The sequence below is a fragment of the Castor canadensis genome, chromosome 5, assembly GCF_047511655.1.
Source record: "Castor canadensis chromosome 5, mCasCan1.hap1v2, whole genome shotgun sequence".
Taxonomy (NCBI): Eukaryota; Metazoa; Chordata; class Mammalia; order Rodentia; family Castoridae; genus Castor; species Castor canadensis.
The window spans coordinates 177533072-177818914 of NC_133390.1; the positions used below are offsets into that span (position 1 = coordinate 177533072).

The following is a 285843-nucleotide window of genomic DNA, read 5'->3' on the forward strand; positions in this document are numbered from 1 at the left end:
AAGCTGGCCACCCCCTCCCCAGGACAGCACAACCAGAAGAGTGAGCTGCACCTGCACGTACTGGACCGTGTGAGCCCTTGCCCACAGTGGTGTTTGCTCTTGGGCCTACTCCTAACCTCAATTGGCCATTATTAATTTTCCATTAAGTTTGTACCTAAATAATTCGTTTTACACCATGAGAAGTTTTGAAAGCAGTGCTTGAATTTGTTTGCTTCCACTTACCTTGTGCTTGAAGTTGTTGCACAATTTCTGAAACTTTTTCTTAATGTGGGTCATGCACATGACTTCAGATGGACCAGTCAGCTCAGGGTGGGGAAATTATTGGCAGCTAGCTAGTCAGAGCGACTGATTGTTGGCTCTATTTTTAAACCATTTGTTGTGCTGTGTGGTCAGAGCTTTAATGCTCTCGTCCAGCTCAGTCTTTCCATCATTTCACTTTACAAGTCACTCACATAATATCAATCATTCCTCTGACCTTAAAATTTTAAGTCTTGCCTTCTCTGTGATCGAAGCAGACTTCTTGCCTTATTTCCCTTATTCTTCTCACTTTTCTGTGGGCTCTCTCTCTTAGAGGCACACTGTGCCAGCCACCTTCTTGGCATACTTATCATGCCTCCCCGTGCAGCCTTGCAGGGTTGCAGCAGCAGGGTTTACCCACTCCGTCCAGCTAGGAAGTAAGCTGCTTCTAGTCCTGGCAGAAATTCAAAGGCCACTACAGGTGGAAAAACTCCAGGAGTTCCAGAAAAGGAATGGGCAGCACTGTCTAACAGTGGGAACACACTGATTGACAAAACGTCTTATCCTTGTTGATAAGATAGTTGGCTTAAGTGTGAGAACTTCACTGAGTTTACAATAGAGCATTTGTTAAAAGTATGTAAAAATCCAAATCAAAAGTCTACAAGAACAACTGCTATGGAGATGAGTCTAGACATTTAAAAAAAAAAAAAAAAAAAAAGCTAAGCTGTTGTACCAGCAATTCTTATTTCTCCTAAGAATGCCATGCCTTGTCAAGACCTGATACAAGGAGTAAGATATTTGTGCCTTTTTATAATAGCATCTATTATGAAAAAGAATTAAATTGCTTACAGTTTTGGCCGCTTTGTAGCACTGTCGACATCCCAGATCTACAGCTGTGGCTTCACACTGCATGACACATAGCCTGGCTACCTGTAATGGACACTGTAATGATGGCTTGCCAAGCTTATTACGGACGTTTGGAGACTTTATTTTTGCAGTCTTGACCTTGGGCTGGACCTAAGTCTATGTAAACCTTATGATATCTTTGTAGTTGCTGACAATAGAACATTAGGCCTTTTGGTTTTTGTTACATGATTCTTCTTTATTTACTTATGCTGGTAGTAGATAGTTTGCAAATGGAGGTAGATTTGGCATAGTTTTCAACAGTACTGTTTTAGCTTAACTATTCTGTAATACACTTTTATAGAGTATAACATGCTAAGTCAGTATAGAATTTGTTGTAAGAAAGGTGTAAACATTTTGTTAATAAAATGCTATGTTTACAAACACGTGTTTTGTCTTTCAGTGGCTTCTCATCACAGTATTATTCATCGACTGTTCATCTTAACCAAATATTCTGAAGTCATTTCAATACTATGTGAGGGAACTGGAGTCCCAGAAGGTTGCTGGTGGTATCTGGTGAGCAGCCAGGTGTTTCTTTTGGTGGATCCAGCTACCCTAGCCTACTCCCTTTTTTATCTCACACTCACCTCTTGGAGTGCTTCCATATTAAAATGAGGAATGGGGCTGCAAAGCTATGTGGGCACTTAGAGGGAATGCCATTGTCCTGTAAGAAGGGGCAGCTCCAGGAGGAACCTTGGTTTCTGGAAGAAAAGGTTTATTCTTCTTCCACTGTGTTAGGGTTTTCATCAGTACAGCAACATTTCCATCTCACTGTCAACTTTAATTCCAGATTCCTGCCATGCTGTTCGTGGCCTGCAGAGGTCTGGCCCCTTGCATTCCAGGTTTCTCCTTGTTTTCTCACTCACAGAGATGGCTGCAGTTGTGCTGAAAGGAAACCAGAGAGCAGAGGGGGTTGGGGACTGACAGGCTTGAGTTTGAGCCTCACCTTAGCCCTTTCCAGGCTATGTGGCCCTCATCAAAGTCTCTAACCTCTGTGTGTTGGGTTTCCTTCGTCTTTACCAAGGAGGGATAATAAGAGCTTACCACATGTGACTTTTTATGTGACTTGCCTTTAGCTGGGTAGTGGCAAAGAGTAAGGACTTGCATGTAATTTATTTTTACAAGCCATCTCCCTGATACTCTCCTCTGATTCAGTTAAAATAACTTTGATATTGGTTTAATGGCTTGCTATTTTGTTTCTCAAAGTGGTGCATCTGTGTAACTTCCAGCAGTGCACAAGGGGTCCAGCTGCTTGGATCCTTGCCAATGCTCTCTGCGCTGCTTTTGCAGTCTGGAAGTCTCTGCTCCAGGATGTTAGCAGCAGTCATTTCTGAGCAGAGAGGCTTGCCTAACAGAACTACCACCTTTTTTCACCTTCTACTTGATACGCACTTCTGTAACTTGTTAAATTTTTATCGTGAGTATATGTATGTTTTTCTTACTTAAAGAATGAGGATCCTCTTGTGCAAGCCAGTCCTATCTTTGGAAACTTACTGAAAATAGAGGCAATAGATACACTGAAATTGCATTTGTCTTATTTTTCCCTTTTGAAAATACACACGCTTCAATTTGCTCAGTAAAAAGCAAAGAACCAGTTTTGGGATGGGTGTGCAAAACTTTATACCACACATTTATTTTCATTTTGATTTTTAAGAGATAACTTCTCAAGCTGCCCTAAATCCTCTTGGAAGAAAGGAAGTGGGGAAGTATAAATAAGTATATGTTAAGACGAGAATATTAAGTCTATGGCCTTTCAAAGTACTGCTCTGGCAGGACCCAAGAAAAATAGAATGAGTCCACACTAGAAAGAGAAAACATTAACATGCATCCCAAACAAACAGGCATGTTTTATTTTATTTTATTTTTTTTCCTGGGGCATGGCACTTTATTTATTTATTTTTTTCATTTTTCTTTTATTATTCATATGTGCATACAAGGCTTGGTTCATTTCTCCCCCCTGCCCCCACCCCCTCCCTTACCACCCACTCCACCCCCTCCCGCTCCCCCCCCTCAATACCCAGCAGAAACTATTTTGCCCTTATCTCTAATTTTGTTGTAGAGAGAGTATAAGCAATAATAGGAAGGAACAAGGGGTTTTGCTGGTTGAGATAAGGATAGCTATACAGGGCATTGACTCACATTGATTTCTGTGCGTGGGTGTTACCTTCTAGGTTAATTCTTTTTGATCTAACCTTTTCTCTAGTTCCTGGTCCCCTTTTCCTATTGGCCTCAGTTGCTTTAAGGTATCTGCTTTAGTTTCTCTGCATTAAGGGCAACAAATGCTAGCTAGTTTTTTAGGTGTCTTACCTATCCTCACCACTCCCTTGTGTGCTCTCGCTTTTATCATGTGCTCATAGTCCAATCCCCTTGTTGTGTTTGCCCTTGATCTAATGTCCACATATGAGGGAGAACATACGATTTTTGGTCTTTTGGGCCAGGCTAACCTCACTCAGAATGATGTTCTCCAATTCCATCCATTTACCAGCGAATGATAACATTTCGTTCTTCTTCATGGCTGCATAAAATTCCATTGTGTATAGATACCACATTTTCTTAATCCATTCGTCAGTGCTGGGGCATCTTGGCTGTTTCCATAACTTGGCTGTTGTGAATAGTGACAGGCATGTTTTAAATGCATGCACAAAACATCTTTGCAGGATTTCCCACAAGCAACTGGCTGATTACCATGGAGTATATAAGTACTAAACTGGGGACCCAGATTTCTAAGAAGCCTCAAAGTTTACTATGGATCTTTTTTATTAGAATTTAAGAAGCAGATTTTCACTGAGATGGTAAATTATAAAAGGCAGAGCCTTTTTTCAGTTATTTTTTTCTAGTAATAGCTGGCCAAAAACATGATTCTCCAGTGAAACTACCAGTGTTGGTTGAAAAACCAAGTTTCTCCGACTTCTGGAATTTACTCACTTTTCTTTTTAGCACTGGTGGAGCCTATAAGACAGAAGACGAGGTGAGAAAAGAAAACTTTACGGCTAACACCTTGTCAGAATTAGTCACTTTGTAATTATGGTTTTAATCAGACCTCTAGTCAATTAGATGTTTTATTTTCAGGCCTCTTCAGCATCTCCCAGGAAACAATCCAGAGGTCACCTTTTTTTGAGAAATGTGCATGGAGAAAGAGAATAGGAGCGGTACCAGGGTTCCACTAGATGAGGAAGGGCATTTTTAAGAAGAAAATTGCCAAGTTGTGGGCGTTAATTTGAGGTTAATGCACAGAGTTAGGGCACAGGATCTGCGCCAGTGGCATACTATCATCAACGTTAAAACCAGCGTCTGCCGCTTGAATGATGGGGTCGGATCAGGTCTTTGCATGTAAATGAGAATGCATCACAGTTTAAAAAGTGGAAGCTGCGTTACCACAGAGTGGCATGGACAGTGTGGGTGCTCTTTCAGCACAGTAGCTTGCTGTCTAATCAGGCATTAATTGCCCTTCTGAGATACCCCACCTAGGACATTGTGTTTCCAACATACTAGCCCCATGTTGGACAATTAAGGGTCCCGATGGGTTTCCTTTCCTGTTGTTCCTGAATGTAATAGCAGGTAGGAACGTTAGTGGCCAAGAGGCATTTTTTACAAATGGCCTATTAATGACCTTGTGCGTGCTGAAAGGACAGCAAGTTTTGAAGCCTCTGATGTATTTAAAGATGGTTACTGAATACATCAAGTTCTCCCCCAAAAAAAACTCAGTCACCTGGAGGACAGGAAGAACAGGGAATGACCCTTCAGCATTCGCTACTTTGAAATGATGTGCAAATTTAAGTGGTTCCAAAATCTTGAACATTTCAAAATTATTTGTACTTGGGATGGTCTCTGAAATGAATAGCTCAAGGTCATTCTTCAATAGGGGCTGCAAGGCCAGTTGAAGTCTGTTGCTCTCTGGTTGGTGCTGTATTGAGTCAGTGTATATACTTGAACTTTGCTTCCATCTTCTTTTGAGTTGTGTGTGATTTTATTTGCTGAGTGATAATGGTGTAAACTTTTATGAGGCTACCATGAATAATAAGAAGCAGTCAAGCCATATAAATCAGTATCACTCGTACCAATAATACATAAATTCCATTATTAGCATGTCACTGCATGTAACAAAATCATGTACATTTAGTACCTGCTTTTTCTCCATGGGTCCATGGGGAACTTCTTTGCTGTTTCTGTGTAAGAGCCTAAACAGCATAAAAGTTTGTCTTCATTTTCCATAGTGCTGTAGTTTTTTTAAACACCCACATATGCATTTGTGTACATACACTACACAAAATGAAGAAAAGACAGATGACTTAAATTGCAAAGTAAAATGAGAAAGAGACAAAAGATTCCTTGTAGAAGAATAATAGGATCAGAGGGATGGATTTTGTCAGAAGACCTCGGGCTTAGAGTGGGGAGCAGAGGAGCTAGAAGGGACAAGGACAGCTGAAGAGACGGAGAACCCCGTGAAGGAGGCAGATGGCACTGCTGCAGCCTGCCACTGAGAGCCGAAGGTTGCCTCCCTCTCCTGGTACCAGCTTTCCTAGGCTGATCCATCATCATTTGTTATTTGTATTGTCAAACATTAAAACATTCTTGCCACCACATACTCCTACATCTCAGGCTCAGAGGAATAAATAGATGAAAAATCAGGACAGAGTTTTATGACTCGGAACACACACCCTGCATTATGACAACAGAAAGAAATCAGGACCTCAGTAGGGAATTAAGCTTCTGAGAAGTAAAGAAAGCAGAGACAGTTCTTTTGTGACCTCTTTCCCCTAAGAGAAAATAACAGACGGTATTTACTACATTTTCCTACTCCCAGTTGGTACAAATTAAGAATCATCTGCTCTTATTTAACAGCATTTAAAGACTGGGGGAGGGGAATGTCTTCACAGAGTTACAAAACGATGAAGAACCTGCTCTTTGTGCCTCGGTTTCTGGATGTTGGAGTATTTACAATGCACAGGATTTGCCCATACTGACTGTGATGAACTTGTGTCCTTCATAGAGTACCAAAAGACAAACAGCCACCAGGCAACAACTCCAGTCTCAAGGAGCACAGTAGCTCCCAGGCTTACATATCACTCAAGCCCCAAATACTGGCACAAGTGAGCTGGGCATCTCTCTGAAATCCTTGGTGATGAGACTCCACAAGTATGCTGGCCTCTAGATATCAGGTAATAGCATGGCCTCTTTATTAAACCCCACCCCTTCCCAAGACCCCTTCCATAAAAGGAAACTTGGTGTGTTGTGGGGGGAGCCAAATAATGTATACACATGTAAGTAAATGTAAAAATGATAAAATGAGAAAACTAAAGACAGTGAGATAGAGAACGAGCAGCCCCTGGCAGCCCCTTATCCCAGCCAGGTGGCATTGCTGTTCTCTGTCCTGCGGGACATACATGACAAAGCCACTCTGACTGTAATGGGGCAAGACAAAAACAAGAACCCTCAGTAATCAGGTTTAGACAAGACTGCACTGTCTAAACCCTAACATTGGCTCCAGAGGTAGTGTGGAATGACAGCTGCTGCTTTACCAATGACAAGTGTCACCTTGCTCCTGCCTGCCTTCTGTGAACCTGTGGACCCAAGTGCAGCATTGCTTCACATCCTCACAATGTCCAAGCCACGGCAAAGTTTGACATCCATAACCTTCCTCCAGGTCACCTCCCGCCACCCAATCCCATCTCTGGGTCTGTTTCAGCACCTAGTCAGTGCATGCCCATCTCCCCCAAAGATTGCCCTGAGTGCCAAGCCAGCCTGTACACCTGCATGTGTGTCCCCAGACTCCCTAGCTACAGGGCATTGCAAACAGCCTAAGTAACTTACCTAATGAGTGACTATTGGTCACTGAGGGACCCAGGCAGCTGGCACCCCCACTGTTGCCATTCCACATAGTAGCATAGCCAAAACAGTCTCCTGTCCCTTCTTCCAATGTAAAGTGACAGGACCTACTGCTGTCAAGGGATTTCATGAGCATGCTGCATTTGCTTTAGTTGCTGTGACCACTTGTTTTTGTCTTTCCCCTAGATAGAAAGGCAAAGTTGATTGTCACTTGAGAACCCATGGTGTAAACATTCCTGGGAGCAGGAAAACGGGAGTGGAGAGAGCAAACTTTAAAAAGCCGTCGTCCCACCACATCACACCTCTCTGCTTTGCTGTATCTCTTTCCTTCCCTCTTATCTCAGTCTCCCTTGTAGTCTGTCTGTTGTTGGGGGACTCAGACTTGACTTCCTGTGCTGAAGAGCCAAGGCTGCTGCTGTGCAGTTGCTGTTCTCAGAAGCCTTGGGGGTGACTGACTAGTCAGGACAGTGGGGTAGGGGACTTGAAACTGCATCTGCAAAGCACACACAATTTTAGGGGGCGGGGGTTATTTTGGGCACTACTGGGTTTGAACTCAGGGCCTCTGGCTTGCTAGGCAAGCACTCTACCTCTTGAGCCCCGAGACCTTACAGTTTTTATTGGATCAGTGGAAAGAGCAACCTTTTCTAGTGATGCTTTCACTCACTGGTTTCATAATCTTTTTTTTTTCAAATTGTTATGTATTGTGTCTTTGGAGTGGCTTAGGGAGAGGTACACACAGACAATGGAGAGAGGTCTAAGGCCCTGCTCTCAGCCTCTCCCTGGCAGGCCACTCGAGGTTGTCCTGCTCTGTTTTGTCTCCCCACTGGACAGAGAGAGGAAGGGATATGCGTGTCTTTTGTCTCTGGGTCCAGTGCTCAGCCATTTGCTGTTCCTCCAATGCTGGCTCAATGAAGGAAGGCTGCACAGTGGAAAATCCCCAGGACCTGGGGAAGAGAGGTTTGCCAGTTCTGCTCCCCAACATACTGGAAATGATCTGGGACCCTGTGAGGTCTCCCCGCAATTAAGCCCATACTCACTCACCACCTCACCAAGCATTTATCATGGAGTTCTTCTGTCTTACCCTGTCAGGGGAGCAAGGAGGTAAATAAGCTGCCCTTACCCTAAGGAGTGTAGAATCTAATTATCTTCTAGAGATCCTTGAGGGATCTGCTTAATAAATCAATACAAATGATTTGTAATTAGAATATCAATTATTTGTATGCAAATGTGGCCTTCTGGGTGCTTGGGGACAAATCCTAGGGATTGAAAAGACTCTGTCCCTCCACCCTGCCCTCTCCAGTTCTTAATTACATTATTTCATTCATTCATCAAACATTTATTGAGCACCTCTTACGCGTCAGGCACAGAGATGGGGACTGGGAATCCATCCCTAGTCAGTAGTAAAGAACCAAGAGAGTGCAGAGTCTTGGGAAGAGCCTTCTTCTTGGGGGCTGGTAGGAGCAAAAGCTTTGGTCTTTTCCTAACCCTCCGAACTTTCTGATAGCCACCTAGGTCAGAGACCCCCAGCTAAGGCGGAAGCTCTTCCTATAAGCTCCTGTCTGCGTCTGAGGAAGAGGGGACTTCTCCTCCTGGAGCAAGGCAATCCATGTAACTGCCTCCCTTTCTGTAAGGCTTGGAGTGCTCCTGACTGTGACCACCCTCCCCTACCCACTCAGGCAGACTCTGAGCTGCCAGGTCTTTGAGGCTTTTAGCAAAGCCTGTGCACAGGCTTGTCCTGAGACTTCAACCTGTGGTGACCCTGCATCTTTGTTACTCATTCATTCTTTCATTCCCTCATTTCTTCACTCAGCCACCATCCATGAGCCCCTGTTGTGCTCCAAACCCTTACTGTGTGCTGGGGGTGGGGAGTTTAATTAAGCAGTCAACCCCTCGAGGATCCTGCTTCCCAGTGGGGACACTTGACAAAAGATAAATAAGTCCATGCCTCACATCTGAGAAATGTCTCCCCTTGCCTTTTAATCTATTGCATCAGCCCTCATCCTCTACCTCCGGGTTCTCCTCTTGAGCATGATACTAAACCTCCCTGTGCCTCAGTTTCTATGCACCAAATAAAGTGCTAGTGTGACCACCTCAATGTGGTGATAACATATGGGCAGTGCCCGGGAAGCTCTCAGATGGTCACTGGCAGGTGCCCCCAGGTCAGTGGTGACTATGATTACTGTTATTATTGATTCAGTAATCACTGCTTCTTTCAGTCAGTTTCCAGAGCATCTTTGAAAAAAAGAAATTGGTAAATGCAGAATCCGATCCTGGAACCGAAAAGTAGCAAGTGAGAAAACTGTAAGTCTATGGTTTATTAGTTAATTTTGATGTACCAATGACAGTTCCTTAGTTTAGATGAATGTACCTGGCTCATGTACCATGGCAATGATAGGAAAAAGATAAAATTATTACAAAAGTTAAAGTTTATTTTTAAAATATATTTTATCCTGCTGGTAGAGTGGCTCAAGTAGTAGAGTGCCTGTTAGCAAGCATGAGGCCCTGAGTTCAAACCCCAGTGCCACCAATAAATAAATAAATTAAGTAAAATATATTTTATCCTTTTGGCTGAAACTGCCGTCTTCCAGTAGTTCACCAGAAAGAATGACACAGAGGGAAAGAAGAAAGGCACCGAATCTATGTTCTCTAGGCCTTTTAGGAAACATGAAAACGCTCCTTTGGCCACACGACACAGATGGGAGTCAACAAGAAGGGTGACATATTGTAGACATCCAGGGAATGGGTGCTGTTCACAAAGAAGTGCCCGCATGCTGCTGGCATTGCTGTGAACAAGCCAGTCAAGGGCAAGATTCTTGCCAGGAAGATTAGAATGCATGTTGAGCGTATTAAGCACTCTTGAGAGCAGAGAAAGCTTCCTGAAAGGTTGGAAATGATCAGAAAAGAAGGAAACCAAAGAGAAAGGTGTCCTGATTCAGACAAAGCACCAGCCTGCTCTACCCAGAGAAGCTGTCTGTGAGATCCATGGGGTTCCTGGGCTGTGGGAACCTACTCTGTAGACTCATTGCATAACCAGTGGGAAAGAGTAAAAGACCTGGACTGCAGTGTGTGTGTCCATGGCTATGTCACCTTGAAGGTGCCCAGTGGTGTCTGATCTTGGAAGCAAAGCAGGGCTTGGTTAGTACTTGAATGGAAGACTACCTGAGAATTCTGGGTGCTGTAGACTTTCAAAATTATTACACACGCACACATATACATGTATGTGTATAATATTATATATATAATAGTTTTTATGTAGTTTTATATAGTTAGCCATGTTACTCCTCTGTATAAAAACATTGACCAGGGGATGGGAATATAGCCAGTGGTAGAGTGTGTGCTTGGAATGCTTGAGGCCCTGGGTTTGATCCCCAGCACCACACACCAAAAATGCAAAAACATTAAAAGGACTAATCTTCAAGGATAAAATCTGGACACAGCAGCAGAATGCAGAAGATCCCTTATCTCTGGTCCCTGACTGGCTCCATTTCTCAGTGTCTTGGCCTTTCCTGCCCCTTCTGGGTATTGTGAGGATGGAATATATAAATAAAGCAATTAAGCATGTGGCCCAGGGGACACACTCTGTGCACCTTGGCTTTGGGTTCATCTCTCCCATTCCCTGTAGTGCTGTGTACATCTTTCCACCTCCACTAACCTGGGTTTCTTCCTCTGCAAACTGGAAGTGCTAATAGCCGAGACCGTTGTGAGCGTTCCCAGAGCTGATGCATGCTGTGGTAAATGGAACAATGGCTGCTTCTTTCTATGCTCTAATCCCCAAAACCTGCGTGTGACACTTTGCATGGTAAAAGGAACTTTGCTGGTATGATCTTGATGGGAGATGGTTCAAGATTATCCAGGTGAGTCCTTAAAAATATGGAGGCAAAGAAGGTGGCAGCGTGGGGATGAGACGGGGAGGGAGGCCTGAGAAAGCCAGAGAAGACTCAAAGATGCGGCATGGCTCGCTTGGAAATGGGAAGAAGGTGGGTGTCCTCATGAAGCTGTACAGGCAAGAGCCAGCAGCCAGATCATAACCCTGACAACACCTTGGATTTAGTCTCATCAAACCGAGTTTCAGACACCTGAGCTCCAAAACCGTAAGTTAAGTAGAAGTAATTTTAAGCCAGTTTTGTTGTGACAATTTGTTACAGCAGCCACAGCAAGCCAGAACACATGCTGACAATACCTGCCACAGAGCAGGAGCTGAAAAAGAGAGCTGTCATTCCTTGCAGGATCCTGGCAACCCCTGAGCAGGACCTTTGCACATGTCGTTCTCTTTTTTTTGTCTGGCAAGATCTTTCTTACCATTTTTAAGACTGTTTTTAATACCCTGTGAGCTTCGAAGTTTTCCCCCAGGTTCCAGGGTGAACTTCATTTTCTCTGCACCTTTCTGCTTGTCTGTTTACACATCTGTCACAGGCCCTAAACATTTCCTCAAGGACTCCCTCCCTGGACAGGGAGGTCCTTGGTAGCTTAGCCTTAAATGTACCCACAGAGGCATGCTCAAACACTAGATTCTGAGGCAATGCAAACAAGTTAAATAAATCAATGACATAGGAAAGATGATTAAAATTCTACTTAAAATTTGATTAAAAACTTGGACTACTGAATGAAATGAATCCATGTGTGATGAGTTGCATGATGGAGCCTGAAGGACAGGAGGATTGGGTCAGCCAAGGTGGGGGAAACATCACCAATTCAACAGTCCTCATGTCCTCAGCATGGCTGGGCATTGCACGTGCAGGTTGGTCAGAGGGTCTTGATTGCCCAAGGGGAGTAGTCACAGTTTGCTGGACAGAGAACACCATATAGGAGGTTGGAAATGCAATTTAAAAACAAAAACAAAAACATACAGGCCTGGGGAGTAGCTCAGTGGTGGAGTGCTTGCCTAACGTGCAAGGCCCTCGGTTCCATACTGAACACCAAAGGGAGAGGGCGGGGAGGAAACTAAACCTTTTTAATTTTAGAATTGTTTCAGAGTTATAGAAAAGTTGCAATGATGAAGAGGGTTTCTGTAGACTCAATGCCCAATTTCCTGAATTATTAGCATCTTACACTTGTGTGGTACATTTATCACAATTAATGAACCATTATTAACATGAGCAATATGTTCTTGTTAACTAAACTCCATATTTCATACTCATCTCCTTAGTTTCCCCCTCATGTCCTTTTTCTGTACCAGGATCCCATCCCGCATGTCACATGACATCAGTTGTCATGTCTCCTTCAACTCCACTAGGCTGTGACAGGTCAGACATTTCCTGTGTTGATGACCTTGGCGGTTTGAGGAGTTCTAGCCAGATGTGTTGTAGAATGTCCTTAGGTTTTTCTTGTGACGTTTTTTTTTTTTTTTTCTGAGACAGGGTCTCAAAATTGGCCTGGGTCTCCTGGGCTCAAGTGATCTTGCTGCCTCAGTCTCCTGAGTAGCTGGGGTTACAGGTACAGCACATCACACCTGTTTTAGGATTACACTGAGCTTGTGGGATTTTGGAGTGAAGACCACAAAGTTGAAGTACACCTCTCACATCATAAAGGCACCTCCTACCAACAGGGCTTTTTGATAATGAGGTTGAACTTGATCACCTGGTTAACAGATGCTTCCCAGGTTTCTCCACGGTAAAGTTCCTTTGTTCCACTTTCCATCCTAGCCTCCTGGGAGGACAGTCACTACATACACCCTTGTTTATGGGGTAGAGAGGCTTGTCCCCCCTCCTTAAGGGAGAAGTATCTAACAAATTATTCGAAATTCTTCTGTATAGGAGATTTATCTTTTCTTCTCTAGTCAACCATTTACTTAGATGGATAAATGGATTAAAAAATGTTTATTTTCTATTCTAGGTCATGTTCCAATACTATGGTGTACATTTTTTTGTGTGTGGGACTGGGGTTTGAACTTAGGGCTTCACGCTTGCAAAGCAGATGCTCTCATAGTCTATTTTGTTCTGCTTATTTTGGAGAGCAGGTCTCATGAACTGTTTGCTCAGGCTGGCCTCAAACCTCAATCCTCCCTATCTTAGCCTCCAAAGTAGCTAGGATTACAAGTGTGGGCCAGTGGTGCCTGGCTCATGGTGTACTTTTTGTTGCTTCCTTCCCTGGCGGTCCTTTCTGTTAGCTCTTTGGTCTCTGTGACATGCTCCCATTGTTTCATCTTCTGAGCACTCCCATTTTTTTCTGGTACTACAAGCTGCTCCAGTTTCATCTCATACCTTCTTTTCTCCAGGTCTAGAATCATCCATTTTTCTAGGCGGTCCTGGTTCCATTTCTGGAGGAATGGTATAAGAAACTAAGAGCCAAGGCCTGAGTGCAATAAAATATTATTTAATATGAAAACTACTCAGGAGACTTCTGTTTCTGGCAATATGGAGACTTGGATGTGCCGAGCGACCCTTCCAGTCCAAACAGCTTACATGCCAGACAGAATGTTTCCAGTGTATCACTGAGCTTGCCCAAAGGCATGGCACGGGGAAGAGATGAGACCTCAGTGATGAGCTGAATCCCAAGGCTGGTTATGGTGGAAGCCAGTAGCAAGTACTTTAATTTTCTTTTTGGTTTCTCAAGAGAGAAGACAAAGGTCAGGACCCACCCAAGTTGGGGAGTCTAGCAGTATCCTTCAGTATATAGTGAACCTAGCCCAGAGGGAGCATGTCTGGTGGAGGCATTAGTGGGAGAGGAGACCATGTCTCCTGAGAATCATGAAAGCAAGTCAGCCTTCTCAACCATTTGTAGCCCAAATTCAGTTGATTTCAGTGGTCTGAAAGCTTTAAACAGAAGTGCAATTTGCTCTAACTGGTGCCCACCTTCTGCCCCTACCTGGAGAAACCAAGGCAAATCCTTGAGATATTCTGCAAATGTCTACAACAATATTCCTACCCCATGTCCTCTCCTAGAACCTTGCCACACCCCACCAGGAGATGGAGTCTGTTCCCACCCTCTGGATCTATCTAGAATGCAATGAAAAAGCCATCTCCTGAGGTTAAGTTAGAAAAGGTAATATCACTTCCTCCTCCTTCTCATTTCCCCAGCCCCTCTCTGACATCGCCTTTTAAGCCCTGAGCAACTGCCTACTACGTCCTGCTACCCGAAGCCTCCATCTGGAGGAAGCACGCAGATAAAACATACAAAGACATGGAGAAGTGACCATTCAGGCCAAGCCCTTCCCTTTAGACCTGTGCCATAGAGCCTTCCCACAAATCTAGCCTGTCTGATGAAGATCTTGCCTGGGTTCTGGTTTCTGGGAGGTAATATTGGGGCCTTCAGAATGTTTGCTGGTGGCTGAGTGTGTTTGCTGGAAGACCTGACATACTGGATAATCTTAACCTTGAGATTTAAGACTGGGGCTGGTTAAAGAGCCAGGGGCTGGCTACCAAGACCAACAGTGTGGCTTTGATTCATGTGATATTACTTGACCTGGAGACTGAAATCTGTCACAAGGGTGCTCTATCACGTCAGCACAGTGGAGCCCCAGTAAAAACTCTGATGCGGGTGAGCTTCCGTTGTGGGGTGATACCCCATGCATAGTGTCACACACTAACACCCTGATTCCACAGCCATGAAGCAACAAATGCTGTGTATTTGGAACCCTCTTTCCTTGGCTGATTGAATCTGTGTCCTTCCCTGTAATGAACTGTAATTATGAGTATAACAGAGCACTATGTGAGTCTTCCAGAGAACTATAAAGCCTGAGGGTGGCCTTAGGAAGATACCAGACCAGCGGTTACTGTCAGAAGGAGGGTGAACTCATGGATTTCACTCTTGAATTTTGTAGTTGGCACAAACTCTCTGCAGATCCCCAGCCATTGTTTCACCGTACCCATCAGAAAACCTGGGTGAGAACCACAAGGCTGACCCCAGGTAGCCCTTGCCAGTGTGACACAAAAATAACGCAATTATTTGAAACCTCTAGGTTTTGGGGTGACTACATGACAGTAAGTAACTGCAATGCCAAGTCTTGAAGAGCTTCTAAATAAGGTCAAAGATCATAAAACACAGGAAATAGGACACACTGAGTGGAAGCCACCAAAAACAACAGAATCAAAACCATAAAATTAAGTATGGGGTGAGCAAGGTGATGCATACCTGTAATCCCAGTACTCAGTAGGAATAGGCAAAAGTATCTCGAGTTCAGACCAACCTGAGCTACACAGTAAGATACCTCATGGGGGAAAAAGTGTATCTCCTCTGCTTACAGAACTAAAAGAGGAAGTCACTCAGCTGTGCACTGGCCCTGATTCTGGCAGGGCTCCACAACTGCCGTTTGTCCTCTGGCAGGCATTCCTGCCAGGCTCCACTGGGAGAGGCACTTGATAAAGACCTGGAAGCAGGAGGAGATGGGGGAAGAAACTTGCTCCTTAGGCTTCTGTCACTGTCACCTTAACAAGGACCTGTACCCAGCAGTGTAGTCTCAAAGGATTTCGGCAATCCCAGAAGCAGCCTCATGGTATCATCCTCTTAGTGGCCCAGCCCTGGCCAGCCAGCATTCTCGTGCTTAGGTCTCTGCCCACCTCCACTAGGTACCTTCTCTGATCCCCAAGGGTCTCTGGACCCCAGTTCTGTCCCCATGCTCCCCCCAGGGATGATACTGCTTTGTGCAGCTCTACCTGGGGCACACAGGGCGCACAGAGCTTCCTCTTCTGCGATTCCAGTTCTCCATTATCTATCCGTTTCTTTATGCCAAGTTAACTGGTATAATTTCTGCTTTCCTTGGGTTCACCTTGATGGATAGAGTACTTGTACCAAGAGTGATCCCGGGAACAGGCTCCTAAAGAAGGAGATTAGGGGTTGTCTTGGCCATGATTTCATGCCTGACTGCAGAACCACTGGGGTATGAAACACAATGGGGCAGGGCTGAACACTAGCGGGGCTCACAACATGTCTTCAGAGCAAAACAAACACATCTCTTTCCAACTCTGGGTTGAGCGTTGGTGACAGTGGGGATGTTTATTCTACAGAAACATGCAACCACTACGAATCATTTAGTCCCCTTCCCCTGGAAAGCCAATTCCTTATATACCACCAGGTACAAAGTGTGCACTGTCATCACTACCAATTACACTGTCACCTGCATGGACAGTAGGTGCCCCTACTGCCTGGCCTAGGAGAGCCCAACAGCTGCTGCTGAGTCCATGGAAAAGCAAACCACAAGCTTCAGTCATTACACTCTCAGCTAAAATCACAATCAGATTCTAGATTCTTAAAACAATCCTTTCTTTGTTGCAGCTGTAGATTTTCAAACATGCTGAATATCAGACCCAAAATTTAATTACACATTTATGTATAAATGGAATCAACCATTTGTCAAAAACTCAAGAAGTGTTTAGGGCTGGGGGCATGGCTTAAGTGGTAGAGCATCTGCCTAGCAAGTGCAAAGCCCTGAGTTCAAACCCAGTATCACCAAAAAGAAGAAGAGGAAGTACATTTGATTGTCTGCTTGTCATGACTCATGTCAGTGGCTCATGGGGGCTCTGAGATGTGGAAGACTGGTGATGAGGTCTGCAGAGAAGGTATGCAGATTCATCTCAGGATGGGACAGTACGGGGACATTGGTGTCCTGTGAGAATGCCCAGTCTGGGACATGCATTGAGTCACTGTAATGATCAAGTGAAAAACACACGCTGTGACAGTCTTTCTTCACAGCTGTGCCATCTCTTGCTCACTGGACTTGTTTATGCCTGTCGATGGTGACAGGCATAGGCTCTGTATGGACTTGAGAATGTAGACTTGTCCTTGCCATGCTCACCTGATTACTGTCACTGCTGAATGCCTAGGGAGTCAGCCAAAGAGACCAACACCCAAAGTGTGCAGCACCTTCCCTGGGGAACAGCAGGAGAGCTGAGGACCAGCTAAAAATCCATGCAGGTATGTAAAAGAATGAAATAGCATTTACAGAGCTTACAGACTTAAAAAATAATGAGTGAAAAGCTCCTGGAACAGGTGTATCAGCAGACCCAGGGATAATTAGTGACCAAAGGAAAGGTCTGAAGACAATCCAGAATGTGGAACACAAAACAAGAGATTAAGATATAATAGCTTAAGAGATACAAAGAGTGGTATGAAAAAGTTGAAGTGTTTTACAGATTCCTTTTCCTTCTTTCCTCTCTCTGTCTTTCTCAATCCACAGTAATAAATGCATTTTACTTGTGACACAATGCATAGATATGTGTATATGTTCATTAATATAACTGAAACAAGTTTCATGAATAATACAGTATGCTCCAATACTTTCTATTCTCTTTCTCAATGCTAGTAACAACATACTAAATTGATTTCCTAAGCCACTCTTGGGAAACAACCTACGGTTTGAAAAACACTAGTCAAATAAAATCCTAATCAGAATTCTGGATGTAAAGAATGAGAGAATGGGGTTGAGGTAATATTTAAAAGAGATACTGTCACACACACTACACCATGGATGAGCCCTGAGGAAACATTCTAAATGAAATAGTCAATCACAGAAAGACAAATGTGTAACTCACTTATATGAGGTACCTACAGTAGTCAAATTCAGAGAGACAGGAAGAATGGCTGTTGCCAGAGGCTTGGAGGAAGGTGAAGTGCGGAGTTATTAAGGGGTACAGAGTTTCATTTTTGCAAGGTGAGAAGAGGTTTTGAGAGGGATGACCGTGAGGGTTGAGTAGCAGCATGAATGTACTTAGGGCAACTGAGCTGCATGCTTAAAATGGTGGATGGAAAATGCTGTTGTGTCTATTTTACCACAATAAAAAAGTAAAAACAGCCGGGCTTCTGTGGCTCACACCTGTAATCCTAGCTACTCAGGAGGCAGAGATCAGGAAGATCATGGTTAAAAGCCAGCCCAGACCAATAATTTGCAAGACCCTATCTTGAAAAACCCATCACAAAAAAAGGATGGGTGGCGTGGCTCACGGTGTAGATCCTGAGTTCAAACCCCAGTACTGAAAAAAAAAAAGTAAAGATAAGTTAAGAAAAGATATTGTTATTTTTTCAGAATGACAATAGACATCAATCAACAAACTCAGAAAGCCCAAAGCATTCAGGACAGAATAAGTAAAAAGATACATCATGGTGAAACTGCACAACACCAGAACAGAGGGGAAAAACATCTAGATTTTTCTTTGAAGGCATGCATGATGATGAGTTTATCACCTGACTCCTGCAGAGTAACAGTGGAAGCAGGGGGACGGTAGATGATGTATTCACCATGCTGAAGTAGAATGGCTGCAAGTCAGCCACATTACATGTTAAGAAAAAGGCCAGGCACTGTCAGTGTGTCTGTAATCCCAGCTGCTTGGGAGAAGGAGATTGAGGTTCAAGGCCAGTCAGGGAAAAGTGGTAGGGAAACCCCATCTCAAACAAAAATCTGGGCATGGTGGTACACATCTGTGATCCCAGCCACACAGGAGACATAAGCACGAAGATCACAGTCCAACCAGCAAAAACCACAGGACCCCATCCAAAGAGATACCTAGAGCAAAAAAAGGGCTGGGGGCATGGCTCAAGCACTGGAGTGCCTGCCTAGCAAATGCAAGGTCCTGAGTTCAAATCCAATACTACTAAAAGAAAAAAAAGGAAAGAGATTTAAAAGAAGAAAGAAAAAGAACAAGGGCAAAATAGTCATTAGCAGACAAAAACAGAGGGTTGCTGCAACAAACCCTCCCAAAAACAAAATTAAAAGGCACATACATCATATACCAGGAGAGCGATCCTGATGGTGTCAGTTGACAAGAAAAAGAGAAGATGAGCAAAGAGCTTGGTAACTGTGTGGCACAGTTGATTGCATAAAACAATTTCGTAGTATCTCATGAGGTTGGAATGGAGAAAATTAAACATCCACCACAGTGAAGCAGACAACTAAGGGGGAGTGTGACTGAATCACTGTAAAGTCTTCACAGTTTGAGGGAGCAGGGTAAAGAGATCTTTAGAACTGGATTTCCATAAAATAAGTAAACATGTCGAAAGCTTAAGGTAACCACTGAAACAATAGAAATAGAGTGTATCAGAGAAGAAAAAAGTACTGAGGGAAAAAAAATCAACCCTATAGAAGCAAGAAAAGAAAGGAAAAAGAAAAAACAGGCAGGTCAAGGAGAATTAACAATATAATATAGTAGAAATAAATCCAGATATATCAGTAAATATAATAAGTATAAATGGACTAAATGCTCCAGTTAAAAGACAAAGATTATCCTTTAAACAACTGTTTTATTATGAAAAAATTCAAGTGTACAGACAAGTGGTAAGTATGAGAGACATCTATGTTCCTACCACGTAGAGTTAACCATTGTGAACAATTTGCCATGTTTGTTGCATTTACATATTTCATTTACCCATGACTAGGTTATTAAGAGCACCCATCCGATGTAGTAAATGAAACACTATTTAAACAGCAATGATGTATTTTAGAGGACAAGTCGATGTAGGTTCCCAGCAAGTTTTGATCCTGTCGTTTATTCGTGTGTTTATTGATTCAAAGGCTGTCTCTCCCCTAGGTGCTAAAACAGGGTGTGAGTCAGGTCAACTCTTCTGGTCATTATCTTTCTAAAGATTTGTTGCATAAAAAACGGTATCGGTAAAGGATTCGGCACAGTGCTTGTTGCATGGTAGACATTTCATGTACAGTGGCTTTTATTTATGATAGTTTCTCCTTCGTGAAAGCATTCCGCAGAGCGGCACAAAATAGGCAAACAATAATTGGCGGTTTATTATAATTATTATTTAGGAACCATCACAGAACCCATAAACATCATGTTCAAAAGTACTTTCATTATTATTCAAAGTCTCTAACAGAGCCTGGCACTACAGGAGCGAGGGAAAAGTGGAAGTTTATTCTTCTTAATTATTATTATTAAGTAAAGCGCTTAACAACAGCTAGCCCTGCGGGTCCTGAATAAACAGTCTTGGCGAGGACCACCTCTCCTCCCGAGACTCAGGAAGCCCCGCCCCCCGTAGACGGAAGCCCCGCCCCCAGCGCAGACGCGCATGCGCATTCCTCCGGGAGGGGCTCCCGCGCGCAGCCTCCCTCCTGATGCCGGAGCCGGCGCAGCGCGACGCTTCCCGCCGCCGGAATCAGCCAGCTGCTGCGTGCATACGTGCGACGCTGCGTGCGTGCGTACGTGCGTGCGTGCCGTGAGCTCGCCGGCACCGCGGCCCCGGCCTCGCCCTCCGCCCCTTCGCCTGCACCGCGTAGGCCATCCCCCCCCTTCCCCCCTCCCCCGCTGACGACCCCCGCCCGCGCCGCCCCCCTCTCGGGGTAGAATTTAAAGGGGGCGTAGTCTCTCGCCCCTCTCAGGTGACCTCTCGGGGCTTCCCGGCCAAAGGTGCCCGGCGCCGAGGAACATGGCGAAGGTGGAGCAGGTCCTGAGCCTCGAGCCGCAGCACGAGCTCAAGTTCCGAGGTAAGCCCCGGGGCCCGCCGCCTCTGGCCCGCGGGCCACCGCCCGCGCTCCCACCCGCGCCGAGGGACGGAGCCCGGCGCGCGGGTGACGTCGCGCCGTCCCCGCCCGACGGCGCGGCCGCGGGGGGCGGCAGTAGGGCCGCCGCGTCCAGCGCTGCCCAGAGCTGCTGGACCCCAGAGGGCCGCGTGGGCCATGTGCGGAGCCCAGGGCCTGCTCCTCCTCCGCCGGCCTCCTGGGCTCGTCGCCCTCGAGGCACTTGTCACCGTGGCTACTGTAACTTCTGACGAGTTTGTGGTCTTTTGCCCTAGAGTTTAAGCACAGGCGGCCCCCTTTGCCTGGATGGTCCTTCCTTTCCTCTTCGCAAGGTCTTAGCCCAGATGTCACCTGCCCACCGTGGACATCTGCTGTCATTCCCGATCACATCGCTGTTCGGTCAGTCCAGCACTTCTCACTAGGCGGTCACTGCATTTGTACAGGAGAGAGGAAACTCCATGAGGCCAGGACCTTGTCCTTTTACTGCGATATCCCCAGTATATATAGTAGGTGCTTAATAAAGAGATGTTAAGCCAATACATATTGGAAAGGAACCTCCTCCTGAGGTCTGATGGAACTGTGCAGCCGAGGGAGTCTCCCAGGGTACTGGGATCCTCTCACTTCCCAGAGCTGGAGCAAAAGGAAGCTGCAGCAACTAGCGCGTCTGCGGGAAGCCTGGGTTCCTGTAGTTTCTCGCCTGCATTTAGCACCTTTGCATGTTGTACTCTTACTTCCATATGCGCACATATATATGGACAGATACATGTTTTTGTTTTTCCTTTTCTTCACCAAAACGTGAGGGCCAGGAGGCAACAGGGACCTTGTCCAGCATGCTCATTTCTTTTTGCATGTGTTGAGTAATTGTAGTGGGCACTGGGGGGTGTAGAGCTCACCTTCTAATGAGAGAAGACAAACCAGTGAACAAGCCCGTTGCAGGCAGTGATAAGTGCTGTGAAGGAGGTAAAGCAGACTGACTTGATGAAGGTGTCCTTTAAGTTGAGTGAGATCCCTGTCACCACTAAATCACCTGCATTAGGCCCACAGTCGGTCCTCTCTTGATTTTTGTGGAGTGAATGCTAGCCCAAGGTTATATGTGCTGTCAAGCAGAAGTGTTGGATGACTAGTTCATAGTTACCCCCTTGACACATGGGAAATCTGAACTCAGGCTTCAGCACTTGCATTATCATTACACTGTCAGACTCCTGGTTCATTTTGCCTCCCAGGTTGACAGTGTGAAATGTCCATGAATGTATAAGGAGCCGAAGGCTTAAAACAAAAACCTAACACTGGTCATAGTTCCACAATAGTAAAAGGGGGGGGGAGGCCCTATGGTTTGACATAATTCATAATTTTTTGACATTCGGTGGTATGAAAGTTTGTACATTCAGTAGAAGTTATTTTGAATTTTGATCTTGATCTTTTCCCACATTGACAGTGTGTGGCGTAACCCTCTCTCTGTGATGCTGCAGCTCCCAATCAGCCACAGTCACAATGGGAAAGAACTGACTTGTGCAGTGTATTAGGTTTTTTGGATGTTGTGTTTTGTGTTTTTGCGTTGTATCATGTGTGCCAAATGTCTGTCTGTGTGTGTGCATGAGACATTCAGCACACTTTACATCTAGGCTTTATGTTTGTGCTACTGTAGGCCAGCATAGGCCTTAAGCCATGATATTCAGAAAGTCAAGTGTATTGTTTTCCACTTAGAATATTTTCTGCTTACAGTGGGTTTATCAGGACATAACTTGAGCTTGCATGATATTCTCAGGGGTTTCTGGTGGAGGAGCCAAACTGGCTAAGGAATTCAAGTAGCTAACGTGAATATGATAAGCATGGTTTTCACTTCAGTTGTCTGAAGTTCTCTGTCCAAGAAGCCTGGCTTAACTTCTCCTGTGAATTGGCACATCTGGTCAGTTGGTCCATAAACATTTACTAAGAACCAAGTTACTTGAGTTGTATTCCTTGAGTTGTTTTCCCTCCACTCCTCCCTAGTCCTTTATGTATAGGGAAGGGGCAGACAGGAAAAGTAGCCAGGAAAATGTGGTGACACAAGGTGATCCTGACTGTAGAAGTTAGCTCCTGAAAGAGTTACCAAGGTCAAATGGGAGCAGGCCAGAAAGAAATGGGTGGGTAGCACTTCAGGCAGAGGAATTGCATGCAAAAATGCCCAAAAGCTGAGATGACTGTTCCTTTGGGATGCCACCAGAGTTCTGGATGATAGCACAAAGAACATTTGTTGGAAGTACAGGGCAAAGTAGGAGACAAGGCTGGCCAGTAGACGGGAGTTAGATCTTCTAAGGCCTTTTTTTGCCCAGATGCACCAGTGTCCAAGTTAAAATTGTGTTGCTTCTCCTCCAACAGTCCTTCCTTGGATTGACTTAGGAGCTCCAAGCTCCAGTACAAATGCTTCTCTAATGTGTTGTTACTGTAGGAGATGCTAACTTAAGAAAAATTCAGGCTTTGTCACAACTCTTTCACTTAAAAATGTGTTGCCTAGGACTGCCGCTTCTCTCCCCAAAGCCTGAGGTCACTCTTGAGTTTATGGGTATGACTCCATGTTGGCCTTGCCTCCTGTAGAAAGTTTTGCTTATGTTTACTGAGGTGATTTTAGCAGCTGAATAGCTGCTTTGTAAATGCAGTATCTAAACAACTGATTTTATCACTTCAGGTTCTTTACTTGAGAGGGATGCGAAGTGATACCTCTGCTCTTGGTTTGGCCAAAGCAGTGATGGCCAAAGTCACTGGATATTTTTGCTAGGGAAGTGGTCCTCAAATTATTGGAGGATATTGCTCTTCACTTAGAAGAGGCATCTGTAGGCATAATGTGTATAAACCATGTTATGAGGTGCTTGGTTGGTTGGGTGGTTGGTTAATTTTAAGATGAATCCTATAATTATGAAATTAAGCTGGGCGCTGGTGACTCATGCCTGTAATCCTAGCGTCTTGGGATGCTGAGATCAGGAATATAGTGGTTCCAGGCCAGCCCAGGCAGATAGTTCTGGAGACCCGCATCTCCCAAATAACCAGAACAAAAAAATGGACTGAGGTGTGGCTCAGCACCTGCTTTCCACGCATGAAGTCCTGAGTTCAAACCTCAGTCCCAGCAAAAAAAAAAAAAAAAAAAAGATGATAAAATCAGAAAAGAGTTTCAATACCCTGGCTTGCTCACAGAGATGGTTCATTCCAGGATGAGAACTGGCACCTCTGACTGGTCTCTTTCAGGTTACTCAGGGTTGTGACTCTGATTTCTGGTGGTTCACCTGGATTAATCAAATGTTTAAGCTAACTTTGCTTAAGAAGATAATAATTAGGCTGGGTGGCTAATGCCTGTAATCCTAGCTACTCGGGAGGATTGCGGTTTGAGGCCAACCCAGGCAAATAGTTCGTGAGACCCTATCTTGAAAACACTCAACACAAAAGAGGCTGGTGGACTGGCTCATGTTTTAGCGTACTTGCCTAGCAAGCGGTGAGGCTCTAAGTTCAAACCTTAGTACCACCAAAAAAGAAAAAACAAAGAAGGTAATAATTAATAGAATGATCATTCAGCAGAAAAAACTGACCCTCTTGTTAAGTGCAGCCTGAGATGACAATATGGGATTGTATACCATCATATTCTTTGTAATTTGGGGAATTTTGTGTGGTACGTTAAAATTTAATGATGCTACAGAAGAAAAAGTACAAATGTATATGACCTTGTTTGAGTTTATGGAAAGCACTGTGTTGCGTTGTATTAAACATTCAAAGGAGGATACATGGTTTGCCTAGAGTTAGTGTATCTTCATGACGTCTTCTTAGGAAGTGAAGGGAAGTAGAAGCCCCTTCAGACTTGGGAACCTTTCTGAGAGTGAAGGGTTTTGGAAATCTTTTGGGGATGGTGGAGACACAGAGCAATAGATTCATTGTTGTCCTTTCGGCTGTTACCAGTTCTTCCCAGGCCTAATCTTTTTCTTGTTATGTCCTCCCTCTGAGATCTACTGTGGTTCAGCTTGGAGAGAGCTTTCTGAACAAGTCACTCAAGGCATTTTATATCTCTCCTTTTGTCATATCCCATCTGTAGTAAGTAGTATGTCTTTTATGTTTTTAGTCATTGTCCAAGACTTCATTGTATCCTGGGACACCCTCCTGGCTGTGGTACCTGGGCCTGATTGCTAATTGCCCTTACCAGGTTGAGGGTTAAACCCACTGTGGACACATTTACCTTGCTTTGTTCTGAGCTTACACCAGTTGCTGTTAGGAAGTCTTCATTTTGCTGTTGGTCAGTAGGAATAGTGATAGTAGGTTGGTGTCATTGGTTACCACTGTGGGGGAAAAATAGGCACTTGGGCACTGTAAATGGTAGTGTAGAGACAGTGTCTTTTGTATGAGCAAAGAGGCTTAGAATCATTAGTTCAGCCCCTCAAGTTGATGTGTAATTTAAGATTGTTTAGAAAGTTAAAAAGAAAAATCTGAAACCCTGTGGATATAGTCTATTCACTGCCATAATTGTCTTTCAGATGCTAAGTACAACATTAATTCTTTAACTTTAGTATAGTACTGATTTCCTTAACATTTCATGATCACATAGAGCAGACTGTGTTTTACAGCCCAACAAAATGTCAGCAGTGTGCTTAAGGTTCTTTATGGTAGTGGTTTCAATCCATTCTGAATAGATTATCTCCATATATTTAATTATTAACTAGCTTGCTTGTCAAAAGCAAGTGGCATTAAATTTACTAAGCTAGAGTCAAACTTAAATCTTCATAGACAGCACTCTTATGAAAACCTTTTTTTTTTTTTTTTTTTGTGGTACTGGGGTTCAGACCCCAGTACCGGGGCCTTGATCTATCACTAGAGCCATGCCTCAGACCCTTAGGAAATGTTGAGCCATTTGTCTGCTTACTCACTTTCTTTTCTTCACAGTAACTTCTTAGGGGAAAGTGGAGTTCTTGGGCATGGACTTGCATGTGGGAAGTAGTGGCGTTTTCTTGATGTGAGTGGTTGCAACATGTGCTGTTGCTAGCTTCATTTACCCAGGAGCTTTTCATCTGAGTTCAGATTTATTCAAATAATTGCTTTGAATTGATACTTATTAAAGAGCTGGACTCTTAAACATTATTAATGCTATCTTTTATTTATTCGAATTATATAACATCTTTCTTTCAAATGCTGAAGGCAAAATCCTGGGCACTTTTACCCTGTAATATTACCTCTAAGTAGTTGAAAATTAGGGGAGGAGTCAAGGGAGTGAGTTATATTGGCTATCATTCATGTACCATCCCCAGGCTTGAAACTTTAATTTTTACATAAAGAATTATCCCCAAGATTGCCTCATATATCCCCCATTTGTTGAACAATTTGCCATCTAAAGGATGACCATGATTCTGAAGAAATGAGTATAGCTTTCAGCAAGATGACAAGGAAGATGAGCACAAAGAGCACTGAGTTCCATTAGTCAAGACAAGGTTGCCATAGAGTATCTTTAATAAAATAAAATAAAAGCCTTCTGCACTGGGGATTGTGTTAGAAACAAAGTTGCATTATGGTTTTCAGCCTGGTTTCCTTGTTTTCTATCATTTTAGTCCCCTTTCAGGCTGTCATCAGTATATCATATCCAGGATTGCTTTGGCCCTTGCTCAGTGGGTATGTGTGTTCTTTGAAGTTTTCACCAGACAGAGCTGGGCAGCTGGCCCTACAAAAACAGTTGTTTAAAGAACTGTTTATGGAAACAAAGTTACTGAACTTGACAGTCATTTTAAGATTATTTTAAAAAATAACAATGTGATAAAATAGTAGCTCTAGAATATCCATTTTTCAAATTTTTAAATGCATTCTTTAAACAGAAGCTGTTGATGTCTAGAAATAGTGCTTTATGATTTTTTAGGGTTTTTCCCCTCTTGCATGGGGTGGCTCTGGATGGGGGCAGTTGATAAAATGGCAGTCCCATAGAAAAACTTTTAATATTTTCTAATATATAAAGTATTGCTTTTAATATTTTCAAAAACATTTTATGTGTTATATAACATCTTTATTATATGTATTTTATATAAAATATTTAAAAGCAACATTAAATATCTAAATTTAATTATTTAATTTAACATTTAAATTTTTATTTATTTTATTTTTTACTGGGGCTGGGGTTTGAGCTCATGGCTTCAAGTTTGAAAAGCAGTTCAGAGCCACACCTCCAGTCCATTTTGCTGTGGTTATTTTGGAGATAGGTGTCTCAGGAACTATGGCCTGGGCTTGCCTGGAACCGTGATTATGGTCCTTCTGATCTTAGTTTCCCAGATAGCTAGGATTACAGCTGTGAGCCTCTATCTCCCAGCTAAATGCATATATATTTATATTGTATGTGTGTGTATAAGTGTGTGTATGTGTGTTTGGTGGAGGTAGAGGTGGTAGGGAGAGTTAAACCCTAGGGCCTCAAGCATGTCAGGCATGTGCTCTATCAGTGAGTTACACCTGCACCCCACTTCATATTAATTGCACAAAAACCATAAAGTATAGAAGTACTCTCCTAGGGTTTTTCTTCATCCTTTTGGAAGGGTTATTATTATCTGTTTTTGACTAGCAGGTTAGTATTTACCACCTTTCATGTAATTTCTTCATTAGGTTTTTTGTGTATACGTGTGTGTACTCCTATGTGGGCATTTGAAGTGTTGTGGGTAGGGCCTAGCTTATGTGTGCAAGATGTTTGAATTAATGCACAGATGGCATTTCAGTAGGCTCCTGTAGTATTTGGCTATCTGGGAAGGAGATTAGGGAAATAAATATTTTGGGGGAGAGGTAGCTCGAGATTGCTGATATTTTGCATTGTTTAGATTGTACTTGAAGATAGTGGGTTGTACTCCTGGACCATTTACCTCTAGGTGTTGGGGAACAAAGACGGAAAGTGAGAACTGGATCCTTATAGTCTATCCCCCATTGGAAGCTTAGAAAAAGCTATGTTAATTCTGCTCTGGGCTTTGGTTCTCACAGGGGAGTTGACATTTGAGTTGTATGATGTAGTGAGCTTCTGTGATGTGTTATACATTTTTTTGTAAGTGCTCATTTAATTCTTTGGTGGGGGGGCAGTATGGGTTTGAACTTAGGGCCTTGTACTTTCTAGGCAGGTTCTCTGCCCATTGAGCCACATCTCCAGCTCTGTTTTTTTAAATCTTGTGGCAAGCTAGCAAGCAGGTACAGGTGTGATCCTCAGGTCATTAACCCAAATCATGAACTGGAGTTAGGGGTGAATCTGACTGCAAAGCCATGTTCTCTAACCTTATGCTGTCTGTGTTCCCTCTCATGAAGTATGGGTTGGGGATATGACTGTCCTTGGCTTTCTTATTTATTAGGTTATTAAGGAAGATGGGAGGAGGGTTGAAAACAAGACAGTGGGAATAAAGAAAAGACTGAAAGAAATGGGTTAGGAAAGGTGCTAAATTGTCATTGCCTCTTTGGTACCTCTTACATAGAGTGCATAGTTGCTGTGGACATTGGAGTGACTGGAACTGACTTTAAAAGATAGCCTCTCAATTCTGTATGTTCCCCTAAAGCTTATGACCTAACTTGGTCACTTCTCGTTGTGAATCATTTATTAGTGTTGAAGACATTGTGCTAATATGATTAATCAACTATACATTTCTGCCACTCCTCGCCTTACTTCAAGTCTTTTATGTCTAATGCCTGTCACACAAATGATGCATTTCTGGATTAATTTGGTATGGTTTTAGTGTTTTATTTGCCTCGTTCAGCATTGTTAGCATAATAGACAAATGGAAGGACTAGAGGGGTGCCTGCCTTGGCAGTCGATGTCACAATTTCTTCCATGTTGAGGTGAGACTGCCAAGGCCTGGGCTTGGTAGACTGTGACTTGGTATCTACCTTGGTCTCTTTGGGCTGTCACCCAGCAGCACTCAGCCAGCCTCAGTGGAGGTCTCTTCCTCTGCAGCGTGACGAGTTCAGTCCCAGCGTCTGTTGGCATCCACTCAGCTCCACACGCAACAATGTGGACTAAGTCGATGATAGCAGAAGAGAAATGGTGGAAAGCCCTTGGTGACCAAAAGTTGGGGCTCCGATTTCTTGCAGCATCTACCAGTTCTTTGCACCGGTGGGCTCCTGAACCTTCTATGAGTGGCCCTTTTGTTCTTGTTCAGTAGTCTGCTTCTATCAGGAACCTTCCCTGATCATTCTTGGATAAATTCTAACTCTGTTTTTTCTTTTTCTTTTTTTTTTTTTTTGTGGCAGTACTGGGGTTTGAACTCAGGGCCTACACCTTGAGCCACTCCACCAACCCTTTTTTGTGATGGGTTTTTTCAAGATAGGGTCTTACAAACTGTTTTCCCAGGCTGGCTTCGAACCATGATCCTTCTGATCTCTGCCTCCTGAGTAGCTAGGATTACAGGCATGAGCCACCAGCACCCAGCTTGACTATGCTTTTTCTGTGTCATCTTAACCTGTGCAGTTTGTGTGTGACTGGCATGTTTTGTTTGACTCTCCATGTTCTTTTGTTGCTTCAAGAGTGCAGTAGTTTTTTGTCTGTTTCTTAACAGTGACCTGTAGGACATACTCTTTCCTTACCATTGCCTAATATGCTGAAGAAGGACCACAGTCTGGACTTGGTCATCTTTCCAGTGTTTGGCATGACTATTTGAAATAGAAACATACATGAAATAAAAAGAAGATTTTGCTGAAAAACCAAAAGCTAGTGTGTAAAGACTTACTTCCTTTCTCATTCTGGCTGAATTAATTTGTTGGCTAAAATAGATGTATCCTGATTGAATTTGAACCCACACTTTTGGCTTTTGTAAAGTCAGGTTCTGCTTCACTAATGAGTGGAGAGCCAGGGCCCACTCCTGAGAGGATCTCTCAGTCAGGCCTCATGGGATTTGGTGGCAGGGATCCCATTTTGTTCTGAGTACTTCCTGTTGTTCCTCTAGTATTGCTCAGAGCATGACTGAGGTAGAGGAGACCCAGGTTTTCTATAGAAGGTCAGTGAAACCTGATCTGCTCTTTGGTCTTTTTATTTCATTTTATTATTATTTTAAAATTACTGCTTTTGTTGCCTTTCTCCTTCCAAGCAAGATTGTTTCTTTTCTTTACCTACCTGGCACTTACCCGTGTTCAGTGACTATCTGTGTATAGTCTCTTTCATTTTCCCGAAAGTAAACTGCTTTCTGAGTCACAGTTGTTCTCCCTGAGTATACCCTTGCTTTCCTTTCCATGTAGCCCTTGGAGAGAGGGGTTCCTGTCTACTTTTTCATCCTTCACTCTTAAGTCGCTGCCCGCAGCCTCAGTTACGGTCATTGTAACTCCTCTGCCTGTATTAGTATTCATCTCTGTATGTGCTTAGTAGCACTTGCCATCCTGCTTATTGATGTTCTTGCCTTGACCCCCTTCGTCACTCTCTGCTTTCCTTCTGCTGTGTAACTACTTTTTTCTGCCCTTCATGCAGTCCTCTTGATGATGAGTTACAGGTTCTCCTTCTGCCTTCTCCTCCTTTCCTCTCTGCCTCTCCTGTTTTTTCTCTCCTTGCCTTTCTTACTCCCCCTGGGGGTTCTTTTACCAGTGCCTGTGGTGTTGACATCACTTACGTGTGATTCCAGGCCTGATCCAAGCCCATACATGGAACTGCAGGCACTTTAAATTCATTGCTGCAAACTGAACACCTTACCACTCCCTTCCCCTTTCCTTCCCTCTCCTCTTCCTGCAAGCTCAGCCGGTGGCATTTACATAGCTGGCCAATCCCTAGAGCCCATGACTCAGATCTGCCTGTTACCTGTTGAGTCAGTGGCTGCCTTATTTTCCTCTGAGAATCTGAGCTATCTTATGTTTGCTTAAATCACTAAGTGTCTTCTCATTGCCAGTAGAACAAAATTTAAATTTTTGACAGAAGCAACCTGTCACCCCTCCCTCCATGCAGCATCATGTTTCCTTGACCACAGGACTTTTGTATATGCCGTTTTCAGCACTGAAAATTTTTCCTTCCTCCTCCTATTTCACTGCTCCCTCCTGCTTACCCCCCAAGGCTCAGCACACGCTCCACTGCTTCAGGCCAGTTTCCTGACACACATACACTTCATTCATATTGTGCCTGTTCCCTGGCTTTCACACTTACCACTGTGTGTTGCATTTGCATTTGGTTACTTGACTCCCTTCTCCATTCATCCGCAAGTGCTTTATCAGTTTTGGACTGTATCTCCTCCTCAGACTCCCTCACCTGGCACAGTGCATGGCAAGTGGTAGGTTCTCAGGGAGTTAATAGTCTCTGGGTCTAAGGCATAGGTGAGGAAGGAAAGTGTGACATTTAGGAGAACATGGAAAGGAGGGGAAAAAAAAGACTTTCTGTGGCAGGGAGCATGAAATCTATGAACTGGGTCTGCTGTGTACAGCCAGTCGATGCAGACATGTGATTTGCTTAGGAAGTATTTGAAGGTTTTCTACCAAATGCTTGGGACTCTTCTCTCTTTTCTGCCTTAGTGTTTTCACTTAGCCTCTGGTGCTATCTGCAGTACTTCCTTTTACCCAGACCTTGCCCATTATTTACAGTGTCCTGCTCTGTAATCAGCCTGTCTCTGGTATGGCAAATTTCCCTTCTGCTTGATTCTTCCCTGTGCCCACAAACATGCTAAACTTGCCCTTTCCCAATGAGAAATCTCATTTTTCAGATCTTCCCCACATAGCAAATGCCCAGTTTTCTACACAACCAGTTTAGGGGAGGAAGTGATCATGGTTATTGTATATCTGGATGTTTCTGATTCCCAGGGTTTGACCTCAGTCTTCACCACACCCCCGTTCCCCATATATTATCTCTTTCATAATACCTTCAGCTCCCCTTGACTAACAGACTCCTGCTAAGCATCTCCTGGGGGATCTAGGCAGGCTGCCTGCTAGACATCCCCACCCATCTGGTTCCCACGGAAACACCTCAAACTCAGCCTGCCTTGAGATTTACCTTCTAATCCCACCTAATGGGCTGTGTCTCTTGGGAGTTTCCTGTGTCCAGTTGGACAAGTCAGAAATCCTAAACTCATTGTCTACTCTCTTTTCCCACATCTCACAATCTGATCAGTCCATCTCAGGCAGTGACATTCCTATACCCCTTTGTTTTTTCATTCCCCCGCTGTATCCTTTAGCTAATGTTCTCCCTTTAGTATTACTTAGTAGTCCTGTATTCCCACTCTTAAGTTTTCTACCCATTTTTCTCACCCTTTGAACTATCATGTATACAGTTTTCAGATATTTTTTAAAATTGAAATTTGTCATTTCTCTGTTTGAAAACATCATTGGATCTCTAGAACTTATAGGTTCACATGCACAGTTCTTAGTGCTCATCAGAGCCCTTCAAAATTTGCTGAACTGCATCTTTCAGCCTCAGCTTTATTCTCCTCTTGTGCCCCTTCTACTGTAGCCACTTGGTTCCCCAAGGTTCCCCTTGCAGGTGCATCATGGTGCCTTTGCTGGCTTCCTCCGATCAGAATGCACTTTCTGCTTCTCACACTCCAGGGCTGTCTTCAGGTTCCACTCCCTGCGAACCCTCCCTCCTGGGTTTGTATGGTGTCTCCACATGCTCTTTCACACGGTAGTCAGTGCAGTGTGAGAGGTGGTGTGCAGCTCTGCAGCAAGGAGTGTGAATCCTACACCTGCCGTCTAGAAGTCGTATACCCTTCGATAAGGTATGTAACCTGTGTGTGCCCTGTGTTCTCCACCATGAGCTATGTTTGGAGTATAAACTAAATTAGCACACGTAAGGTGCATAGAATAGACCTGGCACTGACATGTTCGCTACAGTCACATTTGATTTTTAAAATGAAGTAATCACAGTGTCAGTCCCAAAGGTGGTATTCTCATTCTTTATGGATGGACCCTGGGACAGTTCTGCAAATACCTTTACTTTGTCTTCCCTGGGTTCTGGGGTAGTAGCACCCTGTCATCTCAGTACCTGAGAGCCTAGCACAAAACCTGTTGAGTGATTACAGCATGCCATGCATTATTCTGGTTACTGAGGGATTGAGGTGGGAAAACATTCGTTTTTATGGAGCTCATCTTCTAGTGGGGAGACAGATGCTAAATAAAAGTAAAAAAACATGCTATGTCAGTAGTGGTGGGTGCCAAATGAAAAACAATGGAATAAAGGGATTTGGGAATGGCTTCTGGTTGCTTGTTTGTTTATTGCAGTGCTGGGGATCGAATCCAGGACCTCACACAGGCCAGGCAAGTGCTTTACCCCTGAGTGATACTCCTAGGCCCTTGGATCTAATTTAAGCAGGGTGATGGGGAAAGCTGCCTCCTTAAGAAGGTGATATTTGAACTGAGCCTGAGACCTGTATAAAAAGTTGACAAACCATGCAGCTATTTGGGGGAAGAGCATTCCAGACTGAGAGAAGAATAAGCGCAAGACCCCCAGGTGGCGATGAGCTCAGCATGTTCAAGGAGCAGCAGGTCATCGTGCCTGCCAGAGAGATGGAGGACATGCTAGTGAGTAGTTCAGAGATGAGAGCAGGAGCCTTCCTGGTGGGCAGGCCTCTGGAGGGACTTTGGGCTGTGCTATGACAGGGGAGCTGCAGGATTCTGAGCAGTGTTCTGTTTATTTATTTGTTTGTTTGTGGTACTGGGGCTTGAACTCAGGGCCTACATCTTGAGCCACTCCAGCAGCCCTTTTTTGTGATGGGTTTTTTTTCAAGATAGGGTCTCACAAACTATTTTTCTGGGTTGCCCTCAAACTGTGATCTTCCTGATCTCTGCCTCCTGAGTAGCTAGGATTGCAGGCATGAGCCACTGGTCCCTGGCAAGTGTTCTGTTTTTAAAAGGCTGTGGCTGTTGTGGGGAGTAGGCTACGGGATATCTGTGGTTGGTAGTACGTGGGGAAGCCGTATGGCTACTACGGTGATCCAGGGTCAGAGGATGAAAGAGACTGGTGTAGACCAGGTCAACAGCAGGTAAGAGATGCTGCTTCTGAATCTTTTGAAGGTAGAGTCGACAGATCTTGTTGACGGATTAAGTGAAGGAACCGAGGAAGCTAAGGTAACTGCATTTGGCTCAAGTAATTGGGTGAATGATGGTGTCTTACACAGAGATAAAAAGCAATTTTGAGGGGAAAGTGGGCCTCAGGTGTGCTGGCTGGACATGGGAAGGAGAGATGTGAAATGGGCAGTTGAGCCTGGAGCCTGGAGAGGGACAGGCTGCATATATAAATTTGGAAATCATCAGCTTACTGTTGGAACGAAATATAGGAAGGGCTAATTTTCCTTGACTGGAGAGATTAGATAAGCCTTTCCAAAATAGAAGGCATTTGAACAAAACTTTGAAGAATGAGCATAATTTCCAAAGGCAGAGAAAGGGGAAAATAGAAGATACTTTTCATCCAAGTCTCAACAGCCTTTTCCCCTGGCCTCTTGTTGAATTTGTACAAGAAGCTGCTGACCTAGTTGATAATCTCTTTTCACTGTTATGGCCACTTAGGTTCCCTATTGAAAAGGAAACCAGACCAGATTACATTCCAACTGATAAACCACATTGTGCTGTTTTTCGCTGTTCCCAAATTGAAAAGTCCAGTTGCAGCTGAGAGGTGCAGAATGCTAAGCGTGCTCTCCACATGTGTGTGTCTGGTGTGAGTCCATCTGTGACTCTTCTCATGCTGCCTGTCATTTACACTGAAGAGGGGACGCTTTGGGAGAGTTTTCACTTCTGATGCTGACAGTATGCACTTGAACTGTTAATTTGTAGTTCAAAGTAAAGCAATAGATACAAGCATGAGAAATTGAGACTACTTGCTATTTTATCACTGCTGCCCCTGACTTGGTCAGATGTCTCTACTTTGTATAAAAAAATGAACGATGTTTTTGTCTCTTATATTGAGGTAGGATGTTATTTGTAGGAGAATATAGCTAAGCTTTTTGCTTATTTTTGTGATCATTACAATCACAGATTTTGGTCTTTTCATGGAGAAAAATTGCTACATGTTTGTTAGCCAATGGGATAAAGATTATGCTTAGAGAAATTCCATGTATTAAACCATTTAAGATCCTTTTGGAACTGACACATAAAATTCATCTGTGAATAGTCTGCTTGTGCACTATGATCTCATGCTGGATATAGTTAGAATGTATGAAGCTTCTGCTCATAATTTTAGCCGTTTTACTATTTAGAAAAATCTAGTACATTTAAAAAGAGCAATATTTATCTGTAGATGAGCGGAGTTTATAATCTTTAAGTTCATAGAATAGCTTTTATCAAAGTTGTAGATGTGGATCTGTCTTGAATTACTAAGACCACTACTATGCCACATGTTTTAAGTGAGAACTTGGATTTTCATAAGTTACACAAAAATGACTGTCATTGTAGGCTTACTGGTTTTCATCAGTTCACAAGTCATGGTGCCAGTATTTTTAAATATACAGGGCATTCTGGGTGAGAAGAAAATTCTTTCAACAGAGTATTGCCTTGATCTCAGTTATACTACACACAGGTTTCTTTATTGGAAAAAATTACAGAAAGGCACAATGCAGAAATATGCAGATAATGTGACAAATACTCAAATACAGAGTAACTTGTGTGTTGGTAGCTGGTTTGCTGTATTTTCAGTCTTTCTTTAATGAAATGTGTAACACTTCATGAATAATCTAGGCATGCCTGTACCTGTGATCTGCCCATTCACACTCCTTGCTTTTTCTTATTCCCCAGATGAGTTTAGTGTATGCTGATTCCACTTTTTTCCTATACCATGATGTATGTATCATTGAATATACTTTTGAGACCCATCAATTGTTGAAATACAGATCTAGTTCATTCTTTCACACTGTTGTATAGTATTCCTTCAGAAGAATTTAGCATGCATATTCTTCTTACATACTATTGTAAAATAAGAGTTTTTTTGTATATTCTGAATACCAATTATTTGTTAAACAAGCTGTAAATTTCTTTGCTCCCCAGGCTGTTCCTCCTGTCTAACTTCTTTTTTGGGTAACTTTCCTGAGTTTGATCTTATACCTTTCCTAGGTACTTTTATCTACTGATTTCTTACACTACAGAAAGGGCTTGTGGTCCAGTTTTCTTGCCTGTGGAGGTGGTGGCAGCCTGAGTTTTATTTCTGCTCTCTGAAGGAGCTAAGAAACTAATGAGTTGAGTAATCAACCTGCAGGGTTGGTATCCGCTGTTTCTGCCAAGCTGGTTCTAGGGTTCCTCTAATGGTGTCAGCAAGAGCCTCTTGGTCAGTCTCTCTTCTCCTCATCTCTTTTCTTCTTTTCCCTCCCCTCTCCTCTCTTTCTGTTGCTGATTTACTTTATTAATATATACTTTACATACCATAAAATTTGCCCTTTTTAGAGGGTACAATTCAGTGAGTTGTAGTGTATTCACAGAATTTTGCAACCATCATCGCTATTTCAGAACATTTTCATCACCCCAAACAGAAACTGATGCATTCTCCCCTTCCCCAGTCTCTGGCAACCAGTAATTTACTCTTTCTATTGCTTTATGTATTTATAGACATTTCATGAAAGTGGAATCATACAATATTAGTCATTTCTAACTATCTTCTTTCACTTAGCCTAATGTTCTCAAGGTTCAGCCATGCAGCATGTATCAGTACTTCATTCCTCTTTATGGCTGCGTAATATTCAGTTGTATGGCTAGGTCACATTTTGTTTATCTGCTCATCAGATGATGGATGTTTGGGTGATTTCCACTTTTGGGCTTTTATGAATAATGCTGATGTAAACATTTGTATACAGGTTTTCATTTCTCTTGGTTCTATCCTAGGAGTGAAAATGCTGGTTCATTTGGTGCCTCTGTTTAACATATTGAGAATCTGCCAGACTGGTTTCCAAAGTAGTTGTACATTTTAAATTCCTAGTAGCAATGTGTGAACATTTGAATTTCTTCATATCCTCTCCAATACTTGTCTGCATTTTCATTTATCCTGGTGGATATGAGGTCTTAAGTATTTAGGTTTTGGTTTGCATGTACTTAGTGATGATACCGTTTAACATCTTCCCATGCAGTTGGCCATTTTGTATTTTCTTTGGAGAATGCCTGTGCTCTTCTAAGAGTTTTTTCAAGTCTCTTATCATATACACACAAACTTTTTTTTTTTTTTTTTTGACATACATACTAGAGTTTGAGTTCAGGGCCTTATGCTTGCTAGGCACATTCTGCCACTCAAGTCATATACCTCCAAGCCCAAGATACATATATATAATTTGAACATATGCTTCTCTGCTGGAGGAGTTGTCTTTTTGTTTTCTTTCCTTTTCCTTCCTTCTTTCTTCCCCCTCCTCTTCCCCTTCCCTCCCCACTCCTCTCTCTGTACCACAGGCTGACCTGGATAGCATTGGTTTCTCTTGCTACAATCATGGGTGTGACATTTCTCAGCGGGTGTTTCATGAATACAAAAGGGAGGGTACTTTATTAATTTAGAACCTTTTGCCTTCTAACTTTCCTTCAGAAAAATTTTTTTTGTTTACATGTGGGGTTCTTTATGTGTGGTTATTTTAAAGTAAGCTGTAAATTGGGTTTTCTGCTGAAATACTGGAATACAATGTGTGCCATTAAAAACATGTTGGTTGCGAAGCTTTACTTTTGTTCTAAAGCACTAAATTAATGTGTGAGCTAACAATTCAGTCAAGAAAATAGATTTAGAAAAGAAAAAAAAAAAAGCCAAACTTTTCCAGTGTCCTTGTCTTGCATTTGTGGTTATTTAGGAGCTTACCCTCTTTAAATACCTGTTATTACAATTTTTCTCCCTTTTTCATTAGGAAGGGAGCAACTTTGAAAAGTCGTAATAATTATGATGAAAGCATTATTGGCACAAGTGGACATTTTATATCAATGTGTGTGTGAACAGCACAAAGTTAAAACACTTCAGATTTGGGTTTTGAGTGGGTATCTTGTTCACAGGACACACAGTAGCATCAGAGAGGTGCTCTCTCTGAAGTGTGGTGCCAGTGCAGCCCACATGCAAGGAGCCCTTTCAGTACGCATGCTGCTCTGCTCTACACTTCGATATACTGATGAATAGGGCAGGCAGAGCCCCTCACATGGTAGTAGTCAGAAGGAGGGCATCCACAATCTGTCCAGTACAGAAGGTGACAAGCGAGCAGTAGGGGTCCCCAGTGCCTTTTTCTTCAGAGTCTGGGTGTATATTCCTCCAAGGTGATCTATCTATGCCTAGAAATGTTGTAGGTGTTGGTGGTCAGTTGTGTACCAGAGACCAAAATGTTTGTGTCCATGGAGTTCCCTTCATGGAAGGGGAAGACTTCCAGCAACAGGAAAAGGAAGAACATGGGACTGGGTGCGTTGTAGATGGGTGAGAGGGCAGAGGGTTGAGGGTGCCTTGTAATGAGAACAGACTATCAAATAATCAAATTTAAAGACAGCTATTAGATCCACAACAGGTTTTACTTTAGAGGACCCATGCCCCTCCTTAATACATGTTTCACATGTACAGAGTCTGTTGTGTTGAAACCTCAAGCACAAGTTTATTGGCCTAACAAAAAAGTCATAGGTTTCTGGAGACGGATTTTTACCTTTCCAGCAGGTAATCCTTTTAGAGTTGAAGTAAAATATGGTAACTTGTTTTCTGGAAGGGTTTTGAAAAGGAAGATACTGTGTGATTGTAAGAGTATAAAATAATACAGCTCTTTTTATGCAGAATGAAAAAAGCTGTTGTGAAGCTAATAACTTTAAGCTTGTGTTTGGAAAGCTGAGACCTGATAGATTACATATCAAATTGCTATATAACTTATTTGGTAACGTTGGAAAATATTGTAGCTACATCGGGAGATAAATTACAAAGGAAGGATATGTATTTATCACCAGAATTTCATGAATTCCAGAAAAGGAAGATAAGCAATCTCTTGGCAAAACAAAGCATCTTCATTCCTTCCTGTCTGTGTGCGTGTGCACACCTACACACACGTACACGTACACTCACAGGTATTTTCAAAATCTCAGTCTAATTTTTAATTTCAGAAATGTTGAAGGAGTGTTACCAGAAGTGAATTAATTTCAACATGTTTCATTCTTCTATTTTCATATATGAATACAAAATCCATCCACCATATTCACCCTCATTCACCCTTTCCTTGTGCCTACCAGAAGTGAATTAATGAAAAAGACCACATACTTTTTCCCTTCCTCTTTTTAAAAATAGTAGAGTGTTTTCTAGAGCAGTTGTAGGTTCACAGCAGAACTGAGCAGAAGGTGAAGGTCCCGTAATCCCCTAAACCACACATGAGCAGCCTGTGCCATTGTCCAGAAGGACATTAGTTACAACTCATGAACCCACTTAATAAGCGTCACACAGTTTATCATCTGCATCAGAGTGCACTGCAGGGTGTCACAGCTTCTGTGAGTTTGAACAAAGTAGAATGACCTGGATCCACCATTAAGGTCTTTCTGTTTCTGTGTTTCTGTTAATTCCCCCTTCATGCCATCAGCCTCTGATCTTTTTATTCTCTCCATAGTTTAGCCTTTTCCAAGATATCATATGGTAAAATCACATAGTATGCAGCCTTTTCCGAATGACTGCCACGTGAGAATATTCATTAAGGTCACTCCATGCCTTTTCATGACTGGATAGCTTATTTCTTTTCAATGCTAAATGTTATTCCATTGTCTGGCTATACCAGTTTATTTTATCCACCTACTAATGGACATTTTGCCTGCTTTTAAGGTTTGGTGTGTATGAATAAGACTGCTATAAACATCTGTTTGCAGGCTTTTTGGGTGGTCATAAGTTTTCACCTTATTTGCATCAGTACCAAGGATAGTGATTGCTGGATTGAATGATGAGACTATGTCTAGTTTTATAGAAACTGCCAATCGGCTGTGCCATTGTGCATTCCCACAGCAGTGAGCGAGAGGTGCTGTTGCTCTGCTGCCTCCAGTATTCCGGTTGCCAGTGTTTTGGGTTCTGGCCATTCTGATAGTGTGTGCTGGTATTCCAGTGTTCTTGTCATCCTGTAGTTCTCTAGTGACATGTGATGATGGGCATCTTTTCAGGTGCTTATTTGTCCTCTGAACATCTTTGATGTAGTGTCTATGTAGACTTTTGCCCGTTTTAAAATCAGGCGGTTCATATTGTTGGGTTTTAAGAGTTCTTTGTGTATTTTGGTTGATGGTGTTTTATCAGATAATATCCTTTGCAAATATTTTCTTCCAGTCTGTGGCTTGCTTGTCCCTTCATTCTCTTGACAATATCTTTTACAGGGCAGATGCTTTTATTTTAATGAAGTCCAGTTATTTATTTCTTTCATGGATTATGTCTCTGCTGTTGCATCAAAAACTTCACCCCAAACCTAAATTCATTTAGATTTTCTTCTTTTACCTTCTAGGAGCTTTACAGTTTGGTATTATAAGTATATTTTAATCTTTATATTCTGGTACCATTGAATTGCTGAGTTAAAATAAAATTATATGTGCACCTTAAAACATTTTGTCCTGCCATTTAATACATGGGATGATAAGAGGCTGTACAGATAAGTAAACCAAGGCTGGATTTTGAGCTCACTGGGAGTTTTCACTGTTTTGTTTTACAGTTCGTGGAACATGGACTCCGAAGTTACTCTTTTGTTATGAAATGAAGAGTTTTGTGTTAGTCACAAGACTATGAAGGAGTGATTATAGAAAAATACTTATACCATGCATAAACTGAGAGAATGTTTAAATATTTCATAGAATATTTTTCTACAAAATGCTGTTAGATCTCCTGACTGATAAATTTATCCACCCATTTTTGATGACTATTCAGTCCCTGGAACCTGACCTGGGGTTGGGATTTGCCGGATTGTGGCTTCCTTTTTGGTATTTAAGCCAGTGCTTTATAAATCTAAGGTTCCATTTTTGAAGCTGAGAGTAAAAAAATCAACTTTTTCTCCTTCCATCTTTAATGATGGGCACATTTCTGCTGGTATTGTATTATTTGCTTTCTAAAATATGTCGAGTCCAGGTTGTCTTACTTTCTTAAGAAACATAATTTAAAAAGACAAAAGAGCAAGCAATAGGGCCTGGGGAGGTGGAGGAGCTAGTTCATGCTGTGCTTTGCTTTGTCTGATACCCTCCAGAGTCAAGGAGTTCAAGGGCCAGTAGGTAGTGCTGCCCACAAAGATCTCTCCAACTCATGTGCATGTTGCTAGCACATTTGCAATATGTAAGGTGTAATTGTTAAATGAAGAATAAAAATTTTAAAGCGTATTCCTGATTTCTCCCAAATTCACATTGTGTCATTTTTTACCTTCTGTCTCACATTTTGGATGCTTGGTTTATATAGACATTATCTGAAGTGAGGAACAGATTAGCAAGAGAGTGGTTAAAAGTATGCATTGCAGTTCTAGAGACACAGACCACTGGTTCATCTCTAAAAAATTCTCACTTTTGAAGGAGGTTTCATTTGTAAAATTGACTTTGTATTTTATAAGCAGTGTTTAAATTCATTGGTGATAAATACGCATGTTTGTATAGTAAAATCCCATTTTTTACATAATGCTGTAATGGAAATGGCAGTTTTATGAAATGAAAGTGACTAGTAAAAATCTGAATGATGTTCATAAGCCTTTACATCATTTTTATTGAGGTTTTTGTGTATTCTAATTCATTAATACAGGGGAAAAGGAGAACACTAACATGGTTTATCTCCTATAATTACTCAAATTGAATAGAATTTATTTTCAATAAAATTCTTGGAGTAAATTGTCTGGAGTGGGGAAGAGGAGGATTGGCCTGTTTTTATGAAATGTCTTGATTTTTACCCATGGGACTTTGCTGTTTTACCAGTGATACTGTTCTGTTGCATATATTTTCGGCATAGCTGCCTCCAGATTTTTATGAATAAAAGCTTTGAAAGCCCAAGAAATCTCAGTATGTAAAGACCCAGGATCGAGTGTTAAGGGAGAAATATGGGCTGTTTATTTTATCCTGTTTATTGCTACAAATATTGCTTACTTTTAATAATTTAGACTACCTTTTATGTGACTCATAAAACCTAAGGTACTTTCTACAAAAAGCTTAGTGTTTACAGTTTAAATTGGCTTATTTTTGTGGAGTACTTTAAAAGAAGTCAGGGTAAGGAATGATCAGATATTTAAACCTGGGGTCCCCCACCCCAACTTCATAAGGGAGTCGGGAAGAGACACTAGAAACTGAATTGGAAACTTGTAAATGTTATTAATCTCACACAGTGAGAGAGCTTCTTTTACACATATTTGGGCATGTGGGCCATCATAGGTTCTCAGCCTTCTGACCTGAAGATGCTTCTGTGTTCTCTAGGCAGAATCTTGTTGAAACTAATAACTTTAAGCTTGAATCTAGAAAGCTTTCAGGCCTGATCATTTTTGAGTCTTACTCAAATAATTATTGAGTTCCTTGGGTCACTTTGTCCACCTAGTTTCTTTTCTCTAGCACCATAGGGTTGGCTTGAGCTAGAGCCATGCTTACATGGGGTTCTGATTGGCTAGCAGATGTTGTTATGTGAGGGGCAGGTGATCTGTTTGTGCCCATGTAGGTTTGTATGTCTTATGGCTTTCTTTGGCCTTAGAAAAATCAGACGTGTTTTTAGTTAATTCTTTTTTTAGCCTGTATTTACTGAAGTGACCCCCACCTTAAGCGAGCAAGAACCTTGGTGGGGAATTACACTTTCTCATCTTCCTGTGAGTTAGCTTGCATGCGTTGGAGGGTGGGACAGGGGAGAGTTCCAGAGAGCTGCTGTCTCTAATCCCCTGAACACTGTCTCAGCACCACCTGTCCTTTTTTCTTCCTGGAGGCCAGGAACCTGCAGCAAAGATGGAATGTCATCTGTAGCCACAGGATACCTGCCTCTTCTAGACTCTCAGTAGGGAGCTGACAGAGGGTGATCTGTGATGGAGATAAAAGCTAGGATGAAATACTAAGACTTCACCCTTTCCCACTTCTGAATATAGTTCCACCTCCAAACCTTCAAGAAGCCAAGACTTCTTGGAAAGGTAAGCAAATGGAGAAACTCTCTTGGGAGCATGTAGATCTTGAAGGTGCTGCCCAGAGTGAGAATAGTTTTTAGTGTAAGTGATCCCCAGACAATAGAGGATGCAGTAGTACAGTCATTTCTGCTGTCATGGACATATGCATTCCTACAGTCACCACACTATCCAAGACAGTACAGTAAAAAACCACAGGACTAATGGAGGAAGTTAGATTAGGCACCCAGTACTCAAAAACTCTGCTGGTCACGACACACACACAAAGATAGGGATAGTAAGAATAGCAAATGGTACAGTAGTTAGGACACTTTGCCTGGAAAAAGACCCAGAGTTCACTCGTGAACATGGGCCTCAGAAGATTTGAAGACCATGAGTACTGTGCTGTAGAGGAAGGAGGAGTGCAGCTTACAGCCTATGTGTGTGAACAAAGGTGGCCTGTGTGGGAGTGGTTGGCGGGGGGGGGGGGGGGGGGGGGGGGCGGGGGGGCAGGCAGTCTGGGGGGCTGTGATCATTGTGCTTCTTTGCAGCTAGGCTCAGTTGGACACAGTTTTACCTAGATTTCCACGCAGATGAAATTATGCATAAGCAAATGTGAAAATGGTTTTATGCGCAAATTGTCTCCCTCATATGCACATTAATCATATTTGGACAAGTTTGTGCTATCCTATTGAACTGGCTGTAGCTTACTTGATTTTGGAACCAAGTGCCTTTTCCTTTCCTCCTGTCGACCATTATTGATTCTTTAAGTTGCATTTAAGTTAAGCCAATATCAGATTGATTTTTTTCATACTTTGAGCAATTTTAGAGGAAACCAGCCTGAGGTTTTAATTTTGCTGGATGTAGTTTACAGGTAGTTTCCTTCTCGGTGAATATGTACATCAGGTCCTTTAGTCACCATCAGGCACAGTGCTGGGAATACAGAGACAGGTGAAGTATGATCCTTGTCCTCAAGAGCTGAGAGTCTCATGGAAACATCCAGAGCACACATTTAAACATCTTTGTTGGGTCTTCTGAGATGGGGATAAATGAGCCCTTACATATTTTTTGTGACCACAGGTGCACACCCCTCCTCACTCCTACCTCTCTCTTCCTTCCTTCTAAGAGTAAAAGCCAGAGGACAAAATGTGCCTGGGGAAAACATGGATATGACTCATCTGTTGAAAATATGTAAACTTGAAAAGGACCTAAGAGGTCTTGTAGTTCAACTCCTCCCACCTGACATTTTTTCCTTTTTTCTTTTCTTTTTTTGGTGAGACTGGTGTTTGAACTATGGGTTTTGAGCTTGCAAAGCAGGTGCTTAAACCACTTTAGTCACACCTCCAGTTCATTTTGCATTTTGCACTGGTTATTTTGGATATGGGGTCTCAAACTGCCAGGGCTGGCAGTGAACCACAATCCTCCGGATCTCAGCCTCTTAAGTAGCTAGGATTATAGGCGTGAGCCAGCCACGTGACTTCCATGTGACTTCTTAATAAGCTCAGTGATTCGGTGTCCACTTTAGATTGACCAATGAAAAACAGGTTTCAAAGTGATGTGATTAGTATGTTCTCATTTATGTTAATTGTCCTCCCTCCCTCCCCACACATATGTACACATGTACACACTATTATGCCATGTGGATGAGGGAACCCGTCTCCCAAATGGTTAATACTAGTTACCTCAGGGGACAAAAGAAAGCTTATTAACATTCTGTTTATACATCTTTCATTGTTTGGTTTGTTTTAAGAAGCATGTTTTACTTTTTTAATTAAAAATCTCATAAAGTAGGAAATGAATAAATAATAGTAATAAAAAATATCCTCAGGGCACAGAGCTTTGTTTCAGTCTTTCAGCAGCCTGGGTAGTTAAAACTGAACGTGATGTTTCTGGTGGGAGCTGCCCAGCAGGCTCTGAACCTCTTGGTATCGCCTGTGGTGGTTGCACTAATACTTCTTGCAGCAACCCTATATTAGTTCAGGTTTCTGTATTTATAGACTAGTAACATCCCCAAATCTTTCTGATTTTGGTTCACTTTTTTTTTTTGTGGCACTGGGGTTTGAACTGAGGACCTCATGCTTGCTAGGCAGCACTCTATCACTTGAGCCACTTCACTGGCCCTTGATAATCATTTGGGACCCAGGTTTAGTTCTTGACATACTCCCTGCTAGACTTTGCCTTGTTGTGGAAGTGAGTATTTAATGTAGGTAAGAACTGGTCTTAGACTCAGGCCATGTAGTTAAAAATCCTAACTCTTGCTAACTAACATGAAAACCTGTTAGTTGCCTCTCATCCTGAGCCTGCTTTCTTATCTATAAAACAGCAGTAATCATATTATTTGGAGGCCTCAGTGAGTTCCTGTGGGGTGGAGGCTTCCTGGGTGCCTGGTGAGAACATGACCGGGTGAGTATCAGCTGGTGCTGCTAGCCACCCACTGACATGCTAAGGAGATGAGCTGGGTGGGGTCTTGGCTCTTCCCTTACTCAATTCCATGTCCTTCCTACCAAACCAAGTCAGTCCTCCATTAAACTGTCCTCATGAAATCCCCACCAGTGTCTCTCTCACCCCACAGGTCCTTTCACCGATGTTGTTACCACCAACCTAAAGCTTGGTAACCCGACAGATCGAAATGTGTGTTTTAAAGTGAAGACCACGGCTCCGCGAAGGTACTGTGTGCGGCCCAACAGCGGGATCATTGATGCTGGGGCCTCCATTAATGTGTCTGGTAAGTCCTGAGACTGGAGGCCAAGGGCATAGACAGTGGGCTTTCTTTTAGCTTGGGGTCCTAGTGTAGCATAGTGAGGTAGGTAACAGATTTCTCTCCATCGCCACCACCCTCCATCCCTTGTGACAAAGCTGTGGTACCCACACCTTTGTTTTTCCATAATTAATGCCTCTTTGTTTTAATGTTTACACTTTGTGCCTCAATAGTCATAGCAAAATTAAAGTGGTAACTTTAGACTTTATTTCAAAATGAGTTTGGCTTTCATTCCCTTGAAATTAAATCTGCCCTTTGGCAATAAATAAAAAAGGGCTAAACAAACTTAATTTTACTTTGTGGGAGAAAGCTAAATGGAGTTATTTTCTTATTTAAGCTGAATGATTTCTGACATAAAGCTCATGTCATTTTCAATGATGGTAACTGCACTTTACTGATTGTGAAAAGCTAAGAGATACAGAGCTGAAAAAATTGGAATATATTCAAGGGTGTAAGTTTTGTGCTGTCTGATAGGTTTTTCCCCCTTCTGTCTGAAAGTACATATATTTTCCAGAGTCTAACTTTTGAAAAGATGCCGGTAAAGTGCCTAAAATGAGAATTGGGTTTCAGAATTAAGGAGGTGTGAGTAATGGGTTAGAGTTTAAATGTATTTTAGAAATGGAATAAACTTTCAGCTTAGTAGAACTTCTGGAGCCCAAAAGATGCTATGAGGGAGTGTGTTTATCCTCTGAACACCGGTGACTCTGTCACAGAGGCTCTGGCATCATTAGAAGCTACTCTTCATTTGAAGTAAGTACTTGTCTGGTTTTTTTCATGATAGATTTTGATTGTAATACATTTGGCTATTCATTTGACACCTAGAAGAAAATGATTCATGTCTTTGAAAAGATACAAGGTGTTTCATTATCTTATCATTTCTGCAAACTTTCGTTCCCTGCATCTGCTGGTGTCTCATTATGGTGCATCCACACCCACTCCCCTGTGTGTTCTCTGGGCACCTGAAAGGCTGGGTATGGACCCCGAACCAAACTTTTATCCAGGAGTAGCCAAGAGGGTAGGAACAGCATTGAATGAGGGCTTTCCGGTGCTGGACCTGTTCGTATTCTTTCCCACTGTCATGCCTGTCACCTGCCCTGTGAGGGATGCATTCATTGTTACCACTATTTTACTGAGAAGGAGCCTGATGGTCAGTGGATCGTGAAGCTGGCGTGCAACAGAGCTGTGGTGCAGCCCATTCTGCTTGATGTGGAACCCATGCTTTGTGAACTGCAGCATGCTGGAGGAAGAGAGTGGCCAGTGTGTTAGCATTTGTAGCTCCTAAGTTTTTCTTTTGAAATTGAGGGCACCTGAAATCTTTCATTTTCTTCTTTTCAGTCACTTTTTGTCCTCAATTTCTTTGTCCATATCAAATTTGAGTTGTCAGCAGATGAAAATGACCGACTTTCAAAGTAAATTTGGGGGAAGCAGCAAGGTTTTCTAAAGAAAAACTCAGCAGAGAGTTGTGTAGTGAAGGTGTGCTGTCTGGTAGGAAATACAGTCGTGTGTGTGTGTGTGTGTGTGTGTGTGTACATCTCTCTTTCAGAAAGATCCTTTCCTCACTCATCATAGGAATGTTTTAAAAGTAATTACTACCTCTGAGCACTTGTTTTGATTTATCATTAGCTTCTTAATAAAGGCCAAGATTTGGTGGTTGTGGCCTTCTCTTTGCAGGTAAGAAAGTAAGACACAGAGCATGAATGTGGTCATTGAGGGTCATCAGCTGCATACTGGTAGAGCTGGCATTTGAAGCTAAGAATGTTGACTCCTGATCTAATATTATTCCTATGAGACTGTACTGTGTCAACAGACAGTGACCATACTTATTAAATGAATCTAAGCTGCAGTTTATTTGGATAAAAAAAGCAATGGTATGATGCAACATCCACATGTCTGCAGCTTCCCTATGAAACGAGATTCTGTTTACTTGGTATTTATGTCGATGCTGGGGAGTGGCCTGATGAAGCCACATGTTATCACATCTCCAGGGCAACCTCTCCACCTAGGAAAGGAGCTTAGCCCTATAGGTGGCAATTTTATATGCACCTTGTCATCTATTAGGCATGCATATCTTGGGATAAAAGCTCTGTTCTTGTCCAGGGGTTCTCCTGATGTGCAGCTAGGTGATGACACTGTGGTGAGTCAGAGTGCCCAGTTCTTTGGAAGAGAGAGTATCCTCAGGAGAAGGTAGATGCAGTAAACAGGCAGTACCAATTGTCCAAGGCTAGTCTTCTGTTTTCCTCAGGCACACGTGGCTAAGTGTGTGCCTGATTGGAGGTCAGAAAACCTGAGCAGGAAGGCCAACTCTGCTCTTTAGCCAGTGGCTGATCTTTGCCAACCTCTTCACCTCTGTAGGTTCTGGCTTTCTCACAGCAGATGGGGAGGATAATGTTCACCTTCCAGAATAGCTGCAGATTCTGCATTAACTGAGAGTGGGCTGCATGAGTGGGACTATATTATTCTTAAACCAGCTTGGACAAAATATGACTAGATTTGTTCAAGATAGATTGCACAATATTTGAATTGCCTTTTTAAAAATAGTCCTATACATTTTATTCATTCATGCACGTTTCCTAATTTTCAGATAAAATTAATGTTTTTTCTTCTTTGTATAATATGCATTTGTTTTATAGTGAAAAGCCATTAATGAATTTTTTAATATGATTTATAGAAAGGTAGCCATCAAATCCACTTAAAATCCTATCAGCATTGCCCCTGCTTACCACACAGAATGTCACAGCATACCTGAAAAGGACATGACAAATGCATTTCTCCCATTTCTGAAAACCCTTGGGAGGTGCTAACAATTAGGAAAGGTTATAAATCATTCCTTTAAAGGGAGAAAGAGGGAGGAAGGGAAAGAGAGAGGAGACGTGGGAAGGATGGTGATGATGGTAGTACTGACCACAGAGGAAATTGGCCAGAGGGGCTGAGGTTTTTGTGGGCACCCAGACCTTGGTTGTGACCAACAGAGTCAGGCGTCTTTCAGCCACAGCCTGTGAAGCTTCTCTTGCCTTTCAGGTTGACCTGATATTCAAGGGAATACATTATGCTTCAAAAGTTTAGGCTCTGACCTAGCATGCTGATTTCTTTAGAGGATGGCAAATCACTTATTTATTTGGTCCTTTTAAAAAGTTGTCCCTTTTATAAACCCAGGTCATGAAATCACAGTTGCACAGAGGCATAACCTAAGCTTTTTGTATCAGAGTATAATGTGTGGACTTTCCCAAAGAGGTGTTCTGGTTCCTCCAACCTATTCTCAAGTCTTTTCTTTGTCTTTCTTGTCTCATCCCTATAGTCACCCCCTCTTTCTGTATGATGAAATGCAACAGGCAAGGGGTGCCAGCATGCTCTTTTTATTTAATTGACCCAACCATAGTTTGGGCTTTTACTCCTCGATGCACATACTCCACTCAAGCTGGTTCTATGTCACTGGGATCTGGGCCTCACCAGCATGCACTTGTGAAGGCAGAGGTTGCAGGAAAGGAAATTGGATCACCCTGAGATTGCAGATGCAAGGAACATAGAATTTTTTGCATTAATGAGTTGTTGGAAGCAGTGGGGGTTCTCCCCTTTTATTCTAGCTTTTCAAAATTAAGTCTGTTTTCTGAAAAGGAAAGTATTTTTTTAAGGTAGATAATTTCTGAAAATGTCTTTGTGATAAGCTGTTAGTGGTTGTGGATTTTTTTTATACTGCAGTTTAATAATGAGGGAGTTTTCCATTAATATTCTAAACCATGTTTGCTAGCGGATACAGCAGGTGAAGTGGTAAAATTATGGGCCCATCAAAAATACTTACGCTTCCTGTAATATGATATTAAGTTTAATATTTTTATAACCTTCACTGAATTCTAATTTCACTAAAGTAGCACGCACACTTCCATTTGCAGTTCAATTATGCACATTGGTTGCCTGTGTACCAAGCAAATTAGAAATGCAAAATATCTGTGGGGGGGCATTGGAAAGAGTCATTAAAGATACCAATATTTAGGTACAGATACACTTTACTAAGTGTGCCCTGGGAATTGAAAATGGATTTAAGACCAACAAACACAAATCTCCTAGTGTCTGAATCTGTATTTTTAAATTAGAATTCAGAGAATTAAGGAGCAGTATTCATTCCTGACATATAGTCCCTTTCAGCACTCTTTTCAATCTCACTTAAAGCATAAAGTTCTTCCAGTAAAATCCTGAGGACAGAATGAATATCAGTACTTCTTGGATGGAAACATTGGTTAATTAATGTAATTGGGTAGTATTGCAATTGATAATCAATCCTTTTAAGATTTTGCTGACTCAGTTTAATGTAGTATTGGTGGCCCTGAACCAGCCACCATGGGCTACAACTTTGAGGTGATTAGCACCAGAGTAAAAGTGTACCCAGCTTGCCAACAAAGAAGCCAGGCAGTTGTCCACCAAATGCTGATGGTAGAGGTACATGGGAGTTTTGGCTTCTTAACAGCAACTTTCTTTGTTTGATTTGCTTGTTTTGGAAGTCTCTGATAAGCACAACCTTTTTATAAATGGTTTCCATGAACCAGGCTTATTGGTCTCAGCTAAGAACAGTCACATTTATACTTAAAGGATGTCTTTAATCTTTTTCACTAGATTAGATTATGGTTTTAAACAAAATTTCCAACAAAAGTTAAGCTTAATTGTGCTTTTAAATATTTTTAAAGTTTACTGCAATATTTAGGTTTCTTAAGAATCCTCATTTCCATTTTTCACAAATATGACACAATTTATTTATCCTTTATCCTTTCAAAGGTTGTGATCTAGAAGACTGGTGAAGGACATGCAGTACCTCGCTAGCTGAAGGTGCCTTCACCTGTGCAGTGTGCTTCAGAAGCACTCAGCTGAGTTGCAGGGCAGCCAGCAGTGATGTTCTGTTCGTGAGCCTCCTGTGCTTGTGCACTCCAGCCTGCTCTCAACTCTTGACCGTCACTCACCCTTAGACTCACTGCTATACCCATTCTGCTTTCTAGCTCATCACAGAAGGAAGGGAAAGGGCTGATGGGTGGCTGATTGAAAAAGCAGTTGTTACCATGCTTGGCAGACGGTGAAGTACTGCCCACAGAGCACCCCAGAAAGCAGGTATGGAAGTGCTCAGAGTAGCAGCGGGACCTGGGATTACCTCAGCCTCAGGATGCACTGTTCTCCAGGTTTCAGCTGCTCAGTCCCAAGAGACATAGCTTGCCAGTCTTTCCAAGACAGTACATAGTGGGGGGTGCCGATTACAACATGGAGGGACACTGAAGAAGGATATGTGGCTTTTCATTGTTATAGGACACAGGAAAGTATACTGAGAAACGCATTTATGGAAAGGTGTGAGGGAGCCTCCTTGTTTGGCCTGTGCCTTGTATCACACAACTTAGCTTGTGTTGACCCTGGGGACAGGGTTAGGGCATTTGTCCAGTCTTCGTGCAAGTTAAGTTAAGCAGATGGAGGAGCTTGTTATCTGAGGTGCTGTACACTAACTGAAGAATACAAAGGTAGTTCAGTGCTAACCTAAATCATTTATTTACTTGCTAGACTTGAATAACAGGGACCCAGGAAGATAGTCATGATTTCAACACTTTGAGAATCCTACAGGAAATAATTGGTTTACTTATGGTAAGGGTTCACAGTCTTAACTAAAACATCAAGCTTCTTTGCTTCAGTCTAGAAGTACATCACTGTGGCAGTACTGGTCATTTTCAGCTGATCAGGAGTTCTGGTTGGCATTTATGTTTTGGATTAGTTTCAAAAAGGGACAGTAGTGACTTCTTGACATAAATGCAGTTTGGTAAAGAATGGTCCTTTGATGTGCAGGTGTGTGAAAGGAGGAGGCCAGTGAGTCAGAGGAGATGGAATGAGGAAGGAGACAGGCAGCCATGTGGAAGAGGGGACAGAAGAGAATCTAACTGGGAGGGTCTCTTCTCTTGGGCTGCCCCAGGAGCTTTCTACAGGGAGTCTGACTCTGCAGGGCTTTGGATGTAGGATGAGAAGAAGGTGCAAACTACCAACCAGTGGGAAAACATGAAAATTAGCACCTGAATGTGAGCTATCCTTGTCTCAGTCTTAACTGAGGGGAAAGGGCAAACAGGTAAAAGGAGCCCTGGAGTGGCTCACAATGAAAAACGCATCTACACAAGAATGTGAGACTTTAGCACATTCCTGATTCTGCAGCTCCTGCCCAGCTGACTCAGAAACTCTGGGGTCAAGCAGCTTCCATTTTCGCAGTTTTCCCACGTGATTCTGGCCGTAGTCATAGGACTCTCTGTCATGAAGGAAGCCCCAGGAGGTGTGGTGCACTGGGGTGTGAGTAGGGAGGAGGAGCATCAACAGGGCTGGGCCAGGTAAAGCTGCAGCAGTGAGGAAGACTTGGGGAATGACAGGAGATTATCACCTGGTACAGGGATGTAGGTATTTGCTACATACCTGTTGGACCAGAAGGAAGGCCTGTCTATGGGAAATACCAGGAAATCTCAGGACCAGACCATGAGGAGCAGAACTGACTGCCTTTTGTTGGGAAATAGCTTTTGTTATAGGAGGTTTTGATCTGAGGAATTGCCCTTAGTGGGTGTTCTGAGGCTCATAGGGGCCCTCCAGGGTAATTCAGATGGGAAAGAAACTGGGGGAAGGTTAGAAGAGCTTCTGGGTAGGGGACCTGATCTGATTGAGGGCATATAAAATATGGAGATAATTCTGAGATAAGATTCCGAGATTAAAAAATAGTATGTGCTTTGGTGCTTGTTAGACTTTTTATTCATTTGCTCCGTTACCGTTGTGATGCAGATGGAAATGATCTTGGGTTCTTGGAAGCAGCTTTTATGCTGCATTTAATCAAGTCGTCATTTCTTCAAGCAGTGTGTTTTAAGTAGCGTACATTCTGATTTCTCCTCTTTTGAAAAAAAGTCTGATCTGATTGATCTAGTGTTTCATGACCCTGAAGGCCCTTTCTTAACAGGATCCCAGTCTATAATACAGCAGATACTGTAACCAAAACGTCGATGTGGGAGTAGAGTGACCTGTCTCCGGGCTGTCTCCTGTCTCCTGGTAACAGGCTTCTTTTAATACAGGATCAGCAGATGTATTCTGAAAGTAGGCTAGATGGTTCATTTAAGAGGGTTTTTATCACCAGTGTCTCTGGTATTCAAGTGAAATAAATTAAGTTAATGAGAGGCTCTTTTATAGCCTGTTGTGGAAAAAAGTACATCATTTCTGTCACAGTTCGCATGTACAGCTGAAAGAACAAATGATGAGCAATGTTCTATCATGTTCTCGTGAAGTTTTAGCGGATAGGGCACAGCAAACTGCATTGACATGAGATGATAGTAGCTGTTAAATGCAGACTTTTAAAATTTATTATCTGCTGTTTGAGATTCCTCAGTCTCACTTTGTACCCCAGGTTGACCTCAAACTTGAGATACTTCTGCCTTCGCTTCTTTAGTGTTGAGATTAAAAGAGTGGATGCCATACCTGGCTAAAAACACAAGCTTTTTGCTACGAGTGGGGCCACGTTAAGCAGGATGTGGACACTGAGGTGTACTGAGGATGTGTGGAGTATTGCAGTCTGGTGACTACCTGACTTCATTCCCGCTTGCTGATTTGGGAGCCCACAAGCAATGGTGAGCCCATTAGGTGTCACACAGCTTCTTCACTTGTTGTTGTGGGGGAGGGGCTCCATGCCCACCTTACACCTGGAGTTTATACTTTATTTACACTTTGGCATTCCAGCAGGCCATGGCTCTCATTCCCAGTTGAAAGGTTTCTGCCAGCCCCACTGAGGCCTTTGGGCATCTGTGTTTATATCTCACAGTGACTGCCTCCTGCCCTCTGCAGCAGTCTGTAGGGTGACTGACCACCTCTGAGACCCCTGCTTTGTACGCTGGCACTTGTGTATTCCTGTCTGCCCCGTCAAGTGCTCTCCCAGAGCCACGCTGTGGTGACTGGGCAGGAGAAATGCCTGGAGTTGTGCTTGGTGGTGTATGCAGGCCAGGTGACCATTGGCTTTAGAACCTGTACCTGACTAGAGGTCCTGAGGTCAGTACATCCTGGAGGCTCCAGTGTGCCCTGTGTGGGGCTCCTTTCTTGTAGACTAGATTCTCCCCAGAGGGGACCACACAGAGTCACTAGGATGTCTGTTTGAATTATTCAACCAGATGGCTTTCCTCCTGAAGGGACCTGTGAAGCAGCTTGCGTAGGATTGCAGTGCTCAACCTCTTTGGTCTCAGGACCCCCTTACATTGTTAAAATTGAAGACCTGACAAGCTTAACTGGGAAAAAATAACTAATTTCTATAAAAATAATGAATCAATTATATGTTAACAGTAACATTTTTAATGAAAAATAACTGAAAAATTAGAAGACTGGCATTGCTGGCACATTTTTCAGATTTCTTTGATGTCTTAATAGAAGACTGGCTTCTCATCTGCTTTTGCATTCAGTAGGTTGTGTGTTGATTTGGTGAATGTATCATCACAGAAACGAAATTGGAAAAGGGAAGAGTAAGTTTAATAGCCTTTTCAGATAATTCTGAATACTCTTCTTCGATATTATAGCAAAACTTGGCAAGTGGTACCTTCTTATTTATTTGACTTTGTTTTATTATTTTTTTTTTCAGTGCTGGAATTTAAACCCATGGTCTTATACGTGCTATGCAAGTGCTCTGCTACTGAACTATGCCCCCTCCCACCTCTTTAAAGTATAGTTTCCATTTTATTTTTCTTTTCTCAGAGGGTAGTTTCTCTTCAGCCCGTAAGGACTCAGCTCCTTAGTGGGCTTTGGTGGAGGGTCTACATTGGGGGTGGGGTGTTAAATCCTTTAGGTTTCCTAAGATCAATTCCTGACCACCTTGGGTGAACAGACAGCTTCACATAGCTTGGGAAGCACAGAAAGCCAAAGACACTTGCTACAGAAGTGTTCCTCTGCCTTCAGTCTCAATTGTGTTTGGAAGGGTGAGCTTCTTAATGGTCTTGCCCTTGGCCCATATTTGGATGCAGTTTGCAGCTTGCATAGTAGCAACAGGCTGCATGGGGCCGAAGCCCGTTTTGCCGTGACTATTTTTGTTTGTTTTTGTCATCTTGGAAGAAAGTACTCTGGAGAGACAAGTTGCACTTTCTTAAAGACTTTTGGAATGATGTGGAAACCAAAACCATGTCTATGAACTTGTTGAATTTCCTTTCACTAAAATGTGTCAATTTCTCTTGCCATTTGAGTGGATTTTATAACATCACACATGGATCATTCATAAAATATTCATTAACTGGATTATAAAATCTTGATATAGTCTCATTGTAAAATATCAAAAAGAATCACACTCATTACTGTCCCCTCCCATCTTGTCTAAGTCTTTAAGTATTTAAGAAACTATGAAGCTCTTGGTTGCAGATATATTTCTCATAATTTTTGCTTGAAAGCCTGGGTTTTATCATGGGCAACAGCTACCATAAGTTATTTTCCTTGAAGTGTCAGGCTCACTTTATTTATTTTTGAGAGAATGTTTGCCACATAGAGAGATAGAGAGTCCGAATAACCAGTGTTCATCAAGTATGCCTTCAAGTAAGGGTGTTCTGTGGGCAGCACAGAGCCCAGCTCCCAGCCCAGTTGCTTAAGGCTCTCCTCTCCACAGCCTTTGGACTTTGAGAAGTAGCAGGAGTGCCATTTCATCATGAAGCTTATAGGGTTTAAGCTTAGTGAAATTAATACTTTTCATTGTTTCATCAAAGATATTAAAGTGAAATTGGCTGTTTTCTAAACTGAGAGTCTATGGTGAAGAATAAGCAGTAAAACTAGGGTAAAGAGCCAAGACCTGTGACTCCGAGTGCAGGCAGCACCCTATGCACCGCTGCTCTCCACCACAAGAGGCTGGGCATGTGTGCCATTGGCTTCTGGGTGTACGTAGCCTTGCTCTGTGCTCAGCTGGGGTCATTGCTGCAGTGTCAACATGGTGGAAGAACATCTAACATCTTAATATTGTTATGATCATAGTGCTGATTTCATGGTCACCTGATTGGGGAAGGGTGGAGCCCTGGGGTCTGTGGATCACCTTTGAAAACCTGTGGTATGGGATTGATCCTGGAGTCAGAGTCACCAGGCTGAAGCCCTAGCTCCATTGTTAAGTAGGCTAGACATGGGATCCAAGTGAGGCTGTATATTGCCTTTCCAAGACTGTCTTTTCATCTACAAAATGGAAACCTAGGTTTCTTTGGTGGAGTCTTGGGAGGTATGAACAGGAGCACTAAGGAGAGTGTGCCTTTGGTAGCTCGTATACAGCAGGTGCTAGTAAAGGTGACTTTCATTCTTTCTATCTTGGGACATTGGGAAGGTTTTGGGTATGGAGGGATGGTGGAAAGAGAAAAAGGAAGGGCCCTTCAGAGTAGGGTGAACCCAGAATTTTTGGGCTGAATGCTGTTGGCTGCTCTTCTCAGGTGCACTGGCTCAAGGACAGGAGAAGAATGGAAAGGGTGGCACAGCTTCCTGTATTTGCCAGAAACCCGAGTGTCAAAGTTCTCTTCTCTCCCAGACTGTGATAAAGGAGGATATGATTCTGTCACAGCTGCGTGAGACCTGAAGTTCCCAATACTTAATTGATTGTACTTTAAAATGAGCCTTATTCTAACAGTAGTTTGAAGACTCTGTTCCCACTCTAAAAAAGGTTAGCATTTGCTATCTCAAGAAAACTATATTACCTATGAAGATTCATTAGTTTCCAACATGTATATTCCTTACTGCTATCTTGGGGTAGAAAAAAAAAACACTTTGGGGAAGCTTTCAGTAGAAGAGTTTTGACCTGTCAGTCTGGCCACTTGTCCCTGAAATTAAGAGTTAAGTCCAGGTGTGCAAGTCCAGCCAGCTCAGTGATGCTTGATGAAGGGTTTGTGCATTCTGGGTCCAAGGCTAGCAAAGTTCTTCCCTAGGAGTGGACCTTAGCTTTATAAGAATAAGATTTCAAGGAGAGTGGCCTGGAGTTTTTAAGTGACCTTTTGTCACACTATTCAGATTTTGAGTACCCAGAAGGGAACATTCTTTATTGGTAGCTAGTCTTGATGCTGAGTGTGTATAAGACCTTAGTTGATAAAAGGTTTGTTCTCTAACAGTTGCTGAGTTTAACTCTGAAGACATCCCCTAGCAAGGCCCCTACACCTAGGAGCCCTGAGACAGGTGTGGTGGCTACAGAGCTGCCTGGTGTTACAATACAACCATGAGTTTCAGGTTGATTCATGGCTGGGTATTCTTAGATATTCTCTGACCCCAAGGTAGAAAGGGCCCCTGCCTCCCCAAGAGGGTTAAGGAGACTGGTCTCTCATTTCCTTACCACACAGGATTCCACAAACTCTGCCTTGGGGCCTGGATGTATGGTGTCCATCTCAGGTTGGAGTGAGTGGTGGGATGTGGGAACATGCTGGGCTACACTTTGGAGTCATAAGTGTTGGCTCTTTTCCCCAGCTTTACTGCTTCCTGACATCGTAACCTTGAGCAAACCACTTACTCTATGGAGAACAGACTTTTCCTGGGTGGACTAGGGGGGTTGGTAGGGGAATTTAGAGAAGACACAGGAAACACAAAGATGGAACTGCAAGGTGGAAGAACATTGATGAGTGCCCAGCAGAAAGCCCTGCTGGCAGAAGGACAGGATGTTGTCAGAGGGCAAGGAGCAGGGCCTTTGTGGTGGTCAGGAATGTGAGCTACCCCAGGAGCTTTGTGGGTCTGTGTATGTGCTCCTCCAGCCGGTGAGACAAGTTAGCCTTTCTGCACTTCATTTTTCTCATCTTAAATATAGGCATCCAAATGATAGCCTCACACACCATAGTCCCCACCTTGAGGACTACAGAGCCCACTTTCTGATATGGAGACATTCAGCCCCCACAAGCTCTGTCATCAGGACCACAGTTAGCTTTCACTGCTGTGAAGTTCTGCTTCCAGGAAACTGAGCTACATGTGCAAGTTAGCCAAAGCCTTGCAGCAACAACATATGTTAAAGCAGCTGTCCTTTAACAGGGTAGACTCTTATTAAGTGAAGACGCCTCCCTCTATGTAGCAGGGCCCTGAGTGAGATTCCTCTAGGTTCTTGGGAAGGAGGGATAAGCTGGGATTGTTTGTTCCCAGTGTATGAATGTGAGACATCTCTAGCATTCTGTTGATAAAATTCTGTTTCAGACATTACCTTGAGGAGCTGTGTGGATAATGGGGTAGAGAGAAGCTAAAACCATTCTTTAAATGTCCTAAATGTCTTGGATTATTCCATTTTAGTTCCTGAAAAGATCATTTGGATGTGTTTTCTTGAGCACAACAGGCATATGGTGCATCTCCCCATCCTACTGGACCTCCAAGGCCAGTAACAGGTGTTTTTGGTAGGTTTACTGGAGTGCATGAGCAGGGGACTAGGAATCATGAGCTCTGAATCCTAAGCTCTGCTCCCAGCTCTGCCAGTACCCGCTGCTGTCAGACCTTGGGTTGAGTGTCCTAACTTTTCTGCCCTTAGGTTGGTAGCCTGCAAAATGGAGATGTTGGTCATCTCTTGTCCCTTCCTTCTCCAGGGGTGTCCTAAGGCTCAGATGAGAGAATGTGGGGAGCTGCTTTACATCGCAGCACAAGTATTAGCATGACAAATGACACTGATAACCAAGTTCTGACCCTGCTAATGAAATATTTTCTTTCTCAGTGATGTTACAGCCTTTCGATTATGATCCCAATGAGAAAAGTAAACACAAGTTTATGGTTCAGTCTATGTTCGCTCCAGCTGACACTTCTGATATGGAAGCAGTAGTAAGTACTGAACACTTCTTCTTCTTCTTTTTTCCAGTATTAATAGTAGACCAATTAAGTATGGAATTGTGGGTGCATGCCTTTCAAAATGTGGCAAAGCTATTTATAGGGAACTGTTGGTTTCAAGGAGGTTTATAGTTTGACTACCTTTCTGGTTTTCCCAAAAATAATTATAGCATTTTATATGGCTTTCTAGAATGCCATTCTTTTCTGGCTTTTATAAAACTCAGTTTTCTTCAGCAGTGCTGTGCTTTGTTGGGTTGTATCTTGAGTGGTGGGGGACTGCGCCCTCCTCCCCTTCCTCCCTCTCTCCTTTTCCACTCCCACAGAAAGAATGCCTCTCCTTGAAGGCGATGCTTCTTGTCCTGTCTTCCATCCCCTCAAACCCAGAAGATGCAAAAGTGTTGAAAACTAAATGTGCTTTCCCACTTATGCTTTCTTTCCTTTGAGGGTGGGGGGTTTGCTTCTAGTAAGCATGATTCTTTGTTGGGTGTTTGGGTGTTTGCGTGTGTATGTGAGTGTGAGTGTGTGAGTGTGTGTGTGTGTGTGTGTGTGTGTGTGTGTGTGTGTGTGTGTGTGTGTGTGTGTGCCGGGGATACAGCTTAGGGCCTGGTTCATGCTAGGCAGGTGTTCCACTTCTGAGTTACACTCTCAACCTGATTTCTTGTTTTTTAATCCTAAATTCCCTTCATTTTTATCCTCCTACATAAATACATGTTTAGCTGTCTCTAGTTTTGGTAAAATTAAGATGACTTATTTTCTAAATAAGCAGTATTATTAATGTTTTGGGAAAAGATTATAATGGAAATTCTCCCCAAAGTAGGCTTTTCACACATCTGAATGAATGCATGAGCATTCTGGTGCTGCATTAGTTGAAGTCTGCAGAAAAACCATATAGGGACAGCAGCAGGGATGGACACTGGTCCTCCAGTTTGAAGGAAGAGGTAGGATTGCCTCTGACCATCTCCATTACACTCATACTCCAGCACCAGCCTAGAGAGAGTGAGGTCTCTTGAAGGGTGTCCTGTTTGCATCTGAGTAGCTGGCTTTGTGTTGTTGTTTTCCTTTTTCTGAGTTTTACCCTAAGGGCCATTTTATGCACTGTCACCACTCAGCCTGTTCTTTTAGCATTAGAAAAGCATAACTGACTCTCTTCATTGATGCTTAACTTGGAGGCAGAAAATGAAGGATAAGTCAGGTATTTTTGAGTCTGAGAGAGACCAGTACTAATAAATTGTCCTCTTTTTGTAAGAATGATCATTGAGGCATTTACTCTTATTCCTGGAGTATGTTTTATCATCTTATGTTAATTTGTGTGATCAAGAAAACTTAGGACAGATAGAGAATGTGAAATGTCCAGGAGTGTGTTCCATATGGCTCTTACTGCTCAGCATTGTGACTGGGCACGGGTGTGGCCATCTTGGTTTTGAGGCTGAGCTCTGTCTTCTGTTAATGTTGTGGCCTCCAGCAAGTCTCAGTCACTTTCCCAAGGTTGTGGTCACCTTGGGGATAAGTGTGCTGTGTTTAAATGCCTGGCCCAGTGTATAGCAATATAAAAAGTTCTGTATAAATATCCCTTGTAAGAAATTGTGGAAGTGCACAAGTGAGCCAAAGCTAAGCTAGAAGTGACTTGTGATTCTTTCATGTTAGACCTGACCACCAAGGAAGCCTTGTGCTTGCCTTCATTTTGAGATATTCTTCTTGTGTTGAAAACAAAGTAGAAAGCATAGTGAGCCGTGACCACTCACCTCTTTCTGGCTTTGCTATTTGTGAACACTTTGCCACATTTGCTTCCTACGTATTACAAACTTTCTCTCCTTGCTGAACCAGCAGCCTGCATCAGGCTGGGTGACACTTTGCCCCTGAGCACTTCAGAGCAAGGATAGTCACAATATTGTTGGCCCAACCAAGAAAACGAACCATAAGTCAGTATTAAGGTAAATCCATGTTCAACGTTTTCTTTATTTTTCCAGCACTGGGGTTTGAATCCAGGGCCTCACACTTGCTAAGGCAGGCGCTCTACTACTTGAGCCACTCCACCAGCCAGTGTTCAGCGTCTTTTGATTGCTCAGGAATGGCCTTTAGCTGTCCTTGCTCTGCTTGAGGACCCCCACATCCCTCTCATTTCTCATGACTTTGAATTTTTGAGAGTCCAGGCCACATCCTTGTCCAAAGTCTCATATTCTGGACTCATCTGATTATTTCCTCATGGTTAAGCCCAGGTTACGTTTTCTCTTTTGGCCAGAATGCTCTAGTGATGCCGCATGTGCATCACACTGGGAGCAGCTCCGTGGTGGTACCATGTGTGCATCACGTCAGGAGGCGTCCCACACTAGATTGCCCCTCTTGTGATGCTGCCTCGGCGCTTGGTTCAGATGATGACCGCCAACTCTGAGTGCCAAAGCATATGATACTCCAACTCATCCTGCCTATCCTGTCCACCAGCAGCCCACCATTAGGTGTCTTTAGCACTCAGTGGTGACCCTCACCTCATCCTCTTTTGGCACACACGGCACACATCGTGAGACATGTGCACAGAGGAAAAGACTTCAATACGGCTTACATTTTCTTCACTTAATATTCTGCAACTTCCCCCCACATAATTGCATGCTCTCAAGTATCATTTGAGTGGCGGTTTGCAATTCCATTGCTTGGATCTGCTGTAATTTGTGTGGCAGTCCCCTGGTGTCAGATACACAGATTGTTTCCTGTTTTTATTACCTTGTTGCTCCAGCTGCCTCCTGCATGGCTTGGGGAAGGTGAGGAGGGGCGCCTCTCTTCCGTATTGTAACCTTGCTTTTCTGCTGGTCTGTCATTCTCAGAGCACTCTGGACTCCCACCCTCCACTGCTGAAAAGGAGGAAGTGGAGAGCACACTATCTCAGAACACAGGTCTACCCAGGAAGCTGCTCTCACCAGCAGGCTGGGGGCTGGGGGATTAGGGCAGGGTCAGCCCTGACACAGCCACAGTGGTGGAGAATGGCTTGCCAGTCATGTGCTCCATTGGTAGCTGGCAGGCAGTGTGATATTGAAACCACTCTCAATGGTACTTAGTGCTTAGGTTCCCCAGTGAGCATGTGCCCTGTAATGTAAAGTCCATTTTCTTAAGGAGAGCCAGTCACCTCTGCTCACCCAGGCATGAGGTGGAAGATCCCTCCTGACCAGGGGCCTCCGTGGACCTGGGCTGCCCATAGACTAGCAATGGGAGGAGGCCGTGTAGGCTTTGGGAGCCAGGCAGTAAAGCATCAAGGTTTGCGAAGGTAATAAATATTCAGGAGAGCTATTGTATTTAATCTTGTCCTGTTAAAAATATTGAAATCCCAGCAGACTGAAGTTCTTTATTTGATATACATCAAGGCTTTCTCATTAAGAGTATTTTTCTGAAATTGTCAGTTATAGGAGGAAAATTATTCTTCCAGCAGCTTTATAATATCCTGATTATTAAATTTAAATTGTTTTAGTGGAAGGAGGCAAAACCAGAAGACCTTATGGATTCAAAACTTAGATGTGTGTTTGAATTGCCAGCAGAAAATGATAAACCAGTAAGTATGTTTACAGTTAACAATAATTGAATGTTGCAAGCTGATACTTATTTGCATACCATCTTCTGCAAAACCAAGATTTAAGATGGCAAATTGTTTTCCTTTTTCTAATGTATGAGGGAAAAAAAGCTGAAGTCAACAAATAAACAGGCTTTTATGAAATCAGCCTTTGAAAGTCTTGCAGGAAGACAGCTAGAAACAACTTTTCTCCTTGAAAAATGCAACCTGTTCGTGCTTGAAAATGTCATTGGTTGCTGTTAAGCAGTGGGTGAGGCCACATGGGGAGTGATTTACCCTTCATCATGGTGCTTGGGCAAGCGCTTAAGTTCTCCTACTCACAAAGTGCCCCTGTGCCTTTCCCTCAGCACCGCCTCTCACTGCTTCCTTGTCCCCACCAGCCTCTTCAGTCCAAGGCTGCCTTTAGGTGAGAGCTGCTTAACCTCAGCACTGTCAGCATTTGAGGCTGGATCATTCTTTCTGGTGGGCACTGTAAGGCGGAGCAGCCTCTCTGGCCTCTCCCCACTAGACACCAGTAGCACCTCCCCCCACACACACCAGTTGTGATAACCAAATGACATTGCCTTGTGCTCCTTGGGTGAGAGAGCACTGTCCTCCCACTATCTCATTTTCTCTGTGTGAAGCTGGAGGATGGGCTTGTCCTGGCCCTTGCTGTGACCAGTAAAGTGTTTAAAATGCTAATTTCGACCTCCCTTCAACCTAGTCAAAAAAATTTTAGATTCTTTTAAAAGCACAACAAATTGAAAAGCCATGCAGAATTTGAATCTACTCTGCCATTAGTAGCTGGAGTTGGCAGTATAAATGCCCTGAAGCATTTGTTCCCGTGACCCATAATGACCTATGGTCATTATGATTTGTAGTAGTTTTGTGTGCTCTATAATTGACCACTATTACCCTAATTTTTTGAATGAAAAAGACTACATTCTGTCATGGGAAAATCAGTTTGGAAACTGGGAGACCTGAATTCCTATCTTACTTCCTGTGATAGGTTGACTGGGTAGCCTGGGCCTACCCTCCCAGTGATCCCCCTTCCATGGGAAGTGAAGGCCAGAGCTAGATGCCTGGTTTTCACAATGCTGCCCCGAACCCCCAGGCAGCCATCCCTAGTTACTTCTCCCCAGCACCTGAGCACTTCTCTGCCATGGCATAGTCCTGACAGGGAAATGGGGAGTGTGTGACCTCCCCACAACTGAAGCATTGCAGGCTCTGAACTTCTTCCTCCCTCATCTTAGCTTCCCAGTTATGAGTTGGTGAAATAGAGCACACCCATGTAGTGCTTTCCCTGGCCTCCCACTCCAACCCAGACCGTCATGGTATGCTCAGATCTTCATGGTGACAGTAGCTTGTGGCTGATAATTCCTGAGCTTGCACAATTATGGTGTGCTAATTTTTGCATGGCAGGAATTTGATACTACTATATGTACAGCCGTTTTTCTCTTTCTTTGAAGTATTAGCCTCAGCCCAACTTCATTATTTGCCCTTATTCATAATTTCTAGGGCCTAGTTGCTTTAGATTATCAAGGTACTAGATAGAGTGATCCATTTTTAAAATAAATGTGACATTTTACAGTGTGGAAGAGATGCTACCACATGTGGTGTGTGCTGAGAGCTACTTTATTTTGCAGAAAAAAATCCTTTCTTACATAGTTGGTGACACTTGGATTTCCATTTATTTCTGAACAGCATGATGTAGAAATAAATAAAATTATATCCACAAGTGCATCAAAGACAGAAACACCATCGGTGTCTAAATCTCTGACTTCGTCTTTGGATGACACTGAAGTCAAGAAAGTGATGGAAGAATGTAAGAGGCTGCAAGGTGAAGTCCAGAGGCTGCGGGAAGAGAACAAACAGTTCAAGGTACTGTGACTTTATCTCCCATCTACAAACAATAGGACTGTCTTTGTGAGGATCTTGGGTGGAAAAGTTAGTGAACTCCTGAATTTGTAGGGGTTTTTTGTTTTTGTTTAGTATTTGATTATTTACGTACACACATCCAGGGAAAAGTTTTAGTAGCTTTCACTGGCTCTCAAAAGGCCCTTATGCTCCCAAATTAACAACTGCCATTCCTTGGGTTAAAATTTCTCAACTATTTGAAGTCTTGTCTGCTCAAAGACAAAAAATTCCCATCACTATTCATGTAAGTTGAAAAGCAGCAGTGGTTATTTTAGTAAAGAGTGGAACCATTCATGCATTTTAATACCCCAGTAAGTCCATTCCCTAGGGTAGAAATCTCTTTAAGACACTATAGACTGACTTGTGCTCAGAATTCTGACTTTTGGGCAGTAGTGACTTATAAAGCTGCTTATGTAATGGTGAGATCGGAAATGTGAGGCTGTCCCAGTAGCAGGGGTGAGGCACAGAAGAGAGACTGAGTCTTTGGCTCAGGACAGAGCAGCTGTCCTGGGTACATGGGGCAGGCTGTGCTGGGAGAGGAAGGAGGCAGACACCTCTTTGGCTTGGAGGCCTGTGGTGTGGAAAGGACTCTAGTTCTCACAGTTGGAACTGGCTCTCAGCCTTCTAGTTACAGCATTTCTCAGGCCTGTGTTTGCTGAACGCCTTTATGGCCCCTTCTGGCTTTCAAAGTATTTTCTCTTAAAGAGATCATTTCTGAGAATCTGATCATGAGAACTTTTGATGCAGCTTACATTTTGTGGCTTATTTGTTGTTAGTCTTGACCATGCCACCCAAACATGTGATAGATTTCTGCTCTTTACCTGTCATAGCACCATGTCCACACAATACATTCATTTAAATTGACTTTTCCTTCTCTTCCATTCCAACAATGACAGGGTTTGGAAGTGGCCTTGTCATCTTCCTTTGCAGTGATCTTGATTTGCCTCCTCTGGTATCTTCTTTTAGTATGGACTGAATTATAAAACTGACGCTTAGATTTTTTTTTGGCTGAAAGTCTAAGATTTGCCAAAAGCTTGTCTTTGAGTCTGTTTCTTGTCAGAAATAGAGTTTTGTGCCATTTTAAAATGATAAATAGGTAAGAGTAGTTCTATATAAACCCAGTAAAGTACATGCTATATTTTGCTGTGCCCATGTTTTTTTGAAGTTAATCAAACAATGCCAGTCATTCATCACTGAGCTGTGATACTGGCATACTCCATGAATAAAATATCTTTAAAATATTATCAGACCCATCTTGACATTAGAAGACACTTTCTTCTGAAAAAGACTGATTTTTTGTTTTGTGTTGGTTCATTCCTTCATTTGGCCCACAAATTTAGTGACAGTATGCTGTGGGCTCAGCACTGTGGGCTCAGGCGTGAGCAGCCCCGGCCCCTGAGGAACTCCCTGTTGATGAGTCATAGGGAGAGACAGGGACACAAAGGATTGCAACTGGTGTCATCAGCAGATCTCTTGCAGAGTCCCCTCCATGGACTCGTGGTTCCTGCCTGCAGGAGTGCCTAGGCATCCACTAGATAGGAGAGAAATGAGGGAAAAGAACAGAAAATGCTGCTGGTGTTGAGAGTGGGGATGAGCAGATGGAGTAATTAGCAAGGGGTCTGGATGCAGAGAAGAGTTGGGGTGGAACCAAAAGGCTTTCCTACTGCCCCTGTGCAGGAAAGTAGGTGTGGCCTAGAGGACAGAGTAAATGGCATTGTGGATTTGCAAAATACCCTGCAGGTCCTCCAGGCAGCATAAGGCAGTAGTGGCAGTGGCAGGAGAAGTGAAGGAAGAAAGAAGTTTTATTTCTTGCTCATCTATGTGGTTGAGCAGTGCTGCTCAAGTATCTCCATGTATATCAAAGAGAATGTTGCTGCTTTAGGGAGAAAGCCATGCATTAAGTAGAAAATATTTGTGATGGGTATGTACAGGTCTGTCACATTTCATATTTCAAATACCATTTGATCCAGCAGACTACATGTGAGTCATCAAGCACCAGCTATGGATAGAACTCTGCATGTGAAAGCTTATAGGTCCCCTCTCTGTAGTTTCTTGTGTTTTACACATATGTGCCTTGGGAAGGCCCTTCAGAAATCAGTAATGACTTGACTTGGGAGGCAGCAGGAGAGAAGCAGCTGAGGACATAATCAGAAAGGTGGATGGGGCCAGGGATGTGAAGGGCTGGTCAACCTTCTGAAGACCCTTTCTTTGTAAATCACAGGAATCAAGAAGTGCTCTGCTCAGATGTGTGTTGTAGAGAGGTAGCTAGCCACACTGGGTAGGACAGATGGGAGGAAGGGTGGCCCCCCCCCCCCCACCCCCCGCAGCACTTCCCATTGGCCTTCAGCAGCCTCTTCCTCTCTGTAGGTGTTAGTGCTACATTTACAGTGACTCCATTTAGAGAGTGCATGGGAGCATGCTGGCTGTACCTTGGGTTGTTTTTGAAATGTGCATTTGCTCCACAGGAAGAAGATGGGCTGCGGATGAGGAAGACCTTGCAGAGCAACAGCCCCATTGCAGCACTGGCTGCGACCGGGAAGGAGGAAGGCCTCAGCACCCGGTTATTGGCTCTGGTGGTTTTATTCTTTATCGTTGGTGTTATTATAGGGAAGATTGCCTTGTAGAGGCAGCATGCAAAGGATGGCAAATCGGATTGATGAATCCACATATCATGGGATTTAAATTTATCATAACCATGTGTAAAAAGAAATTAATGTATGATGACATCTCACAGGTCTTGCCTTTAAATTACTCCTCCCCACGCACACACACACAAATGCACACACAAATAAAACAATCTTTTAGAGAGTTAAAAATGTATAGTGAGTGATCGGGGAAAAGACTGAGCTCTGCTAAGAATGAGGGAATCCATGATTGGTGCCACAGCGGCATATGTAACTCGTTGTAACTTGATAGGCTTTGGTACATGTCGCTGCATTACTTCTCAAAGCAAGACACTCTTCCTCGCCTATAGGTGCTGGCCCGTGGGAACGTGAGCCCAGCGTGCTGGGGCAGGCAGCTGCCTCCATGGTAACCCCATGCCCACTCTGCTCAGGTGGCCTTCCCATATCTGGAGTTCTGTCCAAGCCTTCGATTCTTTGGGACTGATGCTGAGTGGCTGAAGCCGCAAAGCCTTGCACTGTGGCAGCATTGGTGTGCTCAGCGGTTGTGAGAAAGAGGCACATGTCATCTGACCCAACCACTTGGAATACAAGTCAGTGCTTTGTTCTCTTAAAGGGACCAAGCTAAAGTACTGTTGGTTCATGTAGTGAAGCCAAACTGTTATCAGAGATGTGTAATGCATATTTAACTTATTTAATGTGTTTCATCTCATGTGTTCTTATTGTCACAAGAGTACAGTTAATGCAGCCTAAAAGTCACCTGTGTTACAGAATACCAGTGAGCAGGACTGGCACTGCTGCTGGGCACTGCGGCTCCCCCCGTGTCCTGAGGTTCTGGGTGTGGGGAGAATTTACCTGAATGTCAGAGAACAGCTGCCTTTCTGTATCAGTCAGTAACAACTGTTGTAGGGAGGGAAATTCTTAGTAGTAACAGTCAATTCTGGGTTACCCATTTTAATGGAGAAGAGTAGCCAGTTTTCTAGATTGTTCTTTCACTACTCTCAGCCACCACTAATACTTCCAGCACACAGGCGCAGATCTGTCCTGACCTCCTGTGAGCCCTAGGTTGGAGTCAGGACTAATGAGTCGGGTTACAGAGTGTGAAGGCATGGGCAGGGCAGGATTGGAGGGCTTCTCAGCTAATCCATCTACTGGTAATGGACAGTCTGACTGAATTAATTTTATGCCGTAAAAGACCAATCCAATTCTGTTCAGCTATGTAGCAGCATCTTAAAAGAAAAAATTAAAATAAAGCCCCAAATTAAGAGTTCTTTTGTCATTTTGTCACATTTGCTGTGTGTGTGGAGTTATTATTTTATCATCATTTGTTTGCCATTGGAAGGCTGATTTTAAAATGAGCTCCATCAATGAGAAATACGTGTTTAATGATTTTGAATACACACATACGTGCGCACTCACACACACACAAAATTGAGGGGGTTGGCTTTAACTGATAATATGAAAAATAAAAGTGTTGAAATTCCAGTTCCTGTTGCCCCTGCCCTTTCACTGCCTTGGTCTTTGGTGAAAAGCAGTCTCCTCTCCAGTCAGGGAGCCACACCACAGAGACTAGTGACTGCTGTTGGGTCTAGCATATGCCTGGGTTTGAGTGCACAGCTCATGGAAAAGAAGACCGTTCTTCAATGCCATACACTAGAGCCACATTGCTCCCAAGCGATGGTTAGCTGGCACCTTGAGATGGTGAAGTGGGAGTCTGGTTGGTCTGAGTAGGTAGCCTCCTGTCTTTGTGAAAGGAAGTTTACTGTAAACCCCAGGTGCTCACAAGAAATGTCAAGCAGACCTGGTTCTCATCAAGCACCAATTGCTCAGATTGCAGGGAGCATGCACATGGGGAAGGCTGCCCCATTATTATTTAGTCTTCAGGATCTTTTCTGTGTGGCCTCAGGTGCTTAGGAGAGGGAGTGAAGACACTAGCCTGGGCGTCATATGCCTTCTCCCCCCTAGTTTTCTGTAAGTGAACAAAAATTTGCTAATTGAAGGTACTGTAGCAAACTGGTCTTTTGTAGCTTCCAGTTTCCATGTGGACTCAAGAGGAAAGTGATTCCAAGGTCCTCCAATAGGACTTGGGTGTAGTGCACCCCAGTGATGCCAGAGTGGGGATCTCCAAGCATTGTTCTTTCAGGATGTGGCCAGGTGTTCTGAGAAAACTTCACAATAACAGCCAGCTGGTGGGCTTGAGCACCTGAAAGGCTGTGGTGGTCTGAATCTTGGAGGGTGATTTTGTGTGTTGTGGTCACCCAGTGGAGGATGCAGTCATTTTTGATGCAACAGGAAAAAAAATCAAATATTAAGATGTAAAGTTGTCTCTTCCTTCTAGCCAGTCTTTGGACATGTTGTAGGAATAGAGGTTGAGACTTGCTGATTAAAAGGAAGAAGAAGAACTGCAGGGAAAGTGACAGGGTAGTGCTGGAAAGGTGAGCTCTTCTCCAAGTCGGTAAAGAAAGTGCCAGAAGAGCAAATACTGCTCATGTTCAGGGGCTGTTTTAAGAGCCACAAACCCTGAGAACCTGGTGACATGCACATTTCGAGTGTCTTGAATGCCAAAGGAAAAACAGTAGGGCAAGAGGTGACTGTGGGGTCCTGTCACAACAATCTTCTCTGCCCGGAGACGAAAAGAGTTGAATAATTGGGAAAGACGAAGCGCAGTGGAGTTCTGGTCAGGAGGCAGCCCAGGCCAGCCTCCCTGGATTACTGGCCTACATCACTGCAGCTGGGAGTCCTGGCTTTAGAAATGCCAGACTTGGTGCTCACAGAGGTGGAAGCAGTAGCTGAGTCCTATAAATTATTATTGATTGAATTTTGAATTGATAATTGAAGCTTGGAAAAATACAAAATACCTCTTAAAGACAGCAGGTAATATTATTTATAGGTGTGAGGACCAGTCTTTAATTTTTTTCTCCTCCTAGTTTGCATGAGTTCCCTCTCTAGTCTTAAACTGCTGGCACCAGCAGTAATAAATACTGATAAAATCAAAATTGATTTTTACCAGTGGACAGTTTATGCTTAGAGAGACGGCTTATACCTACATAACACAGAAGGGGGAAAAATGAAGAACCTCCAGTGATCCGTGAAAACCTAAATGCTTTCAAACAAATCCTAGGAGCAGAATTGCTATCGAAAGATATCAGTGCCCAGCTTGCAGGCTGTGTTAAGTCAGATATAACTGAATGCAATGAGAGCTCAGACCTAAATATCCCTTCAAATGAATTTGAAAACAAGCTCTGTGTGTGTGTGGGGGTGTGTGTATGTGTGTAGCATATGTACCATGTATAAGTAGCTTGAACGTTTTCAAATGGTGCCTGGATTTTTTTTTTTTTGCACACAAATCTTTGTATTTGCAAACTCAGTCCATGCCAAAATATAGTGCCATTTGTCATTTGCAACTCTTTCTTAAAATAAGTTTCTTAAAGTACAAATTTCCAGTTACAGTTTTTTAGTTTTTTAAATCCTTGGTTTAAAAGAAAAATATTAAGTGATAAGTCACCTTGCACAACTGAACATTTTATCCCCCAAACTTTGTCAGAGTCCAGTGCTCCCCCTACTGGTAGTGGCATCCCTGCCTCCTGTTGATCAAAAAGCACCTCTCCAGGGAGAGATAGATAACGCTTTGGGCTTTGTTTGCTGTTGCTGGGAATGAATGTTTTCAAAGCTGAGGGGAAATAGAATTGTGTTTAGAGTGTCCCCTGTAAAGTATAGATGGATGGGCCAGTGCCCAACACACAGTGCGGTGAGGCCAAACATCACTCTTGGGGAGCACAAAGGGCAGTGCTGAGATCACAGCCAGTCAGCTCCCTCCGGGTGCCCTGGCCTGATTGGATTTTAGAGAAGGCTTTTTCCTTCTACAGACAGCTGCCACGATAGGAACCTTTCAAAGAACGTTGCTTTGTCAACGCCACCCTGCCTGTGCCAGAGGGTGTCCAGTTCATGTGCTCACGGAGCTCAGTCCTCGCCACAGCTGGAAGGGCTCTGTCTTGCACATGGAGAGATGGAGCCCCAGGAAGTTAAGCCTAGGACTGAGTTGGTCCCTGAGAAGGTCTGCAGGCTCTGAAAATTGCTGGAGGGAACCAAGTGGACAAACTGGCTAACCTCAACTGCTCTGAGGTGCAGGTTTGGGTGTCTGCCTCCACACCCCAAGCTAAAGGAGGAGTCCAGTTCTGATACCTTTGCTTTTTCTGTTGGGAACAGAATATGACGCAGACAGCAAAGAAATGTGCCATCTCCATTTTCTCACTGCCTGAATCTCTCTGCCCCACACATCTGGGAAATTAATTTGGGGGCTTTAGAAAGAAAATTAGCAATGGGTCTCACCAGGGTGGTGTTGGGAACGCTTTCTGTAGAGGCGTTTAATTTATGACTCATAAATTAAATGTGAGTAAGAGCAGTTCATTAATGTTGGTATTGTGGAAGAGGCCTGCGGAGGTTTGAAAACACACAAGTCAAGAAACGCAGTGAAGGGAACACGTGATAGAAGACAGTGATAAGCACCAGGCAAGAAGCGAGTTTGGGAATGGTAAGGGGATAGCAGTGAGGCTCATGCCCTCCTACCCAGCCTCTGAATCCCATTAGCCACACGCTTGGCACACATAGCGCGGTTCAGCTGCCAAGAACATTAGTTGGGGGCCAGGAGGTCGCCCACCCCTTACTGAGCAACCCAGACTTCCCCGATGCGGTTGTAGCTATATCTGTAGCACTGAAAAAAATAAAAGTTTTATCTTAGTTTATTTCCATTACAGAGGCATTTTGAAAAATCTAAAAGATACAAACACAGGCAAACAGCTGTGTATTGTAGTGAGAAGCAAAACTAGTGGAGGCGGATGAGAGATTTGTCTAGATGAAGGTAATTAACTTAAGCCTTTTTTTTTTTATGTAATGGATTAATTCATTAGAAAAATATCTGCATCCAACCCATAGAAAAGGAAGAAAAAGCTAGCAACAAAAATGTAGCTATTGTCCAACCTGTCATAAATATTTGCACTTATGATACCTTGGACTGTTGCCACAATATGGCTGGCTCTGACTAAAAGATGTCAGTTGAGTCAAACAGTGCGATGGGAGCATCATTTGCTGCTGCCAGATAAATGCAGAGGTCTGTGTCTAAACCAGCAAACACTGATCCTGTAACAATGCCTTATTACAGTTGCTTTATTACCCCACAGGCTGATGTGGACTTAATCCTTCGGCTAATGGATGTGGGTGCAGAACGGGATGTCCTCACCTTGTCCTGCTCTCCCACGAGCTTGGCTGGGGTCTCTGCAGTTAGAGCTGCAGCCAGAATCTCCTTTCCTCATACCCAAAGCCACATCTGGCTGAAATAAAACAGGTTGCTTATTACTTTCTGCCTCCCTTCAGAAAACACCAACTAAGGGAGACAAATCAGACCTCTTCACACAGTCTCATTAAGGCTCAGTGCTAATGAGAATGCACAGCCTTTATGACCTAGGAAGGTAGTAAATTAGTGTGCATGTTACACCATCGACTCTGGCTTTCGTTGTGACACAAAAAGACCACGTTCTTTTTTTGTTTTTTTCGAACGGGCTGCCTGCATTCTCATCTTTTATTTTTTAGAAATAAACTAAATTCAGCTCCAGTGAAGCATTCGTTAAAATTTTTTTCCACTGAATCTTTTCCGTGGATTCAAAGGTCAGAATTTATTGTCTGTGATACTGAGACCATGTGTACAAACTGCTTTTTGCCTTTCATGATTCACTTCTTCAGCAAACGTTTAGTAAGGACTTTCTATATGGCAGACACTGCATGAGGTGCTGAGAAGTTACTCAGTGCGAGTGACTGTGTTTTGTGTTTTCATTTGGAAGCAGCCTAAGTAGGTGGACTCAAGCTCATACATAGAAAAGTGCAAAATACACTTGGTTCTCATTTCGGCTGCCAGCATTTCATTCTTCCTTTTTTTTTTTTTTAAAGACAATTTTATAAACTGCCATTTGGAACTTCCTATAAGAAACTCAAAATTGTCTAAATATTCCCTTCACCACCTCTTTCCTTGTTTGAGTACAAAGAAACAGTGTCAGTATTGCATGCTGCCCCACATCTTTCTCCTCACCTTGAAAAGAGACCTCTGTAGTTCGTGATGTGTATATTTATTCTGACTTCAGTGTGTGTTAACATTTTAGGAATTGAGTATTTTAAGAGATGTCTTAGAATGCTTTCATTTTCACAATTTTTCTTTTATGGATTTAAGTTGTATTTCCTGTTTTGACATGGAACTCATTTACAAAGACGGTGCAGGAAAGGACTGTCATCATGCATTTGGGTTACGTGATATGTAATAAATCCATGGTTTTATGGCCAGCTTTACGTTTCCCTGAGGGAAGGAGATGTATTTCTGCTGTGTCCAGATCGAATGAGCTGTTCACAGCATGTTCTCACATGTTCCGTCTCAGCCTGATGAAATCCGCCCGGCCACAACAGAAACTTTTGTACGCGCTGTCTCTGTATTATATTCAATAAATTCTGTGCTCTGAATATATTTAAAGGCTGCTTCAGTGTAAAATGATTTTGAATTGATGGTTCAGGAGCATTCGGATATGCTTTGGAGAATGTGCTAAGAGCCCATTGCTCCACTCTTACAGCTTCTTAGGAACATGAAATCGGATTAAACAAAACCATAGATATTTTGCACCAGAAAATAGATTTAAGAGATGATTTAGGTAAGCGTCCCCTTTTTACTGATGAAACTTCTGCCCAGAGCTTAAACACTGCATTCCAGTGTTTTCCTGTTGGAGAGGCATCAACTCTGAAATGTGAGCTGACTTCTTTCATTAATGGCTGACAGGTCTCCATCTCTCCATGTTACCTTGTGAAAACATAAAACTATTTTAACTTCCTTTGAAATAGTAACACTGGTAGGTGGAAAGACTTGATATGAGACTACAGCATACCCAGTATCAAATCAGTTCTCTTCCAACCCCAAACCCACTTCTTTTCTCCAGAGACAGCCTGAATTTTCTGTTGCTTTTTGACATGTGTATCTGTGTGTAACCAGCCCTGTTTTCCTAATCACAAGCAGCAGTGTGCTGTCTGACCTCCCATACACGTGGCCTTTCTGACTTTGACATACATCTTGGATACATTTCACGTCCGTGGCACCGCTGCCATTCTTCTTGCCGGCTCTGTAGTTTGTATATGTAGGGCGAACCCATAACTCACTTAACCAGCCTAGATGCCTTTAAGTTGTTTCTGGTCTTGCTCCTCAAACAGCACAGCAGATACCCACTACAAATTAGTACAAATACCATGGGACCAATTTCTAGAAAAGAAATAGCTGAGTCAAGGGCTGGCTGTGTGTTGATTTTTGGTAGATGGCTTCCCTACTGCCTCCCAGAGAACCACCATTACTTGTCTCCAAGCTACTTCCTCGCTCCTTTGCCAGCTCCACTGCATCAGTTAACTTTTTATCTTTGCTTATCTGGAAAGGGTACAGGTGTCTTGGTTTTAGTGTGCATTTCTTTACATAAGGTTGAGCAGCTGTTCATGTGAGTAAAGGTATTTGAAAGCCCATGAAGACTTCAGTGACATTAGGTCACAGGGGAGAAAGGCCTGGCCCACAGGGCCGTCACAGAGCAGCAGAGAGAATAGGTGCCGAGTTAGGACTCCACATTATTGTACTCATAGGAAAGCGAGTTGCAGGGAAGGGTATAGAAAGGGATTGGTTGGGGAAAATGCCCTTGGGGACCAGCTGCTAGTGCTCTGATTCAGGGTCTCTAACCCATAACCTCAGGACTACACTATGTGACTATGGTGTTCACAAAGGTTACAGATGAGGCAAATTTCAGCATTCCAGGCCACAGGAGTTTCTGGGAGAAGGCCTGAGAAATGGTGGTCTTTATAGCATCAAAGTCTAAACTGCAAGGTAGAAGGGCTTTCTAAACCACAACAAAAGGAATGACTGAAGAAGCAGTCACACTACTTTGCTATTATCTTTTGTTAGTGCATTAAGAAACAGACTGCTGCCTGAGAATCTGCCAGGTCCCGTAATGGGAGTGACATCCCCCATCAGACACTGAAAACACCCTCCAAACTCGCACTTAGAGTCCAGGCTTTGTGTTTTCAAGTAGGTCTTTGTTTCAGTTTTCTTGGCAATGTTTGACCACTAAAATCACTTCAAAGAAGAAAAGAAAGAGTAAAAATTTGGAGAGACAAAATTAGTGTTACAGACTTTTTGGAAAACGTACCTTTATGCTACTTCAAAAATGTTAAGAAAGGGTGTAGGAAGGCAGGAGACTGTTCAAAGCCAAGCCTCAGCCCACTGTCATGTTTTAACCCTCTCTCCACAGTCCTAAGAATGGCTCCACATGACTGAAAAAATTTCCCATTAGTAATGATAAAACATCCACTAATATTCACCCACTCAGTGAGTGAGGAAGGCCTGGTGGCCAAAGGCCAGGACACTGTGTCCCTCTCTGTCCTGCTCCTGTGCTTCCCCTTAGCTCAGAAATGCAGACTACTGCTGTGCAACCACAGCAGCTGACCCACCTCCCTGAGCTCATGAGACCTCTTTCCCCAAGTCTGCACCTGACTGCATTGGAAGCCATTCAAGGGGAGGTTTTAGGTTTTGTGGTGAGATACACTGTAACCAAAGCATCTTTCACACCTAATATAAAAAGCCAAATATTTCTGATAGGCCCATAATGACAATCAGCCTGCATTGTGCTGGGCTCCCCTCCCAGAGGCAGCCATGTTAGCATTTTATCTCTGGTTGTTAGTGTTCTTTACATTTCCAAATGTGTTATATTCTTGGGTTTTCACTTCTAGATGTTCTCTACTTGTTTCCTCCTATGAAAGACAAGGAATTACTAACCTTGCTCTCAAACCCTATCCCAGCCACAGATTTCCTTTTTTTGTGTATGTGGCACTGGGATTTGAACTCTGGACCTTGTGCTTGCTGGGCAGGCGCTCTTTAACCACTTGAGCCACTGCACCAGCCCACAAATTTCCTTTTTCCTCCTCCTCAGAGTTATGTTGTAATTCTTGGCTATATTTGTACCTTTTGCATAATTAAGACTAAAATATTACAGCTACACATTGAACAAGTGTTTTATTTACCTTTTATGCATAGCCCTTTGTTTTTCTTGGAGTTACCAAATCTTAGTGTCTTGTCTGCTTAGTTTCCTCTGTATAATAAATTCAGCACCAAACCCTGACAGTATCAGTCATCACACACACCAGGCAACTGATGATTTTTATCATCAACTAATCATTAATTTTTGTCTTCTCAAAGAAATCCTCTGTTTTGTTCTTTGGACTGACTGCTGTCTAGGCCCTCTGCACACTTTACTCACAGTTATTGTCAGCGTATCTTTTGCTCTCTTTTGGGTTGAATCCCCTCTTTTTGGATCTGTAGTTTCCTCTTATTACCTCATTTTGAGGAAGCACATCCTTTACCAGGTTTCCAAGAAAGGAGTATGTGGGGCATAGTTTTCTGAGGAGCTTAAGTTTGTGCAAGTGCCCCATTCTGCCCTCACCCTTGGTTAGCTAGTTGTGCTGGGTATAAAAGACACAGTTGAAAATTACCGTGAGGATTTTGAAACATTCTAACCCTGATTTCCACCTTCGAGTGTTGCTCCTAGGAAATCTGATGTCATCCAAATCTGATCCTTTTATATGTCTAAGAAAAATTTTCAACCTTAATTTCCACTTTTCAGCTAGCATATTTATGATTTTTAAGAGTTCTTTCTTTTCCAGTTATTATTGTCAATAGCAGCCTGCCCTTATTAGATGTATATCTTTCCCCCCCACTGAAGACAGTGTAGTTCTTTTTTTTTTTTTTTAACAGTACTGGGTATTGAACTAAGGCTTCATACTTGCTCTACCACTTCAGCTGTGCCCCAGCCCCATCGTACTTTATTGTTTTAAGTTGTTTGTGCTTGTTTTGTGCAAGGAGATAGAAAATAGTGTGGTTTCTTGGTTGCTGTTTCATTTTTTATGGTGCTAAGGATCAAACCCAGGCCCTCCATGTGGTCTGCCACTGTGCCACAAACACCCCCATGTTGATTCTTAAAGGGTTAAAATCTGACGTACTTGACCACATATCCTAGGGGAGCCAAGTGGAGAAGGAGGCTGTGCATGGTCACCATTTAATATGTAGAGTTTCATTTACTACCTATATTTTTGGCATGAAACCTTGCCCTGGGCTGTCACTAAATTCAAAGATCCCTGGCTTAACTTTTTGTTCGTTACCAGGGTAAAGGAATGGATTTTGGTGGGGGTGAGTACAGTTACTCTTACAGTACTGTGAAATATTGCAAAGACCCTCCCCACTGCTCTTCTGTCTTCTGAGGTACCTGGAAAATTCCCAAGCCTTCGGGAGGCCTATGGCATGAGCAGACTCACCTCCAACCCTTTGTTTTCCACAGTTTGCTGTCAGTGATGGCGTCCATCCAATTTCCAGGTTCCAGAGTCTGGCTAACATTTTATGGGCTGTGTTCTCCTTTTCTGTGTAGACATGTGATTCTCTGCCTTTTTATTCTTTTCCCATAATTTATTGGGGCTTCTGAAGGAGGTAGAGGTAAAAGCCTATGTCTGTCTCCCAGCTCAACAGACGGTCTGAAAGTCTTCCTTCTGAGGCACAGAGCAGAGCACTTCCCATGGGGTACTGAGCACCAGCTCAGTAACTGCACATAGTGCAGTCCATTTTAATGGAAGTGACTACCTGCATTTGGTTATTCCTCCTCCACTTAGGGATTTAAAAAGTATCAAATGAAGGACTAATAACCCCTAGGAAATAAATACCACAGCAAGGAAAAAGACCAGTTCTTTTTGAGGGTGGGTTAAAGCTATTCGTCTTTAGTACGTCACTCATTCCTTTTGAATCCTCTACAAGTTATGGTCTTTCTGTAATAGGACGGGCTGGATGGCTCCAGGAACTGTAAGGGTTCAATCATTTTACTGGTGAGAAACTGTGGGATGGGGCTCCAACGCAAAGGATGGAGATGTCTCAGATGCGGGCTCCCTGGCCTTTATAGGATGAGAAGCTTGAGATGGACCTTAGGGACCTGAGGCCCAGTGTTCAGGGGCAGCAATTGTCCACAAATCCCTTCTCCAAATAGCCTGGCTGGTAGAAAACAGGTGAACTTAGGTTCACAGGTCTGGGTTTGGCCCTGTCCATCCACTGGAAAGAAAGCAACACCAGCATTCCAAGCCAGTGTTTAGAGGGTGTGGTTGTCACCTCGATGGTTGAATTCCAAGCCTCCAACAGGACTCAAAACATTTATTCATTTACCCAGTATTTTTTTACTGAGTTCCTGCTACGAACCAGGCACACTGGAGAACCCAGTGTGGGACAGGAAGAGGAGGGCCTGCTGCCCTTGTCCAGGAGTTCAGTCTAAAGGAGAGGAAAGGGACAAACAAGATAAAGAGAGAAGGGTTCAAGGTGCCGCTGGCTGGAGCTGGTGAGAGGTGGAGGAGAAAGGAAGGAGCAAGTGGGAGCAGAGTAGCAAGCCAGAGAGAAGGCTGGCTGGGGGGCAAGGGCAAAGAGGCTGGACAGGCAGTTTACTCCCATCCTCTTAAGGCCACCAAGAGCAGATTGGAGGTCGCAGCTCGCCCCTTAGAAGTGGAAACAGCCCTCCCTCTGCCCCCCCCCACCCCGGTCTGTGACAATAAAGTCTGTGAATCGGCCACTGGCATGGCTCTAATGAATTCCACCTTGTGCGTCAGAGGCTCCAGCCTGAGTCACCCAGGCTCCCGGGAGAGGATGCACAGAGCAGGGCTGCGTCACCAACACACGCTGCTTCTCAGCCCAGTGGCACCGCTGGGAGATTAAACACATTCGCTTAGAGAAAGGCAAAGAAATAACTTCTTTTGATAACCAGCATCTGTTAGTTAATGGGCCTCTGAGAGCTGTATACAATTTAAACTTTTTATTAAAAAAAAAAAAAAGCTCATTTACTCTCCTGGGATTTGCACTATGAAATTATCAACTGCATGCCCCCCCCTTCTTAAACGTGACTGCACATAAGATGGAGAACATTAATTTTGTTTTGTTTTGCTCTGAGCGAGGACTGTTGTGTGGATGAAAGCTCTGTTTTATGGCAAGGCTGGAGGCTCTGGGTGGGCAAAGGGTCCGAGGTTCAGCCTCTGAACAAGCCTTCTGCCCTCAGCTCTGCCCTCCGTCCATCTGTCTATCTAGAAGAGAAGGGGCTTTGCATTTCTTCACCTGCACATTTCCTATCAGCCATGGCCTGTGGTGAGTCCTGGCATCTCTCTTGCCCAGTTTATCTGCCAGTGAGATTCCTGGTTCCATGAAACAGCACCAAATCGCCCTCCCCAAGGACAGCATGGAATCACACTCCCTCCAGGAAGTCCATATGTCTGGCTCTGGGGTCCAGCTGCTTGTGGTTTTCCTTCCTGCGTGACTCAGGCTAGCCCCTTCTCTCTGAACCTTAGTGTGTTTGTGTGCAAGATGCAGAGTCCACCCTTTACCTGTTGTGGATGCTGCTCCGTAGACTGTGGCCCTTTCATAGATCTTACTGTGGGCCCAAGGGAGGAGTACCACTCTGTGAGTCAGGTGCATTTGCTGAGCTCCTTCCACCAGGCCCCCACCAATCCTGACCCCACTGGAAAGATACCAGGCCTGGGCCCTGTCCTGTTCCTAGGAGTGGATGTTCCTGACACTGGAGGCAGAGGATAAGTGTGAAGAAATAAGACCATTTTAATCAGTGGTCGGCATGCATTATGAAAGACACACAGCAGAGTGACAGGATCGATAGCTAGAAGCTCTAGGGAAAAGGGGGCTGCTTTTTGTGGGTGCTAATGGTAGGTGTCCTTGAGGAGCTGACATTTGGTCTGAGACTTGAATTAAAAGAAAGAACCAAGTGTCTGTAGGTCTGGGGAGGAGACATGCAGGGGTGAGGGCACCTGCAAAGGCTCCAGCATGAATTAACCAGTGCAGCCAGGGTGTGGGGAGCTATGGCCAAACCTTACCATCAACAGTGAGCCACAGCTGGGGTTTTCTTCTGAGAGCAGTGGGAGTGGGTTTGCATACTGAGCAGGGCAGGATGGTGGCAGGGGGCACAGTACAGCAAGAAGTTGTTTGCCTCCACTAGTTTTATTCTCCACACATTCTCTGGCAGACACTTCACTTCCTTTCTTTTAACACCATAATCCCCTTGGTTGACTTTAATAACCAGCAAGAACATTTTTCAGGCTGTTTAATTTTATTAAAAGATTCAAATTTGATGATAAATGGTGCCATGCTTGCTTCAAGCCTCCGAAACAAGACTTGCTCGGCCGTGGACATATTATCGACACCCCCTCTCATCCACACTGGGAACTCCCCCACCCCGATGGAGTCTAAGACCATAAATAATCTAATTATTTCTTGTACTTTGGTAAATATGCCAGGAATACTTGTAGCTGTCTGAGACCTACAGAGAATATTAACATGGCAGGGTTTTTTTTTTTTTGAGAAGAATGGGTAATAAGTTAGAGCAATTTCAGCAGGCTGATTGAACCCCACACGGTCTCAGGGAGTATAAGGGCTTCCCTCTAAAAGCGTCATTAGCCTCGCCGAGGATGGTTGACGATCTGGGATAAGAGCCAGAGACGGATCGGGAGGAGGAAGGAGAGTGGAAAGGCAGCTCACTGTCCCAAACCCTTGAGCCCCCAGGATGCCAGTTAATCTTGCAGTGTACAGATGAGGCCCTGGGAACACAGGCAGGGTCCCTGGAGAGACACAGCCTGTCCCTGCCGTGATGACAGCCCCCCTGAGCTGAGGAGGACATGACACATTAGTGTCACAGCAAGGGTGCTGAGTGAGGCCAAGCTTCCTTCATGTCCTGTGTCGTGTTCTCACTTGCAGATGTTGCCACAAAACTGATGGCCCTGGCCTCTCCCTGGGGTGGTCCCAAAGATGAACACTTGGACGGTCCCCCACCCCTGCCCCCATCTGTGCAGCAGCGAGGCACTGTAGGCCTAATTACAGCACATGGAGTACTCTGCTATCAGTACTATTAATTGCTTTCCAAAGGCTGAAACAATGCTCTCCTCTGAGGACCTGCCCCCAGCAGCCAGCCTGGCGCTTGCTGGCACTCAGGGTGGGCTCGGGGGACTCAGAGGGCACCCTCTCCGGAGGGAAGACACGATTCCCAGCTCAGATGGAACCCTCTTTTGCTCGCAGGACAACTCTGGAGGCTTGAGGTCTGACTCTCAGAAGCACAGGCGGATGTAGACAAAACACCAGGAGTCAGAACTCAAGAAAGCCGATTGCCCCTAAAGAAACCAGCCCTATGCCAGAAAGCTGAGAAGTACCAAAAGCCCCGTGTGGCACCTTTAATTCACGGCCCCACTTTGAGTTTGTGTTGCTAAATTGAAGTTAATCTCTAAACAGCAATCCACAGCCTTGGCAGAGCAGCAGGCATCCTTCCCTAGGCGGGATCTCTCAACCTCCTCCAGGTGAGGAAGAGGGGGAGAAGCAGAGTGGTCCCCTGAACAGCGGTGCCTGTGGCCAAGACCAGGATGGTACAAACAGTGTGAGTGAGGGAGGAGAAGCTCAGAGGGCAGTGAACTCATGCAGTGGTCAGTGGAATGTGACTTTGCTCCCTTGGCCAGCCCCATGGAACAGAGGCTAAGCTTGGAGGTGGTGGGGACCTTGTGTCAGTCCATGACAGAGTGGAGAAGACTTTCCTTGCCCTTGATGTCACAGCCGGGGGCCTGGCACCACGTTCAAGGAGCATCTCCAAGAGGAAGACGGAGGTCATAGCCAGTGGAGAATGCCAGCCCTTGAACTAGGAGCAGGACAGGGAGAGGGGCGACAGGAGGACAGGGTCCCCCACCACCAGGGGCCTTCTGCAGCGGGGCCCTGTGCGGTGGGGGCCTGGGGGCGTCTCGGGCCTGCGCCCTGCAGAGCACCAGGGGCGCCTGGTAGGAGGTGGGGCGCCTCTCTGGGGTGTCGGGGCTTGAGCCGTCCGTGGGCCTCTGTCCGATGAAGAGCAGGCTCTGTCCGCGGGGGTCCCGCTCCATCTTGAAGAGCTCGTACTCCACGTGGGGCAGCCGGATGCCCAGTGGCAGGCATCCATTGGTGACCGTGACATCCCGCTCAGTGCCCAGGGACCAGGCCCCGGGGCCACCGCAGCTGCCCGGCGCAGAGGAGTTGAGCATGGCCGTGGTGACCTGGTCCATGGGCGTCACGTGGGCGCGCGTGACCTCGAACACCAGCTCGGTAGCCCCGCGCACCCTGGCGGAGGGGGCGCCCCTGGAGTAGCGGCCGGCGGCGAACACGGTGAAGGTGGGCTGGCGGCAGGCGGGGTCGGAGAAGTGGCGGTAGTAGCCCTCCCACGAGCGGCCGTGGCCGTGGAAGGCGAAGAGCCGCGTGAGGAAGAGCACGGCCGGGCGTGCCTCGCAGCCCGCGCTCACCCAGCGGCCGCCCAGGCGCAGCGGCAGCGCCCGCGCGGGGGGCAGCACGGGCGGGTGGTGCTCATCGGCCCGCGCCACCAGGCCACAGGCCGGGCAGGGCCGGGCGTGGTGCTGCCAGGGGAGAAACAGAAAAGCCATCAAGCCCCGCATGGAGTCGAGGGTGCAGCCTGGAGCAGCTCCGCACTTCGGCCCCCTCCACCCCCTGGCCTCCTGCCACTGGCCCTTTGCACGTGCTGTTCCTCCAGCTTGGAGCTCACTGCTGGAAGGGCCAGCGCCTCCCTCTCTTTCTTTAGGTCTCACTGAGCCTGAGAGGCTCAAGGGGACCTTCCTTCACCTGGCCTTATAAGGAAGCCCCACGGGCAGTCCCGTCACCCTTCTGCTCATAGACACTGCCCACCCCACCCTGTTGTTCCCCTCCCTCCATTGGATTGTAAACTCCTGGATCTCCTAGGCCAGCTTGGCAAAATCACAGCAAGCACAAATTTGAAAGGAGGGAGGGAAGGAGGGAGGGAGGGAAGGAGGGAGGGAGGGAGGGAGGGAGGAAAGAAGGGCAGTGCGCCTTCTTTCAGGATTTGGAAGTTGTCTTCCTCACGCTCAGCCTGCTTGTTCTTGAACCCTTCCTTGAAAGTTCGTCTTTTCCCTTGCTTATTTGCCTTTGGCTCTTTGAGGTGCTTTGGAAGTGCCCGGGTGCTATGCTAAGTGCCTCCTGTTACACCTAAAAGCTGAGGGAGGACACTGAAACCCTAGGTCACCACAGCAGTCCAGGCTGGAGAGACACCACCCAGCTTGGTGATCTCATCTGTCTGAGTCCCCAGCTTTTCCCACCAGAGCCACACAGTGGCTGTGTCTCCCCTGCAGGGGGAAGGTGGGACTCTTGTCTTTAGAAATCCCAAGTTGGAAGGTTAGCATTGCTGCCATACTGCTTTGGGACAAACACCCTCAAAATACGCATGCCAGGCTGGCGACGTAGCTCAGTGGTAGAGCAGCACAAAATGAAAAACCCATGCCTTTGAAGTGGTGATAGGGTGAGAGCCGGGCTGTCAGAAAGAGCCATGGCTCAAAGATGTTCATCCTGGCATTATTTATTTATATTTGTTTGGATTTTTTGAGGTAGGGTCTCATCTAGGCTGGCCTGGAGCTCTTAATCCTCCTGCCTCAGCCCCGCCAAGGGCTGGGATTACAGACGTGTACACCACACCTGGTCCACCCTGGAAGGTCAGGTTTAGCTCTCCATTGCCCCAGGCTGTCAGCTGGTTTTTCTCTATGTTTGGCCTTGTTTATAGTTATCTGGCCTTCCCCATTCTCCCGAGGTGGGTTTACAGTAAAACACGTCAACAGGAAACAGATGCTAAATCAAATTGCGTGGGAGAAGTCATTCTGCGTTTTGGAGTGAAAAGACTCAGTAGAGGCCAAGAAGGAACCAGATACAGACTTCTTCTTTTTTTTTTTTTTTTTTTACAAGGGAGCTGCTGCCCAAAATTCAGTGTCATTTTGCAAGGTGGCTTGCCTCGGAGCCAGCCTATGTCCTCTGCTTTAGCTATTCCTGAAGGAAACAGAGCCAAGGGTCCAAGTGAGACAAAGGAAGGGGAAGAGGATACTTCCAGGGTCCAGCTGTGAAATCACCTCTAATATATATTTTCTCGCAACTGCCCCCAAAGCTTTCCATAGGACTGCTGGATGAGTTCCATGCTGAGTAGGTGACACCAGGGGTTGTGGGTTAGAAGGTTGCTTGGCTGACCACTTTCTCTTTTCTTTTTTGGATTGTCATATTTTAGAAGCCCTTATTCTTTATTTCTCTGATGAACCTACACTTCTCTTGATTCCCACACATCGTTTTTGGCTTGGGGTATTTTGACCCAGAGCACTGAAAGACACTTTGAAGTGTTAGCTGATGGCCGATGTGCAGACACATTTGTGATGGGAGACGCAGTGCAGTAGTTAGCCAGAGTGTCGGTAATTGGGCGTTTTAACCCACATTCTGTGTGTGGACCGGACAAAATGCATTGCCTCGGAATAATCCTAGAGCTGTTCTTCCCCGCCACCCACCACCCACTCCTGCGCTCTCCTATACAGAGGAACATTCGGGTGCTAGTTGGTAATTTGGGGAGGGTGGTTTTTGGCATAGCAGAGACAAATTGAAGCCAGAGCTTTAAAGGTGAGAGAGAAGAGAGAGAAAATGTGCTTTCCCTCACAGGAGCCGTGTAAGGTGCAAAGCCAGGCTCCGTCTCTGCAGAGCATCTCCGGGTGGGTGTCCTCTGCAGGGGACCGTGTTCATAAACAATGTCCCCAGCTGGCAGAATCCACACTGGGGTGGAAGCCACATTTGTGCCTGTTACATAAACTTGTTTCTCCAACATCACATAACAGCGTCTAATGAGCCCCCAGAGGTGACCCCCGCTTGCATGGTTGTGGTCCAGTGCGGGCGGATTGATTAGGATTCTATATCCAGGCAATGAATTTGGGGATCAAATTGGTTTTAAATTAACTTCTAAAAATGTTCACGTTTACCATCTGGTTTGGGCTGTGGGCATGGCTTGGGCCCCGGAGAGCACAAGGAAACGACAAATGCGATATTTGGGGACTTATCCGTAGCATTTCCTTCTTTGAAATTATCTCCCCACACAGGAGGGGCTCGGTGAGCGGACATTTCATTTTATGTCAGTACATCTGGCGACCTCAGTGGCGCGCACAATTCTGTGTGTCTTGCCTCTCAATTGCTTGTAGCTGTCCCCACCCCGGCCGGCCAGGCAGCAGGGAGTGCGGGGACAGCAGTGGCCCCAGAGCTCTGCCATGGAGACGGGATGCTGCTGGGCCCCGCGGCCCTTGGAGACCTGTCCCCTCTGCATTTGGAGTGACTGTCCCCCACCACCGCCATGAGAGGGGGCCGGTAATCCGTGCCCACCGCGCCTTCCCTCCCCACATGGGGTTAAGGGCGAGCAGCCTGGACCGTTGGTTGCGAAAGAGGGAATGGCTGCGAGGGCACAGAAGGAGCCCTGCGGCTGGCTTCCGATCATGAGCGCTCTGGCTCTGTCCTGCTCCGCGCTACCCGGATTCTGGGGAGGAGGTAGACGGGTTGGGGTCTGTCTCATGCCCAGTGCCTGCCATCCCTCCCAGGGATAAGCCTGCCCCATCTGGCTTAGTTTCTTGAGTGTCTGGCACACAGTAGGCACCCAATGCATGCTGAAGGATGTGAAAATGGCCTAAGGGTTCAAAAAGCACTTGATAAGGACAGCTGAACCCATCCCTCCCTGCTCCTTCTGCCTACTGTTTGCACTCGAGAAAATACTGACTGATGTTTTGCTCAGGAGTTCCCAACCCAGAGCCCTAAGTGACTTCATCTGCGCTGACTTTCTCCTATCACGACCGTGATCATCAAACCCCAGGAATATCCACGGAGCCCCTGGCTGTGTTGCCAATGTCCCATTATCAGTGTCGCGGACACTGGAAACTTCGTTTGCACTCATCACTGCTTGGACACGAAGGTGAGGAAGGAATTTACATCCCTCGCTTCCCTGTGTCACACACTCAGGGTTTAAGACAGAATTATTCTAATGGCCTCTGAAAACACTTTTCTGAGGAGTTCTGGGGCTTCACCAGCCACCAGAGAGGTGTCAGGCACTGAAAAGGTCCCGAGTGCCCTCCACCCTGCTCCCACTCCCCACCCTCATCCCCCCCGTACTTGCTTGTCTGCAAAAAGACTAGTAGATCTCCAAATTATCACAGGACATTTGTGACACTACCTTTACAATCTAGGTTGATTGGCCTCAATCAAGTTCAATCTGGGGTCTGGGCCTCCCAGAAAAGGTTGTCCCCATGGGGCACCTGGGCATGTGTTAGAAATGAGAACCCTAGGTTCCTCCTCTCCCCCATGCTCACGGATGTGGAGTTTGATGTAGCTCCACAGAATATTTGCACAAAGTGTGCAATGGTGACTCTGCTTCTGGGTGACTGGCAAGGTCCCCACTGAGCTCCCGAGTGTGGCACAGGGAGGGGCCCCCTTGTGCATTCACCAGCATTTATTGAATGAGAAGCAAGGAGGGGAAAACCTGCCCAAGCCCATGTATCCAGCAGGAGCAGGAATGGGGTGCTATTGAAGACTAAATCTGGAGGGCGTAGGCTGGGAAGGGCCAGACTGGGGAAGTTGAATGGTGTTTCCTTTTGGAAAAAGCCAGCAGCAGGCTTAAGAAAAGATGATTCAAGCAGAGGAAATGGCATGTGCAAATGTCCTGAGGCCAGGAGTCCAGAGTGGAGGGCAGTGATAAGAGTAGGGCAGAGGGGACCCTCAGCAGGGACCGAATCCTACAGAGCCTGTTAGGCTGGGCTCCAGAACTCCCCTCCCAGGTCCCCAGACTCACCAGGGCGCTCTGCAGTGGGTGCTGGTAGCCGGTGGGCCGGTAGTGCTGCCTCTCTGCCCAATCAGTGTGGATGTCTCCCAGATACAGCTCCTCAACCAGCTGGGGTGTGGCCAGGGGCTGTGCCTGCAGGCGACGCTGCACGCGCACCAGGCTGAGCTCATGCATGCTGAAGCCCAGCGCTGCTATGCAGTCCCCCTGGGTTCGGATACTCAACAGCTCATACAGCGCCCCAGGCAGCCAGGCCCAGACTGGAGGTAACCGCCCCACACAATCCTGGCTGGCTTGAGTCTGGTTGAGGCGCCTGGTGACATCAAGCAGGGCATGGCGACTATGGAACACGATGCCCACCTTGTGTAGGTGGTAGTCAGCCTCAGTGGCGCCCCGGGTGATCCAGGAGGCCCCACGCAGGCGGACTTTGCCTTTGATCACCAGTGAGTGGGCAGGCTGCCGGCAGGAGGGGTCGCCATAGTAGAACTGATACGCTCGGAAGAGGCGGTTGGGATAGAAGGTGTAGGAGCGGGTGAGGAACTCTGGTCCCGGGCGCACCTCGCAGCTACAGGGGAAAAAAATGGGTGCTGGGTGGGGTAATGGAAACCTGCCCTCCCCCTGTGGGGCTGGGCTCCATCTCCTCAGTCTCCAGTTCAGGCCTCAGCTCAGGCTTGGACCCCACAGCCTCAGTTTCCCTGGCTGGTCTGGAGGGTTGGAGTTTTCCACTTGGTGCCTTGTGACCTTAGATTGGTCCTCCTTCTAGTCCATCCTCATGCCCTAAGTGGGGCCTTTGGCAGCCACCTGGGTGCGCCCTGCCCCTTGAGCTCAGGCTCCTTCTCTGTTAAATGCTGGGCACCTGGTCAGATAGGATACACACAGGCCTCTCCCTGTGTGGCTACAGAGTGAGGGAGGCATGAGGACCGAAGAAGCACAGTGATGTCATGCATATTCGTGTCCCCATTTGGTAAGCTGACTTTTCTCACCAGGCTTATGATGGGGCTTGCCGATCTAAACCAGGCTCAGGCTTGGTGGCCAGCTACTCAGCTGCAACCACTCAGGGTTGCAATTGTAGAGCAAAAGCAGCCATAGCGGATGCTAAATGAATGGGCCTGGCGGAGTTTGAATAAAACTATTAAAATAGGTGTTGGGCAGAACTTGGCCTCCAGGCTCTATTCTGTTAGTGATGCAAACAAGTCCAGCAGCTTGGGAAAGGGATGCTAAGGAACTCCTAGGCCCACGGCAATGCCTTGGGCTGGGGTAGGAGAAGCCTCTAGACTTCCCTATCCAGGGCTCAGTAAGGATGGGTGGTGGGTGAACCCTGCACCCTCCATTTTCCTCTAACCAGGTATCACTCTACTGCTATTTTGTTGGCAGTTTCTATAGCAGGACTGCCAGAGCAGAGTGAAACATGTCATCCTCGCGAGAAAATGGCCTTTTTCTTTTCTTTCAATCTTTCTGTTAATGTTCAACAGAAAGTCTGTTTGGAGCTAATGCGTCTGTAACATCGCCCTCCTTTTTCTCCCAGCAAGAACAGACTCAGAGCCTTAGGTAGGCCATGAATCTAGAGAGAACCTAATTACACTGTTTTGTTTCATTGAGTTTCTTTTTACTGTTACTTCTTATTTATGGCAAGTGGCTCTGTTTTCCAAATCCAGGGTGATATTACATTTCCTTTAAAAATAATTACATTGCACTGTAAATGTGTGGAGTTTACTTATGCCAATTATACCTCAATAAAGCTGTAAAAATGAATGAATATGTTTAAGTAAATAAAAGCAAGTTGGCTTAAAGAAAAATAGTAAGTGAATACCAGAATAGGCGGTAGTTAAAAACGGGGAGGGGTACCCCACACTCCTAAGGACCCCTGGCAAGCAAACAGCAGGTCATGTTGGACATTTCAGTGGTCACAGACCCCTCACCCATTTTCGCACTCCTCCCTGACAGGTGGAGAAAGCCTGTCTCGAGAGTTCAGCAGGAAGGTTTCTAGGAGGAAAGTTCTCGAAGGAGTTTCATAGAAGAACTACTCCAAAATGCTGTTGCTTGGGAACAGGAGCAGCCCAACTCAGTGACCCCATCTCCTTACACCTCAGTTCTGCCCCAGTGACCTGGTATCCCATCTGGATCCCCCAGGTGCCTGGATCCCTGGACTGAGGTTGGAGGGGGGCGTGCCTGCAGCCCACAGAGCCTGGGGATGAGTTGGAAGAGGCTTTGTAGAACTTTTACCCCCTCCCTCCACACAAAGCACTAGCAGATGTTTGGCAATCGAGTTCTCCATGAGCTCAGAAGGCACGTGGAGGACACAGAGAGTCCGGTCCTTGACCCCAGAATGGGACTGGCTGAAGGAGATGACGGGATGGGGAAGTGGAAAAGACCACAGCTTTCTCACTCCCAGCCCTCGTAGGGAGAGCAACTTGCTTGGCTGTGTGGGGCTTGTGTGCCACAGATCAGGGTGGCACACAGAGCCTGGGGCCTCTGGCTTCTGAGATGTTGGTTGCACCTGTCAGGATTGGATGGGGCCCTGAGACTCTCTCACGCCTGCCACTTCCTGCCCTAGGGCCTTTGCCCCAGGTGCACCCTCTGCCTGGCTCTTCCCCTGGCTTGCTGGATGGTAGCTATGTTTTAGTTCTCAGCCAACACCTCTGCCTCCAAGAGTCTGCTCCAATCGTTCTCTAAAAAAGCCTCCAGGTCATTTGCTGTCATGGGCCATTGCTTATTTCCATGTTAGAGTATTTAACGTGTCCCGCTGCCCACGCTGTGCACCAGCTCACAGTATGTAGGCGATAAGTGTCTGGGTAACGGGTCTTCATGTGCCCAACAAGTACATCTTTCCACTGGCCACTGTTGGCTGGGCGTGGTGCCTGACACATCCCCACCCCAAGTGCCACCTGCAGAAGGGAAGCCGTGGGTTTAGCAGCTAGCGGGTTCTCACAGACGGGGTACATTGTGCCTGCTTCACAGTTGTGGACACCGAGGCTCAAGAGGGACCATGGTTGGTGGCGTTGGCGGTCTTACCTGGTGGAGATCCAGGGCCCATCGAGGCGGGGGGGCAGGACTGCCATGATGGACTTGCTGTCAGGCACAGGCTGCTGACAGCTGGGCTCCCAGCGCAGGTGGCTGCCCTCAGCAGCCCCAGCTGCCTCTACGGTGCCAGCTGCAAACCAGACAGACCTGGATCAGAGATCCACACACTTCACGTGCACTGACTACCCATCCGTTCTCTTTGCAGCTTGGGAGGTAGCGGAGGGGGGTGGGGGCAGGTAGGCTGCCCCACCTCCATCTGGATCCCAAGGGTACCCGGCTCCTCACCGTCTGTCTCACTCAGGCACCAGGCCTGTGATTGTTTGTAGTGTCTGTGGTACCCAAACCAGTGCCTGGCACACAGTTGGTGCTCAGTAGAGTGTGCTGAGGGAATGAAATTGTGGCCGTTGGCTGGGTCAGGAGGCCAACCATGTGGGGTGCACCCTGCCCCTGGCTCTCTTTCCCAAGCTTAGGCAGAAGTTGGCCCCTCGGGGAGGGAGGAATTTGGAGGATGGATGTGAGCAACCCGGGCTAGTGTATCAGGCCCCAGGTCCTCTTGGGTGACCCCCAGATGTGCTGGCTCAGGGCCTGGTGAGGAGTCAGCCAGGGTGTGGGACAGCTCACCATGGCTTCTGGATGCTGCTCCAAGGCAAGCGCCAAGACCTTCAGCTGCTACAGAGCAGCTATTCCCTCAGAAACTGCCGTCCCCACTCAGCAGGCCAGGCTGACACAGCCCAGATGGTGGGCTGGGTGGGAAGCTTGGAGCGCATAGCAACTAAACCTTGCAGCAGTGCTGTGCTCACAGGGCCCCCCAACCCTGGCCACCTGGCCATGGCAGCAGGCTTTGCAACCTGGTCCTCACCGAGCCTGCACCAAAGTCAGCCAGGAGGGACAGAGGCCTCAGAGCCCAAGGAGGGGCCATGGGCTAATGGAGAAACCCCCTTCTCTGCACATCCCCACCTTCCCGTGTGAGGCTCAGAGGAGGCCAGGGCCCCACACTGCACTCAGAGCTGCCTGAATGACACATTGACTGAAAACTCTCTGCACCCTAGTAGCCTTTCAGAAAAATAAGGTGGAGCAGATTCCTCTATTCACTGAGGGTCACAAGTCACATCTCAGTGACCAGGAGTGATGTTGCTGGGGACAATGACAAGTGCCAACTGTTAACCGAGGATGGACTCTATACACTTTTATGGGTCACTTGTCTGAACTCTGTTGAGCCAGGCATCAGCAACGACTTTCTTCTATAGGCAGAGGAATGGGCTCAGCTTGATGGCTCAGTTCTATGGGGATTATGATATCCGAAGTGACAAAGCCAGGACTGCAGCCCAGAATGTCAGATCCTGGAGCCTGAAGGCTTCACCGTTGCTTGTCTTATGTCCCTAGTAAGGGCAAAGGGGACTGATTAGGAGACCTAGAAGGAAGGACACTTAGTACATGTAAGAGAAGATGGTGGCATGACACCGAGTCTCACTTGGTTTTTGGTCACTGATTCATTGCCTTCAATCAGCCCAACAGGAGAAATGAAACCAAATAGCCAGCCAGGATGGAGGTGTGCTCCCCTACATACATTGTCACTTGGGTGGCTCAGAGGGTGCTGAGGGCTGCTCTGTGAGGTAAAGCAAATACCAATGAGAACCTTGAAAGAGAGAATCTGGGTTCTTCTGCATTAGCCTGGTGCAAGGTTATTGTGCCAGAGTGACCTGGGCCAGGATGCCATGGTAGGTTGTGGATATCCACATTGGGCCCAGTCCCAGCATTGGTCCCCAGGGGACCTGAGCTTGGATGGAAGGATGCACTTCAGCGTCAGCTCAGGGCGGGCATATTTTGGTGCTTCTGAGCCAACTTTGCAGAAGACACTGGGTTCCCCCTGGATTCAATTCTGCAGGTTAATTTGAACATCACCAGTGTCAATGAAACCTGTCGGAAAGTGTTGATTTGGAGAACGGGTGGAAGCAATGCGAAGAAAAGGGTCAGAAGGGGTCAGCCTTATTTGCCTGGTTGGAAAATCAAGCTTGCATGTCAGAGTGAAATAGCGCACGGACTCTGAAAATTATATTGTCATTGTTTCCACGAAACTTGGTTTCTGGAGGAAATGTTTTCTGTTCAAAAGAAAACAAGTCTTTTGTCTCCCACACCCTCCCTGAAGGCGCGGAAAAGAGATGGGCCAGAGCGTTGTGTTTTGTCACGAGTCCTCAGCTAGTGTGTTCCCACTAAGTGTGTTTTAGTTTATCTTGTTTTTCTGAGAGAAATTGGGATTTAATTGTATCAGCAGACTGTGAGATATGGTTCAACCTCACTGTCCTCAGCACATGCATACACAAAGCACGGTTGAGAACCTTGGAGAAAACACCAGAATCTCACACAAAGCCACCTTTTGGCCATCCATGAAGCCTCAACTTCAAGGTTGCAAAAATAAACTTAGCCAATTATAAATGACTCCATGACATTTGCTCCATGGCAGCTTTGGGGGTGGACTTTGATTTCCTTTTCCTTTTTTTTTTTTCTTCCCATTTTCTCTCTCCAGAAAAGTCTGAACTAGATAAACAACTAGAGGCAGATGGTGCTGTGGCTGGGTTGCCCAACTTTTTGCAGGGACCCGAAAGACTGAGTTAAATGTAGGGACCAAATTGATTTTTATCAACCATGGATTTTTAATTAACAGTGGTGTTCACTTACTGCCACTCATTATTTACTGTTTACCCACTAATTAAAAATTATGCTGCTTTTGCACTCATAAGAGCAGGGACATTTGAAATTAGATAGCATCGTTCAAATTACCTGCAGAATTAAATCTAGAGTGCCCAATTGCTTAGACCAGGCTCCCAGAGCTGAAAATATGATCTGCCTTGGCCCGAGGTGTTATCATGAGTCGGACACCAGGGACAGGCCTCTTGGACAAACACCATATGGAGCCCGCCCAGGGCCTTAAGGGGAGCGGGCACTTGCTGAGTCTCTACTGGGTGTGGGGGCTCAGCTGAGGCTGTCTCCAGAGCATCACCACGGTGACCACGTCTACCTAGCATGTGTCACAAGAGTCCCCTTGGCCAGATGCTTTATCTGCACCATGGCCACAACCCCTCCCATCTCCCCTGGGGATGCAACTTTCCCTAGGAGCAACAGTGCCATCTGCACAGCCACCCTCTTCTGCAGATGAGGAAACTGAGGTTCAGAGGGATGGAGGAACTTCACCTTTGCCACTCTCCAGACAGTTGTTTTTATTATTATTATTAACATTATTTGCAGTACTGGGGTTTGAACTCAGGACCTTGAACTTGCTAGGCAGACACTCTACCACTTGAGCCATGTTCCTAGTTGTTTTTGCTTTAGTTTATTTTTCAAATAGGGTCTCGAGTTTTTGTCCAGGCCAGTATTGAACTGCAATACACCTACCTCTACTTCCTGAGTAGCTGGAATTATAGGCATGTACCACCATGCCCGGCTTAGATAGTTTTTAAAAGTGCAGTAAACTATATACAACATAAAATTCGCCATTTTTAAATGTGCAATTTGGTGGTATTTAGCACATTTACAATTCCACCACCTCCACCTAATTCCAGAACATTTTTATCACCCAAAAGGAATCCTGTACCCATTAGCATTCACTCCCATGCTCTCTCTATCCTCTTAGACACTGACCACTCCTAATCCTCGTTCTGCCTCAATGGCCTTGCCTTGTCTGGGTATTTCACCACATGGGCTGCTTCTCGTCACTCATTCTCATTACTTTTTCACCAAGACTCTGTGAGCATGAGTTCATCCTTCTGCAGATGGGAGAAGTGTGCTTGCACAGTAGGTTTGACTCCCAAGAGGAAGAAAGGGGAAAGAAGATGCAAAAAGGTCCTCTCTTTGTTTTACCTTCCTTCTGGGGCTAAAAAGGGGAAGAGAAGTACCGTTTTCCCCTCTCCTGAGTAGCTCATTCAGATGTTCTCCAAGTGCAGCTCAGCGGCTGGGAGGCGCTCAGGCAGGGATTTTAGGTGCAGTTCCCAAACGTCACACTCTATTTTCTGAGGGTGGAAGGAAGCAGGCCTTTTGCTTTGGACTGAGCGTTAAAAGGGGACTGATCTGAACTTGAGATATGTGTGTGTGTGTGTGTGTGTGTGTGTGTGTGTGTGTGTGTGTATACATATATATATGGTTTTGGAGGTACTGGGAGTTGAACTTAGGCCCTCATGCTGACTTGGCCTACTGTACTCTACCACAGTCCTTTCTGCACTGGTTATTCTTGAGATAAGGTCTGAAACTCTCCAATGTGTGCTCACCCACACAGCTGGAGGACAGTGGGCAGAGCACAGGTGAGGGAGCCATCTAGGTGAGTGCTGCTCTTCCCCTTGGGAACAAAAGGAGAGTGCAAAAGGAGGGTGCTCCAGACTGCCCGAGGGGCCACAATTCCTGTTTTCCTGGAGAGATTCCCACAAGTTAGATAGACCTCCCCCACCATGGGATATAATTTCAAACCATCCTGATGTCTTAAAGGAAATTTACACAATGGCCCCAAACTTCTGTTGCTTTCTCAATTGGAGTCCTGCCAAGCTTTCCTTAGAGCCTGTGAACTGCGCAATCAGGTCTTCCTGTGTCTCCCGTCACCCACCAGATCTTGTGTGTTTCTCCCTGGGCATTCCTACACAGGACTGGGCAGACCCTTTCCTGTCTCGGGGCCCTTGCCCCTTCCCTCTGCCCTGTGTTTGTCAGGTGCTCCCTTGGGACCAGCAGTTCCTGGCAGACCGCCTGCTACTCTGCTTTGTTCCCCACTCTCCTGTACAGTGCTCCACACATCTGGCAATTATTTATCTACTGTGTTTTTTGTTTACTTTTATTTTTCCACATTGCATTTTGAAATAATTTCAGAATTAAGAAAATGTTGCAAAAGCAGTAGATGAGTCCCTGCATAACCTTTACTGAGCCTCCCAAGGTTACATTGTATGTAACCATCCACAACTGCCCTCAATCAGGAAATTAACATGGATACAATGTTACCAACTAATCTATGACCTTATTCAAGGTTCACCCATCCCCTGCTTCACACCCCTTTTGGATCCTGGATTGGATCCAAGGCACTGCATTTACTTGTCAGATCTACTTCAATGTGAGATGCATCTTTGTATTTCACAACCTTGACTTTTGAAGAGTACTAACCACTTATTTCACAGCATATCCTTTTATTTGGGATCGCCTGATGTTTCCTCGTGATCAAGTTCACCTTGTGTCATTTTGGTAAGAATGCTGTAGAGGTAATGTCGGTCCTCAGTTCATTGTTTCAGGAGAACCTGATGTCAACGGACCCATTCCTGGTGACGTTGACTTTGATCAGTACCTTTTGGGGGTGTCTGCCAGGTTTCTCCATTGTTAAGTTACTACTTTTCTCTTTGTAATTAATAATTCCCTTATGGGAATATACTAAGAGAAATAGAAGCAAATTGATTTTTATTATTTATTTCCCCACTGATTTTAGCATCTACAGATGACCATTGGTGAGTCTTGCTTATGATTATTACTGCAATGTTTTCCAAATCTGCCAGGCCCACTGTTCTTTCTTTATGAGTATATTATCACAAGGAAGTGGGTCCCTTATCACCCACTGATCTATTCATTCAACTCCTGTTTCTGTCACTGTGAATGCCTGGGCATTTACTTTAGTCTCCAGGCTAGAATCCATTATTATCAATATTTTCTTGCTCAAATTGTCCCTGATTTGGCCCTTATTTCCAGCTGGCAGAAGACCTTCCAGGCCTTCCAGGGAGTTGTATGTTCTCAACTTCAGCTCTGGGATCAGCCATTTCTCCAAGGAGCTCTGGGTCCTTTTTTGGAGAATGGTGTTTAGAGAACACCATCTGGGTGCTTGGTGTGCTCACTGCTGGCTGGATGTCACTCCAGCCTTCTCATCCTTCCTTCCTTCCTTCCTTCCTTCCTTCCTCTCCTCCCTCCCTTCTCTTTTTCTTTCTGATCTTTCTGCTTGCTTTCTTTTTTCTTCCTTCCTTTTTTCTTTCTTTCTTTCTTTCCTTCCTTCCTTCCTTCCTTCACCCTTTTCTTTTCTCTTCCTTGCTTTCATCCTTCCTTCCTTCCCTCCTCATTGTTTCCCCACTAATACACATGGCCCCCTAAGCACAATGATCAACTGTTGCTTGGTAAATTGGAAAGTTCTTACCAATGCCTTCACCAGGAAGTGCTCCTGATGTGCTACTTGCAATCACTGCTTTCAGTTGGATAAAAGAACCACTCATGTTCCATCAGAACATGCTTCTCTCCTCCCCCAGGATGTGTCCATCAGGGTCAGGCTTGGAGTGGGAGGAGAGAAAAAGGTTTGCAGATGATAGGATGGCCAAGAATCTGGTTGAGGGTGAAAAGGTGACCAGTCAGGGAATTCCCAGTAGGCTGAGCACAGGGCTAGTCCATATGAGTAGAGAGGAAAGAAAAGTGGGCAAAGGGAGATTGTGGGAATCGGATCACACCAAAGGATCAAACTTAAGACCTAATACCAGCTGCTTTTCTCCAGAGCCCTGTGTACCCCAGGACCTGCCGCAGCTTAACCAGCCCTGACATGGTCTGAGCCCAGCCCAGAAAAATTCTCTGGCCCACGACATGGCCCAATAGAAACAGAATAGGCTGCACTAGTAGCCTATTCTAGTAACCACATTGAAAAGCTTAAAAGAAACAGGTGAACCAATTTTAACAAATATTTTACCCCAGCCCAAATATTATATTTCAACCTGTAGTGTACATAAACGCTATTGCTGTAATTTTTTTGCTCTTCTTTCATTCTTGTTTTCAGTTTGGTGTGCATTCTTACTCTCAGTCTGTGTGGACAGAGCTGCAACACAAAAATGGAGACTGTGTCACCCTGTGCTGGTTTGCAGTTTTTGAGTTTGCTTCTGAAGACCCTCCCAGTTATCTTTGGGAAAGAAGGAAGATCCAGTAAGAGGGACCTGGTCTCACACTCGTCTCTAGCCCCAGCAGCCCCACCCTCTGCCCTGGTGTCCACTCTGGGATTCTAATTAGAATTTGCTTTTTAAAAAATGCGTTTGTTTAAAGATTTTACAAAAGTCCAAAACTCTCTGGTTTATTTCAAAACCCTCAGCTTGAGGTAATCCACCTAGAATGTTTGGACTTGGATGCGTATGCACATTTTAAATAAAATTTTCAGCAACAGATCTCTACCCAAACAATAAGCTGTCTTGATTAGAGGAGGCCGCCGTGTGCATGTGGATAGCAAGCTCCAGAAACCGGCTGTTGGAATGACAGCTGTCACTGTGTTGCTACAGCAAAAGATGTGCTTTGTGATGAAGTCACTGCATAAGAGGCATGCCGAGTTTCCTTCGAAAGTACCCCAAGAAGGCTGCAGATCGCCCTGCTATGACAGCACCAGCAAACAACAGGGAAATGAGGACAAGCTTGGAATCATGGCACCCAGGCCCCTCTGCTGGTCTGCAGACACCTCACATGTCTCTCATTTGGCCTTAATTGAGTCTTGTCATTCATATAATCCTGGGGTCTTTGCATTCTGGCAGAGAGGAGGGTGTGTAGGTTACAGGCTGAGCACATTCTACTTTTCCCTCCTGCTGCTTCCTGGGTCTTCAGAGTGTGTCTCCCTCTGCATGGGGACCTCAGAGTTGATAGTTGCCCTGAGGACGTGGGACAGCAGATTCCTCATCAAGAGGAGAGACAGGAGGGTCTTCAGATGGATAAGTCACACGCTGAATGGTTAATGAGGAGACACAGTTCAGTTCGCCCCTGACCCCTCAGTTCCCAGGTCCCATTGGATCAAGGCATCCACAGCCTGGAGGAGGCTATCACTTTGTGTCTGTGCTCCTGTGCCTCAGGCCAATCTGGAAGCCTTTTGTCAAAGGGGAATGTCTCCAAGGACATCTCCCCTTGGACTGTGTTTAGCATTTCCTGCTAAGGGAAAGGGAAGCAGAACAGCTCTCAGAGGGGGGAAGGAATGGGGGGCTTGGGGAGCTGAGATCTGGTCCACCAAGGCAGCTCATCAGCCAGGTTTTTCTGTTTGTTTGTCTAAGAATGTTCCAGTACAAAAAACATTCACATCAAAATTCTCCCTTGGCCCCCTGGTAATACTAATTACTCTTGCTCTGGCTGGGGCTTCTACCCATATGAAGACTGGAAAATTCCAGCCACAGCCCAGATGTTTCCAAACAGCCCTGTGTGAGGGTGATTGATGGGAATGTGGTCCCTCGGCGCCCAGATGTTCTGGGATCTTGCAGAGAAGTCCTGGGTTCCCAGAGCGGCACATGGGTCCTCAGACATTCGGAATCTACACTACACTAGATCAGCACTCTCCATGGAAGCCCATCTTCCTCCCAGGGCCTTGAGGGGCTGGGGGGGGAGTGAGCACTGAGCCTTCCGCTGGTTCTGGACAACTGCACACTGGTTCATGTCCTCAGGGGTGTAGCTCCAACTCAGCGTTTGCTGAGTAGATCCGGTGTGTACAAGTCTCCTCTTTACCTAATCCTTATTAGTTCTCTTGGCACAAGGCAGAGCTTTCATTGTTCTGAAGAACAGGAATTTGGCAAGATAATCACATGGGTTTGTCACAGTCAATAAGAAAGAAGATGTCTGTGTGAATCGTGGTGAAGACTCCCCACAGAACCTGGAAAAGGGCGCATAAGAAGAAATTCTGGGCAGTGCCTTGAGTTGTTGAACTGTTCATGGAGCATTTGGCGGTTGGCCACCAGGTCTTCTCCAGAGAGGCCCAGAATCTTCTTGTCTACCAGAAATACTTGGGTTTTGAGGAGAGGTTGGAGGTTGGAGGTCTCCATGGAAAGCCGGATATTGGAAGTCTCCATGCGACTTCCTTGGGTCTGAGAACTCCCAATGACACAGGGGGTGATGGGGAGTCACCCCAGCCTTGGGGGAAGCACACCACTTGCCGGGCTGTTCTTGGAAGTGTCCACAAGGGGGCCCTCTTGAGCTTTGGTTGGGGCGCATTGGAAGCCCCAGGTGAAACCCGGCAGGCCTCCTCCAGTGTCGGCCTCTAGCGAGGGCCACCGGGGTGGCTCTCCGTCCACCCGACTGTTTTTGGGGAAGACCGGCCCATTGAAGGCCACTCTGGAGCCCACGCTTTCTCCCTTGTGGGAATCTTTATTTCTACTTCCACGGAGAACATATTTGGGACTGGAAGACAACTGTTATGGGGTCACCTAGCCTTGTCTCCTTTCAGAGATGTTTGCAACACAGAACAAAAACTCCAGCTAGAACTATCAGAAAGGACACCTGGGAAGCTTTGCAAACAAGGAAACAAAGTACCCCTCCTCCCTTCCCCAAAGACACACAGGGGGAGGGGTCGGATAGGCTGACACAGAAAGCAAGGAGATTTTAAATGCAAGAAAATCATTGCAATTTAACGAATCAATTTTTCTTACATTGTGTTGAGATTAAGTTCGTGGTCTCTTTCATACACTCAAAATAAGGAATTTCCCTAGAGTGCAATTTTGTGGGAAAACCGACATCATGTTTTGAAAACCCAGTTTTGTGAGGAGTTACCAGATTTTACTTTAAGAGAAATGGTGATGCTTAATTATGCCACCATTTTACCATCTAGAAAATTCATGAGCTTTCAGGGTTTCAGGAGAAAAGGCTGTCCAGAAGTTGGAACCCTGCTTTTAAATTACCATACAAATCGAATTCCAAAGACACAAATATTGGCTCAAGTGTTGCAGGCGGAGTACAAGGATATAGCTGGCTTCCTAAATGTTAAATAAACAGGCTTGTCACTCTTGACTTCCCTCCGGACCCTGGCCAGCTGTGCTGTGATCCTGGGAAGAGGGTGCACAGCTCACCAGGGGGACGTCACAGCTGTAATTGGATGACCATGCTGACTTAGTCATCGGGGTAGCATGGTTGCCATCACAGCAATAAGGTACATGTTTCTAGAAAGCTCTAGTTCTGTGCAGCCCACAGTTATGTACCCAGTTGGTCTTCATAACAGATCTTGAAGGGCCTTGTTCCCGTACCACGTTATAGATCAGAAGAAGATGGAATTTCAGAAGAAGAGCGCTAGACAGAGTCTTCCTTCACACAACACATAGGTGGAAAGGCCCAAACTCACAGCTAGGCCTGGCAGCCATCAGTCATAGCCTCTTTCCACCTTCTCTTACAGCCCGGGTCTTTGCTTGGCGTGTATTGAGTGGGTACCTACTGTGTGCCTGGCCATGGGGCTGCAAACACAGTTCTTCCAGCTCTGGGTCTGACCTTCCCGGCCAGGCAGTGAGACATCAGCCTGTTCTGCCTAGTGCTGGTCCAGCTTGCCAAAGGGAGCCAGAGAGGGAGGGGTGCCTGCGTGGGGGGTTTGCGGCCTGCAAGAACTTGAGGGTCTTTGCGTGAAGAGAAACCTCTCAACAGATGGAGGAGTGCAGAGCTGCGAAGGTGGCAGGGAGGTGTGAACCAGAGATGGAGGAAGATGTAATTAGTCCCCTGGCTGCGCAGCTCGTGGCGGGTGTCAAGAGGAGCGTGCAGAGGCGAGGGCCGTGGGAGCTGCTCGGAGGCCTGGCCAGCGCTCCGCTCCAGGTGCCTGGATCATTCTCCAGGCAGAAGGATGTGTGTGTGTGTAGGGGGGAGGTGAGGTCACTGTGTGTTCTCAAAAGGTGTGGGCCCCAAAGGATGCTGTGCCCACTGGGGGAGACTGTGATCCCAGGCCACAGTGCATTCTTTATGTCTGATTAACTTCCTGTCTATTTGACTAAACTCAATAACTGACAAGTCTGGGATGGTGTTAGGATGAGGCTAAGAGGATAGATTATTTTTTAAAAATAAGTTAAGTGAAAATGAGTTAGTTGATTTGAAAAGAAAGGTTGAGTCAATTATAGGACAGCAGTGATCAGAGGTGATCAAATTGCCTCCATGACGCACAGTGACAGGCGGTTGGGGGCCAAGGTTCCATGGCCCCTGTGGCTTGTGTTAGGATGTAGGCGGCTGGGGAAGGAGGGGCTGAGACACCTGGGGCCCAGGGAAACCAGGCAAGCCGTGGGGGTGTGGAGGCCATGGCTGCAGATAAAAAAGCCCCCATCTATATATGGTGAAGGCAGCGGTGTGGGATGCGGGCCCTTGGCCTGGGGACAGGGAAAGTGGGCTGTGTTCCTGAGATGAGCTGGAGAATTCTGTTTTGGGAGCATGCTGTTTGAGCATCCAGGGAGGGTGCAGGCAGGGACCAGACCCCTGCCACAGGCACAAACAGGCAAGGACGAGGGAGAGAGGCGCGGGGGTGGGCGGGCAGCAGCCCTGGGCAGCAGTTCTGAAGGAGGTGAGGGGGCGGTGAGGGGCACTCAGAGATGCGGCTGGGGGGAGCAAGTGGTTTCACAGGTAGGCAGGCAGATGAACACCAGATAGATCTGGCTTTCAGATACGCAGCAAAAAATCTTTTAGCACCCATGCCCCAAATGTGGCATGGCTAGGATAGGAATTTGCCTGTGGACAAGGGAGACAGGCCAAACCACAGGGACATGAAAGAGAGATTGTGTTTAACAGTTTAATTATTTTTATATAAGTTCTTTCATGCCCTACACAGGGCAAAAAAGCCAATCAGAAGATACAGAAAAGCATGAAGCTGATATAAAAACTCACTGACAACCACCTCCCCAAGGCGGCCACTGGCCAGTAATCGGCTCCTCTAGATTTAGAATTCACGATTTGAGCTCCACTCAAATCGTCACCTTTGAGACAATGCCTAGCCCTTGGAAGGCTAGCAGTTCATTTTTGGTAAATGACTGAATAAATCTTTCTAGGCTTTTCCTCTTTGTGTACACACATCATGTATTTATTTATTTTTCACAAAATGGGATTATCCTATACATATTATTTGAAATCTATTATTTTAACTTAATAATAGATTTTAGAGATCTTTGTGGAAGGTTGATTTTTTTTTTTTTTTAAGGCTGGAGGGACTGATGCATATTCAGGATCTAAGGGAAGAAGGAGAAGTGATGAAGAGGCAGAAGCAGGAGGGGAGCAGGTGCTCTAATCAAGAAAAGCCCAATAAAAATGGGCAAAAGTCTTCAAACAAATACAATACGTGGCTGGTAGTGGAATTTTCAAAATGGATAAAAAGGTTTAAAATGAAAAGTGCCAGTTGCATCCTACCCTGAAGCCCTAGTGGCTCGCTTGGTAGTGAATCACTTCACAGTTGCTTGTGTATCCCCTCAGAAAATGGCTTCCTGCTGATCTCTGCATATAAATGTATATGTTTTTTATTTAGCTATTAAAATTTTTTATGAATGCAATCTTTCTATACACACCATTCTGCATTTTGCTTTTTACACTTAAATTATCAGGGATATTTTTCTATCTTAGACTTAGCTCTTTGTGGAAAAGACAAACAGCATTCCTTCATGAATGGTCACTATCTTGATTTAGTGACCATTCCTCTGTTGATGGCTGTTTAGGTTGTGGTTCACATTTTTCCTTTTCCTTTTTCCCTTTCTTTTTCTTTTTTTTTTTTATTTGTTTATTCTTTTCTTGCTGTTACCAAAAACAATAATACTTTGGAAATTATTTTAACATATGCTGATATAAATTTTGTGTGTGTCTAATGGAGAAATTCCTAACAGAGAAATTGCTTGTTTATTTATAGATGTGACCAAAATGTCCCCCAAAAATGCTGTTTCCATTTATCCTCCACCACTGATGTGTGAGAGTGTCTGTGTCATTCCCCCTTTGGCCATGTTGGATAGTATCAAAGATAAAAATGACAGTCTCAGTGTGTTATCTTAACAGATGAATACTGGAAGAGAAATTACACACTAATGAAGGTTTGTGGGTAGTTGCACTTTTTTTGTGCCTGCAAATAAAGAACGGGACAAGTTACCATGGAGCTTGAGGGGAAGCACACCCCTCTGCCATCACTGACTCAGACCCCTACCCTTTCTCAGCTGACGGACTGCCCGTGACCTCATTTCTCCCAGCCCTCCGCACAGGTGCCCGTGATGTCTTCTCCAGGGAGCAGAGCATGATCTTTAAAAAAGTGTGAATCAGCATTCTGTCTCTGCAACACAGCTCTGAATATTCAGAGGAATTTCCCACCGTGCCCAAGGAGACCTGGCACAAATGATTCTTTTTCATTAAGCAGGAAGGTGCTGAGTTCTCTGGACCCCAAAATGTCCTGGGGAAGCCCTCCTGAGGGCAGATGTGAATGTCAGCCTTGCCTGTGGCATGAGAGTGGGGACTGGGGCTAGACTGGTCTTGGGTTGCTGTGCCCCTTGGATCCTGGGAGAAATGAGCATGAACAATTTCCTGAGGAGAGCAGTATTATTTTAGGCTCCATGATTTTCATAGCGTAAGACCAAGCAGACATGAATTCTCAATTAGATCACCAAATACACAAGTAAACAATCCATTATAAAGTAAGAGAAGAAACAAAATGTTCACTTCCCAAGAGCATCAGATATTGTAATTAGCTCTCACAGAATATATAATATGCAAGAAATGTGTGATAAAATAAAATTTAAAATTTAAAAATGAGTAAACAACATAAGAGTATGAAAACCATCAGGCAGATTTGGAAAAAAATCCAATAGAACTTGAAAAAATAAAAATATAATTGTCAGAATAAAAATATTGAGACTGGATCCTGGAACAGATTAGACACAGTTGAAAAGGAGGTCAGTGAACTGGAAGACAGATAAGAAGAAATCACTCTAGTGGCAGAAAGGAAAGAGGGGTTAAAAACTCAGAAAAAGGGTTTAAAAGACACAGGAGTTTTAGTAAGAAAGAGCCACTGATATGTCCCAGAGAAAACAAAAGGCAAGGTAGGAGAAAAACAAGTCTGGTAATTAAACTATTTTTATTTTTTGGTGGGACTGGGGTTTGATCCCAGGGCTTCATGCTTGCAAAGCAGGTGCTTTACCACTTGAGCCACACCTCCAGCCCCCAAGTCTGGTAATTAAAGACATGGGAACCATTAGTCCCAAGAAGCATTGTGGGTACAAGGTTGTGTTAATAAAAAGGAAATTGACACTTCGATCTGCAGAGCACCAAAGAAAGGAAGAGGAAGGCATTATCTACTTAGATTTGTATGTCACCAAAACAATCTTCCAAGAACAAGGGTAACCTAAAGTCCATGTTCAGATAAACAACACGGAGAGCATTTGCTGCTCTGTTAGATGACCCTTTTAAACATAGGAATTTATAAACAAGGAAACTTTGCTGGAAGAAAAGTCTGATTTTAAAGACAGAATAATGAGCAAAGAATTGAAAATGTAAATCTAAAAGAAGAAAAAAGAGGACTGGAAGTAGATGGTTTAAGTGGTAGAGTGCCTGCCTAGCAAGCACAAGGCCCTGAGTTCAAACCCCAGTACCACCGAAAACAAAACTAAAAAGAAAGAAAAAAAGAACAAAACAATCATCTTTAATTTTGTGGGGTCAAAAAGAAAAAGACTTGTAGCTCATGCCTATAATCCTAGCTACTTGGGAGGCTGAGATCAGGAGGTTCACAGGTGGAGAGGAGACCAGCCTGGGTGAATAGTTTGCAAGACCGTATCTCCAAAATAACCAAAGTAAAAATGGACTGGAGGTCTGGCTTAACAGGTAGAGCACCTGCTTTGCAAACACTAAGCCCTGAGTTCAAACCCCAGTCCCACCAAAAAAAAAAAAAAAGAGAGATTAAAAAGGACAGAACTAAAGCTGGAAAACAGTAACATGTAAAACAGAAGAGGGAGGATTAGGTTAGCATTCTAAATTTCTTGCATTAATCAGGAAAAGGGTTCATATACAATTTCAAAGGTAGCCACTGAAACAATGGGAGTTATTATAACACTTCCAAACCAGAAAAGACAGAGAAAGTGGACAGTTATAAGAATTGAGCACAACCTAGTAAACCCCTCAAATATTAAAAAAAGATCAGAAGGGATAAAAAGAGCATGAAGTGCAATCTGTAGAAAATAAAAGTTGATTGACAATAATTGGGGCCTCGCTGATGGAGTGGCTCGAGTAGCAGAGCACTTGTCTAGCAAGCATGAAGCTCTGAGTTCAAACACCAGTGCCACCAAAATAAACAAAAATAAATAAATAAATGTAGTCCAAAAATAATCTGGGTCAGGCATGGTGGTGCACAGCTGTAATCCTAGCTACTTGGGAAGAGGAGATCATGATGATTGTGGTTTGAGGCCAGCCTGGATGCAACTTTCTAGGATCCCCTCTCAACCAATGAGAAGCTGGGCATGGTGATGCACCCCTGTCATCCCAGCTACGTGGGAAGTGTAAATAGGGTGACTGCAGTCCAGGGCAGCCTGGACATAAATGGGAGACGCCACCTGAAAAGTAACTGACGCAGACAGGGCTGGGGGCATGGCTTAAATGGTAGAGCACCTGCCGGGTGAGTGCAAGGCCCTGGGTTCAAACTCAGTACCACAAAAACAAAAACACACCCAACCCTGAATGCATGCAAATGTTTTTACTTGCTCAGTAACAGAAATGACCAAGTTGGATTTGAGTCCTCAGCCCTGTGTTACAACGATACGGGTGAGATACAGGTGAATAACGATGGTCCAGAGAGGGTGGGGAAAAATACCCAGTCCCGAACACAGGGCAGAGGGTGACTCCATCAGTGCCAGAAGCGGGGCCCACAGTGCAAAGTGTGGTTAGGATGCAGCCACTCCTCAAAGTCCCATCTACCAGGATAACCACCACCCACACAAGGTGACACAGACAAATCCTCCGCCATGATGAGATTTTAGCACAACTCTTTCAAAGTAGTTTTTATTTAAACTTTTTAATTCAAATTTTTTTTTGTGCTAACATACACATGAAACAAAATTTACCATCTTGGTTACTTTTTTAACTGTTTTTATTAGCTTATAATAGTCATGCAGGGTTTTGTTGTGACATTTGCACATATACCTATTTTGTACCCCGATTTGGCTCATCCCCTCCATTTTTCTCCCCCTTTCCCCTCCCCATTCTTAAAATGACCTGGGCGGCTTCAGAGTTTCACATTCGTACATTTGCAGGAGCACACTGACCGTATCAATTGAGGCTTTGGTGTGGGGGTTGAGCCCAAGGCCTCACTCTTGGTCCTGGCTCACCAAGCTCCACCTGCAGCTCCTCAGCCCCAGTCGCAGAAGTTTAAAACACAATGAAAGAATTTGCTGCATGCGTTTGTGTGTGTGTGTGGACATGTGTGTGTGTGGTCATGTGTGTGTGTGTGGTCATGTGTGTGTGTGGTCGTGTGTGTGTGTGTGGTCATGTGTGTGTGTGGTCGTGTGTGTGTGTGTGGTCATGCATGTGTGGTCATGTGTGTGGTCATGAGTGTGTGGTCATGCATGTGTGGTCATGTGCGTGGTTATGCGTGTGTGGTCATGCGTGTGTGGTCATGCGTGTGGTCACATGTGTGTGGACATGTGTGTGTGTGGTCGTGTGTGTGTGTGTGGTCATGTGTGTGTGTGGTCGTGTGTGTGTGTGGTCATGTGTGTGTGTGGACATGTACGTGTGTGGTCAGGTGTGTGTGTGGTCGTGTGTGTGTGTGTGGTCATGCATGTGTGGTCATGTGTGTGTGGACATGTGTGTGTGTGGTCATGTGTGTGTGGTCATGTGTGTGTGTGGACATGTACGTGTGTGGTCAGGTGTGTGTGTGTGGTCATGCATGTGTGGACATGTGTGTGGACATGTGTGTGGACATGCGTGTGTGGTCATGTGTGTGGTCATGAGTGTGTGGTCATGCATGTGTGGTCATGTGCGTGGTTATGCGTGTGTGGTCATGCGTGTGTGGTCATGCGTGTGTGGTCATGCGTGCGTGTGGACATGTGCGTGTGTGGACACGTGTGTGTGGTCACGCATGTGTGTGGTCATGCATGTGTGGTCATGTGTGTGGTCATGAGTGTGTGGTCATGCATGTGTGGTCATGTGCGTGGTTATGCGTGTGTGGTCATGCGTGTGTGGTCATGCGTGTGTGGTCATGCGTGCGTGTGGACATGTGCGTGTATGGACACGTGTGTGTGGTCACGCATGTGTGTGGTCATGCATGTGTGCGTTGTGTAAGTCTAGGGACACACAAAACTCTCTGTGTCCCATGGTTAGAGAAGGCACGGTCCTGTCAGACATTTGAAAGTGTGCAATGTTCACACGATGGACTCCATGAAACTCCATACAGTAAATGTCAATGGGTTCAGAGGGTTGGTGTCATGCAGGCGACCTGTCTGACCACAATGCAACTAAATTAAAAGCCAGCAATAAAGATATTTTTTAAAAAATTCTATGTGTTTGGAAACTAAGACACTTTCAGGACAAAAGGCATCAATGAAGAACTCAAAATCAAAAGAAAAAAGTGCAGGTCTTAGAACTAAGCAGGAAGAGAAAAATAGTACACAACAAAATCTGTGGTGTGGTGGAACACACTTGTAATCCCAGCTACTTGGGAGGCAGAGGTAGGTGGATTGAGGTCTGAGGCTGGTCCAGACAAAAGCTTGAGACTCTATCCAAGAAACAAAAGGACTGGGGACATGCGCGGCTCACGCAGTACAGCACTAGTGAAGCAAGCTGGAGTCCCTGAATTTAATCCCCAGTTCTGAAAAAGAAGGAAAAAAAAGCAAGACTTTGAAGTGCGCCTATGACAGAAGATAATAATGATCTAACATAAGAAGTTAGAGGAATGCCTGCCCAGCAAGCAAGAAGCCTTGAGCTCAAACCCCAGTACCACACCACCAAGAAAAAGAAAAAAGAAAGGAGAGTAAGTTAAAATAAATTAGAAGTACAAAGACATTAAGGAAAAGGCAGATGTGAATAAAATAGAAAAGAAACTATGAGGAGAGGAGGAGGGAGGTCCAAATTGGCTCCTGACAGACAGGCTTCACAAACCAGAGCAAAAAGGAAGCCAGGAGAGAAGCACGTAGGGGGCAGAAGAGGAGGCAGAAATGAATGATCAGTAAGACTGGAATGAAAAAGGGGGGGGACCATAAATCCAGCAGGATTTACAAAAAAAACGGTGTACGATCAGTGTCTGGATGTTTACCCATCTGGAATAGTTCTGTAACTATTAAAGAAACTGATTAGCAACTTAAAATAACCTCCTCAACATAAAAACATACCACAAAACCAAAACCAAAACCAAAAGAAAAAAACAGACCAGGGGGTTTTTATAGATGGGCTCTACCAAACTTTAAAGAAACAGAGTCACCGACTTCACAAAACCCTGCAGGGAACAGAAAAGCGGGGAGCGGCCTCTGTGTGTGCTGAGGTCCACGGCCAAGGGCAGGTTCTGTGGAGCCTGGAGGTTATTCACTTTGGGGTCCTCTCCCAAAAAAGAACGTAAGTTTATACAAAAACTCAAAATCGGCTTTAGTGTAAACATTTACTTTTATTTATCTTTTGCAGATCAAACACAAGACCTGCTACATATTCAGCAAGTGCTCTACCACTCAGCCACAACCCTGGTCCAAAATATGTGGTTAGAATAAGGGGGAAAAAGTCACAACGGATTAGAGATCTCACCCAGCCGAGAAATGCCACAAACATAACAAAATCTAGAAGAAAAGCACTGTTTCCATTAATGCACTGCTCAAGCCCTGATAGCAAGTTTCCCCGCTGTGTTTCTGGATCACATGGTCTTTAATCGCCTCTTGCATGACAAAGGCTTTGCCATTTTATTTTCTATGACAACAGAAGGGCCATTTTTTATTCCTTTGTTGAATGAAAAAAGAATTTTTTTTTTGAGACAAGGATGTGCTATGAGACAGACTGGATGCCTGCCTCCATCTTCTGAGTGCTGGGATTACAAGCATCCACCACCAGGCCCAGCTTGAAAATATTTTTTGTTATTGATAATTGGGAAACTCCAGTTCATTGTTATGATGCCATAAAATTTTAGGCTTGCTCTCAGTTTTGGAAAGCCTCTTCTCCCACCTATAAGCCATGAGGTAGGCTGCAGTTTCCCATAGCTGGCCTTTGTTCTGTGTCTTCCATACCTGTTTTTCCCGACCTGACCCATGGTTCTGGTGCCTAGAACCACAGATGAGCTCCTAGGCACCTTGGGGTCCTGATGGAGGGGAGGCAGCAGTCTCAGCTAACAGGACCTAGCACATGTGTGAGTGATGTCAGTAGATCCTACAAAGAGGTTTGTAATGACTCCTTAAATGGGGTTCCTGAATGCCTGGGTCAGTCTACCAAGTTACAGAAAGGGGCCACTGTGATATGAAGAAGTCAGTGCAAAGAGCCAGTGGAAGCTGGGTACCAGTGCCTCACACCTATAATCCTAGCTATTTGGAGGGAGAGATCAGGAGGATCACACATTGAGGCCAGCCTGGGCAAATAGTTTGTGAGACCTTATCTCAAAAATACCCATCACCAAAATAGAGCTGGTGGAGTGGCTCAAGTGGTGGAGTGCATGCCTTGCAAATGTGAGGCTCTGAATTCAAATTCCAGTACTGCAAAACAAAACAAAAAAAAGAGCCAGTGGAGAAGGGGGTGGGGAAGAGACCGACTGGCTGGTGAATGGCAGAGGACCAAATATATTCCGTGTTTATAAACCTTCCATCCACGTCAGCTCAATGCCAGGGTTCCCATTCCTGAAGACAGACCTAAGTCACTGCAGGACAGGGTGACAAAGGGGAATTAAGGAGAATATGAGAGGGGAGGAGGCCATGTGTGGCTGTGGGAATATTAGCCAGGGAACACAGCCAGACATGACAAAGCAGGGCAGTATGTCTGTGTTGTCTCCACCCCAAGAATGCGAATGTGGCTAGCATTAGAAAAAGCTACGTGTTCACAGATTAAAAGACCCTTTCACAGGCACAAAAAAAGCATTTGCTAAAATTCCACACCCATTCTCAATCAAAGCCCTTATCAAAAGAGAAATAGTTTGCTATGTCCTTATGCTGATGAAGAGCAATTATCAAAAATCCCTGTCCCAAATGCTATTTCTTAGTGCTGAAATACAGAACTTTTGAGATCTGGAAAAAGACAAGGATGTTCTCATCAGAACGAACGGCAATTACCTTCAGCGTTTCAGTGGAAGTACAAGCCCTGTCAGTACGATGAGAGAAAAAAAGAGGGTTAGGAAAGGGATAAATGGTCACAACGTGTAGAGGATATGTAAATCTCCGTATCTTCAGACAACCTACTAGAAATAATATGAGTGTTTAGCATGACAACTGGTAAAAGAAGTCATTTCATGAGAGCAACCAAGGTGGGGGGTCACCTGCGAATGTATTTCATGGAGCTATGCAGCATATACTTGGAGAAGACTATAAAAATTTTTTGAAAGACATTAAAGAAGACATAAATAAGTGAGGTGAGATTATCTTCATGGATAGGCAATCTTAAAGATGTCTGTTCTGTACAAACCGATCCATAGATATGATGGATTCCAGTTGACAATTCAAAAGGTTGTTTTATTTTATTTTTTAAGAATTTTATAAAGGTGGTTATAAAGCATGGAACAGCAAAGGTGGTGTGGGTGAGGTGGCTCACTCTTGTAATCCTAGCTACTTGGGAGGCAGAGGGAGAAGTGTCTTGGTCAGGCTGACCCAAGTAAAAACTGCAAGCCCCTATCTGAAAGCTAACTAAAGCAAAAAGGGCTGGGGGTATGGCACCTGCCTAGCAAGTGTGAGGTCCTGAGTTCAAACCCCAGTAACACACACATACAAATAGGAACGAAAAAGAAAGACAAAAGTGTCAGTAATAAAATAATAAGATCCAGGACAGATTGCATTGCTGATCAAGATCTACTAGAAATTAGAGTAATTGTAACATTGTTCCACAAAGAAATTTTAAAAAATTGTCCAGAGGCATAGAGTAAGAGCTGAGACTGACATTAAGTCTCTGTGTGCCGCTGCTGAGTGGGGAAGAAGTGAGGAAGAGAGGGAGAGGTGGCCCTGAGTGGGGCCAGGACAACTGCTACTCGTGTGGAAAAGAAACAGAAGTCAGCCACAAAGAGAAGGAAAGAAGGAGGAAAGGAAGGAGGGAGAGAGGGAGAGAGAGAGAAAGAGAGAGAGAGAAGGAAGAAGGGAGGAAGAGAAGGAGATGGGAGGGAGGGAAAAAGGAAGGGGAAGGGAAGAAGGGAAGGAAAGGAAAAAAAGTCAGATTCCTTTCCAAATCAATACCCACTGGATAAAAGACTTCAATTTGAAAGGGAGAATGCTAAAGGTTTTGGGGGCAGCACAGAGGGTCTTACAACCTCGACACAGCCCAGGATCTCTTCAACAAAATGCACACACTTCACGAGATGGTGGAGGTCAGGCATGTAGAAAGGCACATGACAATTAGGAACTTGGGTTACTCATAAGACACATGAGAAATTGGGAAGAAAGGCCACAAGCTAGAAGATGTGGACAGCACACAGTAGGCAAGCATGGAGAAGACACAGGAGTCGGGTGCCAGTGTCTCACACCTATCATCCTAGTTACTTGGGAGGCTGAGATAGGGAGGATTGAGGTTTGAGGCTAGCCCAGGGAACTAGTTCATGAGACTCCATCCCAAAATAACCAGGGCAAAATGGACTGGAGCATGCCTCAGGTGATAGAGTGCCTGCTTTGCAAGCACGAAGCCCTGAGTTCAAACCCTCCTCCCACCCCAAAAAAGAATGCCCAGGGCATGGGGAGTGCTCAGGAGAGCAAAGCATCCAGGAGGAAGCAGGCACAGGACAAGGGCCAGCGCTGCAGCGAAGAGGAGGCCAGAGGTAAATAAAGAAGGAGGAGAGTCCTGGGCTCATTAAGATGAGGCCATGCAAATTAAAACCCAATGAGGGAAGACTCTGTGCTCACTGGATCAGCAAAATTTATGAATTCCCCAAATAACAAGTGTAGGTGGGCATCAGTGAGCTCCCTGCTGTGGGAGGGTAAATTGGAGTAATTACTTTGGAAAATAACTTTTGTAAATTAACTTCGTGGAAATGTACGGTGTGAGGTCAGCAGTCTGCACACAGTTCGTGTGACTCACAGTCGGAAGTGCATTCTGTGTCACCAGCCGGCACGCACTCTAGTGTGGGCACACCCAGGCGTGTGAGCGAAAGAGGACACTCCCGCCAGGTGCCATCTTCCTGCAAGTATTCTCTTCCATTTCTGAAGAAGCCACCTGCACCTGCTTATGGGATTTCATGGCTCCTTAATGGCACACAACTCCGATTTCGTAACTTGCTGACGTGCGATGGCACAGGAAGGTTCTCAGCAGCCTCGCTCATGACAGCAAAAACTGCTAACAAAAGGGGCATTTGAAGCGGAAGCACAGACAGCCACCTGTGGGTGCGGCTGCACCCAATATGGCTCCTCTCAGACACATAACATCGGTTGGCAAAAGCAAGCGCGGAAATGCAGGCAGAGCAAGCCATCACCTTCCCCAACTCAAGGACAAGCATGGCCCAAGGCCTGTTGTGTGGGTTGCTCCCTGCCCTGCAGAAAGGCCAGGGTGGGAGGAAGGCTCCATTTAGGAGTACAGCTCTGTGTGGACATGACCCCGGCAGGGCTGAGTTTTTGGGGGCGAGATGCTCACCACATCCTTTTATGCTGTATTTCAGAGTGCATTTTTATGTTATCAAATATTATATAATTAAGATGTAACTTTGGGCAAGCAGGCTTCTGTTTAAGAGTCTTCCTATTCCAGAGTCCCACAAAGTCTGGCACTGGCCTGTGAATGATCTCTTCCCGTGTTCTCTTGCACTCTGAGAACCTTTGAACTGCTGTCAGTTTTCTGATCATGCCCAGCTGGACTCACCCAGGGCCTTTGCACTTATGGTTCCCTCTACCAAGGGTGATCTTTCTGAACCTTCTGGTTCATTCTCATCCTCGGGCTGACTGTCACTTCTTTAGTGAGACCTTCCCCATGATCTTGTCTCAAGGAGGGTCCTCTGGTGTCCCCTAGAGCCTGCTGCCCTCTGGGTGTCCATTCACAGCCCTCCTGACTGTGACTGTTAGTGTGGACTGGAGTCCTAGCTCATCACAGGTCTCCTCCAGTTGACTGTGAACTCAGCGGGGCCAAAGCCAACTTTGTCCCACTCCACTTGCTATCTGCCAAGCCTAGCATTTAACCTCCCAGAGTTACACCACGTCACGGGCACCCACTTTGCATGGTCTGCGAGAACCTCATTATGGGGCCCCTCATTTCGAGTGCAAGGATTTCAAGACAGCAAAGGTGGAGCATCACAACCAGTATGAGGCCTTCTGAGCTGGGGCCAGAGTGATTGACTTTCTAGTGGGACATCAGACTGAAGTCTGCAAAGATGGAGCAGAACCTGGTATCCCAGTGGCCCAGCCTAACTGTGAACACAGATGAGTATCCACCCAGAAACCTTGCTACTCTCTGGGGACTGGCTGAGGCCTTGGGCTCCCAGGACCCCACCCACAGCATTCTCCATCCTCCCTTGGCCCAAGGATCCTTGAAGCCAGGGACCTTGACTGTGTTGCCCCAAGGCTGGAGCTTCAGGTGAATCAGACAAATCAAGGTTGTAACCAGGCCCTGCCACTTCCAAGCTTTGTGACTTTGGATAAGGTGCCTGTGTCTTGCATTTTGGAGCCTCAGTTTCTTCATCTGAACAGTAGGGTCAGAGGCTTGACGGGGAAGGGTAGAGCAGGTGCACAGTTTCCTGTGAGCCTGGCAGGCTCCTCATACAACCCAAGTGAGAAATGTGTATGCCTGGTGCCTGAGGTTCTCAATACCCCAGGTTCCCAGCCACAGGCAGAACCACCAGCAGAGCAGGTGTCTGGCCTCCCTGACAGGGAAAGATGGGCCTCAGCTCCAGGTCACAGCTGGATCACTCTGGCCCTGACCCCACCTCTCCAGCCAGCCGTCCTGCTCCCCAGCCTCTGCCTGGGTGGTGCACCATGCAATTCTTCCCCAGTGCCTAGGTGAGGACCAAGCAACAGTGGCAGACTGCAGGACCAAAGAGACCTTGCTTGCTCTTGTGGTTATTTTTATGAGAGTGACAGTGGTGGGGGATATTTCTATCGAGTCCCATCTCCCAGAGGTTAACGAGTGCGGGTTGTTTTCAGCACCTGAAAGGGAATTTTAGCAGATGCAATTACTGCTTTTATTCAGCAGTGACCTGTGCTGAGCTCCAGAGCAGGCGTGGGAGAGACACAGAGAAGCGTCGTGAGTGAGGCTCCATGGGTGTTTGTCATCCCACTGGGTCACAGGACCCTAGGTCACGGTCATTATCTGGTGGGTGCCATGAGGACACATGCCAAACATGAGGACTCATGTTTGTCACATGCTAGAGCAGCCCCTGTCACTGGCAGGTGCCATGCTAGGGGCAGGCATGTGGCTGAGGGAGACAGCCCAGCACCTGCCCTCTGGTCTAGGATGAGAGAGACAGTTCAACATCACGTGGATGAAAATAAGAGCAACAAAGCCCAACACAGTTCCTCTGAGCAAAACTGGCAAGGGAGCGATGTAGGGTTGGGAGCTCCAGGAACCGACATGGGGCAGTGACAGGTGAAAGTAGCCTGGGGGTCCTGAGGTAGGTCTGGTGGGACAGGGGAATAGCAGATGGAAAGGCCCTGGGGAGAGCCAACCTCACAGGACAGAGTAGCGAGAGACAAGTCGGCAAGGAAGGTTGCAAGCCGAGCCCTGGTGTCTGCAGGCAGTGTGGACTTTATTTGGGGACAATGAAGCAGATGCAGTGAGGAATCACAGAGCTGGGTGGTGGAGGGAGGCAGGAAATCCCTGGGAGGCTCCTGAGATCAGACAAGGGTAGAAGAGGCCTGGGCCTGGCACCATAGAAGGAGCCTGAGGTCTGCTCTTAAGTGAAAATATAGCACCAGTTACCCACACTATGCAGAAGACAAAGACCACTATGCAAATTGCGTGTGTGTATTAGAATGTCTGGACAGTGAGCCAGGCTCAGAAAGACACAGGCCATGTGTTTTCTCTCATATGTGGAAGATAGATCCAAAGATAAACATGTAACAAAAACAAGCACGATCATATACAAACTCAGATACAGAACACGTTTGTAACAGTGGAATACTCTACAGAACTCAGGGAAAGAGGGAAAGGAAAAAGAGAGTGACAGGACGTCAGTAATATCCTCACCATAAGATATGAAGGTAGAGGACGTAAGCATGTGTATTGAACGCTGCTGAAAAATGGAGGGTGGGAGGTAAAGGGGTGAGGGAGAGAAATGGAAGGAGTTGGACAGACCAAAGTAAAGCACACCCACAGTGGGATACATTGAGACACCCCTGTGAACATCAACTTAAATATTAATAACAAAAGACAGGACTGTAAAATAGGTACATGGGGAGGAGGGGTCCTAGTGGGAGGGGGAGGGTGAAGGAAGGAGATTCAGGTGATGGGATATGGCAGATGGAGTTCATAAACCTATATAGACTAGAACTGAGAAATCTCTTGCAATTGCTTTAAGTGGGATGGGGAGGGGGCTGAGGGGGGAGACAATGGAGCACTGTAACATGTACAATATAAGTCTAAATTGGAATTGTCACTATGAATCCCCCCTCCCATAATGAATACACGCTAATAAAAATTTATTTTAAAAGAAGAATGTGTGAACTGACAGTGCTATTCCAGTCCCTGGGGCCCCTCTGGGGAGAGAAACTATGCAGGGGACAGCTGGGACAAGTAGAGTCCAGGGGCAGCAGCCAGGAAGCAAAGGCCTCTGGAGTCAGGGTCTGGGGAGTTCAGAGCAGAGCAGTCTCAGAGGTGGAGGGGAGTTGGCCACTACGGTAGGGTGAGTTTGAGGTGCCTGGAGCCACCCAGGACAAGGTGGGGGTGTTGTGGGGGAAAGCTGGAACCAGGCTGGAACCTCAGATTCAGCTGGGGAGCAGGCTCTCTGGGGTTTTCTAGGGAGATCCCATACCCTGCCCTGGAATCACCTGCAGGTGGGGACAGGGGTCACTAGGAAGACTCAGGGAAGTGACATCCATACCCTGCCCCCACTGATGGGCAGCTCAACGAACAGAAATTTCTTATCTCATGGATCTGAAGGACAGAAGTGAGATCAAGGTACCACTGGCTGGTTCATTGCAAGGGCTTTGAGTTCCAGGACTCTTCGTGTGTGTGTGTGTGTGTGTGTGTGTGTGTGTGTGTGGTGGTGGTGGGGAGGGGGGAGGGCGGTAGTGGGGATTGAACTCAGGACCTTGAGCTTGCTAGGCATGTGCTCTACCATTTGAGCTAGTGCTCCCAGTCCTTTGCTTTTGGTTTGTGTTTCAGTGAGGGTCTTGAGGTAACTTTGCCAGGTTATCTGGAGCCTGTGATCCTCCTACCTCTGCCTCCTGAATCGCTGGGACCACAGATGTATGCCACCATGCCTGGCTTGAGTTCTAGGACTTCCTTGTGGCTGGTAGATGGCAATCCTCATTGCTTCACATTGGCTTTCTTCTCTGCAAGTCTGTGTCCAAATGTCCCCTTTTCGTGAGAACTTTGTTCACTTTGGATTAAGGCCCCTCATATGACTCATTCTAACTCGATTACCTGTGTAGAGACCCCATCTCTGAGTAAGTCACATGCTGACGTCCTGGGGGTTAGTATTTCAAGGTGTGAGTTTGGGGAGGGGGACACAATTTGCTCACACGCAGCAGCCTCCCTTAACACGGTCACACGGCACATTACATCTTTGGTCATCAATGGGTCACATATACCATGGTGGTCCCATAAGACTAGATTGCAAAATGAAGTCACAGCTGTCTTAGTTTGCATACGCACACTCTATGATGTTTGCATAACAATGAAATTGCCTCAGAATGGGTCCCCATCATTAAGCAACAATCCTCACATTAAAAAATAGCCCGATTCAGGGAAGAACAATGTGTTTCCATGCTCCTCAACCATTCTCTCCCAACAACCACAATGTTGTCACTTTGAGTTTCTTCCCAGATCTTTTTCTATGAGGGAATTTGCATAAACACGTGTGGAGGGCGGTGGGAGGTGGCAGGCAGTTTTTAAAATAAAATTTAAATTTCTGTTACGGTGAAAATTCTAGCTAATGAAAATTGCATTTCAAAACAGACTGAGGCATTCTTTGTGCTAACTACGGTGTCCTGTGTCTCATTTGCAATGGATAAGTCCCTTGTTTAAAAAAAAAATACATTATTAAGAGGCCTTACAATACAAACCACATTTTCCAATTCAATAGTGTACAAGGTCAGCCAAGCAAAAACAGTGTAAGCTAGCTTCCAACGCAGCTCACTCAGTGATGAAATTTGTTTAGGGAGCAGCATTATCATCAGAGCTGCAGTGGGGGCTGCTTACGGTTCTGCTGACTCGGTGCCTCCAAAATCAATCCCTGTGGCCTCTGGGAACCCAGTGAAGGATGCTTGACTTCGGGATCAGGTGTCGCATTTCCTGATTAACAAGGATATTTCTTCAAGAAGGAAAAGAAGATTTTGTTCATACCTGCGGTTTTCCTAAATCGCCCTTGTGTAAAAAGAAACGCTGTGGGCTGCAGGGCAGATCGAGGAGGAAGCTGATGGGGTCACGCGTGGCTGGGATGAGGAAGTGGAGGGGCTGGCTGGGCTAAGGAGGAAATGGGAGGGGGTCTGTCTCAACTGGCCACTGAATTCTATTGGATCCCAAGCCCTATCCTGCAGCCCTGCTCTCTGTCTGCATGCTGACCTCCCCAGTTGCAGGTCCTAAGCCAGGGATGCTTCTGGAACATGCCCCTCCTTCCTTGTGCAATAGCCTGTGGTCCTTGGAGCTCATGCAATGCTTGTCCCTCTAGCAAGCGCCACCGTCTACACAGTGCAGTTGGACACTGAGTGTGTTTGCCTTTCCCTCAGGGGAAGGGTTGGCAGGGCATATGTGTCCCTCCAATTAGCCATGCCACTAGCTACACGAGCTGCAAGGGAGGCCGGCAAATGCTTTACCTAAGGCCTGGCTCCTAGAAGGCTGAGAGAGGAGGGGCAGGGGACACTGGGAGTCAGCAAGCATTATCCCTCATCTCTCCTTTTGACTGATCATGCCCAGGACGGTGTCTGTTTTGGGGGACATAACCCTTACCCTCTGGGTTCTCTGTCTTTTGTCCTGTTGCCTCCTCACAGCTGCGATTTGGTTTTATGAAGATCAACAGACCCACTTTCCTTAACCCCAAGGATTGCTAGAGAAAATTCCCAGACGAGCTCAACCAGAGTCGCCCTGGAAGAGGCTGCAGCTCCCTTTTAGTGGGTTCCTATTTCCTTCACTTTATTGTCCCTCCCAAATCTTGGGGACATATGTGCTCATGCTTGTGGGTGACAGGGTGATGTCACTCTCTGTACTCTGTCCATCACCAAGACAGTGGGCATAACCATGGGACTTGAGGAGCCCCCAGCATGAGGCCCTTCCTCTCTCTTGCTCTCTTCCGGTTCTCAGCCTCCTCTCCTTGGGTCCTCTTCATTCACATTCACAACCTTTCTCCCCTTCCTTGGCTCAGGTTCATGAATTCTTCCAACAAAAGAAAATAAATATTTGTGTGTGTGTGCCTAGCATGGATCAGGCACTTCCACCTCACACCAAAATTTAGAGAAAAAAAAAAAAACCTTCATATTTTCTATATATTTCACAGAATGGGGTTTTGAACTCAGGGCCCTCCCATACCCCAGCCCCCTTAATATATTTTTAAGTAGAGCTGGCACTTAGATGACAAAAACAAAAACACATGCCTTTGAACTTCCCCATCCCTGTAACTATTGAGGCGCTGGGGATGGACCCAGGGCCTTATGCATTCTGGGCAAGTGTACCACTGAGCCACACTCCCACTCTCCCATGTCTGCGCAGAGACCCTGAAGCCTCCAGGTGACTGACTTTCAGTCACTCAATCGTGCAGTTTACCTTTCCTGAGATTGCAGTGATTTCCTGAAATTAACTCCCTGCTAGGAGATGCAAATGCAAATGAGAGGTGGGACTGCAGGAGGCACAAATCCCACGGTGCTCCTGGTGAGAGCCAGGCCTCTAACTCTCTGGCAATTTGGTTTCTATCTCAGAAACCGTGGGCTGCTTGCTATAAAGGAAATCAGAGCCCACCAGCCTTTGGTTAATGCTGACAGACCAAACAGTAGACTTAAGTTTCAAAGTATCTAGAAACCACACCCAACCACCAAAAACACATGTTAAGACAACTCTAATTGTGCATTTCAAAGAACAAGTAATTTCTTTTCACCGTGGTCACCGTGTTTCCAAGCTAAACACACTCATGTCTTGCTCTGAACTGCTGCAGACTTTTGGGAAAGAGAGGGGTTGGATGTGAGCTGTTGCTTCCTTCTCCCTGTGCTGTACAATTTGATATTGACACGCAGGGCGGGCAGCGCACGTCTTTTTAATGCTCTCCAAGCTCTGGGGACCGCTAACCATGGGGGCTGATGGCTTGTACTGTATTTAGCTCACTACTTGGGACATGGTCACCAATGGATATTGACGGCATATTGATTAGCTGCTTTGCTCACAACCAACAGAGGCCACCTGTGCCTTCCTCAGGCTGAAAGGGAGTCCTGGGAGGGGCATGGGCTCACTGGGCTAAGGGATGCACTTGGATCCAGATGGAGGGAACCCCACAGTTTCCCAGGACCCCCTGGGGGAGGGAATGTGTTTAGTTTCTGCTCCTTGCTCTCAAGATTCGGGGTGCTGGAGCAGTTGTACTGTTGGCCCAGCTCTGGAGCAGGCGAGGCACAGCAGGACTGGAGTCCATGAGGGAATTTTTCTGCAGCTAAGTAATTGGGATTGGAGCCAAGGTAGGCAAACCCATCCCTGTCTGCTGCAGTTTCGTCTTAAGTTGAATGGGACATGAGATGGGGGCTGGGGTGGGAGCAGGAATTTCTCAGGGCTAATGGGACCAAAACGCAGCATAGTGGCTTCTTGGCTTTGGTGAAGGACCCCACCTTTCCTGGTCCTTCTCTGTAGTGGGCAATTGGGCTAACCATGCAGAGAGACTCTTAGTGCCTCAGGACTGCCAGGGCACAGTGAGTTCTGGGTTTAGGGGATACAAGGTCTCATAAGCTCTGGGGGCTCCTGAATGATCAAGAGCCCACCAGGCTGCTGCCTTCCCAGGCTTCTGTCCCTTCACAGCACCCCAGACTAGGGTGTCCACTTCCTCAGGTGTCAAAGGTCAAAGACAGCAGCACCTGAATCAATGATTATGAAGGACAGCCATCAGAGCTGGTGGAGGTTAGACACTGCAGACAGTGATCTAGTCACATCTAGAGTGGGGCCCAGGCACCCTACCAAGACCCCATCCCCCTGTGCTAAAGCCCTGTCCACTAGCCTGGGTACAGGACATCTTTGACAATCATGTCATCACCACAGGAAGGACAAAGGATCCTGTCTAAATTTCTGGACCACCTCCTCCCACATGAACCTCCAGAATTACCTGTCTAAGGGTATCCTTCCTGCCTAGGACTCCCAGAATGTGCGCCATCTCACTTCTGAGAACAAGGCCTTCCCAGTGGGTTTTACTTCTCTAACCCTAGGCCCCATCGTGTCTGTAACCAGCCTCTCCTGCTGAGTCCCAGCAAACCTGAGAGATTGCACACCCGGTCTACTTTCCCAACCCTACAGGGAAAAAAAAAAGCCCAAACATTGAAAAATCATCCATAATCCCAGAGACAACCATTTATTTTATATCTTTCTTCTGGTGTTTTTTTAATAAAAACATAGAGGGGATCAAACACACTCTCCTGTGCTTCCTGCTCTAGTTTATCATAATTCACAAATGTATTTCTATATCATTCTGTAGTTTTAGAGGTTATACATATCTGTATGGTGCATGTATAATTCCCTCAAAATTTATTTGTGTCATTGCCTGTTCTTGGTTGTTTAGTTGTGGTCTCTTGGCCTGCCTGTTCCCCTGAGTATGGCTTGACCCTGTCCCACTAACTCTCAACTGTTGGATGATCATGTGACTTCTCCAACCCCCACTTCCCAGAAACCCCTGCTGCCACCCTCCTACGAGGGGACCCTTTGGATGTGTCTCAGGCAACCTGAGGCTTCCATGTCTTTGGAAGCAGGTACTTGGGCTTATAACTTCCTTCTCCTATTCCATATCTCATCTCCCTGGGATCAGTCTGGTGCCATCTCTGTCCCTTCCTCCTCAGCCATGCACCTGATGTCCCAGAATACCTTGCAGCTATGCCAAAGAGTCAGCACAGCCTGGTCCCAATATTGTAGCCCACAAGACAGCTTTCTGTCACCTTCACAAATGATGCAAGTGACATCTATGGATCTTTTCACTGTGCCTGGCCCTGCGCTAAGCTTTCACATGGACAGTCTTGCATCCTTATGGCATAGGTAGCTATTATTTTGCAAAGGAGGAAACTGAGGCACAAAGGAATTGAGTTGGGAGAGCCAGAATTTGAACTGGAGCAGTTGAATTCCTGAGCATCTATTTGGTAGTTTTTGCAGAGAGACAATTAGGATTTTTCTCTCTTCAACAGCTCTCAGATTAACATTTAATTGGGAATTTTAAAAACGGCCTTGTTAGCTTGTCTGTGATCTCCCACCTCAATCTTCCTTTTAAGCCATGTTATATAAACAGTCAGCCCAGATGCCTGGGAGCTGGTGGCTGTGGTGTGTGACCTTTCCCTTAAGCCGTAGTTCTTGAAAACAGGTGCAGGATATGGGCCTTGCACAGACTTGAGCTAAACTTTCACAGGAATGGGGCAGCTTAGGCACGACACTCAGTGGCCCTCACTTCTGGACCACTGGGCTTGGTGGCTGCATGGCCTGAGTGCGGGGCTCTTCCCTCTCTTATGACACAGTGTCTGCAGAATGCACTCAGCCCTGCGCTGCAGCTGTCTTTCGTTCTCCAAGGAAAGTCCCCTCCACCTCCCAGAAGCAGGCATTTATGTGGAGGATCCGGTCATCCTGCTCTCCCCTCTGGCGACACAGCACATCTGCTAATGGCCCACGCAAGGCTGCAGACGTCTCAACGGCGGGTCATGCCAAGGAAAAAGACGAGTAGTTCTTTTTGGGGACACTTGGGTGAACAAGTGGGGAGCTGGGGACGGTGCAGCACACAGAGGACACAGCTATTTGTCTGCACACAAAGAGCACTCACAAATCAACAAGAATGAGGTTCTGTTCAAGTTCAGTATAAAGACAGGCAAAGCTATGACCAGGTGGTTCGTCGGCAAAGCACGCAGGGGCCCATAAAAATACAGACAGGTACTCTTCCTGCTCATAATGACTGGAGTGCAACTCAAGACAGTCAGACAACGCAATAGCAAGATTTGTAAAGAATGATGCTGGAGGGCAGGTTAGGATGTAGTGAGGAGATGGCTACCATCACAGGCCTTCTGTGGGGGCCAGCTGCAGCAACCCATGTGGAAGGAAGATGAGGAGAAGAATTAACACACAGCAGCTCTACAGCTTGGAGTCGACACCCAAGTCTACAGGCGATGACAAGGCTGAGGCAGGGAAGGCGATCTCACAGAAGGAACAACATGTGCCTGTGGAAAGGACTGTGGCTTGAGGGACAGAGTGACAGGTGTACATGTGACTGTGCTGTGTTGGTGCTTTGGGGTTCCAGCTGGTAGCTGTTAGGCCCCTGAGGAGAAGGAGAGCTTGTCTGTGAAACGTGTAGAGATGAGGGTCACGGGCATCAGAAGCACAGGAAGCAAGAGGAGCAGAGGATGTGGGTGAATGTGGCTCTGGATGACACTGAGCTCCAGGGTTCACGGCCTTTCTCAGGTGCTGCGTCTTGACTGCAGGCAAGCCTTTTAGATCTCAAAATGCCTCTGCAGCAACCAACACCTTTGATTAGTTGGTGGGGAGAAGAGAAGGCACAAAAGGAGCCAGGGCACCAACCTACAGGAGGTGGCTTCAGTCACGTCATGACTCCCGCCACCCTCCTGAGCTTGGAGGAGTGGCTCAGGGTCCCCAGCATGTTGGGGACCAGATGGAAAGCAAGCAGAGGAGAGTCATGGGGACTCTTCAGCTCAGCTGTTCCTTGTGCTGCCCACCTCATGCAGTTGGCTGTATGTGGAAGCCATGAGCATTTAGTGAGTATCTACTATTTGTCAGGCACTGTTCTAGGCACTGGGGAAAGAAGTGTTGATAAAACTAGCCAAACCCCAGCCTTTCTGTGTGTGTCCTAGGGAGGGACAGATGGAGAAGAGAGAAGTGGGTGACTATAAACTGTGATGGGTAGAGAGGAGTGAGTACCATGCAGAATGACAAGGCAGAGTGTGGGGGAAAGGGTGTGTGTGTGTGTTGGGTCAGTTCAGACTTCTCAGTAAGTAGCAGGCCCACCTCCTTGTTCTCTGGTTCTGGGGAGCTCAGTGCAGGGACCATTCGGCAGCACAGCACAAGTGTTGAGTTCAACCACTGTGGTCAACCTCTTTGATCCTTCTAGCACCCTGAGGCTACAGTCACCAAGTCCCCAACTCACTGATGGAAACCTAGGCCCAGGGAGGCTGAACAGATAGGTCCAGGTGACAGATAGGAAGGTAACAAAGCCAGAGTGGAGCACAGGTCTATTTTCAAAGACGCGCTCTCAAGCACTGCAGCACACAGCGTGTGAGTCAGCCGTGCCCAGCTGACCACAAGCATGTGTTGGGCATGAGTCCTGCCTTCATCAGCCGTCCCAGTGCCCCCTGGACCACGGGTTGCCCCTCTAGCAGGAGGTCTGATAGCCTCTGAGTGTCATGAGACACCTCACTCTCACCTTTTTTGCTGTGTATCTCATTTTCTGGGTGTCATATTTTTCCAGTTTAAGGGTCTTTTGGAAAGAATCTGAAAACTCAAGGAAGGTGTGGGGGGGGCAGGGTGGTTGACTTTGCAAAAAAGGCTCCTGAAAGCTATTGTCATGTAAGGAATGAGGCCATCAAAACCCCCGCCAAACTCATAACCACCCCTTGCACCAACTTTAAAATTTAGTTCCTTCCCCAGAGTCCCTCAGCTTGGCTTCGCTGCCCTCCAGCTCAAGCTGGTTTTAACAACCTCCCTCCCCTTTGAGTCGCGCTATTGATCTTCATTTTCCAGACTGACTTTGGCAGTGAACCACTGTTATCTTGGAAGGTTTATCAGGGGCTTAAAGCTTTCATTAGCACACTTAATTTCCAATACGTTGCATGAATGTTTCTTCACAAGGAGTGTCTAACTGCCTTGCTACCCACAAGGTTTGAAGTCAGGGAAGCTGCTAGAGTTGATGGAGCTGGTTATTTTGACTTTCAAGTTTATAGCCTGGGTCAGAAGATAAGTGAAACAACTGGTCTCAGGATGATTGGCCCGGGACTTGCCAAGTGCAAAATGAAGTTTCTGTTGATAATTTTCTTTGTTTTAAATAAGCAATACAATTATTGATCTCTATTCACATTTGATTTTGGGGGCAAGTGTATTTAAATTACTTTTCTTCCCATTTTTATTCTGGGGTTTTAAACAGAGCTCCACATCCACAACTAATTTATTATGGGCTGGCCTGTGATGTTGTTCTAGTTAAAAATCTCTTCTAAATGATAATTTGCCACCACAAAGTATATTGTTAGAGATAAAAACAGGACCAAAATTAGAAAAAAAAAAAAATCCAAGGTGAAAAAAAAAAAAAAAAAAGCCGTGGTTTCTCATTTTCCCCCTCAAGCATAAATTGTTGAATAAGGAGATTTTTAAAAGCCAGAAATTGCTGTGGAGGGATCCAACGCTGGCAGCTGGCAAACTGGCCAGGGACACATCTGGCATTCCGGGTTTGGGGGAGGCTCACTGCAGCACGTACCACAGCCTCGCTCCTGTTGTCCTCGGTGAGGACATTTTCAAATACAGACTGAGGGAGAACAAGCGGGAAGAATCAACGTCCTGATCAGAAACCACCTAGGCTGCAGTTGTTTTTCTTGGGCCCCCACTGTGTGCTTGATTTCCTGATTGTTCAGAGCCAGAATAACAAAATCCATCCAACCCGGGTGATTTGGACAAAGCTTCCTGTGGAAAGTTACCCGTTGGGGTTGATCTATCCAGACCAGTGGTTCTTCACTGAGGCCAATTTTGCCCTCCAAGGGACAAAGGCAATGTCTGGAGACGATTTAGGTTATCATGACTCAGAGGGGGTGCCACAGGCGCCTGGCAGGTAGGGACCAGTGATGCTGCTGACAGCCCACCTTGCACAGGACAGCACCTTCCCCATCAAAGAAATTTGCTCCGAATGTCAGTAGTGCTGAGGTTAAGAAACCTGGCCTGTGCGTGCCTGTGTGTGTGCGTGTGTACACATGTGTGCATGGTGCACTGAATCTGAGTTTCCTCAGCGGGGCAGTTGGTGTGCCATTCTACCCAAAGTTCCTGAAACCTGGAGATGAAGTTCAGACATGCCTCAGCTCAGATCCTTAAATTATGTAAGTAGCTGAAGGATTAACTGGGTTCTGTTTCCTTTCACTAAAGAAAGGATCACACGGTCTGGTAATGAAGCCAGTGATGAAAATGGCTTTTGAACAAATTATCCAGTAGAACATGGTGCCCAACTTTGAACTGGGGGCTACAAAGGCAGCTCAAGGGAAGCAGAACTGCAGCCTTGCTTAGCCTTGGGGATCAAACTGAGGTCCACTGGGGTCTGGAGTGGTTCCCCGCCTGCATCAGCCTCGCTAGGTACTCTTGGCTTCGGTCTGATTGTCACGAAAGGTCACCAAGGAGTGAAGCAGCAAGACTCTCCAAAGGCAAGCCTCCACGCTAAACTTCAGTGATTTCATTGGCATGACAAGAAGCTTGGGGCCTGCCAAAGACAACAGCCCTGTGCTGTGACCGAGACTGCAGGCTTCAGGGGGAAAATGTCCCGCTGCTCTGGCCTGCTCCAGTCCCACTGGATGGACGCGCCTGGGGGAGCTGGAGGAGCAGGGGCAGGTATACAAGTTCTCACCCTCTCCATCTCAACAAACTGGCATAGGCTCTTCCCTTGGCTGCCCCTGAATGCCTCTTCCATGCACCATTCAGCCAACAGGGCCATCTGAGCCTATTTTTGCAAAGGTGGGCACTCTGGGGCGGTCTAGCAATGTGACCTCTCACTTCTGGCATGGCAAAGAAAGCACCCCTGACGATGTGTGTTGTTGCACACACATCTGTAACTCTTCAAACTTCAAGCACACCCCTCCCTGCATGTCCCTGCATCTCTTTTCAAAACATATTGCATAGTAATTTGGGGGTGGAAAAAAAGGCTGTGCTGAAGCACTTTGGTGCCCAGGCCTGCCTAGGAATGGACTTCAGAACACCCATGGACATGGGCATCACGTCCTACTGCAGGACCTCACAGCACTGGACACTTGTTCTGTGCCAGATGGTTCCAGGCAGCAGGCAAAGGGCTCTGTAAGCTTCACAGTCATCCCACACAGAGCAGAGTTTGGTAAGCCCGTCTGACAGATGAGAATGTTGAGGCCAAGAGAGCTGATGGACGTGCACAAAAGCCTATATGAGGCTCTGGGCCAGATGGTCTGACCAGGACCAGAATTCTTAGCCCTTCACCTTGTGATGGTGCTTGGGATGGGCCCTGAGTTGGTCACACTTCAGTGACTATGACTATTATTGTCATCTTTGCCAATGGTCACCGCGCCCTCATACTGGCATTGTGATCAGTTGGCGTTAGTAGGGAGCACCTGCTTAAGCCATCAGGAGGCCATTCATCCTGGAGAGGGCACTGTCTCCTCTTGGGCCCCCGCTGTCAGGCCTGCTGGGCAGCAATCTGGGCTAAGGGCCTTGGGCCCTTCCCTACCTTGTCCCCAGTCTTGATGCAGAACACAGTCCTAAGCACCCACAGGCCCAGGACTCAGCCAGCAAGACCAACCCAGAGTCTGAGTAACCTGGCGTCTGTTCCTCTCAGACTCAGCGGGTCTGGCTTACTCCTGCATTTTTGACCCCCAGCATCTCTTGGGTCTACTCAAGGAGTTGCTCTGAGCACTTGGAGGCCAGGATGCTGAAGACGTCACAGGTACCCACCAGGTGAGGCTGGAGAGGGGCCTGTGCGACACAGCATCCCTGACCTGGTACAAAGGCCCAGTGTAGAGTCCTCAAGGGCGCTGCGAGGACAGCAAGCTCCCTCCCTTCAGACCCCAGGCGGGGAGCTGGTGTGCGGAGGGTAGCACCTACCTCCCAAAAGCACCAGGATGAAAGCGAAGGGGAGCATGGCTGCGGGCATCCCGTCGGGGCCGGCAGGACGGCCTGGGACTGCACAGAAAGGAGGCGCGGGCTCTGGGAACTGGGACGCTGCCGCCGGTCTGTGTCCCGCGAAGAAGTCGCGAGGGTCCTGCGCCCCTCGGCGCTCACCAGCGCTCGCCCTCCCGGGCTGTGGGTAGCTGTAAGTCGAGCTGCGCACTCATAGGTCCAACTTGCCAGAAGAGGTGGAGACAGCCCGGCGTGGCGCGCTCACCCGGGCAGAGCGCACAGCCCTCTGGAGCCGCAACTCCTGCAGTTCGGACCCCCCCACGACCTCCCTACTGTCCCCGGCCCTCGCCTCCCCCAAAGTCTTCTCAGTGCACCAGGAGGCCTCCCCAACCTTGTCTCCGACAAGCCAGAGCGGTGCGCTCCTCGCGCGCTAAAGCGCACCTCTAGCCAGGAGGTTTTCTGAAAGGGCAAGGGGGAGGGGGACGCCCCCCTAAGCCCCACCAGCCGACCTGGGACCCCAGAAGTTGCTATTCTGGCCTTTCAGATACTCTTGCAAAAGTCACGTCAACGTGGAGCCCAGAAGCAAAGGAGCGCAGTGAAAGTGGCCAACCCAGGCGTCCCGCCGCAGCCGCCAGCAGCCGCTCTCTGTAATTAGCTTGTCCCCAGCTCCAAAGCGGTCTAGGCCAAGTGTGGAGCCGGCTAGGGCGGGTTTCCTCCCCCACCCCAACTCCCAACTCCTCCTCCTGCTGCCACCCCACAATCCTCATCTGAGTGAGTCAGTTTAGGGCCGCAGCTCAGAGATAAGGCAGCTGTGAGGCGGACAGACATGGTGCCCACACATTGGACCCAGCATTGGGCCTCCTGGGTGGTATCCTGCTTGGCAAGCAAGGCTTGAAGAAAGGTATGTGCGCACCTGGAAAGGAGAACCAAGCAAGTTGTGAGGTTTATGAATGAAGGAGGAGTCACCTGGCTGGAGAACGGGTTAATCGTCCCATATGGATGGTCTGGATAATTGGAATAGAACAGGGTGGGGGCTGGGGCTGGAGATGTGTGGGTACCAAGGACCATATGCTTGCTTGCCAGGAGCTGGGAGGGGAACAGAAAGAATATACAAAGAGAAAAAAGGAAAGAAGGGGAAAAGGGAAGGAGAGAGAGAAGAATGAGAAAGGAGAGACATGAAAGAGGGAGAGAAAGCAAAAGACCACAAAATGGAGAAAAGGAGAGAGGAAGAGGGAGAGAGGGGGGGAGAGAGAGAGAGAAAGAAAGAGAGAGAGAGAGACTAAGAGGGAGAGCGAAGAGAGAGAGATGTCCCCCTGGGGCAGGGTTGGGGTAGATCTGTGCCCATGGCACTTGTCTGAGCAGGCAGCCCACCATCAGAAGGTTTCATGGATTTACCTGTCCCATGTTGGTAGGCCGAGCATCCCAGGAGGACCTCTTCATTTGGTTTCCTACCTGATACTGGGGTTAGACTCCTAGGAGCCACAAGAGCCATCATCTTCAACCCCAGGACCCCCAGCCTGGGACACCCTGGGTTCTCCTCCTCTGCAGAAGCAACAGGGAATAGCCAGGTGCCCAGTGAGGCCTCAGTGTGACCTCACACTGAGGGAAGTGTGAGGACAGCGATTCTCCTCCTCCCTGAAGTTGACATTCTTTCTTCTGTGCATTACTGAGAACTGGCTTGAAGTGGCCTTATTGAAACCAAGGTTGGTTCCAGCCTCCCATGGCAGGTGGAGGCCCATGCAATAGGATGTTTGCAGGTGAGGGGATGACTTGATGGGCCAGAGGAGAGCTGTACAGGGTAATTACTTATAATCGCATAATTGTGATGTTTGTGGCAATTATGTGTCTTTAAAATTTGCAAATTTTATAGTTACAGATAGTAATAGTTTATAGTTTTATAGATGAAAAGTGACAAACTATCCTGACCATAACAGTTGGAGACTGCCATCTCTGGCTTTGTGACTGAAGGCATTTCCAAGTCCTAGGCATGAACAGGGGTTCGAATATTCATGGTTTGCTGTAGGAAGGGGGGCATTGCATTGATGTCCCAGGTGGGGGCCAACTTTGGTACTTTCAGGACTTATAGTGCTATTGGCAGTAGGCACTCCCCCACAAAGTATGGCGGGCATGTATTGATAGTTCTGTCGGCTTGTTTCTGTGTAAAAGGAATTGCTGATACTCTCTGAGAACCCTGTGTGGGGCAGGTGTGGAGTCCTTCACATCCAAATGACCTGAATGGAAGGAGTTACTGTTAGCCTTGTGTCAGCGAGGCTGGAATAAGTTCTGAGGGTTTGGACCACTGTCCCAGTGCTGCACAGCTGGGATGTGAGAGAGTGAGGATTCAGTGCTCAGGACCGGGTGGAGAGGCTGGAAAGGGCAGGGCGCTGGAGGAGACTGGCTCCATGCTCCTCACTGCACAGGTAAGGAGCAGAAGCACAGTGTAGGAGAGCTACCTGCACCTACCTGTTCCAAGGCAAGGCACACCTCACCCCAAAAAAGTAAAAAAGCAAAGAACACAGATAATGTTGGAACAAGACTCAGCTCAAGTTACGAGGAGCTCAAATGAGAGAGGAGGAAGCAAGTGAAGCCAAGACTCATTAATGGCTTTGCACATATCTTTACTTTTAAGAAAGAAAGAACAAGGGGAGGGAGAGAGGGAGGGAGGGAGGGAGGAAAGAAGGAAGGAAGGAGGGAGGGAGAGGAGGGAGGGAGAGGAGGGAGGGGAGAGGGCTGGAGGGAGGGAGGGAAGAAAATCTATATCGTCCAAATCTTGCATTTTGTTAGGGATGACACACCTGTGACTCCTGATCTCTATCTTACTCACAGAATAATCACGTGAGAAGATTTGAAATGGCAGATACTACAAGCCACGAGTCACCTCCGAGGGCATGGACTGCCTTTTGGCTTCCGGAGCTGGACTTTCTGGGCTGTTAGCCACAGGTGGTCAGAGCTGCCTGGGGTTTGGGATGGACACAAGGGGGTCTTGCTAGGAACAGACATGGGGGTGTGAGAGGGTGGCCATGAGTCCCCATGAATGGGAGAGAGGAGGCAAGCCTCCCTGCTCCATGCGCGTCTCCCACATCTACTCCCAAACCAAAATCCCATCCCCACTTCTCCCTCCCCTTTCCTCCCCTCCCCTCCCCGACACCTACCTCCCCATCCGTCCTTGTCTCTGTTAAAAGCACCTCAGGGAGATAAGATCAACCCTGAAATCTTGCTATAAAATGGTCTGTTTCCTCTGCTTGTTATCAGGGGTGTCTGATCAAAGAAATGTTGCTGTGCCTGGTTATCTAATAACCAAATAAACATCCAGGCGGGCCTCTTGGGCTGCTCTGGATGAAGTGAGGGTTATGCCAGACCAGGACCCAGTCTTCCCAGACCCTGAAACTGCCTGGAGAGAAGTCGAAGGTCACATGGCTGGTGTGCAATGGAGCCTGAGTAGGAACCTGGTCTAGAGCATGAAAGTCTAGCTCCTCAGCCTGACCCTAAGGTGTCTGGCTACTGATGAGCTTCTTTTCCACCAGGCAGATTGTGGAAACTCTTTGAGCTGCCTGGAACCTCCTCCTACCAGCACACATATCTCTCAGTCTTCTTGTTCCATTTGGTTGTTGTATGTGTGTAGGGGGAGTGTGGCATTGGAGGGTTTAACCTAGCACCAGGCACCATAAGTGAGTATGTTTGAATGAATGGATGTGTTGTTGAGTGGATGGATGAATGAGTGGGTGAAGAGATAGATTGAGGGGTGCCTAGAAGGAAGGATGAGAAGGCAGGTGGATGAATGAATGGGTGGAAGGATAGATGGAGAGGAGCCTGGATGGGTGAATGTGTGGGCAGGTTGATGGATGGATGGATGGAAGGATGGATGGATGGATGGGTAGAAGGGTGGATGGATGGATGTTGACCAGCATTGCAGTTGTCACAATTGTTTGAGTGGTGCCCAAGCAGAATGGCTTATTGATTTTTATCCTCACATTAATTTGTTAATAATAAGTCATCAATAAACTTGATGATTCATTAACTCACTCCAGGATCACCAGTCTCCACCTTGTGGAGATATATTTTAGTTCTTGTCCTGGATGGGGAGGGGGCACTTTTCCACAATGGTGGGTGGGTGGGTATATAAACTCTGCTGAGTCAAGAGCAAATATTTGTTCTTATGTTACCAGCCTTGCCTGCTTGGGACAGTGGTGTTTTTTGTTTTTAAATTTCCTGGTCTCCAGCCCAGCCCTTTGACACCAGCACTGCCCATGGTTGATTGTGGGGTGAACAGTAGGGGGTTGGATCCCCCTGTTCTTGGGAGTCACAGCCAGTTTGGATCTGTCAGAAAACCAGGGCTTGCAGGCCATCCATGGAAGAATGGAGTGGCTCAGGCTTTTTTTCTTGAGAAGCTAGAAAAAGTGTGAGGAAGGCTTCTGTTGACCTTGGTGTCAGGGAACACCTACTCTGCCTGGATGCAGGGAGACTGGGGTACCTGGGGGAGTATGTTTTATGCCACCACTCATGCAGTGCATGGCTTTGGCCCTCTCGTCATCTGAAAGGTGAAATCCTCCAGGTCTTAGGGGAAAATCCGGCCAGGGGACACGACAGTTCTTAGGGTGGGGCCAGGGAGTCTTGAGTCCTTGATAAGATGGCAGATGTGACTATCATTTTAGTGGACTGGAGGCTGAGTGACCACCCAAGTCCCCTTGTTTGGCTCAGCCCTGCAGAGCACTGGGGCTGAGAGGGCCTCCAGGATCATCCACTTACTCAGGGGAGGTTTCTGGGGAGGAGGAGGGAACAGGGAAGGGAGGCAGGGAAGCTGGTCCCTGAGCCCTCACTCCAACACCATGTTGTGTTAGGGTCATCAAAGTAGTCGTTTGGGGGTTGGGATGTGGCGACCCCTAAGTGTCTGTCAAACATGAGGGCTGCAAAAAGATGCTCAGTTGTCAGGGCAACCAACAAGATCCACAGTAATGCGGGGAGTTGTAGAAAGTAGGTGTCTTGGGAAAGAAGTGACTAGCAGAAGAGCTCCTTGGGTAATCAGAAGGCATCTGCACACAGACACTCCATACTTCTCATACAGCACGGAGGCAATGCCTCAGACATAGCTGAGTGGATACCTCAGGGGGAGATACAGGCAAGGAGATGGGGGGAAAGAGGGGGGAAAGACTAAGCTATATAAAATAAGACAAGCGGGGTCCACCATACAATGAGGTTATTAATTGAGTGGATTAACGCAACTTGCTGCATCTAAGGTCCAAAAATAAGATGAACAGAAAGAGAAAACAAACCTCAGGGACCTCTTCCTGGCTCTGGGAAGCTGAGGCACAGCAAGGGGCAGGGTAGTGCCAAGATGTTGGTTGATGTCTCGATAGAGCTGGAGTTCCTGACCCCTCCTGGCTCTCCCCTTGATGACACTCTGCCCAGTCCACAGAGCATGGCAGGGGAGCTGCCTTCGTCGAGCTGCATGTGTTTGCAGAGTTGCTGCTTGGGGCAGGGTCTGCCTGTCCACCTGCTTTCTTCCCTTCCACCAGCTGGGGCCAAGAAATTTGTTGCAACTGAATACTCTGATTTTTTTGGAGGGGAAAAATAAAATCCTGTCTATGTGACTTTAGACTCTGTGGGTTAGAAGGCGTATTACTATTTTCCCAGGTAAATATGCTTCTGATACAGTATCTTAAAAGCACAGAGCTTATTATTTCTCTCCCACTATGAAATTAACAGTGCTCCCAATATATTATTTGGAAAATACAGACAAAATAGAACCAAGAAAAATGGTAGCCATGCATCCTCTACTCTCTGGGCAGAGTCCCATGGACACAGATGTGTATGATTTTCCTCTACAGGGACCCAGGTGCACACACCCTCCACGCTATGGTCAAATCTAATCTAGACAAACCACTAATCCCCAACTTCATTTTTGGTTTCATTTCTTGGCTTTTAAGAAGCTGTCAGATGCAAGGCCATGAGCTGGGGAAAGAAGAACAAAGATAAAGTCGTATTCTTTTGGGGGCCAAGGTATCTTGTGGGTTGGATTTGCCTTGTTTTGTGTTGTTTTGAGCCTTGTCAGACAACTGCATGAAATTTTCCTCTTGTGGGGATTTCAGTCTGGGAGCAGCAAATTGATTTTGAAGAGAAATACCTCACAGGTGTCTTTGGCGGCTCACAGCTCCATCCGTAGTTCACAGTGCTGGGTTATGGCTGGAGCAATACAGTCAGACAGAGGAGCCAGTGCTTCCTTCCCCTTCCTGCTGGTTGCTTGGTTTGGAGGTCTTGGGAATGGTAGAAACAGAATTTGGGGCCCCGGGCACCTTCCAAGTGCTCATACACAACCCAAGCACAAGAGCTGACTTATTTTTCCCTCCTCCCTTCTCCGTTTTCAGTTTACAATTAACATTCAGGGTTTAGTCTCCACCCCTCCTCTTGAAATGGAATTTTTATCTCTTGATTTGTGCTACAAGATAAAATCCCTGTTTATCCAGTTGCATGAATAATTGATAAGCTCTCTGTAACTTGCCAGAAGCAACTTAGCAGTCTCCGCCTTGCGGCCTGGAACCCCTGGCAATTTCCGGAGCTCAGGCAAAAGACTTTTGCACAGTTTCTGCTTGGAGTCCACCGACTTTCTGTCTCAGAGGTGCTGGTTATCTCTTGATCCAGATGCATGAGCTACAGATTAGGCATCCAGGGTTGCAGTGTGGGGGAGGCGAGGGCTGGAGGGGAGCCCTTGTCAGTGTCCACTCAGGCTTTCTGAACTCACGTCCATGACAGGTGTGAGCCTGGATCCCATCAGGAGCCTCCCCAGCAGGCACTTTCAGCGTTCCCAGCGTTAATTAACTCTAATCTGTTCCCTGATAGTTTAAACCAGGCCCAAGACATGAGGCATTTTCTTTCCTACATATTTAATGGGCTTAATGAGATAACAATGAGAACCTGTGTTTAAGCCCGTTCATGCACTCTGCTCTCCGGCCATGTTTAGGTGATAAAAGGCACTGAGGTGTTATTTATGTCCTTAGCTGGGGTCTATCCTTTCTAAACAGGTCTGGACAGCTACCTGTTATATTTGGCTCATGCTAGCTTAAAAGAAAAAAAGATTTATAGTTGGTACTGCAGAACGTCCCACTTCTTCAAGGCCAAGGTAAATGCAACCTGGGTGGTGGTGAGGGTGCAAAATGAACCCTCAGGAAGATTAAAAAGGGTCCTCCAAACCCCACCCCATCCCTGTCCAAGTCTTCCAGGTGACAAGTGCTTGGCTTTGATGTGGCTGAGACTTGCCTGTGCCTCTGCAGCTGGCACAGACTGTCACTGAAACCTGTTGGAAGGAGCTGGCTCCTGAGACTCTTGGGAGCTGTGCAGTTGCATCTTGCCACGGGGAAGCAGGTTTGATTGAAGCCACTGTCATTTATCAATCACAGGCATCAGCTCCACTTTCCCTTTCATTTGTGGAAGGAAGGTGGGAAGACCATGAATTAGAAGCTGATTTTTTTTTTCTGGTTTGTTTTCCCAAAGCTCCAGGAAATTAAGAAACATGCCATTAGTTTTAGCAAACAATTTAAACAAACTACAACCACATCTCGCCCCTCCCTTCCCTCCTGTCCTGTCTTGTGCTTCTGGTCCTCCCTACAAGCACTGCTGGCCATGGAGGGCAAGCCATGGGGTATGCAGAGAGCTATGGGTAGCACAGCTCAGACATTTATGGCTCCGTGGATTTTGTGAAAGGGGACCAGAGAGGGCTTCATAGGCCTGGTACTGGGGGTGAGAAGAAACTGATGGGTGTCTGTCTTTGTGCTTTGACCGACTGACCTGCAGACCCCAGCAGGCATTTCTTTGAAAGCTCTTCTTCAAGGTGGCTCTGGATATCCATTCCTGCCTCAACCCACAGGGCCTTGCTGGGTCTCCAGGGCTGTGTAGTTTATTGGGAAGTGGAGTGTTTAGTGGATTTCAAGTCTCTGTTTTCTATAAGATTATATGTGTGGTGGCACACATGAATAATCCTAGCTTCTGGGGAGGTGGAGGTAGATTGAGGCCTGAGGCCAGCCTGGGCAAAGGTGCAAGACCCTATGTGAAAAAAACACTGAAAGCAAAAGGACTGGGTTATGGCTCAAGTGGTAGAGTGCTTGCTTAGCAAGCAGGAGGCCTTGGGTTCAAACTCCAAACAGCCAAGTCACTGCCTTGCTGCTTCCTGGAGAACAAAGGGACCCGAGCCTCTGACAGGGGGTGGCGTATTATCCTACAGTGGATTTGGAGTTTAAGATGTACATTTGTTGGCCAAGTCTGGGACGCCTATTCTGAGTAAATGGAGTTATGTGTTTTTTCATGGCTTCAGTTGTTGCAGCACCATTCAGTGACGTGACCTCCTGTCTGCATGTCTTTGACTTTGCCACTTTGTGCTGAATCCGTTGTCTTATCCGTGTAGGTCTATGTCTGCACTTTCTGTTCTACCATCCAGACATCTCTCCTTTCTCCAGTACTACACTGCCGTGATTACCCTCAAGAAATTACGTGGTGCAGTTCTATTCCTTAAAACATATTCTCTTACTCTAATGTGTTCTTTAGTCTGCCTATATGGAGAATTACATTGATTGACCGTTATTGAACCAGCCTTGCATTCTTAGGCTAAATCCCGCTGGTCTGTGTTGCTGAGTTGGGCTTGCTTGCATCTTGTTAAGGATTTTATCTATATTCATCAGGGTTCTTGGGGATGGTTTTCTTCTCTTACAATGTCTTTGTCAGGATTATGCTGAGCTCATAGAATGAATTGGGAAGTCTTTCCTTCCCTTTTGTATTCTGGGAGAATGTATATAAAATGATATTTTTCATTCTTAAAATATTTTGTAGAATTCACCAATGAAAGGACTGGCAGAGTGGCTCAAGTGGTAGAGCACCTGCTCTGCCTAGCAAGCATGAGGCTCTGAGTTCAAACTCCAGCACTGCCAAAAAAAAAAAAAAAAAGAATTCACTAATGAAGTCATCTGGACCTGGAGTTTTCTTTTTTGGAAAGTTCTAATTATACATTTAATTTCCTCAACAAATATAGGATTATTCAAGCTCTCTGTTTCTTCTTGAGTGCCTCTGATATTTGTTTCCTTCAAGATGTTTTTCCATTTTACCTAAATTACCAATTTAACAGTACTATTCCCTTATATTTTAATCTTTGCAATGTGATGTTGAATCATTCTTTCTTTTTTTTTTGTGGCCCTGGGGCTTGAACTCAGGGCCTCTCATTTGCCAGACAGGTTCTCTACCACTTGAGTCGCTCTGCCATCTCTATTTTGTGTTGGGTATTTTTGAGATAGATTGCCTAGCTGGCTTTGAATGGAGAGCCTCCTGATCTCTGCCTCTGGAGTAGTTGGGGTTACAGGCGTGAGTCACTGGTGCTCTTCTCTCTTTCACTTGCTTCTGGTAGAGATTTGTTTTCCAAAGCAGCAGCTTTGGGTCTCATTTTTTTTTCTGTTCTTAATTTCATTAATTTTTGCTCTTATGTTTATTCTCTTTCCTTCTGTTTATGACTCCATTTGATCCTCACAGTTGACTTATTCTTTATATCTCTTTAAAAAATTAGTGGTTGCCCCAGGTTTCTACAATATGCATCTTTAATTGAAATTCTAACTTCAAATAATATAACACTGCTTTCTGTCTAGTCTAAGACACTTTACATGATATAATAATCCTTCCTCTTGAACCTGGACCATTGATGTCATTTTGTTTTGTGCCTGTCACAGGTGCACAATGGCTTGCTACTAGGTTTGCTTTTGCTGCTTCTGTTTGAAAGTCACTTATCTTTTAGACTGGGAGTTGACAAACTTTTTCTCTAAAGAGTCAGATAGCAGATATTTTAGGTTTTGCAGGTCTTATGGTTTTTATATACTTTTCAAAGACTCTGACACTGTACTGGGAACACAGCCATGGCCAGTACATAAATGAATTTGTGTGGCTCTAGTCTACCAAAAAATTTTATTTAGCCGAGTGTGGTGGCACAAGCCTGCGATCCTTTTACTCGGGAGGCTGAGGGAGGAGGATTTCAGGACAGCCTGGGCCACATAGTAAGTTCTAGGTCACCCTGAGCTATTAGTGAGATCTTTTCTCACAAACAAACCAATTAAACAATTTTTTAATTTAATTTTTTTGTTTTTACAACAACAGGCAGTTGGCCGATGTGACCCCCCCAGGCTGGGTATAAACGTGGGCCTGTAGTTTTTTCTTTCAGTACTTAAACGTCATGTTTGTTGCCTCTGGCTTGTCTAGCTTCAAATGAGAAGTGTGACCTAATTTTTTACTTTGTTCCTCTGCACACAACAACTCTGTTCCTCATCTTAGTGCCCTGCAGTTTGGGTTTGTATGCCTGGGAGCTAGCTTGGTGTTCTTTGGACTTACAGACTTGTGGTTGATGTCATTAGTTGTAGAAAATGCTTTGTGTAGAAATTCAATTATTTTAAAGTGCTGATGTTGGTTTAATGGCTCAGAGTGTGGTTTGTTTGGGTGACTACTCCTTGTGTATTTGGGTGGAGGGTTCTATGGATGTCAATCAAGTATTATTTCTTGGAATATTTTTTTCTGTTTCATTCTCTCTTCTCCTTCTGGGATCCCACATATTTCCAATTAGTCTATCTGCTCTTCCACAACTCTTGGGTGCTCTGTATCTCTTTCTCTTTGAGTTGCTGCTTAAATAATTTCCCCTGACCTCTGTCCAAGCTAGTTGACTCCTTTCTCACTTGTGTTCCATTTACAGTTGTGCGTCACTGCGGCTTTTATTTCCAGCACTCCCATTTGATTTTCCCTCTGGTTTCCCTCCTCTACTGAAATGGCCATGTGTGTCATACAGGTCCTGGGTTCCATAGAGGAATTAGCTGTACAGACCCTGGTGTCTAACTTCCTGTCTAATCCTGCTCGCATCTGTGAGCTGGCTGAGTCTGATTCTGCTAAGTCTTTTGTCTCTTGACAGGGTGTTGTTTTTCTCATTCTCAGAGAGTATTACACCTTCATATTGCGAACTATGTATCCTGTGTAGGACAGAGGGACTGAGGTGCAGAGCACTGTTGTCTGTAAAGCCCTTAGTGTGCCTGGCTGTGGGGGTAGAGAGTGTTTCTGAGACTATCCTTCAGCTCTTGCTGCTGTGGGTCAGGACTGAGGATGGGTCCCATGGATCCTGTGTAGCCTGGAACCCAGAGCCCATGGTGGCTTTGGTGGTTTGCACCAGTGTCCTTGTGGGAATAGCTGTCATTGTCTTCCCTATGTAGGAAAAGGGAGGAGAAATGGGAGGAGGACACAGGAAGGGCTCCATGCTGTCCCTACTCGGCTGCTGTCCCCTCCCCTAGGCCAGCCCTGGAGGGATGCTATCTCAGGACTCACCCCTGCCCTCCCTATCTTTTTGAGTGAATTCCTCTTGAGTCTGTGGCTCTGGGAAGTAGCCACACTTCCCAGTTATGCTAGGCAGCTGCACTCAGCCTTTGGAGACTTGCTGAACTGTTTTCTGCTAGTGCCCAGTGGGATGTACCTGGGGAAGCAAGGGCTGGGTCCCGTCCCTCCCTGCAGGGAGAGGGAGAGTTCAGGTGAGCCTGTTGCCCCGCACCCCAGCTCTGCCAGACTAAAGACCAGCTGCAGGGTTTCAAATGGTCTGGCTTGTGTTTCATTGTTGTCATAGTAAAAGCAAAATGTTAATGATGGTCTTTTCAGTGCTGTACATCTGAAGCAGTCCAGCTTCTTTTCATAGTAATTTTTTCCCAACAAAAAGAATGTCCTTTCATAAGTTAATATGGAGCAAAGCAAACGCTATCATACAAAGCAAAATTAGTCATACAAAGCCCCTACTGCAGGTGGTTGGAAAGATGAGAGGTGAAGATGTGATTTGGAGACCAGGCTGTGGAATCAGTGTTTCATGCTTTCTGTGTGACCTCAGATGAGGGCCTTGACCTCTCTGAGATTCTGTTTCTCATCTGCACAATGGAGAGCACATGTTACTGACTCCAGAGAATTAACACAGCTGCATCTGAGAAGAGTGTGGCTGATTTAGAGCCTCAATAAATGGAGGTGACGTGTTTGCACAGATCTGACCTCTGTGGTGCAAGGGAGCAGCTTCCATGCACACAGCTAAGGGAGAGGCTTTGCTTCTGCGTGGGACTTAAGTCTCCTGGACCTTGACGTGTGTGCATGTGTGTATGTATGTGTGTGTGTGTGTGTATGTGTGCGTGTGCACGTGTGTGCATGCGTGAGTGCGCATGTGTGATCACTGCAGATTCTGCCACTTCTCTCAACATCTGAAGCATATCCCAAGGCAAAAGAAGCCATGGAGATCGGGAAGTATTTAAAGAAAGGAAAAAACATCCCAGGAACAGAGGTTCGAGCACTCAGGGATCTGGCAATAAGAGGAGGACAACTGCTGAGGGACAAGGCTCCTGGCGGTTGTGGATGCTCCTCAGCCTGGCCCCACTCTTGTCAGTCATGCGTCTGAGGGACCTTGACCTCTCTGAGCCGCCATTTCTCATCGACAAGATAGCAAGAGTCTTTGCCACCTGCCCCGGCCAACTCATATAACCGCTAAGAGGCTGAAGCGAGACGATGTCTGTCACATTTGAAAACTCTACCAACCTACACAGCATTCGTGTTAAAAATGATCGCTCTGATGCACTCTGAAAGCTTGAAGGGCCGTGGGAAGGCAGACCTTGGGGCTCCCTCCCTGTGGCTTCAGAAATAGTCCCGGTACAGCCAGTCAGCAAGTGATCAATTCCTCTCCAGGTTTCTTTCCCAAGGAGCCACTTGGAGGTTTGCAGCCGCCTGACATGTCTCCTAACAAGTTACCTCCAACTGGAGCAACATCAGTAGCTGTCCAGGCCATGGTGTGTCTGGCTGATTTATACAAATCGGTGAAACAGTCTCTCTAGCCTGGTCTTTGATCTTGGTTTGAAGCCAGGCAACTTAAACCCTCGTGGGAGCTGCAAGGAGATCCTTCATATAAATGCAGCCACAAATCTTCCCCAGATGTTCAGGGTGAGGCCTCTGCCAGTTGCTTCAAAGGCCTCATCCATCATGACAGGGGGAATAAAAACTGAATTTATGCTTTATTAATCTTATTGATTGCCACCCTTGACCCAACTCAACCCATATCCAGCTGCGGCAGGAATTTCTAACTCAACTTTTGCTGCACTGCCTCCCCTGTCCCTCTCACTAGTCAAGGAGAAGGCGGGAAGGAAGGTTCCGGGCCAGAGCTCAGGACCATAGTGGTGGGGATGCAGCTCTGGAGCCTGGCTGCCTGGGGTTGAGTCTCGGCTCCAGTGTACACTGACTTTGGGTCTGCTATAGAAATCTGTCCCTACCTCAGTTTCCCCATTTATGAATTCAGGTGGTGCATTGGATAATGCCAGACGAGGATACTCAGTGGGACACAAGGAGTCTGCTTGGGAAGTCAGAGCTAACGGGCAGGCTGAAGGCCTTCAGCAGGAGGCACGCAGCCTCAGTTTTGCTTTTAAGGCCTTTCACCTGACCCGATAAAGCCCCCGATTGTTGAAACTCGTCCACACTGAGTCACACAGCTCTAGATGTTAGCACACAAACACAACACCTTCGCAGCACACCAAGACTTGTGTTTGGTTGAATAAGTAGGATCTGGAGCCAAATTGAGATGCAAGAAGGTGGCTATGTTGTATCTGGCTGATTTGTCTTTGCAGCGCCTCCCCCTCCTTATATGCTTGCTGTTTTTCTCTTGGAAATCACATTGTCCTGTGGGATTTTGCCACTTGCGTACACATGGTAGCTTTGAACATGTTCTTCTGTCCCTGAGCCTCTGCAAACCTGTAGCTGGCTCTCAGATCTATGAGTCTGATAAGATACACATTTGTGGGGATAATGATGACCGTTGCCTGGGTCCATTGCATCACTGAAGCTGCAAAATGGTGATCTTGGCGTGTCGCATTTATCAGCTGGAATTCTTCTGCGAAGAGCATCACCTCGTTAAATATTTGCTTATCTACCTGGTGGAAGAATGGCACAATACTGCTAGGTCTTTCTCTTTCCTTACCAGTTTTCTGAATAATAAGTTAGGTCACTAGCAACCTCCAATGAGGTGACCACTGACTTGTTCTTCCTTTTTTTTTAATTTAGATCATTATGAAGCATGGGTCTTAACATTTTGATGTGTTTTAATTTATTGCAATGGTTATGCTTTTTGAGGTTCTAATTGTCCCATCCTTGGCCGGTGGGAGCCTCTTCAATTCGTTGTCTGTGCCTTTGTGACACACTCCCCTTTCCCCCTGGGAGTGTCAGATCACTTCTTTGCTTTCTGGGGTGACAAGTTTTAAGCTTATATTGTACATTTCCTGTTCCAGAATTGGAATGACACATTTCTCCAGAGTCCTAGCTCCTTTTTGTCTGTTTGTTTGGTTTTCTTGAGACAGGATCTCTCTGTGTAGCTCAGCCTGGCCTCCAATCCTGGATTCTCCTGCCTCAGCCTCACGAGGGTTGGGATTACAGGCATGTACCACTGAGCCAGGTCAAGCGCTCTTGGTAGGACCCGGGGTGCTTCAAGTATTTAGAGATTCCATGGAGGCTGTGCTCCTGGACTGGCTGGGCATGGCTTCTAGACTACTCAATGGACAGAGATATGAGAAAAATATTTTTACCTCAGGTTTAGATGCCATGGTTTTTAGCTGGTAACTTTGGTTTTATATTTGTGTTTTTCTCTAGGCTCACAATACTTATTATAAGCACATTTATAATAAATGTGCATATATTTCAAAATAACAGTATCAACAGCACTACTAACATTCCTAAACACAGGTTAAAATTTCCTGTAGTGCTTTTTCCCCATCAGGGCATACATCCAAATTAGCATCTTTTAAGATCACCTGGAGCGATTCTTTTCTGAGTGGTGAAGCCAGGGGCTAGCAAACCTTTCCTCACAGGGCCAAAGAATCAGAATTTCCTGCTTTGCCGGTTGGGCTGTCTCCCCTGCAGTGACAGCAGGTCCCCTTCCCTGAGGATCTGCTTTCCTTGGTTTCAGTTGCCTGTGATCAACTGTAGTCTGGCAATAGGATATGGAAATTTCCAGAAATAAACAATTCATGAGTTGTTAATTGTGTGCTGTTCCGTGTCCTGTGATATCTTTCACTCTCTGCCTTCATCCTGGAATCTGAATGGCCGCTTCGTCCAGCGTAGCCATGCTCTGCATGGTCCCAGCCCTCAGTCCTTGGTAGCTGACCTGGTTAGCAGGTTCACTGTCATGGTTTTGCCATACGTGTGTTCCAGAGAAGCAGAGCTTCTCTCAGTTTCTTTCAGGAGCATCTCTGAGCCTGGCTGAGTGGGACCTTCTCCAGCCTGGCCAGTCTTACCCCAAGTACCTCTCATCTGGAGATCTTTGGAGGAGATCCTGACTTCCCACCCCCCATAATATTCCATGTGATGATCACCTCGCTTCAGCTGGCCTGAGTGACTAATCCACAATTCACTGGCTTATTTAACGGGGTGCTGGGGTTAGGATGACTTGAAACCCAGTTGTGTTCAGGCCTACACTAGCTCAGTGGTATTTTTGGATGAAAAATTATCTCCTTTGGGCAGACAGCCCTGCAGCAACCCTTTCCTGACGAGCAGCTCATGCCTTCATACAAGTTAGAAACAGGTGCCTCTCCAGGTGCGTGGCTTGGTGAGCAGAGTATGGGCTAGCTTTCATTCCCCACTTGTCCCTTCAGCTGGAAGACCTTGTGCAATACACAACCCACCCAGCTGTATGTGGGCATTACTTTGTATCCAGGTTTTATATTCCTCCCGTGTGCTTCTGGTTTCAGAAAATTGTCCCTTCTTCTATCAACAACAGCCACCAGCAGTGCCAGGCTGATGTTCTTCCAGTTTTGCAAACCCCACTGGGGCGTGCACTAAGTGAGAGTAAGAGTAAGTGGCCAGGCTGGTGTGTGCGGGCAGGCAGTGGTGAGTGGAGGGTTGCAACAGAGCTTCCTCAACCTCCTGTGGACTCCTGGGACTCAGCCTTCCAAGTGAAATTGAGGGGTTTACTAGAAAAGTGGATTTAATTCTGGGCAGGGGAAATCATAAGCTGTCTTGTGCCCCTCACCTGTGGCACCCCCATCCCACTGACCCCACTTCTCATTGTTGTGTTCTACTTTCTTACCAGAAAGTTCACATGCCAGAATATTCCCTCCCCTCCTGCCCAACGCTTCCTGATGCACCTCAAGCCATAAAGGAGCACAGAATTGGGTCTTCATAATATGTTTACTGGGCACCCACTTTATCACAGCTTCCATCTTTAATCAAGAAGGAATTACTCATTGGCAAAGCGTATGGTTTTCTTTTATAACCGGCTCCTTTAAAAGAATTAATTTCAGCTCAACTTTTAAGCGGGGGAGAGAAAGGACAATTGTGTAGTGTTTCCTGGAGAGTTATGACAGGAAGCAGGGGGTCATTTTTCAGACCCCTGCTCACTCCTCACGCTGCACAACCATCTGTCTTGGGTCTCTCGTGTGTCTTGCAGCTGAGCTATGAGCTCTGGCATTGGCCAGCTGGACTTTGCTTCCAAAGATCTCTGAGGCTCCTGTTTGCGAGGATGGCATTGGATTTGGGGGACAAGCAGTGTGGGGAAGTCCCCGTGCACCTCACGGTGCTTTCTGCCCTCCTGACCGCTGGCTCCTTCCTCCGCTACAGTCATGGTGTGCTCTCAGGCCTGAGATTTCTGCAGGGATTTTCTCAACTGTAATTATCATGCGGATGAAGGGTTTAGCTCTCGTTTTATGCCTACAACATTGGGGTTCTAACTCCGGCTTGCTCCGGGACCAGTTCCCTGAGGATCAGGACGAGCCTTGCCTAACCCCGCCATATGCATTGCATATGCTGGAAGACAGAGGTATATCCGCCCCGCTCACCTCACAGAAACCCAGGAATCAGATGTTGTTTTCCAGAGCACTAATCTCATCCCCCGTCAGCACAAGGCAGTTCTACCAAGAGTCCCCAAATCATTTCTGCTGCCAAGCAGCTAAGAAGCAGTGCTTGCTATCACTATTTCCATCCCAAAGCTCCAAACCAATGCTTATAAGGTCACCACTTAATTCATAAATCCAAGAAGCTGTCATAGTCCTTCAACAAGTGAGGATCAAGCTGAGAGCCACTTGGAAAAAAAAAACCCTCCTCACCCAGCACCTGCAGCCTGCACCCGAGGTAGGGACCAGTCACAATGGAACAAGGCTCCCTCCCTTTCAGTTTCAGGCTATGATTAATCTCTTCTGATGCTCTTTTATTTGAAAGGATAATCTAAAACCTGCTCCAGACAGAAGCAGCTCTCCCTCAAAGGGTGATGTACGTGAAAGAGCAAATGTTGCTCAGAGACAAAGGGCAGTACCCGAGGCTCAGGCTGGCGACTGTCACGAACACTTGGGGCCTGGCCTTTCTTCTGTGACTAGAAACGCAGAACTCTTTCTTTTTTTGAAGGCTGATGATTCACGACCTCATTTGGGATCTGACTCCATCAAAACAACATCCGAGAGCCCCCTAAAGTGGGTGTTTTCTCTAACCTGAAAGACCCCACGGCTCTCCTGCCTGGAGACCTGGTTGTGTGGTTTGTCTGGAACTTGTGAGGTCCCTCAGCTGAGTTTTCCTGCCCTCCAAGATTGCCAACAGTCCCAAGTAGACCCTTCAAGAGGCTGGCTGCAGGTCTGCACAGTTCTCTGAGGCAGGGTGTCTAGATGTGGCACTGCCAACATTTGGGGCTGCCTGGGTGATGCAGGATAGCAGCACCTCTGACCTGCACTTCTAGATGCTGGTGGCAGCCATTTCTCCCCCAGTGTGACAGCTACACAGGTCTGCAGACATGGCCTAATGCCTGGGGGGGGTGGGGGAGGGGAAGGTAAATTCACCCTGGTAGCAACTCCGGGAGCCCTTGATGTGGACAGGTGGCGAGTCTGTCTATGGCAGGGGAGGCCCCCAGCGCCAGGGCCTCTGAGCGGGCAGAGCTGGATCCCTTTTTTCTGCCTGGGGGAAGTGTATTTTGCCTCATGCACACGTCTGCCCTGACGACCGACTGTGCTACGTGTAATTGTGGCCCTTTGAATTGTGCCTGCAAACCAGGTGGTTAATCAGCTCCCTAGCACTGCTTGCAAGTGTCACTGCCTAAGCGAGCATGTAATTACCAGTGCACACCCTCTGGCGTGGGCAGGCAGGAGGACTGAGGAGCTCGGCTCACCAGGGGGTGGGCGGCCTTCTGAGCAAAGACTTGGTGCATCCCTTTTGGAGGCAGGAGGCTGTGTTGCTGGTCATCCATCACTGGAGATGGGCACCAGATCCTTGCAGATGATAAGGGCTACTTTGCCCCCACAACCTGGAGATCTTCTGAAGGACGCAAACTTCAACTTGCTCTTACCCCTTGTTGGCTTCAAACGGTCTTTCATTTGGAGACTTCCCTCCCTGTCAGATCAAACAAATTAAAACACACCCACACTTTGCTTTAACTCTAATTTATTTGCAGTAAAGAGATTTGAAAGTAGTTTAGTGATTTTGCTTCTTAAATTATCTGGCAGTGGAAATTCATCACAGTCGCAATTACCTGTGATTTGCCCCACCACCAATAGGCATCCTCAGGAATGCTTGCACCTGTTTTCTCAGATGTAATGAAGTTTTTATGACGACTACATCATCAATACAAGCAGCGAGGAGGCTGGATTGCTGCATTAATGAAGCACTTATTAATTTTGATTTTGTAGCTTTCTTGTTGAATTTCGGAGTCAATCATTTTCCTGCACGTTGCTCATACTTGCACAGGCTCCAGAAAGGCCTGTGCTTAAGGCTCCGAGGGGGGAGCCTCGTTCTCGTTCAGCTCTGCCGTGGTGTGGTGATGAGTCCCTTAGCTGCTGGGGAGGGCTCGCCTGGCAGTTGGACTCGCTCCCAGTTTCCTCTTTCTTAGTTTTTATGGCGGTAAAAATTACGTCCCAACATCTGGAGATCCACATGTGTGCTTTGCAAACATCAAACACTGTGTTCATTTCTTATTTCTTGATTAATTTACTGGCTACCTGCTTTCTGATCAGCAGACCAGCTGGCCACTTTACTTCTCTCTGTTACAGCAAACGAAGCATAATTGCTAGGATGAGAGGTGGTCAGGAAAACAATGAGGAATTAGGATAATTGGGTGGCATTTCCCGACGAATTATAACACTGAGCCAGCCCCAAATGGGATCAACCAGCATTTTCTTTTCTTCTTCACATAAAGGGACTCCACAATTATTCACTGTGCCAGAGGTCCTCTCCCGACTGCTTTCTGAAGCATGCCACACGATTTCCTTCCTCCCGACCAAAGGTCACAAGTCTCCCAGATGCTTATGGTAATATTTAAAGATATAAAAAGGACAAGACAATTAAAACGTGCACAAGTAGCTTTAGAGATGACGTTATTGATGACTTTGTGATCAATAGCTCTAGTTTTATTTGGATTGCTGGGTAAGAACCAGCTATGGCCACAAAATTTAGAGAGCCCTACAGAGGGACTGTAAACCGTGCTGTAACTCCCGTGTCAGGCCAGGAATCACTGCTGATTTAAAGGCTTGGGGTGATGGAGAGAGGCAGGGTTCCCGTTAGTGTATGCCCAGGAGAGGGGCCTGCATCTGCCTGTTTCCAGGCCCCAGGTGGAGGGAAGCTGTTTATAACCGAATTTGGCTGTGGTTGAATTCTAATCTTGGGACCCACCGATTGCTTTGCAGAGAGCTGGCCTTTGTTTTCAGAGTTCTACCCAGAGACTAAGGAAATTCTCCCCCACCCCCCACATGGGCTTGTTTTGGCAGAGAATGTTCTATGTCAAATCTCTTCCATCACTAGGAGCTGGGAATAGTTCTTCTCTTTGGGTGACCTATCTGCTAATAATCATGGGTAATATTTATGGGGTGCTAATAACCTTTAGGGCACAGCTAAGCACATGGGGTGATATGTTACACCCCAATCTTAGGCCTATCTTGTGGACCTGCACCAGATAATAAGGTGGTCACTGCTCCATCCCAGAAGCATGGCTGGTCCATTCAGAGTAGAACACACAGGGGATTTCAGACTTAGGGCAGGGAAAAAAAAGAAAAATAGAAGAATGTCACCTATTCAATTAACATTTTTTTCATTGATTGCCTTCTGGAATGATAGTATTTTGGACAGACTGAGTTCCATAAAATATATTATTAAAATTATATTCTTTTTTACTTTGGACTTTGGTTTTTACTTTAAGAAATGTGTCTGCTAGAAAATAAAAAAAATTACAGATGTGGCTGGCTTTATGTTTTTGTTATGACACTGATCTAGAGGAAGAAAAGAAGCACAGAGAGGGAAAGTAACTTGCCCAAGGTCACACAGCACACCTCTGGCAGGGTCTCTTAGATGCTAGCAGCATGGCCCTGAATGGGCATTCATGCATGTGTCTTCTTTTTTCCATTGGTTTTCTGACACTAGCTCTAGGTCCCTGCAGACCTGGCTGAATTCATGACACCTCTGCTCTTAGTTTCCTCAGCTCAGTAACCAGGGGTTTGGTGGCTTCCTCCCGAGGATAGCATTGTTGTTTTGGTGATCCAGCACACAGTGGTTTAATGTAGGAGAAGCATGACAGCCTCCCTCTTAATGCTTATTTAATTATATTTAATTAGGAGTCTTATCATATTTGAGCCTGCAATTGGTCTCCTGGGACCGTCTGCTGTGAAGATTTTTGAAAAATCTAAACTTTATTTCTTGCTATCGATCCGTGTGGTTAATGGGCCTGAGGAGGAATGATTTCATCTGTTCTGAGAGCTCAGAACAAGAGGCAGAAGGAGAAGCCTGGCAAGGGTGGGCTGAGCACCTAAGGCTGCTCTTGGGAGAGCCAGGGTGGGCCCAGCACTCATCTGCAATGGCCATGGGATCGGCCCATGCTTGCCCGCAGTCACACAGTGGTCAGCACCAATTTGCAATGCCCAGTGCTCCTGAGTCAGCTGCCACTCATTGTCAGGTCTTCTCCCTTGTTGGAATTCAGTTGACACAGGGGCAGGTCCTCAGGAGCAGGGCCCTGGTGGAGAATCAGGGCAGAGACAAAGCAAGCCTGAGGTTGCCTGTGCTCTGATAGGATGGCGTCCCTCGAGGCCCCACTGGGCCAGCTTCCTGTGGTCCTGCACCTTGCTGCCTGCCCCCCAATCTTTGGGCATTTAATCTGTGCAGCTGACTAGTTGAAACACACCCCAGACGGGGCACCCTGGGTTCTGGCTGGCATCCTGCTGCTGTCAGTATGGTTGGGTGGTTCTGGGTGAAGCTCCCCAACTCTGCTGAGTCTGGATCCTTCATTTGCAAAATGAGTTTCATCATATCTGCCGTGTATCCCCTCTCTGAGGTGCCGAGAGATTCCATTAATGTAGAAGAAAGAGATATGAAAATGTGGGTAAGCAGAGAGAGGTATTTAGATGTGCTATTACCATAATTGCCTTATATTGTGTGTATATATCTCATCTCCCCAATTAGATGCAAGCTGCAGTGACAGACGCCATGTCTCATCCACTTTTGGTATTCCCTGCACAGCCAGGGTGGTGTCGAACATATGGCTATTGCCCAATAAATATTTACTGAATTGAACTGAGTTTCATTTCGGTCCCAAATCACCCTAAAAACTTGACCAGGTGCAGCCCAAAGGTCTCCCGAGGGGAAGGCAGTGCAGAGGCCCCTCAGCCTGGCTCCCCTGCACTTGGGAGATGTCAGTGGAATGAATGAATCGGTGACTGCCTCATGGCTCTTGCTTTACTCTCTGCCTCTGGGCTTTGACAGCAGTGGTGAAATCTGTTGCTGCCTCCACTCAGGAGTGACTTCTTCCCCTCGTCCTTCAAGACAAGCTTTCTGCACCATGTCTTGCCATGGTTCTGGTTTCTACCAAGTAGTCAAACATAATATAAAATTGCCAACAAAAAGATCACTCCTGGATTAATTAATCTCCCTTTTACATTGGGAAAGACATAAAAAGAGAGAAGATAAGAAGAGAAAACGAGATTAATCTAAGACTTTCTATGGCTGCCTGTTAATTTCAAGCTTTTCTGCATTCGTGAGCCAATGTTCCTGCTCGGTGTCTGGATTGCTTGGTACTTAAATGAAACATCTTATGAATCATTTCTTAGGGCTGTGCAACCAAAAAAGAAAGGAAAAAAAAAAAAAGAGGCAGCAGGAGCCACAACGAGTTTATTTTTGTAGTAATGCATACTTATCATGAGGTATGGCCCATACATCAAAACGATAAGGCAAATTTGTATACAATCTCACCCAGCTATCGATAAATCACGCTAGCACTAAGCTGCCGGATCAATTCTGCCCTGACACCAACCTCTCCGTGGAGGAGAGATTTGAGGATAAATGTGTGGAGGTAACCAGAAATAAAACTGTCTGAGAAGTTTCACGAAAGAAGCTGAACTCGGCTAATCAGAAAGGAGGTGCATCTTTAATTCAGAAATGACACCGCAATTCAGCAGTCCTGAGGACAGGCAGGGTTTCTCAGCCCCCAGGCTGAAATGAATGGCCCTCGTATCTTCTCCAGCTAAGGCTGCATTCTCGCATCTTCTAAAATGTCCATTAACCTCAGAGGACACAGCAGCTGGCCCCTCACCCCACCGAGACGATGAAAATGCAATGATTAACCAATCCGAGCTAGCGTCCAGATTTCTGCACAATTCCTCCTCACCGAAAATGCATTAGAGCCTGGCAGTCCCGTCCAGAAATTAATTCACAGACAACCGAGCGTCATTACCCGTGCTCTGCCCTGGCTAAAAGCTCTGTGTTAGTGAATTTGGGGATGGAAATGAGCTATTTTCCTTCACTTTATCATCTGGAAACCTTAGTACACAGTGTGTCTCTGGTGACCACTGATATTATAACCTATTTCAAGAATTGCTATTACCATGAATTCTGCAAAAACAGGCTCCTACCCAAAGCTATCTGCATGGTGTCTTTAAGTCTTACCATCAGCTTTTAATCTCTGCTTTGAAGTCAGTGGCAGAGGTGAGAGTTTTCTTTCGGCTCAATGGCTGAGTGTTTTAATTTTTTTAGTGAGCTGTTTCTCACCCTGGCCCCTCCCCCAGCACTGAAGGCCACTATGCAAATGAAGCCCTGCTGGGGAGGAGGCCACTACTAGTGGCCAAGGATTGGTACCGTACAGGTAGAGAAAACCGGAAGAACTCCCTAAAGGGAAATGTCAAGGCTAGCAGCAGCCACCTTTTAAAAATGAGGAATGAAGGGCTGGGGACATGTCTCAAGTGGTAGAGCACCTGTCTAGCAAGCATGAGGCCCTAAAATCAAACCCCAGTACCTCCAAAAAAGCAAACGAAGTGAGCAAGGAATTTGGTGCACAGCAAACTCCAGGGAGAAACCCCCAGCAGCCCACACTCGAATTTACGCCCCCCCCCCCCAAGGACAGCTCCACTGAGCTCTTCCCAGTTGCCCTCATGATTTGCAGGTTGCAGGGGACCCCAGGCCTCTAACTCCAGTTTCCATCTGTCTTCAGAGCTCCAGACTCATCCACTGGTCTTCCTATGGACATTTCTCCGGCAGTGCATTTGTCTCTGCCCTTGTCTGTGTGGACAGTTCTCTGTAGTTTAAAGCTTTGCTCTTTCTGCAGAGCCCACCCCTCTTCCTCCAAAGTGCAGACAACTAGCATCCTCTGGGTCCACTGTACCTGTGTTCCTGCTGTTTATTTGATCTTAGTGCTTTTTACCTGCCTTGTTTCTATTTGCTTCCTCAAGGAGGTACAGTAACCCCCACCCCATACCCGGACAGGACACAGCCTGCAGCCTGCTCATTTGAATTTTCCCTTTTCTGCAGGGCTCGAAGCCCGGTAGGTCTCTGCAAATATTTATTAAACAGATGTGCATATTGAAATCCAGAAGATTAAGGAGCGAGATCAGAGGGAGGATTTAATAAACAGAAGACTTCCAAGCAATTGCTCCCAACTCAAATTGGTCCTTTCTTAAAAAAAATTATTTCATTGTAGTGAGAACACTTAACATGAGATCTTCCCTCTTAAAAATGTTTTCAAGTGAATTGCAAATTATTAAATCAAATGATGATTGAAAAAAAAAAGGGTTGAAAAGATACTCAATATTCTTGTGCTACCTTGGTTACATGCTAATTAGTGTTATCGTTGTCACGTGGCATGCACACAGCCTCCTCAGAGCCTCAAAAGCAGGTTCTGGCTCTCCCTGGTTGGAGGTGAAGCAATGGAGGCTCTGGAAGCCTTTGCCACCATTGCCCAGCCAGGTGCTGCCTGCACCGAGTTACTGGGCTCAAATTGGTGGCTCTATGTCCCTGCCTCTTGCTGCTGGCTGTCTCTGGGCTTCTAAACAGGTGGAATGATGCAAAGGTTCTGTTGAGGACAGTCTGTAAAGGACATGTTCTTTGTTGCCTGCCTGAGTGCAGACTATTTCCTGCCCACCAATTTATTCAAGTAATATGTGATCACTGCAGACAGCGTGGCGTGTGGGCTGCAGACAGCCACAATGAGGGAGAAGAAACTTTCCCTCTAAGAGAAGCTAATGGGCCCAGTTTGGTGGGGGCACAAGCCCCTGATCTTAGTTGGATAAGCCCCACGCACTAATCAACATTGCCAAGGATGTCTGTGTAAGCTAACAAAGCATAAATATTTGGTCTCTATTGAAAATCTCCAGGGAAGGGACAAACAGCGGCCTGAACCATGCCTAGTCCACCTGCCCATTAAGAAAGCAAAACCACACAGAAAAACAACCCTTTGAATCCATTCTTCCCCATAGAAACAGCGACGATGGCCTGGTCATTATGTCTAAAAAAGCAGCAGATACGAAAATTGGATTTGGTTGGAGCTGGATTTTGGCTGCAAATGGGTGGTTTTTAATAAAGTGCCTCATAGCAACCGATCTGTGAAATGCTGCTACAGAAGCAAGTTCATGTGCTCTCGGAAAACGGCTCACCCAGACAGGGCAGGCGGTAACTGCTTATTTACAGTTATCTGCACCAGATCAGATAAGCTAGTGCTGGTGGAGGTGGGGCGGGGGCGGCTTCCAGAAAGTACCATCCCTCAGAAATTCACAGCTCAGGTCATTGGTGTGATGGAGAAGTGGATCATGCTTTTGGAAGGAGGGCCCCGGTGTGGTGGGGGACGGGGGAGTGGGCCCTGCCCTTGGGTAGACCTTTTCTAAGTGCTGGGACCCGACAGCTATTTGAGACTGGTTTCGGGGAATAGCACACGGCCTGATGGCAGATAGACAGACAGGTATGGTCAGGGCTCGCCTCCCCAGCCAGCTTTATTGAGATACAACCCACAATCCACACAGTGTGCAATGCATTCGTTTAAAGTGTATAACTTGGTAGTTTTTCCTGTAGTCACCATAGTCCATTTGGGAATCACCTGAAAAAGAAGCCCTAACCTTTTTTCTCTCTTCTTCCTTCCTTTCTTCCTTCCTTCCCTTCCCTCCCTCCCCCTCCTTCCTCCCTCTCTTCCTTCCTTCCTTCCTTCCCTCCTCCCTTCCTTCTTACATCTTTAGTCCAGGACCCCCAAACATCATGGTCATAGTAGACTGTTACTTCATCTTTTCATCAAAATAGAATGCTCTCCCCCTGCCCAACCCCCAATTTGCCCTATGTGATGCATCAGTTTGCAGTCTTGACAGTGACAGTGACACGATTTCTTTGTATTGTTGCGCTTTCAGAGGGGCTGGTTCCTATGTCTGGACTTTATTTGCAGTAGCTCCCAGTGACACGTGAGGCAGAGAATCATGAATCCCACTTAACAGATGAGGAAACTGAGTCCTAGATTGGGAAAATGAAGCCCTCCATGTTCTCTGTAGAAACCCCAATTCTTCTTTAAATCCCTTGGGCCCAAGAAACACAGTTTGTGGAAAGCACTTGCCTAGCATGTGCAATGCCCCGGGTTCAAACCCCAACACTACAAAAAAAGAAACACAGTTTGCCTGGATTTGAACTTTCCACTACCAATCTTGAGTGGGCCAAGCATCCTTGTAGGAGCTGTGGAACTGGTCTCTAAGTCCAGAGGGGTGCAGGGGCTCGGCAGACCCAAGCAGGCACCTGGAAGAGGGACTGGGAAGTTTCCCAGAGGTAAGACTGCGTGCTGTCTTACATACAGCCCAGAGCACAGCTACCCCTCGGGCATGGGCCGGGGGGGGGGGGGGGGGGGTCTCACATCCTTTGATTAACTGTGCTTAGAGGAGGGAGGTACAGCTGTGTGCGCGGGGCAGTGTGGGGTAGTTGATTAACCCTCCTGTAACCTGCTGGCCGCAGTTTTGCTGTTGCAGGAGGTTTTACTGAGAGATCGATCGAGTCTTAACAGAGGCTGAAATGATGCCCTGAGTTGAAGCTAAACTCCCTCGGGGCCTCACTGGCTGAGGACAGGGCCAGAGCCACGGCTGGGGCTTTTGAGCTGGGGTTTCTCTTGGTGGATGGGTGTAATTGCTTCAAGAGTCACTTGTATGATGCAGAGTACAGGAAGGACGAGGGAGAGGGGAAGGGACAGGAAGGAAGGAGAGCGTCCTAACTACAGTCCTTTCATTTGGTCCATGACTCAAAAGGAGAGCGCTCCTGGGTCCACTACACTCATTATTTCCCCTCATCTCTTTCCATGGTTCTGGGAGGCAGGCCCTTGCCCCTCGTTTTTCAGTGGGAAGAAATTGGAGAACCCTAGAAATGGAATGACTTGGCTGAAATTAGGTGGTTCCAACAAAGGAGTGGCCAGGATGAAGGAGGACTTAACGGTGCCTGGTGTGCATCAGGTTACCTGAGGCGGGGTCACTGCAGCCTGTGGGCTGCAGGATGACTGGCACTCTGCCCACCAAGCTGTGAAAGGAGGAGATCTGTGGAGCAGTCAGGGAAGGCTTCTTGGAAGGGCTTTTTGACTGGGTTTGGTGGATGTGTAGGAGTTCTTGAGTTGGGTGAAAGCATAAACTTGTTCTGGGAATAGAATAGTGTGAGCTTGGGCTGAGAGGAGCTGTGGCTGTGCATCCAGGAAACACAGACTTGCAGATTGGCTGGCTGTACCATGGAGAGGAAGGAGGCTGGAAGGCACACCAAGGTCCTGACTCCCCTGTAGCACTGCCTTGGAGGGCACAGGGAGCCTTTTCCTGGGGAGGATTTCACTGGCACTCAGGGAACTGGTAGTTGCTTTGAAAGTCCTTTGGCTTAGCTGCTCACCCCTCCACTTTGGAAGCTAAAAATGGCTTTCTGAGGAGTGAGGGCAAAACCACATGCAGAAAAGGGCTCTGTTGTTGGAATCATGTCCTGCGTCCCTCTGTTATTACCCAATTGGAAAAGGGGTGGGGCCTCTGAGACTCTGAAGTACTAGAGCTCTGTCAAGGTTCCTGCAGACTCTGCTGGTTGGTCCTAATTATAGAGCAGGGTCCTCCAGGTGTGATGTCGCTGTGGGCAGTTGGAACCAGGCACAGTAGCAGGGTGGGGTAGACGAGGTGGCTTCAGCATCTGAACCTCAGGACTGACTGCCACAGACCCGAGGGCCTTTCACTCTCAGCAGTAGTGAGGGGACTGTGGATGAGAGTCTTTCTAGAAGGATGGTTCAGTTCCTTTCAGCTTCATGGTTGGTCAGATGGAAGGAAAGAGAAGGGACAGATGGTCACCCTAGCAGCTTTGTTGGCTTGTGAGTAGGCTACAAAAAGAATGGTGCTGTGTGCTGGTAGGGTTTGGGGAGATGAGGGATGGCCACTTTGGAAAATCACCCTCCCATTATACCTGGAAATGACACCCTGCAGAGCCACCTGTTCAGTAAACCTGATGTCCCAGGCACAGTGCCAGGCATAGGGGACCAGTACCCATGGGTCCAACCACTGTGGGGTGTAGCCAGCAAGAAGGCAGTAGATGAACGTACGGACTCCAGGGTGGAATCCACTCTGGGGGAAAAGATGCAGCCAGGGTGGATGGAGCAGTTCTGCCTTGGAGGATGGAGGCTGACTGCAGAGGAAGTGCAGACACCACTCTGCCCAGGGAGAAGGCCCTGGACAGGCTGCAGGGCACCTGAGAATCTGGCAGAGGGTCTGGGAGGCTGGAGGGATGGACAGAGGAGGGAGGAGGAGGAGGAGGAGAAAGGCCCAGTGAAGATCTCCGTTCCCAAGAGGGTCTATCCAGCCTGCCTCCCTCCCTGGATGGGTGTGGGGAAGGCAGACAGGCAGGCTTCTCCCTCCATATTTAAGCCTTTAGAGCTGAAGTTTTTGTACTCTGTAGCCACTGAAGAGGTTGGAGAGGCTTTTCTTTGAAATGCAAGATGATTTCTTCAGAAAAAATGATCAGCTCCCTCATGACCTCTTGTTTCAAGGAGAATAGGCAGTATTTTATCATTGTGGCGTTGTATCATAGCTACAGCTAAAACCTTTGGGATGCTTGCCAGTGTAACAAAGGAAGATAAAGTGGGATGACTCAGTCCAGGATCGTGAAAGGCTCAGGAGACAACACCCTCCCCACCCCTCGGCTTGGGTGCATGGAAGGACTGGGAGAGCCCGCGCCTCCCAGCATCCAGATCTCCCCACTTACCAGACCCTGGCCACCCAGCCCCAGCCTTGAGCCTGGGGTCTTCACCTGCTCATTCATCCACTTCACAAGTCGTGAATGAGGGATGCTCTGAGAGTGAGTTCACCAGGAAGACGTTAAGCCACCATTTAAAGCATGTTGAGCTAAGTGTGTTCTCCCACTGCAGGACTTCTTGGGGCTGGCATGCTCACAGGCATGACTACTCCAAGAAGAGCTTTTGGGATGTGGTGCTTCTCAAATTCACCTCAGTACAAATACTTCCTGTGAGGTCCACCTCTTATAGGGTGAGAATTTTGTGGAACTCAATCAGGATGCCCTCATCTAATCTGACATTGTCATCCTGTGATCACTGTTGTCATAGAGGACAACCTTAAAAAAATGGCAGTGAACAGCCATCCACTCGTCTGCTCATATAGTCAATCAACCATCCATCCATTCATCCAATCAGTGATCAGCCCACTCACTTCATCCACTCATCATCCACCCATCAATCCAGTCTTCTATCCACCCACCCACCCACCCACACATCTGTCCATCCAGCCATCCATCCATCCATCCATCTATCCACCCACCCACACATCCATCCATCCATCCATCCATCCATTCAGCCACCCATTCATCCAATCATCCATCTACCTGTCCATCCAACCATCCAATTATCCACCCATCCATCCATTCACCTACCCGACACCCTCCCACCCATCCTTCCATCCAGCCACCAATCCAAACACTCACCCAGCCAGCCAGCAGACACTGGTCAAATGGAGATCTCCATACCCTGGGCACACTTCTCAGGCTTCAGTAGAGCTTCCAATATGTCTAATATAAGGCTGCCTCCTACATACAGAAAACTGGATTTCTGGGTGGAAAGTGATTTGTGTCCTTGAGAGAAAGTTCTAGAAGCTCAGAAAGGGAGAAAGCTAGTCTCCTTAGGGGAATCCGTGAGGCCTTCATGGAAGAGGTGGCATTTTACCTGAGGAGGGGGCAGGGCTGGAAGCTGGGGCCAGGGATCTCTGCCGGAGTCATGCTGGCTGTCATGACTGCAGCTGGATAAAGAGCTGCTGCCCAGCTGCCTCATTGCCCGTTACGGCGGGAATGTCTCTAACGAGGCCCGATTCTCCCGCCGCAGGCCTTGCCTTTGCTGCTGGCTTCAGAGACAGATCCACTTAGAGTCAGAGGCTGAAATGTGTTTGTGATCACAGCACCGCAGACAAGGCCCCAGCAGCCCATCTTCAACTATCGGTGTCATGCACCTTTCACCTGGGCCCTCAGATTCTGATGTTCCAGAACCTTCTGGCCTAGGTCAACAGAGTTGGCGAGCTCCGCACACAGCACTGGAGAAAGGTGTGCTTCCCTATAACCTGCAGTGAAGTCCCACTCTAGAGCCATTTGCTCAACGTTCACCAGAGTTATTGGGCTGCGGAGCCAGGTCAGCCTGCGGGCAGAGCACGGCTGCACAGCTGGGCACCTGGCCCCTGAAGGCTACATTCTAGCCAGGAAGGCCGACAATAAGGCGTCCAGTCACCTCGAGGAAATTCACACACCGTGACCAGTACTCACCAGAAATAATCAGAGCCCTGGGCTAGAGACCAGCTGTAGGGGAGAACAATTTTAGATGGGGTGGCCAGGGAAAGCTCCTTAAGGAAGTGACATTTGAGCTGAGACCCAAGTGGCAAGAAGAAGCCAGCTAAGGGAAGAGCTAGGGGAGGAACAGGCAGTGCAAAGGCCCTGAGGCAGATGGCAGCTGAGAGATTCTGAGCATCTGAAAGATCCCTGTGGCTCTGGGCTGTCAAGCCAGGAAGGAAGCAGTATAGGAAGTTGCAGGGCCAGTGGACCATGGGAAGGAATTTTGGTTTGATTTTAGGTGCTGGGGAAAGTGTGAGGATCTAGGTGGGTGAGTGATTTGGCTCATTTTGACGTCCTTGCTGCGGCTGCTGAGTGGACAGCAGGTTGTGGCAAAGTCTCGAGGGAGCAAGGGATGGTGTCCCAGAGGAGGGCAGGAGTCGGGCATCAGAGAGTGGTCAGTGGTAGAGGCAGAGCCAGCAGAATCTTCAGAAGGACTGGGAGTGGTGTGAGAGAGAGAAGGACCACTGTGCGTGGGCTTGCATGGCTGGATAGACATGGCTCCACTCTCAGGGCTGGAGAAGGCAGGCTTGTGTACAGAAAGGTCAGAGGTCTGCCATGGGCCCATTGAAGAAGAGATGCACCTATCTACCTATCGGGGGCAGCTGCACCCGTATGTCTAGATTTAGAGGAAGAAACCTGGGGCAGGAAAAGAAGGAAACAAGGCAAAGAGAAACAAGTAGAGTCAAGAGACAGTGGGATGGAGGAGAAAACACACAACTTTGATTTCCTGGATCCAGCTGTGCCTGAAGCTTGCCCACCTTGGACTCTAGTTATGTGAGGCCAATTAGCATCCAGGCCTCTTTGATTTTTCTGAGTCAGTCCATGTCAGGCCTCTTTCAATGGAAAGAGATGGAACCCAACACAGAAGGTATTTACAGCACTTTAGGCTAACTAAAATGCCTTGGGTTGGAATTAAATCACTCCAGGGTGATAAGAAAAGAGGGGCTAACAGGATGAGAGGAAGAGGGCATTTTGGCATCAGGTAGACCCAGGAGCCAGTCCTGGATGGCTTTACCTCTGGCTGCGTGTGACCTTGGAAAAGGAGATCACCTTCTCTGCCCCTGTGTCTTGCCAGGATGGGTTGTGTGAGGACAGATGAAATGAACTGAAATGATCAGGGAGAGCAGCCGGCGTGCGAACACACACACTGATTAAAAGCTCAGGTTGGCAGTTATTTATGTCTTTGATTAATTAAACAATTGGGAAACAAATTATTACTTAACGAAGGCAGTTTGGACCGACACAATCTTTGAAAACACGAGGCCTGGCAGGGAAAGAACAAAAGTGATCTGGGCGGTTCGGGTGCAAACCACTGAAGTAGAAAATCTTCAAGGTCCTTCTCATCTGGAAAATTTGCCTTTTCTTAACGTGGGGAATGTGGCTCCCTGCAGATAAGTGTTGACTTATGGTTTGAGTGGCTTATTATATGTCACGGTGCCTCCAAATAGCAGCCTGGCAATCGCTCTTGTGTCACCTATGTGGAGTTTATCCAAGGCAGGAAGCACAGCGGGGAGACATGGGGCCTGAAGGAAGCTTGGCCTCATGGCCAGTTGCTGCCGTCATTCGGGTTAAATCTGTCTCTGTCGCTGGTCCCCATGGTCCCCCCTGGACAGCTCTCCCAGCAGCCAGAAGTAGATGGCAACACCGGGATTGATAGCCATGGTGGTAATGCACAAAACTGAGCCCTCGGCACTAGGGGGTGGGGGAAGGGAATGTTGCTTGATCTCACATCCACCCAAGTTTTTCCCTTCATTAAATCATCATTTGCCTCAATGAAAGTTCCCAGAGCCTGAGTTGATGGCATGAGTCCCCTCCCCACCCTATGGCCTATTTGTCGTCCCCCCCCCCCCCTCCGTCTACTCAGCCAGCGAGGCTGGTACCTCAGCACTGGGTGAGCCCTCTTCTCAGCTTTTGAAGGCAACACAGTGGTTTATGGCATTGTCACCTTCAAACCTGCCCTCTCTGGGTACAAGAAGGAATTCTGATTTGTGAAGAACCTGGCTGGTTACCTGGAATCTTCCCCAGGGCTGGGAAGGTCACCTGTCACCCTGGGTCATATTGATTTCATTGGATGTCTTTGTCCAAAGCAAATGAAAGATTGGTATCAGGATGGGTGGGGAGAGGTCAGCTCTACCTGCACCCTGTGTGCAAGGCTTGCTCTTTCCTCTGTGTTCTCTTCTCCAGGGCATCTCCTGCATGTCACCTCAGTTTCCTTAAGCTGCTATGTGAGCTTACTGCCATGCCACCACAAAGCAAGGACAGCATCTTCCCAGGGAACAGATCAAGTGCCTGGGCAGAGGCAAAGCAAAGTGAGAGAGGGGCCTGGCTAGGAGCCCACAGAGCAGGGCTCTGTCCTTTAACCCTTCCGAGGACATGTGACCCCTCTGCACAGATGGTGGCCCTGAGGCCTGGAGACCACTGGCATGTCACAGAGGAAGAGCTCACTCTCTGACTTTGGCACCATCGGAGTCCGGAGTGCTTGATCAAATGCTGTTTCCCAGGTCCCTGCCAGACCCCGGGGCTCAGAATCCTCTAGAAAACCAAGTTACAGATGTGTCCTGCCAGGGCTCCATGAGGACCTGTGGGTGTGCTGCCATGTAAACCAGGACAAGCAATGGGTCCTCGGGAGCTGGGGCGGGTCCAGGGGGAGCAGAGGTGCTCTGGGCTGCCTGGCTGCACCGCTAGACCCACATTCCCCTTGTCCCTTCTCACTTGAAATGGGAATGGCCCTTGAAAGGCCAGCACAGATGCCATCTCCTCAGAGACACATCTGTGGTTTGTCACGCAGCAAGGACAACCTGAGCACAGGACAGAGGTCTGCCATCAGGAATGAAGGTGTCTGGGAACCACCAGGTGTCTCAGGTGTGTGAGACCAGTGTGAAGGGGTGGGCTTGAGAGATTGAGAAAGTCGGAGCTTCTAACTCCATTTTTTTTCTTTTTAGCACTGACAGGAAATTCCATGATTGCCATCAGAGAAGGGACATGGCTAGTCCTAGGTGTGTGAAGGCAGTGTGGAAAGGTGGTGCCGTAGCAGTCAGTGATCACTTAGGAGATGGTGTAGGCCAAGTAAAAGATGTACAGGCCCTAAACTAGGAAAGGGTAAAGGAAGGACATTCTCTTAGGGGATGAGATGTCTCTTTCACCAGTCAGTCCTCACGGAGCACCTGTGGTAGGCCTGGCACTCTAGAAGGCTCTGGGGAAAGACAAGTGCATACTTTGAGGAGCTCATGCTCCTTTGGAGTGGGGAGTCACTAGTGTGTGGTTTTCCAGGGAGGGGGATGAGGTGTTATGAACAGATCTAATAGGGAACCCCAGTCCAGCAAGGTTCTCCTAAAGAGGGGTGGTTGATCTGAGAGCTGAAGAAGCAGCAGGGTCACCCAGGTGAAGGGGACCAGCATTCTAGGCAGAGGGAGCAGAGTGGAGAGAGGGAAGGGAGTGGCGCGTGGACAGGGCCAGCTTGGACAGCATGGTGTGGAGGGGGGCCTGTATGCTAAGAACAATGGGGTTCAAATGTGACTTTTAAGCATGATGTGACTTTAATTTGTGAAAGATTGATGTTGGCTTTTGCCATGGTGGACGAGAGGAGCCTTGTCATAGAAAGTCGCACAAAATATGTGAAATGACTGTTGGTAAACATTGGGTAAGAAGCAGCACGGTCCTGTGAGCAAAGCAAAGCAGACAACCACACTGGCTTTCTGCCTGGAGCCCTGTTCCCATCTGTGGAGGAAGGAGGGGATCCTTAGCAAAACAAAGGCCGGGGGAGTGGCTCAAGTGCTAGAGCCCCTGCCTAGCAAGCGAGAGGGCCTGAGTTCAAACCCCACTGCTGCAAAAAAAAAAATGTTTTTTTAATCATGATGTCAAGCAAAACACAGAAGTTTGATAAATTGGGGAGGTGCACATGGAAGTTTGGGGAAGCCAGGTTGGCTAGGATGTGTGAGATAGAATTTTACAGAGGAGGAAGCAACATAGTGAAAGAAGTCCAGAAATTTGCAAGGTCCTGGGTCTTAGCTGTAAACTGAGGTGCATGTGTACTGGTGAGATTTCTTGCAGTGACTCAGCAGCTCCAAACTGAATGGCACCCAGGGCCAACATAGGGCCCTGAGTTCAGATTAGCCATAGTGGAGAGTCCTTATTAACCAGTCAGGGCACTCACTAGAAAATCCAGAAGAGCTGTGTCTTACCAGTAGCACAAACTACTTCTAGAGTAAGGGTTACACTGGACTCAAGTCTCACAATGGCTCAACTGAAGCCCAAATACAGTTTGTCTGAGAATGTTTTTGCCCCAGAAGTCTTTATTTCACCATCTGCCTCCCAAAACAAAAGCCAACACTCTCTGAAGGAAGACAACAAAATCCAGACAACTCAACAGCATCATTGTCATAATATTCAGCCTCAGTCAAAATGTTCTACTCATGTTGAGAAGTTGTACAACGTGACCTGTGATCTGAAGACACAGAAAGTACCAGAAGTAACAAGGATGATGGAATTAGCAGACAGGGTCATTAAAACAACTATTATATACATTCAGTTCTTTAAAGAAAATGTGGCTGTAAGGAGAGAAATTTAAGAAAGGACCAAATATAATTTCTAGAGATGAAAACTATAAAATCAGAAATGAAGAATTTACTATACGAGATTAAAGACAGATTAAGAAATGCAGAAAAAAAGAGCAGTGAATGTGAGATTATCAGGGAGGTGAAGGTTACAACCACAATGAGATGTCACTGTGCTCACCAGAACAGTGACAATTAGAGATACACACGCTGGCAAGGATGTGGAAGGAATGGGATTTTTCTAGATTTCTGATTGAAAAAGCAGTTTGGCAAGATCTTAAAGAGTTAAATATACCCTTAGTAGACTCAGCCATCCCACTTCCTGGGATATAGCTGCAGAATTGCTGGCCATAAACCCCATTGTCCAAGCATGTCTGCTGTGGACACACCGAAGGTCCCTTCAGGGTCTACGGCCTTGCTTGTCCTGGTGTTCCAGGTCACTACATCTTTTTATGCAAGTATGCCCTGTTGAGACAGGTTTTTTTTAGCATGTCTGCTGGCAACAGGCTATCAGGATAACTCTTTGTGGATGACCTTTCTAGGACGTCCTTTGTCTAATGACGCCTTCGGTCTGTTGTTTTTAACATAAGCAAGGTTAGTGACTGTCATGCTACTACATGACAGAATGGCTTCCATTCTTTGTGCCCTTTTCCGATAGTTCCTCATTTTGTCTGCTGGGCTGGGATTGTCACACTCACTTACCATGGAGTCCCTAGCTCCTGTACAATGTTGGGATTCAACCCAAGTAGGCCAGGCGCTGGTGTTTTTTTGTTTTGTTTTGTCAGTACTGGGGCTTGAACTCAGGGCCTTACGCTTGCTAGGTTTTACCTGGCAGGTGCTCTGTGAGATAGGGTCTCAAATACTATTTGCCTGGGGCTGGCTTCAAACCTTGATCCTCCCGATCTCTGCCTCCTGAGTAGCTAGGATTATAGGTGTAAGCCACCGGCACCCGGCTATCTGGTGTATTCTGAAGCACAGAGCCAACGGCATGACCCAAGAGTTCAGAAGTCAGAGCTACATTCAAAAATGACACCAACAAAGGAGCCTGGGAGCTGATGGGCTTTCAGAGGAGGCAGCATGGTCTTCACCTGCAGTCTCTGGGCAGCAGAGCAAAGCCACTCATCTAGTTAGATGTGCCCATAGGGTAACCTGGCGGGCAGGAAAGCCATTTCCTGCTGATCACGCTGGATTTGAGGGCTGAGCCAAGGCTTTTGCATTTGGCCACATGAGTGGGCAAGGCAAGCCAGCATGTCTAGGTGCCCCACACAGGGTGCACATGCCAGTCGAACGGAAATGCAAACAGCCGGCACAAACGAGCAACACCTAATGAGAAGAGGCTCACCATGAGGTCGTGTCCCCCTCCCTTGCAAGTGGGATAGACAGAAGGCTCAGAGCCAGGCAGGGGAGAGAGGAGGCAGCCTCAGGCGTCCTGCTATTCTCTGAGGGCTTTTACTTTTCCCAGGGGATAAAGGATCCTCGGAAGCCCCGGAATCTCTTTTCCTGCCTCTCTGGTCTCCTTGAGAGGGTTCAGCCTTCCTCACTTAGCAGCCAAGATTAGTGGTTACCTTGGGCTGGAGACAAAGCCACCAGTAAATTGCTTCACCATCTCCCTAGCACGTCCCCTTAGTGGTGAGTCACTAAGGCAGCATAAGACCAAGTATACCCGGTGAGCCTATGCTGGCCACAGCTGCACCAGGAGGCCGAAAGCAGATGGCAGAAACCGAGGTGGGTTTGCATGCCCTGCTGCGATCCCTGGAGGGGTCCTCCCTCACCATTGTCATCCTCAAAGTGGGACTGGCTACAGAATCTGCAGGGCTGAGTGCAAGATGAAAATGCAGGACTGTCCACTCAAAAATCACCAAGAAAGTCAAGGTAACAACAGCAGAGCATAAAACCACTGCCTTGTTCCCTCGAGTGTGGCTGTTTGTGTTCTGACGTCACAAATGTGGGGCTCCTGGACGCAGTGCCTGGTCAACCCTAGTGGGGCTCACCTTGCTCTGGAGGAGCCCAGGATGTCTATCCTCTCCCTGTTTGCTGACTCCCCTGCCCATATATCTTCCCTCCACCAGGCGCTCCTGATGGAGACTACACAGGTCTGTGTTGGTGGCTTTAGGGTGTCCTTCCAGGTCCCTTGTAGCAGATACTACCCTTTGTCCCAGTGTGTGCTCTGCAATGGCAGTTAACATGTTGCTTTTTCTATGGTTTTGTCACAGCTAGCTTCTTTCTTTCCCCTTCAGGATTCTGTTTCCAGCTCCAGCCTGGGGATGCTGTGCGCCCCATGAACAAAGGCCCAGTGTCACCCAGGAAGCATGGGACAGCAGCTTGCGTGCGTCTACTCACAAGTTTTTCTCCTCTGGGGTTTATTGAGCCCATGCTAATGTGGCAGGTGCTGGAAGCATGTGGGGACAGTTGAGGGCCAGACACCAGGGATGACAGGGAAAAATGCCTCCAGAGACCCAACAGCTCGGGGTCCTGTCCCAGCAATCTGTAGCACTGGTGAGTTTCTGATCTTCTGACCTCAGTTTCCCCATGCCTGGGAAGGGAAGCATGGGGTTGTGAATGGAAAGAAGGGGTGGATGGGAAGTCAGCCGAGTGCCTGCCACCGACAGATGGACGAGCAGATAAACTGAAATGGGTGACCCAGGCCTGGACACCACCCCACCTGGGCCCACACTTCCAGGGCTGTAGAGAAGGCAAGTGAGTGGTATGGGAGCCCAAGAGCAAGACCCTGAAGCTAGGAGAAGACCCTCAGACTTCTTGCTTGGAGACTCCAGGACAACTCACCTCTCCCTCCTGCTTTGGGTATGGCTTTTCCTCTGCCCCCAGAGGAACCTTTCTCAGGGAAGAAGTCCCCCTGCCCCTCTCTAGGCAGGATCTGTTCCTAATTCCCTCTCCCCTCCTCCCCCAGGCTCCTGTGCTGTTCTACACTGGCCTCTGGATGTATGTTTTAAATGGCAGTGTCATTATTTTGGGTATCTCCTGTGTCCTCTACTTCTCTAGAAGTCCCACAAGAACAGGGACAGCTCGCGTGCTCAGTATGGTATGCTTGGTCCTGAGCACCGGCCTGGTGAGAAGGCCACACCTGAGACATCTTTGTTGCAGGAACGCACCAGTTTCTGGAGACAAAAACAGAACTCTAAGGAGGCCTTGTGCCCAGGGTGCAGACATGGGCTGGCCGTGGGTCCAGATATCTGGGGGTGTCCATGGGCCATCTGGCCATGTGGCCATGTTAAGGATTTGGGTTCTTTTCCCGAGGGCACTGGGACACCTCTGAAGGGCATCACTGGACCGCGTGGCAGTATCCTATTTGCATTTTCGGAAGATCAGCTGCGCTGTTCAGAGAATGGATTTATAGCCTGGCTTCTCTGTTCAAATCCCCAGAGCCATTTTCTTCTTTTTTATTATAGGATTCGCTTGTTAGGGCCCAGCCAGAAGCTGATTATTTCTTCCTAACTCACTTTGTGACCTTGGGTGAGTCCTGTGTCCCCGCAAAAAGCAGGTGACAGCTCCTGGCTGCTTCTCTCTCAGAAAGGCTCTGCCTGCCCACTCCCCTGCCCTCAGTGGTCCCCTGTGATCTCAGTGCTCCTTCTGAGGAGCTGGGAGCACATTTGGTCTTGGTGCTTGCAGCTGCCTGAGTGTGTGTCTTCTGGGGACAATACTAACCATGACAACCACCTTTCCCTTTGGCATTGTATACCACATCCCAATTTATGAAGGAGGCATCTGGGTCCCCTGTTTGGATCCTGGGCCTGAATATAGTCAGGTCAAGTGATTGAGGCTGCTATTGAACTCCAATTCCTCCCCCATGACCCCCCTCCCGGAAGGCCCCGAGGAAATGCGGTCATCTGGGACTTAGGGTGAGCCTGACTCCATGCTACAGCACTCACCCAGCTGTCCAGAGGGACGTTGGGACTCTCTGGGTGATGTTTTCAATAACATCGCCACCAGGCTGTGCCACCCAGCGCTGTCCCTCTGTCTGGATAAAGTTGGAGACTGGCCTCTGCTCCAGCCACCCTGAGAGGCTATCCCTGTGGTTCTGTCGTAGCTGTTTTTCTGGAAAACAGAGCAGGGTTGGAATGAAAGGAGGGCTGCAGAGTAAATGCAGGTGGGCTGACTGCCCTGAGAAACACGTGCTTCGGGGTGAAGTACCCCTCGAAACCGCACTCGGCCCGTATAAAGAATTTGGCCGAACCACCCATCCATCCCCAAAGCAAGGCCCTTCTGAAAGATGAATGCCGAGATGGAGACACTCGGTCCCTGTCACTGTGCTTGTCTGGGCTTCCTCAGTCCATGTTGTGTGGCCTTGGAAGGCACGTGAAAGAGCTCAGTGGCATGAAAGCCCCAGACCCAGCCTCAGGGACATTTGCTCCACACACTCGATGCCCTCTCCTCTGGTCATCTTTCTAAAGTCTCCTGGGCAGAAGCAAGCGACAGAGCCTGGGCTTGCTGCTGTGGCCATTTATTGTTTCTGTGAACCCAGGGTCATGCACATGCTGGGCAGGTGCTCGTTTAAGAAGTGCGACTCAAGTAGGCTTTTCATGGACAGCTCCGTCTACCTGGTTGAGTCCTTTTACAGAAAGAACATGAAAGTTTGGGGGGCATGGGCACCCTGACTTCAGAATGACCTAACCTGCTGTGCCGCCTGCCTAGGCAGAATTAATCATGCAAGTTTGGGTCTTGACTGCAGGCAGTATAGACAAGCCTCCCTCCTCGTGGCAGGTGTGCCTAAGGGCTTCAGGACTGCTAAAACAGCAATGTCACCTCCATAGCGGTCTCAGACTGCTTGACTTGTGACAAGAAAAGGGGTGGGACTCCCCAGAGTTGGCCTTTGGCTCTTTCTTTTACCTCAAGTGACTGGTCATATTGAACAGGCCCCACATTCCAGCTTGGACTCCTCCAAGACCTCAGCATAGTTGTCACGGGCAGCTCAGGAACATGTCTGTGGCCCCTCCCCAACCTAGGGAGGAGAACAAAGGCCTCAGTGAAATGAGTTTTTAAAGGCATCATTCCATGGAGAGTGAAATTTCAGGATTTCAACAGGACTGTGAATGCTGTGAAAACGTGACTTTCTTCTTCAGGAGTGGCTGGGTGGTGCAGAAGCTGGATCCTTCATGAGGCCAACTGCCCTCCCCGCTGCAGAGCTGGCACTGACCCGCTCAGGCTGGCTGTTGATTAACTTCACCGAAGGTTCCCCTTGGTGTCTGAGGGCAGCTCCTGACCCAGATCAAGTCTTCACTAACCGTGTGACCTTTACAGAGAGGCAGTGCTGTGTCCCCTCTGGGGTCCCTGGAATAATAAATCACTGAGGGCCGGTGAGAGACGAGGCCACACGAGGAGGCAGACAAAGGACAAAGAAGGGACAATAAATCTAACTTCCAGGGAATTGTCTTTTTTTTTTCTTTTTTCCTGCAGTAATTTTTCTGAAATGTAATTATGATCCAATAACACAAATATCAACATTTGGACTTCCACAGTCTAAATCCCTGCTTAGAAATGGAACGTTAGTCAGACTCAAACTGTTTCCCAGTCATGGACATATCAAGTGGCCTGTCCATTCTGCTATCAGTTGTCACTGAGAGAAGCCCCAGCACAAGGGCCATTCAAACAGATCCCTGCCCTTCAGCCACTGATAATCCAAAGAAACCCAAACCAACCAAGAACTCAAATCACATTTGCTGTGCCAAGTATCAAGGAAGAAGGCAGACAGACTTGACCAAAAGTTTGCACAAGTCCCTTGCATTTCTGTCCTGAGCTAAAAATAGGAATTCTAGAACATGAGTTTGAAGATTTTTCTTCTGAAATTTGGTCCAGGAAGCTCACCAAGAGGCTGAAAGGGTTGTTGGTTGCCCTGGGTCTCTGTTCTCACCAGGCTTTTGCAATTGCTCCTTTCTCTATGTTTGTAGACTTAAAAATAAACAAAAATCCCTTTTTATTTTATTTATTTATTTGTGGTACTGGGGCTTGAACTCAGGACCTTCACCTTGAGCCACTCCACCAGCCCTATTTTTGTGAAGGGTTTTTCGAGACAGGGTCTTGCAAACTATTTGCTCAGGCTGGCTTCAAACTGTGATCCTCCTGATCTCTGCCTCCTGAGCAGCTGGGATTACAGGCATGAGCCACCGGCATCCAGCCAAAAAAAAAAACCTTTTTAAAATCCTTTCAGGACATCAAAGAAGTGAGAAAAGGCGTCTTCCATCCTTCTTGACCCCTATATCTGTGCTCTGGAAAATCCAAAGTCCATTCATATTCCTGAGTTGATGGGTAAAGAAATGCTGAACTCAAAAAGACAAAAGCATTCTGCTTTACCCATTCTGGGTAAAAATGCCTGAAACCATCCCTCAGACATGTTGGGGAAATGACTAGGACATTTTCTTCCAGCACTGTTAGAAAGCAAAGTCCCTGTCCTAGGAGGAAGAAAAATGGCCTCTAAGTCCTCCAAGATGTGGTTAATCCCTGGTGGTTATTAATTTTTAACTTTTGGTAGTTTTGATTACCCAAGCTTATACATTCTACCTTGAAGGCCCTAAGACTAGAGGCATGGTCCTATGGAGTTCTACAAACACTTCAACAAAACAAAACAGAACCCTGCCTATCCCCCCTCCCCCACACCTCCCATCATGGTTTTAGGATTCCTTGCTGTAACTCTGTGGTTAGGCAGCCAGGGTGGAGATTACAGAAAAGCACCAGGTGTCAGGAGAATTACACAGCTGCTGACCTCAAACCAAGGGCCCACAGGGCTTTAATGACCAGACGTCTATCTAGCCAGAATTCATTTTGATGTGTATTTTACAAGCCACTGGTCAAGATATAAAAGTAGTTTAAGCCTGAAAAAAAAAATCACTGAGGGCAGAAATCAAGCAGTTTGTAAATCCCTAGACTTTTATGCCTTGGGGATCGCAAATCTTTATTTTTCTTTAGATAATGTAAATTGGTTGTGATCCTTCTCCCAGTCACCAATGCAGGAAATTGCAGACTGGAAATCAGCTTGCTACCAGAAGGCTGTCATGAGGAATGCCGTGACAGGGCCTGCAAAGCCATGCTCTTTGGGGTCAGTCATTTTGTTCTTACTGGCTTAATAACCTTTTTCTCACTTGACATCTTTATTGAGAGCTAGTAAGGAGGCCCCAGCCGCCTCTGCTCCCAGCAAACTCATTTTTGGGCGCCTGCATGTGTGCAAGGGCTGTTACATTTTCCGTTTTCTAGGCGGGAATGGAATGTTGATACTGTGTGATTGTTTTATTTATTTTATACGTTTTCCTTGGAATGTCTTCGTGTGGCTGCTGCCCCGGCTTGGCGGCCTCTTGATTTACAGTAGTTATAAACATTCCAAAGTAGACATGTCAGTTAAATGATACTGTAACATAATACAGTTACAATTTTGTTATAAATGTGCCGACAGTTAAAAAAAATCCATTTTCTGGATTTCTTCCTTCTACCTACACGTGATGACCTTGGAAGCCATGTGAAAAGAAGGCACCTAAGCCTCAGTCATGAAGTTGCCCCACCTTCCAGAAATGATTGCTAAAAAGCCTCAGTATTGCTGTTCAGTGGCTCCTTTAAAGAACACATTTGAGCTTTCTTTCCATTGAAAATCACATTTATTCACCTAATCAATGTATTCCCAGGAGAAATGTGGTTCCAAGATGGCGGCTGGCAAGTAACTCTGGAAGATAAACCATCTTCCTCCATCTGCCACTGCCCTTCCTTCTCACCAACACAGAGTGATTTCTTTTGCCTAGAAGCTTCTGAAAGAGGGAAGGAAGAAAATCTCTTCCTAGACAGCAATTTGGAGAGATTACCATTCAGTTAGAAAACCCACCTCAGAGTCCATCAGGAAGAGATGCCATCAGGGAGAGATGGTCAACAAACACATCCCTCAAAAATCAAAAAAAAAAAAAAAAATCACTGGCTGCTCTAACCACGCAGCTGCAAGCCTTGGGTGTGTACAGATCTCATAACTGGTATTTCATGTAAAATAGCCACCTAAAGAATTTTCATTTTCTATCTTAGAGGCTGGCCTGTGCCTGACTTAATAAATCAGCTTTTATTGGGACAGCCACACTCATTTGTATATGTCTTGTCCGTGACTATTTTCCAGAAAATATTCCTAAAAAGTCTCAGTATTGCTGTTCAGAAGCAACATGGCCTTTTGAAGAAAGCATTTGAGTGTTCTTTCCATTGAAAAAGCACATTCGTTCCCATAGTCAGTATATTCCCAGGAAGAGCTCTGATTTCCTTAGTGGGTTCTGCCTACAGTTCTTTGACTTTCTGATGAAGTGAAAGCAATGTGCATTCAACAGAAATCATACTTCAAATTTTGAATTTTGATTTTTTTTCCCAGCTTGTGATATGTTGTAAAATATTTTCTTGTGCTACTGGATATTAGTGAGGAAATGCAGTGAGCTGCAGCTCCCAGTCAGCTGTGGGATTCTAAGAATACCAACAGATACTGCGGTGCCAGAGTTTTTGGATATTGCATTTTCCTATGCCATCGTGTCTATAAAACGTTCACGTATGTCTCCAGCTTCTATTTTAGCTCCATTCTGTCTACCCCAGATTTTCCATTTAACGTTTTATGACTGTCGTGGGTTTGTTTTTCCTTCTTTTGAGGGTTACCCTGGGTAGTAAGTAAGGATCAGGAGGTGCTCACAAGAGTTTAGCTCTGTCAGCCCCCACATTCTGATTCTGTGGTTGGCCAGGGTTACCCTTCTGCTACTGCTTGGATCTTTCTCAACGATGGAGTGCTACTTCAAGAGACATCAAGAATTTTTTCTCTCAGGTAAGGTTCTAGGGAGTGAAGACTAGGTCCAGGAGCCTAGACAGGGGATGCAGGCTCTCCTCTTCTCTTTACATGGTATATCCGAGTCTGTTTGAATCTATTTCCCAAGTAGCTCACAGAACCATTCACTTACCACCATTATCAACTCCTCCCAGGTTACCACCTTCTCTTATTTGTATGACTGCAACTGTTTCCTAACTGGTTTTTCTAATATTCATCCATTCATCTAGTCTTTCCACCATTCCTCCCATCATTCATCCATCCCATCCATCTACCATCCACCCATTTTCCTGTCTCCTCATCCATCCATCCATTCCTTCCACCATCCATCTATCCATCCATCCATCCACCCATCCATCTATCCATCTATCCATCCATCCATCCATCCATCATCCCAACATCCATCCATTCATCCCTCCATCCATCCATCCACCCATCCATCATCCCAACATCTATCTTTCCTTCCCTCCCTCTATCCCTTCCACCATTCATCCATCCTCTCACCCATTCAACCACCACATATGTATTTAGTGGTTAGTATGTCCTAGGCACTGTAGGTCCTAGCATAGGTGAGAAACAAAGTAGATTCTCTGCCCCAAACAAATAGTAATTTCAAAGTAAGAAGCAGGAGAAGAGCAAATTGTCTTGAAAGAAAGCACCAAGGGACCCACATGGGGGGAGGGGTGATGGATCTCACCAGGGAGATGATATGTTGGTAGAGTACATAATTTATTGTCAAAATGGGACAGGTCTGACCATGAGAGGATGCTATTACAAATTATGCTAGGTCATGGCCACAAGCCAGGACCATCTCTGATGAACTGAGGTGTGGTCACCTCCTGTAAGCCAAGATTCCAAGAATAAGCAGAGAGAGTTAGAGATGCAGAGGGGAGAAGGGTCTCATCTTTCCTTAGAAAGAGGCTAAAAGCCACTTATCAGGAAGCCAGGAGAGGAAGAAAGGAGAAGGAAGAAAAAGCTGTGTGGTGTGGGGCAAGAAGGAATTTGGGTGATGGAGGGAAACTCGAAGCAGGACTAGGGGAAGGGAAGTAGGGTAGGTAATTGTTTCTTTGTGCTGTGAATTGGGCTCCCCTTTTAATGCTGCTTTTCTTATCCTATCCAAAGATGCGAGTTGAAGGGCAGGATTCTTTCTGGTTTTTGTTTCACTTATAAGAAACAACTGTTTGGTATGCTCACCTCTGAGGGATCTCTCTGTGGTGCATGGACCACTAGAGTCTGGAATCTCTGCACATATTCACACACGTAGGGGCCACCCTGGCACAGGTGGGCCTGGAGCTGTGGTCATGACCTTGTCTCCCTCCCTCCTTCCCTCCCTCTCGAGCCTGCTGGGGCAGGGACTCCACGTGTGCAGTTCCAGCCCTCCCCGCCCCCAGCATGTGCTCTGTAGAAGGCAGGCGCGCGAAGGCCAGGAGTGGTTAATGTCCTCTCTGAGACGCCCTGGAGGGACTGTGCTCTGGCCCATGCTTCATTCCCGTCCTGCAGAAATGGAGCAGATGCTCTGCTCGGGCTATTTAATGCCGGAACTTCGTCTTCTCCCACACCAAGCTGGCCTCATCTCTACCTCCATCAATTCTCCAAGGAACCTCACGAAAACACATCTCTGCAGATGGCTTGTGGGAGCTTCGAGTAGGTGCTGAGCCTCACGCCTCATTGCCTGACAGTCTGGCCTCTTCCATCAGCATCGACAGGCCAGGAAGGGTCTTCACCAGACCCCCAGGCTCCCAGGGACCCCAGCCTGCAGTTCCTGGGCTGCTACCTCAGAGCTCTGGGTAATTATGACCAGGGGCGGTTACGATTGCAGACTGAGTCATCTCAGCCTCTACTGTCTCTCCAGCTAGCTCTGCAATACTGGCAGAGGGCTGTGGCATCTCAGCTTCAGTTAATTCTCCCAGAAGGTAGGGATAACATGGTGCCCACCCACTAGGCAAGATGTGTCACCACCACGTTTGATCAAAAGCAGTGTGAATTCTCAGGGGACTCAGTGCTGGCCTTGGAACAAGGTCCTCTCTGGGAGGCCAAGGGCTGGAGGTGAAGGATGATGCTTTTTCCGTTTCTGTCACTGTGACCCATGGGTGTTGTGGTAGCTGCCATCATGGTTGCGCCTCCCAAATTCTGTAAATGAGAGATGGAAGTGGAGAGTGGGGGAGGGGCTTAGGTGAGATGGTACAACCAGGAGGCATTAGAATGGGGGACTTGAACCCTCTGCTCTTAGCTTGAACCCCAGCTCCTCCCTAGGCAGCCCTTGGATTTGAGCACAGACTGGACCTCCTCTGGGAAGCCCTCCCCGACCTACCTGCTAGCTGGGTTAAGTGCCGCCATTGGGTCCCCAAACTCTGGAGTCCTCTACGTGGGGTTTACCTCTCTTTACTTCCTTTCTTGTTCCCTCCTTTGGGCCTGGATTGCAGAGTCCACCTTGAAATGCAAGCTTGTTTTACCCATGATTCTCCTCCCCTGCCCATGCACAATACCGGCAATAATAAAGAAGGAGGGGACTGTCACCTCAACCTACTCTTCCAGTGCTGGACACTCTCCTAAGTGCTTGTTGGTTGGTGCTTTTATTTAATCATCATCACGTCCCTGATTATTGCCAGAGAGCATTGGGCCCAGTTCTGCACATCCCTGGCACTGTTGCATTGGCCCTAGTCCTTCCCCACCAAGCCCTCAGTGGATACTTAGTAGACAACAGGTGATGTAAAGGACCAGATAGTAAATACCACGGGCTCTGGGGCTGTGTGCTTGTCCCAGCTGCGTAACTCCACCACCGTTGTGCTGAAGCAGTTGCTAATAGCTCATGAGTGAGTGCGCACAGTAGTGTTCCCAGGATACTTTACTTATAAACACCAGTGGCGGGTGGGAGTCAGTGTCTGTTTAAGGGGTTGGTGATTGCAGTTGGACCAAAGATGTCTGTGTGTTACAAGACATCCTGGTTTCAGACATGTGGCGAAATGAAAAGCTATCTCTTACACTCAAGGAGATTTAGTATTTGTTGAGTGAGTGACTGAATAATACAGGTGTGGACTGAAGCAAATACATGTAGGGACTTCCACAAATGGTCCCTGAATGTCCTCAAGTAGCCTTTGATCAGCCTTATGGGGCAGACACGGAAACTGAGGCTGCAGGAGATCAAGAATCTGTTTCTGGCCAACCAGTCCCGAGGTTGACTAGAAAGAGGTGCTCACTTCTCTGGCTTGCTAAGCAGAAGGGGCCAGCTTCCTTCTCAGTGGAGGGAGCCAAGTGGCAGAGTCGGAGCCTGTGCAGAGAAAGCATAACTTGCTGCTTCTATTCCACCCAGATTTGCTGATGAGGCTTTATTTAACACCTTTCATGGCTGCTGATGGGGGAACAGGTGCCTATAAAACATGGCTCCTGCCTTCAGGGAGCTTCAGCACAGCTAATCTTATAAACCACCCAGATGTACAGCCAGTGCAAGAATTCAGAGAGGCCACACGAAGACATCTGAGGTCTGCCAAGACGATATTTTCCAGGCAGGAGCTAACGGGGCTTCATTGGCTCTCCAAGCCAGATCCCACTTACTGCTTTCTATAAAGAGCTTTATTATACCACACCACTGCATATTATATTCTTCACTGCACACCAGCTACGTGTGGAGGCTGCTCCCTATATCCCTGGGCCAATAAATTAGATTTAGATTACAAGGGGAGGTAAGGCGGCCCGATGCATGAATACCTAACGGTGGCTGCAGACTGAGATGTCTTATTTAGACAGCTAAATGGCCCAGCGAAGAGGCCAGGAAGGCGCAGGTTGGCACATAAAAAGCTTATCACCTCCATAAGCACACCATCACCTTGAGCAAACAGGCCCGCCGGCAGGAGCCCAGGCTGTGGGCTAATTGGCAGCTCAGATCTGATGTCACAGTCATTTCCCGAACCCATGTCATCTCCAGCTACAGGTTATCGACCTCTGTTGAGGAGCGTGGCCTGGCTTTGACACAGAGACCCATGGGCTGGTGCAAAATTTTCCATCTTGGGGTGTTAATATTTTTCAGTGCCTTCTGTGGGACCAGGGGCCACAGGACAGCCAGTGTGAAGCATGAGTTACTGTGACTCCAGGGCCAGGCAGGACATTCAGAGGGCTGTGGACAAGCAGGAAGTCTGTCTTGCTCGGTCACAGAGGCCCAGAGGCAGCTGGAGGGGTAACTGCTGGCAGGGCTCCCCTAGACTTGCCTGGGGGAGAAACCTCAGCTGGAGACTCTGACTCAGCAGATCAGAGGTGGGGCTCAGGATTCTGGGGTCTTAAGATCTTCCCAGGGAATTGTGGGAGTTCACATGTTCCAAGGCTCCCAAGACACTTCTAGAATCTTCTATCCAGAAAGCTTCACTGAGATTGATGCTTGATGGTTGCCCTGGGCAGGTTGGGTCTTCCCACTGGGCCAGGGTCCTGGAGGGCTGGGCTGAGCCCAGAATAAGGTGGTTCGAAGACACGAAGGAAGGAAGAGAGAATGGGGAGGGTGAGCAAGTCCCTAGAAAGGACCCTATATGATGCTGGCTAAGGCCAGGAGATATGAAGGAGAGGAGAGGGGAATGGGAGAAGTTGGGGAGAACAGATCAAGCAACATGAGCTTAAGGGCTCATCATGGGACATTCACAGAAAAATCCAGAGAGGGTCCCCTCCCTCTTCTTTCTCCAGACCCCCTCCACTTTCACCTCCCCCAGCAGAAGTGGCCCTGAGCTCCTTGCAATGGGATTGCAGGATCACATCAGGCTGCAGCTCTTCTGCTGGCCTGTCACTCAAATGCATTTCCTGCAAGTCTCCCAATCTTTTTTTAAAAAAAAAAAAACAAATTGCTCTGATTTTAAAATTTCTGCTCCACTTCTTAATGGTGGCAAAATGGACTCCACATTAGATTTGCCATTGTAACCTTTTAAAGTGTGCAATTTCAGGGCATTATGGTGTATTTGTAATGCTTTGCAGCTATCACCTCTTCCTACTTCCAGAATCTCTCATCCCCACCAAGAGAAAGCCAAGCCCAGGAAGCAGTCACTGCTCACTGTCCACCCCTCACACAGCTGGCCTGGCAACAGCTAACTGGTTTTGTACCTCTGTGGAATTGCCTATTCTGGGTGGTTCATATACCTTGGGGACCCAGCAGGATGTTCCTGAGGTCCACCCTGGTGGAGGTGGTATCAGAGCTTTGTTCTTTTCGTGGATGAATGCATGTTCCATTTGTTGATGGCTGTTTGGCTTTCCACCTCTTAGCTGTTTAGTTTAGATACCTGCTTTCAATTCTCTTGGGCATATACACAAGAGAGAAGTCACAGGGTTGAATGGTAACTCCATGTTTGAGTCACTGAGGACTCCTGCCTTCTTTTTGTCTGCTGCCTTGTATTCCAGGCAGGGACTGTGACTTGATTTTGTTGTTCTGCTACTGTGGAGACTGCAGTTGCTAGCAGGGTTTGCCATTTCGGATTGATGGCTTCCCAGGAGCGATCTGTGGACACGAGGCTGGGTTGACTTGTATAGTTTTACTGGACATCATCATACCATCCCTTGAAGACTACTAGGCTGTGTGATCCCTGGAGTGCAGCGGTGAGATGTCCTTTTCCCCTCCTTACTCATACCATGCATTATCGCCATCGAGGCCTCAGGTACAAAATGTCTCCACCTGTCATTTTAACCTGTTTTTCCACATCTTTAGGGGCACAGGACTCAGCACACAGAAGGGCAGCAAAAGCCTTCCAGGAAGAGGTGAGCCAGCAGTGAAGAGAGGAGGCCACAAAGTGCCCAGTGGCACAGATGTTGACCTATACGGTCACCACCCACAATGTGAGGATGGGGAACACAGACATGGAGCTTTTCAGAAAGCCAGGTTCCTGGGAAGGCTGGGAGGACGAGGGTGGGAGGGCAAGTGCTAGCTCAGGAGCCAGGCCAGCGTGTCACATCCAGCTCTGCCACGGGCTCACTAAGGTCCCTTGCTGAACCTCTCTGAGCTCAGGTCCTGGCCTGGAAACCGAGAAGGAGGATTCCTGCTCACAGGGACCACAGGAGGTGATGCGTGGCCATGCTTAGCCTAAGATCCGTGTATCACATGAGTTGCATAGGGTTTGGAAAGAAGGAACACTGGCTGAGAAAGTGGAGGGGCAAGGGTCAGGGACCCCTCGAGGTAAAGAGAGTGAATAGTGGCAGCAGCAGGAGGGTAGAGCTGGTAGTCAAGGGGGTGGTGGACAGACAGGCAGACACACACATATACACAGACAGGAGGCCAGGACCCTAAATGGAGTCATTCAGAGCCCAGTGAACAGCAGTGGGAGTAAGAAGTAGAAGACAAAGAAGAGGAATGTTACCAAGAGGTCTGGGTAAGGGATGGTGGCTACAGGGTCACTTTGGAAAACCAGGTTGGTTGTGGGCTTGGGATGCAGAGGCCTCAAAGCTGTGTAGGTAGAAGGTGAGAGTTGTCCAAGTTGCTTTTTTCTACAAGGCAGTAGACCCCGACTCAAACAGATGTAAGCCAGAAAGAGGGACGCCATCAGCTCCTTCACCAGAAAAGATGAGGAGTGGCTACCTTCAGGAATAGCTGGATCCAGGGGCTCCAATGATTCATTGGGACTTGGCTCTCCTTTCCACACCCTGTACTGCTTTCTTCTGTGTTGGCCTCACTCTCCCTGAGTGGTAACAAAGACAACCAGTGGGGCTCCTGGCTTATAGCCCCAGCTCAGCAGCCTAGGAGCCAAGGATCTCTAGTGGAAGTCCCAGGGTTGAATTTGATTGGACAACTGGGTCACATGCCCATTCCTAGAGTCAGGGGTTAGGGTGAGTTTCACAGAGCTACAGACTTGAGTAGGTGGAGGCGATGACATTGAAGTGTTTTCTAGAGGATGTGGGCACAGAATTCCTATATAGGGTGACCAGGGCTGGGAGGAGTGACAGGTGCAGGCAGGTCAGGGAGGGGGTCCACCACTGGAAAGGACAGAGAAGCAGCAGGGAAGGTGCAGCCTCCTTCCACAGCCTCAGTCTTGCCTCTCCTGCCACCAGCCAGGTGACTGCTTGTCACAACGGCAGCACTGAGAGTCTCTTTGTGCCACTTGGAAAGAATTCTTAGTCCCCTCACCACCGTTTCCCTTTTCCCCTCAGCTGCCAGGAGGCAGGGAGCCAACCAGGGCATCTAATCAGTCACCATTTCCCTGAGCCTGGGGACGAGGGAGAATTCTCTCCCTCCTGTGCCGTGGTCTTGATTTTTCTCTTTCTAGTTCTCAGCCTTTCCATTTTATGTGTTGTTTATCGTAAACCACCTCAAATCCTTTTTGGAAGCAGGCAGGGTATAAATTATAAATAGATTTAATTTAAAAAACTCAATAGGGCAGTTTCTCTGTAGGGCTCCTGGCAATCGCTTCTGCTGACATTTCCCTCATTACTAGGGGGAGGGGAGCAGCTGGCCAGGGCTTAACCCACAGGGTGCCGCACCCTGGATCCAGCTGACCAGGGCCTCCAGTGCAGAGGGCCAGCCACTGAGGAGCGGGGTGACCCATGCACCTGGCCCCACTCCCCTCCCAGGAGTCCATCCCTTCCTGGATTTACCCCTTGTCGCAGTAACCCTTGCACTCTGGCTCACCGTTTCAGGTTTTCCTCTTTATGAGCTGCCCAGGCCTCACACCTCTGCAGAGCAGTGAAGGCAGCCCCCGTATCATTTCATAAAATCCGGAGCAGTGATGCCTGAACCATGGCCGTGTGCAGCCAGCACTGGGGGTGGCGCACTGTTCATGGGTCCCCAGAGCCGTGTAACATATCTCACTCCTGGTCACTGGGCTATAAACGTAGGCCTTTCACTGTGCTGGTTTGGGGTCACACGGTGTGGAAGTAGTAGAGTTACCTGCAGAGGGAGGGCCTTGCTGGTGAGAGGCAGTGTGAGGGGTTAGCATGCAGGGATCCAGGGAAGTCTGTGAGCTCCCATTGTGTCTAGCTGCCCTGGGCTGTGTGCTCTTAAGTGGATACCCAACCTCTCTGAGCCTCAGCTTCCTCACCTCAGGTGCACAATAACTGTGAGATCTTAATCCATTCTTGCTGTGGATCTGAATCTTTGCTTTGAGGATCATACCCCTTACCCAGTAGATTTTGTGTGTGTGTGTGGCAGTACTGGGATTTGAACTCAGGGCCTTGCACTTGCTAGGCAGGTGCTCTACCATTTGAGCCACTCCACCAGCCCTCCTGTCGATCACTTTTACAGTTTTTACTCCCTTATGCTTGGCTTCATCCAAGAAGCCCTCAGCATTAGTGCAGGTGAAGTGGTAGGCTGCTGGTCCACCCTTCTGTCCGTTCTGTCTCCCTGTGCTGAGCGTGTTCTTTGTTCTTAGTACAGGGAGTGATCAGCAAAGACAGAGGCAGCATGTGCCCTGCCCCCTGGCCTCATCCAAGTCATATTTAAGAAAGCAAATGGACAAAAAGAATTTCAGACGAGTATTTGAAGAAAATAAAAGACAGGGAAGGGGTAGAGGCCGCTGGTCCAGAGGGCCGCTCCAAGGTGGGGATATTGGAGCTGAGGCCTGATTCAGAGTAGGGTGGGACAGAGCCATCCCAGACAGAGGATGGCAAGTGCAGAGGCCCTGGATAGGAAGACCCTTGTGGTTTCATGAATGGAGGGCTATCAGGGCTAGAATGGGTTCAGCCAGAGGCAGAGTGGAGGATGGGGAGTTGGGGAATGCAGGCAGGGTGAAATTCTGGGGCCCTGGGGGCCTTTGAGGAGGTTTGGATTTTATTCTATGTAGTTAGAGCAGACAAAGAGAGTGCAGGGGTTTCTTCTCTGGCTGCCCCCTTCCTCCTCGCTAAGACTCTGGCTCTCTGGTTGCCATAACGATAGACGTGTGGAGGTGAGACATGGGAGGCACCGCTGTGGTCATCGGCCCCTGGTGGCCTCACCTCTCTGAGCTGTCAACCCATCTGGGCTGTGCGGGGGCCACAGGGGCCGCGGGGGCCAAGCCTCCCAGGGTGCTCAGTTCTCTTGGTGCTGCTCCTGCTGGGTCCGAGAACAGTTTTAACGAAGGGCCAGTGGATCTACTGACATCATCAGCTATGCTCCATCTGTGCAGAAAGTTTGTACTTTATTAAATATACATACACCTCACATTTTCCAAGGGGAGAATGGTCCTTGTCTTCCCACTTGCTCCAAGCCAGTTACAGAATACACAGCTTCCAGAAATGGGGAATTGATTCCTTTGCTTCTCAGGCTTTGTTTTGCTTCCCCTCCAATGGGGATGCCAGGCCTGGAGAACACATGAAGGAAGAGGTCACTGTTTCTGCCCTTAAGGAAACTGCAGTTGAGCAGACATCAGCATAAGACGAAAGTGAACCGTGATGGACAATCAAAGCCTCAAGAGGGCTGTGTGCTATGGAGCGGTCCTTCTGGAAATGCTGTGGAAGCTTTACAGAAAGGGGCTCCAGGCCAGACAAGTTGGCCTATTCTGCAGGACTTGTCAGAGCTTTGACTCTGTGAAGGGTGGTGCTCCCACTTATCTAATGCCATCCTAGCCCACCTAGAGGGAGGGGCACCCCCCCTGGGGCAAACTATGGATGCCATGTTGCATTCTGGAGTAGGAGAGGGGGGACACCTTTGGAAGAACCACTGTGATCTGAAGTCACACAGACAGGGGGTAGAAAGTGGTATTTGGAATTCACCCATGGGTCTTAGGACTGCAAAGCCTCAACAGCCTTCTCCCAGAACTACATGAGCCCCACAGTCAGTGTCAAAGGCCCCCAGGGCTCCCCAGATTTCCATCTGTGTGGTTCTTAGGGTGACCTTGCATCTCTCCATCCCAGTACTTGCAGAGTGAGACTGGAAGGTTTGAGAGACCAAGTGTTCCCCAAAGGGGGGCTCTGGAAACGCCCCCTCCCCTGTCTGCAGTGTGGGTGACAGCCTCGTGCTGCAGTCCCTGTTCACCCAGCACTGGATCTTCCTGGTTGGTCCCCCAGTGTGCGTGGTGTGGCTGGGGACAGAGGATCTGAGACACACACCTTTCCCAAGCTCTCCATCCTTGATGAAAATGTTGAGAGTTCAGGGACACAAACCAAAGGCACCTCAATCCTCTGACCAGGAAACGTGCCCATGCCCCTGCTTTTGTTCCACAAATGCATACGTCACCTCAGCCGCCACTCACTGAGGTTCACTCTTTCTCCACCTGACCAACCCTGCAGCAGGGACGACAATTCCAAGGAGAAGTGAGCGCTCATCAGCTCACAAAGCAGAGGACAGGTTTGAAACTGGACAGTCCCACTCTGGAGGTGTCTTCTCCATTTGCTCCTATGCTTATTTCAGAAAAATCTAAACCTATACAACAGGCAATGGGGTCGGCAATGAGCCAGCTTCCACCAGCCATCTGTGATGCCCACCATGTTGCATTCTCTGTGCAGACCTCACACCACTGCTCTACAAGAGAGCTTGGTGCACACCAGACTCTGCTATGCTGCGCTATCCACCTATCAACCATCCATCCATCCATCCATCCATCTGCAACGGAAATAAGACCCTTGTAGATATACTGCCTGTGACTTCCTGCTTTTCCTTAACAAGGAGCCACTGTGCCTTGTCAATAACCTTCTACATGACCGTTTTACTGCCCTCACAGTAGTTTATGTGCTACTGTGTTGTCATTCGTTTAACGGATTTTTCTTGGGACATTTAGGCTATTTCTAATTTCTCCTGATTGTAAACAATGCTGCAGTGAATATGTCTATTTATAGCCTTCCAGAACTTCCACATTGATTTCTTTAAAACCAATTCTTGAAGGTGGAAGGGCAGGTTCAAAGAGTATGTGCCTTTAAAAGATTGTTTGAATTTTTAAAGAAAATTTTTGATGGATTTTTATTGATGGTTGACGGTGTTCATCAATTAAAAAGTGACCCCCACCGCTAGATGATTTTTTTTTAACCTCAAATTCTGTTTGAGAAGATGGATGTGAGATCAGAGCTGAAGAAGAGCAAGGTGAGAAGGTCCTGCTGGCTGGGTAATTGTCCCTCGGCTCAGAGCTGGGCTTGGACAGCACTTGGCAAAGCCTGTTGCCTCATCCTGGGGCTGGTATCTGCTATCCATCTTTCCTCTGGTTGCCTGGAGGGTTTTCATCCACCATTACCTCTAAACCTTTTGTCGGTCTCTTCGTTGACATGTAGCCCCATTGCTCCTCCCCTCTTTGCATGTCTGGCCCCTGCTTTGTGGGCAGGGTGCACATCTCGCCTCTCTGGGTCTGCTGGAGTTCGGAGACTGTACTCCAAGTAGTCAAAACCATGACCTTCTAGAATCAGATCACTTCAGTTGGAGTCCCAACTTTGAGCCGTGGGGTCTAGGACAAATATTGAACATCTCTGAACTCCTGGCCCTGGGATGCCAGGAGGTGTGGAAGAAACTCAGGAGGCTGTGCTGCCTTATGGGCGTTTCTATGGCCTGTGCAGGCCCATGTCTGGGCTCCTGGTCTATGTGTGCTTGTCCTGAGGTCAAGGGAAGACATCTGGGGGACGAGGCAACAGCATCTGCCTGTCCTTACTTGCTGAAAAACACACAGAGTTAGAGATTCTGTCTTCTGGCTTTGTACCACACCTCCAGTGCCTTGCAGGTGCCTGGCCTGAAGCCAGCTGGCAGGACAAATTTGCCAGAGCAAAGGATGAAGAACAATGGCTGAGGCCCCGAGCCAAACACCTCTGATCTGATGGCGTCTCCCTGGAGAGAGACTTGAAGAGGCTTCGAAGTACCTCACAGCAGTCTCAGGGGCAGAAATAAAGCGAGAAGGATGCAATCCTTGGGGAGAAAAGGAAGGTTCCTTTTTTTAACACAAAGATGCCAGTTGAAACATCAGGCCACGCAAGAGAGCCTGTTTCTGGGGCAGCCAGAGAATTGCCTCCACCTGGGTTGCTAGGCAAAGGGCCACTGCTACAATTGGTCTTTGGAGCTTACTGTATTTATGCAGCTCAAGGCAGAGAGCGGTGGAAATGACAGGCAGAGCACCAGGCACCTATGGGCCATTGGAGGGCCCAGGAGGGAGGAGGGAGTGCATCCAGTCTCCTGCCCACCTCCTGTGTGTGCTGGACAAGCTCACCCTGTGGAGCTGCCTGTCCTTAGCTGATGTCCTTACCGACCCTACAAAGATGGACAATGGCCCAGTTGTAGACAGGGGCAGCAGTCTGGATGTTCTGTCCTTGCGTGGGGCTGCCAGGCACAGTGCTCAGTGGGCCCTTCCTGGGTTGCAATTGATGCACTTTCTACCCAAGCTCCTGGGTACTTATTGCCAATGTGGACTTCCCCACACCTAGTAGGACATAGTGAGCTTTCAATGAATGAATGAATGAAAGAATTTGTGACCAGACAGCTGCTGGTCACCTTGTTAGGTCATTAAATGTGCGTTAAACCAAAGGTTCAGAAGTTGAAGCAAATTATACAGAAATCTCAGCTGGACCACTTCACTGCCATGCCACTACATCCTCTGAGACCCTCTTGTGTGGGTCCACTGCCCCCTTCTCCCTAGGTAGGGCCAAGAATGGAGCTTGGCACTTGTAGAGTGCTTGGCAGAGGGCCTGGCACAGGGAAAATGCTCAAAAATACCATCACCATGCTGCCGATTCTGTCATGGGCCGAGAGTGGACTCCAGTGCTGGTTCCAGAATGAGGGAAGGGCCAGATGTCCTGGGTCAAGCAACAGCCACCAGAACTGTCACTGTATGTGCCCCAAAGTGTGTTTGTCCTAGGCTCATTCTCACCTCTGCAGCCTCTGAAGGAGGGTAGAACAGGTCAGCTTACAGACGAGGATGGAGGGCTCATGAGGAAGGGTTTGGCCCTGGGTGCCAGAGCCACTGGGCACAGGTTTGTCCATCCCTCCTCCATGTGGTGCTTCTTTGATGGCCCAGACAGCTGCTGGTAACCTTCCAACGCCACTGGCCTGGACCCTGTTCTACCCAAGGGAGCTATTCTTGTGAGCTGCATCTGCAGAGGAGAAACAGTCCAAGGTGAGAGGGGTCCCAAGTAGGGTGTGTATGGCCTGGGCACTCCCCTGTGGCCAGGGGAGCCACAGGGCAAGCAGAAAATACCTCTTTCACTTCTGCAATGCCAGCTAACCCTCCACAGCCCTCCAGACCCCCAGGCCCCAGCTAACATCCATTGCAGAGGTGCCAGACAAGCCAGAGAACTGAGATAAAGGCTCTGTAGTGGCTGAATAATACCCCCCACTAACGATGTCCACATCTTAAAGACCGGATCCTGTGACTGTGATACATTTCAAAACAAAAGAGACTTCCAGATGTGAGTAAGACTCTTCTTGAGATGGGGGTTATCATGGTTTATTTATGTGGGCCCATTGTTCGGGGAGAGAGAAAGAAAAAGAGAGGGGGGCAGAGAGAGAGAGTGATTGACAGGTGCTATGCTGCTGACTTTGAAGATAGAGGAAGAGGCCATGAGCCAAGGCATGCAGGCAAATGCATTCTCCCCTAGAGCCTCCACAGGGAACACAGCCCCAATGACACTTTGATGCCAGGACTTCATTGTTTTGAGTCACTACGTTTGTGGAAGTTTGTTATATCTGCTAGAGGAAACTTATACAGACTTCATCTGCAAAAGTGATGTCAAACTGTGGCACCACATGTGGGTTTTCCAATGGGCTCTGGGGATGCCTGAGAAACTAGCAAGCCTGGGGACCCAGACTGAGGCTCTGCGGCCACACTCCAGCCCCAGCTGCACTTCTCTCAGTCACCTGTCTGCTGGAATCATGGCACCAGCCAGTGGCTGTCAGAAGCCACTGCCCCAGCAGGTTTCCAATTCCCTCAGCACCTGCCCAGTGACAAAGACACAGCACTTTCTGAAGAGGCAGGAGAGAAACCAGCAGGGAAGAGGGGACTTGCCTAGAGTCACTCAAAACCTCTCTTTGAAAAGCTGGAGGCAGAGCTGGCAGCCAGTCAGGTTTGTGCTCATTAGTGTTCGGCTTGCTGGGAAGAGATGGACAGTCGTGATGGAATTAACTGGCCCTGCGGCGAGAAGTGGGAGGGACGTGACTACCACAGAGGAACCCATGTCACTATTATCTGCTCGGTCCTCCTTGCTGCACCCTTTTTTCCATCTTTGATCTACCACGAGCATTTAACTTGCTTTCTACCAATGTCATTCTCCTTTGGGCATGTCATCGATACCCTAATGGGACTGGCTGTCCTTATGATACTGATTCAGAGGAAGGGCTCAGACTGGGGAGCGGAGGGACCTTCACTGGACACTTGGTGCTGTCTTCTGTTAGTTTGTTGGCTTTGAGCCAGCCTCTGAGCCTGGCTTTGGGCAGCCATAGATAGCTCTCCTTCTGGGTTATAGGAGACATTCTGTCCCCCAGCAATCTGGGTGCTGGCTAGGTCATGCTCACCCTGGTCCCTGGTGCCTGGCTCCTGGTGGTTTGTTTGTTTTTTGTAGGGCTGGGGATTGAACCCAGTCCTACAACATACTAGGCAAGAGCTCTACCACTGTGCTAAGTCCCCAGCCCATGGCTCCTGGGAAGCACCTTCCAGATGTCTGCTGAGTGCAAGAGCATGTGTGTCACACAGCTCTGCACTTTCTGGTCACACTGTGGTCACACTGTGGGCGGAGGCCCCAGCCCACCTGTGGCCCTATCTTCCTGCCCCCGCCTCCCAGGCCTCTTCCAAACTGCTTTTCATTGACTAAACCTTGAGGGTTTTTTTGGTAGGCTTTTAAAATTGCTTTGTAATTATTTTCAAAGCATATCTTTGGAAATTGGGACTTTGATGTCCAGAAGCATCACCTCAGTGCCTTTTGTATTCCAGAACCCACGGGCCTCGCCATCTTCCTTGCCACCCCAGAAGCTGGGCAAAAGCAAAGAAGTGCTTGGGTTTGCATCTGCCTTCTGCATGGCGCCTCACTTCGGAAGCCTGTGCTGATGAATGAGTGCTGGATGGCTGAAAAAAAAAAATGCATGAGTGACAAATAAGTGGACCAATTGGAGAATAAAGAGTGAGTTCTGGTTTTCTGTAGCTCAAATGCTCCAGGAGAAGGTATACTCTATGGCGTGCATTTTCCACAGTGTCTTCCATGGACTAGTGGTTCTATCCTTCCTGGTGTTACCCAAACATTTAACAAAAGGAATGTGTGGTGGGGAGGTGCCTCCAAAGGAAAGAATAGTTTGCCAAATCATGGTGTTTACCTGAGTTAAATAGATTTCCTTTGGACAGGACTTCTCAGAGCCTATACTATGTCAGTCTGCTCAGCAACTTCCCTAGAGGGATAAGCAACGCAGGCTCTCCAGCATGCACACCTCAGGGGCCATGTCTCAGGGATGGAGATCCATGGAACAGGCTGGGGGGGGGGTGATCTCTTCTAGGGGGACTGATGTGTGGAGGGATGGAGCCTTCTCTGGGCTGGCAGAAGGAGATCCAACTGCAGCAGAGAGCAACACTGACCCAGTTGGCCTACCGCAGGTGCACGGAGGGCAGCCTTTATTTTGTCCTGCTGCTGATTGTCTTCTTGCTGGGCAGCCCTGTGTCTTGCCAGGGTGAGTGGTGTTATTATTGCTGCCTGTCCCTAAATATCTGATTCTATTCAAGATGAGCGAGGGGATGCTGCTGGTTTGCCTTTTCCCCTCATCCTTTACACCCACTGGGTACACACCTCGGGCTGTCGTGCTTCTCCAGAAAGAGTTTGTCACAGGTTAATCCAGAAGGTTGCTAGAAGATGAAGCCATTATTCCCTTCTTAAAGGTTAATGTGTTTTTCCAGGAGTGTGTGAGTGGGAATTTCAAGTATTCTACATTCTTCATCGAGCTGGGTGAAATCCTGAGCTCCTTTGGAAAAATGAGCCCTTGGAATGCAAGCTCCCAGCAGAGGAAGGGAGGCAGCTAGGGGCCCTGGTGCCCCAAGAGGTGTCCCTGAAGGCAGAATTGTCCCCCAGGTCTCAGGGAGCTAGGGGGTCTCCACTTGCTAGCAATTGAGTGCTCTGCAGGCAGCCCCCCTGGCCTGGCCAGCTCCCAAGTTCAAGTTCATGTGTGCTCAGCTAGAGATGAAGCAGAAGGGCTGAGTCCCAATTGTAACTGTCATCCTAGGTCACCATCCACCTTAACCCCAACAGCCAGACTCAGAGGGTGGCCACGGATGGCCCAACCACCACTCTGCTGTGCCCCTCTCCTGCAGGGGGGAGACTGAGGTAGGCCAGTCCCAAAGTGAGGCTAATTGAGGCAGAACACTGGGTGTCTTGGAACCTTCTCTCCTGCTCTGTCCACAGGTGCCCACAGACTAGCCCTTGCTCTTCTTCACTTCCAACCAGGGCATTCTGTTTTGTTTTAGGTGAGGGGTTAGCAAACGATGCCCACAGGCCACATACAGCCTTCACCTTCTTTTATAAATAAGGTTTTACTGGCACACCACCACGCTTGCTCATTTACATATCCCCTAAAGTTACTTTTATGCTACAACAAATTTGCTTTGCAAATTCCCCCAAGGAGTAGTTTATGCCATTGAGTGGTTTCAACAAAGCCAAAAATGTTTACTCCCCAGCCCTACATGGAATGAGTCTGCCAGTTTTGCTTTTTTGTTTTAATTTTCTGTGGGGTTTGCACTCAGGGCCTCATACTTGCTAGGCTCGTGCTCTATCACTTGAGCCACTCCTCAAGGTCTGTTTTGTGTTGAGTATTTTCAAGATAGGGTCTCAAGAACTATTTGCAGGGCTGGGGTTGTAGGTTTGGAACACACTAAAGAATGAATGGGATCTTTGCTCTGGTAGAGAGAAGGTAGGTCAGAAAGGAGCTTGACCTGGCCAGTAACCTGGGGCAGTTCACCTTGGAAGTCTTCCTGGAGGAAGTGGACTTTGGTAGTTCCTTGAATACTAAGAAAAAGAAGAGAGGTCATCCCTCCAGGCTAAGAGCACACCAAGAAAGGCTGGGCTGGAGGCTTTGGTTCTTACCCTGCCTCCTCTGTGGAATCGACTGCTTATTATCCTTTCTGCTATATTAACAGAATATTCCTGGACAGAATAAAGACCACTTTCCCAACTTCCCTTGCTGCTGGATTTGGTCATGTATTGATCTTGGCCAATGAATGGGAATGGAGGTGGTGTGAGGAGCCATTTCCACAGTGTGCTCTCAAAGGGAAAGGGCAAACCAACTCCTGTGCCTTCATCTCTTCCCACTTGTCAGAACACAGATGTAATGGTAAGGACCAGAGCCAACATTTTATATTGTGATTTGGAAGTAGTGTGTGTGGGGGGACACAGAGCACAGAGACAGAAAGCACTGGGGTCTCCATGGTGAGACTGTGGCGCTGTCTCACCAGCTCTGCCCTATAAAGTGAGAGCTTCAGGGAAGAAAGAAATGGGTTTCTGTGTTGTTTAAGCCACTACTTTTTGGTGTTGCTGTTTTTTGAGTCTTTCTTGTAGCAGCTAAACCTATAAAAATGTGACACCCCACCCCTCAAGGCACTCCACATAAACGCACAACCTAAATAAAAACAGTGGAGTTGCTATGCAAATGATGCTCCCGCCACTTGGGAACTGTGGGGCCTCACCCAGCAGGCAGGCAGCTTCCCCCTCTGACTAGGGGCCCCTCTCCATCACACCAGCCATCAGCCCCATCCTCACGGTAGCCAGGATGGAGAAACAACTGCAGGGAAGGGGGCGATGTGCAGCCAACGAGGCCAATAGAGACTGTTAGTCCTCAGTGGCCCCCTGACCTCGGCCTTGGCCTCTCTCTTCTGCGAATGGGGGCAGCCTAAGGAGCACTGTGGGTCAGCTGTGCAGGGAACAAAAGACTGGAAGGGACTGCAGATGGGCTGTCCACGGATGTCAGCATAATAACTCATGCAGCTCATCTGGCCTCTGCATAGCAGGCGGGGCTGCGGTTGTGGGTGATCTCAGCCTCTGGTCGCAGCTTATTCCCACAAAATCATAGGAGTGCTGCCAACGGGGGGCCTGCCAGCCGAGGCCCCTCCAATGTAATCAGCCCTAATAACTTAATAGCCTTAAGTTTGGGAGGCTCTTTCTGCAGCCCTGTGTCTTCCCCCCAGTACTCCACTAATCTGAGAAGCTCCGTCCTGCCCTCCCCACCCCAATTATCTCCTGCTTTCGCTCTTGGGGACCAGAGTCAGCTCTCCTGCCTCCCTGACAGTGTGGGACCTGCTCAGACTTCCTGGTTCTCCTTTCTACCCGCACATCCCAGTCAGGCTCTTAAGAGAAAAAGTGCAAAATGCCAAGGGCTTGGCTCTAACCACGTGCAGCCACGCACACCACGAGCCATCAAAAAAAAGGACCCACTGGGTGCCAGGGACCACTAAGCAAACGAACAGGACTATAATCAAGGATAAAATTTATATACAATACTTGGTGTTGGGTTAAGTGTACCGCGCAGCTGAAAAACAAGGCTGGTGCTCACAAACAGGCCAATGTCTTCAAGAGTGACCTCCAAGTTTCCATGGGCTCCCAGCCCCTGGGTCATAATTCAAGCTCACTGGCTTGGAGATGATGGCGTGGCTGCTGGAAGGCCAGGATCTCTCAGTGGCCCTGCAAGGCACAATGGTTCCCTGAGGAGCTAGCAGACTGACACGCTTCTCAGTGGGTCAAAGCCCAGGTTTTCATTTGGCTTGGCGGAGAACCAACTCTGAGTTCATCTTCCCAGGAAATCAACCCACGAGGGCCTGCCCCAGAGCAAGTGGAAGAATGCCATTCAGAAAGGGCTCACCCTTAGGGGGACAGGGCAGGACTCTTGTAGGTGATCTTGACGGGACCAGCCTCCAGCCATGGACCACCCATCCTTCTTTTCACATCTCATCTTTCCACATCCCTTCATTCACTCATTCAGCCTTCTCCCTCAGTTATGCTACCATCTGAACTGATTACTTAGAAACATCTAAAACTTATCAAAAGCTTAATAAAAATCCAATCCCCCCACCCCAGGGTGCAGGCAGCCTCTACCTGTGTGTTCTCGCCTCTGTGTGGACCTCCCTTCCATCACTCACTTCCAAACCCATGGAATGTGACAGAGATGATGGTAATCACTTCTGACATTAGGGTACAAACACCTAGGGCTTCTGTTTTGCTCTTTCTCTGGCTCCTGTCACATCCTCATTCCCATGAAGCCAAGACGCCCACCCAGCAAGGAGCTACTGCCTCCAGCCAACAGCCAATGAGCCCTCCCTCTCTCTTTCCCACTAAAATGTAAGCTCTATCAAGGTCAGAGCCTCTGCTTGTCTTGCTGCTAAAAGAAATTATCACAGAATAGGTGACCTGTGACACAGAAATGTGTGGTCTCACAGAGAATCAGGGGCCAGATATTTCAATCCAAGTTGTCTACTGGGGCAAAAAAACACCCTGGCCTGTTCCAATTTCTGGTGGCTTCACAGCATTCTTGGCTTGTCACTGTCTCATCTTAGTCTCTGTCTTCATCTCAACTCCCTCCTCTGTGTCTTTTAAGACACCTACCATTAGATTCAAGGTCCTGAAGGCACTCTATAATTTTATAATATTTATATTTTGCAAATATAATTTACATTATATTTGCAAAGATCCTTTTTCCAAATGAAGCCAGGTTTCTGGGACATCTCTTTTGAGGTCCACCGTGCAACCCACTGTATCTTACCCTTGGATCTCCAGTGAGTCCAGGCGCTTCTGAGAGCATGCAGTAAGTTTGTGTGGAATGAGTAAATGAGCCTACGCCTTAGTTCAGTGACTCTCTCCGCTCACATCAGAATCTCCTAGAAGCTTCTTAAAACACAGATTGCTGGTGGACCCCACGCTCAGAGCTTCTGACCCAGAGGTCTGAGGTGAGGCCTGAGAATTGGCAGGGTCAATAGTTTCCAGGTGACCTGATGGGGACCACTCTGAGCACTTGACCCTAGGTCTCTTCCTCCATTCAACCATGAGCAGGACCTGAGGTGTGAGAAAGACTTCATTTTCCTCTCAAAGAGCTCCTGGCTTCTAGTGCTCCCAGCTGTCTCTGGCTCTTCTTTGTCAACCAGGAAAAATGACCCGATTACCTAATTCTTTACCAAAGAGCTTGGTGCCTTCCATCCTCCCTGGGGACAACAGCAGTGAAGACAGCAGTCTGGGGAAGCCAGGGAACGGCCCAAGGTTGGAGTGCATAAGGCACCACTGAGTATGGAGGGCCGGCATCTTCCTCGTTCCCCTAAATCATAGTTCCTAGGCCACCCTAGGGTTGTTAAAGTCTGTGGGCCAGTGCAAGATTATCTCCCCCCAAAAATATAAGTTTTCTGGTTTCTGGGACACATGTTCCACAGAGAAAAGCATACAGGAGGAGATTACCATGAAAATATCACCATTAACATGGATTTTTTGGCCAGGTGTGCTGGTGCACACCTGTAATCCCAGTACTCAGGAGGCTGAGGCAGGAGGATGAATTTTTTAATACCAGCTTGGGATACATAGCAAGACCCTGTCTCAAAACAACAAACAACACAAACACCAAACCGACAAATAAAATATGATAGATTTTTAGCCAGAAAGACATGGGGTTTATTAGGGTTCTCTGGGGGTCTCCCTATGAGCACAGTAGCCTTACCTTCCCCAGGGATCTGCCGGGCAGTCCTTCCTCCTTCCCTCCTTTCTGTCTTCCCTCCCTTCCTTCCTTTCTCTCTCTCTCTTTCTTTCTTTCCTCCCTCCCTTTTCTTCCTCTTAAAAATAGCTTTGCTGACATAAAATTCACATACTATACAGCATACCCATTTTAATTTGTACAATTCAATCGTTTTTAATATACTCATGGTGTGCAACCAGCATCACAGTCAATTTTAGAACATTTTCATTGCCTCAAAGAAGCCATAACACTTAGCTATCACACTTCTATCCCCCAGCCCCCAGCCCCGTCCTAAACAGCCACCAATCTCCCTTTTGTCTCTGTGGGTTTCCCTGTCCTGACCACCCACTGACATGGATTATATAGCCTGTGGTCCACTGAGTCTGGCTTCTCTCACTCAGCATAGTGTTCCATCTGGTTGCCACAGGTATCAGCACTTTGTTTTTATGGCTGAATAATGAATGTTCCATTGTTTGGGTAGACCATATTTTGTTTATTCAATTGTCAGTGGATAGAAATTCAGGTTGTTTTCAGCTATCATGGATAATGTTGCTATAAACATTCGTGTACAAGGTTCTGTTTGGACATATGTTTTCATTTTTCTTGAGGGTGTACCTAGGGATGGAATTGCTGGGTCGTGAGGTAAATCTGTGTTTCATCATTTGGGACTTGATGGACTGTTTTGAAAAATAGCAGCATGATTTCAAACTCCTCCTGGAAGTGCATCAGGGTTCTGACTTATCCTCCAAGAGTCAACACCGGACGTCTTGATCCCAGCCACCCTCGTGGGCGTGATGTGGCATCTTGCTTAGTGTTGATTTGCATTTCTTTGTGTGCTTCCTGGCCATCCGTATATCTTCCATAGACAAATGTCCATTCCTGGGCTCTGCCCATGTTTGAAGTGGGTTATTTGTCTTTTTATTACTGACTTGTAACAGTTCTTTATATAGTCTAGACACAAGTCTTTTATCAGACTGTGATTTGTAAATAGTTCTCACATTCTATGCGTTGTCTTTCCAATTTCTTAATGGTACCCTTTAAAGCACAGAAGATTTTAATTTTGAAGAAATCCAATTTATCTATTTTTCCTTTCATAGTTCATGCTTTTGGTATGATGCCTAAGAATCTTTTGCCAAACCAACGTCATGGAGACTTGTCCCTACATTTTCTTCTGAGAGTCTAAGAGTTTTAGCTTTACTTTTAGCTGCTTGGTTCATTTTGAATTGTTCGTATATAGTGTGAGACAGGAGAGTTCTTCTTTTGCATGTGGATAGCCAGCAGCTCCGGCACAATTATTGAAGAGACTACCCTCATCTGTGGAGGATTCGAACTCAGGGCTTCACACTTGCTAGGCAGGCACTCTATGCCTTGAGCCACTCCACCAGTTCTTGTCACTCTTTTGAAATGAAGAATCTTTTGTAAGTTTACTAATAATTTTACTTACTTATAATAATTTAATTTACTTATAATTATCTAGCATAAGGTTCACCCTTTGCAGGCAGGTAGTTCTGAGTTTTGACCAACATACCGTCCTGTAGCCACTGCCACGGCATGGTGTCACTGCTCTAGCAAGTCCCTTTATCCCTTTATGCTTAGCTGCCCTTCACCCTCAGCCTCAGGATTGATCTATCTTTTTCCTTATAATTTTGCTCTTTCCAGCATGAATGTGAATGAAATCATACATTTTGAGTCTGGCTTCATTCACTTAGCAGATTACATCTAATATCTGTCCACATCATATGTGTCAGTAGTTTGTTTTTTCTTTCTATCCCCCCTCCTCCCCTTTGGTGATACTGGAATTTGAACTCAGAGCCTCATGCTTGCTAGGCCGACACATTACTACTTAAACCACCCCTCCCCCCAGCCCTTTATGCTTTAGACATTTTCTGAAAGGGTCTCACATTGATGTCCAGGCCAGCCTGGACAGAGATCCTTCTATTTGCCCTTCCTAAAAATCTGGGAAGACAGGTACGTTCTGTCCATCTTACTGGGCTGGCCTCAAACCACCATCCTCCCAATCTCTGCTTCCTGAGTGGCTAGGATTATAGGCTTGAACCACAGCTTCCGGCCATCCTGGTTCATTTTTAATAATAGTGGTATTCATTGTAGGGATATACCACAATTTGTCAAGGAACATTTGAACTGCTTTCATTACAAATAGGGCTGCTATAGTCACTAACAAGCAGGATTTATGTGTGAACATGAAGTCTCATTTCTCTTGGGTAAGTACCCCTAGGTGAAAGTGCTGGTTCATATTATAAATAAGCTTATAAGAAACTGCCAAACTGTTTTCCAAAATGGCTGTGCCAATTGCGTTTTGCCCTCCCACAAGCAAAACCTTCTGGTTGCTCTGTATCTCTACCATCACTTGGTGTTGTCAGATTCAAATGACTTTTTCTATTCTAATAGGCAGGCAGATATATCTCAATATAGTTTTAATTTGGATTTCTCAAATGACTAATGATGTTAAGCAGGTGTTTATTGTGTGTTCATACATCTTTTGGGAAATGCTGCTTCAAATCTTTCCCCAATTTTCTTGACTCACTTGTTTTTTATTACTTGTGTCATGAGGGTTCCTCATATATTCTGGACATTTGTGCTATTAGGTTTGTGTCTGGCAATCATTTCCTCTCAATTGTGGGTTTAGTATTAATTGTCTATTGCCACATAACAAATTGCCCCCGAACTTAGCAATTAAAATGACACAATTTATTATCGAACACGGTTTCTGCAAGTCGAGTGTTAAAAGCATCTCCACTGGGTGGTCCTGGCTTGGGATCTCTCCCGAGTTGGCAGTTCAGATTTCAAGCAGGGCTGTGGTCATCTGTGGCTCTGTCTGCATGATGTCTCCTTTGTGCTGGTGTTGGCAGGAGGTTCTAGCTCCTCCTACAGGCCCCTGCAGCACCTGGGTCCCTCACAAGGCTGCTGGCTGCCCCCAGGGAGGCTCTGACAGAAGCTAGGATGCCTTTTATGATCTTGCCTCAGAAGGTGCACACGGACACTTCTACAAACACTGCCTTAGAGATACTTTAAAGCAACTGAGGCCAATAGGAGAAGGGGACCAGGAACTAGAGAAAAGGTGAGATCAAAAAGAATTAACCTAGAAGGTAACACCCACGCACAGGAAAGCAATACGAATCAACTCCCTGTACAGCTATCCTTATCTCAACTAGCAAAAGCCCTTGGTCTTTCCTATTATTGCTTATACTCTCTCTACAACAAAATTAGAGATAAGGGCAAAATAGTTTCTGCCTGGTAGCAAGAGTTAAGGGAGGGGTAAGGGAGGGAAGGGGTGGGGGAAGGGGGGAGAAATGACCCAAACATTGTATGCACATTTGAATAAAATAAAAATAAAAAAAAAAAACACTGCCTTAAGTTTGCACAGGTCAGTCCTGTGCGGTGTGAGAGGAGATGACGCAGGACACTCGCTTCCTGAGTGAACAGAGGTAGGAATCTCTGGGAACCATTTTGGTGCCTGCCAAACATGATTGTGTTTTTTGTTTTCTTACTGAGAAGCCTGGGGTCATTTGACTCTCCCTCTGGGCCTCAGGTTCCTTATATGAAAGGGAGGGTGACAACCTCCCTTCAGCGGGTGGCCTCTTTGAAGTACTGTGGACATGTGTCCCTGACTCCAATCCTTGTCAAGTTGCCATATAGCTCTGGGACCCTTCAAGCCCTTCATCCTCACTTGTTCATTTCCAGAAGCTTCTCTGGCCCATGGCAGTGCATCAGAGCAACCCTGTGACCTGGAGAGCACCCAGAGTTGGCACTGGCCTCACGTCATCGTCATCCTGTGGCCACCTGGAAGCTGACAGTGCCCACTGTGCCTTACACGTTTTGTGAAGGTGTGCTGGACAGTGAGACTTGCTGAAACCTCACAGTTGGTCAACAGGGTCCAGACCCTGGACAGAGGCAACTCTTTCTGGCCCACAGAGGGGTTTGAAGGAGGCTAAGCAGTGCTAGAGGGGAGACTGACTCACGTGGTCTAGCAATGCTTAAGAGAAGCCCCTTGCCACCCTAGAACCTTGTGCACAAGGCCTAGCGGAACACCAGTCCTCTCTTGGCACCTGGTCAGCAGTGTGCCCATTTTGTGAGCAATTACATTTTATGCAAGACACGACGGAGGGGGTTACTTGATTAGATTTCTTCTCAATCTGAACGTTCATTGAGATGAAACAGCCATGTACATGCGTGCGTGCGTGCGTGACTGCCTGTTCCCCTTCCCAGAAATGGGCCAGGCTCTGGGCTGGAGTGAAGACAGAGCTGCCAGCTGCTCACCGCCCCTGCAAAGGCATCTGGCTTGGCTCCGCCTGGCCCCAGCTCCCTGCTCCTTAGGGGGCCATCTGGCCATCATGGGCGGGAAGCAGCCCTACTGGGCAGGGTGGGCCATTTCCCGCTCGACAGATGCCAGGTGTTAGTCCAGATGGCCCTGGCCTACCGGGAAGGCATGCCTGGGGCATGGGCCCTGCCCTGAGCCTCCTCCAACAGTCTCTCAGAAGGACCTCCATCAGCGTGCCTCAGTCTCCCCACCCGGGCAAGCAGTGGCAATCCTGGTGGTGTGGCTGGAATGAGTCTCCCAGGAGACTTCACCAGTGTCCACATGCTAGATGGTGCCATCTGGAGACTGTAAGGGAAGACTCCTGAGGGGCACCCCTGAGGCCCTGGGACAGCTCTTGCTCTGTGGTGATTGGCACACCTGGTGAATGCATGGCCAGGCCACCTGCGGAATTGCCAGTGACATCCCAACTTCAGATAAACAACCATAATCCCCTAGTGTGTGTCCTGTGAAATATCTGGGATATTTGTTTGCACGCAGAGTGGGGTGGGCACTGCCCAGTGAGGCCACGGTGGGCTCAGGTCCATCTTCTCTTTTCAGAGGGACTGTGTGTCTTTGAGAAGCCCCTTTACCCTGCTGGCAAGCTTTGGTGGCTTCTCTGGGAGAGGAGCTGGGTGCCATCCGGACGGTATGAATTAGAGGGCAGAGGGACCTGCTGAGCACAGCACTTAGCATAATAACGATTACTGAGGTCACAGCAATCATGGTGGGGCTTGCTGAGTGGCTCTGCCTGGCTTTCTGCAACTGGCCGCCCTCCCCCCACATGGATATGCTGGGGCCGCTCTGTGTCCCTCCAGCCCTGGGACGTCGTGTGCTCAGCCACTGGACCACATCAGCTGAGAAGAGCTGTGGCTCATGAGGACAGGGTTGGAGGCTCTGGGCTCCCACTGGTCCAAAATCTAGTGTCTGGCTGTGTGTGGGTGTCTGCTGTCCCTGCAACCACGGACTTCAAGAGGGATCATCTTCCTAAGACTCTGGGTTCTGTGTCAAATGCTGATCACAGTGTCACATGCCTGTGACTGGCTCAATGGGCTGTGTGCCATATGGAGCCCAGAGCTCCTAACTGGGGGCTTCTGGATTCTGGGGGTCTGCATCAAGGTTCCCTGGAGCTTCAGGGACTCCTTGGAGGAGGCAGGCACTCCGGGAATGGCTCTGGGATCCCAGTGGCCCAACGGTGGCCTCTGTGGCTGAAGGCGGTCCCCCAGGAGGAAGTGAGCACGGAAGGAGCTGGAGTCAAGGGAGACTCACGTACCTCCCCCTTGCCCACTGCCCTGCCTCCTGAGAAAACGCTGCTACCAGCAAATCCAGGAGCACCCAGCACCCAAAATAGCTGCCCCTGCGCTGGGCCTCCCGTCCTGAGGAAGCTTTCAGAGCACTAAGGAACAATGGGGCATTGTGCAGCCAGGGGCCTCAAGACAGGAAGCTGGGTCTTGTAAAGCCAATCCCACTGAGACCCTGCCACTAGGGTCAGGATGCATTCCCCCTGTGCTGCCCCCCCGCCACACACACACAAAGCAAGGCAAAGTGGATGCTTGGACCAAGGGAAGGGATCAAAAAATGTGCCAGACCCCTCTGGGCCCAACTTGGCCACCTGCAGAAGGTGTCCCCTGATGATGGAGGGGACGATTCTCAGTCCTGGAGCCTAGTGGTTCCCAAATGTTTCCTCTGTGCCAAAGCCTGTGTCTCCTGGGGTCATCTAGAGGAAGTGGAGTGTGGGGAGCACATGTGAGGACTCGTGAGCAGGGTTTTGGGGTTCTGCTCTTGCTTGGGGCCAGTGGATAGCCCTTGGGGAGCTTTTTATTTTTTTTCAGGGCTGGGGTTTGAATTCAGGGCTTTTGCTCTACCACTTGAGCCATACCCCCCAACTCTTTCGATTTTGAGATAGCCTCAGACCATGATCCTCCTACTTCTGCCTTCTGAGTAGCTGTGATTATAAGCGTGAGCCACCATACCTAGCTCTTGGGGAAACTTTTAAGCAGAAGAGTGAAGAATCAAACACAGAGACCAGGACAAACTAGAAAAGTGTGGTGATACAAAGGCAGAGATCAGGAGCTGCAGGGCCAGAGACAGAAGTGGTGCCCAGCTCTACCCAGGCCTCTTTGGAGGGTTAGATGCTGATTCTTTGAGCTGCTGCTTAGTGACATTGAGTGAGAGGTTAAGGAACCTCTCTGAGATGAAAACAACAATAATGCTGGTTGATAGACCTGAGTTCCGACTCTGGGATTGGTGCTCAGGAAGTATTGGATGACGCGGGCTGGACCATAGATGTCTAGCCAGTAAGTTCAGGATTGGCTTAACCAGGTCATATTCACAGTGTAAACATTAGTCTCAGACTGAGGCAAAACACTTTAGCACAAAACTGCCATCAGGATTCTCCCAGAAGGACACTGTAAAACCACACATGAAAGCACTCAGCAAACTCTTAGCATGCTGTTGTTATTTGTGAAGATACATAAGGTATTCTTTTTGAAATAAAGCTCAGAGCTTGGTCCCTGGAGTCATGGGGGATGGGGGTTTGGCCACCCAAAGAGACACTTCAAAGGTGTCACATACCTTTTCAGATACAAAAAGCAAGCTCTTATAGATGCCCCGGATTTCACTAGTGTGTTGGGATAGACTCACATCAACCAAACTTACAGGAAGCTGGTATGTAAACCTGTGACTGCTTATCCATTTGAAGAGCAAATGTGACTCTAGGCCAGATCAGGATCCTTGAGTCTGCCCAGGGCTTGTGCTCCCTGGGTCCATAAGAAACCGTTGCCCTCACCACAGGACTGACTCCACCTTTGTTAGTGCAGATGGGCCTACCTCCACTTCCCAACCGTGTGACCGGAGGCCAGTCTTGAACCTGTTCTATTTTCAGTTGCCTCACAAGGTGGTTGCAAACCACCCACACCCTAGGGCTCTCAGCAAGGTTACCCCCAGGTGGCAGAATTTGGTTCTCTAGGACAGGGGACATATTTCTGCTGCATATAAAAAGCACAGTTCCATGATGTACCGTATATACGTGGGGAGAAAAAAAACGCCATGACAGGTAGACATAGGAGAGGAATCTAACCAGTCCTCTGGGGTGGGAGGAAGCACTCCATGAATGGGTGCTGTGGGAGCCAGCTGAAGGCTGTGCCCCCCTTGTAGGGTCTCACCTCATCCAACCTCCCCACAAGCTAGGTACTGCGAAGAACTTGAGTCTCAGAGAGCCTAGAAAGTGACCAAGTCAAGATTCGAACCTGTGTCTGTTGTTTTTTAATATCTCTTTAGAAATACATGTCACAAAACACACAGGCCACCCAGAGTACGAAACAACGACTTTCTTTTGGTATGTTTACAGAGTTGTGCAACCATCAGCACAGTCTACATTTTAGAACACCCCTCAGCCCCAGAAGGAAACACATATCCATTAGCTGTACCCCTTCTCCTTTGCCCTCCCCTCTAGCTCTAAGCTAACACTAATTCATTTCCTGTCTCTATGACTTGCTTCTTCTGTCCACACACACAGACAGGCTCTTGCAATGTGTCAACTTTTGCATCTGGCTTCTTTCACGTGGCATGTTTTCAAGGTTCTTTCATGTTGTGACATGTGTCAGAACTTCGTTCCTGTTTATGACTGAGCGATATCCCATTGCCTGGATAGGACCACCTTTGTTTGTGCCAGTCAGTGGACATTTGGGAGGTCTGCACTTTGGGGTTGTTAGGATTAATGCTGCTGGGAACATTCTTCATGTGTACGTTTTGGGGTAGAACCTAGGTTTGCATATCCCTTGGGTAGATTCCTAGCTGTGGAATTGCTGGGCCATATGGTAATTTATGTTTAAGTTTTGGGGAGCTGCAAATTCTTGTCCAAAGCAGCGGCACTGATCCCCCCAGCAATGGATGAGGGTCCTCGGTTCTCCGCCTCCATGTCCACATCTGTTCTTGTCTGTCTGATTCTAGTCGTCCTATGGGATGACGCGCTCTTGTGGGGATTTAAAATTGCATCTGCCGGTCACTTTTACCATGTTGCTTCTTCCTCTCTGTTGCTTCCTCCTCTTCCCTCCCTGCCCCCACATCACCTGCAGTGTTGCTCTACCGAAGGGGGCGAAGGTGGCGTGACCCCTGCTGGCGGACATCTGGGGGTGGGACTGGCTGTGAAGGTGGATCACACCACCACACCTTCAGGAGGCACCTGCAAAGTGTCTGTTCCTGCCTTGGGAGGTGTCAGGCGTGCCAGGAGTGGTCTCCCTCTCGTGGGACGTACGGGAGCTGATGCTGAGGTCTATGATGACATTAGGGTGTGTGCAGGGAGAGGCAAAAACACACCATGTGGTCAGTGTCCTTTGAAGAAGGCCCTGGAGGACAAAAAGAATTTTGTAGAAAAGGCACGGGAGGGTGGGGGTCTTGAGAAGCTCCACATTTTTCCTTCCTTCACTTAGTGAATGATCTTTAACCCCTGACTGTGTGCTAGCTGTCGTGCACAGAGGTGGGGTTGTCACCCTCTCCATCCCTCCCTCTGGACAGGGGGAGCTGATGAAGCTTGTTTTCCAGTGTGTTTTCCTAAATTGCTGGACAGCTTGTGCCTGCAACGATACCACACAAATCACCGGGTGAGAACAGTGGACATTTGTGACAGGCTCGATGCACACAAGCAGCCGACAGCATCTCTGTAGCTGTTAAGCACAGTGGCCCATGTGGCAAGCTGCTAATTGCTCCCACATCTCATTCCTATAGAAAATCCCCTTCCAGGCCCAGCCTGGTCTGCCCAGGTGGCTCTGCACTGTGCTCTGCAGATGTTAAGGTCTCTGTGCTTTCCATCTTGGTAATATAAGTGTTCCCACTGCTGAGAGAGCTGTTCCATGTGGACCAGCCTCCCCACAACCACCCAGTCTCAAGTGTTCTTTTATGGGGTCTCCGGTTCCCTCTTGACAAACCCTTTGGCAAATCCTCTATTCAAAACCTCAATCTTTGCTCCAGTTTAGGGGCAGAATGTAGAGCTTAGAGGTCACTTCCTGCTCCTGGGAGATTCAGAGTTTGGGAAAAGCATGTCATCCTAGCCAGGGTTTCCATTTGGGTTGCAGCCAAGTGCAGACTTTACAGAAAGTGTTACTGTGATATATAAGCCTCTTCTGTCCTCTCTCGACCCCCGGCATCTGCTCAGTGTCTTTCAGGCCTTCCATTAATGCCCTGAATCTTTGGCATACTTTTTGGGTAGGACTCCTCTGTAAACAGTGAGTTTGCTTATTTTGTGTGGGGGATGTGGGAAAGCCTTTCCTTTTCATTTTTCATTAAATTACAACTGCTATGTTTTGGGAAAATGGCACCTTGAGCAAGTCAGCAAAGAAAACGGTTCTGCCCATTGTGATGGACGAAAATGAAGACCACAGCAGGAGGCCTTCAGCCCGGGAGCTGGAGGCTTGGTGTGGTGTGAGGAATGTGACAGCATGACTCACTAATTGTATTTTGGCCTCTGTGCAGTCCCAGCATGCCGCCTGAGACCTGAGATTGGTTGCCTGGTTGGTCTTCCCAAGCAGAGACCTGTCCTCCCTGGCCTGGGTTGCCTGGGGTGTGGGGAGTGGGGGCAGGCTGAGCAATGTGTTCTCTGTGGACAGCACAAGGACATGCACCCAGCAGCAGAAGAGCTCCTCCAAGTTTCAGTCCCATGAGCATTGGAGCTAAGGTCAAGGTCAGCTATGGGGTCCACCTTCCCAGCTCAGGGTGTTGCTGAGAGAGATACAAGCAGGGAACCTGGGGAGGGGCTCTGAAAGGAAGCAAATCCCTCTGGGCATGTCCCAGAGGCCAGTGCACCCCAGGGCACAGGCTGCTTGGGGAACTGCCTGACCTAATCTCTCCCTTTCAAAAAGCCTGGTTCTATCCTCTTGGAGCTCAGATGGGAGGGAGGGTGAGGTCAAGTGGCTGTGGCCCGAGCCTGTCCCCACTTCCAAAGGCCAGAAGAGTATGTGTTCAGTGGCAAAGAGTCTCAGCTGTTCACAGGGGCTTTTCTGCAACTTTCAGTCCCCCTAGACTGCCCTGTACCTCTGTGTGGCCAGGGCTCACTGTGCTGCCATCCTCCTTGGTCCATGTGCCCAGAGGACAAAGGCCTGCCTCTCTTGGAGGTCAGACATTTGGCAGGTGGCTGGGCGCAGTCCCTGCGCTTAGAGACAGAGCTGGTTTGTACCCTTCCCCCTCCCTACTACACTGCATCACAAGCTGTTTAATCATCCAATGACTACTTGCATTTGATATTTATTGACTTCTGCCACTCACCGGGGCTGCATCAGGCCCCGAATGTGCCATAGAGAGCAAATCCCAGCCCTGCCTGCTTGACGCTGACCATCTGGTAGAGGAAGCATGCACAATTAAAGAATCGCACACGTAAACATATAATTACAGATGTGTGATGAGTCATGAAGGAGAAGAAAACAATGTGATTGAAGTGATAATCAAAGCCTAGCTATTAGACAAGGTGGTTGGAGGGGCCACATTTTTTACTGAGACATAAAAGATGAGGAATGATAATAGCGATTGGTAATTGCTGTGTGTTTCCAGGTAGGGTGGTTAGTGCTGTAGACAGTTGGACATTGTGTGGATTGACTTATTCAGTGGGGGCAACCACCACCTTAGAAGTGCTATGTCATCTTCATTCTGCAGGTGAGGTGCGGAGAGTCGAGGTGACTTTCCATGATCTTCTGGCTGGTCAGAGGAGCCAGGATACCGGTGGTCATAGGATTAGCATTTGCCTGTGCAGAGGCCATCCCATGTTGGGAGAAAAAGGCCTCAAGGTGCTTCTCAGATCTCCATCCGTGGGAGCCTCCAAAAGGACTCCACTGTGGTCTTGCTTCCCTGCCCCACCTAGCTGCCATAATGAGGCTGGAGCCTTCAGGCCAGATCTCACTGAGGCCCTGGACTCCCACCCAGTGATGCTGCCCTGGGCCCATCCAGCTGTAACAGGAAGACAGTGCTGACTATACCAGCATCCTTCTGGCTCCACACTGAGGCCTAGGCCCTTGTAGGGTCCGCTGAGGACAAATGTGCTTCCAGATCTCTTTGGACATCTGTGGGAACTTTGTGACCTCTGGGCATACTTCTCTTTGCTTCGAGACAAAGAAATATGTCAGCAGAGAAATGGGAACACCTAACCTCAGAGAGCCAGGAGACCCAGGCCCCTGACTCTCTCCCCAGCAGAAAACCTGCCTCTGAGTGACAGGGCCCAGGTACCAGTGTGCATTTGGCTGCGGAGATTAGACAAGAGCACTGGCCTGGAGGAGCTGTGCTGGCAGCTGTTGCAGCATCTGGAGCTACCATCTCTGCTGCTCTCAGTGGAGGGACTTGCCGGGCTTGGTGTCTGTGGAGTGGATGCATTCCTCTCCCAGCTCCCCACTCAGAGGATGAAACAGATTGGAGAAAGCAGGCTAATAGCCCAATTTTCTTTCATTCCTGTGAAGGGCCACACCTCTACTCTCAGTCCTAGCTCTCTCTGTCCCAGAGCCCACCTCTGAGCCCTGGCACTGCTCTACACAATCCCCAGCCCCAGTCTGAGGAGGTGCAAGCAGGATGACGCCAGACCTTCTCACCATCACCCCCATCCTACCAGACTGGGTCATGTGCCAACAAAACGTGCACAGAGATGAGGCCACAGGCACGCTGGGGTCCTACTGCTCCCAGGGGGCTGTAACTTACTCCTGGTTCTGTGGGGGCTCCTCAGACTCATTACATCTGTGTTTCCTTTGGCCTGATTGGATATTGGCCAAGCAACGTCTATCTGCTTTGCCTCGAAGCTTGGGGACTTGCTTGGTGTACCTGGAAGGCCTTTCTGAGAAGTCTTTGACAGAGAGTCTGTGGAATCTGAGCTAGGTTGAGTTTCGGTTGGGGCTGGTGTTGGGGTGCTGCTTGGGACAGGGCTAGGATCAGAAGTGGAAGGATGGGTTGAGTTGGGCTTAGAGTTGGTCCAGTTCAGTCTGGGTCAGGTTGAGGTTAAAGTTGGGTTGGGTTGATTTGAGTTGCGGTGTGTGTCAGCTTTCTGACATTGTGACGAAGTATCTGAGAAAGCAACTTAAGGAGGAAAGGTTTGTTTTGACTCACAGTTTTAGAGTTTGCAGTCCATAGTCAGTTGGCTTCATTGCTTTTTTGGCCTGCGGCAAGGCAAACACATCAGAGAGGAAGGGACAGCAAAGGAAAGCTGCTCACTTCATGGAAGCCAGGAAGCAGAGAGAGAGGTGGATAAGATATGCCCTGCAAGAGCACACACAGTGACCTGCTTCTAACTAGGCCCCGCCTCTCAGCAGTCCATTTGGGTATGGACTCATCAATGGTTAATCCACTGATAAAGTTAGAGCCCTTGTGATTCAACTGACTCTCCGGGTCCCATCTCAGAACACAGCTGCACTGAGGACCAGGTCTCCAACACCTGAGTCTTCAGGAACATTTCATATCCAAATCACGACAGGTTGGGCTCAGTTAGGCTTGAAGCTGGATTGGTTTGGGCTAAGTTGGGTTAGACCTGGATTAAAATTGGTTTAGGATGGCAGGAGAGCTAGAATTCAAAGCTGAGAGAAGGGTTAGGTTAGAGTTCAGTTTCCAGATGGGTTGGGATTAGTCTGATGTGAATTCAGAGTTCAGATTGGGTTGAACTAGCAGTCTTAGAAGTTCATACCTCTCTGTTTCTGCTTTTCCCTTCCCTCTCTCTTTTCTGGGAATGGAATGGGAATTTCCATTTGGGGCATGACCAGGTCACTGACTGACATTCAAAGCCAAGACCAAAGGACTTCTTTTCTCTCTCTTTCTTTTCTTTACGGTATTGGAGATTGAATCCAGGGTTTCACACATGCTAGACAAACACTAAACCTCTGAGCTGCATCCCCAGCCCCTCCTCTCCTCTCCTTTCCTCTTGCCTTCCCTCCTTTATTCTCCTCTTTTTCATTTCTCTGCCCCCAGATCCTCTGTTTTCTATTTTTCTTTCCTCTCATTGTCTCTTGTGTGAGTAGGAACGCTATGCTTAGCAAACGTGTGTGTGTGTGTGTGTGTGTGTGTGTGTGTGTGTGTGTGTGGTTCCACTTAGTAAATCCAACAACTAAACCCGGCCCACTGCTGGGTGGTCCTGGAGACAGCTCCCCTCAAAACTCTTGGTATCCATAAGCAGGAATAATTCCAATAAACATAGGGCCCATTGGACCAGCCATCCCATAGGGGTGGACTTGGGGCTCTGAGACCTCCCCCACGGTTCTCCTTCTTGTTGTGTTCCCCTTCTTTCTTCCCTTCCAAGTCCTGGGTGGCTGGATGTGCCATACTGGAGCCAAGGTCCAGGGCTTGCAGGCGGCCACCTGCAGGCAGCTTCTGTCTTTCCCTTTGGCTTCACACAGTGGCCCTGGGGTGTTGACTAAACCTACTAAGTGGATTCTGAGCCAATGAAGGCCGCCTGTGAGGCTCTGACCTCAGTGCAGCTTCATTCCATAGATTCAGTTATGCCATAGTAAAGCCTGCTCTTTATGGGGTCTCCGGAGACTGGCAGGTGCTAACTAAGCACAGAGGTCCCACCACTGCACCTGGCCTCACCACCGCCCATCACCCCAGAATCTGGTGACATGTCCATGATCCCATGGCAGTAAGGGAATGGATATGATAGAGCTGGGGCCCTTGTGTCAGGAAAGGAGGAGGGGTTGGGAGAAGAAAGGAAGAGGGAAGGAAGGAGAGAGGGAGGGGAAGAAGGGAAAGGGAGGGTCTGCATACATGAATGAGTGTGCACCGTGAGTGTACAGCGTGCCTGTGTGTATGCATGAATGTGTGTGCACCATGGATGTACAGTATTCCTGTGTGTGTGCATGAGTGTACACAGTGATGGTGTGAGTGTGTACAGGTGCACCATGAGTATGCAGTGTGCCCGTGTGTGAGTATGCATGGGTGTGCACAGTGAGTCTACAGTATGCCTGTGCACGTGTGCCTGTGTGTGAGTGCACAGTGAGTGCAGTGTGTTGCATGTGCAAGTGTGCTTGTGCAGCGTGGCCTCCTGTGCCCCCTGTCTGCCCGCCCCATTCTCTGTGCCTGTCTGTCTCGCTGGAGTCTCATCAGTGTGCAGTAGGCGTCCGAGCCGGAGCCCGAGTGAGTCACCGCTGAGCTGCAGACGGCGGGGGCTGTGCGCTGGGCACAGCATCCCTGCTGGCCTTCGCTCTTAGCCAGCCGCTCCGAGCGCCCACGCCTTCCCTGGGGCTGGGCAGTGTCAGCGTCGCTTCTCCCGGAGTGGGGAGGGCAGAGCGACTGAATCAAGAAGCAGTGAATGTTCTGCTCTTCTCAGAAGCCCTGTGGGGGCTGGCACATGTCTGTGGGGTGCCTCCTACAGTGGGCAGTGGTGTGGCTCCTTGTGGGGATAGCTGCCCCATCCCTGCCAGGGTCATCCATCTCCTACACAGTGGAGGGCGTAGAAGCCTCATCTTCCAGGATGGTCTAGAAGCTTCAAGAGGAAAACGTCATGTGGCACAAACTCCAGGCCTCATGAAACTGGGGGTGGGGATGGGGGCTGGGGTGCACAGATGAATAACAAGCTGTCAGGACTGCCTGAAATTCCTGTCCATGTTTGTGAACTGTAATGCAAACCTGGACTTGTGTCTCCATGTCCAGCCCAGGGCTTGGCATCCAGTGGAAACCCAGTAGACATGTCCTGAATGGGGTGTGGATGAACAGCAAGACAGACAAACTGAAGGGATGATACGGGGAGTGACTAGGAGAGCTGTTTAAGAGAAGCTGTTCTAAGCAGTGCAAAGGCCCTGGGGTGGGAATGAGCTGGGCATAGGCCAGTGGGGCTGGAGAGGAGGAGAGGAAGGTGAGCCCTTCCTTTTTGAGATGGGTCTGTGGTTGTGGAAAGGAGACTGGATTCTGACCTCAGAGCAGTGGACTCTTAGCAGGAGAGAGTGATGTGACTCACGGTCCACCATTAGGATCCTCCTGCAGGGTACAAGATTGCAGCCCTGTGGAACAGTCTGGTGTTTTCTAGAAGAAATAGAAGCATGATGGCTCTAGTGTGGATACAAATTTATTGTCATCACTTAGCAGGGAACAGGCAGGGTTGCTGTTCGGTTCTCAGCAACCCCAACATTTACATCCTGGCCTCCCCTCTACCCTGCACTCTCCTATCCTGCAGACACAAGCTCTCCTCACCCTCCCCAGTGCTCTGCCTAGGCCCTCTGACCCTCTGCAGGTTGTCACCTATGAAACTTAAGTTCATGTGGCACAGGGTGTTTGTCTGCAATTTCTCCACCCCTCCCGGGAGTCATGCCCCATGCCTGTGCTCCTGCCCTGCACCTGGCACGGTGCCTGGTGCACTGTGCACTCTCAGAGAATAGCTGAGAGCCACTGAGGGGTAACCGCAGATGGTCCCATTCTACAGAGGAGGAAAGTGAGACAGGATGGGCCACAGATGCCAACTGCACCAGCAACAGCTGACAGTGAGAGCCACCTTAAAGCTGGTGCTTCTTATGCCCCATCCAGGGAGGGAGTTGAGGAGTGAGGTGCCGTTCTGCAAGGTGAACTCACTCTGTCAACAACATCCAAACATCCAAATGTGCAGGGAGCAATAAAACCAACCATTTCCCCAGTGAGCTTGACTTCGGGGGACTAGAGAAGCTATTTGCTGCACTTTAAAAACCTTTTATAGATCAGTTTGTTACCACTGATGACAGAGAAAGAAATCACACTATTAGCAGCAGAAGTTTTTAAAAGGTTTGAGCTCTGGTTATTCTGATTGTGAATGCCAAACTGTAAATAAATGCTCCATGCCTTCTTGCTGTGCTCTGCAAGGAAGCCACAGTTGTCCTTCCCTGTCACTTTGGTTAGCATTGTACTTGACTGAGCACTTGGACCAGCTTCTCCTCTGCAGCCAAGCCAGGGCCTCCCAGGCCATAAGCTCAGGGATGGCTAGAGTTTGGGGTCAGTTGTGAAGTCCTGGGTGAGCCCTGGGCCTGCACCCATTTCTCTCCATCTTTTCTTTCCCTTCTCTTCTCCTGCCACTCACTCCCTCTCTGCTTCTGCCTTTCCCTCACGTCCTTCCTCTCTTTTTGAATTCTCTTCCTGACATCTACCTTGCTCTTCTTTTCCTTCCTCTCTCCCCTGAGAATAGAAGGAACTCTGAGCACCTGAGAAGAGCGGGCTCCTGCAGGTGCCTCTCCTCCATTACCCTGGCTCCTTCTGGGAATTGGGCTCCTTCCAAAGCACCACTGCATCTGCCACAGCTGCTTTTCTGGAAGAGTTTATGGGATTCACATGAGTGGCTGAAGGGTGGTGCCCATCCAGGACCAAGAAATTAATGCAATCCTAATTCCAATTAATACTACGCGTTGGGTACCAACCATCTACCAAGAAAGCCAGACACATCCCCAGCAGCCAAGGGGAAGCCTGGATCCATTGGGGAACAAAGGTGGCATTGAAGTGGGTAGAGATGAGGAAGTGGACCAGGTGCCACAGTATAGTGGAGGCAATGGGGGAGAGCAAGGTGCTCTAGGAGGAGGCCAAAAAGTGAGGCAGGGAAGACGATGGAGACCCGGGTTCAAATCTTACTCTCACCACTTCCTTGGTTAAGACTCTTCCTCTTTGGATCCTATGCCTTGCAAGGGAATGACATGAGGCTTGTGTTGAATACTTGGCTCCAAACCTCCACACTGAGTAGCACTCCCAAGGTGCCAGGGACGGTTACACAAGCTGTGTACCCTCACGACAAGGTTCTAACTGGAAGTGGTCACCGCCCTGATACCCACAGGGTTGAAGTAGCAGCTACCGTGTGAGGTGGCCCAGCTGTCCAGCATGCAAGTGGAGCCAGTGTCCTGTGAGCACCTGGGCTGCAGAGTCACGCTCTTTCTTGCCATGTTTATTGCCATGCTGAAGGGCTTCAGCGGCCGGGTCACTGAGTTTGGACTCCATCCTGGTGATGGAGAAGGGAAAGGCAGCCCCTGGAAATGTCTGTGCTGGGCAAGGCCTGGTCCCTTCACTGGTGGCAGTGGGGCTGAGGACCTGGGGAGCCTTGGAGTAGCTACCGTTGTTCCTGATTCTGGGAACTCCTATGTCACAGCAGTGTGTCGCTTGGGGAGCACCCTGTCTAGGGTCTCTGGAAGACCCTCCTCTTATTTTGTTTCAACTTCCTGTCCTGAGGGCATTTGTGTGCCAGGGGGCTCATGCGGTATTGTTTCCCTCCAATAACTCAAAGGGCCGATGAAACCTTTGCAGACATATTCTCTGTAAGACCCATTCCCTGGAGAGCCTGTCTTCAAATGGCTGCCAGGGCCTTCACTGCCAAGACTGCCTTCCTTGGTAACCATTTGTTTTAATTTTAAGGAACAACAGACTCCCCCACTCCCTTCCTCTCCCACCCCTGCCCTCACCCTCACTCCTGGCTGTCTCATAAACATGGGACACTTTCTACCTCTCAGGTTTTGTTACTGTATCCAGCCTGGAAATTCTTACCCACTGCCTTGGCTTGACTGTGCTCCAGGGCCAAGAACAGGCCTTAGCCAGATCAGCCAGCCCCACGGCCACCCCTGGTGCATCCCAACCCTGTCTTTGGCACCCTGTGACTTTGAGGCAAGCTGATTGATGCTAACCCTGCTGGAGCACCTCCTTTCCCCCCACTCTTGGGAAGGTAATGGAAGGAGAACCCTGGCCTGAATCATTGAAGGGTTTGGATCAAAAGTCAAGGGGGTTTATTCCTGGGTGAGAAGGGCCTTGCCCTTCTGGTGCCAACCCACCCATGACGGGTGTGGCCTTCTATACGCTCTTGCCCTATGCCTGGCACCTTCTATCCCCTGGTGTGTACTGTTTGATTTCATCCTCATTGCAAGCCCATTTTACAGGCAGGGCAACCAACACTGAGAGGCAGAGCAACCTACCCATGGCTTCGTGGTGCAGGCAGGACTCACCCCAGTTCTGACCCCAAACCCTGGCTCTTCAGTCCACAGAAGTGTTCCCAGCACATTCCCACAGTGGCCTCGTTGACTGTGTCTCGGCTAGGGGAGGGGTGGCATTGCCCACTAGCTCTGATGACTTATGGGTTTTTGCAGTTCACTTGCTCACGAGGGACTGCAGACAGTTAGTTTAAGAGAGAAAAGGGGTCATTGGGGCTGAATCAGCCTACAATGCAATACACTTCTCCCTAGGCCTCTCCTTCCTCCAGAGGTCCCCTCCCAGCTATGACATCATCAGCTGGCCCCCACAATTGACAGGCCTGTGATCCATCTTCAGCCATTTGCTTTATCCCTGCCAGGGGCAGCTGGAGCCCAGAGAGGCCCCGCCAAGCTGAGAGGTAGCTAGAGCTGAGGAAGGGCAGGAGCTGTCAGGATGGTTTGTGTTTTGAACCTGTGGGTTGTCTTTCCCAGGTATGCAGATATAGCATCTCCCCATCCAGGGCTGGAGTTTCTAAACAAACAGACAACCTTACTCCCAGAGGCACAGCCTGCACACCGCTTCAGAGAGCACTGCAGTTTGATGAGAGAAAGCCTCGGGCATCCACGAACCAGTTCATGGTACCAGTGAGCCGTGATTATTAATAGATGCCCTAACTCAATACAACCCAGGGTCTGAGAGCTTCAAAGAAAACTTTTCAGCTTTAGCCTCTTGAAATTTTGGGCAAAATCCAAATACTCGTCAGTCTTATCACTCCCTGGAAAGTGATGTGTTTTTGTAATATTACACGCAACATATTTGCCAACAGAGAGATGCCCCAGCTGCTTTGGGGGCTCAAAGCCAACATCTTCAGCCTTTGGTCCTGTAATGCAAACGCTGAATCCAGCTCCACTTTCTAGAGGGCAGGACTAGATGAGCTCTGGTCCTGAAGAGATTTCAACAGCTGGACGTGGGATAAACATTAAGCTTTCGTGGGCTCCTTATTTCCTTCAATTAGCTGGTTACTAAAGTGTGTGGGTAGATTAGATAGAGCAAGTGGGCAACTGAGCATCAGACTTCTGTCTGTCTTTCTTTCTTTTTAAAAAATGTTCTCTCCCAACTCCAGCCATGGGACAATGACCCCTGCAGACAGCAGCCGCACAGCCCCTCTTTAAAAAGACACAATTACCTCCCTGGTATCTGTCTGCTCTGCCCGGCTTGGAGAAATGGCTCCCTCCTTTGAGTTCCTAAAACATTTATCATCCCTGCGATTCCCTGGGCAATTAATCACGCGCTGTCCTGCCCATCTCCGCTATTGTATCGAGCGCTGTTTAACCCTTATCAGCAGTGGGGCTTTCCATACTTGTCCTTCTAACTCATGGTGAGCTTCCAGAAGCCTATACAAAGTCCACCCATCTCTGTCTCCCGTGCCCATTGCCCGAAGATGCCTGATCTCCACTCCACGTGGGAGGCTGTGCCTCTCCTGACAAGTAGCGTATGTGAGCAGAGGGCTTAGCAGAGGGACTGTGCCTCATTGTGCCCCAGAAAGGGCCATTAGCCCTGGGGTTGTTGCTAATATTGTGATTGCTAGGTTTGCTCCAGTGTTGCTCCACCTCAGGCAAGTGCCCCACTCATGAGAGGAGCATCCCAGCCTTTCCCTGAGGCCTTCTGGGACCCAGCTGGAAACTCTGTTCCCTGTTGGGGGGACATGTTTACTTCCTTGGTAGAAAGTTGTTTTCCTTAAAGACCCTTAGGCAGGTGGCAAGAACTCTTCAGTCTGGGTAAAGGTGGTGGCTTTGATTTCAATAGCAGGTCTGCTGCCCCCTGAGTGGGGACTCTGTGAGAGTAGATCCTGGTTTAATCACCTCTGCTCACTGAATACCAGAAAGAAAGTGAGCAGGCAAATCACTTCATCCCTTCTGGGGTTCAGGTCTCCTTAGAAATCCCATCTGGGGCCTTGTTACTGCCAGCCAGGCCCTGAATTTAGAGAAGGCTGATCTCCTTGCCTGCAGACTGTTGCATTCAAATCTGAGCATTTTAAACCATGTCTCATTCCTGCCTGGGGTTTATGACTCTCGCGGGGTTCATTCCACAGTCCACTTCCCAACCAAAGCCTGATTTGGGGGCAGCTGAGACAAGCCCCAGGCCCCAGAAGGAAAGAGACACACATCTCCCCGAGGGCCACAGGCTGGGGACAATGGACCCTCTGTCAGCCTGCAACAAATATCATGAGAACCTAAAGACACCATCCTGGCCCTGGTGAGACTTTTAAGAAACAACACAGATTTTAAAAACACACATACACAACAAAAATCGAAGTAGAAGCTGATGATGGTGGTGAGGGAGTCCAAGATGACCTCTTCTCCATCTAGCCCCAAAAGAACAGAGAGAGGTGCCTGGGCTCTCTGCAGGGCTCTGGAGCTCCCCAGCTGCAGGAAGACTCCCCCACCCCCGCCAGGAGGATCTCAGCCCCAGCCAGGAGGAGGAAGGGTTTGAGTCCAATGGAACCTCAGAAAGTGACCTTATTTGGAAATAGTTTCTTTGCAGATGTGATTAAAGATTTGCAGATCATCCTGGATTTAGGGGACCCTAAATCCAATAATTTACACACACACACACACATACACACACACAAAGAAAGAATACAGGTCTACAGGTCACATGGAAAGAGGGCTATATTATGACGGGGCAAAACTAGAGTCGTGTAACCACCTGCCAAGGACTGCCCAAAGCCACCAGAGGCCAGAAGAGGCAGGAAGGATCCTCCCCTTCAGCCTTCCAGCATGGCTGCACCTTGACGTCAGACTTTGGACCCAGAACTGGGCTGGGTCACGTGAGCATGGCTGACTTTATATTGTTCCATGTCAAGGGTGTGTGACTTCTGGATGGTTTCCATCAGCCAAGGGACAGCTCCCCCAGTGCTTGCTTCCATTGCTCACCTGGTGAGCAGTGAAGACTGAGTTCCCGGGGATGCACGTGAGGATCAGAAGACAGCTTCAGTGAAGACTGTGACCTGGTGCGGAGACACAGGTCATTGTGCAGCTTTCCTCAGGGAAACTTGAGTGGAGCTCAGGGTTCCATGAAATACTTTCTAAGCTGCTCTAGGGAGAAGCTCAGCAAAGACCTCTGGCCATCACCAGCACCTTTTCCATGACCACTGGAGCTTCGTTTATTCTCCTTTCTTTGGACATGTATTTATTAATCACCTAAATATGCTTGGCCCTAGGTGTGGGGGCTGGTGCCAGGGTGAGCAGGCCAGGACGGAAAGGAGAGTCTTATAGGAAGAGCTGCTGAGAGTGTGGCTGAGGACTTCTCTGAGGAAGAGCCATTCAGGCTGGTCCTGAGGGATAGCCATCAAATAGGGGAAAGATGTCCAGGCAGAGGGACAGCAGATGCAAAGGCCAGGAAGAGGCAAAGGAGTTAGTCAGCTCTAAGAATTTGTTCAAGGCAACTGTTCTGGACAACAAGAAACTTCTCGAAGGCCCCAGGGAGAGGTAAGGATTCAAGCTTATCATTTGGTCTAAGACAAATGCCCTAGTAGAGCTGAGACAACTAACATAGGCACATCACTGCCTCCTAGAAGACTTCTGTGGTTGCCTTTGAAGAGGTGAGCAGTAATTCTGCAGAAAGTCTGGGCCTCACACCACCACCCCATAGGGCCCTCATCCCATATGGCTTTGCTCTTTAGGCTCTTTATATTATGAGGGGCAGTGTCTCTCCAGAGGTCTCTGATTCCCCTGACATACTTAGAACAGGGTGGTAGTGGGTGATGTCTGTTTCCTAGTGGGCACCAGAATCCATGTGACCTATCTGCCTGGTCAAATAGGTGACCCTTTTCCTCCCTGAGCTATGCACTGAAAAACTTTCCCAAGGAGGTACCCAGAGCTCTGTTAAATGCAATTCTGAAGGTACATGTGTGATGATTGCTTAGCAATGTCTGCTGGGAGCAAAGGACGGGGGGGACTAGAGTCAGGTGTGCCATGTATTTTCCATTCTTCATAACCAAAAAACTCGCACCCTTCCCAAACCCTGTTTACTGTCTAGGCCTTACCCCAATGGTGTGCACATGATAGATGTTTAAAAATATTTGTTATTTGATCAATAGTTTATTCCTCCGTTTTTTATGACCTGGTGACCACAAGCTAGGTGAAGAGATAGGGGATAAGAGAGTGGAGGGATAGAAGGATATGACTGCCCCATAGAAGGTGGACAGTGCCTGGCCCACAGGGTCCACCATTTTGCCAGTCTGAGCACAGGAAGTTGTTCTTTCCTTGACAGCAATGTCCCTGGCACTGTCCCAGGTACTGGAGGAGCCCTGAGACCTGCCTTCTGGGAAGGCACTTTTCTTGTCTCATGAACCTGACACAGGAAACCCTGCCAGCCTCCCCCAGAGGCAGGTCTCAGGGGTGCTACAGTCACAGAGCAGGAAAAGGTGACTCGGGTTGCACTGGACAAATGCTCTTAAGAAAAGATGCCCTCAGCAGGCCGGAGAGAGGCCCAATTTCATGGGGCCTGGTCTGTGGTCCAGAGCTTAAATTCTCTTCTTAAGAAAGGAAAAATACCATAGAGACCCGCAGATGTATACGTGTGGGTGTGATTTATTAGCCCGCCCGTCAGCCAATGTTTTCTCTCAGTTACTTGGTAAGCTTTCTTCCCCTCCCACCAAGACATCCACAGTATGGTCTCTGGCTATGTTTTTCCACTTTTTTCCAGAGCCAACAACTTGGGGCGGGGGGGAATGAAAAATGAAAGTGTAACGAAAGTAAAGGTCAAGCATACCCTTCACAGTGTGGGTGGCCGTAGAAGAGTACTTTCTAGAAGGTTCACTTGGGCCACACTGGCCTCCCCAGGATGTCCACCTCTCTGATATTCTAAGAATGTCAGGAGCCCCATCTCTCACAAGTCTCGTACCCTCTCACCACAGCAGACACGGCAGCAGCCAGGAGGCTTGGGAGGTAGGGGTGGTTTCTGCCCCCTCCTTGCCTTTCTGAGTGTTTAGGGTGAGCAATGCTGGGTGAGGGGCTGTGTCCCCACTGCTCTGCAGTGAACCTTCTCCTGGATTGGGGTTTCCCACAGCAATGCTGCTCCCACAGACAGTGTGAATATGCTTTAGTGCTGAGTCCCCAGGCATTTCCCAAAGTACCCCAGGTCTAGGAAGCGATCAACCATGGGGACCATCCAAGGCCTCTGGATGAGAAAACCAGTGGTTCCCAACTGGTGGTTTCACCTCCACATCTGGCAATATTTGGAGCTTGGAGAGGGTGCTACCTACATCATAGGTAAAGGCTGGGGATAGAATGGAGGCACAGGATGGCCCCAAATGCCCAGTGAAGTGTGAGAGGCTCTGAGCCAGAAAGATGGGTCTCCTGATATCTGGCTGCTTCCTATGGTGCCTGTCCTTCTGTCTCGAGGGAACCCTTGGGTGACTGCACTTACCCGAGGTACAAACTAACCAAGGGATAGGTGGGAAGGACTTTCTCAAGGCACAGAACAATCACTTGGTGATGTCTTCCCACCTTCCTCCTTCCTCACTCCTGTTCCCATCCTGTTCTTTGACTAACGGCTTGGTATACTTTTAAAAACAAAAATGAGTGTAGAGAGAGTGCCCAAAACATTCCTGCAATCTTTTCCATCAGTGGAAATAAAGTGGTACATTGTTGAAATACCAAAGAAATATCAAAAAAGAAGGAAGGGAGAAAGAAGGAAGGGAGCAAGGGAAGGCGGAAGGGAGGGAGAGAGAGAGAAAGAGGAGAAAGAAGGGAGGGAGGCAGGAAGAAATAGAGTGGGACAGAGCGAGAAAGGAGGGAAGAGGAGAGAGGGAGAAAGGGAAGGAAGAAGGAAGGAGGGAGGGAAGACGGGTTCTTCTTGGCAAATCTCCCTGGCTGGCCCCTGTGCACATATTACATGGAGATGTTCTGTAGAAATTTCTGGAGAAGGGCTTTGCAATCTTTCCATTCCAAGCAGCAGCAAGGGCAGGCAAACACGGGATGTGGGACTAAGACCACCCGGCTGGTGGGAGCCTGCCAGCCCAACGTTGAAAGGAAAGGCTGCCCAGAACCTTCTCCATGACTAGCTTGGAAGGCCTGTTTCCAACCTGGAGGAGCACTGTCCTTAGGACCCTCAGCCTTCAGGGCTCTGAGCATTTCCAAACTAGAGAGGGAACCGAGACTCCTGTGTGAAGTTTCTCCAGAAACTGGCGATAGCTGAGTCCTTTACTGGGTGGCTTCATGGGCTCTCTACCCTTTGGCCTCTGCCACATTCCAGCCTCTTTACCTTCCCCTTCCTTCTGCTCTCTCTGCTCCCTGCCACACCCTTCACCTGGACAGTTACCTGCCTTATTTCTGATCTCTGTTCTAACATTACCTCCTCCCAGAGGCCCTCGCCGACCATCCTTCCTGTGTGTCCACTGTGTGCCACCAAGCATTATGTGTTGCTGGTCATGGTGTTTCCAGTCATCAGGTCCATGCCTGGCATGGAGCAGCCCCTCTGCCAGTGTCTCGATGCTTGGGTTGAGCTCCTACTCCCAGAAGCTCTGATGTGAGATCATCATGGGTGATACCAGTAGGTTCCCCAATCAACCACATGACCAAGGGGCAAGGAGGTGGGCTCCGGAGCCACCTGAACCTGAGATCCATCTTGACTCCTCCTCTTGTGACCTCAGAGTGTCCCAGGAGCTCTCTGAAACTGCTCCTTCACTGGTGAAACTGGAGGACCGAAAAGGGTTCAAGCAGATGATTGTTCTGGGAGCTGAGCTTAGTGATCATGACAGAACACATCCCACAAGAAGGAGCACAGTGGGGCTTCAAGCATCCCTTTTTCAGCAGGAACTGAGAGCCTGGGCTCTTTCCAGTGGATCTTTTGGGGGCCACCAACTTGTTCCACCCTCCATGTGCCCCTCATCCCAAAAGGCCATGGAGCTGGATGAATGCTGCTCCTGAGCACAGCTGTGGGATTTGCATCAGGAGCAGCTAGAGTGGCTTGTGTGGCCTTCAACATGGCGGCTTCGCTGCTTCCCTTGCCTCAGTGGAGATGGCCTTAAAAACAAAAGAATCCTCCATTCTCTCCCCATTAACATACACCCAACACTGTCGGCTGGGACCCAGGAAGCCACACTGAGCACAGGCGAGGGACACCAGCCAAGCCAGCCTCCAGGGAAGAGATGTTGCCCATCATCGCTTCTGCATGTCACACTGGCCTTCGGCAACCCACCCCACTCGATAGAAATGCCTGTCAATGCTCCACTCTGAGCTGGGGGAGGCTCGGCTTCCAAGGAGCAAAGGAAATTGTCATACGTAGGCTTTCGTGTCACTCCACATCTATCTGTTGCCTTGAAAGTTTCCCCAGGGCCACTGGCCAATGTTGCCACATTTGAGAGGAGCTCAAATTCACACGGAGCTGCACCCTGAGCCCACAGCCTATCTTTTCCTGGTGTGCCAGCTCACGCAGTCGGACACCCTCTTTAACTTCAGGCCTAAGTGCTTTGGCAGGGGCGCTGTCTGCATGCTGCGCCCCACACACTGGCTGTCCAAGCAGCCTGGGTGCCTGAGAATACGGTGCAGGCCAATTACACCTCAGCATGGAGTCCACGGTGGCTCCTGTGTCACACGGTAGGATAATGGCTTTAGCCCCATGTAAGAACTGCCTTTACCTCTCAGGAGGTTCATTCATTCATTTACTATTCATTTATTCTTTCATTCACTCAACAAATATTTACCAAACCCTCACTCTGGGTGAGGACAACACAGAAATGAATTAAGCACACATGGGACCAAAAAGGAGATTAGAAAATCTATGACTGAGTCCATCCATGGGGCTCTCTGTTCTTTTTCGTTCTGATTTTCCCTATGAAGGTGCCACCCCCAGCTTCTTTGGCCCATGTGGTTGGGGGGCCTGGCCCAGCTGTGGCTGTCCCATTAGCAGAGAACAAAGCTGAGCCAGGTGGAAGCTCACTTCCCTGGGAATGGCCACTAATTGGTAACAGGTATGGACAGGTGTCCCCATTCAGGCCATTGAGACTCAGTTCTGCAAACTTTGGAATAACCCAAGTTCAGAAACAGTGGAAGTTTCCAATGTGCCTTACCAAGGAGTCTACTTGTTCTTCCACAGGTCCTGAAGTCTCCTAAAGGTGGGACTTCATGCCTTAAAATGATGGGAGAAAAGAGAACACAGCTGGCACTCACACGAGGCCGTTGTCCACCTGCTGATCATCTAACATTAGGTGAAGGTACACTGTGTACCAAGTAGGTCTGAGTCCTCTCACCAGCATGTACACGGTTCCTCCAACCTGCCCACCTTCACCTCCACTCACACTTCTGGACTAAGTCCAGGTCTAAGTGATAAGAGCTTGGTCCAGAGAACTAAGCACAGGAGACACTGGTCTTTGTGGGAACTGGGAAAGGAGACTAATTTTTCCAAGTGTGCTCAGGGCTGCTCTGCGCAGGGCTAAAGAGCTGGCTCCAAGGCCAAACTGCTCCTGAGCTCCTGAGTGACCTTGAGCAAATACCTTTCCTTCTCGAGCTACACAGTCTCTAGGCATCTGAAAACTTCATCTAAATCAATTAGACAAAAATGCTGAGACCAGAAGGTTTTTAACAGGAACCAGAGTGTGTGAGCTGACCAGTGACCCCTTGGGAAGACGGCTGCCCTCTGTCCTGTCTGGTCAGGCTTCCACTCTGCTGGGCTTCAAAAGCCCCACCCTGAAATGGCCGCTCTACCATTTCCAACCCAACTTCTCAACACAGGTTCTCCCCTTTCTTTTTTTTCCTGTTGCAGGCAGAGCAAAGTTGAAGATTGTGTCAAATAAAGACAGAAGTGCTTGATGTTGCTAACAGCATCCCATAAAAGCAAAGTGTAAAACTGCATGAGTTACTCAGCTTCATAATGCTTTTATCAGAGGCCCTGGAAAGAACTCCTTGGCTGGAGGAAGTCTTGGAAAGTCTTTCCTTGGAAAGATGGAATTCTTATGGGGCCCACCAGGAGCTGGGCTTGAATGGTCTCTAAGTCAAGCCTAGGCATACACCAAGGCATGAAATACCTCTCTCTCCTCTCTCTCTCTCTTTCTCTTTCCTGTTTTTATCCTCACTTTTCCAAAGGAAAATCTTTGTGTGTGGCTTTCACTTGGTCAACTTTGAAAGGTACCTTCACTCCAGGATGCTCTTAGAATAAAATCCAAACTCCCTACTTTGGCTTCCAAGCCCGACAACGGTGGAGGCAGCCTTGGGTTCCCTCCTTATCCTGAGTTCTCTCTCTCCTTCTGTGCAATCTGCCTGGCTCCTCTGACCCTCGAAGACGCTGTGCTCATGCTGTCGCTGCAGAGCCTCAATGTGCCTTCTTTGTACAACCATGCCCTGCTTCCCTTCAGGGCTCAGGCACTACTTGACCTGAGAGGCCTCCTGAACCATGGTGGTCTAAATAGGCCATTCTGCTTTTTTCCTGGTACTTGTCACTCTCAGAGGTCACTTTCCTGGTTTCTCCTCCTAGAGAGAGAAGGGTGGCAAAGCAGACACTGCTTTGGTCTTGTTCATCATGGCTTCCTCAGAGTCATGAGCAGCACCTGGCCCATGATGGGTACATCTGCCAGAAAAGGAGAGGTTGGTGCTGTACACAGCTAAGCTTGCTAGGGGACGAGTTATGGAGGATGGTGGGAGCTGGTTAAGGAATTTCCTTAATGATATGCTCTCAGGCTGCCTGAAGTCCACAGGCTAGGCTGCTGAGAAGGAAGGTAGATGCAAAGTAAAGAAAGCAGGAGCAGGAGAGGAGCAAGCTGGATCCAGCACTCATGAGCTAGAAAGAGTCCCAGGACAACAGAGCGGTCATTGTGGTTGTTATTTCTACCTTTGACCAGTGATGACAGCACCCTGATGAAGCCAAGCCGTTCATCCCGGAGCTGAGTACACACACCTGTCCAAGTGTCAGAGCACATAAGAGGGGCCAGGGATAGGTTTCAGGGTCAGTCATGGCCAGCAGTAACATGTGTTGGCTGCCAAGATGACCGTGGCCTCTCCTGCCTTCTGCATCTTGCAAGAGTCTCCCTGGTGGCCCATCTGAACTGTAAACATACAAGAAAGAAAATGCCAGGAAATGTAGTTGTGCTAGCCAAGGGAACACAGTCCCCGGCCATCATGGCAGGTCTGCAGTGGCCTTGATTGATGGAGTGAGGAGTAGCTTGGAGCTGCAGTGTGACCTCCTGAGACTGGCACATCAACCTCTGTGTGGTCCAGCCTCTGCTGCCTCTCACCCCCTCCAGCCCTCTACATCTACCTCCTACCAAACAGCCCAGATCCTTGGAGCGTCCCTTTAGTCCAGAGCCCCAAGCTTCACCTACCTGCCAGTAACACCAGCCCCTTTCCAATGTCACACAACATCTCCTTTTGAGTCATTTCACTCCAAGGCTGAATTTCAGCCTTAATTGCACTTTCCTCTCCATTCCTCTCACTGGGGACTGCTAGTGTTCCACCCTTCTCATGTCTCTTTCCAGAAAGACCTAGTCATTGACCAACAACATATATATATAATTTCTTACTTTCTCACAGGAAATTCTGGGTCTTGTTTTTTTTTTTTTCTTTTAACACTGTATCTCAGTGACCTTTCCAAATTAAAGTGTATAGAACTGCTTTATTCTTCTGAAAGGCTGTACAGGATTCCATAGGAATGGACCATAATTTATTTATCATGTTGCTTTTTGTTAGTTATTTAGATGGTTTCCATTTTTATGAGGACAAACAACACTGCAGTGGACATCTTGTTACATACCTACATAGTGTTTCTGCCTCTTCAGTGCCTAGCTGACTTCTAGTGCTCTGTGGGACTCAGTAGAAATATCACCTTCTCCAGGAAGTCCACCAAAATCTTTAAAAGTTAAGTTGTATCATAGTTTGGATTTTAAATGTCCTTCAAAGGCCCCTATGCCAAAGGCTTGGTTGCCAGCCTATAGTGCTATTAGGAGGTGGTTGAACCTTTAGGAGACAGGTCCTAGTGGGAAGAAGTAAGGTCACTTGGGCTGTGCCACTGAATGTGGAACCTGGCTCTCTCTCACTCTCTCTTCTCTCTCTCTCTCTGCTTCCTGGCCACCATAAGGTGAGCAGCTTCCTCTGCTATGTACTCCCTGCCATGATGTTTTGCCTTGCCACAGGCCCAGAAACAATGGAGTCAACTGACTGAATTGAAGCACCCAAAACTGTGAACCCAAATAAACCTTTCCTCCTTCTAGGCTGACTCTTTCAGGCATTTGTGACAGCAATGGGAAGCTGATGCACACAGGCTGGCTGCCCCTCTTTTGTTTCTAGGTGCATGGTGCCTACCTCTGCTGAAAGACTTACCATGAAAAATTGATGTGTCTGTTTTTCCTGAATCTTGTTCATCCCTGAGGCTCCAGCACAGTTTGCAATACCTGACATATAGTAGGAGCTCTCCAAATTTCAATTGAATGGACATCAAAGTCAGGCCCCTGATTTTCAGGGACTCCATGTTCCACTCGACTTACGTCCTTTGCGTCTTCACCCTCATGCGGTGCTGCAAGTACGCTGAGTCCACCCTTAGCTCTGGACTTGTCACTGCCCACATACCCACCCTCCTGGTCCTGAGACCAGCTTTGTTCATGCTGTCCACATCAGGAGCACCCTCCTCTTCTGAAGGCCTTTCCCCTCCTTTAAGGTTCAGGGCTTCCCCTACCTGCTCTGTGAAGCGGGCTTTCACTGAAATACCATCTCCCCCTTTACTGAACTGCTGTCACTTCAGCATATTTTTTCAGGCTCGGTTGCTCACTAATTGTTTCCCGTCTGTTGGTTTTGTGTCCCCGGCTAGACTGTGCATTCTTTGAGAGCAGAGCATCTTATATAACACTGGTGTCCCTTACAATGCAGAGTTCATGGTAGCTGTTCAATAGTTCTATATTAAAAGAGCCATTGGTTCCTTTATTGACTGAGTTAGATCCTGATGCTGATTGCTGACTAATTTCTTCCTGGGGCACCAAGGAAGTGCTGAAAACACTGCTAACTGTTCACAACCTGCTAACTATCATGGTAGGAAACACCCACCCTACTTAGGTTGGGATTTCTGCAAAAACTCCTCTTCGTTACATCATGTTCCATATGGTGAAGGCCTGTCTGCAGACCATCTCTCCTTGGGAAGACACTTATCAAATATGTTTTGCATTCTAGCTCCAGGAACCTCTGGATCCCCAAAAGAAATGGAGCATCCAGAAAGGATGGAATGAACTTCACCCAGGTCCCAAATCCAGCCATACTGCAAAATATAATTTGATACAAGTCCGGCTCAACTGGACTTTATTTCCATCAAAAAGACATGAAGCTGGTTGTAGATCCCATGGGGTAGAACAGTTAAGTCACATCTGATAGAGCCAAAGGAAACATTTAACTGGGTTTAGAACTGAACTTCAAAAGGAAAACAGAGAGAAAGAAGGAACCAGAGACATGTGTTTATCACAGACAACCCAGGGCGTAAATTGATTTAGACTGCCAGCTAAGGATGAGTTGGCCTTTCAAAACAAGGGGGAAGTGCCAGTTGGAGACACAAAATCACTACCTTGGGTTTATATAACTTTCTCATTAACTGAAATCCTCCCAAGGCATTTGAGCTTGGAGATGGTGCCTGATTCCAGGGTACAGACCCTAAAGCTCGCCCCACTGCCATGAACGAGCACAGGAGTGAGCTGGCCAGCACCCCCTCCATGCATTCTCTGTCTAGTATGGGGGACAGATGTGGAAACACATCAATACAAGATAGGGTGGCATATCCTGTATGACCATGGCTAGTGTTTGTGCTGCTAAAAGCAGACCTTTCCCAGGGGGATGGGAAAGGTCTCCACAGAGACACCAGAGCTTGAGGTTAAGGCAAGTGAGAATTTTCCAGGAGAAGGGATGGGAGTGGAGGCAGGTATGCATGGGAGAAGGATCAAATGTAAACAAGGGACAGAAAGGACAGGCAAAGGGCAGAGAGAAGGTGGATTAGAAGTGGAGGAGTTGGGGGGAAGCAATGGGCATCTCAGGCTTGTAGAGGCAAAGTCTGAGTTCAAAGAAGACATCTCACCAGCAGAGGCATATGAACAGAACGGAACTTTCTAGAAAGGTAATTGCTTAGAGAACATCCTGCACTGGGACCAACGTTGGAAGTGAGATCAGCTAGGCAACTGGCTGCTGTGACTTTTCAGGCAAAAGAGATGAAAACAACGTAGTGCCAGTGGGGAGGAATGGGAAGATGGGCAGTTGATTGTGGATTCAGGGTCTTTCACAATCTGGTCATGGTTGTTGGTATGTTGGCAGGTGGCAGGGCCAAAGAGGAGTGGGGATGACAGGGATGCCAAAGGCTCTATTTGGAGGGCCAGGACTACAGATAAGGAATAGAGGAGGAGGTGCTCACTCAGGTGGAAATTGATGGCTCATGTGAGAGCTGGAAGCCACAAAATGAAGGTGCAGGCTGAGGGTGGAGTTTGTGGAGAAGACCAGAGGCCTTCTGAAAACAAAGTGAAAGGTAATAGAAGAGTGGGGCTAAAACATGGAGGGTAATCAGCTTTTGGGGACTGGGCCAGAGAGATCTGGAAGGACAAGATCCTGGAAGCTAGGGGTGTGAGTTTTAAGGAGAGTTGTATGGCAGTATGTAGAGGACATAGAGTGGACAAAAAACTGGGATGAGGAGAAATCTGTCTCATTTGAACACCCACCAACCCTCTTCTTGGTTCCAACACACTGATTTCAGAAAAGGCCAGCACACAGTCCGTTTGTTTGGCTGGGTCTGATGCTAGCACCCTTACTTTTCTAAGTTCAGAAGTGGTCATGTGACTTAGGCCTGTCTCATTTGGTGATCACTACTTGTTGGCCACTGTTTTGGGTTTTGGGGTAAGGATGTGACCTAAGAGAGGCCAAGAAGAGTCCATTGAGGGAGTTTTGTGGAAACTGTTGGGAAGGAGACATGTTCTTCCTGTACGGTTGCTCTATTGTGGGACACTAGTATAGAACTTCCAGGTATCAATGTCACCTCCCTGGGAGAGAAGGCCAGAGAAGGAAACACCTAGAGGAAGGAAGAGAAGAGACACAGAGACTCTTGTGATACTGTTTACCCTCTGGACACAGCTACACCTAGATTTTTTTTGTTTACTTTTGACAATACATTTGCTTTTAAATTTTGATTTGGGTTTCATCACCTGCAACCGAAGAAGCCTGACCTGCACATGGCCATGTGGCTAATGAGAGGCTGCTGGTAACAAAGTGGTATCTGGAGAAGGCTAGCGTCCAGCCTTGTGCTTGCACAGTACACAAATTACCACGAGCAGGTCAGTGGCTGTGGCCATAGGGAGAAGAAAAGCTAGAAACTGACGAGCTGGCTGCGTCTCAATACCGACCAGTGTGAAAACACAATGATTTCCTTTATATTTCAAGGGCTGAGTCACACTGGTGAGGACCGGCTTGGCACAGCAACGTCGTGTTCCTGCCAAGGGCGATGGTTAAGATGGGAGCTGATTTATTTGAGGACATGTGTCAACATCATCCTGGGAGAAAAAAAAGAAAAAGGATAATGCAGATAAGCTTTGCTGGCATGGGCTGTTACCAAAGAGGCCCCTTTCTTGGCCTCAGAGACCGAAAGCCAGGATGTTAGACATCGTTTGAGTCTCGAGGCTGACCGAGCGTGGGCCCTAGGGGAGGGGAGTCTGCTCCCACAACGTGGACAAGGTAGAAGGGCTGCTTTCTAGCCAGTGGACCTGAGTTGTGGGAAGGAACCAGTCATACCAAGACCCCCAAAGGAGGGCCAAGTGCTCAGGCAACTTGAAGAACAGTGTGAGGGCCAGTGTAGATGAAGAACCACACTAGTGGTAGACAGAGGACCACCATGCTTTTTGTCTACACAGTCCATTTGGAGTCTTATCTGTCTGGGTTCTCTAGTATTCAATACATTTGACCTCATCTTTCTGTGTATCCAGCTATCCATCCCACAAACACTTATTGCAGCAGACAGTGGGGTGTGCTAAGTCTAAAAGGAAGAGCTCCCTAACCAGAAGGGGAAGGGTCCACCTCACAGAGAAAAGTCCATGAGCCAAGTCCTGGAAAGGAAGCAGCCCACACGGTGAGGCCAGTTAGGAAGGGCCTTGGATGCCAGCCTTCCATCCTGGCAGCACTCTGTTTGTGGGCGAGGACACAATACCTGCAATGCAGAACACCAGGAAGGATGAAAACATCAAGCAAAAAAAAAAAAAAAAAAAAAGCCCTGCACTGAATGTATGCTTCTGGGATAAATCAGTTCTAGCCCTATATTGTGTTCTAATAGCTGGGACTGATGGTTTAAGAGAAAGTGAGGAGAGAAACACTTAAGATGGAGACCAGTACATCAATTAGCTTAATTTTTTCTGCCAACCAAAAGAAGAGCGTCATTAGTTAATATTAGTGCCGGCCCAGCAGAGACGGCACCTGCTTTGTGCATCGTTTGAGTGGGCTGCCATGGCCAGAGGGAGCTGTTTCAGGGCCTCCATCAGGCAGTGACATGATCAGATTTGTGGAAAGGTCACCACAGCTGCAGGGTAGAGGATGGATAAAGGAAGAGAGACGTGTGGTTAGGAGGCTGCCTGAAAAGTGCACATGGTGAGAACAGAATTTGGGCAGAGGTGGTGGAGATGCAAATTCCTTGAAGGCAAGACTCTGGGTCTGTCTCCTCCCTTTGAGCAACTGCGAGGCACAGTCACTGACAGATTTTTAGAAACACTGGCAGAATTGAATTGTCTGGGATAAAAAGCTAATGGGGTCTGGACAAAACAAAACTGAAGCCTTTTTCCAGCCTCTGCTAGGGAAAGAGGCATCAAAGCTGAAGACAGACGGGGTAGTTTTCTGGGGTTAGAAGTCCTCAAGGTTTTGAGGAACAATTTGGGTAGACAGAATGCAAAGCTACTGTTTCCCAAATCTCCCTGTTAGATCAAATCTGTGCAGATGAAGGACTGACTTCAGTGCGTCTTCTACCTGACGGGACATCGCAGAAGCATCTGGATCCCCAAGCCACCAAATAAGAATCTTGAAAATGTGCTTGGCTAGTACTCAGCTTTCCCATGACCTCGCCCTACTCTTTGGAGCCTGATGCCTCCCTGAGAGAGTGGGGCCCAGGTGAGTTTTCTGACAGCAAGACTGCTCCCACTTATCTTGAGCCTGGAGAAGGCTGTCACCAGCCCTATCTACTTAAATCTCTTCACCAAAGGCTGCATGCTCACAGTGCTAACCTATTTTGTCTAACCACTAGCCTGTCAGCACTTAAAAACCTTCCCCTGCCCTGTCGATGTCTGGCTTCATAAGGAAAGTCTGTATCAATGGACTCCCTTCTGCACTGCTTGGGGTGATGAGCAGACAATCATGCACTTGTTCCCCAAAGTGACTCCCTGGATCCATTGGCATAATGTTTGAAAGTGGGTACAAAGCCCAAGAAACAGGACACTGAGGCTCAGTAAGCTTGGGGAGCATTGCCGAATCCTATCCCAGGTCAAGAATGAGTCACAATGGAAGCTTTTAAAGTATAAAACCATCAACCTAGGTTTCAATTCTAAGGAAATACATAGGGAATGCCTTAAAAAAGAAAAAATCTCAGCTCAAACCACTAGACAGGAAAATAAAACAACCAAGGAACACTGGAATGTAATGATTATACTCTCCTCCGCCTCTCTTCCAGAGTGGGTCAGGGCACACGCAGACATGACCGCAGACAGTGTGTCCCCTCTCAAGGGCTCCCTTCCTTTCACTTCACACTATTTGGGGCACACAATCCCATGCCTGGTGCTGCCCAGGGCCTAGCTGTCTAGTGCTGCCTCTGGTTGTACAATGATCTCATGACTTCCACACCATCTCCCTGCCCCTGGGCTTTTTGCATTGCTCAGGGTGGCTGTTTTGGGATTTTCTTCCATTATTTATGCAAGCAAGCACTGTTCCTTTCACTCAAAGGTATGGAAACTTGACTGATTTCCTAAATGTGTGACTGACGCTGTCCCACAATAAATATTTAAGCCTAACCAGGAAGAGTGACCATCATCTGCTGAACACAATACCAGGAATTACTTGGTTAAGCTTCCCGAATGGAGGGGATGAATGAATAACCATCATATATAATATTTGCTCAGCACCTGATAGTTTACAAAGTGTTTTCACTTATCTTATTTGATCTCCACAATAACCCCAGGGAGGTAGACAGGGCATGGATCTCGGGGATTATGAAAACCGCACATTCTTTTTCTTTAGCAGATAGGATTCTAAAGGCTTAGAGTAACTGAAGGAAGGTCAGAGAGTTTGAGGATGAAATCTCAGGTCTCTAATTCATTCGTGCACATATTTAAAAGCCATTTATCTAGAGCCGGTTACAAGCCAGATGAGATGGCTGTGGGTACAAAGATGACTACAACACAGTCCCGCGTAGGAGGAAGATCAGGTTCCAGGCAGAAGTAAACAAGCCCCTGCTTTGCAAGGGGATGAGGGCTCGAGAGAGTGGAACGGAATGAGGAGCGCAGCTCTAATTTGATGTTCCTGCCGGAAGGCCAGCTCAATTGTTATTTACAAAGAACTGTCCCCAGAAGGGAGGAGGAGGGGGCTTGGCCTTGGCATTGGGGTCAGATCTTACTGGGGCGGGGCTCTGTACGGTGCGGAAGCAGGACTGTGCCTCCTGCAGCAAACATTTCCCGCGGTGCCCACGAAGCCCAGGGGTCCCCACGGGGCTCCTCGCATTCTCCTCCACGAGCCAAGCACCGGCCTCGGCAGCCAGCGCGGGCCCTGGGTGCTGCTTTCTCCGATGCATTGGGCTGTTTGCCTGCAAGCCACCATTTACGCGATGTCTAGCTGCACCGCGCGCACTGCGTCCTCCCCGAGCGAAGCACCGGGGCCCTGCGCACGCCCGCCCCCGAAGCCCCCTGGCCGCGCTCCGCGACCCGGGCCTCGCCGCGACTCGAGCCTCGGTGAACCCAGCCGGCCCGACCGGGGCGACCGTGCTCGGGGCGAGGCGGGAGACCAGGCGACAGTGCGGGCCAGGGCCCAGCTCGCCGGGGCGCAGGCACAGGGGACAGCTGTGGGAGGCGGGGGATGGGGGTGTGAAAGCTGGCCGGGAGCTCGCCCACTGGAGATCCACAACTCTGCAGTGCCCCCTACAGAAAGCGGCGGCGGGGAGGGCGGGGAGGGCGCCCCGACGACCCCCGAGGGCCCCCAGCGCTGCCCAGGCGGCCTGGAGGCCCGGAAAGCGCGCTGGCTTCATTTTTTCCTTCTAGTTGTTTCTCAGACACATTGTTTTTTTTTTTTTTCCCAGAGTTAAAAAAAATAAAAAGGCGCGAGCCGCTGCCTGCAGTGGCGCGTGCTCGGCCTGCAGAGGCAGTCGCCGCCCCCTTCTCCTCCAGCCCCGCCCGCCCCGTAACATGGCTCGGCTCTGCTGGAGCCTAAGTTTGCCTTCGGAGCCACTTACAGTCTAAAGCGCACGCCAAGGCCCCTGGAAACGATTTCCAGCGTAGGGGCCACACTGTTAAAGCTCGCATCTACCCGCCCGTCTAGTCCAGTGCCCGAAATTACTTTGGCAAAGGGAAAAAAATGGGTACTCCAGCAACATTCCGGGAGAAGGCGGGGCACTCCCGCCCCGGGGGCAAAGGGGCAGGGAGCTCCCGCTCCCGGAACGTTACGAGCAAGCCTTGTGAGCGTCGCAGGGGGGCACTCGCGAGAGACGGACAGGAAGAGGGCCAAGGGGGACGCCAGAACCCGGGACCACAGCACGGAAACTGCCTGGGGCTGGGCTTGCAGTCAGATCCGGGGATGGAGGGAGCCGGAGAAGAGGAGTGAGAAGGCTGGGGAGGAGGCCCTGCTGACCTCCTGGAGGCTGGCAATCTGCTGGCTGTAGAGGACCAGGCCACCCAGGAAAGGAAGGGGTCAGGAGGTCGAGCCGAGTCTTAGCAAGCTCAGATTCGGTTGAGGGAGGGAGCTGCAGGCGCTCTGTAGTTCAGGGCTCGGCCTGCTTGTGGTTGTCCAAAGTTAAGAGCTAGGTTGAAGCCCTCTGGTTAGAAAAGTGAGTTAGAACCCGGTGTCAGGGCGCGACCTAGACGCTCCAAAGCCAAGTTAGGAGAAGGGCGTACGGATCTTTTGGGTGTCTGAGAAACTGAGGGGGCAGGGGGCTTCAGGTTCTCCCATTCCCAAGCCGGATTGGCGAGTTAAACGCTTGTAGATCCAAAGTTGGATTGGGGTGGGGTCTCTGGGACGTTGGCTCGCTAGGCAAGGATTGGGGGGATTCAGGTGCTTAGAGATCGAAGCCAGGTCCTGGGTAGGGGGAGTCAGACAATTGGAAAATCTAGGTGGTTATTTGGGGAGGGGTCTTTGCGCCTTGGCGGAGCGCAAAGCTGCGCCTTTTTGGCTTGAGGCCTAGGGCCTTGTCAAGAGAGGCTTCTGTGAAAGGGTGGGCCGGCTAGGCCAGACCAAGAGAAAGAAAGTGAATAAATCAGGGCTATAGGGGGGGAGGGGACCCTGAAAGGGGGGCCACAAAGGGTGAGACATGGCCACCAGGCGTTTAACCGACGCTTTCTTGTTGTTGCGGAATAATTCCATCCAAAACCGGCAGCTGTTAGCCGAGCAAGTGAGTAGTCACACCACCTCCAGTCCTCTGCATTCACGTAGCATTGCTGCGGTGAGTCTCCTGGCGGCCTCGCCGACACACGCACCGTGTGCACTGCGGCTCTGCCTGTCTGTCTGTCTGTGTCTGTCTCTCTGTTTAAAAAAAAAGAAGAAGAAGAAGAGTCATAAGACTAAGAGTTATACGGCAATGCGAGCTCTTGGCTAGGGTCAGGGGGCACCTACAGCCCTGGATGGGAAACCAGCACCAGGCCCCTGCCCCACCTCTGCCTGGCCCACTCCGCTCACTTCCGCGGCCCTCCCAGTCCTCCCCCTCCCGCGGCGTCACTGCACGACGGCCGCTGCAATTTACATATGTTTTAACACTGGGATTTGGAAGCCTTGGACCTTTCTGGAAGCTTTCTTTTTTTGTTTGGTTTTGTTGAAGCTCTCCTCCCTCCTCCTCCCTCCCCCGTCATAGTGGGCCTCACTTTGGCGCTGATGGCCAGGTTGCAGGATCCCAGACCCAAACCCTTGCAAGTGAACGACTCCCTACCCCCAGAGGAAGCAGTTGTGGTGTGTGTGTGCCTTCCCCCCGCCCCCCCCCCCCACTCGTTTTCTTTTAATGGTCTCAGCCCTGTGTGCCCGTGTTCCCTAAGAATAATTGCTTCACTGTTTTTCCTGGGGGCTCATGTTTGTGAGACTAGAAGGTGCTAGGCTCTTCGTTTTCCATTTCCCAGACAGGAAATTAAGCTTTTCCCTCCATTCGAAGTTTTTTAAAAAAACATGATGTGTATGTGAAAATTAACCCCCTGAAATAGCACATGTTTTTCTTCATTTTATTGACCAGAAACGTCACTTAGCCTAGCAGTAGAGTTGTTTTTCTTTTCGTCTTTTCTTTTTTCTTTTCGTCTTTTTTTCTTTCTTAGCAAGGTCCTGGAAAGATGACTGGGCTTAGTTTGTTTTCGAGGAGGGGCTGACTTTCCCTTTCTGAGCTCAGCTTACTACTCTTGTTAGATAAGGGGGCAGGTCTGCATGACCCAAAAAGGACTAGTAGAGCTCTGTAATGTCTTTAATTGAAAAGTGAAGTTGTGAAAGGAGCTGCTGTAGGATACTGCTATAGACAGGCTGGCTTTGAATGGAAGCCGCATTGGAGCACGAGGGAATAAATAAATCCCAAAAGTTGATTGTAGGGATTATGTTGCATACACTTTTTGAAATCCCACAATTATTTCACCCCTTAGGGGCTATACTGCCCTTTAATTTTTTTATTTATTGAAATGCGAATGAAAAATTTTGCCATGTGTCCTGATTATTGACATGTCTATCAAGACATTGTTTTCCTTTTTGTAAGTCATGGTGGAAATCTTTTTGGCCGTATTACAAAAAAGCGATTTTAAGTCGTGTGAATCGATACAGGAATAAAAGAGTGTGAGCTGTTCAGAAATTGTAGAAGGCGAGGACAGCGTGTTTCATTTTTTATTTACATAAGAATTTGAGGAATTTTTACATTTATAGACGGAAAGAAGTGGTATCATATAGAAATAAGTGTAAAGATGTCTGTTAGCATGGATTGGGACTAATTTTAGCGCTAATTTTGAAAAGTGTGTCCTGAAATAAGCCAAGATAGAGAGTAGAAACTGAATGATTAAAACATCAGTGATCTTTGGTTATGTTAAATAAGAATAACTGCATATTCCTTAAATTATTTGATTTTTTGTTACCTCATGGGGGGAAAAATGGAACTGAAACCCGTGCTAATGCTTCTACAGTCTCAGTTTTAATTGATTGAAAAAGATATGGTTTGTTTAAAAATTTTAAATTGTATAAGATTCAGTGTCTTCTGAACCTTTGGGTAACATGAGACAATTTTTTTTTTTAAACCATTAATTCAGACCGTTTAAAAACTTGCTGGCTGAGAGGGGCATCTTTTTAAAAGTGCACCTCTGAGTCAAACTGCTTTTTAAAATGGTTTTCTAAGTTAGACAATTTTTATAACTACATAAGCTAAGAAAAATAATTACAAATGAATCGCTAAAGTATACAGTTTGGAAATGCACAGGTAGATTTAGCTGATTTACACAATTTCTTGAAAACAGATTTCTAAATTCAACTGAAATACATGTCTAAGACAGAACATTAAAAAAATCTTGTGTCGTGTTGAAAATATTGCATACTAATATTAGTCTGAGCATTTGAACTCGTAGATCATTAAAAGCATTCAGATCATTTTTTATATTGGTATAGTCAGTTCAGAAGTAGATTCTGTAATACTAGCAAAAATAGTGTGCCTAAGTTAGAATTTAAAAAGAAAACGCACATTTATGTATTTTAATTGTGTGCATTAAAACCACATTGCACGGCATAAATTCCTGAGGTATTTAGAGGCCAAGCGTTACATCTTCAGTTTGCCTGTAGTAATTTCACAGAAAGAATTTCTGCACACACAACCGAATATGGCAAGATGTTCAATAAGTAGAGGTTGCAATTTTTTTCAGCTTTTCTGGAAGTTAGAAAAGCATTATAAACATTTTGGAGAAAAAGACATGCCCAACACAGTTTTAAAAAACAGTATTGAAGAAGTCATACAGTTTCTTACTGCTTACCTAGCTTAGAAAAATGTGAAAAGCTCATTTCTGACTTGTAGATTTTAAAGCCATGTAGCAGCTCAAAACCCTGCCAGCTCTGATAGGGGCTAGGCATTAGGGGATATCAAGAAATTATCAAACTAATTATGATTAATTAAATTTGTTTAGCAGAGATGTCTGCTGAATTATTTAGTGAAATGTCACCACACTGTTACTTTTAAGTACTTAATTCCCCTCAAAAAACATAGGAAACAAATGAGGCATAATATTATCATTTTTAAGTCTAGCTGATAAATATGGATGATGGGACATTGTGCCATTTTACATACTCTGCTATATGTTTGAAAAATTATAAATAAAAACTTAAAAAAGTAGTATATTTGTCCTTGAAAAGTAAAACAAAAGGAACAACTTATAACTGTATATTTAAGTTTAAGTATTTAAGAAAGAAGTAACCAAACCTGAGAGTTTCTCTTAAAATTAAAAAAAAAACATAACCTGAAATTTTAAGTTCCTAATTAGAAGAAAAAAGCATACAAGTTGATTTTGGTTTATTTGTTATCTCATACATAATTAAAAATAAATACCTAAAATAATAGATTTTTTTTTTTAAATGTAATGAATGTTCACATCCTTATGTGGGGAAAAGCTGCAGAAAGTGATCCTGAAGCAGCCTGTGGGTGTGTATTTCTCACACCTCAAAGCAAAAGGCTTCACACCTGAAGCCTTATAGCACGAAAAAAATTTAAGCCCATATTTTTTGAATACTAATTTGAAGAAGAAAATAGAAGTTCATTGGTAGGGGGAGTTATTGTAGGTACCTATGCGGAATGCATGTAGCTTTATGGCAGCACTAGGGAAACAGTCCCAAGTAAGCGGGAAGGGTAAATAGTCACAGAAAAATCGGGAATTTAAGGAGGATATGCAGAGGCAAAACAAACAAATAAAAAGCCCCAAGGGGCAGACGGGATCTAAAGATCATTTGACCCAACATCTCTGAAAACTCCTGGGGCCTTCCTTGCTTAACACTGTGTGATGAGAACAGAAAATTCCGGCACCACTCCACACCTTTTCCTACTAAATGTCTTTTCCTGTATCGATCCCAATGGTGTCTGTGTCTTCTATCCCGTGTTCCTGGTGCTAGTTCTGTCTTCCTGCATGACGACCCTGCAGCCTCTTGTTCCCGGGAGTTTTTTCTAGGCTCAGCGGCCCCGGCTCAGACGCATGGTTAAGTTTCTTTCCTCGGAATGATGTCTAATTTTTCTGGGTCCTTTTAAAACTACATCACCCAGAACTGAACAAAATTCTACTTACTTTTTAATTTTATTAATATTAATAAAATTAATTGTTAAAAATAGACTGGGGTTTGATTTTAGTGTCTGAGCAAAATGCATTTGTTGGTAATTCTTGAGCTTTGTGTTTGCTCTCTGGTATTAGTACCATCACCTTTATGCCTCAGGGCAACAAGAAATAAAGGGAGAGCGAGCGTTGGTCTGTGGGTGCTGGAATTTGGGGCAAATTCTACTCTGCTGGGGAATTAATTAATCTTTTTGGATATCTTTTTTTTCTCATTTGTAAACTGAGGGTTTTGAGTTAGGTAATTTCTAGTGTTTTCTCAAGTTCTGTTTTAATGCCTTGTTTCTCCTGACTAAAGCACACAGCCTTAACTTTCATTTGAAAAGTCTGTAGTCCACAACGGTTTGTGGCTTTCAGCCTGGTGTTACTGGCAAAGATACTTAGAAGTAGCCCCAGTTCTGGGCAAAGGTCTCTGCCATCATTGGCCAGGTGTAAGCTTTAGAGCAGTGCCTCATTCAACCAGTTACAGGCAGTTTGGCTTCAGGAAACTGAAATGGGTTTATGAAGTTAAATAATCAATTAGAAAGTGTAAAGTCTTAAAAGAATGAGTGAAAAGTGGACAACGTTGAGTTGCTGTGTGAGCTGCTGAGATGCTGCGTGGATTTGTTTTCTTTGACCTAGATGGAATCTGACACAGGGCTGGAGCTACTTTGTTAGTGTTCACTGCTAATCTATACTCTGCTGTAAAATAATGCACAGTCTGTAAATGGAAGCTAGAGTTAATTGGTTTTAGATTAGTTTGAAACTAGAACATTATTTTTAATAAAAAGTGTGCTTTTGGGAAAAAAAAGAAAAATTAAGGATTAATTGTAGTTATAAGAAACCTGAGGTCCTTATTCAGTCTTGACTACAATATTAGCTAAGATTTATTGAGCGCTTACATGTGCCTGGCACCAGGCTGAGCCCTTTCCATGTGTAACTTCGTGCTGTCCTCAACAGTGCCCCATAAAGTAGATGCTTGAGATACAGGTAAGGAAAGTGAGGGTGGAGGACCGGGAGCTGGCACAGTCACACGCCTTGTAAGTAGGGGCTGTGGATGGAGCGCTTGCCCAGGTGGTCACCTCCTGAGCCACTCTGGTATTGGCTGTTTTCCAAGGCTTGGGCTGCAGATGCTGCAAAATGAAAGGACTTATTGCTTAAAGACACCGTCTTGCAATAGGCTGGCTCTCTTTACAATCTTTCATGGTTGATTTTAACTTGAAGGTCCTCCATTCTAGTCCAGGCTGTGTCTGTTGGAAAATCAGTTCTCTGTCTTTAGAATCCAAGTATGAAATCATTGTGTATTTCCCTTTAGATCTATTTGCTTTTCTGCTTTTAAAGATTCCATTTGAGCAGGGAGGCTTACTTGAGAATAAGGGTACTTTGTTGGATAAAAGTGAAGCAAACTTTTATTTTGGCAGTAACGGAAATAAAGTAAATATCAAGATAGCATAGACCTGTATTTTCAACTCATTTTACTCGACTTCTCCAGACTTCCTGAGTAAACACAGATGGGTTTCCACTTATTTTTCAGTTTTATGTAGAAAGTTCTTTAGACTATAAATTCCACATGCTACTTGGAGTTTTCAGTATTTGCTTGACCACAGGCCATCGGCAGGTCAAATCCTAGATTTAGACATTTTAAAGATTTAGAAGGTGATGATGTGTAGCAGTGGGTTTTAATGTTTTAATTCAGGTCTTGACTAAATTTCCTGGTAATTTCGTGGCAGAGGGAGTTTTGAAAGCTTTCTGTTTTTAAGTAGCAAAATGGGGAGGAGGGTCTTTGAAAAGATGGCATTCTGAGTTGAATTCCTAATGTGGCGTTATAAGTAGCTATCTATCACATTTAATTCCCTGAATTGTTAATAAAACTAAAGAGGCTAGAGGATGGGGATGGAGGAAGGCCTGGTCAAAAGCTTTGTGACTTCCGGCACTGTGTGGATGCATTTTGAATCTCAAGTTCTTATTTGTAAGAAGATAGTTGCTCTTTCCATCTAGTAACTGTAGAAATCAAAAGGTTGTGTGCTCCGTTAATAATCCAGCAGCACAGGCTTCTGCTTAGCAGAGGTTTTGACAGCGGTTTACAGTGATAACTTGTCCGAGATTAGATGCCAAGGGGCCGGTGTAGAAGGGGAAGAGGCTTGGCTCTGTTAGGGGTTTTGCTTCACATCTGGCTTTATTGATAAAAGATGTCCTATGCTCTCTTTCTGGAAATGTTAAGCTTTTAAAAATTACAATTTTCCTTTTTAAAGTAAAAGGAAATGCAGTCAGATGTCCGTTGGTTCTGTCTTCTCTGTCAGTATCCCCTAGCAATTCTGTTACGGCGGCATTCACATAGAAACCTGTTTCTCCTGTGCTCTCAGCAATTGTAGGAGTGGGGAGGATTTGTATCTTTCTAGAATGTCATCTCTGGGAAGTTTTACGTGGAGGAGTGTTTGATTACATTTTATTGCTATCATCGTGTAATAATATTTTGGTCCTGATCAGCTTCATTTGCAGTGTTAATTTTTGAATAAGAAAGTTATGGTTTTTTTAATTTTCTAAATTTACTAGTAGACATAAAAAAATCAACACAGTTGATTATTGAAATTCACCACTAATTATTTCCGTGATCAATATTGTTTGAAAAAAAGACCTTGTTTTTTAGATTATCTGTCATTAGTAATTGTCTCTTCAGAAGATAGAGTTCCACGTTGATCTAAGAAAGAATCTTTAGTTTTAAATTGAGACTTAACCTTCTGGTACCCATTCTGCCCTCCCCATTCCTCAAAGATGTCTCTCCTTACCTTTTGTTTTTGTCTTGTTTGCTTGCTTTAATAATTGCTTTATAAATAACAGTATGCTTTCTAGACTAATAGTAGTACATTGCCAAGCAAATGCAAGTTTTCTCTTATTTTCCCACCTATGTCTCCGGGAAAGAGTAGCTTCCCAGATCGGTCAATCACGTGGATAAAGCTGTGTCTTTGGGGTCTAATTTGGAGCCTTTGTATGTGTGATCACGCTAGTGTTACCTGAATATAGCCATAGACAATTTTATGAGTTGTGCATTTTCTAATTTTGTTGCATTCTCAGGACTGATTTAAGTGTTAAAATATGCATTGATTTGACACAATAATAATACATTTTAGCTTTTATCTTCCTAAGGTAATTTAGAATGTGGTATTTTAGCTTTTCTCTTATTTTAGTCTTCTAAGGAAATGTGATATTTGATACTTAGAAAAGAGTTTAACAGTATATTTAGTGAAGCCAAAGCAAGAGTGTTTTAATTTTTACAACTACTTACTGCAACTTGTTTCCTAGTTGAGTTCCAAAACAACAATTACAGTCAATAAAAATAAAAACATATATTCATGTAGTTTGTTTGTTTTTTTTTTTAAGAAAGGAAGATCAAAAGGAGATTTTTCAATGCTTTGGCTAGTAGATCTTTGTTTTATTGTCTACTTAGAGTTATTTAACAACTGTCTTCTCACCTGACGGTGCTTTATCTGTCTGCCCCATGCTTTTCTTCCTGCTCACCCTACCTGGATGGGCCCGATGGCAACAACACATCTGCAGGAGCTGGATGAGGTACTGTGTTTTGGATATTTTTCTGTTAGGTAATTTTAGTTTATAAAATACCTGTTTCTCTTGATGTCTTTGATCACACATAAAATGTAGCAGAGCTTATGCATGCTTAGCATTTGTTTTGATTTCTTATGTGTTTAGTTCTTAGAATGTTTATTGTATTTTCACGCCATATGATTTGATGATTTAGAAAGAGGTTTAGGAGCATTATTTACTGCTTCGGGAAAGTTCTCCACTTTGGAATCAGTCAAGGGTGAGCATTCCCTGAATGTGAAGTCAGCTACCGCCTATGGGATTCTGTCTGTGGCTTCCTGATTTTCCAGTGAAGGGTGGTTAGAGCCTAGGAGGACAGGCTGACTGACAAAAGCCCCAAGCAGGTAGGACTGGAGACACTGGTGCTGCTGACGCCTTCCTAGCTGTTCCTGCCTAGGACGAAGCCAGGGGTGTTTTGTGTTTCTGGAACTCCCTCTTGCAGTGCCCGTGGCTGCCCCTTCCTAGCAGCACACTTCTTACCAGAGTTCACCCAGAAGACCGGCCAGTGTGCAGTCGCACTGCACTTTAGTGCCTCTACTAAAAGGGCTGAAAGTGAGAGTAAACTGCTGTTTGTGCTTGTGGGTCTGTGGTCTATCAGCAGTGAAGGGTTAACCATATTTTTTCCTGAGGGTTGACCTTCTAAAGAGCAACTGAAGGGAAGAGTTGATGTGTTTTAATTTATAGGTTAGTACAGTGAATGGGATTAGGATCACTCACTGCCTTCAAAACCAGAGGAGTCCTAACTGGTAGGTAAAGATGTATCTATAAGTCTGAAAAACCTTAACTAGTTGCTAACACCCACAGACTGCACACAATGAATATCTTTCATTGGGACCCAGTTAAATAAACAACAGAGTGAAGCTAGTCTATGAGGGGTACGTAGAATGTGCTCCCAGACACATGGCTAAGTAGGAAGGAAGCTAGATCCAAAATGTGATTTCTGCTCCTTTAAAAAAAAAAAAGGAAGAAAAGAAATCTGACATTTCTGTTTGCGTGTGCTTAGGAAAGATGCATGAGAATCCATTCACAGTAGATACCTCCCAGGTATGGGAGGAAGACGGGCAGAATGGGAGAGGAAGGAAACTTCCTTTCTATTGCAGACTCTTTTCTTGGGTGATCATACATTTTTAACCACGTGTATTACTTCTGTCACTAGAAACAGTACTAAAAAAAACACACCCTCAGCCTGAAGCTTATTGAGCAGGTGCCAAGGCCAGGCCTGCATGGGAGTTTCCTGCCTCTATTCAGGAACCTCACTGCCAGCACCCAGCCTGGGCACTGGGCCTGGAGAGATGAGAGGTCACTGTGGCTCACACACTGTGAAGTGAAGGATCTCTGGGTGCAGTGGAGGTGGATGGATTTGCTGATCAACTCTAGAAATGTTAAGGCTCAGGAGACAGTGAAAATGGATGTAAGCATAGAGTAGACGCCACTGCACACTGAGCAGTGTTTTTTGAGATGGGGTCTAGTGATGTAGCTCATGTTTGCTTGAAATGTGTGATTCTCCTGCCTTAGCCTGCCCGAGTATTGGGATTATGTACCAGCTTCGGGGCTTACAGGTGTGCGTCACCATGTCTAGCTTCCTTTGGCTTTTCTTATGCTTAGTTTCTGTGGGTGTAAAAGCTGATCTTCTGTTCTGTGACCAGGACTGTGCATAGAGCACACATGCTGGTGGGCATCCTCGTGCTCTTTTTACATGAGTACTCATAGCCACCTCATCCCCTGTGCTCTCACTTGCCCTCTTTCCTCTTTCTTCAGCAGCCTTTGCTCTTGGAGTGTAGTTTCCAGAATTATACATGTCGTATTTTATTTACTGCATTCGTTCATTCCAGCCATTTACTGTTGATGGACTCAGCTAGTTATGATTGTGTGTTCCTTACTGTGAAGTGCCAGGTGTTGAATCAGGAGCTGGGGGAGCGGGGTGTTGTTGGGAATGGTGTCCAAAGGCTTGCTTCCCTGCTGGTTGAGGTAGGGCTTCGCCACGGTGTCTTCTGGGAGTAATAAACAGCTGTCATGTGGGCCTCCCAGTGTGAAGTCATCTGTCTGCTGGCTTCTGCTCATTGAAGATTCCTGCAGGCACCCAGTAAGTCAGTCACTCTCCTACTCAAACTGAGGATCCTGGAGACATGACCATCATTCTGCTCAGAAAATGTGCAGTAAGATGACCTCTGGGGATGTGCCTTTGTCCTCTGTCTCTAATCTCCTTATCTATCTGGGATAAGTAACATCCCAAGTTGTTTTTATAATTTCAAGATAGGAACTATTTTTAAAATGTCAAGGCATCATTTGGGCACGAAAGGCTCACCCTTGTAATCCCAGCTACTCAAGAGGTGAATATTGGGAGAATTACAGTTTAAGGGCAGCCTCAGCAGAAATTATTGAGGTCCTGCCTATCTCTACAAACAAGCCAGGCATGGTAGTACATTCCTGTAATCCCAGCTACACAGGAGGCCAAGGCTAGCCCAGAAAAAAGAGGTAGCAACCCCTGCTGAAGGATTGTCCCTGGGACCAACAAAGATCAATCTATAGAAGTGTTTAACAGACTACCAACAGGGACAGGTAATTGTTGCTCTTTTTTTTTTTTTTTTTTTTTTTGCCTTTTTTTCCTTTTTTTGGTTTTTATAGGACTGGGGTTTGAACTCTAGGCTTGAGCCATAGCTCCAGCCCTTTTTATTTTTTAAAAGGCACATATAGTAGTTAGGAGAAGAAAGTGTCAGTGAAACTGGCAAAGTTGGGTATGAGGGTGGTGTAGGTCTTGGGTTTTAATACTTTATGTTTGGTGTACTTTAGAAAGTATTCTAGCTAATTTCACAACCAGAAGACAGATGCTTTAATTATCACAGGTGAAAAACGCAGTGCCGACATCCCCTGCTCCTCACCCCCTGCTCATTCACTCCTCCACAGCCCTGATTTCCCAAGCCCAGCTCTCTGTTAGTTAAGCGAGGGAGCCTTCTGGGCTGGGCTGTGCCGGACTTCACCACTGACTCCCATGTGGAAGAGCAGCTCCAGGCCATAAATTCCCAAGTTTTTTGTGGACTTTTTTTAGGTGTTCATATCATAGTTTAGACTTGTCAGTGCCGTTCTCATTCCAGTGCATTGTGGTTGAACTTGGTTTTGTTTTTAGATGGCCAGGAAGTGTGTCTCACTCTTCCCGTCTCTACCAAGGTGCTACTGTTCCTTAATCTTACAGTATGCCAAATCAGCCTTCATGAGAAGGTAGGATTTTATAAAAATAGGGAAGCTCTGTGTTTGGAACAGCAAGATTTATAAGAGGGAGAGATGGATACTTTGTCTATACTGTCTAGTACTCTTTAAAAGGACAGATGTCTACATCTGAAGTGGATCAAGGGCAAAAGATAGCCAGCACAAAAGCTATGAGCTGCTGCTGTGAGCGTTGTTGGAAGTTTCTGCTTCTCCCACAGGAGCATGCCTCTGGGTAAGGCCAGGTAATGCACCTGTGTTCTGGGAGGACAGCCGCAAATCAAGGAGACAGGTTCTTAAATTCTCAACTGTTACACATACAGCTTTTATAACATTTTTTTCCTTATTTAAAAAATATGGAAAGACTTTTCACTCGAAATACATTTAAGAAGAACTTTAATAACCAGTATCGTGTTTTGGGAAGGGTGAGTTGAAATTAGGCAAGGATAGATAAGAGAGTGAGAAGTGGGATAGATGAGGTCTGTGTAAATAGCAGAGTTGAAGTTGGGTGTAGGCTGGTCTTCAGCAAGTAGGAGAGCATGTTTGTAAGTGGGAAGCGAGGCTCTGGAAGTTTGAGGGGGCGACTGTTTTGTGCTTAGGTATTTTTATCTTCATATTTGTTCCCATTTCAAATAGTTGACATTGATCTTCAGTTGTTTTCCCAACCCAAAACATACTGTTTTCTTTCTTAATAGTACACACTGTGATACACATTGCACATTTGTACTGATATACAGAGATGACATATTTCTTCTTAATGGGGCAGCATTTCTGTCATGTTGAGCTGTGGCTATAAACTCTATTAAAAGGGGACAAATAATTTGCCATTTAAAGTTTGCAGTCCCAAAGAGTCATCTGTTGTTTCTCTTTGGCACAGTCACAAAGCCATGGATGGAAAGCCCTTGGCCAGCTGTCCAGGTTGGTGCTGTCCCCTCATTCACAGGTTGCCTTGGGACCTTAAGAGTGTGTTCTCCCTGATTTTGATTTCTATTTAGGTTTTTGAGAATACATCTTGTATAAAAAAAAAAAGTGCTTCTTAAAAGAGTTACATCCTCTTCAGCTGATGGTTTGTGGTTTAGTATTTCTTATTTATGTCGATTGAAATGTTGGTGACAATGCAGGTAAATTTAGAGAGTGAGGTATATATACATTTTTAGTTTAATGTGTCTTTGTAAACAGTAAGAATAGTTCAATTTACTTTGTTCATGAACTTAGAAACAAAATAAGATCATTCTCTCTGCTGAAGTGGGGTTACAGTAGTAGAGGATGGTATAGTAGAAATCTTGAGACTCAGCAGAAGGTGCCGTGGCAATCTTAGGTTCTGCCTTATGTAAACAGCTCGAGTTGTAAGTTCAGGTTCTGCTCCAGTGCATCAGTGGCTCTGTGTCCAGCAGCTGCTCAGTAGCTGGCAGGGTGCTGGGAGTCTGGCATGAGGTTTGTCCCTCTGCCTTAATCAGTGTGTGCTCCACCACAAAGTTGGCTACCTCTTGGTGGCTGTGGAGCAGGAACACAGTGGAATAGGAGCCCTACCTCTGTGGGTGCTGAGGCATGCCCCCTCTTTGCCTGTTCCATACTGGTCAGCAAGAGAAGCCAGTGTGTACCAATGTCTGTGTGCTCATTTGGAGCTTCCTGTAGTCTCTGTGCACTTGGTGGGAATGAATCAAAAGGCCTGGATCTCTTTGTTGTTTGAATCTGATGGCTAGTTATCCAGATTGATTTTCTCAGCAAATTGCAGTTATATTTCGTGGGCCTGTCAGAGTGATTGGTGACTTATGGGTGGAAGGAGCTTGTGGAGTCAGCTGACCCAAGTTTTAATTTGTCACATAGTAGCTCGGTGGCCTTGGGCAAGCTACTTAACTTTGCTCAGTTTCAATTTCTGTATTTATATATTGAAAAATTCCTTGCTTACCTAGTTTTTTGTGAGGATTAAAATAATAAAAAGAATGCACAGTTCCAATCAGTGGTAGTGTGTGGTAGAGAATCATCACTTCAGGGACTGGCAAGGTGTGGAGGACATGCCAGTAGTCCAAGGGTGGCAATGATACCAGCCTGCAGTGGTGGTGTGAACTGAACACAGGTGGACTGAATCATTGCCCCCAGATGCTCAGGGAAAATCCTGGGACCTGGTCCCTCCAGTGTGGTCCCTGAGAGGACCTCGATCCCTTAAAGTACACAGGACACCCCAAGCAGGTGGGGTCAGCCTGATTTTAGCAATTTCATTCTGAGCCTTCTGTTCAGGATTCTAGAGTCTGTCACTTGAGCTCTTTTGGTCTAGGTTGTTCCTTTTATGTTATTTCCCTCTTCATCTGTGAGTTTTTGAATTTTGTCTTGTTCCTTTATTATTAGGCAAGCAAATAAGTATTTACCAAATATATGAAAAAAATAAGTAAAACTTAGATAATTGCAGGGAAGGGGGAAGAAAATGAACACAAATTCTTCATCTAGTTCTATAGTGTGATTTAGAAAATTTACAAAGTATTATCTATAAAGGACTTACAAGACTATTTTCCATGATAATTTGATTATCATTGGATCTTTTGAAACTGGCATTTAAAAACTCTGAGCTCTTGAGTGTACCTCAAGAGTCTTTCAGATCTATCTGTTCATTGCCTCCAAGCAAAATAATAATAATAATAGCAACCATGCCAAACCCTGTAAACCATGTGATTTCCCTCCATCTTAAGGCTTGCTAAGGCAACTATCTTACAACATTTAAAAGTAAGAACTATCAGTATTATCTCAAAATAAGGGAAAGTGTTTCCAATGAACATTTAATTGAAGGAAAGAAACTGCAGTGTAAGATCATGTTGAGGTTTTAAGCATTGCTCTGGTCCCACGTGGATAATTTTGGTGACTCTTTCAGGCAGTTCTTGCACACATTTTAACCTGTGGTTGGTTGTCTTGTGACTTAAGATAACCAGATTATCACGATTCCCAAAGTAAGCTAAGTACAAGTGAATAAACCTTGCTACTGTTAACGATTTTGATTAGTTCCTTTTGTAGCCTCATATTTCTTTTTAGTTGTTTTTGATAATGTTAGTTGCTCAGGCTCATGCCATTCTACAATAGTTCTAGTAGTAAGAGGTCTTTCTTTTAAGGATCTTTTTTGACTTTTTCATTACATTTCTATAGCCAGATCAAGTCAAATTCATGTGCACAAGTATGTCCAAGGAAATTAAGAACTGGTGCATGAAAAGATAGGAAAACAATTCTAAATCCTAGCAGTGTCAAAAGCAAGTTTATAATACAGGCAAGTGCATTTACTCCTATACTTCTGTGTCTTTTTAGGGAGCAACATTTAAAAGGGAGCAAGAGTACCCATATCTAAACTGAATTCAAATGATTGGTTGATGTCCATTTCTCTTCTGTAGCTGGCTGATGACCGAATGGCCCTGGTGTCAGGCATCAGCCTAGACCCAGAAGCAGCAATTGGTGTGACAAAACGGTCACCTCCGAAATGGGTGGATGGAGTAGATGAAGTAAGTTGAATGTTAGTTTCACAACATATTTTAAAATATCTGCCATATAAACTAGTTTGTCTAAGCTTTGCATTTATTCAAAGGAAAAGTTGTGTATGTGTGTTAATGACTTTGCCTTTAGTTTTATCATTAGTAGCAACTACCTGAATTATAGAAAGAAAGTGAAAAACTTTACAACATAGAAGGATAGTTCTTGGTTTTATTTTGTTTCTGGTAATTTAAAATAAAAGTTGCTTACATGTCAGTGAGTTAGCAGGTTCACTAGATATGCACCTCTGTATTCTGAGTGTAGCTAATTGTCTTGGAGGCAGACAGATACCTGCCGGGCGTGAGTGGAGTTCTGGTGACTTCATTTGTTTAGATACAATATGATGTTGGCCGAATTAAACAGAAGATGAAAGAATTAGCCAGCCTTCACGACAAGCATTTGAACAGACCCACCCTGGATGACAGCAGTGAGGAGGAACACGCCATTGAGATAACCACCCAGGAGATCACACAGGTAAGGGCACAGGTTGGCCTTAGGGAAGTAGGTGACCAGCCCAGCCTTCCCATGACTTCCTCCAAAGCCCCAAAGTGTCTCTACTCTGAACTAGCTGGCGGACAGTTTCCTGGAGTTTTTTTGTCTAACCTACAGTTCTCAGAGGGACTTCCAGAGCCCCTCCACGAGGTTTCAGCATGTGTGTGTAATGTTTTTCTTGGAGGTGTAGGGACTATTTTTCAATTTGTTGGTAGATATTACTGAGGATTAATTAAATAAAAATTAAATTGAGAACACTAAATAATTCAGTCATTTGATTTTAAAATGTGTAACTTCCATCATAAAAACTTTAAAGTTTTTATGCTAAAATGTATTTCTTAAAAAGAAACTTAGTATTCTAGAAAATTTTTTTGTAAAATGTTAAACTTGACTAAGTTTTAAATGATATAGCTGAATATAGTTTAAGCTTTAGTGTTCGTATTTTTCCTTTGTCTCAGTCTCCTGTGTGCTAGTTCTCTGAATCCAAGTGTGTGAACCCTGGTTCCTAGCAGTGTAGTAGGGGCTTGGTGCTTAAGCAATCCCTCTGACTCCAGTGTTCTCACCTGTAAAGTGAGAATAAAAGTAATAATCGTTTCTGCTTTGTAGCATGCTTATATGGATTAAATGAGAAAAATGCAATAACAGCGGGAGATGTAACATAGCAGAATGTTTCTGTGTAGTGTGGGCACACAGAGGGGCTGAAGTGTAGTTTTAAGTCTTCCTGTTGTACAAATGAAGCCTCAGATCACTTTTACCTGACTATCTTGCTGTACACCAGCCCTGAGGAACTGAGGAACTCTTCTCCTCTCCCTACCAGGCTTGCTCTGAGCCCAGGCTCTTCTCTCAGCTCTTCCACAGGTGCCAGCGTGCTGTGCAGGCCCTGCCAAGTCGGGCCCACCGGGCCTGCTCAGAGCAGGAGGAGCGACTGCTGAGGAATGTGGTGGCCTCTCTAGCGCAGGCCCTGCAGGAGCTGTCCACCAGCTTCCGGCATGCACAGTCGGGCTACTTGAAACGTGAGTGCTGCTGGCCCTGTTTAAGGGATTTTGAGTAAGAAAAGAACTGGTTTTTGTTTCTTTGCTTCTTTTTTGCTACTGTTTCTGTTTTTAGCCCTGTACCTTTCAGTGTTACTTTTTGAGCACATTCACACCTTCTAAAACAAAATGAATCCCCTTCCCCACATGGAGCTTGGAGAGAAATGAAGGCATAGCTCCCAGTGCAGAGTGCAGAGAGGGGTGGGAAAAGGGCAACAGAATAGTTCACATCTAAGCAAATGGATTTATCCCAGGTCAAGCTCCCAAGAATTTGAAAATCAACCTAGCACATTAGGGAAACTTGTTGTTTTCTAGGTGTTGGAGTGTGGGGGGAGCTACTCACAAATAGGTAAAAGTCAGTTGCCCCCTAAAGTGACATTTGCATTACAGCTGCTCCAGAAGCCTTCCTGGGAGGAGGGCATAAACACCTCCAAACAGTGGGAAACCGAAGTGCTATATCCTCATCCTACTTACCCTGTGAATGGGGTTTCTCTTTATTGCCATTGTAATTGATAAGTCCTACCTGCACACACCCCCAAAATAGTCTTCCTTCCTCTGGCAACTGGCTTATTTGTATTTTAATTTTATTACTTCTGAAGTTTGATTAGGGCCATTTGGAATTCTTACTAGAGGTGTGCCTGAAGAGAAGTACTGAGCTCTTTCATGAATGCGTTGTAACAGTGGCCAGAATAAATGCTTGTGTCACTTGGAGATTTTCAGATGGCTGCATCAGTTCTAGTTCTGTCTTGCCTCAGCTGTGCACACGCAGTGTGCCTTTGTCTTGCAGAGCTCGGAAGCTCACGCATTGCTGCATGTGGGAATGTGGTGTTCTCCCCATATGGAGCTTTACTCTAGATCTCCCTGTTAATGGTGGAACAGTAGCCACGATGGTTTCCATATTTGAGTAAAGTGGATTCCTATCTATGATAGGCATGAAGAATCGAGAGGAAAGAGCCCAGCATTTTTTTGATACATCAGTACCACTAATGGATGATGGAGACGATAATACTCTGTGCGACCGGGTACGTGAAGGGGCTGCAAAGTGACTCCAGTGCATTTGCGCTCCATTCTGCTTTCCTCTCTTCCTAGACCTCTCTTGTGCAGTGCAAATGGAGCAGCTCTGCTATTGACTTGTGAGGCCAACGAGTAGGCCTTGCATCGGGCAGAAGAGCAGCCATACTGTTTCTCTCTGTAATCTGCTTTCTTGGGAAGAGCCCAGAGAAGTACACCATCCCTGAGCCCTCTCATGGCTGCAGACACGGGCTCTCTCTGCACCCCTGCTTTGGCCACAGCCCTGTGGGCCTCTGCTTTGGGGAGCTTGGGTCTTTCCTGTGGGGGAGGAATAAGTGCTCACGTATTGCTGTGTGCTTCACAGAGATGTTTTCAGGATTTACCTTCTCTAAATTATGTCTCAGCTCGCACACCATAGCTTTCCTGATGCGAGCTGTGCACTGCTGTTTTGCTAGGGCTTCACGGATGACCAGTTGGCGCTGGTGGAGCAGAGTACACTGATGGTGGAGGAGAGGGAACGCGAGATCCGTCAGATTGTGCAGTCCATTTCTGACCTGAACGAGATCTTCAGGGACTTAGGAACCATGATTGTAGAGCAGGTGCGTAGGTTCCCCCTCACCTATGTGTTTTCTTGCTGTGGAGTCTGTTCCTTCTTCAAAACTCTTTGATCCTGTGTTCCTTGTGTGCGTGTGGTGTGTGAACAGATATACACATATGTATTTCAGTATTTACAAATTATATACATGGGCTACTGAGATTCCTTATAAAAATACTAATAAACCTTTTTCAGATTTGAAAAAGAAAAAAGAATAGAGGTTCTAATATTCTCTGTCCTTGCCCAAAGGTGCTCAGGTGAGTACCCTGCTTTGGAGGCCTTGTTGATTCTGACCAAGCCTAGCACTGATTCTAGCAATATATAAGATTTCCCTTCTAATTTCAGCAGGTTATTGTGTAATGGCGATTGGAACCACTAGCTTTCAAGTAGAGTTAAATTGTTGTTCACTGTTAAAATCTGATTAGGGCATTTTATTATCTTGCCAGCAGGGATTTGGGTCCTGCTCCCCCTGAAACCAACTGCAGAATGGAGTGTTCAGGCTGCACAAGATCCAGTTACATTAATTACTCCTGTGTTTCCCAGTGAACTGCTGTCTCTCCTGATCCAGCATGTTTCCGATAAGAGCCCCATCCTCCCATGCCGTCCAGAGTTCCCTTCTTCCTGTAGGAACCAAGCGATTAAATAATTAAAACAGCTCTCCTTGAGGCCAGATCTTTCATTTTAGCTGGTGGACTGGAGCTTCCTGCGCTCTGCTCTGACCCATGGAGAGCCATGTCATGTTTGTAGACGTAATAGTTTGCAGGCTGATCACGGCTGGACAAGCTTTTAAGTGGCGTTCTCCGTTTGCCTTCATCCAAGTGTTTAAGCAGCAAGTGGGCACTGAAGCCGGCCCTTTGCCACACAGAACCTATTTCCGCTGAACTGTGTATTTTTTTAGCCTCAGCAAGTCTGAATGCAGCGTATCCTGTAGTGGCTTAATCCAAAAAAGAAACTTTAGTTTGTCAGTATTTCTTTTTCATAAGTTAGACCTTATTGCAATGAACACAGTACTCTGCTGCTGAGTAACTAACATTGCTTGAGTGGATTCCAGAGTTAGCAGTGTGGACCTTGAGCACATGGTTAGGTAAACAGATAACCACAGGTTATCTGTTTTTTTAACCCTGTGATTTGCATGTGTTGTGTTTGAAGTTCACACTCCCCAGCTGCAATTGCTGACTCTCCATAACTGTTCTTTATTACTTAGGGTACGGTCCTTGATAGAATTGATTACAACGTTGAACAGTCCTGCATCAAAACCGAAGATGGCTTGAAACAGCTCCACAAGGTAACGACATCTTTCAATGGTTAAGAATTTTAGGACCTGTTACCAAATCTCAAGAATTCCTACGAGGATTCCCTTCTGTCATACCTGTCCTCAGCATTGAAGTTTTTGATTGGCTCTCAGTACAGTTGTGTAGAAATGTACACCATCATCTCATTCACAGCCAACTGTGCGGCTTGCTGCCATTGTACTGCTGGTGGCCAGTCCATGTGTGCATTGCCCTGAGGTCAGATGTGGCTGAGCACTTCATTTGGTGACAACAAATCCTTAAGGGCCTAGGGTCTCTTTCCTTTCTCCAGCCTTTCCAAGTCTTTTTGTTTGGTGGTGGTAGTAGGAGGGATCAGTAGAAGGGGCATTTGCTGAGTGTGTGTTGGTCTGCCATTGTGTTGCTGCTGACTGAGGCTCCTGGCGTTGGGACACACTGCTGCCGAGGTGTTGGTGGGAGCTGCTCTGGAAAGAAAAACAGTCTAGAGCACCCATTATTGCCACAGCAGGTCAGTGTCACCTCGAGTGCAGAAATGGTGGAATTGAGTGGCAGTGCTCCCATTCTTGCTAATGAGGTGCCTATTTCAGGATGTTTTCATGATATTTGTTAATTTATTTCTTTAAAAAAAAAAATCAACGGAGAGCATCTTAGAAATGTTGTAATCAGTTAGGAGAAACACTCTTGGGCTGCTGAGTGCTCGTATATAAGTGGGCACAAATTTCCCTTAAAAGGAATGTAACAATACTCACAGACAAAATAAATTCTGTCTACTTCCTTGTGTCGTTGAGACCCAGTGGTATTTCTAGCCCTGTTATGAGCATCTTCCCAATTCTCTAAGGTGCGTGTTGTTATTTTTCTGAAACTGGTTGTGTCCCATAGCAGAGGTGGCCATCTAATGGTATCCAGTTCAGAGTCCATCCTTGTGTGGTCTGACCAGAAATCCTTAATGGTCTTCCTTGTGCTGTAGCCTTGTGTGGTGGGAATGAGACCCAGCATAGCATGGGGAAGAGAAGTCTTGCTGTGTGTGCAGAGACTTCCTAAGTACTTTGGTTAAATTGGTTGCCGAGCCCTAGCTACTAAAAGTGTACCTAACTCTGTTAGCCAGGTTTTAATATGCTGCTTAATTATGCATTGGTTTTAAAGGTTCTTAAATAAAAATTAGTGGAACATTTTTTGTATTATAACACAGACAAAGGAGAAACCTTCTCTGCAGGAACAAGCAAATCTACTGGGAACTAGGAATTTGCTTTGGGTTCTATTTTGTGAGTCATTTTGAGGGGCTTCTCATTATTACTTGACGTTGCCTTCCCTGTTGCTCGGGGTTACTCAGGAGGGAGTTGTGCTCTGTCTTCCCTCAGCAGGCAGTTTTTCTGAGGGTGGTTGAGCCTCACGGTGGTCTCCCCAACCTGCTGTCTCCTGTACACAGAGGTACCCTTGCAGCTCAGTTGTCTTCCAGCTCTCCTTCCTCAAGGGTCTGTGTCTGTCACCAGCCACATGAAGCACATTGGCATTGGCACACCATGAGCACAGAGTAATGTGTAGCTCTTCCAGGGTGCGGTGTGTAGGGCAGAGGTGTGGAGCCTCATTCCCAGGCTGAGCTGGGAGCTCCTGTGTTGTGCTGTCATTGATGCTGGGAGGACTTGCCTTGGTGGGCACTGCACACAGCATCCATGGGACATGCTGCCTGCCTGTTTTTCAGAGGATGAGGGTTTTATTTCCAAGTTAAGGGGAGGTAGAAGACTCTTGGGTTCCACACCTCTTGGTCACATTAATTAGCTAGCTGTTTCCTTGTATAGGGAAGAAAGTCTACATTTGTTCCCAGACATGGGGCTCTTCCTGAGAATTCGGTGTAGAGAAAAGCAGGTCACCTGCATCCAGAATTGTAATCTTTCGTGTCTCTTACACCTTGTCTTAAGTAGATTCCAAGCAAGTGTGTTCTGAGGCCAGGGTGGATGAGCAGTGTCGGGAGCTCTACGCTCATGGTGATTGATTCATATTGAGGGAGGGTTTAATAGCGCAGCCCGGCCTGCAGCAGAGACATCACTCACCATGCAGAAAGAGCCAAAAGCCTCATGCTAGAGAACAGGGAGCCTTGGTGTGGGATTCTTGGGAAAATGACTGCCTTTTTCCTCCTCTTTCTATAGGCAGAACAGTACCAAAAGAAGAATCGGAAGATGCTTGTGATTTTAATATTATTTGTCATCATCATTGTCCTCATTGTTGTCCTCGTCGGTGTGAAGTCTCGCTAGTGGTGCTGGGTTCTCATGCGTGCTGCTGTGGATTCCCATTCCCGGTGTGAGGGCTCAGCCTCGGCCCTTGCCCCACCACTGCCGCCCCCACTGCTGTCTGCAGAGTGCAGCTGCAGGCCTCGGCCTTGGGCAGCAGAGGGACCTTCCTGTGGATGCCTCCTTGCTGCCCTGCTTAGGTGCAGGCATGGGCCTGTGTTTTTCATCATCGTCAGGCATATAAGGACCTTGATGCTGTTGCAGAATGGAGATTGATTGGTTCTGTGATCGGTTATAATATATATATATATATATATTTTTTTTTTTTTTTTTTTTTAAGAAAGTGAAAACATGTTGAAAGTTTACAGGCACTGCCGAAGCTGTTCAGTGTTATGTGTATATGCTATTTTTTTAGCAGTCATGTCTGAGCAGCATGTTAAAATAATTTTTGGAAAAATTTTTTTTAAACCATCTGGTTTTTAAGAAGTTTGGTACCAAAAATTTATGAGTAGAGGCAAAAATGCCTCTTCATCTTTCTCTATATTTTCCGGTTGAAAACAAACCAAGAAGTCCTTTTAGAATTTGTGATCCGTTCCCCATTAACTTCATTTAGCTTTTCCATTGCTGTTACTGATCAGAGTAACGAAGTGTAAATAGTGAGAAGCCATCATTGACGTTAAACTGACACGTTTGGATGGGCCAGTGAAAACCGCTTCATAAGTTTAAATTAATTGTAAATAGAATATTCCTAATTTAAAATTTTTGCACTGCATTTTCTACTGTAAACCAAAAGGGTTACTAAGCAAAACCACCTAAATTTGAAAGTTGGTGATTTGAACCAAACTCACATTAAAAGGAAGCTTAGCAGTGACACTAAAGTCATCAGATTCAGCCAGTGTGTCCCCCGGTTGTCCCTAGCTACCTTTACTCAATCCATTACTTATGTAGTAACCACATAATGATCTGTTCAAACCAGACTCCATTTAATGAGCTGTGAACTTACATAGAGGCCATTTTAAATGGGTCACCCCATTTAGGATTAGTGGACCTCAAATTATTAACCAAACATCACTCCATTTCAAGGTAAAATATCTACCAGTGAGTTGATTTATTGGCTCTCCTGCTGCCACTTAACAATGTCCAGAAAGTCGGCATATTCTGGAGAATTGGGAAAATCTTCCGTAGGAAACACCTTGTTTGTGTGAGCATGGACCAGATCAGATCGCCAAAGTGGAATTTTACCCTTTACCCTTCCCCATTCTCACTATGGTGCTTGAAGAAGCTCCTGGAACAGGAGCGATGTGCAAATGATGTCTTAACTGACACCATTGTAATTTTAGTGGTCTTTGTATAATTTTGGATGGCTTTATCTCTGTTTCTGCTTCTCATAAAAAATGTGTGACGAGCATGGCCTCCCTGCCTGTTGCCAGTTACGGGAATGCCTCTGTAGAATTGACTTGGAAGTGGTTTCCAGAAACCTACACTCAAATCTAGAGACTCAGTCAACCTGGCAGATCATGGGCTTAACACCCTAGCCCAGCCCTGCTTTCCCTGCCTCCATTGTGTTCTGGGAGGCAGCCTCAGGTTTCTCACCACAGCTGTGACTGGAACAGTGGGGATCCAAAAGTGGGTCTGACATTCCCCAGCAGACACTAGGCATCCGAGCCTGTCCCATCACGGAGCTCTGCAGACCTCCAGAGTTAGACTGGCTGCTCCTTGGAGTGGACCTGGTTAAATTAGGGGACCCACCTCAAAAATGGTCCACAGGGACTGCTAGATTCTGGTTAAAGCTTTTTTAGATGCTGTGTCTCACCAACCCTTGAAGAAAAGTGACCCTTTAAGAAAGGATTACCATTTATTTATATTTATTTCCCCACATAGGGTAATTTGGGTTGGTTTTTCCCCCAACTCATCTGGGTAACCTAGTGGGTCTGATTAGTTATTGTTTTCAGGGCCCCCTGTGGGGTAGGGAAAGCTTCCCTTCTGTCTGAAGCCAGTGCAGTGCTGGCCAAACCCCACCTGTCTGCTGCTGTGACTGGTGTCCTGAGGTGGCAACAGACAGGCCAGCCTGGAGCTGGCCCAGAGCCAGTGCACTGACTTGTCAGGGGTCCTCAAACCACTGTATTTTTGTGTTGAGCCTATACTTGGGAAAGATTGGTAGTATTAGAGGACATGAGGGAAAATCAATAATCCTGTTTTGGTACCTGGGGGATGAATCTTTCCCTCCAAAGGAGAAGGGTAGCCATTGTCTGTAGGTTCATTCTGGTCTTCAGTCTCCTGGGCCAGTCTCTCCCATGGCCTGGGAAGTGCCCTCAGCTAAGAGGGCTGGCAGCAGGGGCTCCCTGTGGGCACCCCTGGGCCCAGCCCTGGCACTGCCTCCTTAGCTGCCCTGGGGCAGCTCTTGTCAAGGGGAGCCAGAGGAGGAATGTGTTTACTATCAGGTCCTCCAAAGCTCCTGGTTCTTCCCCAGATTGCAGCTGAAAACTGCTTTTTATTGTTGTGTTTGTCTTGAGGGGTGGGGGGCGCTGGCTGGGCCTGTCCGGGTGAAGCAGTGTGTGTCTCTAATTTAACGGATGTACCGCTTTCTCTGCTAATTGAGAGAGCATTATTTATTTGTTTTGACACAAGTGCTTGCAATGTTTTATCCCAGCTAATGGCTTCTTAAAGGTAATAAAACCCTTCAACCTAATTGGTCAGATAAGACTTTTCTTGTATGCTTAAATAAAGCAATTAGTGAAGTGCTTCTATCCAAAATGAGGGTTTTTTTTTTTTTTTTTTGGTCCCTTTTTTAAATTAATTTACTGTTACTGGAAACTTTTTGTACAATAAAACAATCATGGAATTACAGAACATCCTGCAGTCCTAGTATTCATTTTAACAGTGGGTCCATGTTTTCTTCAAATGCATTTGTGGCCAGGTCTGGGATCTCTGGAGCCTTGAGAGTTTATTTTGTGCACAAGGCCTTTGCCTCAGTGTCTGCAAGTCAGTCTGTTTGTCTAATAGACACCTGCAAAGGGACCAATCTCTGCTATCCAACATACAAAAAGGGAAACTGCCAAAGAGCAGAAAAGTCTGTCTTTAGAACAATAATATGCTTTACGTACACAGCAGGAAGCATTTGAAAATCCTCAAATAAAACTGTAGTGTACCTGAAGAAATTCTTAACACCTCTTCCCAAAAGCCTCAAGTGTTTCCCATCCTGTAACAGTGCAAGCTTTGAGGAATGGCGTTCATCAGTGGACCTCAGAGCCCGCAGTGTTTCTGGGGCATCCTCCAAAGCCAGAAGGGCCCTTTGTCATGGAGCATTGACTTTCATAAGATGATACCCAGTGGGAGATGTGACCATCGAGTCACGCTGGGCCCTGTGTTTCTGGTTAAATTCCAGGGTCTGGGGGACATTGCCGTCCAGATGGCACGGTTGGCAGCTGGGGTGCTCAGTGTTCAGGTGTTGCCGATGCCCAGGCAGTTACCTTCAGAGCCTGCAATGGGCTTCAGAGAATGGCCTATGTGTCTTTCCATGTTCTTTGACCAGAATTTGTAGTCGTCAGCCATTGGCTCTGCTCCAGAGTCAGATCTACTCAGAGTATATACATTTGCTACAAGGTTCAAGAATATCCACCAGGGGTAATTACATTAAGAAGCCCTCTGTTCTGACATCTATTAACACATAGGCTCTGTTGTGTGGTTCTTTTTGTTGTGGTTTTGGTTTTGGTTTGTTGAGATGGGTCTTGCCATTAACCCAGGCTGGTCTCAAACTTTTAGTCCTCCCTCAGCCTCCTAAGTGCTAGGATTACACCGCAGCCTGCTGTGTGTGGTTTTTGAGTTGGAACCTCTGGTTGTTTCTGATAGAGTCTTTGGTGGCTGCCTGGAAATGGCACCACAAGAGTTGTACAGATCAGTGGACACATTGCTGTTGAGCAGAAATCTCCAGAGACTTGGTTCTTGCCATTGAAGTATCTCTCTCGTTTTTTTTTTTTTTTGGTGGGACCTGGGCTTTGAACTCAGGGCTTTGTGCTTGCAAAGCGGGCACTCTACTGCAGAGCCACACCTCCAGGCCATTTTGCTCTGGTTATTTTGGAGATGGGGGTTCTCTTGAACTGGTTGCCTGGGCTGGCCTCAAACATGATCCTCTTGCTCTCAGCCTCCCAAGTAGCTAGGATTACAGGCAGGAGGCACCACTGCCTGGCCCACTGAGGTGTCTCTGAATTGTCACCTCAGCTATGGGGGGGGGGACAGGCTGGATGTAGATTTTCTCTACGTGAGTGAACACCATCTATGAGGTCCGATCATAACCCAGAGTTAGAGCAGTTTTCCTTGTCTAGCTGCTGTGGTGTTCACACAAAACGACTTAGTATGCTAGCATGTCACTGAGGACTGCCTCAGCTCGATGATGAGGTTCCCTTAGTCCAGTTAAGCCACATGGTTTCTTTTTCATAGGAGGCAGTCAGCAGTTGGGTTGTGGGGAAGCCAGGACAGCAACAAGAATCCCTGCTTCACGATGGTGCTGATTCGTTGGCGATGGAAAGTTCCCATTTCTTCTAAGATTTAGGGAGGCCAACATCATCTGAAGTTAGGTGCCTTTTGAGACTTAGCACGGTGCACGCATGTTAAGTGTGTTCTTCGAGTTGTGTATCTCTGTTTATTGGCCCTTAAAATTTCTGGTTTGCTCTCCACATTCCTTGACCACCCACAGGCCACCTTTAACCTTGTGCCTGATGGTTTCGTTTAGTTGTTTGAAAGTGAGGGAAAGCAGACCCTCTGAATCGATGGATGTCAGAATGAGCTAACGAGGGCCCTGGGTGGGCGTGCAGAGACACAGGTCAAGTCAAAGCATTTCTGATTTGGGGCTCAGAGTCAGGCAGGGGATACTAGCTGTGTTCATCCTGTCCTACCTCCACACCATCCTCAGAGAGACGTCTTTGCACCAATCTTTGGCTGGGATTTTTACCACACAAAGGGACATTCCACAGAGCCAAATGGCAGAGACTTGTGCACAATTATCTGGTCAATTGAGGCAAAAGAAAATAATCATTTGTCCAATTGTCCAAATTAGCTCTCTGGACTGTCCTGAATGCTTGGGATAATTGTGTGTTTCTCCACTTTAGCTCCGTAATCTGGCTAAAGTGGACCATTTAGATGAGGCTCCGTTCAACACAATGCACATTTAAATCAGGCTCAGAAAAAATAGACCACTGGGTTTAGCATTTTCTGTTTGTCAACTATAATTCTGTGATTGCTTTCAGCTAGTCATCCAAATTCCACTACCAGTAATCACTATTTCTCATTTTATAGATGTGCTGGAGGCCAAGGGCTCTGGTTTGCTTCATCTGGTCTCTTTTCCTCAGAGGAAGTGCCTAGGGACTCAAATGTGGTTTTTTAACTTGGTGTCTGACCCAGGGCACCATAGTAGACCTCCGTTTGCATCAACTGCAGGGAGACAGAGAACATCATCTGCTATCTGAGCCTCCCCCTTCTCCAGAAGGGGAAACTGAGACCTGTGCCCAGGCTTGCCAAGGTCACATGGTGATACAACTCAGGCTAGAACTAGAATCATCACCTTGCTTATTTCCAGACCAGCACTCTTTCTGCTTACGCCATTTCAATTGTTCATTTCTTTCCATAAAATTAAATGACCTTCTTCAAGAAAGATTTAATGGTCAAGATGTGATTTGGTAAAAAGCCTCCTCAAGGATTTTTTTCTTATTACAAAGATGAGACCACGCTGCGGCTGAGAGAGATTTGCAAACAGTGGTGTGTCATTATCCCCAGCTCCGGTTTTCGTGTAATTGGTGTGAAGAGAAGGTTGCTGATGAATCAGCCTGCTGCTGAACAGAAAATAATGATTCTTTTATGACGTGACTCTGTGTACGTACATGTGAGTCTGCAGTTGTTTATAAAAGGTAGATGTGTACATAAAACGCTTACCGAGATGGATAATGTCATTTTAAAGTTGTAAATAATAAAAAATAGTCTTGAGCAAAACTGATTTTACAATTGCCCGAGAATATGGTACTTCATTTCAGCACTGTGCAACGGCTAGAAATTGATTTTTTTTTAAATCCAATTAAGCCTCAAGGTTGGTTATCCATTTAAAAGGTTGGATGAGTTAAACAATGACAGTACCTTCAGTTCATGCTAATAATTAGATTTACACAGGACTCCAGCCCTTGCACCAGCCTTGCCGAGGTGTACATTTTGTATCTTTGCACAACCATGAGCTCCCCAAGACCCCAGCCACGGAGCAGCTGCACCAACAGAGCAGGGACCCCAATGTGGTGTGCCCTCAGCTGGCCCCTAGCCCTGTCATTCCTTCCCCTCAGCTTTCCCCAGAGAATGTTGGTCTCCCCAGATGGTCCCTTTTTCTGTGGCCCTAAGAGTATGGGGAAATGGGAGGGTAGCCCTTATTTAAAGAAGGGAAGAAAAGATGCAGGCACCACCTGGTATCACATGCTGCTGTGTTTATAGTATCACAAATGAGTCCTGTTTTAAAAATACTACTTTATAGTGTGTATTTACTACGTGTTCCTGGCATGTTAAGAAAAAAAAACTTCAAACGTCTTTTTATGGTTCTTATAGGTAATGTTTAAGTAGTACTGAATTTGTGAAGATGTTGGGAAAAGCATGAACCCGATTGGAATGCTTTTTACTCTGCTTGGGCTATGATGACACTCAAGTCTTGTAAATCACTGAGCATAGATAAGTAATCTTATTTAAATCTAGCATTTTAACTTGCATTGTAACATAAGTAAGGTCAGTGTGTCTCAGAACTTCACATCCATAACCAGCCTGAGATAAGGAACCTTCCAGATTCAGTGAGAAACACACATACACACGTATATACACACATGCACATGCACACACATTGAATTTCCTTCTCATTGCCCTTAAAGGGGGGTTGCTAGCAATTTCTGGTTAGTCCTTTGGCCTCCCCCACCCTCTCCTCAAACTGTTCAGCTGCCAAAGTCCTCAGCAATGGATTTAGGATTCTTTATCTGCATGCAGATATCACAGATTTGTACGAACACAAGAGTGTTTCTGGGGAAAATGTGACGCAGGTTGAAGATTGAGTCATGTTCAGCGCACTGGAGAAGCATACGGTTTAACAGGAGCCTATATGTGAAGGCTTCCCTAAAGAAAAGATTTGATCAAATAAACATCCACCCCCAATTTTGCTCTCTAAGTCACCATATGCGTAGGTTGCTTAAAGCAGTGTGGAGCCACGTTTGGTCTGTTCATTCTTTTCTCCTTTCCTTCCTGCAGTCTTCCCAAATCCCGAGGCTCCAGGTCTTCAATATGCCCTTGAAAACTTTTGCAACTACGGAAACAATTGTGCTGGTGTTCAGGAGTAAATAGGAATTTAGTCCCTGAGACATGAGGGTTATTGCCGTCTCGCACAGTGCCCTTCCTGGGAGGATAACTGAAGCTGCAGGAATGGCAAGAGACTCAGAGAGCAACTAGTTCAGCCCCTCATCTTATCAAGAAGTCCTAAAACCCGATGTCTAGAGGAAGGTTCTCTGTCATTAATAAATGGTTCTGCTGGTACATTTTTATTAACACATTCTCATCCCACTGGTAGCACAGAGTATAAAAGCATGGTCTTGTAGATGAGAGATGACGCACTTTTCAAGCGGAGTGCAAAAGATGGTGTGCTGTGTGCTACCTTTTGCGTAAGATCCATGAATGTGCGTAGTCTTTTTTTTTTTTTCCTCAAAAAGAGACAGGAAAAATCAACGAGAAGCTAATAAAAATGGCTACCTGTGGGGATAAAAGGTGACTTGTGAAGGATAAGTAGAAGAGGAGGTGAGGGATAAGAATGAGGGGACGCCTTTATGAGCATTTCCTTTTCACAATTTTGACTTGAACTGTAATGAATGTTTTATGAATCCAAGAAAGAAAATAAAGAGAATGAAAATGGCAAACCATTACACTGAACACAAGCAAACATATAAGAACCTAAGTGTATATCTCATTGATAAACCACACAAAAATGAAGTAGAGTTTTAGGACATCTGTGGGATATACTCCAAGAGCCAAACCAAACAACTAATGGACTGACAGGTGTGTTGTCAGGAGTAGAGGCTATAGGAAAAGCAAATGATGTCTGTAGGAGGGCTGCTGGGAACCAGGGTCCTCATGGTATGGGTGAGTAAAGTGGGAGGATGGGCAGGTGAGGAAGAACCTGGCAGAAGGAGTGAGCACGAATTATACTAACTGCCCTCCAAGACAGCTGGAAGCAAGGACACCTGAGCGCTGTGTACATTTGAGCACGCTCTTGCTTTCTAACCAACTGTTCCCCAGGATGAAAGGAGCCAGCTAAGGTTTCCTAGAAAAATGGCTGACTTGATTTGGGGCAAGGAAGGAACAAGTGATCCTGGGAACCATATTATTCCAGAAAGGTCCAAAGGCCTCAAAATCTAATAAGCACACATCAAAAACCACAGGAACCAGTCTGATGGTGCTCTCACTGGCCTGAGTGGGGACACTTGGAGCAGGGGTACTGAAGAATATATAGGAAGGACATATGCATCTATTTGTACACAATGGGCACATGGCCCTGTGGTTGATTTAGTGCTCCACTATTGCCATCTTGAAATTGCTTTGGGGAAAGAAGCCATGAATTCATTTTTGCATTGGACTCACAGATTATGCAGCTGGTCCTGGAAAGGGGAAGGTTGTCCTTGCTGAGGACTAGCAGGTATGACACGGCTAGAAAACAAGCATCTGTAGCCAGTACCATGACTCTGGGGGAAAGGCTGTTGGGAACCAGAACATTCCTGTAGTCTCAAAGCATCACTCCAGCCCTGGCATGGGTCTCAGTTTTCCCATCTGGAAAAGGGAGGCTCAGGTAGGGAGGTCTATTATGGTGCCCTGGGTCAGACACCAAGTTAAAAAACCACATTTGATTCCCTAGGCACTTCTTCTGAGTCAAAGAAACAAACCAGAGCCCTTGGCCTCGAGCACATCTATAAATGAGAGAAACAGTGAGGGTAGAATTTGGATTAGAAAGGACATCGATTTTAATTCTATTAATCATAAAAGCTGGAAATGCACTTTTACTGTGAAGAGATCTGGCAGACCCCACTGAAACTGAGTAGCTACTCTGGGCTAATACGGGGGCACTTAGACCCTGTGACTCCTCTGTAAGGCCCAGTGGAAAACACAGGTATTTTTGTCAACAAAAACATTGAACCCCAATCTAATCCTGAGGAAACAGGTGAATCCAGACTGTGGGGCCTTTTCTGACACACCAATGTCAAGAAAGACAAAGACAAGATTGTTGTAGATTGAAGGGGCCCAGAAGGTCCTGACGCCAAATGATACTTATTTAGACTCTGGATTTAGAAAGAAAAGGCCTTGAAGACATCTGGGGATAATTAAGGAAATCCCAACGTGGACTATTGAATACATTAGATGATAACATTGCTTCACTGTCCAATTTCCGTAGGTACGATTGGGATATTACTTTGATTCTCCTTGTTCCTAAGAGGTACTTAGGGTGAGTGTGTGCAACTTATTTTAAATGATGCAGAAAAAGATATCCATAGACACATCACACATGCCCGTGTGTGTGCCTTTATATGTACACGTTTGTATACACATGCACATCTATCATCGAAGGGCATACAAATAATTATTATGCCAGTTTTTCAACATTCCCGTAAGTTAATGAATTTTACAAAAGACTTTCTAGAGAAATGTGCTTTTCATGGTCATGAGTTCTTTTTCCTTCCTTCAGGAAACATTCAGTGCAAACCCAGGTGGCAAGTCTGGTGCCACCAGTTAAGGAATGTGACTCAGGTACTTCCTGGTACTCAAAGACAAGAATTGTTCTGGACTGAAGGGGGCCAGAGATCCCGGAACTCTGCTCATGGTGAGGGAAGACACAAACATGCAGTCAGGGCAGTGCTAGGGGAGGTCACGCGAGTGTTGGTGTCTGTTGGTCAGGCTCAATCTCTCTTGAAGGCTGGCGGCTCCAGGACAGTTATGGAGGGAGGTTGTCAGGGAAGTCAGGCTCTGCGCCCTCCGTGCTTATGAAGCTTCAGGCTGCCTTTATTTCATGTTAGTCCTGACTCAGGCACCTCCACTGGCTTTTGGTTACCCACAAGGTCAAGTGAAAACTGTAAGGCTCAGTGTGAGTTGTAGGCACACCGTGTGTCCGCCAGCCATGTGTGCATCAAACACTGCCTATGTGGACAATCCCTTTACTCTTCAGGCTTTTCCGTGAACAGTTCCCTGGGCATAGTTCAAACTGTCCAGCACCATCTCATCCCGCAAGACCCAAATTAAATGCTGGGCACGGTGGCGGCTCGTGCCTGGAAATCCCAGCTACTTGAAAGGCAGAGATAGACTGTAGTTTGTTTGAATCCAGCCCTAGCAACAAGTTAGTAAGACCCTGTCTCAAAGAATAAACCAAATGTGGTAGTAGAGGTAGGAGGATTACATTCTGAGGCTGGCCCTGGGCAAAAGCATGGGACCCTATGGGAAATGTAATTCAAGCAAAAGGGACTTGGTGGCACTGCTGAAGTGGTAGAGCACTTGCCTAATGGTGTGAGGCCCTGAATTCAGACCTTAGTGCTGCCAAAAAAAGAGTAAAACCCAAGTTAAAGGTCTCATCTCAGTCCATGGGACCTTCCATAACTGAGCCTTTTTTCCTAGTGACCCAGTTTCTGGGTTTGATTGCTATGCTCACTCCCCACATCCACACACATAGGCATGAGCACACACTGTTGTTCCCCCAAAGCCTGATGGGGCCTAGAGCTATTCAGAACTGGTGTTCAATAAAAGCATGTTGTATGAATGAACAAATGAAAATGCCAGAAACTATGAAGCTAGCTTTCTCTCGTTAGACATACTACAGTTGGGGAATCTTGTAGCCTTTAGCTGAGTCTAAGCAGGCCTTAGGAGATTTGGTGGACTCTGGCATGAAATTAACATGTCAATGTACATTTTAGATACCTAGAGCCATCCATCTGACAGGATAGGATTTCAGAAATTTGTCTTAGAATGTGAACAGCACCAAAAAAACTTCCTAATAAGTCCTGGGAACTTTATTCTGATTTCTTCCAGAAGTTTTAAATTGTTTCTTCAACTTCTAAGTTAAGTCTGCACACCCAGATGAGTGTAGTCTCAATTCATCAAAAAACATATGTTGCTTCTTGGGTTGCGTTAAAGATCTGGCCATTTATTTTAAACTTTCACTGTTTTTTAAAAAGAAAATTAAATAGAGGTCAATTTTTCATTGACAGTGAAATATACACTAAGCAGTGGATTAATACCTTCATAAAAAAAAGAAAATTAAATAGAGGTGAACTTTTCATTGACAGTGAAATATACACTAAGCCGTGGATTAATACCTTCATAAAAATTTATCTAAACAAAGTGCTGCCTGTCTTATTTATGTTGAAGTCTGTGAAGTCTACAGTGAAAGGGGAAAGTACTTTCCTGGAATCTATTTGTGTCTGTCACAAGCTGCACGTTGAGGAAACTGGCAGGCATTTGAAGTGGAATAAATCCTTACTATTCTATTTAGTTTGGATTCTTTGATTCGGGGGTGGTTTAAAATCAGAATCAGGAATATTTGCTTCTAACAAGCACCTAACATCTTTCTCTTGCTTTCTGTGTAATAAGTGTTCAATAAATATTGGTTGAATTGAATCAACCTGTTCATTCTTGTTTGGGGTCATTGTGGTTATTCAGTCTGTTCTGAAATATGGGAGAATTCCAAAAAGGAGACGGTCTCCAAACCTCTCCCAACTCCCTATGCACCAAACCGCCAGGTCAGACTTTCCCAAATGCTTTTTGGATCCTAACTCGGTTTGTAAAATCTGTGCAGAGAGCCAGACTTCCTGCTCAACTCCAGTCCTGACTCCTGCCCATCTCCAGGACCCTGTTCTGCCCTCTGGTTTCACAGCCCCCCACCCCGACCCCAGTACATACTCTGCTTCTGTGTAGCTCTCCCACCGCCCCCAGACCCCACCAGAACTTCGTCCTGGTGGGGATGGCTTCCCTGGCTTATGATGTCCTGTTTCACCTATGGGGACACAGGCTGAGCCTGTGTCACCCTGTAGGCAGACTTTGCCGGCTGTTTCAGCCCCCTCTGGAGTGCCTTGTGCCTGTCTGCAGTGTATTTGCAAACAGAAAAAAGAGTGATAGATCTTCATGCTGCTCTTAGTACCCTTTACAAATGTGTGAAAACATTCAGCTGCTGTAAAATCTTTTGAAGAAAATAAAACCCAATTAGCATTGACTTCTATGTCTGGAGAGCCAGAGTTTCAAAGGAATTCCTTTCACTCAACAACTATTTTGTGATGCCTGCTCTGGAATGGACACTTGCGAGGGAGAGGGGCAAAGGCAGACACAAAGGCCTGCCTTCAGGGCACTGTTGCTCACTTTGTGCTGCTGTTGGAGGGTCTATCTGGACCATTTGGTGGGTGGTGACGGGTGGGGGACTGGAGAGGCAGGCAGGGAGGTCACACTATGGAGTTGACTTTGCTACTTTTCAGATTGAAAATGAAGAAATTCAGGGGCAGTGGCAGGAGGAACTAGGAGGAGGTAAGGTGTCAGCCCACGGTCTTGGGCAATCGGGATGTAGCAGTATGGATAAAATCCCTGTTTTTAAATGACTCCAGGGTCCTCCCCTATCCTTGCAGAAGCCAGGGCCCTTACTTCATCCACCTTGCCAAGGGCCTACCCTCCCCAACAGGACAGGGTGCTTGTCTCCTCTCCTGAAGCCCAGGAGGCTGGAGTAGCTTCTTACTCAGACTCGTGCCCTATGACCTTTCTTGCAAGGGCTGGCCAGGGAAGGAGCCCGCTGGGCAAGGCAGCGTGTGCCTTTCACGGTCCATGCCAGAAGCCTGGACATGGGAACCCACGCCCCAGCCACCCCTAGGCCCGGAGAAGTGTGTGTGTTTTGGGGTGGGGGGGGCAGGACCTGGTCAATGTCGAGGCACGTGACCGTGGACAGTGCCCACCAGGCCGGGCGGTGGGCCCCAGTACAACTCGGGGGCTGCCAGGGATGCCCCCGGGGCCAGCAGACCTGGCCTGGGGTGGCGCAGGCCTCCCGCCCTTCCCTTCGCCGGCGCCCCCTCGCTTCCCGGGCGGGCCCTGCACGTCTGCGCGGCCCGCGGCGGCGGCGGCGGCGGCGGGGGAGGCGGGGCGCGGCGGCCGGGCGGGCCGGGGCGGTGCCGAGCCGAGCCGGGCCGGAGCGGGGCGCGGGTGGCCGGGCCGGGGGCGCGGGGGAAGATGGCGAACGTGGGGCTGCAGTTCCAGGCGAGTGCGGGGGACGCCGACCCGCAGAGTCGGCCCCTGCTGCTGCTCGGGCAGCTGCCCCACCTGCACCGCGTGCCCTGGAGCCACGTCCGCGGGAAGCTGCAGCCCCGGGTCACCGAGGAGGTGAGCGGGCCGCGGCCGCCATGCGCCCGCGGAAGCCCAGGCCCGGCGCGCGCAGGCCCCGCCTCGCCCGCCCGCCCGCGCCGGCCTGCTGGGCGGAGGCCCGCGACACGGCCGTCCAGCCTGGAGGCCACGGCGGGCCCACCAAGGGCCGGCCATTGAACCCCCGTCCCCGTGTCGCCCCGCAGGCCCAGGCCGCACCACCTGCGCCCGGCCGCCCGGCGGGCCCTGCCTCCCAGAAAGCCGGTGGCCGCGTCTGCCTGTCCTTCCTCGTGGCCTCTGGCCCCTGACCCCGCTTCCGTGGAAGCTGGCCAAGGCCCATGCGTCGGGGGTTCCAAGTGTTTGAAGCAGAGGGTCCCCAGACTGGCCGAGGCCTAATCCCCTGAGGGCGGAAGGGTGCCAGCTCACAGACACACGCAGCCCCCTCCCCAGGAAGCGGGGGCCGGGCAGCACACGGTGCCCTTTAGGAAGCAGGCCTGGCTGCTGACACCCGCACTGTTTGAAGCCTGTCTCTTGTCTCCCTCTGATCTAGCTCTGGCAAGCAGCTCTGGCCACGCTCAACCCCAACCCCACGGACAGCTGTCCCCTCTACCTGAACTGCGCCACTGTGGCTGCCCTGCCCTCCAGGGTGAGCAGGCACAACAGCCCCTCTGCTGCCCACTTCATCACCAGGCTTGTGCGGACCTGCCTGCCGCCTGGAGCCCATCGGTGCATCCTGGTGAGTGCTGACAGGGCCCGGATGTGCCTGGAGCCAGGGTACTCAAGCAGCCCACACCTCTCCATTGTCACAAAGCAGGATTCTGTGGTCCCAGGGACCTCACACATTATAATCCAGGGCCTGCACACCGGGCACTAAGAAGTGATTTACCCCAGAGTTGTTTGGATGGCAAATCTGAGACTCCAGCCTAGATTTCTGGAGGCGGAAGCTCACCTCTATGCCTTTCCTGCCTGGTAAGGCAGTAGGCAACATCTGGTGGCTAAGGCCTTCTTACTTAGCTTCAAGTCACTCTGGTCCCAGTGAAGCCACCCAAGGGATGGGACACAGCCTCTGTGGGGCACCGTTGTGAAGCACAGGAAGGTGGCTGTCCAGCAACTTCTGGTCACAGCCCCTGTGGCCTCAATTCTCTCCCACTGCAGATGGTCTGTGAGCAACCCGATGTCTTTGCCTCTGCCTGTGCCCTGGCCCGGGCCTTCCCACTGTTCACACACCGCTCAGGGGCTTCTCGACGCACAGACAAGAGGACTGTTACTGTGGAGTTCTTCCTGGTGGGACAGGACAACGGCCCAGTGGAAGTGTCCACGTTGCAAGTGGGTGTCTGGAGGATAGACTGTGTAACCCAGGAGCCCTGAGAGGGTGGCAGGCCTCTTTCTGCTGGGTGGGCTTTGTTTTTACCATCCTGTCCTGTCGGGTTAGTGTTTATCAAGCACCTGTCCAGTGGCAGGTGTTTTAATATCAAATCCTGTTGTGTGTGTTGCATCACCCTTTCTGGAGCACTTCTACATATGTTATTTCATTTGAGCCTAAGAATAATCCTTTGCAGGCAGTCAAGAGTAGAGTTGATTTCTAATCTCTGAGTTCGAGTAGGGGCCTGACACCAGGCTTCCTTCCCATGTGGCCTTTCCTGACTCCACTGCTGTGGCCTCGCCCACCACCTCCACCCCAACAGCCACACAGCTTGGTCCTCCTCTTGCTTCAGAGCTCACCCTCCATTTCTGTCTCAGGAAGGTCTGTTGCCGTCAGCCCTCAAGGCTTTGTCTTCTGTCTCCTTGACCAGATTAGAACGAGGAAACATGCATTCATCTGTCATCTCTCTTGTTCCTTCATTGCCAAACATTTAAATAACATGGTCTAATTGCTTTGCTCCTTTCCCCACCAAAACCTAATTTTTGCCCCTTTCTGATGGGCCTGCATGCCGACTGGACAGGAGTGTAGCCATCCCTCCTTGAAGCACACCAGCTGGGCCAAAAGCCAGGCTGCCCTTTTCCCTAGCCTGGCTACTGCCTCTTGCATCTCTTAGTGGCCTCTGGCCTCACACTCCCCATTCTGGGTAGTTTCAACCACCTCTGGGCCCCATTTGGCAGTCAGACACCGATGACAGCTCCTTACTGTCTCTAGGAAGTTCCTCCTGAGCTCTGAGCCCCCCTTTTGCCACATCCCAGGCTGGAAGCCTGACATTACCCTCAAGTCCACCCTCCCTGTCCTCCCTTTCCTGCTTATTCCCCTTCCCCTCCTTACTACACTTGCCTCCTGCCCAGGCACAGTTCCTGCTATCCCTTGACTTGCCAGACTCCTTCAGGGCCTCATACCTCATGTGACCTTTACTCAGCCATTTCCCCCCACCCAGGGCCCTGGTGCTGTTAGTTCTTCGGCCTCCCGTTCTCCTCTCTGCAGCTTTAATGGATTGGCATGTGGTCGTTCTGCTGGCCTTGGACCCTTGGATAGCTTTGGATTCTGAGTCTAGCAGGTGCCCGGCACACAATAGGTCCTCACATAAACATAGGCAGAGAGGATGCATGAATGACCCTCATCTCCTGACACTCAAACTGAGGCCTGTATTCTTTGTGTTTGCTGCTTTCTTCTCTAGAGCGCCAAGCTTGCTGGGGTCTGCCAGGTCACTCCTGCCTCCCTTGAGGCCCGTCTTCCTGCTCTGACGTGTGTCCCAGACAGGACGTGCGAGGCGCTGACAGGCGGCAGGGCAGCACAAGCACATCTCATATCTGAGCTGTCAGGTCCCAGGTCCCTACCTTGGAGGCTTTGGGGTTTAATTACCTGGGACAGGCAGTGGCTCTAGCAACAATCAGACAGCGGGGGCGGAGGCCGGGCTGGCGGAATCGACCTGCACCTGCCCTCCCGACATACAGGCTGGGGACACAATGATGAACTTGGTGCTGCTGCCCTGCACCCCCGCGGGCCCTAGTTGCTATGCACTCAATATCCGCTTCTTCTGGCCAGTGCGGAGGTGCTGACGCAGTCAACTCTCTGGGTTTTCTGAGGCTTGGGGTGGGTGGTGGGGACTGAGATGGGGCGGGAGCCCTCTAGTCAGCTGGGAGCAAGGCCCTGAGGGCAGAGAAAGTGGATAGGCAGAGGCCTTGCAGCCAGGTTGGAGCAGGACTTAGACATCTGTTTAGGCAGCTCTCTGAGCTGTCTTCCCCAGAGCTGGGGTTGAAACCTCTTGACACTGCTGTGGTCCACGTTCCTGGGTTCCTGCTCCCTCCTGGGTACCAAGTAACATGAACCCCTGAGATCGGGCCCCACCTGTTCCTCCTCTCCACAGCTGTGCCCAGAGCAAACTGTCCAGTGACAAGGAAGACAGGGCAAAGAGACCCCAGTGCTCTCACGTGGGCCTCATGAAGAAAAGCACCTCTGCAGCACCCAGGGGCCATGTGTGGGAGGATCCCAATAGCTTCTGCCTCCCACCTGCCCCCTTGATGTCCTGTGAGCAGCCCCACAGCCTCCCCGGGATTCAAGTGGGTCTCTGGGGAAATGGGTGAGGAAGGGGGTCCCAGAGGTGATCTCTTGGTTTTTCTAGTGCTTAACAAATGCCACAGAAGGTGTGCGGCTGGCTGCTCGCATTGTGGACACACCCTGCAATGAGATGGACACAGACATCTTTCTGGAGGTTGGTGGCTCAGTCATGTCAGGAGAGAAAGAGCTGGGGTGGGGGGTTTGTCTAGACCCCAAGCAGAGCCAGAAGAAGCCTGGGGGCTGTCCATGCTCTAATCTGCTGATCCCTGGGGCTGCTTTCATGAGGTTGTGTGGTATACCCCACTCCAGCAGGCCGGGCAGCCTCAGTAAAGGGAGTGGGGAGGACAGGGCCTCAGTGAGGCCCCGTCACAGGATTGCAGCCATATGCTACAGGAAGCTAAGTGAAGAGTGAGCTTTCTCCTCTGGGCTTAATCACGAGAGGCACAGCCACTGGCCTCCAAGGCGGGCTCCTTTCCCGCCACACAGGCAATGGTTCATCGCTGGCCTCGAGCCCGGCCTTCTTCACGTGCCTCATGTTGTTTTTTCCATGAACATGTCCAGGAGATTAGTAAAGTTGGAAAAGAGCTGGGACTTGCCCCAACCATCATCCGAGATGAGGAACTGAAGACAAGAGGATTTGGAGGTGGGTAGGGCTGAAAGCCCATGGCACTTGGTCCTTGGGAAATGGCCAGGGGTACCGAGGTGGAGGGGGTCAGTGGGGCACGTGGCATGGTGTCCCGGACTTCATCCTGCTTGTGACCTGAAAGGAGTCAACCTGTGTCCCAGCCCAAGACGAGAGCCTGGGAAGCAGACTCTCTGGGGGAGGGAGGAGTAGCTATCCAGGTTCTGATGCTGATTCTGGAAGCCGCTGGACCCATGTGTTTCCCACGCCTGCAGCCTCCTCACAGCCTATAGACCCCACTCCTGGGCTAGTGCAAGGGCTCTCTGTTCCTCGAATATACAAGAATGGGTGACTCTCGCCACCTGCAATACTCCCCACCACATTCACTTGGTAGAGGCCGTTTTGTCCTAGGTGTCCCAGCTCAGGTATTATCTCCTTCCCTGATCGCTCGGGTCAGTCCTCTTCCACTGCCAGGGACCTGGAGGGAAAGAGAACCATGACTAGGCTGCCTGGAGGTGCTCCCAGACTGACATGGGGATGGTGTGGTCAACTGTGGCTCTTAGACAAGCCAGCCCCAAGACAACTGGCCACTGCAGCAGCATACCTCTGCTGCTTGGGTAGCTTGGGGTCTCTCACCACTATAGCCACGGGTGGTGACTGGGGCTGGAGCCATCTGCAGGCTTGCCTGGAGTCACCATCTGCTTCCAACAAGGGGCGCCCGCGAACTGCTGGCTGGAGACCACAGTTCTCACCATGAGGGCTTCTCCACAGGTCACCTCACAGCGTGGCAGCTGGCTGCTCGCAGGGGGAGGTCTGTAGAGAGTGGGAAAATGTGACCAAGCAAGATGGGAGTGACCGTCTTTCCTTGGAACCTAGTCTCAGTAGAAGTACCTCGTCTCTTCTGCTGGGCTTTCTGTGGTTAGCCACTAGGCCCTACCCCCACTGAGGGGGAGGGGACTGCACAGGGATCGCATAGCCAGTGGAGGGTGGGGTCACTGCCCACCACAGACACATAAGCCAGTGACGGTGGAAACAGAGTCCACTTGTGTTGGGCAGAGTTTCTCAGCGGGTCCCACAGGATAAGTAGGAGTTTGTCAGGCCACCATTATTAGTTCTTGTCATGCTTGCTGTCACTGTCCATCACTGCTCAGTGATGGACAGTGATGCATGGCCTCTGCCCTGAAGCAGGCCACTCTTTGCTCAGGAAGATGGGGCATGTGAGCAGAGAGAGAGCAACGCAGTGGTGCAGAGGCCATAAGAGCGGGCTGGGGAAGGGCGTGCAAGCTGTGCGTGCAAGAGGGCTCAGGGCAGAAGGGGACAAGTGTGGGCGGGAGCAGCCTTGAAGCATCATCCAAAACTCATTTCATTCTGCAATCCTGTTCTTTTCCTTCTGGACATGATAAATATTTTTTCCCTCAGTGGGTTTTCTTGCCTAACAATACTTTGCACAGGATTGTTTGCAGTCTCAGAAGTTGGAACTAATTTCCATTCCCCATCCCACGCTGGCCAGGAGCAGGAGAGGTTGGGGAGGGGCAGGTGGGTAGCTAGGGTTGGGGTAGCATGTCTTTCTGGGAGAAATTTGGGCCAGCCAGCACCTGGGTGGGTTTTCCAGGGTCCCTGGGAGTCTCTGCTGGTATAACCTGTGCCTCAAAACTCCCCCCTCCACACAGGAATCTACGGGGTCGGGAAGGCTGCCCTCCACCCTCCAGCTCTGGCCGTCCTCAGCCACACACCTGACAGTGCCACACAGACCATTGCCTGGGTGGGCAAGGGCATCGTGTACGACACCGGGGGCCTCAGTATCAAAGGAAAGGTGAGCTGTAGGTTCTGGGGGACAAGGGTGGCCGTGAGGCAGGAAGTTTCCAGAGCTCTGAGTTGGGTAGTTCAGGGAGTCTTCTGTGCCTTTTCTCATTCCGAAAGGCATGATTTTGTGTGGGACACCTGGATTCTGGGCCCACACTTCAAACAAGAGTCAGGAACTGAAAAAATCTGGTTAGGGCCTAGAGAGAAGCCACAGAAACAAATTAAAGCGATGGAAAACAGAGCCCAGGGACACGAGGTTCAAGAATTAGGGCGATGTACACCGTCTCTGAGTCTGCCGGAGGCTTGCATGCTGAGTGATTAGAACAGGCTCTTCTGACACAGGGCCCCACAAGAGCAAGGAAGTTACCTGGGGCGTCACTAGGAGGCCCCTGGTGGTGTGGGGCTGGTGGCTTCTCTAGAGGAGGGGACCTGGGAAGTGTCCCATGTGACTGCACCTGCCGCCTTCACACCTCACACAGGCCTTCATTAGCCCTCACACCTGTGCAGAGCAGCCTGGTTGGCCCTCAAGGACTGGGAGGGAGTGGTCCACAAGATCCAGAGGAAGAGGAGAAGAGAGACTTTGGCAGGAATGGCAAGTTAAGTGTGTCCAGAGCAAACACTGGACACTGACTGCAGCCCGTGTAACTCACACGTATTTCCTGCTGGCCTAAATGGCATCTTAACAATTTGAATTAGTTATCAACATTTAAAAACAGGAAGAATTCTCATAAAATATTGGATTTCTGGTCCTTTGTAGTCTCAGAAAATCTGGCCACACTGGCACTAGCTTCTCACCTGGTTGTTGTGAGTGGTGGCTGTCTGTGAGCAGAGCCTCTATTCTTCAGCTTGCCACAGGCCCCACCACTCCCTGTTGCCTCCCAGACATGGAGTCCCAATTTAGGGCAGAGAGGGGCCTATGCTGTTGTGTTTTGCACTTCCTGAGTACTCAGAGTAATACCAGGAGTGGGTGATCATCCTTCAACATCTTTTCTCTTCTAAGCAACAAAATTATTTCAGGAAATGAAACTAATAATACAAGTTTAAAAATAACCCCACTAACAGTGAGCATTCTCTTTTATTGAATTCCATACCTATTACCATGCCTGCAAAAAATTTGAAAATAAATATTCCAGTACAAACAAAGAAAATAGCAATGTGTTAACACTTCAAATATTATCAATGTATTTTTTAATAGATAAAAAGTAAGCCTCCATCTCCATCTGTAGCTGTGAACTGTGGTATTGAAGTCTGTGTCAGGGCCTCGGCTGGTACAGACTTGATCCTCAAATTAACCTTCTCCACTCATCTGTGCTCCACTGACAGAGGAGCCAGGGTTGTCTTTCTGTCCCCACTCCCAGCTGTTCTGAGGATACTGTAATTTAACTGTGGGGAGTTTCTGCCACACAAAGCAACTGATAGGCAGAGACACACAGGAAGTCTTTCATATAGAACTGCTTGGCAGAGGCTCCTGAAAACCTCATTTCATGGTACATTCCAGAACTTTCATTGGCCGGCCATGTGCTCAGATCTCTAGGACCCATTCTAAGAGCTTTCAAAAGTCTGTGGGTTAAAAACATCTTAAATACCACATCCAGGGGCTCACACAGGTTCCACATCTGTGTTTTTGCTGTCACTGTGCACTCGTGCTCTCTTTTGAGGCCACCAGTTCAGTGGGGGGAGTTGGAACACCACAGTACCAGGGGCTCCATCTCAGCAGAGCTGGCCCAGCCGTTCGCCCTGTTGAACCATTCTCAAGTGGCCCTGGCTGGCTGAATCCATGCCAGGGCTAACTCTGTAGCTGGCGGTTACTCACATCTACAAGGGAGAATGTTGCTTAAAGGATAAATAATAAAGATAGATGAACCTGAAGCTTCTATTTATATGGTTAAAATTATTTAATTCAGCAATTACTTAAGCTTCAACCAACAAGAGTTTTGAGGGGAGGAATATTTGATCACTAACATTGTGTAGACACCAGTGTGCGGTGACAATAACAAATGGACTGACTTTTAGCTGCTTTGTTAGTATTTTTAAATTCCCACAGGCTGTTCGCCCCCTATTCCGTTCACCTGGTAGTGGTGTCTGCCCTGTGCTGGTGGGTCTAGCCTTGAGGCAGCTGTGCTCTTCAATTAGGATCAGATACTTGCTAGCACTTGATGTTGGCTTGTGAGAGGGCCAGAGTGAGAAACAGGACTTTCTGGGCACTGGTCCTTCTAACTTCCATCACTTGGGCCTGATGTCGCCCTATTTGGCCTCCAGTGTGTAGCTTCAGGGAGGCTATGGCCCGGGGGTAGTTGGAAGAACCATCAGAGTGTGGCATCTTCTGTAGTTCCAGGCCATCCTCCAAAAATGAAACAGTCCCAGCCTCCTCCTGGAGTCAGCTGGCCTACAAACTTACAAATGGAACAACCAGAGTCTGGGTACCAGCCAGTTATTACCAGCCTACCTGCCTTCAGCTTGTTCGGCACTTGGATCTGTTTGGCATCGATTCACAGTGACCAGGGTTTTTCCTGAGTGTCGGTGGGCACTGCACCTGGGGCTGGGCAGAGAGGCTCCAGCAGTTGACAGAAAGATCCCAGTCTGTACCTCACTGCTAGGGACAGTGCATGAAACTCAACACAGCAAGCATTCGCCCAAATGGACACCTCAAGAGCAAGTGGAGAGGAAATTGTGACTTCTCAAAAAACAAGCAGGGTATTGCCAGCAAAGCTACCAATTTTGCAAGGACTGTCGTAGCCTTGTCTGCAAAGACCGAAAAGGCAATTTGCTCAGTGGCCTAGCAGGTCTTGGACTTTGCTTGGGACCTCTTTACACTATTCTTCTTTCTCCCCATCCTCTTTCTATACTACCTTCCAGGACCCTTTTACACTCTTAAAAAATACCAATCTAAAATGATTCTGTTTATAATGGTGATAGCTACTGCTATTTACTGTACTGGAAATGAAAATTGAGAAGTGTAAAAGATATTTATAATTCATTTGAAAAAGAATACAGATCTGTTATGTCAACATAAATAGTATACTTTTACAAAAATAACCATTTTTTTCCAAAATGAAAAGAAGTTAGAAACAGCAACACCATTGTCCAATTCTTGCACATTTCTTCAGTGTCTGCTTAATAGAAGACACAGTCTGTTGTAATGTTGTTACATAAACGTGTTGCCTCACATTTTCTGGTAGGAATAGGAAGAAGTATTTTACTACCTTTTCCAGATAACCATGGGCATTCTTTGCTATTCCACCAAAACTTGACAAGTGATATTTTTAAAGGTTGGTTATAATGTGGAGTCTGAAGCTACATTAGTGAACTTCTGTCTTGAGTTTTGGCCCTATGACTGTGATGCCATGTGTGTGTTGTGGAGAATACTGGTCACAGAGGTATGCAGAAACTCCTTATAGAAATCAAAAACTTACACTCCTCCATGTCATCATTAGCTCATCAGAAAAGCCCTTGGGTGTGAGGTGGGTGTCAGGGTGGTGCGTGCAAGTTACCCAAAGTTCCTCTGTGTGCTTGGCACTCCTGGGCTGCTGCTGGTGACCAGTTGCTGAGGCTGTTTTCAGGAAGTGAGGGACATATCTTGTTTGTCGGCAGACCCCTCAGTCTGGACACCTTCACTTGTCTTTTGTGCCTGAGCCTCTGCTCTGACTGTCACCCCCGCAGAGGTGGCCAGGGTGTCATACAGAATAGTGGCAATGGCTTGTACCAGAGGTTAAGGCTGTAAAGCTTAACGTTAGTGCTTCAGCAAAGGACTTCTTCAGTGGCATTGCTTTATTGTCCCAGAGGACATGGGCAGGAAACCAGTAACTTCAAGTTCACTTTGGGGACACAGCCTCCATTGTGAAGAGTTCCAGCACTTTCACCAACCTTGGCTTTTGTACTATCCAGTACAATTGTCAACCCAGTGAAAAAGGCAGATGACATCTTTGTGTCACCATGAAAACCTTTTGCTTTATAAAAACAGAAGCCACGTACAGGGGTTGGTGAAACCTTATGCAATTAATTGAGCTACATTTGCAAGCTTGGCCTTTTTCTCCTGTGATTGGGAGTGAGGTGGCACCTGTGACAAGGGAACACAGTGTTCCATGAACAGCTGTCAGGAGACATTTTCTGTAAGGGCCATTTTGAAATGGTTTGATGCCAAGCTTGAGGCCCCATTTTTCCGTTAAACAATCTTGTGCTTTCTGTCCGATTAGGTCAGAAAGATGGCTTATTTTCAGTAGTGCTAGCTGGATTGTTTTCACTCGACTTAATTATAAAAGCAGCTCAGTTTATATCTAAAAATACTTTCCACTAAAATTCAAGGCTCATGTAATATAATAAGGTTCAAAAATCACTCCATACAAGCCCAAATTCTTACGTCTGAGGACCTGTTGTTAATTTAAAATATGAACTTGTCAATTAGCGTTGGAGACCTATAAAATGTTAAAAATGAATAGCCATTCTCAACGAGTTTATAGAAGGTAACATTTACATAGGTGACGGGGGTTGGGAGTGCCTTTCCTCAGACCCGTCTTAACCAGGAGCTGTGATCTGAACACAGGAGGCCAGAGAGGACCCATTCTTCTGGTGGTAGGATGATAAGGGTGACCAGGGGTGACTGAAGGGTGTCCCGGGTATGTTGTTACAGCCAGGTGAGAACCTGAGAAAAGTTGGGAGGGGCACAGAGCTAGGCCCACCCAGAGAAGCACCAAGAAGGGGTGAGTAGTAGGGCAGACAGCCAAGGGGAGATGACTTCAAGAAGGTGCTACAGCAGGCAAGATGAGTCTGGATGTGTGGCAAGGACTGGAAGGTCAGGAGGCCACAGCAGGGGTGGGGACCTGGGTTCCTGCTCGGCAGGACAAGTGGACAGAATGCTGAGCAGCCTGCACCCCGAGCTGGAGGTGGGGAGTCCAAAAGGAGGCAATCAGTCTGCCGTGTGCCCGACTCCAGCAGGGAGCCAGAGCTGAGCACACGTGGGCTGCTGTGCTGTGCTGAGGGGGCAGGGAACTAGCGCTTCTTCCCTACCATAAGCACAGCAGGGACCTGTGACATTGGCAAATACATCACCTCCAGTGATCCATGTCCCAGGAGGGACTCCTAGTTCTGATGTCAAAGACCCTCGAGATGCTTGCCCACTAACCCCAAGCAAGTTTTACGTGCTTCCTGCACCTTGGTTTCTTCCTCACAGTGTGGGCAGAGATGTGGATAGAGAGGCCCTGCAGGTGGACCGCAAGCTGTTATGGGAGCTGCATGACTTAGGGTCAAAGGTTCAGAGTTTGAGGTGCCTGTATGCACGTGAGAGGCTGGCCGCGGCAAATCCAATGGCACTGGTTAGCTTGTTGGCCCACCTACCAAATATTTACTGCCTGGCGGCCATAAAGCTCTACTAGGTGAAGGGGGTCCCAACTCTTTGGGGATCCTAGTTTCTTCGTGTGTTGCGTGGGTGCTCAGATGGCCTGGCATGAGCTCTGTGGGAGGTGGGGTCCTGGGGTGCTGTGCAGGTCTGGGCAAGAGGAGCTGCTGCCAGCCAGCTCCATGTAGCTCACCCTCTCTTGTGGTCCCTTTGTACTGCTGCAGACCACCATGCCGGGAATGAAGCGTGACTGCGGAGGTGCTGCAGCCATTCTGGGGGCCTTCAGAGCTGCCATCAAGCAGGTGAGTGAGCCCCCATCCCCTGCAGGTCTCATCTTGGGCTATCTCCCATTGGCTCTGCCCTGCCCTTCTTTCCACAATCCAGTCCTTCCTGGGTCTGAGGCACTGGGAAGCTCGGGTGGTGGCAAGGGTCCATGGGTCCTCTTGGATAGAAATCAGAGGTGGACTCAAGCAGCAAAGGTCAGAAAAGTTTTATTTGCAGAGAAGAGATAGGAAAGGCCACGTGGGGTCAAACAGTGGGACCTGGCAACTGGAGGTCCCCTGGGTCAGGTTGGAAATAGGGTTTTATAGCTTTTTATTGCCAGAGGATGGAGATTTGGCACAGACAGATGTCAAAGGAGAGGTGTCTCTCTGGCGCGAACAGGTGTTTCTTGGGATCACATGGACCTCCCTCAGTCTGCCTTTCAAGTCTGCACAGCTAGGCCTGTCCCTTCTCTGCATTCATGTCCTTCACGGGCCCCCAGAGCTTCCTGCCTGCTCTGGACCGGCCTCATCTCTTCCTGAGTATGTCACCCCAAGGGCAGATCTTCCTGTGCCCACCAATCAGGGACTGGCAAGGATTGGGTGCTCCATGCGTGTTCAGTAAGGAAGACTGCCTCAAACCATGTGGTGACAGGTGTACGCTCAGATGGGCCAGAGATGGAGCTCAGTGCACATGTTCTGAGCATTCCTCCCATGGTTCTCTGAATACCACAATTCCTCTAGGAATTGAGTCACCAGGGCTGACTCCCATCCCCCCCAAGTTCAGGCTTCTCCCCAGCCCCCAAGGTCAGTCTCTGTGCCCCATTATGACTCTTTTCTCACTTGCCTCAGCAGAAGCCCCACAGCTTAATCCTTGTTCAGCGTCTATGACCACTCAGAGGGCTGGGTGGCATCTCACAAAGCCCAGAGGTCCCAGAGCACTAAAAAAGCTTATTAACCAAGTGAAGAGTGGCCACCAACAGGCCAGTGTAGCATAAGCTCCTTAGTGTGGCTTTTCCAGGCCAGCGTTTTAGAGGCTGGACCCTTAGTGTCACCCCATAGGTAACCCCAGGCTGCCTTTGGATTCTGATTCTTCAGGGTAATAGTACGCAGTTCACACTGGCCAGGTGTCCCACCTGTGGGAGGGAAGAAGTCCCAGGAGATGGGGTTCTGCCTGCTGGGACTTCCTGTTTTGCCGTGTGCCTCCCACACTGCTGGGCTGAGGAACACTGGAGGTGCTTGGGGCTGGCAGAGCCTGGAGCCCCTCAGCCAGGCTGGCTTTTTTTTTTTTTTAAATAGTTTTATTATATTTTTGAATTAGCATACATTAATAATGCCCTGCTGTACCACACGTGGAAAGGGTCTTGTAGGGCTGGCATGGCAGCTGAGTGCTGTGCTCAGGCAGAGCCCAGGTGGCTGTGGGACAGCCACTGCAGAGCCCTGGGGGGAGCACGGTATGGAGCACGTGCCGTCTGCACTCTCCTCCCCTCTCTGGCTGGAGATTAACAAGGGGACACAGCCAGCATTTGATAAGGCACTCACTGGCTGAGCTCCGCCAGCCGGGCTGTGGGTGGTCAGCACCAGGCTCCTGACACCTGGTCCTCTTCTGTTTGCCCTCCTCTGCAGTGCCCCACTGGCTCAGCCAGGCTTCACTTCTCTGGTAGCCAATGCTCAGAGAGTGGGTCTGGCTGTCAGTTCTCTGATGGGAGCAGCCACTGCTTAGCAGGGGCACATGGGCAAGTTGAGAGAGTCACGTGCCTTTCACCCCTGGTTATTGCTCAGTAGGGGATGTGTCCTGGTGCCTGGGACATGCCCAGCAGATAGACTCTTCTAGGCTCCAACTCCCTCTTCTCAGGAGGCCAATTGGCAGCTGATTTGGTGCATCAGCTGGTGGCCATGAGGCGTGTCCACCTCCCTGTGGCCAGTGGCCTGAAGGGTGCTGAAGCCACCCTATTGTAGACAAAGATTCCACCATCCAGGACCTCGGAATGAATGCATGGGGGGCTGTTTCCTACAGTGGATATCCGATTACTAATTGTAGGAGGAAGAATGGACTAGAAAGTCACCATTTGGCTGACACCACAGTAGTAATTGTCTCAAGTAAGAACAGTCAGCAGAAGTTGAAGTTGGAGAGTGGAAGTAACAGGGGAACAGGACAGTTAGACAGCCACAGTGCATCCACACAAGCCACCTCCAGCAACTTTGCAGTGGAGACACCTGGTGGGCCCTCCCTAGCCAGGTGTCCCTGAGCACATCTGCAGGATTCTGCATATCTGTGGGACCTCCCCTGCTCAAGCAGCAGGTGACAACAGCACTGCTAACTTGGGGTGCATCCACTGTATGGTGTGGGCTCTGTTGGGGGGAGAGGGGGCTTTAGCTCAGAAGCTTCCAGAACTATGTCCTGGATGGTGGGGAGCTCCTAACATTGCACCTCCAGGGCTGAGCTCTGATCTCCGCACCTGGGGGCTTCTTTGTCTCCTGCTGTGTGGGTCTGAGAGCTCCTGCTCACCCTTCCCCCTCCTGAGCCTCTAGCCTATAACTAGAGCCACCATCTGCTTTTCCCTAAGGGTTTCAAAGACAACCTCCATGCTGTGTTCTGCTTGGCTGAGAACGCAGTGGGGCCCAGTGCCACGCGGCCCGATGACATCCACCTGCTGTACTCAGGAAAGTAAGGCCAGCCCTCTCCCTTCCCTCCTCTCTTGGCACGCTGCCCCTGTGCTTGATCCTGAGGCCTCTTCTCCAGGGTTAGGCTGGGTTAGCCCCAAGCCTAGCCTAGGATGGGGGAGGATTCCATCCTGCAATGCCTGGCCTCTTGGAGAGGGGATGTATGTTGGGGGTGAGAGAGCTACAGGGACGGTGGCTCTGAGTGTAATCTCCCGAAGGGGTCACTCAGGGAGCTGCAGCCCTGAGCTGGGGTCTCTACTGTGCTCCAGGACTGTGGAAATCAACAACACAGACGCCGAGGGCAGGCTGGTGCTGGCAGATGGCGTGTCCTATGCCTGCAAAGACTTGGGAGCTGACATCATCCTAGATATGGCCACGCTGACAGGGGCTCAGGTGGGCGCCACCACACTCCGCCTGGCTGCAGCTCCAGGATCCTAAATACCCCGGTCCTAGGTGGGGAAGACAAGTAGGGGGTATTTAGTTGTCACTAAATACAGCTGCCACTGAGGAGGCAAGGAACTGTGTCCTCACGTCTGTGCGGGTGCAGGAAGAGCACTTGATATTCATGGTTCTTTGTTCCTCCTTCCTTTCTCTAATTTGTTTCTCATTGCCTCACTCCTGGCTTGTTTTTCTGTCTGCTCTCTGCCCATCTTCTGTCTTTTGTGTTTCTGTCTTGCCCTCCCTGTTCTGGATGCTTCCTCTGTGCCTCTGGCCCAGGGCATTGCTACAGGAAAGTACCATGCTGCTGTGCTCACCAACAGCGCTGAGTGGGAGGCAGCCTGTGTGAAGGCTGGCCGGCAGTGCGGGGACCTGGTGCACCCACTTGTCTACTGCCCCGAGCTGCACTTCAGTGAGTTCACCTCAGCTGTGGCTGACATGAAGAACTCAGTAGCGGTAGGTTTGGGACCAGGGCAGGGTGGGGAGAGCAGGCCTGTCCCACAGGTGTGTAGAGCCCTACCTTCAGGAAGCAGATGTCCCCAAGAAAGCAGAGGTGCAGGTGGGACCCCCATGTGGAGGTCGGACTGCAGATGTGTGTCCAGAAGAGGACGTCAAGGAGGCATCCAGGGATTCACAGCTAGGGGCTGTCCTCTCCACAGGAGGGTCTAGCTCAGTTGCCCCACCAGCCTGTTTGCTGGTGCTCCCTTGTCCTGGTGGGTAAGGCTGTCTCCTTGCCCATGTTCAGAGTCTTTCTGACCAGGCTTCAGCCTCCCCTACACCAGGTCTCTCCATCCATCTGGGATGGCTTGCAGATCCCTGGGAGGCTGTGGCTAAGGGATGAGGACAGGGCAGGAGTAATGGAAGGCACCTGGAAACCTCCCTGGGCCCCTCCCACTGCTGGGAGTAGGAGGTCACCATGTGTCCTGGCCTCCTCAGGACCGAGATAACAGCCCCAGCTCCTGTGCTGGCCTCTTCATTGCCTCCCACATCGGCTTTGACTGGCCCGGGGTCTGGGTCCACCTGGACATTGCTGCACCTGTGCATGCTGTGAGTGCCTAGACACCCACTTCTGGCATCCTGTCCCACTCAGACACTTCCCCACCTGTCCCCTTCTCCTGGCCTGGACTGGTTCCTCTCTCTCATCCATACAGAGCCCCTCCAGCTCCAGAGCTGCTGCCTGAGCTCATCAGAAACATTCTGCCTTATGGGTCACATTGTCCATGGTCCAGCCTCCATCCAGCTGTTGTCCCCTGACCTCTGGTCTCTCTCCATCCTGGGAACAAGAGTGGCTGCAGTGTAGTCATTCCCAGTCAACCCATGCTTAGCAGGAAGCCCAGGACCCCCACTCTGAGCCTCCCCACTCTGAGGAGATCTGGGATTAGGCCAGAGCACATGGGGTACCCATTACCCATCTCCATTTGTCAACTCTGGGGTTGGTAGGGCAGCCACAAGAAGGCCAAGATTCTGGCTTTTGCTCAGGGATCCCTTGCCTCAATGTGCTTGGGGGGTCCTTTGGGGGCACCCAGCAAACCTCTTCCTTACAGAGATGCCCCATGGGCTCAGGGTTTCTACCTCCTCTGCCCACAGGGTGAGCGAGCTACGGGCTTTGGTGTGGCCCTCCTGCTGGCACTCTTCGGCCGTGCCTCTGAGGACCCCCTGCTGAACCTGGTGTCCCCACTGGGCTGTGAGGTGGACCCAGAGGAGGGCGACATGGGGAGGGACTCCAAAAGACGCAGGCTTGTGTGAGGGCTGCCTGCCACCTCGGCCCAGTGATTCAGAGCGCATTACCTCACTTTGCACTGATAATTTTAAACAATTGAAAGATGAAACCTTAAGATGCCTGTGGTTTGTTTTTTGTTTTTATCTGGTGGTGATGGAAACGCATTCTCATGTCTTCGAAAACAGCTTAGGGCTCAGCAGGGCCTCGGGAAAGGGGCTGGAAGGGACTGAAAGGGACTGGGGCTTGTTTCTATTTGGGTTCTCACAGGGCTCCTCTGTCAACTGTTGCCCCTAGGGCTTTTGGTACCACCTGGACCCAAGGGCCTCCCACCTCCCCCATTCCTCTTCCTCCTCTGTGGGTACCATGCCCTGTCTCTGGCCCCGGGTCTTGTTCTGGGCACTGGTGTTGCAGAGAGCCCAGGCCCTTGATCCATCTTGGGCTGGAGAAGGTATCCATCCAGCCCATCCATGAACAGATGTGACTGGCTGCAGGGGACCTCACTCTGTGGAGCAAGAGGAGCCCTTCAGAATTCACTTGAAGTTGAATTAAATATGGCCATACCATGCCCTCATGTCCTTTCCTCCTTTCTCCCACCCTCTGCTATAACAACTGGCCTGAAACCCACCCTAGGCGTGAGGCTCAGGATTGCCCACTTCTCCAGACTGACAGCTGCTTACGCTCATGTTGAAGAGGAGCCTGGGGTCTGCAGCAAAGGTGCCCTCAGGTTCAGGTCAGCACAGCCCAGCTGCTTTGGTTTTCTCAATGTACACACAGCACAGACTCTAAGAGGAGGTGCCATGAACCCTGGGCTTTCCCATGGGGCTGCAGCTTGCAGGGAGGGCTGTTCTGAGGGCCCCAGCACCATGCCAGGCCACAAAGGGCATGGAAATCAACTCTGATTCCAGGATCCTGGCCAGGGTTCAGGGTCTGCTCATCACTCTTGGACCCTGGGTAAAGCAGGCCCCATAGCACCTGGGTGGGCTGGGTTCATGCCAGTGTGGACAACAAAGTCCTTGCCCTATTCCATTTTGTCCCCTATCCCAGGGAAGCTGCCTGAGAAGGAGGTCTGGGACTTGGATCCTAGTGAAGGCTGCCCACACCTTTCCTGCTAGGACTATATGATGAGGGCCTAGCTGCTGGGTTGTAGGACATGTGTCCCCAAACTGTGCCCTGAACCCACTGGCCACCTTGTCCCAAGTCTTCCTGGACTCCAGGTCCCCTCCAGAGTCCTGGAAATAAGCTCTCTTTCTGGGCCTGGTCCCAAGCAGATATATATTAACTGCCTGCTGTGTACATGGCCCCAGCTGTGCTAGCAAAGGCAAAAACCTGCTCCAGGGCTCCAGCACATTAATAGCTGGTATGGCCAAAGGAGTGGTGGATGGGAGTTTCTGAGCAGGGGAGGTGTGAATGTGGCCAGGTTGGGGGACCAGGAGCCTTCATTAGCTCACTTAATGCCTGGCAATAGGCAGCTCTCCCTGCTACCCTCTGAAACATCTGAGAAGGCAAAGGCCACTGAGGTGAACTGGCCCCTGTGGGGCAGCTGGTACCAGTGCTCCCCCCACCAGGGGCTGTGCCTGTGTGGACACAGGATGCAGGGTCAAGGAGCAGGGGAGGAACTGGGTCTCCCTTGTGTGGGCACAAAGACAGCCTCAGGGCCAGGACCCAGCTGGGGACCAGCTGCAGGCTCGGTGCCTGGCCTGCATGCCCGGCAGCAGGGGGACAGTGGGGATGAGCCAAAGGTCTTGCTTTCTCCAGGGCCAAAGGGCTATAGGATGCAATGACTGCTTTCCTTGGCCCCGCCAGAACCCCGGCAACGGGCAGCAGGGTCACAGGGCATCCGGCAGGGCAGGTGGGCACTCTTGGGTCCAGAGAAGCCTGGTTTCTGGTGAGTGGTACAGAAGGTGTTTAACAAAGGCTCAGCCTGGCCCACCAGTGATAGACAGGAGACACACAGAGCCCCAACAGGCAGCCCGCTCGGCTGTGCCTCTTTGGTGAACGTGGGTGCTCAGGACGGGCTCCTGGACAAGCTGGGCCACAGCTGTCACCACTATCGCCACCACCATCACCACAAACAATGGAGCCCACAATGCTGCTGAGGCAGCAGCCTCAGGACCCCATCCACACTGCCCACTGGAGTCCCAGTGTGCATGCCCACCTCTCTGGACATCAGAGGGTAGGTTAAGCAACAAAGCTATTGCTATTCCATAGACAGGGACATGGATCAAGGGGACAGATCTGAGGAGTGGGATCCCGGAGTGGAGTGGGGTAGAATTCTCAGCTTCCAAACTGATCTGATGAGCTCCCCATGACTGTGGAGTGGGGAGGAAAGGGAGACCCAATTCTGGCCTCTGCACTAGCATTGGGACCCTAGACTGGCAGGCTGGGACTTTCTGCAGCTGAGGGAACACAGAGCCTGACCTGCCCACGGCTGTTCTAGGAAGCAGGGGAGGTCCAGGTCCTCAAGGCATCCATGGGGCTCAGCTGCTGCAGCCACACTGTGGTGTTGTAGAAGAAGGCCTGATCCCCATCCTGCAGTCCCTGGGAGTGGGCTGTATGAGAAAGTGGTGCAATCAGCAGCACAGGTCCCAGAAGCGTGAGCAGCCATTCAGCAAAGGGGAATGAGTTAGTCAGCTTCCCGTCACTGTGACAAAATACCTGAGAGAAGTCAACTGAAGGAAGAAAAGTTGATTTTGCCTCAGTTTCAGTCAAAGGTTGGCTGCTCCCCGGCTTCAAGCAAGGCAGAAGATGGCAGAGGAGGCTGCTTACCTCATGGTGGCCAGGAAGCAGCAAGAGAATAAGGGACCAGGCACAAGAGACCACAGCATGGCCCTGCTGACCTGCTTCCTCCAACTAACGGTTCATTTAGCTATGACTCGTCGGTGGGTTAACCTGCTGATGCAGTGCGAGTCCTCATGACCCCATCGCCTCTGACTTTGAAACTGCTGCACTGGGGCCAAGCATCCGCCACGTGTCTGTGGGGGACCCTACACCTCCAAACAACAGGGAGGGAGCAGAGGAGAACGGGTGCCAGAGCCCAGGGGTGTTTATAAGCACCCAGCCACTCGAGGTGACCGCATCAGGGGAGTGGTCTCTGACAGGCTATGATGAATGCTTAGGGGCGTGGTCAGTGGTCACCTGACTCCCAGGAGAGCCAAGGTAGCCTCTGAGGCCCATTGAGAAGGGCTGAGTCCAGATCCCTGTGCACTCAGACCCTGGCAGGAGGTGGCATCCGACAGGCTGCGGGAAGAAGGGGAGCAAAGATGACTCAGACTCATCACATCCTGTCTCTGCTCCCTGCTACCTACAGAGTGGCTTCCTGTGAGTGGGGTTGAAGGCCAAGAGCCACAGAGTGTGTGCATATGGGTGTGTACACATGTGTGCACCTTGCTCTACAGCCCAGGGGGCACCTGTGTGTCCCACACAAGGACCCCACTGGGACAGATATGGGCAGGGGCTCACCCTACTCCCCCATCCAGGCCCTGCCAGTAACCCTGGCCTCTCTGGGGCACATAAAGGCCCATTGATGTCACTTCCTCTTTCCATGCCACCAAAAATGGAGGAGATAGATGTATTTCAAAGGAGCTACTCCAGTGGGATGAAGTTATTCCTAGTGGATCATCTCAGAGATTCCTACCCCTCCTCCTCCTGCTGCTCCAAGTACAACCCCAATGAGGGGTTGGTAAACACTGCCACTCCCGCTTCCCCTCCAGGCCTTTCCCAAGGGAAGGGCTCTCAGGCCTCCAAACATCATGCCCCTCCTTGCTGCCACACTCAGGGTCCTACGCCCGGCATGCCCCCTTTCCCAACACCTCCCCCCAGTGTCTCCTGGTAGCCCAGGACTTGAGACTGCCAGGAAACATCCATCTTGCCCACAAGGACACATTGGTGTGCCCCTGTAAGCTCTTGTTCGGGAACTGGCCTGTGATCCCAGCAGGCCCACCCCCACCAATGAATGTTTTCTGAATTTTCTGCTATGATTCTCTGCCCAGAGCCTCGGTTCAGACTGTGAATTAGCGTTCAGCATTTTTGTTTATTTGTTTGTTCTTTAACAAAAGGTTGTTTTGGTTTAAGATTCAGCAAAAATATACTGTGTGTTCAACTTCCTCTCCATTCAGGGCTCGGTAAGTTAGTTGTTTTTGAGTCTGCTTTGAGCCCTTGTCTCAAGTGAGCCTCCAACAAGATAATACATTTAAAAGCCCTTGGAAAAGTACCAGCCCCACGCACATGTACGGCATGTCATCTTGAGAGCTCTCGGAAGCAAGCCTGCAGCTCACGGGCTCCACCCCACCCCCACTGGTTCCATGCAGACAAGGGTCCTGCCACATGGCTCCATTGGGCTCAGGAGCGAGGGGCTAGCTCCTTGCCCCTCTGCTGCTAGACTGGTCCCCAAAGTCCAGGTCTGCCCCCACTGGGAGAGCATGGGGGTTCTCTCTTTCCTTGCACAGGGACTTGGTCCAGCCAGCTCCATGGGGATACAGTGGGATCAAGGGGAAGCTAGCACTCCTTTGAGGAGGGCGACCGGTCATTACATAGATCCAACCCACGGGCCATTTTTGCTTCATTTGGTTCCTGCTGTGGTTCCGAGGACTTTGAGATCAGTCCATGGCCATCAGTGGCTGGAACAAAAGGTTGCTGCAGCTGGAACTCTGTGTCCTGCTGGCTGTGGAAGAATCTCACCTCCCTCGGTGCCACCCTCCCTTCGGGTCCCCCTGGATGGGGTGAGGAATAACCAGGACCTTACCTGAGGCATTCCCTTTCTTCTCACAAGCTGGATGGATTTCAATGGGAGCCATGACTGTGTCTGGCCCAGGGTACTGACAGCCTGAAGCCATCTTCCTCATCCAGCAATATTTATTAGGCACCACCTGTATGCAACCTCTGAAACGTTGAGTGTCTTTTGAGCCTGGACAGTGGAACCCAGCTACCAGGAGGAGCCAGAGCTGCCTTGCTGGAGTCAGAGGGGACTGCACTCAGCACCCAAGGGGGCAGTCAGGAATGAGAGTCCCCGAGCTCACTTCAGAGGCTCACTTTCTTGTGGCAACTACAGGGCGCCATTGGCAATTGTGAGAAGAACTGACTTGCAAGTGGGTCCTCTGTATCTCTGGGAAGGTGCTGTCTTTCTAGGGAATGTGTACACAGGGTCCTGAACTAAAGCCCCACCTGCAGCAGCTAGGCCAGGCAGCAAGTGGTCCATGTCGAGGCACTGTCCCAGCAAGCAGGGGACACTTACAGTCTCTCTCTTGGCCTGGGCGAGCACTTGGAAACCCCAACAGTTCTGGTGCTCCTCCTCTACGTGTGAGATGCCGTGTGCTTGCTGATGTTTCCACATTCTTGACCAGAGACGTATTTCTGAAGTGGGGAAGGAAAAGTGAAGCCGAGATCCTGAGAAACAAAGGCAACCACGTACCAGTGCTGGGGCCCAGTTTCCTTCCCCTTCCATCCTGTGCCCCCACCCTCTGTCCCTCTGCTCTGCTTCCTCCAACCAGCCCTCACTTGGCCCTGAAAAGTCCAAACAGGACAGACATACGTGGCTCCTCCTGGCTCTTGTGCAAACTTGAGCCCCTCAAAGGAAGGCATCGCATCCTCCCATGTTGGGAGACAACACAGTCCCATTTCCTCCCAGTGCTATAAATAAAGAGCTCACAGATGCAGTCACAGGCAAAAGGGACTGCTGCAGGCAGTATTCATTTGTATACATTTTTTCATTCATTCAACAAACATTCATTGTGTTCCTACTCTGTCCAGATGCCAGAGGCAGTGTCAGGAAGAGATGGCTCCTAGCCTCCCAGGGGTCATAGTCTAGCTTGAATGACAGGTGGTCATAAAATTATCCCAAGCAACAACCACCCTGAAAACCTGGCATGTGGCATGATGAGGACATTTTGAAGGGAAGTCTGTTCTAGCTTGAGGAGGAGGACAATTGGGGAAAGTTTCCCTTTAGGAATAAGTAGCTGAAGATCCATGTATATCACCCTATACCAAGATTAACTCAAAATGGATCAAGGATCTTAATATCAGGCCCCAAACTCTAAAGTTGATACAGGAAAGAGTAGGAAATACTCTGGAGTTAGTAGGTATAGGTAAGGACTTTTCTCAATGAAAAGTTATCCTTTAATCGAAGGAGAAATAAAGACTTTTCAAGTAAAGCACAAAGTAAAACAACCCATGACCACTAAAACAGCACTGCAAAGGACACTTTAAAGAATCCTTGTTAGTAGGTATAGGTAAGAACTTTCTCAATGAAACCCCAGCAGCACAGCAACTAAGAGATAGCATAGATAAATGGGACCTCATAAAACTAAAAAGCTTCTGTTCATCAAAAGAAATGGTCTCTAAACTGAAAAGAACACCCACAGAGTGGGAGAAAATATTTGCCAGTTATACATCAGACAAAAGACTGGTAACCAGAATATATAGGGAACTTAAAAAACTAAATTCTCCCAAAACTAATGAACCAATAAAGAAATGGGCAAGTGAACTAAACAGAACTTTCTCAAAAGAAGAAATTCAAATGGCCAGAAAACGCATGAAAAAATGCTCACCATCTCTAGCAATAAAGGAAATGCAAATTAAAACCACGCTAAGATTCCACCTCACCCCTGTTAGAATTGCCATCATCAGCAACACCACCAACAACAGGTGTTGGCGAGGATGCGGGGAAAAAGGAACCCTCTTACACTGTTGGTGGGAATGTAGACTAGTACAACCACTCTGGAAAAAAATTTGGAGGCTACTTAAAAAGCTGGACATCGATCTACCATTTGATCCAGCAATACCACTCTTGGGGATATACCCAAAAGACTGTGACACAGGTTACTCCAGGGTCACCTGCACACCCATGTTTATTGCGGCACTATTCACAATAGCCAAGTTATGGAAACAGCCAAGATGCCCCACCACTGACGAATGGATTAAGAAAATGTGGTATCTATACACAATGGAATTTTATGCAGCCATGAAGAAGAACGAAATGTTATCATTCGCAGATAAATGGATGGAATTGGAGAACATCATTCTGAGTGAGGTTAGCCTGGCCCAAAAGACCAAAAATCGTATGTTCTCCCTCATATGCGGACATTAGATCAAGGGCAAACACAACAATGGGATTGGACTTTGAGCACATGATAAAAGCCAGCGCACACAAGGGAGGGATGAGGATAGGTAAGACACCTAAAAAACTAGCTAGCATTTGTTGCCCTTAACGCAGAGAAACTAAAGCAGATACCTTAAAAGCAACTGAAGCCAATAGGAGAAGGGGACCAGGAACTAGAGAAAAGGTGAGATCAAAAAGAATTAACCTAGAAGGTAACACACATGCACAGGAAGTCAATGTGAGTCAATGCCCTGTATAGCTATCCTTATTTCAACCAGCAAAACCCTTGTTCCTTCCTATTATTGCTTATACTCTCTCTTCAACAAAATTAGAGATAAGGGCAAAATAGTTTCTGCTGGGTATTGAGGGGGTGGGGGGAGAGGGAGGGGACGGAGTGGGTGGTAAGGGAGGGGGTGGGGGCAGGGGGGAGAAATGACCCAAACATTGTATGCACATATGAATAAAAAACAATAAAAAAAATTAAAATCACCCACTTATTTTTATAAAAAGTGAAAAAGGAATAAGTAGCTGAGCTGACAGCACGAGGGCTTGACCACCAAATGGTGCAGAAGGTGAAGGAAATCAATCCAGGCAGTGGGAGCTGCATGTGCAATGGCCCTGTGCTGAGTTAAAGGAACAGCAGAGAGGCCCTGGTAGGTGGCAAATGCCATGAAGGCAGGTGGGGCGGAAGGTGAGCAGGGCTCTTACCAGCTGCTGAGAGAGTTGGGTTTGCATTCTGAGAGCAGCAGGACTCATTGGGGCATTTCGAGCAGACAAGTGCATGACAGAATCCACACCCGTAAAGGTGCCTCTGGCTGAAGCTCCTGAGAGGGAGACTCCTCCCTCACAGGTCCCTGGGAACCCACTTCCACACACAGTCACAGTGGGTAGAAATTCCCAGGCGGGGCATTTGACCCTAAAAGCCACATCCCTCATGGTGTGCAGTTAGCGCACTAAGACACGGCTCTGCAGCTGTAACAAGCCAGCCATGAGACTTGGCCCAGTGAATGGATGGCCTCAACTTTAGCCCTTTCACTGGTAACATGGAAAAAAAAATGGTGGCAATGTCAGCACACTG

The 285843-nt window shown here is 47.4% G+C and overlaps 4 protein-coding genes across 8 annotated transcripts; 3 read left to right on the top strand and 1 right to left on the bottom strand.

Annotated features, from left to right (window-relative positions):
• Positions 1-20130: 20130 nt before the first annotated feature.
• Positions 20131-67094, top strand: Vapb (VAMP associated protein B and C). Its single transcript, XM_020170053.2, has 6 exons — positions 20131-20326; positions 44816-44968; positions 57645-57748; positions 61209-61289; positions 62991-63167; positions 65669-67094. Exons 1-6 carry the CDS (start codon positions 20269-20271, stop codon positions 65825-65827), a joined length of 732 nt encoding a protein of 243 aa, XP_020025642.2. The 5' UTR covers positions 20131-20268; the 3' UTR covers positions 65828-67094.
• An 11706-nt stretch (positions 67095-78800) lies between these two features.
• Apcdd1l (APC down-regulated 1 like) lies at positions 78801-126149 on the bottom strand. Its single transcript, XM_020170044.2, has 4 exons — positions 125479-126149; positions 88567-88705; positions 85567-86119; positions 78801-81322 (listed from the first exon to the last, which is right to left on the bottom strand). Exons 1-4 carry the CDS (start codon positions 125525-125527, stop codon positions 80522-80524), a joined length of 1542 nt encoding a protein of 513 aa, XP_020025633.1. The 5' UTR covers positions 125528-126149; the 3' UTR covers positions 78801-80521.
• A 100124-nt stretch (positions 126150-226273) lies between these two features.
• Positions 226274-250828, top strand: Stx16 (syntaxin 16). Of its 5 annotated transcripts, none has more exons than XM_020170048.2 (9): positions 226274-227204; positions 234607-234618; positions 241221-241328; positions 241690-241830; positions 242696-242861; positions 243810-243901; positions 244346-244489; positions 245690-245770; positions 247898-250828. In XM_020170048.2, the coding sequence occupies exons 1-9, from the start codon at positions 227073-227075 to the stop codon at positions 248000-248002; spliced, it is 981 nt and encodes a 326-aa protein (XP_020025637.1). In that variant the 5' UTR covers positions 226274-227072; the 3' UTR covers positions 248003-250828. The 5 variants fall into 5 exon arrangements, with proteins under 5 accessions (XP_020025637.1, XP_020025639.1, XP_020025638.1 ...); XM_020170050.2 differs by having other exon boundaries at positions 226274-227153; XM_074075029.1 differs by having other exon boundaries at positions 226277-227153; positions 234607-234647.
• Positions 250829-261151: 10323 nt separating this feature from the next.
• Npepl1 (aminopeptidase like 1) lies at positions 261152-277787 on the top strand. Its single transcript, XM_020170047.2, has 12 exons — positions 261152-261370; positions 261900-262085; positions 262505-262675; positions 264898-264987; positions 265395-265476; positions 267126-267268; positions 272815-272892; positions 275418-275518; positions 275784-275907; positions 276232-276408; positions 276889-276999; positions 277540-277787. The coding sequence occupies exons 1-12, from the start codon at positions 261221-261223 to the stop codon at positions 277696-277698; spliced, it is 1572 nt and encodes a 523-aa protein (XP_020025636.2). The 5' UTR covers positions 261152-261220; the 3' UTR covers positions 277699-277787.
• Positions 277788-285843: the final 8056 nt, after the last annotated feature.

Coding starts and splice junctions, on each gene's coding strand:
- Apcdd1l (XM_020170044.2), bottom strand. CDS start 125,527: ATGCCCGCAGCCATGCTCCCCTTCGCTTTCATCCTGGTGCTTTTGGGA. Junction 88,706..125,478: donor CATCCTGGTGCTTTTGGGAG/GTAGGTGCTACC, acceptor TCTGGTTTGCAG/CTGGCACCGTAGAGGCAGCT. Junction 81,323..85,566: donor ACCCACTGCAGAGCGCCCTG/GTGAGTCTGGGG, acceptor CTCCCCTGGCAG/CACCACGCCCGGCCCTGCCC.
- Stx16 (XM_020170048.2), top strand. CDS start 227,073: ATGGCCACCAGGCGTTTAACCGACGCTTTCTTGTTGTTGCGGAATAAT. Junction 241,329..241,689: donor GGGTGGATGGAGTAGATGAA/GTAAGTTGAATG, acceptor TCATTTGTTTAG/ATACAATATGATGTTGGCCG. Junction 241,831..242,695: donor CCACCCAGGAGATCACACAG/GTAAGGGCACAG, acceptor CTCTTCTCTCAG/CTCTTCCACAGGTGCCAGCG.
- Vapb (XM_020170053.2), top strand. CDS start 20,269: ATGGCGAAGGTGGAGCAGGTCCTGAGCCTCGAGCCGCAGCACGAGCTC. Junction 57,749..61,208: donor CTTCTGATATGGAAGCAGTA/GTAAGTACTGAA, acceptor AAATTGTTTTAG/TGGAAGGAGGCAAAACCAGA. Junction 61,290..62,990: donor CAGCAGAAAATGATAAACCA/GTAAGTATGTTT, acceptor ATTTCTGAACAG/CATGATGTAGAAATAAATAA.
- Npepl1 (XM_020170047.2), top strand. CDS start 261,221: ATGGCGAACGTGGGGCTGCAGTTCCAGGCGAGTGCGGGGGACGCCGAC. Junction 262,676..264,897: donor TGGAAGTGTCCACGTTGCAA/GTGGGTGTCTGG, acceptor TGGTTTTTCTAG/TGCTTAACAAATGCCACAGA. Junction 276,409..276,888: donor ACATGAAGAACTCAGTAGCG/GTAGGTTTGGGA, acceptor TGGCCTCCTCAG/GACCGAGATAACAGCCCCAG.